Consider the following 260,204-nt stretch of genomic DNA (forward strand, 5'->3'; position numbering starts at 1 on the left):
AAGAGATGGCGTTAGTAGTATCATCCTTTGCTGTGTAAAAGCGAACCTTCTTCTATGCCCAGGCTTGAGTTCTGGAGTCTTCGGTACAAGACAATTGCGGAGCTAGTGGTGGGATCCTATTGATCTCCCAACTGAGATTTGAACATGCGACGACTGGCTTGTAAGACCAGCGTCATACCTCGATGTCATATGGGATCTCATTTTTTAAAATAATATAACATATCAATTTGATATAATATTTAACAATTAATTAAGCGATTGTGAGGAACGTACTGCTTGAGCCACAAATTTTGAACCTTAATGAAAAGCAACTTTGCGTTTATTCTTACCAGTATCCTCTGGCAAAGAGCGAACATAACCAAATCTATCTCCGCTGCCCTTTAGCTCCTGTCCCTATCTTCACAGAGTTCCAGCTAGAGTACACAACCTTAGTTATCGTGAAGGAGAACTGTCCTTCTCGTATGTTGAACTTTTCATCGAGAGTCTGTTCATAATTAACACCAAGCAACGTCTCTCTCAGGGCAAGCGGCTGGTACGACATGTGGTTCCGGTCCACTACATCTAAGGTAACAACCACACCCGCGTGATTAAAATAAGGGCAATCGGCTAGATTACTGCGGCATTACGCTAGTCAACGCCGCCTACAAGGTGCACTTCCAGATTTTGTAACGTAGTCTATCCCCAATAGCAACAGAATTCGTCAGGCAGTCTCATATATAAACTGTGATGTGATGTGAGTGATGTGCTACGTGCGCGTTTCTTGAGTCCTTTCGAATCGCGCAAATGGTTGCGGCAATAGGATGGACTATCCTGTACGTATTCAATATCGCCATTGAAGGTGTGAGCCAGCAAGCGGGCATCGAAACGCGAGGAAAGATCTTCAGCAAGAGTAGCCAACTGCTAGCCTTCGCAGATGACCTCGACATCATTACTAAAAACCTTGGGATGGCAAAAACAACCTACGTCAGACTAAAGACGAAGGCTAGGAGGATTGGATAGTACAAATCAATGCGTCGAAAACCAAATATATGCTAAGTAGAGACTCCAGAGTTCAGAGTCCAACGTTTGCCTCCCACGTACAGTGACTATTGACGGCAATGAACTGTAAATTGTTGATGAGTTCGTATATTTGGGATCTATGGTCACCGGAGTAAGGAGATTCAACGACACATTCAAACTAGAAGTCGAGCCTACTTTGCCCTCCGCAATACGCTACGATCAAGGAGCGTACGCCGCCGCACAAAGCTGATAATGTACAAAACGCCAATCAGACCGGTAGTCCTCTACGGACTTGAAACAGTAACGTTGCTAACGGAAGACATACGTGCACTTGCCGTATTTGAACGAAAGGTGTTGCGAACTATTTTTGGCGGAGTACAAATGGGTAGCAGAGAGTCGCGTAGGCGTATGAACCACGAGTTGCAGGCACTACTTTGCGAAATTCTCATCGTACACCTTGCGAAAGTTGGGAGACTACGGTGGGACGTCCACGTCGCAAAGATGCCAGACGACTGTGCAGTGTAATCCGCTCTCTTCAAGAACCCCGCCAGCACCAGGAATAGCGGGCCCAACGTGCTAGATGGCTCGACCAGGTTGAAGCCGACGAATTGGCGATGAGTTGCTCATGACCAAGGACAGTGGTTAAGAATTCTTGATACAGCAAAAGCAACCCCGGCCCTCGGCTGGTAGAAGAAGAAGAAGGTTACTAGCAACACTTCTGCGCATCGCGCTTTTAGTAACTCCAACGCATTTGTTTTTTCACATAACCATTTGTAGTCAATGCCGTCTTAAAAAAGGGATTCTTACCTATTGTTTAACGAAGTTTAACCCATGTTATAATAGTTTTGCTAACTTTTTTATAATCGGTAAGTAATTTCAATTTTTTTTTTTTTTTTTGTAAAGTGAGAAAGTGTCGGATGGAAAGAATGGACATTTGGACATATAGACCAAATATATTGAATCATGTAATGACAGGTGCGATTCGCACCCATACTCTTTTGGTTGCCGGCCGAATGTTTTACTGACTAAATTACTGCCGCACTCTAATATTGGGTAGTCTAATACATAGTTTTATTCTCCCAATTCGATCATTTCACGCACCACACACTCGCCTCAGCGATGATATTTATTTTTGTATGATTGCTCTTTATTACTGCCGCCGAAAAGATAGACTACCGGGTCAATGCAATAAAACAATCTGTTGCCGGATGTCACTACGGCAAGTTTTGTGATTTACCGCCACCGAGTGTGTCTTTTTTTTTATTTACTTGTGTCTGACTCCGTACGCGGTCAAGAAGAAAATTCTTTTTAGGCAAGTATTCGTTTGTTTGTTCGTTCTCTCGCCTGAAGTTCCTTTGAATTTCAGCGGTATGCACTCCAAGGTCGCTACCGTTCATGATTTTGCTTACTCAACTCAAACGAAAACAACATCATACGTACCCATCAGATCACCTGTACGCACAGAACACTTAAAAACTATCAGCTCTGTTAAAACAGGGGGGCTTCCACAACAAGCGAACATTTTAACGTAGGACTACGTCTGTATGATATATTCGATGCGGTTTTACCACGTCGCTAAATTAGCAATAATAAGTTCCGAAAAGCCCGCAACCGTTTCTTTGATGCCAGATCTGCAGAAAACAGTAATCGTCTAAGGATCATCGCAAGTGACTACAACGCTCTACTTTAAGCGTCCTACACACTTAAATTTTTTTACCGAACTCTGAGCAGCCGAACGTTCGGTAAAATTCGATGGTGCCAATCGACGTTTACGGATCATTAGTAATGTTTGGCATCATAAAAAAATTTTACCGAACGTTCTGCTGCTCAGAGTTCGGTAAAATTTACGATATTTTACCGAACTCGGTACTTTTTTTTAAGTGTGTATGCAGCGTACGTGGACAGGTTGCAATCAAAATTGAAGCTGAATCCGTCGTCGTTTTGGGTTTTCATAAGGGCCCAAAGGTTATCAAAACGCACGAGTAATGTGAAGTCATAGAATGTATTTCGAGCTCAGCCTAAGGAGATGCCAATCTGTTGGCTGACTTCATCAAAAACATGTTACGCATTAGTTCGCCCACGTCCCATCCGAAAAGATTTCATCTAATACCATCATACGACATGAATATCCCGAACATCCGTTTATCGGATGGGGATGTGCTTGACGTGCTGAATGAGTAAGAAGAAACAAAAAGGCAGCTTGGAGTTGTTACCGGTGATATACCGTTGACAATGGTGTCGCTCTACGGTACAGCCAACCATGAATATTTATAAAATGGAAGGGACAATAAGTTAAAGTTAAATATTGGTAAGACTAGAACAAAAACATACTGTAGTATCGTAGTTCTGTAATACAAATAACTTCATTCGCATTTACATTGACCATCATAGTAGGCTATGCGCATTAGTTACAAAACCTATAAAAGACATAATACATTCTTACTGAATCTACCTTTCGAACCACACGTGTTTCATATATCTCCGTCTAGTTTGAAGCTGTTACATTTTGGCGACGACGATGGGATCGGCAAATTCGTTTGGTATGTATAAAATACTTAGGAAAATAACAAATCGCGAGTTGATTGCTTAAATGCAGATATACTGATGTGAATGATTCTAGCACGATCAAATTATAAAATAAAAAAAGGACTGTTTGGTTTGAGATACGTTGCTTGAATGCAGTAGACAGAAAATTTGATTTGTGACAAAGCGAAACAAGCTGATACTCGTTGCTTAAATGCAGTAGACGGAATTGTGATTTGTGAAAAAGAAACTCGTTGCTTAAATGCAGTAAGTGAATTTTGTTTTGTAGAAATTGGTTTCAAAATGTTCGCTTAAATGCACTTCGAACAAGAAAAGTTAGGTGATGCACAATTATAGTTACCATAGTAACTATGGTTACTTTGATGGGGGGCTCTGTAGCCGCAAGGTTACCGAGTCTGCTTTGACAAGCGAATGGTCATGGGTTCGAATCTTAGTAGAATCAGGCCATTCGATGTCAAAGTGACTTTAGCATGGGTTTATTCTCAGGCCCCTCATCGCCCTTCCTTCATGCTGAGTTCTATATTATCCCGATATGGCCTATTGACAGTGCAAAAATGAGACCCTTGTAGTAAAAATGCACTGGTTTGCTACGCCAGGGATGACTATAATTGGGGACTGTGCGCTGTCATGTGGAACGAGGTGGATAAAGTAGAGTAAAGCATTGAAAGAAGGGTACCCAATTACACACAAGCACGCATAAAAAAAGAAATTCAATAAGCATATCGCTCACTCAATAGCGACTATAGCTAAAATAAATGCAGTGCGGGTTATACAACAAACACCCGGGCGATATCACAATAGATCTAACTTACTGGTCGCAGTGATGAGTCCATACAGGAAAAAAAAAAAATGGTTACTTTGATGATGCGAGAAAATCAGAATAATGCAGTTCGAACAAGAACCGTTTGGCGATAAACAAAAATGGTTACCTTAGTAACAATGGTTACTACGGTAACTATGGGTTGAGTTATGAAAGCAGTACGAAACTTGCAGAGACAAAGTAGTTACGAGCTGAACAAAGTAGAACATATTTGTCAAGACATACAAGATATTTTTGTTATGTCAAGTAATCGGTTAGTTGTTTAAAAGTAATAGATATACGTTGAAGAATTATTTTATAGTGAGACGCATTTATAGTTAAATCAAGTTAAAAAAAAAATTTGAACTGAGGAGTCGAGTGACTGATGTGCTGATTGATTTGATGTTTTACAGAAACAACGCGATCACTTGGACTGCAGCTAAGACCGTTTGAATACGCGTCGTATACTAAGGCGTGGTTCACAAATTACATAACGCAAAAATTGTAGTTTTTTGACCCCCTCCCTCCCCTATGTAACAATAAGTAACGCTTGGCATAACCCCCCCTTAAAATTACGTAACGTTAACTATACCTCCCCCCCCCCCTTCCCCTACCATTGAAAAAAAAACGCACAATTCGTTTAATTTATTTTATTTTTATAAACTCAAGAAACGCATCAATTCTGTATTCCTAACAAAACCACTCTGATCGGAATGTCAATTCTGAATTCTGATCAAACTGTATTATATAACCACCCCATCGGCAGACAACCATGTTTTCGCCGCCAACATCTCGTGTGTGAGATAGCATGTCAGCACTGCGTTTCACTCATCTGCGAGCAGCCTGATTTGGGCCCGCTGTCAAATTTTGAGCCCCGGACATGCTGTCGTTGACGTTTACTGCAGCTCGATATAGAGATGTCGATGGGGTGGATATAACACAAGTTCTGAGTTTAGAACAAAATTTGGATCGAGAGTAGAATTGAGGCCAAAATTTTAAAGAGTTTGTTGGGCTCAATGGTCTTTACCTGCTCAGATTTGTTCAGCAATTTTTTTTAATTTCATAAATTTGTTACGTAACTCTCCTCATGACTCCCACTCCCTCCTGCGTATCAAAAAGTAACGCAAGCTCAACCTCCCCCCCTCCCCTCTGTGCGTTACGTAATTTGTGCACGAAGCCTAATGATGTTGGCATAGAGTGGCGTAAGTGGCTAAGATCTTTTGAGGCCATGATTCGTGCAAGCCGGATTGATGATGACGAATGGAAGCGAGATTTATTACTGCACTATGCGGGACCGAGCGTTCAGGAACTCTTCGATACATTACCCGAGGTACCAGGAATTAACGAACGTGGACCGTTGCTGAATGTTGAGCATTATACACCGAATATGACTGCTTACGATGAAGCCAAAAGTAAGTTGAATGACTTTTTCTTGCCAAAGGAAAATTCTACCTATGAACGACACTTGCTACGTCAAATGAAGCCACGAACTGGGGAAAATATTGACGCCTTCACTATTAGATTACGCGTTCAAGCAGAACGTTGTGGGTTCGGTGATGGAGCGGAAGAAAATATAAAAGATCAAATTATTGAGAAGTGTGAATCAACTAAACTACGTCGCGAATTACTAAAACAAGGGGATGTCAATCTCGACCAGGTGTTAGGAATAGCAAAAATTTTCGAAACCGTCTCTCAACAAGAAAAATCGTTTGCCGGTGTAGGTGAACTGAAATCACAGGATGTTAATAAGATTGAAACAACATATGGAAAAAGGAAGAAATTCGACGCGCCGAAACAGTTTGAATGTCATCGTTGCGGTTACTTTGGACATGTTGCTAAAGATGATAGTTGTCCAGCAAAAGGGAAGCTATGCAATAAGTGCGGTGGAAAGGACCATTTTCAAAAGAAATGCCGTAGCAAGCAATCAAGGAATGAGTCGAGGAAAACAAATACTAATCCAAGATTTGAAAGCCGAGTAAATATTAATAATACTGATATGGGCCATAAGAACGACCAAATGAACGTTGTAAAGCACATAGCTGATGAACAAACTGAATACGTTTTCAACATTACAACATTGGATGGCAATGTAGAAATTCGGTGTGAAATAGGTGGCGTTACTGTTTCAGCAGTGATAGATTCCGGTTCTAAGTATAACTTGCTTAGTGAATCAAATTGGGAAAGATTAAAGGAAAAAAAATAAATGTGTCAAACCAACGTCGAGAAGCGTCAATGGTGTTCAAAGCTTATGGAGGACAATCGTTACAGCTAATTGGTGTGTTTACAGCTACGGTCAAGTTGAGTGATGCTAGCTTATCGGCTGAATTCTATGTTATAAAAGGAGATGGTAAAATTTTGATTGGACGAGATACAGCAATGGCTATGGGTGTCCTAAAGATAGGAATGCCTGTTAATAAAGTAGAAGTTAATGCTGAAAGTAAGAAGCTAGGAACAATCAGAGATATAATCGTAGATATTCCGATTAAAGCAGATGCTGTACCAGTTGTTCAACCGTATCGACGAATACCGGTGGCTTTAGAGAAGGTAGTGGATAATAAACTGGACAACTTGCTTGAGCAAGGTGTTATCGAAGCGGTGAACGAACCAGCGAAATGGATATCTCCTATAGTAGTGGTACCCAAAGGAAATGATGGCGACGTGCGCATATGTGTAGATATGCGTCGAGCAAATGAAGCTGTAGAAAGAGAAAATCATCCTTTACCAACACTTGAAGATTTTTTGCCACATTTGGCAAAGGCAAAGGTTTTCTCTTGTTTAGACGTAAAAAATGCTTTTCACCAGGTAGGTGATGTGTCTGACGATATTTAATATATATAACATATATATTGCATCAGTTTTGGTTTTGATTGTTGAATTAAATCAAATAAATTTTCAAGTTTCGGAAGCTAAGATCTTAATGTTTTATTTTAGGTTGAAATATCAAAGAAATCCCGCGAAATTACTACGTTCATTACGCGTAAAGGCTTGTTTCGTTATACCCGACTAATGTTTGGTATAAACTGCGCGCCTGAACTGTTCCAAAAAACAATGGAACAGATTCTGAGCGGGTGCGAAGGGTGTTTGATTTATATCGACGATATAATTATTCATGGATCTGATCAGAGTCAGCATAATATAAGATTGGAAAAGGTCATTCAAAGATTACATGAATGGAATGTGATCCTAAACGAAGAAAAATGTATCTATGGAGTATCTGAAATGAGAATTTTGGGACATATCTTGTCAGCAAATGGAATCAAGCCAGACATTGATAAATTAGACTCCATTCGTCGTTTCCGAGAACCAAAATCTGCAGAAGAGGTAAGAAGTTTCTTAGGCTTAGTTAATTACCTTGGCAGGTTTATTCCCGATCTGGCAACTTTGACGCATCCATTACGACAATTAACGGTTCAAAAACAAAATTTCGTTTGGAAACTCGAGCAACAAGTAGCATTTGCTAAGTTAAAGGAGCATATGACTTGTCCTACTACATTAGGATATTTCGATGAATCTGATCGTACGCAGTTGGTTGCTGATGCCAGCCCGGTTGGGTTGGGCGCAGTCCTGCTTCAAATTAATGAACAAGGTCCAAGGATTATTGCTTACGCAAGTAAAAGCTTATCCGATGTTGAAAAGAGGTACGCTCAGATCGAAAAGGAGGCACTTGCTCTTGTTTGGGCAGTTGAGCGATTTCACTTCTATTTATATGGTCGGTCATTCGAATTAATAACGGATCATAAACCGTTGGAGGCACTTTTCGGTCCAAGATCCAAACCATGTGCCAGGATTGAAAGATGGGTTGTTCGATTACAATCATACAAAGCAACAGTTGTCTACCGCCCGGGCAAATCAAATATAGCAGATCCATTATCACGGTTGTCCGTTACAGATAATGTGACTGGAAAATCTTTTGACGAATATACAGAACATTACATAGCTTGGGTAGTTTCTAATGCATCGCCGGTTGCTCTGAAAATCACAGAGATTGAAACAGCATCTGAAATTGACAATATTATTCAGTCAGTCCGTCTTGGCATAGAAGAAGATATTTGGTCAGAAAGTGCATTACCGTTTAAGGTATTTGCTACAGAATTGTGTTTTGCTGGAAAGATTCTGTTACGAGGAACTAGAATGGTAATTCCAGAATCACTGAGAAAACAGACATTGGACTTAGCTCACGAGGGTCACCCTGGTATGACTATTATGAAACAGCGATTGAGAGCAAAGGTTTGGTGGCCAAAGTTAGATACGCAAGTTGAACAATACGTCAGAAATTGTCGAGGATGCATGTTGGTCGGAGCACCATCTGCACCAGAACCGATTAAACGAAGGGAATTACCCTCAGGACCATGGCAGCATGTAGCTATCGATTTCCTTGGACCACTGCCGTCCGCTCATTTTTTATTCGTGATAGTTGACTATTTCAGCCGTTATATAGAGGTAGAAATCATGACAAAAACAGATACAACTGAAACTATTAAACGTTTAAATGCAATATTCGCTCGTTTTGGTCTGCCGCTTTCCATCACCGCTGATAATGGGCCTCAATTTATAAGTGATGAATTCCGAGAGTTTTGTAGTTCCAACAATATAAAACTAATTAACACAACTCCGTATTGGCCCCAACAAAACGGCGAAGTCGAGCGACAAAACCGATCTCTTTTAAAGAGACTGATAATTAGTCAAGAAACAAATTCTGACTGGATTGCAGAATTAAATAAATATTTACTAATGTATCGTTCATCTCCACACTCAACTACAAAAAAAACTCCATCTGAAATGCTTCTTGGCTTCAACATACGTGATCGGCTTCCGTCAATTTATCAGCCAGCAGATGAAGATGAGGAAGTGGTAGATCGTGATAAGGAGGCTAAAGAACGAGGAAAGTTATATGCAGACATAAGACGAAATGCTAAACCAAATAATATTGCTGAGGGAGACGATGTTCTGGTAAAGAAAATGACAAGAACAAATAAACTATCCCCATATTACGAACCGCAGGTTTACAAGGTCCTGAAAAGAAAAGGAGGAGAAGTTATAGTGTCTTCAAAAGACTCAGGCGTAAAGTACCGTAGACACGTTTCTCATTTAAAGCCAATTCCTCGAGAATCACTTTCAGAAACTAATGAACTAGGATTATCTACTAAATCAAGCAATGAGAAGCAATCTGATAGATGTAAACGAATTATCCGTAAACCAGCTTATATGCAGGACTATGTACAATCAGTATTGACTGATCCCAATGATGCTTAGGATTAATAACAAAAAAAAAATAGATAGTAAATGTAGTATCGTAGTTCTGTAATACAAATAACTTCATTCGCATTTACATTGACCATCATAGTAGGCTATGCGCATTAGTTACAAAACCTATAAAAGACATAATACATTCTTACTGAATCTACCTTTCGAACCACACGTGTTTCATATATCTCCGTCTAGTTTGAAGCTGTTACACATACTAACTGTGAATAACACCTATTAATCCCCACCATAGGAGCAAACATCTAGCATCCCGCAATAGAAAATTGGTCTAAAAAAGACCCAGCCCTGCGGAATCCGGGTTTTGACATACGGAAGGCGAAGTTCGGTTTTCGTCTCGAGTGCAAACTAAGAAGAAAAAGTCGATCAGAAACAGAAGTTTGCTGTACTGTGAGAACAGTAGCCACGTCAGTGGGCGGAAGTAGTAAAAGTAATCTGCATGTGAAAATTTTATCCCCGAGTTCGGCCAAGAACCGTAATCACCAATAGTGAAATTCGTCAAGTCATCAGTGTCGTTTGTAAACCAGCAAACTGGATAGTTTTCTCGGAACGGAGGCAGAATTGTTTCCCACGTGTTCAATTATCTACACCGCACGTTACGGCCCGTATTTGCTGCAGTTATCCTAATACCCTCACGACGCCCAACCAACAAGTCGCAAGAAAACATTTCGGACCTGCATTAAAGTACGATCGTTGTTGCATACTATTGGAAAAGTATGATCGTTGTTACGTACCACGTGTATTTAACGGAACATCGTCCGTTGCTCCGTTGCGAACTGTAGTAGCATTAAGTTTCAACTGTAACTCCATCTGAAAGCTCTCCATGAAAGCTCTCTATTGCTTTCTAGTTCGTTCAATACTGGAAAACTGCAATTTAGTTTGGTTTCCACATCAGTTGACCTGGAATTTGCGGATTGAGCGTATTCAAAAAAGGTTTGTCCGACTTGCATTACGTGAGCTTCCCTGGCGTGACCCCGTTAACCTGCCACCGTATCCGGATCGCTGCCGTCTACTCGGAATCGATACACTCGAGCGCCGTCGAAAAAGGCAACAAGCAATTTTTATAGCAAAACTGATCAATGGTAATGTTGATTCACTGACACTTCTGTCTCTCCTGAACTTCCGCGCTTCTCAACGTACTCTCCGTTTAACCGGCTTGCTACAAACCAATTACCACCGAACATCATTTGGTTATCAGGAACCGATTACCGCGTGCATTAGGGCCTTCGAAATGGTTGAACAATTGTTTAATTTTAATGAACCAACGCAGAAATTCGTCGCGAAACTAAAAGTATCGAATATTTTATAACGTTGACGCACATTTATTAAGATTTTAAAAATTCAGATGAATGTTCTGTAGAAATAAATAAATAAATAAATAAAATCTTACGCCGGTCGAAGTCCCAGAACGCATTAGTGGACAAAAATCATCCGTGAAGTTTATCTGCGAGCTACTGGTCGTCGGTTTACTGCTATACGCCGGACTGACGAGCCTCCTTGATATCGTCATCGTCACACGGGTGAGTTGCCAGGAGGAAACGGACGTTTCGAAGGCTAAAGCTCACCACCAACGTTGAGGTCGATGAGTTTCTCCTTCGCATCCGAGCACTAGGAGTAGAACTCCTCGTCTGATCAACGGAATCGAATTCGTAGAATTGCACCCGGATTCGTAGTCCTACGTGAATGTCCCTCGTTCGTTTCCCTGGGCACAGAGTTCCATACTTTTTTTGGGCTCGAGCGTCAGGGGCCGAATATAACGTTCGACCATACGTGTTTCGGCCTTTTGTGATTCGGCCATTCATGATTCGACCATTAGATATATTATGCCATTTGTAATTTCAGCTATTTATGTTTCGGTTATTTGTAGGTAATCCTTTTTTACGTTGGTGCTTTCTGAGAATTGCATAGAAAGCTGATAAATAAAAATTGCATCGACGTATTGGTTTAATTTCTCTCAAGGAACTACTCTAATTCATAACATTTCAACCAAATTTTATTACCTATGGTAACAAGTTACTACATTTTGAGAATGGATTTAAACAAACCGCATGTCTACAAAAAAATCCGAACTTATCACCGCTTCCAAGTTGTTCTATCAAGCCAATGCTATTTTTTACAGCGGAAAGGGAATGTGTTATCTCGCATTTACCGCGAGTCTGATTAGTCTGATAGCTCAGTCGCATGTTGGTCAATCACCGGTATAATGTGTATAATCAGTAAATATATTGTGCCTGCACTGCTGCTTCTTTTGGTACCAGTTAACTGTGAAAATATTTTATTTTTACAAACCACGCCATCCAAAAGTCACCACATTTGGAACAAGCAAATATTCGACAGGCTACATGAGAGCGGACACAACTTAACCATTCTGTCATACGAAGAAGAACATTCGATTCAAGGCAAAACATTTCTCTGTGTGAAAAATTTTTACGAAAAAATAATGGCTCAATACGAACAAAATGGGAATGGTTCTTTTGCCGAAATGACACCAACGCAGAACATCATCAACATGTATGATTTCTACGAAAAAGCTAGTCAAGTATTGTTTACGGAAGAAGTCATTACGCAGCTGTTGAATTATCCTAAGACATTCAAATTCGATCTCATCATCCACGACTTTACCATGGGGCAATTTCTGCTGGGTTTCGTAGAAAGATTTCGTAACCCGCCGCTAATTTCCATTTCAGCTTTCAATGCTCCTTCGTACACAGCATGGCTAGCAGACCTACCGATCCGGGTAACTACTATGCCGAATTACGCAAGCAGTTTCGGACCACAAATGACTTTTTCCGAACGTTGTTGGAACTTGGTCTACTGGAGTTTAGATTACTTCTACCGCCAGTGGGTTTTTATGCCCAGTGAAGATCGTAGACTCCGAAAGTTGTTTGGCTCAAATTCATCGAGTTCAACTCAATTGGAAAAACATTCCGATCTCGTACTTGTGAACATGGATTTTAGTACGGACTATTGCCAACCACTTCCTCCAAATGTGATTCCTGTAGGCGGACTACACATTAATCGACAAGAGCAGATTCCTCCCAATGTCGCAGAGTTTATCAATCAACCTACTAAAGCGGTTATACTTTTTAGCTTAGGTACCAATGTGAAGAGTGAAGGACTAGGACTTGACATTAACAAATCAATTCTAAATGCGTTCGCCAGTATGCCGGAGTATAATTTCATTTGGAAACATGGGGATCCTATTACGCTGGGAACACTACCATCAAATGTATTAGTACAAAGTTGGATTCCACAGGTCACCATTTTGTCGAGTACTAAAGTTAAGCTACTAATTAGCCACGGCGGGTTGCTAAGCTTGCAAGAAGCAGTATGGCATGGAATTCCGGTGATTGGGATACCGTTCTTTGCCGATCAATACCAAAATGTCGATAAGTTGGTGCGGGCAGGAGTTGCACTAAGCCTTCCATTACGTAAACTCAACCAGAATAGTTTGAAGGAGACTATATTGACAATTCTACAGGATGATAGGTAAATGCAATCAATTATGAGGGTAGGGTAGCTGACTACTTCGGCAGGGTAAACTATGGGTAGCCAGGTCAGCATTTAATATCCGACCGAAGCCCTCACCTACCCCGCATACATTGCTACTAACGTCAAAATATAATTTAGATACCACCGGAATATGCTACAGCGTTCAAAATGGTTCGAAAACCAGCCAGAAAAGCCGCTGGAGCGCGCAATCTATTGGATTGAAAAAGTAATACAAAGTAAGGGATTGTTACATCTGCAGTCACCTGCACACAATATGACGGCATTTCAAGTCTATGGTATAGACCTAGTTATAGGTGCTTTCATTACCTTGGCACTTATTCATAATCTTGCAAGGTACTTGCTATCTTCTGTCAATAAACAGACTTAGTTGCTTTCGAGCAGAGCGTAAACAATCGCTTTTATTATCTCGCTAGATCTCGCATTACGTCACTAATTTGAATACAGTTTCATCGACCCGATGAAATACAATATCGGCCAAAGATCTACGTGCTTTATCAGATATGTGCCCCCTCCAAGGACGCTACTGATGCTGCGTACGATGGTGGAGGTTCATCGATTAATAGGTACTTGTCCAGTTTCTCATACGATGGCGGAGATAGAAGAGTAGTATCGTAATCCGGTGGTGGGCAGGCTCGCTCTATGTCCTGCTGCACGGTAAATATCGATACTTCATTTACGTGCAGCGGCCCAGCCCACATGCAGGTTCCAATTCGATGCGTTAGATATAATGTTATCATGATACAAATCACAAACAGAGCCGCAGCAAGACCCAATACTATGAGCTGAGTCCCAAATTCATCCGACCAATCGTTTTGGTTCATCGTGTAGTCCAACAGCAGCGCTACAGCGACTAATGATGGAATTGTAACCAGCACGATCGCGAGATCAATTACGCACTGCTGGTACTTCATCTTCAATATAAAATGAACTATTGTTTTGAACATTTTCACAGAATCGAAACTTCAATGTACTTACGGTGCTACATTTTGAAATAACTCGAATAGAACAGAAAACTTATTGGTCCTGCCACGAACCTCAACGCTCTCGGATACAAACCCGCTTAACTCGCCACAACGCTAGTTTCAGCGACAAACTGCGACACTTAGAAAGAAAGAAATTCCAAACAGCAGACAGTTGACAGTAAACTTCATGGTGTTTCTATCTCTCATAGGAATAAGATAAACGAATTGTTGACACACTCTGATTACGCAGAATAGTCGCCGTCTGCAACCACGCCAAGGCCTCGGGAAATCACTGGTGTCTGTTATCGACTACTAGACCAAACGAACTACGCGTGACGTAAGCCATCACACCTGGTTTTAATGGTTCCAACAGAAATCGCACTTACAATTAGGAACTGAACTAGCGTGCTAATTGGTTAAATAAGGCTTCCCGACCACTGTCCATTCGAAGCATGTAGGGAAAACCAAATCACAAAGCTATACTAAATCGTAGGCTAATTCAAAGGTGCTGGATTAGGATTGTACTGTAGCGTCAGTGTAAACAAATCGCAGATTATTTGTCTGTTGGCTTAAGCATTTACATCGTGTTCCGGTGAAGTAAATAACATTCTTACGAAAAATGAACTACTACCATCCGGAGGAATCTCCTCTAATTAGTTTCTTTAATTGACCGGACCCTGCGGAATCATGCTTTTAAATTTGATCCCGCATGCTTTTAAATTTGACCATTATCGATCTCGATTTCGATTTACGACCATTTTAGATCCGACCTTGTAATTCATCTTTTTTTTATAAAATCAATTGTCTGTGGGCTCTACAGCCTAAAGAACTCTAAAAACGAGTGTACCGAGCATTGACGCTTCTTACACGAGAAAGAAATGGAAATTGGAACAATAGAATTTCCGAAAATCGCACAAAAAAATTCTTTCAATTTTGTCTATCCTTTCGTAGGTTTTTGCGTGGAAAATAATAATTTTGGAGACAAGAATTTTTTCTATGGTGAATTGAGACCCCTCCTCACCTTAGGAGGGGGGGGGCTCCTATACAAATAAAATACAAATTTCCTCCTAACTCCAGAACTAATCAAGTAAATAGAACCAAATTTAGCAAGTGGGTGTTTTTGTATTTTTTTTTTCTATGGTGAATTGAGACCCCTCCCCTCTATAGGAGGGGGATAATGACCCCTCTCCCTTTTAATAGGGGGGGCTTCCATACAAATGAAATAGAAATTTCCTCATAACTCGAGAACTAATCAAGCAAATGGAACCAAATTTGGCTTGTGGGGGGTTTTGGAGGCAGGAATTTTTTTAATGATGGTTTGAGACCCCTCACCCCTGTGGTAGGTGGATAAAGACTCTCATACAAATAAAACGGAAATTTTTACGTAACTCAAAAACTAATCGAACTCGAGAAATTTCTCGAACTCGAAACTCTTTCATAAAACATTAATCAATAACAAGACCACCAAAAACTATCAATAGTAACATTAGATAATTCAGCGCGAGACGACCATAGGCCGCAAGTGGTGCCGACGACCTGCCGTCGGAAGCGCCAGCCACTTCGGGGGGCAGCCCCCGTAGAGATCACCTCTATCTAGGTTTATTTATTTTCCTAGATCTACTGACCTCTTCAGTTGGGTCACCCCTGCGAAATGGTACTTTCTACGCAAAGATTTTCCGTGAAATGGGACATTCCGCGTAAGGTTTTTCGCGAAATGGTATTCTGCGAAACTCTATATTCCGCGTTATGGTCAACCGAGGATTTCTGTCTGTCCGTATGTTCCTTATAGAATTGAAAACTACTGAACCGATCGACGTTAAAAGTTGCATATAGGGGTTTTTGGGGCCAGGGTAGCTTCTTATAATGGTTAGAGACCTTATAATGGTTAGAAACCCCTCCCCCACTAAGAGGGGGGCTCCCATACAAATGAAACACAAATTTCTACATTACTCGAGAACTAATCAAGCAAATGGAACAAAATTTTACAAGTGGGTGGTTTTGGAGACAAGAATTTTTTCTATGGTGAATTAAGACCCCTCCTCACTTTAGGATGATTTATCTGTTTAGGAATTTTTTCTATGATATACTGAGACCCATCCGTCTTTTAACAGGGGGGCTCTTATATAAATGAAGTACAAATTTCCTCATAACTCAAAAACTAATTAATCAAATGGAACCATATTAGGCATGTGGGTGTTTTTGGAAGCATAAATTTTTTCTATGATGAATTAGGACGCCTTACCTTTTTAGGAGGGAGTTCTCATAACTCGAGAACTAATCAATTGTCAAATTTAGTTCTATTTGCTTGATTAGTACTCGAGTTATGAGGAAATTTGTATTTCATATGTATGGAAGCCCCTCCTCTTAAAAGAGAGAGGGGTCATTATTCCCCTTCTAAAGAGGGGAGGGGTCTCAATTCACCGTAGAAAAAAAATTGCCTACAAAAACACCCACTTGCCAAATTTGGTTCCATTTGCTTGATTAGCTCTCGAGTTATGAGGAAATTTGTGTTTCATTTATATAAGAGCCCCCCTGTTAAAAGACGGATGGGTCTCAATATATCATAGAAAAAAATCCTAAATAGATAAATCATTCTAGCGACCATAATAAAGTATCCCATAGAATAATTATTAAATTTTCAGCAGACTCCATTGTTTTGCAGCGTATGCCCATGAAATTTTATCGTACATGTTGATGTGAAAAGTGGATACAAACAACGCGCCTTCGAAATTTCGCAATTTTTGAGAACTTGTTGTTTTAATAAAGTAAATATATTTAGTTAGTCAATGTCAGTTTCTAGCAAAATCATTTTAGTTGGTTCCTGTGACACGAAAACCGATTGATAATAACTTTCATTCTGCAAAACACTTTGCTTTGATAAATTTTTGTTTGCGAGCTAAAACGGCCTCTTTCGATGATGATGAAATCTAATATACTTCACAATAATCTAATTGGCCAGAGTGTCACCATTTTATTAGCTCCATAAAACTAAAACAGATTTATTGCGGTTTGACAAGCAGCCGTAATAAGATCAATTTTTATTGGTGCACCATATTGTATTGCTATGCCCCGCGTATGATAAGTTTATAAGACACGAGGTGCACTAGTTTTATCGTGGCAGCCACATAAAATCTGCTTTGTTTGTCTGCTTTGTTAACAGTTTTATGATGGTTTTATAACTAGCTATAAGTGTTTTTTGACTCGCATGGTATTAGTATTGCATAATACCATAATAAAACCAGAGGTAATAATCAATTCCGCAATAAAACAATTATAAAATTCTAGTAAAACCAAGTCGCTTTAGAATTGTTATTTGGGACTGCGTATATACATCATTGAAGGAGAGTTCTAGGCCCTAGTTTGTTCCCTTGTGGGGCACTAGATCGGTTACAAAATTGATTCGAATGTGCATTTCCTAGTCTAACGGTTAACCAGATATAACCTCAGCCAGTCCACAAAGTTAGGCAAGTTAATTATGTAAAGCCAAAAGCAAACTTGTCGAGCAAAGCGTTACTCGACGTGGCTTACATAATAGGGCCCTAAATTTTGAGATTCGCAACGGCGTATTCATGGTTCGCGACGAACTTCCTGTAACAGACGTCCTAATCCAAAAGGACTTAATTTTCTCTGAATTCAGTATTATAAGCGTTTGTGCTTTTATTACAGTGTGGACAGAGTCCCCTACGAAAATATAGTGAGTGATAATGACTCAACATATGACTTCGAAATATCTGCGCGACTCCCGAAAACGAGACTATCGTAGTCTTACATCACCCATGTGGCCGCGTTTTGTACACAACCACAAAGAAGTTAAAAACGGTATCTGATATGCGTGTGTGTGTATAGTGTGTACCATCTTCGTCGCAGTCGTCATCAGCAGCAGAAAGCCAGGCTGGCTCGTATTGTTTCAAGCAGTCGGCTCCATTCAACTCGACTCTTGGACCACTCATCGCCAATTTCCCAGCCATCTCAGGAGTCGCAAATTACTCTCAATCTGATCGAGTCATCTTGCATGAGCCTACTCGTTCATGGTGCCAGTGGGGTTGTTGAACAGAACTATTTTCGTCACGTCTGTCGGTTGACATCCTCACGACGTGTCCGGCCCACCAGATCCTACCGACTTTCGTCAAATGTGCTATGGGAATCACTCCAGCCAGCCAAGCAGTGCCTGTAGCTTGTGATTCATACACCTCCGCCATTCTCCGCTTTCAGTTTGTACTCTGTCAAGTATCATTCGCAGCACCTCCGCTCATGCTGATACCTGATACCGCTCGAACACGGCGAGGGCGAGTATGTCCTCTGTGAGCAGCGTCACAGCTTCAAATCCACAAAAAAGTACCGATTACATAAGCGTTTTGTACACTGTCAGCTTCGTACAGCGGCATATGCTTCTTGGTTATAGCGTTTTGCGAAGGGCAAAGGAGGACCAATTTCTCGCTTGAATGTGCCGCTGGATTTCCTTACTAGTGTTGTTGTCCGTGATCACCAGCACGATGATCACCCAAATACACGAGTTCATCTACCACTGCTAGATCATCGCCGTCAACGGTTACCGTCCGTGGGAGACGCGCGTTTCTTTTTTTAAGCCTCATCCTTTCATATATTTAATCTTCGACGCATTTATTTTCAACCCAATCCTCCTAGACACCGTTTCCAGTCTGGCGTAGATTGCCTGCGCCTTCGCAGGCTTCTTGGCTATGATTTCAAAATCATCTGCCAGGCCAAGTATTTGGCTACCATTGGAGAAAATCGTGCCTCTCGTTTCGATGTCCGCTTGTCGGATCACCCCCACAAGAGCGATGTTGAACAGCATGCAGAATAAGCCTCGTCGCATCTCAAAGTGACTCGAGAGTGTCCCGAGAAGCGCACGAAATACATCACGCGACCCAATGTAGCTCTGATCAGTCGTGTCAGTGTATCCGGAAAACCGTTTTCGTGCATTATCTGCCATAGCTGGTCTCGATCGACTGTATCGTTTGCTACTTTAATATCAATAAAGATCTAATGCGTGGGCACGTTGTACATTTCTGCAAGATCTGTGGGAAGGGGAAAATTTGGGCCGTATTAGTGTGAGCCCCCATGAAACCCGCCTGATAATTCTCTACGAAAGCTTGTGCTATCGATGACAGCCGGCGTAACAGAATCTAGGAAAGTACCTTGTAGGCGACGTTTACTTGCGTTATTCCGCTGTAATTGCAGTAGTCTTCCTTTTTGTAGATGGGACACACCACTCCTTCCATCCATTCCTCCGATAGCGTCTCTTCATCCCAAATCTTGGAAAATACCCAATGTAGAGCCGTTGCCAGCGTTTTAGGTCATGTTTATAATGCTCTGCCGGTGGCCGGTGCTTAGCAGCGTGGTGGTCTTCAGTAACCGGATTTCTCGTTTGACTTCTTGGAGATCAGGTGCTGGGACATTACCACCTTACATGGGCACTCCTAGGTTAATTTTCGTTTCGCCGTAGACAACTGGGTCTTTTCTAAGGGGTGTAAATCTGTTCTAACGGCGGGGGAGGGGGGGGGGGGGTTATGCGGTTGCTATGGAAGCCACTGCAGTTGTTTGCTGGTTGAGTGGAAAAATGTAAACATTGTTTAGTTTTCGTAGACCAGCCGAAGAGGAATTTAGTTGAAGAGAAGCGAATTTTTGTACTTTCTTAGCTATCATTTTGTGAAGTCATCTTTACATTGGGTCAATGTGACAATATTTCTCGAAGAATAGCCACAAAACTGCACTTCCGTGTAACTAAATTCCATTCCGGCTGGTCTTCGAAAACTAAGCAATGTTTACATTTTTCCACTCAACCGGCAAACAACCGTAGTGGCTTCCATACTAACCGCAGTGACTGCTGTCTGTCAAAACCGAACTGTGCCCTTCAGAAAGTTTGTACCCATCAGCCGCCATTATCGCTCGTGGAAAGCTGGATATAAATTTTAAGCGTTCGTTATCTACAAATATTCGTTAATATGGCTAAAGTTGTCTGGAAAGTTTTAAAAGATGAGCATGAAAGAACATCAATGAATATTAGTATACTCTAATATACGTTATTTAAGTATATTTATTTCGTAGTTATTACTTTTAACAAGACGTATTTAACATATCCATATTATTCATAACCCTTTCCTGCTCTTTCGCAAAATTTGCCACGTTGTATATCAACACTAGATTAATATGAAGATAATTATGAAGAATTTCAGTTTCATGACTCTTAGCAAACTGAAAGCATAGACAATTATGCAATACAATATCCTTCAAATAAGCATTTTTTTAAATTAAGGCTAAAAATGTCATGTCATGACCATTACAAATGACAATCATTAATTTGCTTGTTTTATCTCACAAAACCTCCTTGCATTTGTTCTTCCGATCCCGCCGATATCCTTCCGGACAATAATGTACGTTGAGAATGTGGATCGGTTTCGGCACTCCGCTAGGATCAACACAAACAACGGATGTAGGATCTCGGCACAACTCCTCACAGTCGCCAATCTCAGTTTTCTTACAACATGAATATCGCCACTCGCAGTGTTCTCCTTGATTGTTGATGAACAAACTTCCTCCTTCAAATATCTCAACAGCACCGATAACCACAAGAATCAGAAATAATTTCATGGTGTAGCGTATGGAGACGATCAAAATACCAATTTACATAGTCCTCGTTTATTCAAACGATAGCCTTCACGGCAATTTGGCGCAACCAGAATATGCCTCGTACTAGCCGGGACAGTTGTCGATGCCGGCGTTGGTTCGCAAACAATTTTTGGAACTTCACAGAGTCTTTGGCAATAGCTTGGAAATACACGATCAAATTGGCAGCATTGATAAATCCACCGGCAATCCGTCGAACCGTCTTGAAACTTGACCTCCGTAATGCTTCCGTTCGTTTGTGCAGTCAAAACCATCCAGAATAACACCGCCAACAGCATTTTCGGACTACTGATACGAACGACTCGAACGCGCGAGATAAGGCCGCTACTTTGGAATCGAATTTGGTGGAAACAGCAGAGAGAATGATTGTCTGAAAGTTAGAACAATTCATTTACAAGTGTAGTCAAAACAACTTAGCCTCAAAAAAGTGACAAAAATTAGTTTGAAATTGAAACTAAAATAAGAGTCAAAAATATCAATAAAAATCTGGTGAATTTTACATCGTACATTGTTGCAGTTTTTATTACTATTTTTAACCAGACTAATACCATGCTTTGAAAAAAATCTCAATTCTCCCCAGATAACCAATATAATGCTTATTATTGCTTATAAGCATTAAATCAAGCATTTATTAGCATCTCTGGCGTTTTATACTGCACGTGACTGCAAAAAAAGCTTAAAAATAAGGATGAACGCGAAAACAAAATTTTCTCTTAAATGTTTTCGCCGCTTCTTTAATTATTTATTGGCTTTAAATAATTACTGCTGGGAAACTATTAAAAAAATTAATTTTTTAAAACAGGCTTCTGTTTATTCGTTTGTAATGGTAGCAAGCTACAAATCACTGAACAAATACACATCAGCTGGTGCATAGGTCGAACGTTTCCGTTTACAATTTCAATGGTTCATTGTTTCAGTCACCACATTTCGATTTAATACAATTTCATAGTTAAAGGTTGTCCTTACGGTCAGTCAATTGAACTGAAATGGTATTGTTTGTGATATCCGAATTCATCAGACGACAGCAGCACATAAAAATATGTGGGCTCGCGTCGATTGAGCCAAAGTATGCGTAGTGAAGCAGTTACGGTGCAGTGGTAACGACAACAAGATCATTCGAGCTTAAAAATCAAATCGATGCTCGTGAATAGCCGAGTGACATCCACATTTCGATTAAATTTTACTATTATGAGAAGGATATTGATATTTGCTTTGCGAACAATGATTGGATTGTTTCTATTATCACCGGCGATCAATGCCTGTAGCATTCAAAGTGGACATAGCAGCACGAGCCAATCAAAATTTGCAGTTTCATGCTTGGTACAGTAGTGACCACACTGTCAAACGAACCGAACAACCGGCTGCAGAATGCTCATCTTTCAGACACGTCAGTGCTTGTTTTATATGACAGTATACACTAAGGGAAAAGAATCAGATGGAATTATAACCCGAGTACCAGTGGGTGTCCTTTTTCTTGCAACAGGATTAAATTACACTCACCCAAAAATAATCATGCACCCCCCTTGTTCGATGCAAAAAATAATTTTTTTTTGTGCAACGCAAAGTTCCGTATTATCGGAGTAACACCATTGCGTGATGCTGACTTTTTCAATTATCGTTTAACCAGAAGCTATCGAGACAGAAACAAATGTGATTCCGACGGATGCTTTGCATCAAGCGGTGAATTTTCCGGCCCTATAAAGCTTCATGAGAGCTATATCCAAAGCGGTGACACTGATTGTGTTTCGGATTATAAATGCTGCAAATTTATAGAAATTGAAACAGTAAACATCTACTTTGTTTTGTTTCTTGGTTCCGTGTTATACAAAATCTCCATTGATAGCTATACTCACAGGGCTTTGGGTGACCATAGCTTAAAAGTGCAAACAAATAGCATTTGTGTCTCGTTTCCCTGCAGCATAGAATTCACAGATAAGCACATTGTTTGAATAGTTTCTTACGTTCGTTGTTAAGCGGTCCTCACACGAAGCTACACGGCACAAGCCGACAAATAGGCTATTCGTGTGTTCTCGAAAGTATGCAACACAGATTTTGCACACATTTTGCACACATTCGCAAGAAACTACACGCGTGTGGCATGGCATTGTTTCTTGTAGCTTGCCCATTTGCCGACGTGTGACGTGTGGCGTATGGTTCCGTATGTGGACCGCTTTTACTCTCCGTAATTGATGTGTATAGATCTGTATAGTCTATTGATGTCGACTTAATAAATAGATGAACAGTAGATATCTAAATGAAGCATATAGAAAGTTGGTAGTTTGCGCTATTGTGGAAGCATCTAATAAATAGTATATAATATATAGCTTGATCTTGTAATGTTATGCTACTAGTATTGCCAATCAGGCGCATATTTCGAAAGTTTGCAACACAGTTTTATACAACAGCGTGCGTTTACATTGCATAGAACCTCATTGTTTCAAGAAATGTAATTCTGCTTTTGATTTTACATTAGAAATTAAAAATTTACTTGCTTCAAAGCACTGTATCTCGGGATCGACCCAAAATATCTTTTCGGTGATTGGCGATAAATTATTGTTTATGTTATATAAATGCACGAAGCACGACGGAGTTGAAATTAATAATTATACCCATGTGAAGCCAAATGAAAATTTAATATTATTTTCGGTTTCCTTTTGGGAAACTGCTTTTGAAAATGGCAAACGGAGTTTGTTTTCTAAATCTAATATGTCCGTAGATATAAACAAAAGAAAACAAAAAGATCTGGTCAAAATGAAGCTTTTTCATGAAAAAACCGGAAGGCCCATTGATCGAAGAAGGGCCTAACAAATTTGGTTCAAATCCAAGAAGGTGGATTAATCGGTTGAAGTTTTCCTCAGTCAGTTCACGTGGAATGAGCCATAACGTATCAGGAAATAATCTTTCCAGGAAGTGGATTCGGCATCCAGGAAGCGGATGTGATAGAAAGTGCTACATTTTGCCTCAGGGTCAGGGCCTTTAATTATCACCGAATTTCAAACAAAACAGAAAATCTTTTTTCTTAGCATACATTGTTTTTTATGCCTCTGAGTTTCGTATGTACAACTGCACAGTGATTTTCATCGTAGTATACAAGTTCAATATATCGTGAAAATAGAACAGGAGAAAGTGATTTTCAAATCCACAAGGTGATATTCACTTCAGGAAAAAAACAATTTTAAATGCAGTAAATGAAAAGAAAAATCTTATGTCCAACAGCTGAACGCAATAGATGCTAAATAACAACATAAATTATTTTTATTGATTTTCACTGCTCAAACGTGAATATCAGTTTGTTACAATATCACAGGGCGCTGATATTGTATATTCTCGTGCATGAAGTTCATGCTTGCTGCATTTAGTTATTATGTACGTTTGATCAAAGCAAGCAGATTTTCAATGCAAGGTAGACTGATAATCCAGAAGTTTGAACGCTATGCTGATGAATATTAACAGCACTGCTCAGGGTTACTGCGATTGCTCATGTACGAAAAAGATCTTGATAATGAGATGAACACGCGCTTGTCATAAACCAAAACGTGATCAGATTGGGAAAGAATCGGTTGATTTAAACAGTTTCCATTTAAACAGAAGTAATCGAATTTCATTGAAAAGTAAAACGATAACTTGTTCAGTAGTAGCAAACATCGGGTGGCGTAGTGATGGTACAATATACCAAACCAAATTAAAATCGAAATCAACCAGTATTATTTTTAGATATGCAAAGCTATTCCTTCTTCATTTATTGAACATTTTTACTCTATAGCTTCATTGGTAGCCTGACTGAACGATTGGATCTTAGTTAATAGGGGAATGTCGTCGTGGTTGGGCCGCCTTTTTGACATTCGCCCATAACTTCGGTTTTAAAAAGATTTTTTAAAATCTAAATAAATCGTTGGAAAGGTCTAAGAATAAGCCATACTTCTGGAAACTTTTGAACTGATTGCTTAAAAAATAATAAAGTTATAGGCATTTACGTGAAGACAAAACATGTTGTCATACCCGGGCCACGTTGTACAGGTTGGGCCACCGCTCTTAATCCAAGAAATACGTATTGAAACTCTATGTAGAGACATCAAAAGAATGAATTTCGTGAGCAACGGCCTATATAAGTATAAATATCCTATTTTTAATAACATCCTTGCGAAATTTTTGATTTTGATTTGATCTTGTAAAATCAATTTTACTACAATCGCGTTTTCCGATGTGTACTACTGCAATGAAAAATCAACAACAATCTAGGTTTTTATTGTACTAATTAGGCTTTATTTCATCACATTTCACGCGACTGACATTCTCTAGCGAAAATTGCGCTTCTGTGCTTAAAAATATGGTGGCCCAACCATGCCTACACAAGTGACCCGACCTTTACAATAAGCGCTTTTCTAGCATTTTCCCCCTTACCCTACCCAAATACCTAACTGGACGGGATTTTTCAATAGCCTTCGAAAAGAGCACAACACACTTAATAAATTTTCAATATTTATCCCGATAATTGCATTTCATGAATCATTTCTTGAAGAAAAGTTAACTGCAACTGCAAAACTTTTTTTGTATTGTTTCTATCAGTGAATTCAGTACGCGTGTTTTGAATACACGATTGAAACTCACAATATTGTGAAAAGTTAGCTGTCACAGTAAGAAGTTTTACAATGCTTGTACAAAGGTATCACGAGTTACTAAAACTGAACAAATCGTGGTGGCCCGACCATAACAGTGGCCCGACGATAACGACATTACCCTACAGATATAAACCGATAAAGATATAATATTTTAGATACCAGACTGAAACGAAAGACAAACAAAACTAAAATAACTTTTCCCCGCAAAACGAAGGAATATTTACTATTCTTAGTGTTTTAGGTTTATCATATCAAAGAAAATTTCCAGACGTAGGATTTCGTTTTGCTCTACAAATTTGAACTGTAACTTTTGTTTGTTCGCATGTAAGCTTTGTTGAATATTTGAAACTCATTTAGCCTAAAGTAGACTCCCTCGATTATCACAATGCAAATTTGAACACTTTTTAAAATGTATTAGACAATTTTGATATCCTCCGCCAGAAATGTTCCTAAACACAATGCCGCGATTTTCGAAATCTGCCCTTTTTCCAATCGAATGAAGGATGAATTAAGAAAAGTAACGCTTCAAAATTTCGCTCGCGCCGGACTAATCGCGCCTCGACTTAGTGAAATCGTTAAAAATGACCAAATCAGCTGTTACCGAAGGTGACCGAAGGCAATAGAACATTCGGGGAGCTTTTGTCGATGCGGAAAAGTCGAATATCGGAAGCCGCAGCGACAAGATTATACGGCAATCAGAAAAATGCCGACATTTTCAAGCATATGAAAGAATCCAAGTTCATCAGGAAATATCTAGTTTAGCACGCTATATGTATATGTAGTTTGAAAAATGTAGTTAGAAACCAGAAAATTTTCGTGAACATCTATAAAAGCATCTACTATCTTTTTTGAAGTAACATGTTTGTTCCGGGTTATTTTGACCGGATTAGATCTGCCATGACGGACTAAAGGTAATGGAGTAATGATATGCCGCCAACAACGTGCAGGTGGTACCCAAAGGTAAGAACCTCCACAACGATCTAGAGCTCTGTCTAATCGAGAAGTATTGGAAATGGTCAATCAGAACCTGAAAGAGACCCAAAAAACTATTGAAAGCTAACAGCAGTTTAAGACAAAATGGTTTTCTGTGACGGACGAGTGGAAGGAGCCAAAAGCTTAGCCGAATATTTTTCGGTACTGTCTGTATTCTGTAAAGAAGAAGAAGGAACCAGAGTGAAAAAAATATTCTGTACAGTGCTGATAACAAGAAGCGAAATACAAATTTTCAGAAAAATGCCAAACTGACTTACTTTCCGAAATAAATGATAATCACAGACTAACTGACGTAATACGTTGAACAAATTTTCTAACAAAACATCAATGACACCCCTAAATCTTGGAGAAAACACTAGCATCACCTGGTGCAGTCTTTGCGCTACGCCAGAGTAGGTCGCTATAAACTTAGCAATGCTATAAATTTACTTCTATATTATCTGACAACAGCGCCAGCGTAGGCGAGCGGTGTTCTCGCACAGCGACTGTTGTTTGAGTGTTGGCTTAAGCGAAAATTTGAAATCTTGGTTTTTATTGACGATGGAATGAGACTTCAGTGTTACGTCTGTTAATCTGTGGTAATACTATCGACGTGCATTGAATTGCTGCATACATTAGCAATATTTTTATGCTATTTTGTAAGGTAATTTATAATAACGTATGCATTAAAAAATGGACTTTTTTCGGATGGTGATAAAAAAACTAAAACAGCTAATTGAGTTTGATTAATTTCCCATGGAAGGTTATTACATTAGCTTACTTGCAAATAAATTCAATGCCCTTGCGAGCGGCCTTCTGGCAGTTAACCGGAACACAGCCACGTAGCCAGAAGGGGAACCCGGGGGCCCAATTTTGATTTTAACTGTTTATATGCATATTTTTTCGTTTAGAACTACAATACATTAAATGTATTGTAATCTATACCTATAAAGAAGGATTTCTGTCTGTCTGTCTGTCTGTCTGTCTGTCCTGTGTTCCTTATAGAATCAAAAACTACTGAACCAATCGGCGTGAAAATTTGCATGTAGAGGTTTTTTGGGCCAGGAAAGGTTTTAGTGATGGTTAGAGACCCCTCCCCCCACTAAGAGGGGGGGCTCCTATACAAATGAAACACAAATTTCTGCATAACTCGCGAACTAATCAAGCAAATAGAACCAAATTTGGCATGTGGGTGTTTTCGGTGACAAGAATTTATTCTAGGGTAATTTGAGACCCCTCCCCTCTTTATAAGGGGAATTATAACTCCTCTCCCCTTTAAGAGGGGGGGTTTCCATACAAATTTCCTCATAACTCGAGAACTAATCAAGCAAATGGAACCAAATTTGGCATGTGAAAGTTTTCGAGGGCAAGAAAATTTTTTATGTTGAATTAGGACCCCTCCTCACTTTAAGAGGGGGGGCTCCTGTACAAATGAAATACCAATTTCCTCATAACTCGAGAACTAATCAAGCAAATGGAACCAAATTTGGCATGTGTGTGTTTTTGGAGACAAAATTTTTTTCTATGATGAATTGGGACCCCTCCCCACTTTAAGTGGGGGGGCTCCTATACAAACGAAATACAAATTTCCTTATAACTCGAGAGCTAATCCAGCAAATGGAACCAAATTTGGCATGTAGGTGTTTTTGGAGGCAAGAATTTTTTCTATGATGAATAAAAACCTCTCCCCACTTTAGGAGGGGGGGCTCCTATACAAATGAAATACAAATTTCCTCATAACTCGAGAACTAATCAAGCAAATAGAACCAAATTTGGCATGTGGGTGTTTTCGGTGACAAGAATTTATTCTATGGTAAATTGAGACCCCTCCCTCTTTATAAGGGGAATTGTAACTCCTCTCCCCTTTAAGAGGGTGGGCTTCCATACAAATTTCCTCATAACTCGAGAACTAATCAAGCAAATGGAACCAAATTTGGCATGTGAAGGTTTTCGAGGGCAAGAAAATTTTCTACGGTGAATTAGGACCCCTCCCCACTCTAAGAGGAGGGGCTCCTGTACAAATGAAATAAAAATTTCCTCCTAACTCGAGAACTAATCAAGCAAATAGAACAACATTTGGCATGTGGGTGTTTTTTTTGGTGACAAGAATTTATTCTATGGTGAATTGAGACCCCTCCCCTCTTTATAAGAGGAATTATAACTCCTCTCCCCTTTAAGAGGGGGGGCTTCCATACAAATTTCCTCATAACTCGAGAACTAATCAAGCAAATGCAACCAAATTTGGCAAGTGAAGGTTTTCGAGAGCAAGAAAATTTTCTATGGTGAATTGGGACCCCTCCCCACTTTAAGAGGAGGGGCTCCTGTACAAATGAAATACAAATTTCCTCATAATTCGAGTACTAATCAAGCGAATTGAACCAAATTTGGCATATGTGTGTTTTTGGAGACAATTTTTTTTTCAATGATGAATTGGGACCCCTCCCCACTTTAGGAGGGGGGGTCCTATACAAACGAAATACAAATTTCCTCATAACTCGAGAACTAATCCAGCAAATGGAACCAAATTTGGCGTGTAGGTGTTTTTGGAGGCAAGAATTTTTTCTGTGATGAATTAGGACCTCTTCCCACATTAGGAGGGGGGGCTCCAATACAAATGAAATACAAATTTCCCCATAACTCGAGAACTAATCAAGCAAATAGAACCAAATTCGGCATGTGGAGGTTTTTGGAGGCAAAAATATTTTCTACGGTGAATTAGGATCCTTCCACACTTCAAGAGGGGGGGCTTCTACACAAATGAAATACAAATTTCCTCATAATTCGAGAACTAATCAAGCAAATGGAACCATATTTGGCATGTGGGTGTTTTTGGAGGCAACCATTTTTCCCATTATGAATTAGGACTTCTTACCTTTTTAGGAGGGGGGGGGCTCCCATTCAAACGAAATACAAATTTGCTCATAACTTTAGAACTAATCAAGCAAATGGAACCAAATTTGGCATGTGAGAGTTTTAGATGGCAGAATTTTTTTTCTGTGGTGTATTACGACCCCTTTCCCTTTTAGGAGGGTGGGCTCCCATACAAATGAAATACAAATTTCCTTATAATTTGAGTACTAATCAAGCAAATGGAACCAAATTTAGCATGTAGGAGATTTTTGAGTCTTGAATTTATTTTATGATAGTTAGAGACCTCTCACCCCTGTGGTAGGGGGATATGGACTCTCATACAAATAAAACAGAAATTTTTGCGAAACTCAAAAACTAATCCAACTCGAGAAATTCGAGACTCTTCCATAAAATATTAATCAATAACAAGACCACAAAAGACTATCTATAGTAACACTAGATCATTCAGGACGAGCCGGTCGCGAGTGTTGCCGGTGACCCGCCGTCGGAAGCGCCGCCCACTGGGGGGCTTGCAAAACTCGAGATAGTGACAAAGATCATCCGAGATTCATGATTTATGTACAACACAGGTTAATTTGTGGCAATACGAAGTTTGTCGGGTCAGCTAGTGTATTATATTTATAAGCAGTAAGATATGCATATAATGTATTAGGAGCCAAGATAGGGCTCCTGGCCCCCACCTCTGGATACGTGGCTGCCGGAACATTCGCCATGGCGGACGAAAACATGCGTGTAGGCATGTTTTTGAGATCTTCCTTCGTTTTATTTATCGATTCCTCCGCAGTTTTGGCGAAAAAAATGTTGGAATAGATCTTACGCTTCAGCCACAGACTAACAGACGTAACACTGAAGCCCCATTCAATCGCCAAAAAACGATCATTTCAAATTTTCACTTAAGCCAAGACTCAAACAACAGTCGCTGCGCGAGAACGCCGCTCTCCTAAGCTGGCGCTGTTGTCAGATAATATACAAGTAAATTTATAGCATTGATAAATTTATAGCGACCTGCTCTGCGTAGCGCGAAGACGACGCCAGGTGATACTAGTGTTTTTTCCAAGTTTTAGGGATGTCAATGAAACGATGTTTTGTTAAAAAATTTGTTCGAAGTGTTGCTTCTGTTAGTCTGTGCTTCAGGTTTGCCCAGAAATTCTTGATGGGACGCAGCTGGGGGACGTTGGGCGAGGTCGCCGGCATCGATATTCAGCCGCCCCATCTCCTCCAACGATCGCTTCGAGTAGTGGGCCGACGCCAGGTCCGACCAGAACACCGCGTCTTCGCCATTATGGTAATTCTTGATGAACGACGCAACTTCCGGCAGGCACTTTGTACTATAAATTTCACCATTCACGGCCAGTCCGGAGCGAAAGAAGAGCGGCTTTGAAATCCCCTTCTTGCTGTTTGTCAGCCACAGCAGCACCTTCTTGGGAAACTTGGTGTGAGAATTGAACTTCACCTCGGAGCTTACTTCCTTTATGGGGAAATACGAAGTGCCCTGCCAGTCGTTACCATCCAGGATGAGGTAGGTCTCCTCATTACCACGTCGCGATTCGCCGGGAAAATCGTCTTATTCAGCCGCTGCCACTGCATCATTACCTGCAGCTCCGAGACCAGTGGACGGAACTTTTTTTTATTTTTGAGTGGTTTTAACCCAAAGGGTCATTCACCAGAAGTGGACGGAACTCTCGCATCCTGACATATATGTCCATGTTCGCCAAATACTTTTTCACTGTTTGGCCAAGCGCAACAATTTGGCCAAGCGCAATGTTCCTTTACCGCAAACAATTTTGGTTTAAAACTTAGTACAAAACGTTTTAAACTTTCGCTTATTAGTCCTATCTAGTCTCCCGTGTAGACATCTGTCAGTCCTAGCGAACCATGTCCTAAGGAACATTTTTTGCTTATTAAACGTGTAACCGACAGCTTTAATTCAGCACATGCTATATAACTGCTTTTAAAGTATATCTAAACTCCTTTGTTCAATGCTTGTACAGTTGGTTTTGGAGAGTTTAAACAGCACAGTGATTTCCAGCATGCGTGGAAGATGCGTTTGTATGATTGTTATGCAACGAATAGTAAAACGTTTATTCAGTACGTATAGATATGTTTATTAAACTTTTGCTGATGACACTGAAGCTACGTTCATTCCACAGCAGTTCAAGATTTAGACAGGCAAAAAGAAAAAAAATGTGGAAAGTATTTATTTTATTTAGTGCGTTTCGTTAATTTCAAGTCCATTTTTGTATTTATATTATAATTTAATGTGAGACACCGAGCTTTTAACCGATGTAGATTTACAAGTTTAAGTTTGTCAAGCGTGTAACAAACCTCGGCTAATTTTTATTTAAGCGCTAAAGAGTAGTTTCTCAAATCATGTTAGGCATCTGCTGTACAAGATTATTGTTGTTCACAGTCTTCAATTCTGTACAGACTAGTATTACTATCAACTTAAATTAACAATTACTTTTCTAAACCTACTTTTACTGATATTGAAGTCAAATACATGAGATGCTTCGTTAAAAAGCCTACAATAAGCGTGCAACGGGTTATTCTGACCATACAATGTTCGGTGCGTTGGAGTCCAAAGCAACATATAATTTCGCAAATTCCGACGAGGTGCATGAATGTTTAGCTGCTTCAGGAGGTAACTGCAATCCACAATCCCTTCTAGTAGGTCGAAAATAAACAGTCTGCGTGATATCACTCTTCTCTCAACTAGCGTACTAAGTCTTATTAACTGACAGCGATTTTCGTAAGACGGGAGCCGTATCGGACAAACGGCGCAGTGCAAACCGGATGAATGCACGTTGAACGTTTTCAATTTTAGTAACAAGCGTAATAGAGTATGGAGACCAAACCGGTGCTGCATACTCCAGAATACTGCGAGCAAGAGAGCAATAGAGCGTTTTCAAGGCATAAATGGTCGGGGTTCTGCCAAAACGAACCAAGCGCCAATTTTCCAAAAATTGAGTTATTTACACCATTGGATGCAAAAACTAATAATCTATTGACCATAAAATAATCGTTCCATTCGAACAAATAACAACAGTCTTAGAACATAAACTTTGTGTAGCAGACTGTAGAAAAAACCAAATTGCATCCAAGCAGAGCGAACCGAAAACCAACCATAGGAGCCTGGAATACTGCTCTATGGCTGCCCTGCAGCGTAAAACAGCGATGGTAGAGCTGTGTTGCATTTTTTAAGTTTGCGTTCAGCCAAAAGGAACCAAGTACAATTTGTTTTAAAATAAATTTATTTTCAATAATTAAAATATTATGCTGCGAGAAATAACAAAAATCAGTCAATATACATACAATATATGAAATTAATCAATAGCCGTTACAAAATACCAATGCGTTGTATAATGATACCGTGTTAATTATTAGTATGTATTTGGTACACCCTGGCTGAACAGAAAATAAAGAACTGTATGGCTGAAAAGAAAATGCTTATAGGATTGCATTCTCTTTAAGATTCAGAATCCGAAATTGTCGACGATATCGAGAATGACTTCGCTATGGAGGACAGAAATTCAAGAGGTTAATACCTGGTGAACCTGGTTGAACCTGGTTCACCTTGACTGAGAAATTTTTCAATTTTCTTCGAACATAACTTTTCAGAAACAGGCGAAAATGTTACATTTGAGTCTACTGAAAAAGTTTTGGATTCTCACCAGAAGAATGTTGATTGGACGCCTCGGCTCAAAAAATGTAAACACGGTGATGTTTTATTATGGAATAAAAACCCACGTATACGGAATACTTGTGCATTGTGCTTAAGTATAGCCACGACCCAGATGCTCCATTCTTTAAGCCGGATTCAAGAAAGAGGTTGAGAGTCTTCACCAATTCACTTTAGTCAAACCGAAATATAACTTCTCCATGCATCATAAGTTGTTCTCAACCTTGTAAAAATGACATAGCGTAAAAATACAGCCAACCAGATTGAACTGAAAACCATATTCTTTCATTTTCATTCTGCCAAAGTGAACTCAGTGCATACATACCCAAACTAAAAATTAATTATTTCGATAATAACATACTATTTTACGGATATGTATAATCTCATGGCATAAAAGACATCCTGCTTGTGATATGTGAGTGATAAAATTATTTATTAGGTCAGCTGCAATTGAATTACTCAAAATAATGTTTTTGGCGCTTGGTTCGTTCTGGCAGAACGCCGGCCAAATATCATCGAAATCAGTGGTATTCCTACGTATAAAACGAAGAATGGCGAAAGCTCTAGATGTAATTGTACTAATGTGCTCGTCGAACCTTATCTTGCTGTCGATCGTAACACCGAGGTCCTTGATAGAGCTGCAGCGATTTATATCGTTATCATGCATCTTGTATGTGAACTGATGCGGGTTACGAAGGCGGTAGAAGGAAATAATGTTGTATTTCGATATGTTCACTTCCATACCGTTTACAAGGCACCAATGCAGCAAGTTGTTTATGTCGTGTTGCAAAGCATCTCCATCGAGAGAGGATGTAATGGTTCTAAAGATTTTTAGGTCATCCGCAAATAACAATTTCTCCGATTCGATGCAATTACAAATATCATTCACAAAAAGCACAAAAATTAATGGTCCTAGGATACTGCCTTGGGGTACTCCGGATGGAATAGGATAGCAATAGGATTTAATTCCTTGAACACTCACGGAAGCAGTCCGGCCAGTCAAGTAAGAGTGCAACCAGTTACATATCCAATCCGGTAGACCTATACGCTTCATTTTCTCGATTCCTAGCACGTGTGGTACCTTATCGAAAGCCATAGCGAAATCGATGTAGATTGCATCTACCTGTTGACTGTTCTTTATGCGCTTTATCTTACTTTAGAAACATTTATTTAGCACATGTTAAACATTTCATAAACTATTTGTTCTAAAATTATGTATTTCGCTTTTTCACATCTACTCATTGTTAAATAATCGTGTACAAAACAAATTCAGCAGCTTTATCTGAGTATAGTTGCTAATTGATTGTTTAGTGTTGATTCAAGTTAAGAGTTCATCGGAATGTCGTCTGCATGATGTGAAATAAAGTGGGCCTAATGTAAAACATAAAGTGTCAAGTGTCAAGTGTAAATACTTTAAGACTATCAGTCAAGTTATTGGTGCTCTTAGTGGTGCTGCTGATACGTTTGTACGACGATTATTCGACTCATATTCCACAATTCTTCTTAGCAATGAAGCTGATTCGTTTGCGCAACGTTAACTCCACACTTGCTTTCAGTAATGATGGCCGCACGTTTGCGCAACGTTTATTCCATACTTATTCCACCCGTTTTCCACACCTGCTCTTAGTGGTGCTGTCGATATATTTACACAACGTTCAGTCCCCTCTTATTCCACACCTATTGTACACTTATTCTTAGCAATACTGCTTAAGTGTAACTTTCAGAATTTATCGGCAAAATGCCGATTTTTGTAAGTGTTTCGAGGTAGGGAGGCAACACGTAAGTTTCTGTCGAATTTGTCAATTGCAATATATAGTGTTCATACTTCGGTTTAGTTTTCATTAAAGTCTAAACAAACTGTTTCTGTTTATTTCTGAAAATAAAACGATAATAATCTGATACCTTGCTGCAGACATTAAAATTAAACCAACAATCAAAGATAATAAACAAGACTCCACAAAAAATATATTTCAATTCAGCACAAACTTTGATTAACTTTATTTCATTTAATGTTTGTGACTCCTCAATTTCTGTACAGATAAGTCAACTAGTTTCTGCTCTGCTGGGTTTAGTGGTGGCAGGTCCGGCCAGTTCGGTAAGGATGGAATTGATGGCAATTGGTTCCGATCCAAATCGCCACTTTGCAGTAAGACTGCGACAATAACACTTATAATGTTCACGTTTACTGTGTTATCGATGGTTCCGTTGAAACTGAAATCGACGTTGACGATATCGCCAAGATTGTTATTCGACACTTGAATGGGATCTGTAGAAACCAGACAACAGTAAAAGCCTAACAGAGCCATACAAGTGGTTGCAACAGCGGTTTTCATTGTTAAGTTTTCTCTCGAACGGACTGTTAACACCTGGAAGGACCTCAACGGATTTAGTTGCCTAACTGATTACGATTATTCTGTGGAGACCTTGTTTTATACAAACCAGAATATGAACACTTCACGATCTTATCGCGATTCCGAAACAATATCAGTAAATCAGTAACCCTAAAAGAACTGATGTTTTTTTTTTGTTATCGCATATAAGCATAATGGTCTAAAGCTGTTAATTCCTACCCATGGACGAGACTTACGCATTATCCACATCTACATCTACTATCCACAGGAAGTGTTTGAGTCTTGAGACAGCCTGCCTAAGGTTATACTATTGTTTGCAATCTTGTATCCATTACTACCTTTTAGTAGTTAAAAATTATATCTTAGTAAAAGCAGAACATTACTATATAGGACATTTCAACGTAGGACTACAAGTAGATATGGAGATATATTAATAACACATTTTGTTATTAAGTAGATATTTAGAACGTTGGTAGTTAATGATTTTAATTACTGATTTTGTTATCATAACTTATTATTACTTTAAAATTACATTCTATATACTTTATGAATTGATTTGTTAATATGTAATATGCTACCATATCTTCTATACCTATAAAGAAGGATTTCTGTCTGTCTGTCTGTCTGTCTGTCTGTCCGTATGTTCCTTATAGAATCAAAAACTACTGAACCAATCGGCGTGAAAATTTGCATGTAGAGGGTTTTGGGGCCAGAGAAGGTTTTAGTGATGGTTAGAGACCCCTCCCCCCATTAAGAGGGGGGGCTCCCATACAAATGAAATACATATTGCCTCATAACTCGAGAACTAATCAAGCAAATGGAACAAAATTTGGCATGTGAAAGTTTTCGAGGGCAAGAAAATTTTCTATGGTGAATTAGGACTCCTCCCAACTTTAAGAGGGGGGCTCCTATACAAACGAAATACAAATTTCCTCATAACTCAAGAACTAATCAAGCAAATGGAACCCAATTTGGCACGTGGATGTTTTTGGAGACAAAATTTTTTTCTATGATGAATTGGGACCCCTCCCCACTTTAGGAGGGGGGACGCTCCCATACAAATGAAATACAAATTTCCTCAAACCTCCAGAACTAATCAAGCAAATGGAACCAAATTTGGCATGTGAAGGTTTTCGAGGGCAAGAATATTTTCTATGGCGAATTAGGACCCCTCCCAACTTTAAGAGGGGGGGGCTTCCATACAAATGAAATACAAATTTCCTCATAACTCGAAAACTAATCAAGCAAATGGAACAAAATTTGGCATGTAAAAGTTTTCAAGGGCAAGAAAATTTTCTATGGTGAATTAGGACCCCTCCCCACTTTAAGAGGGGGGGCTCCTATACAAACAAAATACAAATTTCTTCATAACTCGAGAACTAATCAAGCAAATGGAACCAAATTTGGCACGTAGGTGTTTTTGGAAGCAAGAATTTTTTCTATGATGAATTAGGACCCCTCCCCACTTTAGGAGGGGGGGGGGGTGCTCCTATACAAATGAAATACAAATTTCCTCATAACTCGAGAACTAATCAAGCAAATAGAACCAAATTTGACATGTGGAGGTTTTTGTGGGCAAGAATATTTTCTATGGTGAATTAGGACCCCTCCGCACTTTAGGAGGGGGGGCTCCATATAAATGAAAAACAAATTTCCTTATAATTCGAGTACTAATCAAGCAAATGGAACCAAATTTGGCATGTAGGAGATTTTTGAGTCTTGAATTTATTTTATGATAGTTAGAGACCTCTCACCCCTGTGGTAGGGGGATATGGACTCTCATACAAATAAAACAGAAATTTTTGCGAAACTCAAAAACTAATCGAACTCGAGAAGTTCGAGACTCTTCCATAAAACATTAGTCATTAACAAGACCACAAAAACTATCTATAGTAACACTAGATCATTTAGGACGAGACGGCCTCGAGTGTTGCCGGTGACCCGCCGTCGGAAGCGCCGCCCACTTTGGGGAGCCAACTCCCCGTAGAAATCACTACTGTCTAGGTTTATTTGTTTTCGTAAGTTTACCTGGGTTTCCTGGAACGAGCGACAGCGAGTAAGGAGAGGATCGCGAAATGGTATTTTCCACAAAAAAGTTTTCCGTGAAATGGTACATTCTGCTTAACCTTCCTAATGCATTAGAAAAAAGTTACATATTATGCATTAAGGGTCGAAAACGACCCAAGTTTTGAAATTGCTCTCATTCATCCATTTTCAATCCGAATTTCGTTTTCTTTACCTCGTTTGAAAGCTATGGCCAGAAACTAGCACCCAAGGTATGTTGGGGAATATTTGTTGACTGATGGCCACTTCTGCGTCAGTTCCGGAACACCCACTACCAGGTCCCGGGGAACATTTTTATGTTTTGAGATAATTCATTTTGCGGCACATCAAACCACATTGGCTTGACAAAATAAGATTAATGGAAGTGCAATGGGAACATTTTGGACCCAAGCGGCCATTTCCTCATTGGTTCTGGAACATACGGTACCCGATTTTTGAGGACAATTTTAAATTTTAGGATGATTTATCTTGCGACACGTCAAATTACATCAGCTTGATAACGTAAGACTATTGAAAGTATAATAAAGACATTTTGAAGGCAAATGGCTACATCAGCATTGGTCCCGGAACATCCGGTACCCGGGTTTTGGGGCCATTTTTGTATTTTAGGATAACCCATCTTGCGACACATCAAATCACATCGGCTTGATTAAATAAGACTGATGAAAATAAAATAAGGTCATTTAGAAGCCAAATGGCCATTTTACCATCGGTTCCGGAACATCCGGTACCTGGTTCCGCGGGATATTTTTGGATTGTGAAATAATTCATCTTGCGGCACATCAAATCACAACGCCTTGATCAAATAAAACAGTTCCAAGAGCTATGGGGACCATTTGAAGACAAATGGCCATTTCATCATCGGTTCCGGAACATCGGGTGCACGGTTTATGAGAACATTTTTGGCTAGGATAATTCATCATGCGCCACATCAAATCACATTGGCTTGATGAAATAACACCAATGGAAGTACAATGGAAAAATTTTGGAGCCAAAATTACCATTTCATCATCGGTTCCGGACTATCCGGTATCCGGGTTTTGGGGACATTTTTGGATTACAGGGTAATTCATATGCCCCGAGTTACCCCGTTTTACGGTTCATTATAAATACCGGGTACCGGATTATATGCGACTGACGCCCCATTATACTTCCATTGTTGTTATTTTATCAACGCGATGTGATTTGAGGTGCCGCATGGTGAATTATCTCAAAAGTCAAAAATGTCCCCCGAAACTGGTACCGGATGACCCAGTACCGATGGTAAAGTGGCCATTTGGCTTCTAAATGACATTGTTTTACTTCCATCAGTCTTATTTTATCAAGCCGATGTGTTTTGATATGTCGCATTATGAGTTATTCTAAAATACAAAAATGTCCCCAAAAACCGGGTACCGGATGTTCCAGGACCGATGCTGATGTGGCCATTTGCCTTCAACATGTGTTTATTATACTCTCAATAGTCTTATGTTATCAAAGTGATGAAATTTGACGTGCCGCAATAGAAATCATCCTAAAATTCGAAAATGGCCTCAAAAACCAGGTACCGGATGTTCCGTAACTGATGGGGAAGTGGCCATTCGGGTCCAAAATGTCCCCGTTGTACTTCCACTAGTCTTATTTTATCAAGCCAATGTGATTTGATGTGCCGCAAAATGAATTATCTCAAAATATAAAAATGTTCCCCGGGACCTGGTAGGGGGTGTTCCGGAACCGACGCAGAAGTGGCCATCAGTCAACAAATATTCCCCAACATACCTTGGGTACTAGTTTTTGGCCATATCTTTCAAACGAGGTAAAGAAAACGAAATTCGGATTGAAAATGGATGAATGAGAGCAATTTCAAAACTTGGGTCGTTTTCGACCCTTAATGCATAATATGTAACTTTTTTTGCTGTGGCTCTTCCAGATGTCGCTGAAAGCTGAAACTCCCCCACAATGCTAATTTTCCAAAGTTAGGAAAAGTCAGAAAATTTCAAGTCTCTAGCTCGTTCCGTTACTGAGTATCAAGCTTTGTAAGTATGCCGATGGGTCGAAAACGACCCCAATGCACTAGGAAGGTTAAGGGTTTTCGCAAAATGATATTCAGCGAAATGTTGTACAATCATGGCGAATATTACTATCCGCTTTCTGGCTATGCACTGAGGGGACAGGGGAGTTGTTTTCTACTTTACTGTGAGGAAAAATTGCAAAGGTGTAATTTGTAAACTACCCATTCCTGGTAACTAATAAGCATTAACATAAGCAGCAAATCAACGTACCGTGAAAGCACCTAATTCCGATCACCTAAGGCATGACTCATCTTTGAGTCCCTGCTGAAAAATATAGCTTTTGGTATTTATTAATACTGTATATGTCTTTAGCAAGTATTTTCAATTATGTTTCATGGAAAAATACTAAAATACCTAAATTATTTACCGAAAGTTAAAAAAATGCATCATAGTATGATGCATCAGTGCACCTAATTCCGATCATCAATTATAAGGGGTGATTCTAATTCCGATCACAGGTGTATCTAATTCCGATCGGGGGTCAGTCCCGGCGTAGTGGTTAGCATTCACGCCTCTCACGCCGAGGACCCGGGTTCAAATCCCAACCCCGCAGAAGTCACGAATGACCCAAACTGGTTAAAGTGACTATAATCTAACAAAAAAAAAAAAAAAAAATAATTCCGATCACGTCATAATGAGCTGTTAAAGCAAAAAACTTTTGTCAACTCGTACCAAATGGATCTGAAATGTATTGCTTTTATGTAGTTTGACGACAATCCCCCTACCAGTCATCTTCTGCTTGCGTTAATGATCATTATTATCATTAGCTTAATATTCATAAATTTTGTGTACTCAAAAGATCGACAAGCGGATTATAAAACTTTCCTCTTCTTTTATTTTTGTTCAACTGTTACAATTACAATAAAATTGGGTCACTTCGACGTTTTCATAAAGCTTTGATCATAAATAATAGTAAAAATCAAATCAGAAAGGTTGTGTTCCAGACATGACCGCGTAGTTGGTGTAGAACTACGTGAGGCTGGTTTTCGCGAAGAAACCTCGAATATTAAAGAAAACTTTTTACACCATTGGTATATGTGTAGCGTAAAATAGCGTAAAGTGAGAAAAAACAAACAATGTTATAATAATACCGTACCGTATTTATGGCAGGTGAGCTATTTTGTGATATCAAAAACGAATATTTTTACTAGTGCCATAATCGGAGTATTTCAGTATAGAAATAATATGTTATTGTTATATTAAAACAACACGCATTAATAAGATAGTTCATAACTGCGCTGTCGCTGTCGCTTGCTTGCAGCGTTAGAAAAGCAAAACGTCTGAGTCTTTCAGTTGACCAGCAGTCACTGGTTTAATAACCCGATCAAATGAATATATCAAATTTATAACAGGATGAGTTCTAGATAGTAAGTATTTTATAACAAAGTCTCCTTTGCGTTTTGTTATAAACTTGGTCTCGTTAGCAGTTGAAATAACTAAAATTGTAACAAAATTTGCTCAAGGCATATCACAAATATATCAAATTATGATATAATTTTATCTAGTTTATATCCATATGAGTAACAAAAATCAGTATTCTGTCTTGCTGTATAACCAAATTGCGATAAAGGTAGAAATATTTATTACAAAGTTTGATAGAAATATCAACATGAGCAACAATTCTGTAAGATTTTTGCTAGAATCATCTGATCAGGAAGCTAGACGTCACATGTTCGAATCTCGACTGAAAGAGTCAAAGGATTTGTAGCACAATTGTCCTGTATTCTTACAGGCTACGAAGTCTGTCGTATAAAAACAGGTCAAAATTCCAAATCAGAATGTAGCACCTAGGCTATACTGTGCTTTGTAGTAAACAAAAAATACGCAAGTTTATTTTGCTTCTTTGTCTTGAATCAGCAGCAGCCACAAGCTTGATGCTTGTGAAGATGCAGAGGATTCCCTGGTCTTTATTAGCAACAACTATTGGACTAACATTCCTTCCCATCCCACCAGGACCCGCATTCGGACGTGGCCGGCGTCTGTATTGATCAGCACGCAGGAACCTAGTAAGGTTGCACAAAAAGGAACAGTGTGCTGTCCTAAGCATGCTTTTTCCAGCCATCATTTTGTAATTTTCATCGGTCCTGGTCAATAACGGAGTAGCAGCACACGGGCGGAATCCTATGCTTGTGCCTATGCTTATACTTGCTTATGCTAATCAGCACCAGCCACAAGCTTGGTATGTGTAATGGTCGTCCGTGCCTGGGAAGCAAGACCATCGTACGGAAAATGTATGGAGAATTTTCACTTTCGTTAATTTTCACTATTTAGCGATTGGCAAACAATCTTTTCAAGAAAGCCATACAACTGCTGCATCGTTTATGATCAAAATCCGTTTGAAATTGGAAGAGCTATTAGCGTTCAAAATCTTTCATTCTTTCGTGACGGTGGCTCCAAATTTTGGTTGACACCTATGACGTAGATGACGTAAGACGTAGTCCTACGTCAAAAATTTCGATAATCCTACCATGTTATCATGTTGCAATCAATCCTAAAATCCAAATACTAACTTCGTTAGCTTGCATTTTGCCAGTTTATAACTTTGATATAGTGATCGGAATTAGAAGCAGAAAAAAAATGATGTTCTTAATTCCGATCAAAATACTTTAATGGAATAAATTCCGCAAATTCAGCATTTTTTCAGCCAAATTTGATACAGAACGATTATATATGCTTGTATCTATTAGTTATCATAGAATACCGAAGAAGGTAATATGTTTTCACGCTGCTATGATCTTAGCAAATTTGATCGTGCGCTTAGCACTTCGGCTAAGAAAATACATTTTGAGGGCGTTTTTTGCTTCTGCCTGTCGAATTTAATTTATTTTGAAGTGCATGGGGCCCCAAAGGCAGTCGTTTTTCAACAACTAACACATAAACACATAGCACAATAACTAAGCGTGCTCATTTACTACAGATTTTGGCTCAATTTTCTGAAAAATTGACCATTTAGGTTGAGTGATCGGAATTAGGAGCTGATCGCAATTATGTGCGGTCACGGTATCTGGCATTTTATACTGCACGCTTTTGTATATTTCTTTTTGACTGCATAGGTGTTGTAAATTGGCATCCAAAATTGTATTCAAATTCTTCGTGTCGGTAATTAGCTGTAAATTAGCATTGTCAGCACTATAAGAAGGTTATCAGTAAAGTAGCTGTATATTTTGCCAAAATAGCATTTAAGTAGCATTTAAGGCGACTTAAATGCTTATTGGGCTACAGTTGAATAGCATTGGTGATGCTTATTGGTTACCTGGGATGCTTTCATAGTTACGTAACTGTCAAAATGAATCATCTAAGGTTGAACTCCTCAGAAACTTGCAAAACTCGAGATTGTGACAAAGATCATCCGTGAATCATGATTTATGTACAATACAGGTTAATTTGTGGCAATACGAAGTTTGTCGGGTCAGCTAGTATTTTATATTTAATACATTATAAATTATCTAACTTATAACAACCGTTATTAAACAAGTCGATAACAAAATAGTCCATGGCAAACATAGCCTGTTATAATTTTGTTAGCTCCTCCAAAGCGGGATTCCTTACCTAATTTTTTACTCTTTCCACTTCACACCTTTTCCCAATCTATATATCCTGTTTGGATACTACACATCTTTGTTTCATTGCTGTCTTCTACCGTCCCCTTCGTCGATTATGAAAAACTACCGTCATAAAAAATTAAAAATCATAAATTACTGCTAAGTTTACCATTGAGCTATCTTAAGCCACCTAAAACCTCGTATTACTCATTGCAGTATTTGTTTTATTGCACTCGGAAGGTCCCCATAAGAAACGGCGTATCAAATAGACGTTTTGAACCCAACCAGGCAATGACTAAAGAAAAATTTGTCCGAATACGAGTGGGTCCTTCGGGGCCGAAGTTCATTTCAAGAACTGCTGATGATGGCTTAGCATTCGACAAATTTTTGTATGTCATGTTTTCGTCGCGACCTTTGCGTTTTGATAAGTAACAAACCTGCCTCTTGAAGGCGTGTCAATTTAATCGACAAATCAATTTTATCAAGCTGACTGAACGAATAATCTCATAAAATATGACCTGCAACTGCTTGTTATGCGAGACATGTAATTCATGAATCACTCAACGAAGCAAAAAGTAAATGTTGGGAATTTTTCATTATTATCAACCTTACCGTACAGTTTTGGGCTGGAGAATCCCAAAATGGTACAAAATTTTGTATACGGGCAGAATTTATGAGCTTATGAAAATCTGTGTGCGCCATCTTGAACATGTTCGGAAATATAATATAGTTGAAATTTCTGGATTGCCGCTTTCAAATCTACATTTCCATGCATCCCATCAGCTGTCTTCATGACGTACGATGCAGGTTACCAGCCCATTGAATTTCCGCTTTCCTATCGACGCGATAATCTGATGTGTAGGTACGCTATTTTCATTGGTTGAACCGTTGGAAAGTTATCGTACAAAATATTCCGCAAGGTCGCAGAATTACGTTAAATTGCATAGCATATGGATTTATGAATAACAGCAATATTTTAAAAATTCGAAGTGCCTGTTTTCCCTAACAACTCTTGCCAATTTTCATGGGTGTTGGGAGGCGGTTCGCGGGCTGAAGCCAGATTTACGATTGGCTTAACCAAGACGATTTTTTGTATCGCACTAAATATAGGACCGTACTCAATCGATAACTATCACACAACTAGCAGCCTCTCCCCTCTAGTCTATCTTTCAGTCTCGAACTAGAAATCCTTCATTCCTTTATCGTTGACCAATATCCAATCCTTTCCAGCTGTCCAATATCCAATCTTTTCCGAGATCCTTCCCTTGCAATTCGGCGTAGTAAAATTATTACAGCACTTTTAGTGAACTTTCATATATTTGTTCTATGAAAAAACTACATTTATTTTAGGCTATAAAATTGAACGCATACAGCTTGTGTTTATTCGTTCGCTATCGGATGGCTACTGATCAAGTGATCGTTATCTCTCATCGGTCTATCTCCTGGTTGATTCGTGTATGCAATTAGACCGACCCTAAGCTCTTTCTATGTTAGTGATAAAAATAGTGGTGTCTCCTTTTTACAAAATTCGATGTCGTATAACAATTATATGTTGGATTGACGTATAAATAGATCAGTTATTTTGAAGCTTATGTAACATCGAACATTGCCGGCCCCCTTGAACTTGCTTCAATCCTTATCTTATAGAACAAATCTTTCACGAATATTAACAAAACAAAAAAAAAAAAACCTTAAATACCACTATGGCAACTGGATGGCAAGGGACAAATTCGGTTGACTGGACGTTTGTAGATTCCGTTGGTCGTTTTCACGGTTACGACGCGAACCACTCCATCAGCTCCAGGATGCACGTCGATAATTCTCGCCATAGGCCAACGTAACGGCGGTAGGTTGTCTTCACGTAGTACCACGATGTTTCCCTGTTGAACTGCTGTTGTCTGTCGCTTCTTGCTGGTTGCTTGCAATTCGGTGAGATATTCGTTGCTCCAACGTTGCCAATAGTGCTGGAACAATTGCTGTCGTTGCTGGTAGTGGGTGAGGCGGTTGGTGGGAACATTGCGCACATCACGTTCAGGTAAAGCTTGCATGGGAGTCCCAATCAAAAAATGAGCCGGCGTCAATACCTTCAGATCGTTGGGATCATCTGATAATGGCATTAACGGCCGAGAATTGAGAGCCGCTGTAATTTGGACGAGTAGTGTCGAGAAATCCTCGTAAGACAGGCGGCGGTCACCGATTTCTTTCTTGAGGCACGTTTTAACAGAGCGAACGGCTGCCTCCCACAAGCCTCCGAAATTTGGCGCTCTAGGAGGAATAAAATGCCAGGAAATTCCGTGTTGGGCAAGTTCTGTTCCTATACGGTTATAGCTTGACTCATTGTTTAGGATGCAATATAAAGCGTTCAATTCGTGCTTAGCACCCGCAAAATTTTTTGCATTATCCGAGTGAACTTCGCGCGGTATGCCATGATATCCAATAAAGCGTCGAAAGGCAGAGAGGAATCCAGTAGTTGATAAATCACTTACAATTTCCAAATGCATTGCCTTCGTCGTAAAGCAGACGAACACCGCTATATATGCTTTGGGAGCAGCAGCACGTCGATGCGGAGGTTTCAAATAAAACGGCCCACAATAATCAACTCCTGTAATGAGAAAGGCTCCGCTTGGACGAATACGCGTTTTTGGGAGCTGACCAGTTGGTTGTTGAATGGGTGTTGGATTAAAGCGGAAGCAGCGATAACATTTTCGCAAGACTGAGTTGACCGCTTGCTTACCGTGTATAGGCCAAAACTCTTGTCTCATCGTCGACAACGTTAGTTGACGACCTCCATGAATTGTTTGTCGATGAAAATAATCTATGAGGAGTTTTGTGAATGGATGATTATTGGGTAGCACAGCGGGGTGCTTAGTAACATAATTTTGACTTGAGTGGCAGAGGCGACCGCCAACCCTAATGACGTTATCTTTATCTAAAAAGGGGCTTAACAATTTAAGAGTAGAATTTGGGTTCACAGCGTGACCTTTGCGTAGTTGTTTCAGATCATTTTCAAAGCATTCCATTTGCACCAGCTTTAGTAATGTTAGTTTAGCAGTTGCTATTTCGTCCACAGTAAGAAAAGGAGACCGATTGCGTTCATTCGGGTTGCGGCAATTCTGACAGAAGCGTATACAGTATGCTGTTATCCGAAGAAGTGGTTCCAAAACTGATCGTAACATGAACCATTCATTAGTGCCGGGTGAGAGCTTGACAGCGTGTACAAGCTGTCTAGTTTCTAACATCTCTTCCGAACAGCTACACGAATACGTCTCAGAAGGCCAATTTTCTTCAGTCTCTTGCAACCATGATGGACCTCTTTTCCAAAGTTGACTCTGTAAGAAATCGTCAATGGACATTCCTCTCGACACTAGATCAGCCGGATTTTCTTTCCCCGTAATATGGCGCCATTGGTGTCCATGGGTCAATGTTTGAATACTTGAAACGCGGTTTGCTACATAGGTTTTCCACGTGTTAGGAGGTGAGTTCAACCAGTGAAGTACAATTGTAGAATCCGACCAAAAATATGAGGTAACCTTGTTCAGAGCTAACGCTGGCGATACTTTCGAGTACAAAATTGCCGCCTCCTTGGCTGCTGATAGTTCTAAGCGCGGAAGAGTTACCCTTTTCAAAGGCGCGACACGAGATTTGGAGGACAAAAGCTCAATGTGAATGTTTCCTAACCGATCTTCTGATCTCACATACAAACAAGTGCCATAGGCTAGTTCTGAAGCATCGGCAAAACAATGTATCTGAACGTCAACCCATTCCGAAATGAATGCGAACCGATTGAGGCGTATTTCTGATAATTTGGGTAGTTGGCTATAGAAAGTCGTCCATTTTTTCTCCAACTCCGGAGGTACCACCGTATCCCAATTTGTTTGCAGCAACGCAAGCTGTTGCATGATGATTTTTGCTGACACAACTATGGGCGATATCAAACCCAACGGGTCAAACAGCTTAGCTATTTTAGAGAGTATGTGCCTTTTAGTCCAATTGACGTTATTATTGTCGACGTCGAAGACAAAACGGAGTTTGTCTGAGCGCGGTTCCCAAGTAATTCCTAAAGTTTTTATTTCTTCTCCAGGATTTAATTCAAAAGAAATAGAAAGATTTGTTCCAAGCTGATCTTCAGGTATCCCCGCTAATACGGCTGGGCAATTTGAACACCACTTTCTTAATGAAAAACCACCTTTGGACATCAATTCGTTTAGTTCGGTACGCAACTGAATCGCTCCATCGATATTAGAACTCCCACCAATGTAATCATCCACGTAAAAATCCTTGAGCAGCACTGCCTTCGCGTTTGGATATTTAAGCCCTTCGTCGACCGCCAGCTGATGAAGTACCCTGATTGCTAAGAATGATGAAGGTGTTAATCCAAACGTAACCGTTAATAGCTCGTACACGCCGATAGGCTCGTTAGGAGAAAACCGCCAAAAAATTCGTTGAAGTGAAGTGTCATGAGAATGTACGCGAACCTGCCTATACATCTTTTCGATGTCTGCCACTAGCGCTACTTCATGTTTACGAAATCGTATAAGAAGACTCAAGAGTTCATCTTGAATTATCGGCCCTTTGAGTAAAGTGTCGTTTAAAGAATATCCATTATTAGACCGGGCTGACCCGTCAAAAACAATACGGACTTTCGTTGTGCTGCTTGATTGCTTAACCACCGCATGGTGCGGAAGGAAATATACTTGTTGCTTCGCCAATCGATCAGACTCAAGTTGCACTTCTTCGTCTGACAATTTTCGCATGTGGCCTAAGTCCAAATATTCTTGTATGACGGAATGGTATTGTTTTTTCATCTCTAAATCACGATCCAATCGTTTTTCCATTTTTATAAATCGATCTAGCGCCATATTTCTAGATTCGCCCAACATCCTATCGAAATTTAGCTGTTTCGGAAGCTGTACCACGTATCGTCCATCGTCCAATCTGCTGTGAGTTTTCGCGAAGTGAGCTTCACTATCTTGCTCCTCTTTCGACCAAGCCGGTCGATCATCACAGCTCTCCATCTCCCAAAAACGTTCGAGTAAACCTTCCAAATTTTCCGATGCTGTGGCCAGACAGCAATTGATAGAAGTAGCCTTCTCCTTTGTGGCCTTTCCCGATACCACCCAGCCGAAAACAGTATCCACCAGAATGGGAAGACCAGGACCCAACCTAATTTGATTCCTCTGTCGCTCGTAAAGGAACCGATAGAAATATTCCGCACCAATTAAAAGGTCGATCCGATTGTTTATGTTGAAATCTGGATCTGCCAGTTGAATGCCCTCCGGAATTTTCCAATTTGATACGGAAACATTAGCTGCTGGTAAAACAGACGTCAGTCGTTGAAGAATGAGAAAATCTACATTTATTGAGAAATCCGTTACTCTGGAACTAACGAGAGTGCTGACTGAGTGTCGAGCTTTAGACTCCATTTCCCCTACTCCGCAGATGGGGATGTTAACCGCTCTTCGGTTCAACTTTAGTATCTGACTCAACCTCTCGCTCATTATATTTGCCTGTGAACCGTTATCCAGCAGCGCTCTAGCTAAATGCATTTCACCATTCTGATCTCGTACTGCCAAGACTACCGTGGATAGAAAAACATACGAGCGACCATGCTTTGTTCCGACGCTATACGATCCTACTCGATGCTCCTCGTCTACAATTGTTTCCTCGTCTTCACCGCCCGTAGCTACGTTACATTCCCTCGCTTCGTTTGACGGCTGCCTTGTTGATTGACTGTCGTTAACTAGAAAACCGGGATGAATCAGCGAATGATGCTTCTTACCACACGTTCTACAGTTGAAAGCCGAATTACAATCTCGCACCCAATGACCCGTGCGAAAACAATTGCTGCAAAGTCGTTTAGCGTTTATGAGATCCAACCTCTCTTTATTGTTTAATTTCAAGAATTTAGCACATCGAGCCATGTAATGGTCATCCCCGCAACATGGACATTTATAAGTTGGTCGTTCGTTACTTGTAGCAGCATTTACAGCTAATCTTGGACGACTGTTTGTAGTTTTTTGATCAAATTTTTCTGCCTCCACATTGCTCGACGATAATGCATCCAAAACTCTAGTACGCTTTTCTAGAAAAGCAATCAAAACGGCGAATGTGGGCTCGTCTACCGAGGCCGCATGATCCTCCCATAGCTTTAAAGACTGGGAATCGAGCTTTGAGCACATCCAATGAACAATCAATGCTCCCCAGCTCTCCGTCTTTTCGCCCAGTTGTGTTAGTATTTTTAAGCGCTGTTCGAATTCATCCACCAAGCCATGAATTGCAATTGCCGACTCGTGTTGAATTTTTGGATATTCTATCAGAGCTTGTACATGACGCTTTTTTAAGAGGTATTCATTGGAGTATCGTTTTGTAATTGTCTCCCATGCTATCGCATAATTACCATTTGTGATGGTCAACGATTCGATGAGTTTTGCAGCTTCGCCTTTCAACGCTGACTTCAGATAGTGAAATTTTTGGACGTCACTTAGTTCCACCGATTCATGAATGAGAGACTCATAAGTAGATTTGAATGACAGCCAGCTTCTATAATTCCCATCAAAATCCGGTAACGTGATCTGGGGCAAACGAACTCCGCTATGCAATCCCATGCCGCTGTTGTTTCGTCCCATCGTAGTGTCTAGATTTTCTGCAGGGCGAGTTGGTAACGTTTTCTCGAGCAACGCCGCACGAATTTCAAAATACTGGTTCTCGAATCTTTCGTGAGCTCTGTTACTTTCTTCCTCGTGATCTCCATTTTCATCTAGATCCGCAATCTCCTCTTGTACGGTTTCGAATTCCTCCCATTTTTTGTCCAACTTTTCCAACCTGCTTGATATTTGTCCACTATGCGTTTCCACACTGTATGATTCCAAAAATTGCGCGTGCCTTTTCAGTGACACAAACATGCGCTCACGCTTTTTAATCCTTTCTTTGATTACTTTATCTGCCATATCCACTACCACTACCAGCTGAGCAATGACGAGAGACACTCCAACCGAAAAAGATAAAACAAAAGGAACCAGGAAGCACCGTCTCTGAGGTAATTTGCCTTGGACAGGTACTCACCTGAGGCCTGTCCGAAAAAAGGCCTTGTATTTAATTTTTCTCGTTATTCGCCAAAGACGCCTGTGCACTCAATACTAGTGCAATTTCTGTCGATGTAAAATGTTAGGCTTCAAACCGCAAATGAATTACCACTCCAACCACGACGTAAAGTTGATCCAAAGTATGAAAGGTAATAAAAAAGAAACACGTAACACCCAACCTTCCGAATGAAAATATTGGACAGGCACTCACCTGAGGCCTGTCAATAATAGGCCTTGATTGAATATATATAAACGGCAATTAATCCCATTGATGTCGGTGTATTGTGCGAGGTTGAGCCCAGAATATTCCAGGTAATTTCAGCTTCCGCCTTAATATGTCCTATAAAGAGTACCTCGATCCCAACCGCCGATGATCGTCACCGATTTGATTTCCACCTATACGCTGTAGCTTATTGCTACGAACCAGGAAAGCCGCCAATGCTCCAAGATGTAGTAACATGCAAGACAAAAATGATCCACGTAGCACCGAAAAGCGAAGGTAAAGGTTTGGAAGGCCACTCACCTGTGGCCTATTTGATATAGGCCTTGTATTCAATTATTAGTTAGCAGGCTAAGGAAATACGACCGATGCTGCTATTACACTATAGTACCAATATGGTTGATATAACGTATTGTAGCTCATAGGTGAAATATTTCACATCCAATCAATCGAAGCAAGTGCCAGCAAAATGACGGAATAAAGCCAATTTCTCCTTTGTACGATACAATGCCTTCAGAATAATAGACCAGCTTCAACCGCGAATCCTGGTCACGGCACCATATGTTGGGAGGCGGTTCGCGGGCTGAAGCCAGATTTACGATTGGCTTAACCAAGACGATTTTTTGTATCGCACTAAATATAGGACCGTACTCAATCGATAACTATCACACAACTAGCAGCCTCTCCCCTCTAGTCTATCTTTCAGTCTCGAACTAGAAATCCTTCATTCCTTTATCGTTGACCAATATCCAATCCTTTCCAGCTGTCCAATATCCAATCTTTTCCGAGATCCTTCCCTTGCAATTCGGCGTAGTAAAATTATTACAGCACTTTTAGTGAACTCTCATATATTTGTTCTATGAAAAAACTACATTTATTTTAGGCTATAAAATTGAACGCATACAGCTTGTGTTTATTCGTTCGCTATCGGATGGCTACTGATCAAGTGATCGTTATCTCTCATCGGTCTATCTCCTGGTTGATTCGTGTATGCAATTAGACCGACCCTAAGCTCTTTCTATGTTAGTGATAAAAATAGTGGTGTCTCCTTTTTACAAAATTCGATGTCGTATAACAATTATATGTTGGATTGACGTATAAATAGATCAGTTATTTTGAAGCTTATGTAACATCGAACAATGGGTATAACCCATTTTAAATGTTTATAATTCTTGAACAAAACGTCGTTGTAGAACATTTTATTTATGAAATGTATGCAAATTTTCGAAACAATCCTAGAATACTATTATCTGGTAAAAGCCGGATGTCCTGCACGCACAAAGTCTAAAGGGCCAAACAGAATGCTGCGTCAACGCGTCCGTCAGCGTTATTCTGACAGTTTTCTCATGGGTTTACTGTCAAATTGACGCTGACGGATGCGTTGACGCAGCATTCTGTTTGGCCCTTAACATTGTTATTGAATGAAATACCGTGGACCCCCGTTCGTCTGACCGCTTTTAATCTGAACACTTTCTAATATGAACCTCGCTTATTTGCATTACGTTGCATTACGTAAAAATGCTTTAAATGTCATAATCAACATGACATCATTTGTTGATGAAGACAATGTCAATAAATGCGATTTGTTTGTACAGATTTAGCGTGTTTAACATGTTCCACATTCCGTTTTCCCAGCGATTCTAATAAAAATTTGATCGGAAGGAAAATTTTTACTTCAACTGCCAACTATATCAAACCACTGAAACAATAACAACGAGCAGAGCGGTCAGTTCATATAAATATCTGCATACACTCAACCCCCGCTAATATGAAAAACACTTCGTTCAGATTGGGTGAGTTCTTTTTTAATCTGAATATTTGGTAACTCTATTCATTTTCACATACGCGCAAGACGCGCACCCTCTGAACTTGTTGTTTTGATTTGATGAAAACAAACGTTTTAAAAACATTTCCAACATACGCGAGTTCTAAACGTCCGGTTTGTAGAAGAGGTAATTGGCTCAGCAGTTTCGACTAAAATGGTCTATGTTGAGTACTGGCGAGAGGTCCATATGAGCTATATTGCCAGAGCTCTTGAGCAAGAGGAAACGCATTAAGTTTTTTTTTTGCTTTTTTTTTTTTTCAATTTACCCGGTCAACTTTAACGTCAATTGTGTATGACGCTTTATCGGTTTTTAATGTGAACGCATTCATACCACCGGAGTACAGATTAAAAATGTTCAGATTAAAGAAGGTCATACCAACGTACACGGTATTTAGAGCTGCCAGTTGTTCAAATTAAAAAGTAACCCCGTCAGTTTGCATGAGGAATAGTTCAAATTGGCGGTGTTCTACGGTATACGGTGAGGGCGTCAATGTTGGTTCCTATTTTCACTTCAATTATTTAAAGTTATCTGATTGAAAAATACACGTTTTCGAATATTGAATTCAAAAATAAGTTTTAGTTCGGATTTTATCTTTTCTTCTTTATTTTTACAACATATTTAGCCGCGGAATTTAGTTACTCATCGCATCTTGGTTTACAATATGGCCTAGACACAATGAGGGTATTTGCGATTTGGAATCGGTTTTACCGCTACGCTATCTTAAGCCGCCAGTTCTACTTCTACCGCGCAAAATCGCATTGCTAATTGAGAAATAAGTAAATTTTATTACTTTCGGAAGATTGTCACAGAAAACGGCGTTTCAAATAGACGTTTAAGCTCAACCAACCTGCGGAAAACACTATGAGTGATGACTACAAAAAAGTGGCGCCGATAAGAAGTGGGGCCTTATGGGCGAAGGTTGTTCGCAAACTGGTGATGGTGACGTAGCTTTCGGTATGTGAACTTTGCTATTAAAATACCACGAGTCTGCTTTTCAAAGGCGAGTCACTAATATTGGGAAATCAATTCAATCATTTGAAGTGATATGTTTATTCGCCCCATATATTAGGGTCTCTCGGTGCAGTAGATCAGGACTGCTGCTGCAGGTAGATTGATTTGCTGTTTTTTTTAGAAAAGTGTATTATAGAACCTAATGAATCACAGAGACAAGGAAAGCGGTTTATAATTAATTATTTGGAGCAATATTTTGTACTCTTTGTTAACGCTATTCGACAGATGAATCTTTTCAGCTGCACATAATCGTGCAGCAAAATGTGCGGCTTTGCCTTCAAGCATTCATGCTTTAACTCCAAACATCCATGACTAACCTCGAATAAGCACTAGTTCATGGCTTTGATGTGCGCACGTCATTTCAATTTCGGTGAAACTGAACTTCCTTCAAACGCTATTACCATTCACCATTGAGCAAGACCTGCGAGAGTTAACTCATTTCAAATTTACCCTAAGGCACAATAGAATGAGTGACGGCTTCATCATCAACTCTTCCACAGAGCTCGAGTATAATTTCACAGTCGGCTGTCCCTAGGAACATTCAATCTGAACCAAGCCAAGGGATAGGTATATCTATCGTTTCGACCAATGGATTTTTTTTATCATAACGTCACTTGAGATTCGAGGCTTGAGTAATGAATAGCCCCAGCACATGGTTCAGTGCACATATGAAAAATGTTTCCCCAATTTCAGGCCCAAATAAATGAAAAGTGTATTAACGAATGGTCCACCAAACCAAACGTTGCTCCACGACATTCTCAACTCAATTGGATAAAAACGAACTGAGATTGGGTGATTTAGGATGAATGGAATCGAAATATTCAATTCATATAGGGTGTAGGATAAGTTAACCTATAGTAGACCCTTTATCTATATTGGACCTCGGATACAATTTCAGTGTTTATTAGCTTGTACTTCTTCTTTCTGAGGATATATGAGACGAAACAGAAAGTACTAAACATAACACAGATTTTAGTTTATAAATTTAGCAGTTAGCATTTGATAATTAATGCTTTGAAATCGATATTTACAACAAGTGAGGGTCCATAATGCGGACAACAATTCAAAAAATGACGCATTATGGACCATTATGGCATTATGGACAATTCAAAAACTTAGTTGATATGCTCCATACAAAACTTTAGAATTTTTATAATGGACCCGGTCGTTATCCTATTGTAAACCACAAGGGTACATACAAGTGAATCTGTTTTGAAAAATATGCTAAATATGAAGATTTACAACATAAATTGAATTTTTTTAGGTTTGATCGAAAGTTACTAATTTTGTTTGTGTCATCGGTTGGGCGTTTAGCATTACTAATTCAAAATAATTCATAAAAGGGGAAAACTCAAGCACTAAAGGGTCCGCTAATGGTTAATTTACCCTACTTACCGATAGTAGATACTTTAGTGCTTGAGTTATCTTCTTCTATGGATTATTTTGAACTGGCAATATAATGGCAGTAACAATATCAGTATGTTGATCACTGTTTGAAGAAAACATGCTGAACAGGCGAATAATGTATGACTTGACAAGCAAAAACTACGTTTTCTACCAAAATTTTCAAAAGTTTGGATTTGACACAGTATGTGAAGTCACGTCTATCTCCCTTTTTACATTACTGAATCTTTCCATTTCTTAGGAAGGGTTAGGGATGCATTAAAAATTATGGTCGGCGAAATAGGACACCGCCTCTAGTTTCTGATAATAAAGAACAGAAGTTGGCACTAGTGTTTCATCATGTGCCATGCGTAAGAGTGTCCTTGAAACTATCATTGTTTCCCTGTTGAAAACAACAGATGTCGTTACTTTGTAACACGTATTGTGCATATTGGAAACATGTAAATTTACTCAGTGCAGCAACAGTAGTCTCTCATCCCGAGCAGGAGCGACGAGCAAAATAATATAAAAACAATATCAAACTGTGTTATAATGCTATATTTTGTTATTGAATAGATATGGAGATACATTGATAACACATTTTGTTATTGAGCAAATATTTGAAACAGTGGCTGCAAGATGAGTTTAATAACTGATTTTGTTATCATATCTTATTTTGGCCTTTTTTTCCTTGTTGGGGATCTTGGACCACTGCGACCAGTTCTTTGATCTATTGTGGTGTATTTTGGCCTTAAAATGACATTCGATATATTTTGTACAATTTTTTTTTGTTGATTAAAGAGATTTTAGATTATAACTATTTTATAAAATGATTTTTTAATATCTCATATAAAACTGCATTTGTTATTCAATACCTTAATAATACTAAAATATGTTATTCTACACACTTAAAAAACGTGCCGAAGTCAGCAAAATTTTGCCGAGATTTGGACAGCCGAGCGGTCGGTAAAATTTGTTATGATGCCAAACATTAGTAAAGATCCATAAACGTCGAACTGCAAAACTGAAATTTTTACCGAACGCTCGGCTGTCCAAATCTCGGCAAATTTTGCTGAGTTTTTTAAGTGTGTAAACTCTGAATACAGTCATGTTATTGCTTTGTTATTCAAATAGCACAAGTAGTTATTCTTTTGGCCTTAAAGGAGTAAAATTTTGATATTATTTTTTGTTATTTTACCAACTATGAAAGCCAAAACAAGACCAAATTTTGATATGAGTTATTCGATTACCAATAACACATTTTGATATTATTTTGCTCTGCGCTCCTGCTCGGGATGCATCTCGCTAATCGCAATATAACGTTTGACACCTGAATAATAGTTGGTAAACATTGTTTTTATTTATCGCGTTCATGTTGCGAAATTTAATTCCTTCGAATTGAAATGCCGCAAGCATATTCAGCTCCGGCTCTCGTACAGTATCAAAATCACTTTCCCGGGTTCACGGAAGAATGGTAGTAAGATGCAATGAAGGGGTATAGAAAAAATTTGTTTTTTATCACAATTAGGCAGGAGTTATGGAAATTAACCCATTATGACCCGGGTATACCTTAATTTGGACCAAATGAAGTGAAACTCTGTAATCTATTATATAATGGCTCGAATGTGTCGGGAAACGCAAAATCGTCATTTGGAATGCTTTCAAGGCCAAAATATCGCAGGTTAAATATTTTATAGGCTCAGTTTCAAACCAACAAATTACAAAGTTTTTTACAGATTTCTTATCAAATTTTGTGATAGACTTTACATATAAACACTAATTTACATGTCAGGTAATGTTTCGTCACTAAATGTAGACTTTTTCATGCGTTTTGGAGACAAACATTTTTTCGCCATTTTTTCAACTTTTTTTCCGCCATTTGTCCCAACTTTGCACTGTTGAAAATACAGATGAAATGACAAAAACTGACAAATGGTACTAGATTGGAAGATAGACGATAATATTTATGGTTAAAGTATAGTTCCAATTAATGCGGGTGAACATAGATAAATGAGACATTTTAATTTTACTACCACTAAAAAAGCGCCATCTCTTGAATAGCAACGGTTCGTATGGTGTCCTATTGCCGTAATAAACACATCATTTGAGCAAAATCAAAAGAATATCATCAGGACCAACCGCGACAGTAGATTTTAGTTTTCAAATGGCATTTTCAATGGCAAAGAACAGAGCTGATAGCTCTGATATCTCATTGGCAGAATCCCGCATTAATTGGAACTTTATTCTAACCATTAATATTATCATCTATCTTCTAATCTAGAACCATTTGTAAAATATCAATGTATAATATCAAGTATATTAGTTATGGTTATTTGTCAAGTAACCATAAAAATAATGGGTCGTTAAGAATGTTCACCATACGAAATCGAGCGATTTTCCATACATATTTTTGAAGTGTAGGATATGATGAACATAATGATAATGGTTGAATCATAATATTAATGGTAGCGTCGTTGAAAAATTCTGCTTTTGGGATGTACTGTAAACTTTGATCTTATGGTTATTATAAAGACTATAATAGTGACATGGTTATAACCATTTTCACAATTGAAGATAGAATTAACGAAAGGGCGAATGTCGCAAGCGTAAACAAACCGAGTGAGGGTTGACGAATGAACCTCGAACGACTTAAAAAAGCCTTGCACAAACTCATGAAAAATCCACAGTGGTCTGGATCAAAGTTGGCTAGAGTGCTAAAAATGCCAAAATCTCCATCCAGAAGAGGCTAGAAGGTACCAACTATCAAACCACGCAGAATATCCTCGCTGTAGGTCTTACAGTGCCAATAAACATACGAATCGGCACGAATTGCACTATATCAGAAACTACTTTACCTTGATAAGGGGCTGATCAAGACCTATGATATTTGGAATGCTGCTCCTGATCCGGCGATAAATTTCATATGAAATTCATCACCTGATTGGGATAAATGGCGACAGTAGTAGAGGTGGTTGATCAAACTTTGATAGCTCACTGATACGACATGGCATAAATTAAAAGAAGACACACCACAATAGATCAGAATAATGGTCGCGGTGGTAAGTCCCCAACGCGGGATTTTTTTATACGAATCGGCACTTAAAGCAGAATTTGTCAAGAAGCGTGAAAGGCGATTATACGGGCAAGTTTTGACGAAATTCAACGGATGCATTTTGAGGAACGACGAAACCTACGTGAAAATGGATTTCAAGCAACTTCCCGGGCAAAAGTTTTACATCGCAACTGAGTAGTGTTCGACATCGGAACGAAAATTGAAGTCAGGGTCCGGTCCGGTCCGGTTAAAAATCGGAACGAACTTTTTTAATCCGACTTTATTCCCAACCAGAACCGGAACCAGAACAGAGCCAAATCGGACCGGAATAAAGTCGGACTAAGAAAGTTCGTTCCGATTTTTAACCGGACCGGACCGGAACCCGGACTTCAATTTTCGTTCCGATGTCGAACACTACAACTGAGTATGGCGATATACCAGCCAAGTATAAGTTCGAGTTTGCTAATAAATTCCGAAAGAAGCCCACGATCTGGCAAGAAATATGTAGCAGTGGATTGAAGATTAAGTCTTTCATCACTTCTTCAATAATAACAAAGTGTACACATGAAAAAATGAGATTTTGTCATTCATTCGGAAACAAAAAGATAACCTTATATTCTGGCCTGATTTACCTAGCTATCTAAATTGGTGCTAGAGTGGTATACAGCTAATAAAGAAAATCGTAGGGCCCTCGTGTTGCTTCAACAGAGGAAGTAGTCGCTTCTGCAGACACTCCTTGAGGTAGATCTGCCCGTTTACAACGAGGTAGTCAAGAACGCCGCACTCCGTTTGCCACATGAGCAGATCGTTTTGAAAGTTTTTGCTTCCTAACTTTCTCCGGAACATGAAACTTATGCTGGGCGATGAAGAAGCCCTGACAGCTGCCGGAAGTCTGCTTTGACGTAAGTCTCATAATCCATTATGAGACTATGAGGCTTCGTCAGCCTCTGGGTGTGCAGTTTCCGGGCCCGTGACATTCCCACCGTATTTTGCCATTCGTCACAATTTGGAGCCTTCTGTGCTTTGTACGTATGCGGTCCTTCCCGGCTCTTGGCTCTCTGAACGAAAGACTTGGATAGATTCAACTTTTTGTCCACATCCCTGACCGAAGCATTGGGATTTCGCTTTAACGCTTTCACAACACGCTTGTGATTCTGATGACTAGTAGAACATCCATTCTGACCGCATTTCACCTTCCATTGGTTGCTCGTAGTTTCGTAGTAACATTTAATCACACTTCTCACCGTTGACTGCACGATTCCGAGTTGTTTTCCGATGTTTGGATGGGAGAGTTGAGGATTTTCCAGGTGCTCGCGCAAAATCAATTCGCGACGTTGCATTTCGGGTGCCGCCCGGATTTTCGAAAAACTGACAACGATAAAAATACAGTGTAAACAATACACTCTAAACTACTTCTGCCCAAATTTTCAAGAGAAAATACCCAATGGGTCAATTTCTTCATTGCAGTGTTTTTTTCGTGATGCGATTTGATGTGGGACATCCTTTAGCATACAAAATTAATTATAGTTATACGAAGTGACGGTGATGATGATCCTCCTACTGTACGGTGAAAACTTTGGTAGTGACAAGTTTGAATAATGCACATGGATATCAGAAGGAAAAACTAAATTAATTATTGGATATTAGATGCACTGATGGAAACTCAAATGATGCAATTATATTTCATTCGACGGATTGCTGGTGAGATTGTTCTATTCTTTCCCATGTATGATCCATTTCATTTTATTTTTAATATCATTTTCATATCGTACACTGAGAAAACTTTTCGTATAGTTTCTATGTGTCCCACATATAGATTTTTGCAATGTGCCCAGTAAATGATCTTTATGTGCCAAACAGTTATCATTTATGTTCAAGCGAAAAATTAGCACATACTATTCATATGCGTATAATTTTTATGTGTATAATTGCACATACTATTCATACGCGTATAATTTTTATGTGTATTTCTGGTAGGATTGGGTTTATATGCGGCTCATGATAATCATATGAGATTTTATATGGAAATTTACTATTAGTTATGTGCAGAATATTTTGAGTGTATATTACTGGGTACAAGAACACCAATGAAGATTGCGTGAGTTTTTGCGCATCCTCTTAAAGTAAGTGTTCAACTAACGTACTCATTTCTACAATCGTAAGGACATGGCCAGGTATATGGTGTACTTACGTGTACACCATATCAGCCACCCATGGTGTGTACGGTTGTCTATGCTATGCTATGCTATACTATGCTAAGTGACGGTGATAATGATACATACGGATTTATTGATTTTACGCGTAATATGGTTAATGCAAGATTGTGTAGATCGAGAATTTCACATAATTCTTTCAACTCATAAAAATAGTGACTACCATAATGATTTTCAAGAGTAAATGCAGTGGCGGAAACGGATGAATACAAACTTTGACTTGAAACTCAGCGCCTGTATACACTGCTTACCGGGCTGTAACTCTGATAATAATAGTCAACAACAGGAAAACAAACGAAAACTTTTACCAAATGCTAAATTCTGAGTAGGGGTAAAGTGTGTGCACACATTTTTATGCGAGATCTACCGCAAAACCACGAGTCGATCCGGTGCAATGGCTAGAGTTTACTTTGCCGCAGTCCGCCGTACTAATAGGTACAGTGAACGAACGCAACAAAGGAACGATAAAAGCATATAAAATTAACATAAACTTTTTCTGCTTTGTCCATTGTGACACTTTTCCCCGGTATGGATGTAAATGCAAATGAATATGTTCCGACAAGTCGTTTTTCGAATTGCGCCCTCAGTAGCGTTGATTGCTTCTATGTCGGAGTAATGCTGATATGGTGGAACCATACTTCTGACAAGTAATGTCCAGTTTAAAGGAACTATGCTGTTTTAAAGGAGGGGAGGTACTACTACTCATATTTTTTTCCTTACTACGCCACTGACGGACCTACCAGTGGCGGTAGTAAAAAAGTATTTTCATTTCTAATATCCAACTTGTGTCGTGAAACGAGCAGCCTTGCTAGGTATATTTCCTGCCACGAATCCTAATGTTTCTGCCATTCAATCCTAATCGTAAATATGCAAGCGTAAAAATAACCGGTGGCTAGCAGTTGTCTGCTACTTCAGATTCTACAAGTTATAATTCCTGTGTAGTTTATTTCAGTGGCCTTTTTTCGTTTCGAAATGATTACTAGATGCTTAAATTACGCCACTATTAAAGAATGATGTTATCGCATATTAACACATTTTCGAAGATATCGCATTACTTATATCGACAATTCATAAAAATTCACATGATCCAACAGGTTCATTATTGTAACGTAAAAGTTGTGTTGCGAACAATTTGTGGACCAAAATGAAAAAATTAATAACGATTGAAATAGCCGCGCCTGCCAGCAATGTTCCTATTATAGGCATAGGGTGCTTCATCTATTTTGGACAGACATTACGCGTACTACATTTTAAACACTTTCATTTGCTTTTGTCCAAAATGTCCAAAATAGAGAAGACGTGTAACACCTGTCCAACGTAGATAAATCAGAAATTAAATTACAAAGAAAACTTTTCTAATTAAATTCTACTATTTATAGGTTGGAGAATTGGCTGTTCAGTCTTTAAATTCAGTGGACGATTTGTTTTATTTACGCCAACGTTTCGATCTTTGGTTTAGATCTTCTTCAGGGCTTCTACAATATGTCTTATTAGTTATGTGTGATCTATCTTGTAATTTGTGATCTGACTTACAAAGTTTAAACCGTCTTTGTCTGGTAACATTTAGCCTATAGTGTTGTCTGTCTTTGAGTTTGGATGTATAATGGTCTGGTAAATATTGTATAGTCATGAATATTGTAGTAATTGATATTATGTAAACTCACTCGTTTGTCTATAATGTCTAAAATATGTTAATTGTGTCACAAGTTCACTCATTTGTAGCTGTTTTTGATCACGATATTTTAACTCTTGGTTTGATTTTTCCTATTGTATTGCCTATTCGCTGTTTTTATTCTGTTTGTGTGTAGCGTTAATCATTTATGTGCGTGCTAATTTGTGTTTGTCTGTGTGCGAGGTTTATAATTTTTGTGTTTTAGTGTGTTCAGTATTGCTGTGTAACATATATTTATTCCTTCCGTGTCGGTGCGTTTGTTGATGTTATCTGTCGTCATGATGTGGCAAACTTCCAATATGGGTAGTCGTGTAGGTTTGTTGCTTTGATCTAGTATTGATGCTTGTTCTAGATTGAATCGGTGGTTGGTGTTTACGCAGTGTGTAATCATCGCTGTTTTCTCCTTCACTTGTGCTAGTTGTATTTCTCTTGTGGTTTGATCCTGTATCTGTGTTATTTTGTCTAATTTGTTTGTATCTGATTTGTGTCCAGATAATCTCGTTTTTAGTCTGTTGGTTGTGAGTCCAACGTACATAGCTTTACACTCTTGGCAGTTAATGCCGTATATTATATTGTGTTTTTGTAATTTATCCTGTTTTCCTTTTGTGGTACGGTAAAGCCAGTCGATTGTGTAGTTGTTATAATGTGCTATTTTGATGTTTGTATATTCACTAGTCTTTTCAATTAGTTTTGTTATCTTTGGTGTTAACTCGTTTATATATGGTATTGATTTGTATATTTTGTTGTCATTCTCAGTTTCGTCTGCTATTACATTTTTAGGGTATCTGTTAATTAATCTATTTATGAGTCGTATCGGATAATCATTTTGCTTTAGCTCTTCTATTATTGTCTTGTTTATATCTGTTTGAGTTTTTGTTGTTGTTAACTTGTTGACTCTTGATATCAAGTTGTACGCTGTATTTATTTTTTGATACATTGGATGCATTGAGTGGAAATTAATAAAGCGTCCAGAAGCTATCGGTTTTTTGTACCATTCTGTACAAAATGTTTGGTTGTTATTTCTGGTAATTAGCATGTCTAAGAATGGTAGCTGCCTATTCACTTCTACTTCAACTGTGAACTGTATTTTTGGGTGGTAATTATTAAAGCTGTATAGTACGTTTTGTATTTCGTGGCTTGGTATTAATAAAAATAGATCGTCTACGTACTTTTTTAAAATTGGAATGGGAATATTAATATTTTCTATAACCTGGTCTAACAGTGCATTCATTACCCAATCTGCCAGGATGGGCGACAAAGGGTTACCCATCGCAGTACCCCTCACTTGCTGGTAGTATTGTTGTCGGAATTGAAAATAACTGGCATCCATGCAATAGTCAATCATTTCCCAGAACAGATTTAGATTGATGTTGGTGTGTTTACTTATTTCAGGCCAACTTGTGTGTATAGCTTTCCTCACTAATTCTCTTGGTATATTGGTAAATAATGATGTGACGTCGAATGACACCATTACATGTGCAGGAGGCGCTGTAAAACTGTTGATGTATTCACAGAATTCATACGAGCTATTGATGTTGTGTGTGTTGTCTATTGCTGTTTTGAGTATGTTGGCGATGTATTTTGATAGTTGATAATTTGGAGCTGTCATGTTGGGGACGACCGGTCGCAGAGGCAGACTATTTATATTTATGCGCGACAGATGCGTATTTCGCCTACGACTTGCAGTAATACATAGCAATCAATGTGTGACTAAAGAATATCGGATATCCAAAATGACCTCAAAACGTCACGACGCATACAAGGAAGATCTAAATTCAACAACTCACAATGATCCAATTAACTAGGAAGTTTTTAAAACAATTGAAGGTGTCCACCATGATAGCATGGTGAGCCAAGCAAACAAAGCATAATGATATAAAATATATATGATAAATGTATAAAAATAAAATGTTGTCGAACGAAACACAACATAATTTGCAATAGTAGACTCAACATCATTAATCATTAATAATTATAAATAATAAATAATAAAGGACTCGTTAGTGACGTTAGATGGGTTGAAGCAAGGTGATGGACTATCGAATTTGCTCTTCAACATTACATTGGAAGGTGCTATTCGAGGGGCAGGCGTACAGAGAAGCGGTACCATCATCACGAAATCTCATATGCTCCTACGGTTCGCGGACGACATCGATATCATCGGAAGAAGCGTACACGTATCTTAAGGAGAAAGCTGCGAGGATAGGGCTTATCATAAATTCTACCAAAGCAAAGTATATGGTGGCTGGTAGAGAGCATGGGAGCCCTACGGGTGTTGGAACTGCGGTGGTGAGAGATGGAGATACTTTTGAAGTGGCCGACGAATTTGTTTACCTTGGTACGTTAGTGACATGTGACAACGATGTGAGCCGTGAAGTGAAAAGGCGGATAGCGGCTGTCAACAGGGCCTTCTACGGATTGCGTAGCCAGCTGAGGTCCCGTAGCCTACAATTCCGTACAAAACTCGCGCTCTATAAGACGCTAATTCTCCCGGTGGTACTCTACCGCCACGAAGCGTGGACGAAAAAAGAGAGCGACCGACAAGCTCTTGACGTTTTCGAGCGTAAGAACCTGCGATCAATTCTTGGCGGCATATTAGACGAAGGAGTGTGGCGCAGGCGCATGAATCATGAAATATACCAAGTATACAAGAATGCGGATATTGTGAAGCGATTAAAATACGGCAGGCCACAATGGGCTGGCCACGTAGAAAGGATGTCGGATGAGAGACCTTCTAGACCGTACCCGTTGGATGAGCGCTGTTGACGAGGATGCTAGAACAGCGGCGACTGGAGAGCGGCAGCCCAAGACCGAGTAATGTGGATTCGGCATGAATTCGATAAGCGGATTGTCACCGGAAAAGTACAAAAGTAAGTAAGTAAATAATAAAGTTGAAAAACCAATTAAGTTACACAGTCTAGCATAGCAAATAGCATTTAGCGCTTTTGTTGTGAGTCTTGCTAGGATCAATGTATGTTAGCAACAAGACATGATTAAAAATGTTACGCACGTGAAGCTAGAATTATAATTCTACTACTAATTATAATATGCGCTAATCTTCTTGTACATACGCGTGTTACGGTGAATGAAATGTTACGTCAACATCTGGAATTGTGCTTATCAATCAAACGCACATAGTAAATGTTTTATCAGTTAAAATTTGCAGCTTAAATGGATCAAAGTAAGAGACGCAACCTGATGATTTTTATCAGTAGGTACTAGCAATATGCTTATAAATATCGCAGTTATTGGTAAGTTCATTCATTAGTTTCGGTGGAAGGAACCCAACAACCTTGCAGCAAGTGGAAGTTTCATTTTAAAGAAAACAGATAAAATGAAGATCTTGATCCTTGTTATTCTGGCAATCACCAGCCGAGTTTATTGCGGTCCAATTTCGATTAGTGACAACAACATTGGAGACATCGTTAACGTTGGCGTTAACGTAGAAGCCGACATTAAGAATGATATCGACGCAAACATTATAAGTGTTATTGTGGCATTGTTGGCGCAAACCGATGGCATAAATATTCCATCGCTGCCCACACTGCCTCCAACTCTACCTACACTGCCAACCCTGCCTACAATACCAACCGGAACGCCCACTGAAGTCGATACCACTACTGTCGTCCCTCCTTCCACTACTGACGCCGCCACCACTACTACCGCCCCGCAAACTACCACTACCATTACACCGGGTGAAACTACAACCACACTGGCTCCTACTACTACCACACTGGGTACTACTACTGTTACCGGAATTGCAATTAGCGATATACATGTTGATGACGTAATTGCTGCGATACAACAGATCAAAGAGCGTGCTTCCACCACAAATCTAACGAAAGAACAGAAAGAACAAATCTGGCGAGATCATGCGGAACAGTTTGTACAGGGCTTGTTAGCTAATAGAAATTGATAAATCGTTAATAAAGTAAAATTATAATTGGAAAAATACGAATGACTATTAGTCGAGATATATCACACTAGAGGTACTCCATACCATATCTTGCAACATCCAATCGGAATATCAAGGTACGAAAATGATCGTAAATGTCTGTTGACGAATTAGAAATTAGAAATAAATCTTACGCACACGTGCGCACAATTTGGTATTTTACTAAATTCTATCGTCCACTCTTAAATGAGTTTATCTGTAAATAGGTTGGATTTAACTTAAACTTGGTTAAAAGTACTCAAAATGACCGGTAAAAATGCGGTTCACTTGCACTTGCTCTATAAAGCTTTGTAGCTCTATATAAATATAAATAATAAATTTTCAGCAGTTTCCGTGGTTGTGCAGCATATGCACATTAAATTTTATCGTGCATATTGGAATGATAAGTGGACAAAACCAACGCGCCATCGAAATTTTGTAATATTTGAAAACCAGTTATTTAAACAAAATAAATGTATTCCATTAGACAATCCCGATCGCATGAAAGTATCAACTTAATAACAGGATGAGTTCTAAACAACAAGTATTTTATAACAAAGTCTCCTTTATGTTTTGCTATAAATTGACCTCGTTAGTAGAGTTAAAATAACAATGATTGTAACAAAATCTGCTCTAAGCATAACACAAATATAAACAATTATGAAATAATTTGATCTAGTTTATATCAAGATGAGTTACAAAAATCAGCATTCTGTCCTGCTTTATTACCAAACATAGTGTGTTATAAGTAACAAAACGGGATAGAATCTTTATAGTACATTTTGTGTGTCGCAAGCTTGATTGACAAAGTTTGATAAAAATATTAACTTGAGCTACAATTCTGTAATATTTTTGTTGGAATCATCTGATCGGGATCTCAATTTCTAGCAAAATCATTCTTGTTGCTTTCTGCGACATGCAAACCGATTGATAATAATTTTCTTTCTGCAATTCACACTTTGCTTTGAAGATTGCATGTTTGCGGGCTAAAAAATACTAGAATATGGCAATACGGTCTCGCATAAAAAATGTTTTCCGTGTTGAACTTTAATATTCTTTAAAATAGTAGCAAAAAGGCTTGGTTAGGGTGGTACCATATTAATAGATTTATTATGGTTTGACAAGAAATCAAAATAAGATCAATTTTGTGTTGGTATGCCATATTGTATTGCTACACCCCAACCATAATTTGTTTATAAAAGATGTGGCACAGCCAACAAGTTATGATGGTAATGTAGCAACCACATTAAACAGACTGTATTAACAGTTTTGTTATGGTTTTATAGATGGTTATAAGAGTGTCAACCAGATGTAATGCTTAATACCGCAATAAAACCTTCATAAAATTCAAATAAACCTAAGCGGTTTCAGAATTGTTACTTGGGAACTGCGAGCAGTAACATGGACTGCGTCCTTAAAAGCCGGTTATCTCTTCTTGGGGCATACTCTCCACACAAACGAATTTCAAGCTTAATCAGTCAGTTCAGTTAAATGGTCCACAGCCACGCCCTCTGTATGTTGAAATGCCAAACGTCGACCATGTTCAACAGCCCATACAAACCATTTTTAACAGGAAATTAGCAGTCATTAATATTTCGTCGGAGAGTCCAATTTCGGAACCAGTTTTGAGCCCAAAAGAGGAGTTCTGTTTTTAATAAAGAATCATAACAAATTGAGTAGTTCGGTGATTTATGTATTTTAGACAGGCGTTACGCGTATGCTATTATGGACATTTCCATTTGATTTTGCCGTAAATGTCCAAAATAGAGTAGGCGTAACGCCTGTCCAAAATACATAAATCACCCTATTTACGCAAATTATGATTAATTATTATATCTTAGTCCGGCTTGGATTACTCCGAACTAATAATTTTCCAAATTACACTGACTTTTTCAGATGATTCACTTTTTCTGCAAGTAAGTCTATTTTATTCATTAATTCGTCAAATCTCACTCATTCTTGAGCTAAAGCTCATCTATTATCTCAAGTTCTAAGAGGGTGTAAGAAATCAAATTTAAGCCTTTAGTACTCCTCGCACATACATACATACATATCATATATTGGAAAAACCAAAATTCCGATGAAAATTCAAAATCAATAGTCCTGCTTTGGAGGCCCACATTAATAATGTCACATTAATAATTTAGTAGGCATAATGATGCTGTTCTGCGAGATTTAAATAAAATCATATGCAAAATTGAAAAAAAAAATTCAAAATATTAAAACCGACATAGTTGAAAAAACTAACGTAAAGGTAAATCAAATTCAAAACAACCATGTAAAACGAGAGTTGTTTGTAGTCCAAGCAATCGAGAGTGTCAAAAGCACCAATTACTAGCTGACTCATTGGGGTACTTTACCTAGCAGTTTACGCAGGAAGCTACTGGCGATGATAAGAGAACTGATATCGCCGTTGTTACCAAAATCAACATCAGCCTATCCGTCTGTTCAGTATCCCGTCAGCAGACACCTTGATCAGGCTCTAAATATCCGCAACTGCAAACAAAAATGACTAAAACGATTTCATTTGTCTCATACCTCGTGCTGTTATATCTGACTGCGATTGAACCCCTGGAAGCTGCTTCGTTGGATTTAAGCAATTTATTCGGCCAAACACATCTTGGGCTAGGAAGAGCCGGCGCAGAAACAGGTGTACCAGCTGCAGTGACTGGACCCGTCAGCATCAGTGAGAGCACGGTGGGAGATATTATCAACGTAACGATCAACATTAACGGAACGGTCAACTCGAACATCACGGTGGAGTTTCTGAGTGTGTTGGTAGCAGCGCTTAATGACTACGGAAATTATGGCATTGGCATGGGTGACGTACGGAATGCGTTGCTCAATTATGTCACTAAGCACGCAGATAGTAAATTGAAATAAAGCATGGATTCATTCCTAGTACCTATTCGCATCGTTAGGGTTCTGGGTTGCTTTGACAGTTGAAATAGCAAAGTTTGTTTGATTCCACAAAATATTTCTTGTTTGATGCGTTGTCAAATATAAAATTCAAAATATTACAGCTTTACTAGTAAAATGTCAGTCTTTTAAAAATTCAAAAATGTAAATGATTTAATCAAATATAAATCCCTTTGGAGTTTATTAAATATTAAAACACCAAAATAATCAAATTACAACTGCATAACTTTTTCATAATTAAATCAGACAACTATTGCATCCAAAAAACCTAAAAACCGATAGTACCTGTTAGCACAAAGTTGTATACAAATGTGTATTAAAATAAAAGAAATTTAAATATTATGCTTAAAAATGTATTTTAACTGTGTGTCAAAAGGCTATGTCTCAGAAACGGCAAAACTAATTTGCACATTCTAGTTTGGAACAGACTCGTTATAAGCACTGCTCGGAGCCACACGGTGCATACCTACACATTTAAACACCGCAACGTGTTCTTTTGACGGTTGACACGGTGTCGCCGTTACATATTGGCTAGTCACCGGAGCAAGTTGTACCTATCGAATAACTGAAAAGCTAGCAACAGTACTAAGAAAAACTCTTTTATATCAATTTATTTATAAATTTTATTCATCTGACAGTGTCTTCATGATGGTCACATAAATTTTCATAAAGCATCAGTTCTTGACAATCTTTGAATCTTTCTTCAAGTAGACTCTCCAAATTCGTGAATATCCGGATGCATGCTGTCACTGGTTCGTGGTACCCAAACGTGGTTAGGTGGATGTCCGTGTGCAATAAAGCAGTAGTACGCAGAGATCTTTGCGATGCTCGAAAAATCTCTTTAAAAATCAGCGTCGACGAATCAATGTCGTTGTTCAAATTTTTTGCTGTAAGCGTTGCTTGCTGAACTTTCCGGCACCGTTCCAGTCCAAACCAAATCAAGTAGAAGACAATGTTCACGACAAGCAGGAAGATTCTATCAGTAAATCGCCTTTGGATGCGTTCAATTCTTAGAGTCCCGGTGAAGTGGTTGTGGATTTGCTTGGAATATGTGCTGTGTGTTAATAACACATTATTAGGGTAGTTGCCGGTAGCGTGTAACTGGCACAGAGAGGAAGTGTCGGAGTCGGTTGACAGATTCCCGCGTAGATGGGATGAGGAGTTAGTTTGGGTCAGATGGTGAACCGCCGGATATCACATTGGCGATCTTTTGGCCAAATTGAACCTTCGGTGTGATTTTAGAGGTAAAAACTGAGGTAAGGAATATGGAATATATTTTTTAACGCAGTAATGGCTATTCGTGCGAAATTGGTTGATTAATCGAAAAATACCGCCCCATCAGCAGGCAACCATGCTTTCGCTGCCAACATCACAGTATTATAAAAATGAAATAGCATTTTATCATTTCGTTTCACTCAACAACCAGTAGCGTAGCAGGGTAGGGTGGGAAATGCAGTTGTTTAATTTAGTACACACCCGTCGATAAGAGATTGAATTCCCTAATGCGTCCAATCCATCAATTGAATAGTTGATGGAAGAATAAATACTTAATGTGAAAAATGTATATTCAGACAAACTGAAAAATTCTTGATATAGATTTAGCGAAGGTGAGAGTCGAATTCACAGCTCTCAAGTCGAGTGTGTTGTTTAACCAATTACACCACTAAGCTGTCTATAGCTGTCTACATTTTTCGCAACAAAAAAGTAAGCCGGCTGCTATACGTCGTTAGAAAAAGAAATATTGAATATTATCATAAGCTATCAATCCATAAACCATCACTTGGTCACTTCGTGTTAAAGTTCAGCCAGCTAGAAGGCCATGGCCAACGTGTATTACGATTGAATTGAGAAAAGTCCATAGCAAATATTTATTAGGGTTGAGTCGGGAAAAGCACAAGACTAACACCTATGAAGATAGGGTCAAGACGAGTCTAAGGTGAATGTTTTGAAAACACTAAAACATTGAACTGGTAGACCAGCGGTTCCCAACCTTTTTTCGATTCGCGTACCCCCTGACGGATTTCCCTATACTATTCTGAAGCGAACTAAAGTTTTGGCGTACCCCTGGGGGTTCGCGAACCCCCATTTGGGAACCGCTGTGGTAGACCATTGACTTTAGGAAGGTAAGATTCATAGCCGTACAATATCAATGACAAGATATGGATATGAATGTGAGAGCGATTTCTCTACAGGCTTTGTATGAGGGTTAACGAATTTCAATATAACAAACAAGAATCAATTGAAGACTGTACCAACAAGGTAAATAATCTATACTGGACATGGAATAATATCATATGCAGGGTTTATTTTATACAGGGGAGAACTTGGAATCCTGGTATTTATATAGCATAAGGCTTTACTTGGATGGAATGTGTAATGTGTATATTGTGGTCAAAGATAATAGGGGTCTGGGTGGATGGAATGGAATGGCTGGTTGAAACGTAATTACCTCACATTTTGCTCTGCTCACTATCAACAAGTTGAACTTGCTCCAATTCACAAAGGCATCTAACAATCCTTGCGGCCGGCGACAATCGTCGATGGAACGCACGGTGTTAAACAATTTAAGATCGAGGCGTAGATATGTGCGCGTCTGCTTCTAGCAGCATAACTACATGGTTGAAGAATAATATGAACAGCATGGGGCCAATATTGCTTCTTTGAGGAATGCCAGATTTATTTGTAGACACAGATAAAACAGATAAAACAGTAGATTCTAACTTAACTTGCGAGACTCTATCTAGTAAATTTGAATCAAATCAAGCAAATAGTTACCGCCCAGTTAGCTTCGAGATACGATGCTAGTCGTTGTATGTTCGAATCTTAGCGGGACGGTGCTGTGCTTCTAGAGTCAGTAGGATCGTTGCACTAACCCCGTAATTGTCCTGGACTCTAACAACCGGCTGCAAAGTCTGTCAAAAAAGAAAAGTAATGTCTAAAGACGGTTTAAGTCCAAAGCTTTGCAATGGTTGTTCCAATAAGTTTCCGTAGAAGGATGCGATGAATGATCCGGTCAAATGCAGCTTTTATGTCAGTGTAAACTACGTCAACTAGTATGATGCAAAAGGAAGTATAATCGAGTAGCTAGGTGGAAACCGATCGCCCAGGCATGACCGGTGCTGCAAGGTTGATAAATAACTTTTTGTACGGTTAAAAATTGCAGGGCCAATCTGCATCCATCAAAACTGGGCACTCTTCTCCTGTAAGGCAGTGTTGCTCTTTCTTTCGTTTACGTAAAAGAAGGAGGGCAATAGTTTTGTTTACATTTCGCACATTTTTGCTCTCCTTCTTTGACGTAAATGAAAGAAAGAGCACGGTAGTGTTGCAAGAGAAGAGTGCTAGATTTGATGTATGCAGAGTTGTCAAAAAGATTGTACGCATATTACGAACACAATTCATAGCGTCCGCCATTATAGCGCGTCAAAAGCTGGATAGAATTAAATAATAATTGTAATGTCTGTGACTCTAATGCATTGAACAAATACCTTCTGCCACTCGGAGGTTGTGCGAACTGGAGGACCTGCATTGTCCAGGTCTTCGGTCCAGGTCTCCAGGTCTTATATTATTCCAGGCATCGGTATATGCGCTTTTATTAAAATTGGTCCCTTCGCAATACTTCAGACCTCTCGCTATGGCAGGTTTCTCTTCCATGCGAGAAACCATTAGGGCAAATTGTTTTTGATTAGTCACTTTGAGCCTGCAAATGCAAAATAAATTAGTAACAACAATATCTAAATCGTGAAAATACTTTCTTTTTTACCTCCATATCCGAATATAAAAATTTAGAACCGGGACGAAACGTAGACAATACTATTCCTTAGTATTTTATATTTTTTCCGGCATAGCTAACAGCTACTGGTGTTGTTATTTTTATAACAATGGTTTGTGTTTATTACGTTCAAGGGGTTTCTAGTAAGGCGTATAAGTGCGTAGTAATCAGAGATTACTTTTGTAATCATTTTCGAATTAATTAGGTAATGAATGGTAATCAACAGAGTAATCAATGATAATCTTAAGTAATCATTAGTAATCATTAATTTATAGAGGCACAAGAGATTGATTACTGGTAATCAGAGGTAATCAGTAAAGTAATCAAAAGTAACTTTTTTCAAAGGTGCGTAGTAATCATTGCTGTTGGAAACCCCTTGATTACGTTTATTAATGGCAAGGGGTTTCTATCACTATGAATTACTTGCCAACCCTTTAATTAATTACCGTGATTATTGCTCAATTACAAGAATTGTTTAAAATTATTTGTTATTACTGGATTCCTGTAGGATTACAGAAATTACTAAAATTATTTTCATTTGCCATGGATTACCCGGATTACCTAGATTATTTCATGTACATACTTATATGAATACAAGTATATTTTGTATAATTTATCTATATATATCAAATATGAATTCGTTGCCCTGTTCTCTAGTATCGACCTGAAAAGAAAAGGGCAAAAAGATAGGCCAAAGAAATGCTAAAGAAAAGATTTTCTATTTGCGCTTTCTTCAACAGTATGCACTTCACAAGAAATATTGTTTCACTTTCAGATGGGGCAGTTTTACATGCAAGTGAATTGAAACGTCACTTTTCCGTACGGAATAATATCCGGCGCAATTATTACCACAAGAAAAAATGACAGATAATGAGATAATTACTTGCCTTGCAGTTGTCAAAATTTCTTCGGTAAATAGCAGGATTTTTTCTTGAGTTATTTTCTTTTCAGCTGGATACTAGGCGTGACACTGCAAATTAAATACCGTTTTAAAAACCCTTTACGAACGCCCCTCGCTGTTCTTTTTTTTTGCAAGCCGCGGAAGCTGATGCCGTATCAAAACTTGTGTCCAAGCATGGAAAAAATCGCATCAAACAGCATTCATTTTGAAATCATCGACGAACCTGCTCATCGTAAGGTTTCAATCGCACTGACCATCTCTGTACAAAATTGCACACTCCTACGAACGAAGAAGAACCAGCAAAGCAAAGGAAAATATGCGACAGCGCTCGTTGGTGGTTTTGTTCACGCGATGGATCTTTCGTGCGGTGTGTTAATTGTACTACGAACGCTCGGCAAAAGATTCATTTTTGAATGCATTCACTCAGTCGCAAAGAATGTTCACAAAACAATCGTTTGAATCTTTCTTGCGCGATCGTTCGAATGTTTCTTGAGCGTTCGTTATTAACCCCTCTATGCGGTCGGCGCGGTGCGGTCAATGAAATAATCGTAGTTTTTCATGTTTTCCAATATTGTTTCACCAAATTTAGAAATTTTCTCTTCATAATCCCTACAGATTGTGACCATATGTCATTCGGTTCTGGATAGGGTTGGGATAGCGGCCGTACCGGAACCGGGAAAACCGCTAATACCGGCTGATTTTCCAATACCGAAATACCGGTACCGGCACGGGACAATACAGGTTGTTTCGGCACCGACCAATAATGCAATTTTTTAACATTCGCCCACAAAACCGAAGTGGTCGAACATGAGGACCGAGATTGGCGAAATTGTTGGTAAGGCACCGCCGAGCGTTGGTTATGCGAGTAGAACTGAAGGAAAAATTTGAAAGGACTGTAGAAGTACAACACAGTGGCAACTGGCAACTTGAAGGGGTTCGATTTGTCCCGTATTCCAAAAAAATTTGGCTATGTGAATTGACTGACTTCGAAACTAGACGTTTGAAGGCAAGTATTTGACTATTCTTATGATACCCTGTGTACAGTCTGTCCTACGATGATAGATTTCGAGAGGCGATTTTGGATGTCGAGCAATTTTGTTACAAAGGCTTATTGTCACATGGAGGATTTGAAATGCATTGAATATTCTGTGCAGCTTAAAGTCGAATTTTGAAACCGCTAATTTGATTACGAGCCTGTTATCTTATCTACACCGGTACCTAGTATTATTTCCGGACACTGTGCTGTTAACTTTACCTAGAGTTAGTAGAACATCTTTTTTTTCTTCAATTTTTCCATAAAATAAGTTCATATAGGCTATCGAAACTATGTATTCTGAAGAGCATTAAATTGTTTTTATAACCAGGTGGTTCTATCTGTACCGGAGGTACAGTGGAGTTTCGAATTTGGCATGGTTCGATTTTAGCATGCCTTGATTTTGGCAACACAAAATATTTCCCTTACAAAAATATGCTTATATATCAATCAGTTTCCGCACACATGCTTCAAATGACGCAAAAATGATGTTCTCAGAGTGTTCATGAAAAAAAGTTTTCTGTTATAGAATGTTTCGATTAATATTTTTATTGCCGTAGGACTACGTCTTACCGCAGGTTACCAAAAGCTTACTTGCACCGGACAGATAACTCTTGGCGGACTTTTCATACATAAAACTGTTGCAATCGTTAATAATATTTACTCAATTTCTAACGCATTTACATTCAATTTTTTCATATCAAAAAAGGGTCTCGATTTTGGCACCGTTTCGATTTTGGTTTCGATTGCCCAACATAGGCGACACGCATTTGTTGCCAAATTCGAAATCCCACTTAACGCATGAGGAACGCTAACTTTATCTCGGTATATGTTGGAATTCAGGCAATAGAAAACGTTACTGTTTTCAGCAAAATTAATCAGTAGAGCAAGATCTTAAGATCGGTGGACAAAGTTTTATAAGTTTGTCACCAGGCAACATTATTATTTGCGTGGATTATGCGAACATGTCCGTTAATCGAAGTTGGTATGTGTATCGAAAGGTTGAAAACTCTTGGGTACCGGTATTACTGGTATTATTGATGTTTCCAGTACTGAAATACCGGTTTTCGAAAAATACTGTCGGCACTCCCGACCCTAATCAGCACTCAGTCCCGGTTTGAACCGCATTGAACTTCTCTTGAAATATGATTTAAAGGCAAAGTTTTCTTTTTTTTTTTTTGCTACATGACTAAAAACTTTAATAATAATTATAATAATTTTATATCTATAATGAGAAATCAGTCGTCTTGTAATCAAAATGACTTAACGGGAGATGAGCAGTCATTAACTTTTCGTCATAAAGCCCAGTTTCGAAAGCAGTTTTTGGACCAAAAACAGGAGATTGTTTCTTAAAAATATATTCACTGCATTTTTCTTGTCAATCGGAACATAGAGATATGAACAAAATTTTTGTTTCAAACAAAAAACTGCTTTTGAAATTTACAGAATCAACGACGGCTTATTTCACCTTAAACCGAGCTCTTGTATAAAAAGGGTCAGCAATTCACACAGGAATCCCGGTCAACTACTCGTTAAATTCCTTTGTAGTTCTTTATACAAAAATAAAGCTTTGTGACGATAAATCTTTACGTTTAATTTTCAATAATATCGATACGAATATTTGAACTTCTTCATAGATCGATACTCGCATTTAAAACATTATCTTTGTCAGTAATTTGATAAACATCTTTAAAGATATTACACTAAATTTTGTTCAGTATGAAAGTATCGCAAAAACTTTAATTTTCTTCGCAGATATTTATCTAAAACTACTTCTGTTTTGATATCATTGTATCTTTTAACATTGATAAAGGATAATGAAGAATGGCATCGATGCGTATACATGTGCATATATGATGTATATGTTCAACCCGAAATTAACAATATGTTGGTCGAATCATTTGAACTGAGTACTGAACCCAAACATCTTCTGCCAGTTTCGCGAAATTAGTTCGCGACTCTCGTACATAGACGAATTCGCCAATATGTTAATATACATGCATGGGGTCCTTTAGAATATGATTGCCATTTTAATCTAAGCTCCCCAAGAGTAGTCGTAGATCTGAGGATTAGTGGTACAGTTTAGAAATTGCATGGGTTCGATACTTGCCCGCCCCAAAAATAAAAACAAAAAAAATACGTAAAGATTAGAAACGAATTGGCGACAGAAATTGATATTTATTTTCGAAGATGACGGTTGATATCGATATTTTGGTGAAGATCTTTATAAAGTAAACTTTAATTTTCTATTAAGTTTGTAGAAATTTCTTTTAGAAATGGTAACGATCGCCATCGATTTTCTCTATTGGTGTCTTTAAAGACTGATATATCGAAAAATGAAGAAACATGAAGAAATGGTTGCCCGAGATATTTGAGGAATTTGTTAAATGGACCGATATGACTACAGTCAATGATTAGTTTAAAAAAAATAAAAATGTTTCAAGCAAATTTTAGAAATTCGACAAAAAATCGTTAAAAGCTACATGCTAACGACCATCGGAATAATTCTGGGCCGAATAGCATGTGGCTTAGGTCTGCAGGAAAAATGCGATTAGGAAAAGCATTTCAAAAAACATTCAATAAACATGCTAAAAAAGCGCAAAATCAGGTTGAATTTAAGGAGAAATGACTCGTCATTGATCCTGTAAATTTCAAAAGCTTTTTATTTGAAACAAAAATTCGCTGTGTTCAGATTGGCAAGAAGAATACAGTGAATACGTTTCTATAAACAGAACCCCGCTTTTGGGCCCAAAAACTGCTTCCAAAATTGGGCTCTCCGATTATTTTTAATGACTTTTAGGATTACTTAGAGAAGTTAATATTTCGAAAAACTACAAGGTATACAGGCCTAAGGGTTGTACGAAAGGGTGACGTAGGACTATATCAGATCATCAGATCAAAGACTAATGTAAACTGCATTTCTGGCATATGTATGTTTACAAGAATCTGTGATTGCCATTGTTTAAGTGAATCTTTAAAAGAGAAGAGCGAAATATCTAGATTCAATTCTTCATTGAATGCAATGGTGGCTTTCAAAATACGTGGACGGGGTACAATGCAGGCAACCTTTCTGACGCAGAGATCAAAAAATAACTTGTGTGCATCATAAAGGTTGAAATGGTAATGATCACTGTCTTTTGCTCCGAGAAGGTTTTACTAGTTTAATTTCACAGCTTACCGCTTGTTACATAGCAGAAAATAAGGCACATACGCAAAAATTTCTGTATTATTTGTATGAGGGTCCTTATCCTCCTACCACAGGGGTGAGGGGTCTCAAACCATCATGAAATAAATAAATTCATGCCTCTAAAAACCTCACATGCCAAATTTCTTACCATTTGCTTGATTAGTTCTCGAGTTCTGAGGAAATTTCTGTTTCCTTTGTATTGGAGCCCCTCCCTTACGCCCTCCTTAAAATTGCTCTCTTACCGCCCTATAAAATTGCTGGTCATTTTATCTATCCAACGACATATAAGTTGTTCAGTTTCGTTCAGTAGTTTAGTAGTTATTACCAATTGAAATCTTTCATTCAAACGTTTTACTTCTATTTTCATTTTCACAAAGTGCTACCCAGTCCCAGTATAGTAAACAAAGACGTAGTCCTACGTCAAAAGTTAATCGACCCGATCCCCAATAACTTAACCGTTCCGAGAGTCTACTGTACATCTAACCATCACTGTTATTCAGCAAAAATCACTTTGAAAATTGTTTTACTTGATGCCATACGTGACCAACATCGTTAACATGATAAAACATGAAATAAAATAATTTAATGTTCAGATTGGTCACACAAAGCCCGCACGACCAATTTACATCATTTCATTTTTATTGAGTCTGTTAATAATGAGCGATACCTAAATACATAAAATAAAAATGGCAGGATTATTCCGTCAATACCATTACAAAATCTGCTAAAATATAAGTTTCAGTCAGTGCCTTAGTTTAAAAACTACATTGAATATTCCTTGCATAGCTACGCATCGGGCGGTTTGCGCTTTACCAACCCAACAGCAAACATTCTTTTATTTCGTTCAGTAAGAAGATCGTTGAACGCAATCATTTGGATTCGCAATCATGGTTCGCAGATGATTCTTTCCAAAACAATCTTTTGATTCAAACGATTCTAAATGAACCTCGATACAACAGTTCCGATCTTGTTTGAATCATTCGCATTCTCTCTGCTGTTGGTCGGCAATTCATCGGTGAATTCACTCTGTAGGGTTCCGTTCGAGAGCTTGCATGTGAGCGAGAATGATTGAAAGCAATACTTCGAAGCAAGCAATATATTCGCCAAAAATAATGTGAGTGAATGAATTTTTCCATGCTTGCTTGTGTCACAACACAAAATATCCAAAAATGTTATCAACAGCAGAATGGTAACGATTAAAAGTTATAATTGCCGACAACTATGATTCAGTTCTCATTAGATCAAGTAATCATTTGATTGATTTTTTTCCAGGCTGAGGCAAGTGTCCAGCTTTGATTAGCGGTTTGCTACTTGGAACCCTCGATGTCTCGTTGTTAACACCGTTGGCCAATTCTACTGTGGTGTTCAATATTACCGCCGCACAGTGCGTTGAGCCATAGACAAAAATCATGTTTCACTTTTTTTAAATCGGGTATACCAAGTATTCAAAATTGTTTATAGATGCCTTTTGCTATATAAACAAGTATTAGTTTGCTTGGGAAAGCGTCAAAACTACTATTACAAGCGATCAAACTGTCAAGTTGCAGAGTGGACTTTACTTACAAATTTTGCTTTTATTTTTGAAGGTTATTCTTCACGCTCGTTAAAGTTTCATAGTTTGTGTAATCAAAATCTTTAAAATGGAGAATAACAATTAAGGTTAGTGGAATAAATTTTGGTTATAGAATGAATTCATTTTGACCTCACTCCTAAGAAATCGCCCCATAGAAACGACATAGATATTATCCTTTAAAAAAACAGAACTCCAACTTTGATTACTGATTTAAAAAATGTTCCACCGACTTCCAAGCTAAAATATACACAGAATAATTGTTCAAAGTGTCCTCTACAAGATCGAACAGGTTTTAGCTGCAACTACCTGCAACTCTGCAAGATATTTTAATATTTGTAGATCAACGTCAAGCACTGATAAACCGTCAGTTTTCCGTTGATCCTACTATATTCCTGTTAGAAGAAACCACTGTTTATGAAGCTTTGTGCTATTACTGTTCAAAATTAAACTCAAAGCGATTTTATTTCATATAGCGAGTAAATATTTCTTTAAATAAACTAATGAACTTAGTCGGTATTAAGTATTGCCGTTTTTCCCGTTTCTCGGGTTGATAATATGACGAATAATCAATGATAACGGTTTTCCTGCTGGAAATTCATTTCGTGGATCTAATTAAAAGGTTTTCAAAAATTTACTAACAAAAACAGAACGTCGAGCTGCAGACTTTGTCTTAAATTATGCCACGGAAAACTATTATTTACTTTTCCGTTACGGCTGAGAATGGTAAAAAAGGCTTAAGTGTTACTTAAACACTAGCTCTGTTCACAGATATAGATTTGTTAGTGCGAAACTATATTTTGCTTAGAAATGCAAACGTCTTCCATAAACATAGCTTTCCAAGCTTTCATGCACTGAAGAAAAACTTTTCGATTACCGAAATTGCAGCCACGGTTGATCTTCTACACTCAAAATAATTTTCACGTCGAAATTACGTGAAAAGTTATGTGATTATTTTCCATATAACTTTTCCCGTACTATTTACGTGAATTTAACGTAGTTTGCATTAGTATGCGTGCATTTACGTGGAAATCAGATAGATGCTATTGTATTTTCCAATAATGTTCAACTGAAAGTCACGTAACTCCCTGTAGAGAAATTTACGTGATTTTTCACGTGGAAAGAACGTGTGGATTATTTTGCGTGTAGTGCTGCTTAATCTAACACTAGATGGCATAGCTGAATTTACCAAAGTATTTCTAGTATAAATGCCGCTTTCACAAACAACTTTGGTAGTTATATAGCCGACGGCAACCCATATAATGATGAAAAACTTTTGCAATGCTTGCATAAGAATTTGGCATTTGGGACATTTTTGCCATTATGTAAATATTTTGAGACATTTAAGCAAATACTAGCTTCTATTATCACAAGCTACTTTTTTCATTACACTAGCTTGATAAAATGACTAAAACTAGCAGTTTTGATTTTTGTCCCGCAGTCCCATACGTTCAACGCACTGTGCGCCGTGGCAAATCTGTCAGGAATTCTACACATCAGTCTTAAGTCTTTCCATTGCCGAAGGCAGCGAGCAATATGACTCACATTGATTTCGCAGAGTTAATATAGGCCAAGTAAGAATTTTGATGACATTCAGGGCCGATAATAGTGCATGTATCAACGTGCAAAGTAAAGTGCTTCAAAATGCGAAACAGACTTTTCTAACATTCTACACTCTTAAATGATTCTACTTGTAAATAGGTCGGATTTAGTTAAAGCTAGGTTGAAACTACTCAAAATGCCCTTAAAGTGTACAAACTCAAACTTTGGGTAAAAATTTCAACCAATTTTGGCTACTTGCTATCGATAATTGATTTATTCTCTATGACAAATAACGCAATTTTAAGTTCCTATTACCAATTTTTTGGTTGAAAAACTACTCAAAATCTGAGTTTGTACACTTTAAGGGCATTATGAGTAGTTTCAACCTAACTTTAACTAAATCCGACCAATTTACAGGTAGAATCATTTAAGAGTGTACGTTGGATACTGTGGGGACATTGAAGAGTAAGTATCCTAAAATTAGTAAGCGCTAAATTACTCTTTTAGTTTATTAATTTTAGAACCCAGCAAAGCAGCAGTTCGGTTTCAAATCAACCGATGGCGATCACAAATGTTTTCTGGTGCAAATAAACACCACACCAGGAAAAAGCGGATAGTGTTTTTAATGCTGAGCTGGCAGTATTATGCGGGCGCGTTGGAAATGGCTACTTTGGCAGCTCTTGCAAGTAACGGATTTCCGGAAAACCTGCGATTATATGTGGAGGAATTGTTACTTGCCCAAACAGATACATTAGTTCGCTGCCTGGCATACTTTCCAAAGTTACAAACAGGCTTACCAAGTTTTTGAAGGTCGTGGCTGGAGCCTAGCAAAGAATCACATCCAGTACATTATCGGTAGACAAGCTTAATACTCGTACGTTACTTCGCCCGAATTGCACGAATTGGCAAATGACCTACGCTTTGGTCACATAGGACATCTTTTCTTTGAGTTAAAATGAAAATATTCCGTTAATTACATTTCTCACTGATATAAATATTTATACTTACTGCTGGCTAAAAATCCTAATGTTCGGGACGTCTATCAAAGTCAGCTCAACAGTTGTCGTTAGGGTTATTTTCGTAGACATGAACGCTGCGAAGCTGACCAGCGAATTTCTTCTCGATGGTGAGTTACTAAAAATGCATTGCATCCTCGGTGCTCCAATCAGTATGCAACGGTTGGACTCCTGTAACGGACAATCTATATCTATAAAAATGGATTTCTGTCTGTCCGTATGTTCCTTATAGAATCGAAAACTACTGAACCGATCGGCGTGAAAATTTGCGTATAGGGGTTTTTGGAGTCAGGGAAGGTTCTTATGTGGGTTTTTTATTGGCAATTTTTTTTCGATGGTGAATTGAAACCCCTCCTCTCTTTAGAAGGGGAATTACGACCCCTCCCCCTTCAATAGTGGGGGTGGCTCCAATGCAAATGAAATACAAATATCCTCATAACTAGAGAACTAAATGGAACCAAATTTGGCATGTGGGGGGTTTTGGAGGCAGGAATTTTTTTATGATGGTTTGAGATCCCTCACCCCTGTGGTAGGGGGATAAGGACTCTCATACAAATAAAACAGAAATTTTTGCGTTAATAATCGAGTTCGAGAAATTTTAGACTCTTTCATAAAATATTAGTCAACAACAAGACTACAAAAACTATCAATAGTAACATTAGATGATTCAGCGCGAGATGGATACAGGCCGCGAGTATTGCTGGCGACCTGTCGTTGGAAGCGCCGACCACTGCGGGGGCAGCCCCCCGTATAAATCACATCTATCTAGGTTTATTTTAGATCTACTGACCTCTTACTTTCCTTCAGTTGGGTCACCCCTGCGAAATGGTACTTTCTACGAAAAGATTTTCCGTGAAATGGTACATCCCGCATAAGGTTTTTCGGGAAATGGTATTCTGCGAAACTAATTTCGCGTTATCCTCAACCGAGAATTGGTGTTCCGCAAAATGGTATTGGTTTGGTTTGGTATAAGGCACTGACGAACTGACATGACACATAGAAGAAAATCCTTTAAAACCATCGTCCTACACATTTTGCTTACACACTAGCACCCTCTGTTATATGCATGTCGCGGAGTAGCTTGCATTTATAGGGTTTTATGCTGTAGGGCTTTTACATTTGTATGGTTTTAAACTGAAAACTCGAAGCAACACTCGCGCGCCGCGGTGTTTCCATGTTGCGAAACATGCTTTTTTGAAAAATGAATGGTTTTTGATTGGACGATGGAATTAACGCGAGTGTCTCGTCTGTTTGTCTGTGGTAAAGGTTATCCATTGGCGGAACTAGCGCTTATTTCAAGGGGGGGGGGGGCTATAGTCCCCGGCATTTTTTCGATCATTTTATTTCCTTGGCATATTATAATTAAATGTACATTGATGCATGGGAACTTAAAGTTGTGATGCATATAAAATTACTCTCAAGTTTATAGTTGCCACTGCCTTATAAAGGGTTAATGTGTGGCAACACGAAGATTGTCGGGTCAGTTAGTAAAGAATAAATCATGGTTGGATGAGTAAGTAATTACTGTAAAGTTTACCTTTCCAATTTTGAGTTCCGTTAGAACCGACAACGGATATTCCGGAGTATCCAGATCGGGTCAAAATGCATCCAAAAGTCCACTCGCGTTGAAAAATCCTTTGATTTGATACCCCTTTTGCCATATTACTGAAGAGAATTTCTGAGATTTCTGATGAAAATTCAAAACGGCTAATTTTTAGTTCCGGTAGAATCGATACCGGATGTTCCGGAGTGTGGGATATGAACTTTCGCTCTACAGGATAGTGCAAGATTCAATTTTAAAAATAAATTCGCTTCGAAGCTTGCAAACAGGCAGCGGTAATTTGTAATTTTCATCATACCAGCAGAAATTTGCAATAAATAACGTATTTGTATTCATATTCCTAAATATGGACATAAATCTTGTTAATTTTTCCGATTTTTGTTCGCTGTCGCAACGTCGGTAAGTTACGACTCGCATCACTTCAATACGACTGCGCGCGAATGAAGTGACTCGAAGCATGCGGCGAAAGTTCATTCTTGTCACCTGGGTGACTCGCTTTGTCACTTAAGTGACTCGCTTTGTCACCCGTGTCACCTAGGTGACAAAGCGAGTCACCTGGGTGACAAAGCAAGTCACCTAGGTGACAAAGCGAGTCACCTAGGTGACAATTGTCACCTCATTCGCGGTGACTCCAAAATAGTCACGTCACTCGCGTCGCAGAATAAGGGCAAATAATTTCAACGAGTTTGAAAGCTGAAGACAAGCTGGTAATACCTCTGTCGTTCTTGACATTCCGACGGTCGCCATTCTTATGAACGAGACACACAAAGGATCATATCCAAATACTAGGAAAGTAGTGTTGTGCAAAGAACTTTGTGTGGTACAGATAACTCTAATGCACAGCGACAAAAAATAGCGGCCGGAATTTCATCAGGTCCGGGGGAAAATGATCGCTTCAATCTACGGGCTGCTTCAACAATCATCACTGGAGTGAAGTTTTTTGGAGCGCCTTAGTAGAATACGAAACCTGAAATTAAATAAAAGAAAACTTTTTCTAAATTAAATTCTACTATTTGTATTTTTATTCGTGACAGATACGTCTGTTCGAAAACAGACATTGATGAAGCCTGCAAGTCGTAGGCGAAATACGTAAAAGTTTTGTTTTATTTAATTTCAATTTCAAGATCACTGGAGTAATTTCGAAAGTGTCGAAGTCGACAAGTCCTTCAGGAATATTCACTGCAGCCAATTCAGCTTCAGTGTCGGAGGCGAACTCATTTGCAAGTACCGAGGAGAAGAAGGATGCAAACATTTCACAGGTGGAGCGCGATTCTGAGCCATCAAGATAGACGTGACCGTTGGCAGGCATAGAATTGCATTTATGTTTCGAGTTGACAAAACTTCAAAAATCTTTCGGTTTTTTTCGCAGGTTAGTTTGCACACGAAGAACATTGACTTGTACAGTGAGGTGTTAAGCTGCTTGGTGTTGCTTCATAACACTGTATCTCGGGATCGGCACAAAACATGATTCTTTTATAAAAAAGGCGTGGGGAACACGATGTGTTTGGAATTTTTGAGATCAAATTGTACTCATTGAGAGAATAATGTAAATTTTGATTTCAAATCGAGTTAAAAAATGGTAGTAGTAGTAGTAGTAGTAGTAAGGGGGAGATCCACCATCATTTCAAGGACTTGCCAGTGTATGTGGGTAGACTTACAGTAGATCCAAATTTGATTATCAAATGAATATCACACTAATGCTGTTAAAGAAGGACCAAAAGGGGTTTGGCGGACCCACAAGCAGAGACACTTGTGCGCATTCCGGGGTTTTAAGATTTTCCTTCCAACATTAGGATCCTTCCATGTAATAATCAATTTCGCTGCACCAGCTTTAACCCACGTGATGGTTTGTTTGTGAGAAGTAGAACTTGACATAACTGTTTCAGACCTTAAGGACTCCGGTTGGCAATCCACTCCATCATCCAGCCTTCCACAATTATGCAGTTCATAACATTGATAATTATAATATGATATATAGCGCGTTATAATAATAATATTCTGGTAGTTCAATGGCATACCTTCATGTTTGAGTTTTACCTACATCCCGTTATGTACCCGTTTGTAGTCCTCTCCTTCTCTAGTCCTCTTCTTCTCATCCTTCCTGTCCGTGCCATAGTTCTCTCCTCTCCACTTGAGCTAGCACCAATCTACAAAAACAAAAAAAAAAAACCTTGGGGGAAGGTTTAATTATTTTGTTCTATTCTTTTGTATCTACTTTTTTGTCTTTTAATAATTGTAATTCTTTTTTTTTTTTTTTTTTTTTTTTTTACTTTTGCATTACTTTTATCTCTGTACTTCTCATTGTTGTTACCCTTTTTTTTTTTTTTTTTTTATATATATTATATATATAGAATTATATGGTTATTTTTAGTCATACGGTTTACTTTATACATTTAACACCCCGCGCTTCCATTATATTCCATTTTGTCCTCATAGTTACCTGTGTGTGTTTATGTATTTACACGCGTTTTTATAATAACCTAATTGTATAGTATTCAGTTTACTTATTAGTTGTCGATTGTTAATTTGTTGAATAGTGTTATTTGCATTTCTCGTACTTTATGATGTGCTCCACCTTCAATATCGGATCTTTTCTGCATAAATAAATTACTTGTGTTTTCCTTTATTTGCTTACTAGTATCATTGCTCAAATTTTTTTTTTTTTTTTTTTTATTTGACATTGTTTTTTTTTCTTAATATATATTTGCTAGTTGTTTCCTTCTTCCTGCTTCACCCTAATCTATTCTTCTTCCTCCTCTTCCAATCCCTCCGATATTTCACTTTCTTCTAATTTGTATATTTCCTCTGCTTTTTTCTTTAACTTTATTTTATCTTTTACCAATTCTTCCCATTCTTCTTCTGTTGTGTTGCTATACCTATCTAAATCATGTTTCAATGAGTCTATCCATGTAAAACTGGGTCTTCCCTCTTTCCTCTTTCTAGTTTTGAACCTATATGCAAGTTTCAAAGGATGCCCTTCTTCTCTTCGGCGTATATGGCCATAGTAGCTGATTCTACCTACCCTTACTCTCCTGTTTATTGTTCTACCTCCTAGCTCTTTCCTTATATTGAGTTTCTTGTTATTTTCCTTTCAAATCGAGTTAAAAAATGGTTAGCACAAAAACATTTCCAAACCTAATATTTCCGGAGATACATATTCCCTAAGTGTTAAAAAGTATCCAACAACATTATACATATTTTAAAATCCATTCGTGAAAATTTATCCAATAATTTTATTCACCGAAGCGAAAAACAGAATGCTTTATTATGTGAAACAACATTAAGTAAGAACATGAAAAAGTTAATCGATTTCTTTCAAAAGCGCAAATAAATAATTTCCTTACATAATACCGGTGCCCCAACGCGGAAAGTTGCACCCTTGTGGGAGGTTAAAAATAGTCATGCTGGATAGGTTTATAGTTCCCATCATCAGTTTCTCTTCTCCAATATTGCTGACACCCTGTACAAAACAATTTAGTGAAACCAAACTCAAGGGGTCACTTCAATTTTTTTGTCTCGTTCACGTGCTGATAAAAATTTCATAACCCGCAATGCCTGATGGGAAGCGAGCACAAATGGGTCTTCGGCGAAACATACGATTTAATTAAAAAACTGTCCATTGTTTTCCATTATCATAATTCAATCAAATTTATGTGTTTCCAAATAATTAAACTTTTGGGGCAGGAATTTTTTAAGCTAAAAAAACGATTCTCTCTGTAATGTATTATTCACTAGAAGCGGTATTTCACTAGTCGATACTGTTGTCGATTTCCACCGTGTAGAGAGCAGCTAAAGGAAGACTTTTAGGTCGATATGCAATATTTGGTACAGCAGCGGCTACTGGCGTCTGTTGAGAATCTTGGATACTCTGCACAACCTGTCGCAACTGCTCCGCGGATAATAAAGAAGAGAGCTTGTCATTTTTATTTAACGTCATACTATTTAAGGCTGTAAAGATTCCTTCCCAACTAGAATCTTTACTGTCGCCTTTGATAATATTAGAAATTTTTACTCCAAACTTTGGTCCAACAATAGGCAGTTGCTCTGGTTTCGGCAAGACAGGTCTTGCTTCAGCAATCAGCACAGAACACAGAACTAATAAAGCCACTGTTTGTTTCATGCTGTAGATATTATGATTGATGCAAATACAATACTGATTTCTAATCAGTGTTGATAAACCTGTTTTATACGTACTTTACGTCCAGTTATCAGGCTTACTGTCGTTACACATATTTGATGGAGGACTCTATTGTAAACTTAAGGGGTTATTCAATTAGGAGGCCTAAAAAAGCCAATTAAAGCGAAAATTTATATACATGTAATGGTTACTTTCAAATGATTTCGTTTCTGAAATAGCAAGTATAGTTCATCTCCTGAAACTCTTCTAAAATAAGACGTCCTGAAGTGAGCAAGAAATATATGAACTGGATCTTCGGAAACCATAACACCAAAAAGAAATTGGTATAATAATATATTATTTTGTAGTTTATCGAAGGAATTGGCGAAATTATAAATTTTAATAAAACGGCGACTCCTCAAACACTAAAAATCAATTTTTGACAGGTCTGCCGAGGAAAAGTTTAACTTACACAAACTGGAATAAATATATTTGAATATTTATGTACGCAAAAGGAAACCTACGAGCAGCACATGGTCGCGCTTAACGACAAGGTCGTCAGAGTCCATTTATGGCAGTCAGTATGGCAGCGAATATCACTCTTCCCTTCTCTTCTTCAGTGTACTAACTATAGGCGGAATAGCAGTCGGATTTGTCGCAGGGACTAAATAAAACCGACGAAATACATTCGAACTTTAAGGTTTATTTGTGACAACATGTTTTCGCAAAGGGTATAATAAAAGGAATGAAAAATGCTACAACAGTGCTACCAGTTTAGATTGCAATACGTTGTACACCACAAAATAAAGGTATCGTCAACACTCCTCCTTGATGTTCAACGTATTTACTTCTCTGTTTCATTTATCGGTATTAGTCCCAATAGCTTAACGAATTTTTGCAATTTATTTACTGCCAAAGGTTTTGTCATTATGTCCGCTAACATATCCTCCGTCGCACAATACCTAAGTACACCCGTTGATGCAAGTTCCCTTGTATAATGGAATTTCGTATCTATATGCTTCGAGCGTCGGTTCTGTCGTTCTAAGCATGTGAAGTCCATACAGCTTCGATTATCAGCCAATCAGCACTTTCTTGGACTGCTTCAGCAAGAGCGACATATTCAGCCTCCATGGTCTACGTAGAAACACAGGACTGCTTACGGCTAGCCCAACTGATCGCTCCGTTTCCAAGTTTGAACACAAAACCGCTGTTGGATTTACGATCACTCGCATCGCTCGCCCAGTCAGAGTCACTATATCCTTCCAAAACCAGTGTCTCAGTTGAGCCTAGCATGAGACTGTAATTCGATGTCCCAGACAAGAAACGTACAATGCGATTGAGTTCTGTCCAATCCACTCTTGTTGGATTCTTAATCTTACGACTGAGTATGGCTACACACGCTGTGATATCAGGTATTAGTTGAAATATACAAAAGTGCACCAACAAGTGAATGATACTCTACGTTGTTCGGCGAAATTTCAGAGTCCACTGTGTTCTTATAGTATCCAGTATTCATCGGTATCTTTGACCTTTTTGCTTCGTGTAGACCGTACTTATCTTCGATTTTTCGGATAAACGATTGTTGATTAATAAGAAATATTCCATCATCACGACGAGTAATATTGATCCCAAGAAAACATGATATATCACCCAACAATGTAATCGTTAACCTTTTCTGCAAAATAAACTCGACCTTGCTTATTTCCGCTTTCGAACAGCTCACCACTACTATATCATCAACGTATATTAACAAATAAATCCACTGTCCGGCAGCCGCCTCCTTCATGTAAAGGCACGCATCAGCTTTTGATTGCACGAAAAAAGCATCGATTAGAATTTGTTTAATAGCATGATTCCAAATCCGAGCCGCTTGTTTTAATCCATAAATACTTCGGTTCAATTTGCAAACGAAGTCCTCCTTTCCATGAATTTCGAATCCCTGTGGCTGCCTCATGTAGATTTCGTCGTCTAACTGACCGTAAAGGTATGCAGTTTTAATATCTATGTGCTGTACAAGCATTTGTTTTTGACTGGCAACAGTTAGCAGTATCCGGAAAGTCGTCTGCATTGCAACTGGTGCAAACACCTCCGCATAATCAAAGCCAAAACGCTACGCAAATCCTTGTGCTACCAATCGTGCTCTAAAACTGCCGTCGTTTTTCTTACGATATACCCATTTACATCCTATTGGTTTCCGGTCACTTGGCATTCGAACTAGGCTCCACGTGTTATTCTCTGCGAGAGCTTTTATCTCCTCCTCCATAGCAACTTGCCATTGGTCCCTTTCTTTGCACGCTAAAGCCTCACTGTACGTTGCAGGTTCCATTGCGTATGCAGCCAACCCAACTGCATAGTCATGAAGTCTTACTGGTAGAGCACCTTGAGTTGCCCTCTGCGATCTACGCGGTTGATTTGAATCATCGTCACTGCAGTTTTCGAATCCGTGAAACTCATCCTCTTCAGATTCATCGCCTTTGTCGGTTGTATTATCGACTTCACTTCTAATTTCATATTCGATCGGAGACTCCCCGGCATTCTCGCACACCTGATCTGTTTCGCGAACGGTCTCGCTCTTGTTTCCTACCTCGAGAAATACAGCATCACGACTGACGGTGATCTTATTCGTGATCGGATCCAAAAAACGATATGCTTTACTTTCTGCACAGTAGCCAACGAACAGTAGTTTTCGCGATTTATCATCCAACTTTCTTCTTCTAGCGCTGAGAACCTGAACATAGGCCTCACAACCAAAGATTTTTAAATGTTTCATGTCAGGTTTTCGTTTGAACCATTTTTCGAACGGAGTGCAGTCAATCGATCGTGAAGGCAAACGGTTCTGCAGAAATGCAGCTGTCATAACGGTTTCTCCCCAATACTGTTTCGGTAAGTTAGCATCGATGAGCATACATAACACCATTTCCTGCAGATAGCGGTTTTTTCGCTCAGCCACTCCGTTCTGCTGAGGTGAATACGGAGCAGTATATTGCGATCGAATCCCTTCCACCTTCAGAAAGTTCACCAAATTCTTGTTGACGTATTCACCACCATTGTCGGAACGAATCACGCGAGGTCGCTTACCGAATTGTGTTTCCATAAGCTTCACGTATTCCTTTATCTTGGCACCAGCATCCGACTTTTTCTCCAGAAGAAAGACCATCGTGTATCTACTGTAATCGTCTATTACAGTCATAAAATACCGTTTTCCACCCGGTGTCACATTCTCGAATGGTCCGCATACGTCAGTATGGACCAACTCTAGAATTTCAGAAGATCGCTTCTCCGCAGTTTTTGGAAAAGGTTTTCGTGGGAGCTTGCCTTGACGACAACATTCGCATACTAAACGTTCGCCGCAGTCGACAACTTTCATGTTACTTCCCAGGCCTTTTTTCATTATTTGGTTCACCACGTCGTAGTCACGATGTCCAAATCTACGCTGCCATGTGTGTTGGCAGAACATTGTATGTCGAATAGCACTTGAAACCATCGATCTCTCCTCCTGACGTAGCACAAACAGTCCGCCGCTACGGTTGGCAACCACACGAACCCGTTTATCCTCATCTAAAATCTGGCACCCGTTGGCACTGAACAACACGGATAAATTTTTGGAATTTATCATACTTACAGATAACAAGTTACTATCAAGCTTGGGGACCCACAAGACTTTCTCCAGTTTCACTTCGACAGCTTCTCCATCGTCGTTAGTGCAACTCAGCATACCGCTTCCGCAACCTTCTGATTTGGTTTTTTCGCCATCAGCCAACGTAACCGGTACTTTTTCGGTTTCCTCGAGCATATCAAAAAAACTTTTGTCGCATGTCATGTGGTGGGTTGCACCACTATCGATATACCATAACTTGTTTTGTCCGTCGATTACCGAACACGATGCTGCCTCCACCGAAGTCTTCAAATTTTCACTGTTTTTCATTAAAAAACACAATGGAGACTTGGACCGTTGCACATGATTTGCCTTTTGCTCTTTTTTCTGCTGAACACGCTGGTGTTTTTCACGGTTATTCTCCTGTCTACTAGCCAGAAACTTTCTGCAATCCATGCGAAAATGACCCGGTCGCTTACAGTAGTAGCATACTTTAGCTTCGGTAGACTTCGATGAAGATGTACGCAGCACTTTGCTATCAGAAACAGCACCACCTCGTTGATCTTGACGCTTCTGAAATTCATTCGTCAGTTTCAGCTTCACTAGCTCGATCGTGATGTCACCATCTGCTCTTGCCTCAAGAGCAATCACTAATCCATCGTATGACTCGGGTAAGCTTCGTAGAAGCATTGCTACTGCGAGCTCCGGCGCCAGTGGTAGATTAGCAGCTGTAAGCCGATCGAATAACTCGTCGAATTCCATTAGATGGATTATCATATCGCCGCCTTCATCCAGATTCTTATTGCACAGCTTTTTCAGTAGAGAAACACGTGACGTCACTGTATTTTTCTCATAGTGCTCCTTCAACGCGTTCCAACAAGCAAGTGAACTTTCAGCATTGCAAATTAAGCCGATTTGAGATTCCTCGACGCAAAGTCCAATCGTCGCCTTTGCCTTCCGATCATCCTTTGTCCACCGATCCGTAACAGGTTCCGGTTTCGCTTCTCCGATGACCCACCAGATTTCCTCTCGCGTCAGCACCTGTTCCATCCTGAATTTCCAAGTGATCCAATTATTGGTTGTCAGCTTCTGGAAAGTAAATTTTTCAGCCATCTTGCTGCTTCTCAGGCTGCTACGACGCAATACACTTTTCGTCACAAATTACGCCTTTTCTGACCACTGTTACAGTCCTAATCTATCGTCACTCGCTGGGCCTATAACCTCTAGGCGGAATAGCAGTGAGATTTGTCGCAGGGACTAAATAAAACCGACGAAATACATTCGAACTTTAAGGTTTATTTGTGACAACATGTATTCGCAAAGGGTATAATAAAAGGAATGAAAAATGCTACAACAGTGCTTCCAGTTTAGATTGCAATACGTTGTACAACACAAAATAAAGGTATCGTCAACACTAACATGCTCCCATACACTCGGGAAACCATCACAAAAAAATAAAATTAGTTCAACTAACCTGCTAGCCTTAATAAGATCTTGCAACTCGAAGCACTAAACATTGCATTCTATAGGTTCTATTACTTTTTGGGGCATAAATAACACTAAATACTGAGATCTGCCCAATTAAAATTCATCGCTATATTTTCACTTTTTGGCCGTCGATTTTTCATTATTTTTTTTCGACCGTTCCAGTCGTCACATCACTTGCGAAACTTAACTTGAGACACAGAAAACTTTAATTTACCACCCGAATGGTTATTTGGTAAGATATTATAATGATTTTGCCCAAACGGTTCACTTGAATTGAATGTGAAAAACTTTACTTCGTTTCGATTGCAATTCCGAATCCGCGACCGTTGTTGTAGTACGTTACCAAGGAAACGGATGTATATGTGGAGTGATGCCATATTTACGTTGAGCATGAAATTGACCAATAATTTTCGCTATTAAATTAAAGGTCGCAGAGTGTCGAAAATATACTTATAAAATTCACTGATAATAAAATTCACCGTAAACAGCATTTTATATGATAGAATTACTGTTGGATCTCGTTCAACAGCAAAAATAGATACGCGGTTCTACGTTTCATAATTGTTCATAACAGATTATTACCTACTACTAGCAACTCTGTTCTCGTCGTGAAAGTACTGAAATCAGTAAAAAATGCAACTGGACTCTGACGACTTTCACCTTTAACACAACTTCTTTTAACACTACATTTACATAGAGCTTCTGCATTTGCTGCGAAACCAAATATTTCTTAGCGAACTTTGATAGTGGCATATGCTTGAAAAAGTTTGCACCATTTGCTTTCTAGTTGCCGTTTAAAACTTTTGCCCAGGAAGCAGTGTAAAATAAGAAAACACAGAAATTTTAAGTTTTCCGTTGTTAACCATGAATCCATGAAAATCCACAGAGAACACAATCAATTTGGTTGAAGTGCGGTTACTAGTCGCTGAATCTCTTTGCATTTGTTGTTGTCAACCGCGATCAGAGCTCCTAAAGATATGCACTCATCAAACTCTTCCACCTTATCGCTGTGAATCATTACCGTAAATAATCACTGTTCATGGGATGTGAATGTTGTTTTCTCTTGAGTCTCTACTTCTCATATATTTGGTTTTTGTTGCACTAATTCTGAGTCTCCGTTTTAGTCTGCCGAAGATTGTTTCCGCCTTTGCAAAATTTCTAGAGATAAAGTCTAAGATATACGCGAAACCTAAAACTGAAGACTTCTGCTGGATATTGGTCCGTATCGGCAATTCTATTAATCTTCAGCTATCCAATTTCTCGCCGGATCTCCTTCAGACCGGGAGCCGGTATCGCTACTAGGCACTCCCAGGTTAACTTTTCTTTCCCCTCCTTTTGATGCATTGCCACTGAGGCGCTCACCGAGAACTGCATCCACCTGTTGACTCTCAGCTGTTGACCACCTCGTACCCGTTGATGCCCCATACTAGTCAGCTTTAGAATATGTATTTCTTACGAGATTCGTTCTACTTTTCAAGGAATTTGTCATTATTCCGGAAAGAACTGGAATAACTACATGATCTCTGTCCTCCGTCTGGTGCTTTTTTCTTCAGGATTGAGGTAAACCAAATCCGCGCTCGAGGATACTTGACCCAATTCTCCCTCGTCGCAATATTTAGACAGTTTTTGCAACCCAGATAACACAAAATCGTAATAGAAAGTTCACATTAAATCGTTTTCATGTCAATTTCACATTGTAATTGCATAATGATTAGAGTATGTCGAATCGAAGTGAACAATAAGTTGTTTTGCAGTCGTGCGTGCCTTCATATACAATTCATGACTGTGAATTATAAAGCAGTATAGACGATTGCAATATTTGATTCTATCTTAATCATATATTCAGCAGTATTTAGTTGCGTGTTATAAAAACTACGCAAAATAGAATTACAAATAATTGTCAAAGCTTTCGCACGTATATCGTCTCCACTTTGGTACATATATGTTCTTATATGGCGTGAAATATAACTTTTTCGTTCTGATATGATTTCGTATATCTCAGTTGCAATCGAGATATACAAACCAAATGGTTTACTGGGAAGCTCTTATTTTCTTCTCCATCGTACGCTAACATTTTCCAGCAAACCATGGACTGCAGTCATTTCATGCACTCGAGGTTTCATCACCAAGCACCTCTCTCATTTTTTTTATTGATTAAAGAATTTTTAATTTGAAATCCATTCATCTCCCAAATAGCTTCTTTCATGGCAGAAGATTCCAAGGCAACCTTCGATTTGGTCTACTATCAATGATTTCAATGAGTATCTCATTCATGACACTGAGAAACAGCAGCGGTGATAATATGCGACCTTGACGCCCTCCAGCTAACTAACGCCGTATGCCAACTGGGAAGGAGACACAGTGTTGTCTCGACATTGTAAGATGACAGCCTCATCACGAGACTCCGTAGCGTAAGCCCTAGTACAGCTACCTATCTAAACTCAACTAACTAAAACTAAAAGGGTCAAGAAAATTCCACATTCGGCATGGACCAAAGCGCCGGTATAAAGATATGAAATGAAGACTGTGTACCTGGAAGTGCAGATCGCTAAATTTCGTTGGTAGCGACAGTTTGCTGCTCGATCAGCTAGAACCCCAACAGTTTGGTATCGTGGCACTGCAAAAGATCTCTCGCAAAAGTGAGAAAGTGTGGAGGACCCGTGGTGGCAAAGCCCAATTTTTCCAGAGCGGTGGAGCGACCAACGAGCTGGGAACGGGCTTTTTGGTGCTGGGCAAAATGGCAGATCGCGTAATGGACTGGAAAGCTATCAACAAGAGGATGTGCGTGTTGAGGATAAAAGGCCGTTTCTTCAACTACACCTTCATGAACATGCATTGTCCACACGAAGGCCGACCCGACGACGAGAAGAAAGCGTTCAATGCGCAGCTGGAGGAAACGTACGACAGCTGCTAACGACGGGACATCAAAATCGTCATCGGGGATATGAACGCCCAGGTTGGCAAGGAAGCAATGTATAGACCGGAGATCCGGCCCATAGCCTGCACAGCGACACGAACGATAGCGACCAGCGATGCATCAACTTTGCACCTTCCTGAGGCTTGGTGATCAGAAGCACTTTCTTTCCCCACAAAGATATCCACAAAGCCACCTGGAGATCACCGGACCAATGAACTTCGAACCAAATCGACCATATTCTCATCGAGGGCCGGTTTTTTTTCGAACATCATCAACGTACGCTCCCTACGGAACATTACCTAATAGCAGTACACGTGCGCTCAAAACATTCGACGGCTTGTACCTCGCGACAAAGCCGCCCTCCTCGGTTAAACATTCGACAGCTAAATAACCCGCCAGTTTCCGAAAACTACGCGCGCGTACTGGATGGAGCTCTTCCTTTCTCTATGGAGCTAGATGCTTCGACCCTCGAAAACGGATGGAGTATGACACGCTTCGGTCTCAACGAGGCCCCAATCGCGAAGCTACACGTTACACAAAATGATTGGTGTAACGGAGAATGCCAATAAGCAATAGAGAAGAAAAAAGAGCTTGGAAAAACTGTCTAAGCATATCCACGAGAGAGAATCAGGTCAAGTATCGACGAGCGCGGATTAAGTTTATCACGATCCTGAGAAGGAAAAAGCGCTAGGAGGAAGACAGAGATCGTGACGAGCTGAAACAACTATTCCGGGCTAATGCAAGCGCCAGTTTTACGAGAAGGTGAACCAAACTCATAAGGGCTACACACCTAAACCTGGCATGTGTAGGGACGAGGGAGGGGCACAAACGAGAGCGAGGTGGTCGACAGGTGGAAGCAGTATTTCGACGAGCACCTCAACGGCGATATAGCAGCAGAGGACGCAACGGTAGTTAACCACGGAGTGCCTACAAACGACAACAGCGTACCGGCTCCCGATCTCAAAGAGATCCGGCGAGAAATTCGTCAGCTGAAAAAGAATAGGGCCGCCGGAAAGAACCGACTCCAGGCAGAGTTCTTCAAACATGGCCAAGAACCGCTAGCAATGGCACTTCATTGGATAATTTCTAGGATTTGAGAGGAGGAGAAACTACCGGAGGAATGGATAGACGGTATACTCTGCCCCATCTACAAAGCGGGCGACCGGAAAGATTGCTGTAATTACCGCGGCATCACGTTGGTCAACGCTCTCTTACGCTACGCAGACGACCTCGACATCATTACTAGAAACCTCAGGACGGCGAACCTCCCAGTTGGCCTCTTGGTAAGACGCTGGTCTAATAAGCCAGTCGTCGTATGTTCGAATCTCGGCTGGGAGAGACTGTTAGAGTCAATAGGATCGTAGCACTGACCCCGCACTGTCCTGTATTCTAACAGCTGGTTGCGCAGTCTGTTGTACAAAAAACAGAAGGTCAAATTTCGATAACGGAATTAGCACCCAGGCTTTGCTTTGCTCAGGACGGCGAAGACAATCTACGCCAGACTAAAAACTGCGGCTAGGAGGATAGGGTTACCAATCAATACGTCGAAAACCAAATATATGGTAGGAAGAGGGTCCAGAGAAAGCAACGTTTGTCTCTCACGGACAGTGACTATTGACGGCGATGAATTGGAAGTGGTTGATGAGTTCGTATCTCTGGTCACCGCCGACAATAATACGAGTAAGGAGATGCAACGACGCATTCAAGCTGGAAGTCGAGCCTACTTTTCCCTCCGCAAGACGCTTCGATCAAGGAGCATACGTCGTCGCACAAAACTGACGATGTACAAACCGCTAATCAGACCAGTAGTCCTCTACGAACTTGAGACAGTAACTTTGCTTACGGAAGACATACGTGCACTAGCCCTATTTGAGCGAAAGGTATTGTGGATTATTCTTGGCGGAGTACAAACGGAAAGCGGAGAGTAGCGAAGGCGTATGAATCACGAGCTACAGGCACTACTTGGAGAGATTCCCATCGAACACCTGGCGAAAGTTGGGAGACAACGGTGGACCGGCCACGTCGCAAGGATGCCGGACGACGCGTTGAAATCTATTCTCTTCAAGAACCCCATCGACACCAGAAATAGAGAGGCCCAACCAACCTGGCTCGACCAGGTAGAAGCCGACTTGCGTGTGTCGAGACGCGCAACGAATTGGCGACGAGTAGCCCAGGACCAAGTACCATGGAGAGAAATTCTTGATACGGCAAGGGCCACCCCGGCTCTCAGCTACTAAAGTGTAAGTGTAAGTGCTTCTCTGCAGATCTCGTTCGCTCGTCTCTTCAAGGTGTGCCCGATCCACTTCCCCCTACATTCCGGAACCTACTTTGCCGAGGGTTTCGTCACTGGTCGTGAGCAAGGCGTTCTTGATACCGGCCCATTGCTCTTTGGCGGTTCCACCAAGTGGCAAATCCGAGGCTCGAAATTCGAATTGTTCGACATAGTTCGTTTTCGCCTCAGGATTGTCCATTCGGCGTACGTCGAAACGACACCCAACTTTCCCCTCCCGTCGTTAGACATGTGCGACGTACAAACGTATCTCAGCGATAACAATGTGATGGTCCTTCGCCATTTTCGGCTGATGCAGTACAGGGATGGTTCGATCTTACTTACTTACTTATTCAGCCGAGAGCCGGGATGGCTCTTGCGTATCAAGAATTCCCCTCCATTGTACTCGGTCCTGGGCTACTCGTCGCCAATTCGTTGCGCGTCTCGACACACGCAAGTCGGCTTCAACCTGGTCGAGCCATCTAGCACGTTGAGCCCCTCTATTCCTGGTGCCGGTGGGGTTCTTGAAGAGAACAGATTTTACTACACAGTCGTCTGGCATCCTTGCGACGTGGCCGGTCCACCGCAGTCTTCCAACTTTCGCCAGGTGTACGATGGGGTTCTCTCCAAGCAGTGCCTGTAGCTCGTGATTTATACATCTCCGCCACTCTCCGCTTTCCGTCTGTACTCCGCCAAAAATAGTCCGCAACACCTTTCGTTCAAAAACGGCAAGTGCACGTATGTCTTCCGTAAGTAAAGTTACTGTCTCAAGTCCGTAGAGGACTACCGGTCTGATTAGCGTTTTGTAAATCGTCAGCTTTGTGCGGCGGCGTATGCTCCTTGATCGAAACGTCTTGCGAAGGGAAAAGTAGGCTCGATTTCCAGCTTGAATGCGTCGTTGGATCTCCTTACTCGTATTATTGTCGGCGGTGACCAGAGATCCCAAATATACGAACACATCAACCACTTCCAGTTCATCGCCGTCAATAGTCACTGTCCGTGGGAGGCAAACGTTACTATCTCGGGAGCCTCTTCCTACCATATATTTGGTTTTCAACGCATTAATTTGTAACCCTATCCTCCTAGCCTCCGTTTTTAGTTACGGCGCTACGATGCTAGTAACTCATTAGTGACTAAATGAACGTTCATTTAGTTACTATAAAGGTACTAGCATTGTAGCGCCGTAAATACAAAAGATACAGCAAAACTTCATTCGGCAAAATTGTAGATAATAATTAGGTCTACAAATGTCCCGTATGTCACTTTGCCAAATTTTGCACGGCTGAAACGGTACTGTCAAATGAATCAAAATTGAGTCAAAGTGATCGAACCATCACTGGATGCAGATGTGGTTGATTGGGTTTTCTGTTCGGCCGTCGTGGAAAACCCACGTGGCGTCTATGGAGAAAGAGCGATCCACCAATGTCCATGTTATTACCACAAAATTCTGTAAACAGCTTTGTGAGGATGTCTCCTAGGTTATGGCGTCCCATGACGTGTTCAAGGACCGTTTTGTTTGAGCCAGTCTTCGTGTTGAAGTCATACAAGTGGCTTTGGATGCCTCCTTTGAGATTTTCTCAACTCCGCTGTTCAGCTGGCAATAGAAACTTTTTTCCTTCTGCAGGTCGATTGCACTTGTTAGCGCATAACACTGGATTGCTGCAAGGTTTCTAAACCGTGTTCTGAATCTGGCAAGGATTCGTTTATCGGTTCCCACTTCATCGGGACTGCACGTGCCCCTGGGCTCAGTAAGAAACCATTTTACAATTCTCACCAAATTGATGAGAGATATTTTCTACCATCAAATATAAAAGTCACATTTCCCAGCACATTAGTTTAGTGTAACAACGAATAATGTATTAAATTTGTGGCCACAGACACAGTTTTTTGGACCAACTGGAACAAACTTATCAACAAGCTTAACACCATTTTATTCACCTACTAAACCACAATACATAGTAGAAAAAGCACCTAATACCAATGATTTTGTTCTTTGCTACAATTCACAGTTTTGCCACGGCATCATCCTCAAATATTTTTCTAATATCTTCCATTGCTTCGAAGAAAGCAGCTTGTAATTTTCGACAGCTTGTCACTTCGGAGTCCTTGTACGCGGTAACCATAGACCATAGAGCATCATTTAAAATCGAGTAAAAACAACCGTATCCATCTAAACACATCGGAGCCACAAATCCACAGTTTATCGTGAATCCTAGAGTACTGGTTGAAAGGATAAAATTACCACCTCCACCGCTAAAAAAGCAATTATTTTCTTTAGAATACTATATTTCGATGTAAGCACATAGTTTACCTTCTACTATACAAAGGGTCGTCGTAAAAATCCGGAATGGGTAGTCCCTGTTCTTGCGCTGCACACCATAAGCCAAACAAATGCCTATCAAAGCCATTGCCTTTTCGAGCCTCATTCATCAACTCTGCTTGACGATTTGCTGCTGCTTTGAATAAGCTAGCTTTAGTATTACTGGATTCGTTTGAGTCGTCCATTGCTTTAATGAAATTCACAGCCTCGATACTACACGAGCGACAAGTTTCCGTACGACCTTTATAGAACTGACGCATCATAGCTGTTTCGTATGTCGGCGCGAAACTGCCATGCATGCGATAGTACGCCAATAGCAGAGCCGTCTGAGTCCACGAGTCCGGATGAATCTTTCGAGATTTCATATAATCCTTACCATATCCGTTAAATTGGTCTACCGTTACTGTAACACTGTTTTGCTGAAACAAAAGTTATTCAATTTTTACGGCAATGAAATAGTAAGGTAACTCCAAAATACCATTTTATCTGCTACGACTTGCATTCGACTAATTTCAGCCTCTATTTTATTATCTACGTCGAAAACTAACTCGACGGGCTGTACTGCCCGTTTCGGTGGAATGGTCCAGTCGGGAACACCCTCTTCGGCAATGGTTAACATCGCATACAAGCTTACGGCCATCGAAATCGTACCGTCATAGCAGCTGTGTTCACCCAGGCATCCTAATTTTCCATTCGGGAAGAAAACGGAGGCACAACTTTTGTCACCCCACTTGGACCGCAAATCACCAATCATTGTTTTCACAGCTAGATCGGAATAATCTGTAGGACAGTTTGTATCAAAAGAAAACACTGTCATTGCGCTTTCAATATCCTGCATAATAGTTCTGTTATTTTCCGATAATTCAATTAGGTGTTTTCTGTTCTGTGCCCAGGTTGGTCGATCGTCATGAGTAAGTAGTGTCACTGGAACATGGTTGGTATCCTCGCTATCTACTTTGTATTGAATCTGTTGGAAAACTAGAAGAAAATCTTGAGCACTAAGCTCATCGCCATCATCATGAAATGCTTGTACTTTGAACAACCTTCCTTTATAAATGGCTAGAATGTGCGATGGACACGGACCTTCTTTTTCGGTTTTAAAATGGGTAACAATTTTATCCATCTCTTCTCCGGGAATTCGACAAGAGTTGAAAAGTCGCTTATACTGATCCGAGGAAAAAATTATTTTTTTATCAGGACTCATGACAGGTCGAAGTGTTTCCGTACGAATCATGTTCCAGAAGCGTGTATTGATCGCACAGCAGATGGCAGCACCCCGTAGAAAATTCTCTGGTTTAGTTTCTAAACCAACTGTTTCAAACATTAGCGGTTGCGCCATTACACAATACGGGATCAATGGTATGCGCAATGTTAGATAAGCGTAATCTTCCCACCATTTAGCGACCTGAAAATAGATGCATACAGTATTTTCAATAGATGTATCAATCTCTTCTTTCTATATGTTAACCAGACAGATCAATGCTAATTAATGATTGATTCGAATCTTATCGAAACTGGGTTGCATATATAAGTCATGGGAGGTTTATAAAAACTAATTCAGATATTGAGCGCACCGTACTGAACCATGAAGCTCTTAGAATTAACCGTACTTCTAACTAGCATTTTATCTCTAATTCAGTGTGGACCTATTGGGACCGTGAATGTATCCGGAGGCAGCATAGGAGATGTTGTGACCATAAATGTGGAGGTGACGGCAGATATTCATAACGAAGTGAAGCAGGAGCTTGAAACTGATGGTAGCACAATAGTAATCGTGTCGGATCTGAAAAATGTCTTGGAGCAACTTCAGGCTGCCATCGGTCAATCGACTCCAGTACTACCTCAGGTTGAAAGTCAATCAAACGAAGCACACGATTCCGAGCAGCCCACACCAGAACCGGTACCCATTTCCAATGACGATGTAAACGAAATCATCAAGCAGCTCTACAGAATTCTTTCTGGACAGCCCGAAATATGGAAACAATTACAGACATTGATGAATCACCTGCCACAAGTTGGCACTCACGATACAGTTGTAAAAAATGCCATTAAATAAAGAATAGTGTTGAGATTCAAACATTTAATTTGGGCAGACGTACACAAGTATGTATATGTTGGTTGTACCTCTGCAAAGTATTTCCTATCATCCATCCGGCACAAGTCACGACTCATAAGCATGGCGCACATGCCTTCACACAACAATGGGTTGCTTTTATCTTCAAGAAAGCAACCTTGGGAACCACATTACTTTAATGTGGGTCTTAGGAAAGTAATTCGAACGAATTCGTTGGCTGATCGGAATTACCTGCGTTCACGGTATGTTGTGGTTAACATGTTTGTTTGTATTTTTGTATGCACCGCTATAGCACCGAAAAGCCTAGATGGTTCTTCATCAAACTACGAATATGCTAATTTTTTTTTGAAGCGATGGTTCTACAATCGGTGAAGGGACGGTCTCCTCAGCCTTCCGCTCTTCCGTATCCTTCTCCAAAAAAAATTCTTTTCTTTCCCCTACCGTCCCTTCATCGATTGTAGAACCATCGTTTCAAAAAAAATATTAATATACATATATATGTATGACCGCATTTCAAGGTCAAGACTAAAAACTTGAGATTAGTCTATGAATATGTTCCTAAATAAAGCAGCGTAAAGAGGCTGACGAAAGACAGAGGTGGAAAAGGCCTTTGAGCATCTTTCATTTGAGATTTCCGGAAAGAAAGCAGATGTACCTACAAGTGTCTGACGGGCAGTTGGTCGGTGTTAAGTCAGACCGAACCAAGTGACAAAACTGTGATTTCAAGAAAAACGCGTTCAAAGTTTGCTGCTCTGTATGATTTATACCTATTAATCGTTCGAAATCATCTCATAACTCTGGCTGTTTGCAACATTTTTGTAGTCATTAGAGTAAAATGTAGCTTAGGGTTCTATATATTTTTAGGGGAATTTACGTCAAAAATCTTTCAGTTCGCTTGTAGGGTTGCCAAGTTGCCGGTTTTTGGCCGACCCGGCCAGTTTTTCACTTGCAAAGCCGGTGGCCGGTCAATCTGGCGAAATGGCCGGTTTTACCCGCCGTTCGCTATCTCCACAACCGCTCATCCCATTTACTCGGAAAACTGTCAACCGACTCCCACTTTCTCTCTGTGACAGTCACATGCTACACATTATGCTATAATCCTGCAATATGCTATAAATACTAAAATGCCAAATGCCACAGCAAACTGCCCCCCGCATTTTTTGAAGGCAGGACGGACCGGCCGGTTTTTGTAATTTTCAGACTTGGCAGCGCTATTCGCTTCCGAGTTTTGACACTAATCGACTTACAACTGTTTCGATAAAAGATACAGCAGGGGTCATTCCAGGCGTAGTGGTTAGCATTCACGCCTCTCACGCCGAGGACCTGGGTTCAAATCCCAACCCCGCAGAAGTCACGAATGACCCAAGCTGGGTAAAGTGACTATAATTTAACAAAAAAGATACAGCAGTGCTAGATGATGATCAGCATGGTAGCTGCTTCCTTGAATGTCAATTATCGACAATCCGCATTTAGTTGCACAGTATCTTTTGTGCAAGACAATTCATCTTGAATACAATGAGCACACCAGCGCCACTACTTGTCTATTATAATAGCGAATTCATAAATTAACCTGGGTTCGTGCTAACTCGAACCCGAAATTTATGAACGATACGGGCAGTTTGACAGATCGACCCGTAAACCGTAATGCTAGACTGTTTTAACCTGCGCTTCAAACTGAATGCTGTCAGTTTAACCGAGATGCAATCTCGATTAATTTATGAACGCTTTGACAGCACTTCGATTAAAACTGAGTGCTAATCGACCTGAGCCAGGTTAATTTATGAATTCGCTATAAGTTTAAGGATATTTCTGGCATTAGTTTTCAAAAGGTCGCATCATGCAAAAGGGTTGATTATCAAGGGCATGGTATGTTGCTATCTCTTTCTCATGTAGGAGTGAAGAGAGCAACTTTCAAATGGTCCTCGGTAAAGGGGAATTCCCACCAAAGTTTTTGGTTCCTGTCAAAATTAACAGTTTGGTACCTGTGCGTGGGACATCGAAAATGTATGAGTTTGACAGCCACTTCACCCCGTAGTTGATTATGCGGCCTTATGGAAGCTAAAGCCACATTTATACATTAAAGCTTAGATTATCAAAGAACATACACACTTAAAAAACTCGGCAAAATTTGCCGAGATTTGGACAGCCGAGCGCTCGGTGAAAAATTCGGTTTTGCAAATCGACGTTTACGGATCTTTACTAACGTTTGGCATCATAAAAAATTTTACCGAATGCTCGGCTGTCCAAATCTCGGCAAAATTTTGCCAACTTCGGTTCTATATTTTGAGTGTGTAGATACGCCACTCTTCGCAGATTCAATCGTCAGTAAAGTGGCTCCTGACGGTAAGAGGGTTTACTAACCTGTCATACAAAAGCGATCATAGTCTAGTAAACCATGCCACCAGTAGATAGTGCTGATGGCATACTTTTTACTCACATATGATGAAATCAACTGGACTGGCATATCCAGTTCCTTTGATAATTTAAGATAAAAGGGATGTAAGATTTTTGACTTCAGTCAAATTTCAAATTTGCTATTATATAACATGATCTAAAACTTTGTAGAACACTAGAACACACTAATGTGTTATATTGAGATTTAATTTACACTAATCTCCCTAATTAATTAAAAATGGAAAAATTACCAAAAGACAGATCTTTCAATTTCAGGAAACTATTCCAAAGGCTGTTTGTATTTTCCTACCTAAAGCTCAGACGATCACGTTTTTCTTTGGTTTTCGGTCACTCTGAAATAGGGACCGTAATACAGAATTGTCGCTGGGTGATTTGATTTGATGTAATATTACAGTTTTAATATAAACACATTTACGTAACACGGTTTCTGCATTCCTAAATCATTTGACTTTATTGTTCAACACTGTAAGAGGTTCCAAAATTAATATATTTACTGCTTCAAGGTGCCACGACAACATCCGAGGCCGCATCCATGAGCTCTCGCAACTTTTCGCCTAGCTCAAGCAAAGTTGGTTCGATCTTCGCCGATAGTTCCGGTGAAAAATCAAAGCTGCCTCCACTGGTTACAATTTCGTACCAAATTTCTTCCATCAGACTCCATGGGAATATTTCATACATTCCTTCAACGACATAATCGATAGCCTGGTGAATGAGACCAATCGTTTCATCCGACAGCTCAGCCAATTCCGGAAAAATTTCGAACTCATAATCAAATAAGCCGTTGAAACCTATTTTAGCCTGTTGTAAACTTTCTGCGATCAAAGCATTTATTTCTGGTGAAAATTCGAAAGAGCCTCCGTTGCGTAAAACTTCTTTGGAAATTTCCTCAATGAGTTCAGTTGGAAACAGTGCTATTAAGAGATTTACAGAATAGTCAAAATATTTACGCAATGTATCAATGCCCTCTTCATCCAAATCGGGTAAACTTGAACTAGCTAGTGCAATATTTAAAAAGTTCTCTTTTAATTCATCCCGATATTGCTCAACAGCTTCGTCAAGTTTAGTGATCAATTCCGGGGTAAAATCGAAGCTTCCTTCATTGTTCAAAATTTCATTCACAAGTTGTTCCAATAACTCTGGCTTAAACACATCTTGACCTGTACGCACGATTGCAACAATGCTTTGATAAACGATATCCATAAACTCATCTGAAACCACTCGAGAAGTTTGATATTTCACTCCTTCATTTAATAGTGCATCGACCGCATCCAAAGCTTCGCGTAGTTTTTCACGGAGATCGTCTTTGGTTAACTCGATGCGCTCCAACAAGTCAGACGTCAAATCAAGTGAACCATCATTTTCAAGTATAAAATACGTGATATCCTCTAACAGATTCCACGGGATGGCATCGAACATTCGTTCAATCATGAAATCAACCGCTTCGTAGAGTTTAAGACGAAACTCTTCGTCGATATCGATCAACTCTTCGAACACCTCAAATTCATAGTCCAGTAACTTTTTTGAGGCATCCTTATACACTCGCTTGGTATCGTCAATTCTAGCCCAAAGCTCTGGACTAAACTCAAATGAACCACCATTATTCAGTACTTCCTTGACTATTTCTTCAAATAAATCATACGGAGTCAAACTGAGCATAAAATCAACGGCGAAATCAAAATAGGTTCGAATTTTTTCCAGAATATCATCGGGAAGTTCTTCTCCACCAGTGATTACCCCTACAAGTGCAGTCTTCAAGTTAACGCTCATTTCCAAGCGCTTTTCATCGAGTTTAGCACGTAGTTCTGGTGAAAAATTGAAAGCGCCATCGTTGGCCAAAACCTCGGCGACTACTTCTTGCAGCAACTCCTGTGGATAGGTATCGATGATGGTGCGATAGATCGTTACGAAGGTATCGAATGTCTGGTCCAGGACTTCCGGTGGAACATCTCGAAGAACACTTTTGGGATTAATACGAGTCCGCTGATTTATTGACGACGGATATCCGCAAACGACCGCCACCAGGAGAAGCACCGTAACTGTAACCAACCTCATCATAAAACTAGTGTACTTTGACTGCTGTGTACACAAATTGATCAATCTAATTTATATAGAGCAGCAATCGTTATCTATCTATTCAATTGGGAATCCACGCGAGCTGAATAATACTGGCAGAGATGACTGATTATATTCTCGCCTATCTGCATATGGTAATATCGTCCGGTCATGATGCGTCACTCAAAGATCTATTGCAGTAACCAACTGAGGCAACTTTCAACTGTTGCGTAACGAAATCATACATTTTCTCGCTTCCACGCCGAGAAAACTCGGCGAAACAGCAGTTGTATACATCTATGCTAATTCACTAATGCGCTAATTAACTTTTGATTAGCGGATTAGCGTTGAAGCTAGTAAACGATTAGCGTTGAGTTGCTTCATCAAACAAATTTTTTATTTGGGAACGCACCGTCCTTTTATATAAATTGATACATACAGCACTGTAGCGTGCGCTAGCTCTTGGAGGCCCCAAAAAGGGCCTGCGGTTCAGTAAAGCATTAGCAATAACACATGCACATAAATGCACATAAATGAGCTGATTTTAGCTATATTTCATGCCACGTTATCAATTGATTTGAATGCAGCTGCCATAGCGAAAACAGTCAAAGAACTACGCTCGATGATTTGTTCTACAACAACGTTTCTCGCGAGAAAGGCGGAAGCGTGGAATAAAAGCCTGGGTCTGGTCCCCCGACAGGGCTGCGCGACCGTAACGTGTAGCAGAAGCTGAAGTTGAAGATCGAGAGCAAGGTGGTCTCATCGTTCCACGCCTTAGGAGGTCGGAGCCACCCACCGGCTAAACAGTAAAAAAGTATTTGGTCAAAATGGACATGTTTATGCGGAAACGTCAGTCGAGGTTTATTTGAGGCTTGAACTTGGGGGTTCAAGAGATCACTTGGGGAGATAAACCAGCTGAAGCAAAACGTTGTACCGACGATCACCAACTCTCCCAAAGTCCTCTAACTGCAACCAATAGAAAATTTTTGGGCGAAGCTGAAACGGAGCATAATTTTGTGGCCAAAACGGAGAACGAGCTGATTGTGAAGGCCACGAGAGTTAAATAAGATGCTGACGCCTATCTCTTGATCGGCCATAGCGATGATTCCGGTGAAGCGCTGTCGAAACATTTTTTATGAATGGCTAGAAATGTTGGATTTAAGGAGAATTTGCTTCGTTAAATTATCTTTTGTAGTTTGTAGTTTTCTTCGCCAACCAAAATTAATCCATCTTTGCAATACATACGTTAAGTGCAGCGAAGCATTGGATACACACTTAAATGATTCGGTAAAATTTACCGAAATCTAAACAGCTGAACGTTCGGTAAAATTTTTTATTTCACCAAACAGTACTAATGATCTGTAAACGTCGATTGGCACCATCGAAATTTTTACCGAACGTTCAGCTGTTTAGATTTCGGTAAAATTTTACCGAATTCGGTGCTTTTTGTTAAGTGTGTAAGGAGCAAATACGAAAAAAGCGAAAAAAGGATAAACCTGGAGAGAACACTGATTTTGGCAACGAGGGGACGCTATATTGGATTTCCGCCAAGGGCGCCACAATGCCACGCTACGACTCTGGATATATATAGCGCGATTCAACGCTAATCCGCTAATCAAAAGTTAGTTAGCATTGTTTTGTTAATTAGTCTGTAAATGCCTGTAATCCTGTAATACAAAGGGGTCTATGCTGCGAGGCTAGTGACGTAAGAAACCAAATTTGGCTGCGCTACCACTCATATTTACTTTGGTATTCTACGAATCGAATCACATCCACATGCCGCGAAAGGTCTGTCTCAAGGCTCAAATGTCATTCTAACGCTAAACGAAACGCGAGCGGCAGCCAATTAAAATTTGCCGTATCACGTTATTCACCTCGCAGAATAACCCAACAAACATTCTTGTTGAATAACAGGTTATCAAGCGCGTCTTACCTGGTAATTAGCTATACAAGGGTTGAATAAGCTACTAAGCAACAAAAATGTTTGTTTGGAAGGCCCAAAGCGTCATAACAACGCTCTTAACTCAACTACGCAAAAATGATGCAAACTAGTATGAATGCATTATTTCATCAATGCATGACAATCAAATGCAGCTGTTGACATTACCACACACGAAGATATCTTTTCTTAAGCAAATTACTCGTTGATTGTAGGCGTGATAATCACCTTTATTCTTGTTTACGGTCGTATCCTGCATTCGTACGATTTCGAATTGATTCGAACGAAAACAAGAATACGAATCGGCATTACTTTCGAACGAATGTCATTCGAATAAAAACAAGAATAAGGGTGAATACTAGCTCGCGAACGTTCGAAGTTACTGTGAAGAACACCGGACGGACTAGTTAAAAAATAACCGTGATATGGCAATTTGTATGCCTTTGTATTAGTTCCAGAAATGTTGCGTCTGCCTCAATGTCCATTTTGAGACATGACCGGCAATAACCTTAACCCTCTAATGGGCAGCATCGTGTAACAGATGCTAAAAATAGCTCTTCCCTTCTTCTTTTTCAATTCAGATATATTACAAAACTTGGAGATCAATACCAAGGTCACCCTGTTCTGAGTACTCCTGCAGAGCAGATGATTTTGGAACATTTCCGAAACCGTTTTCGAAACCATCGCTAACAGAAGTTTTTTCAGAGTTGTTTCTTGCCCTGATAGTGGGTTCTAAAAACCGACTCGTTAAATTTACGTGAAAACATGGGCAGTAACATAGGCATAATACTTTGTATGTAGATGTAAGGTAGTATACGTAATTTTTTAGCAGCCTAGGAAATGAAGTCCATGTCGATTGATTTTACATGATTTTTCACGTAAAAATAAGTCGATTTTTGTAATGTAACAACTGTATTGGGTTGTATTGGGGGGCTTTTGATTAGGATATGCAAATAATTCGTAAAATTATGGAGACATTAATACGGCGTGGATCGACTAAGCTTGCTTTGCATAGAATCGTACAAGGGACGATCAAATATGATGTCCATCAAAACAGTATTTTCCGGGGACAGTTTTCTGTGGCAGGGATGGTTCGATCACTTTGACTCAATTTTGATTCATTTGACAGTAGCGTCCTAACCGAGCAAAATTTAACAAATTGATGTATGGGACATTTCTAGATAATAGCTAAATCTACAATTTTGCTGAATAAAGGGTTGCTGTATCTTTTATAGTTACGGTGCTACAATGCTAGTACCTCATTAGTAACTAAATGAACGTTCATTTAGTTACTAAAGAGGTACTAGCATTGTAGCGCCGTAACTACAAAAGTTACAGCAACACTTTATTTAGCAAAATTGTAGATCTAGTTATTATCTACAAATGTCCCATACATCAATTTGTCAAATTTTGCTCAGCTGAGACGGTAGTGTCAAATGAATCAAAATTGAGTCAAAGTGATCGAACCATCCCTGTTCTGTGGTCTTACTTGCGGATTGAAGATGACTGTGTAACTGTATAGGTTCGTATTATATAACAAATTTTTATTCTTTATTGATCAATCAAGTGGACTTTATATTATTCTTGTGACTAATTTGTAATTTCATTTGAAATCTAGAGTTACAAATGTCAGTTTTTTTGGTGTACTGGTTATAATAACGCAGTATACGATTGACTGGTCCATTTTTCGTGTAATAGGCGCTGTATAAATTCTGCAAAACTATTTGTAGAATTCTAAGAGTACGACTAAACGTTTAATCGCGAAAAACATTCTGCAGACTGCACGCGTTGAGAAATAACGTAATTGATAAAATAGAGCATTGCATGTTGGCGGCATTCTTCAAGTGTCTGCATGCGAATGAGCATAGTTAGGGAAAGAAGGTTAGGGAAATACTGCTATAAATCCAGCTTAATTTTCGAAGCGCGTACAGATATGATAGTGTTGTAATATTCCAGGATAGGTCTAATATACGTAATGTATAAAAATTTTATTGTGTGTAGATGCAGCTTTTTCCCAAAATTCGGTGTCGATACTTGATCTTCCATCGAATCGTCAAAGCTGCAGTTATCCTCACAACCGCAATCCGTCTATCCGCCTTCATGATTTTCGCTGAACGCTGCTGTCGACTGTCCAATTGTCTCTTCCGTTCCTAGAAACATCTTACCGTCTTTATATTCCGCCATCAAACTACAAACCAAAAAATGATTTTCGGTGATCATCATAACTCAAGAACGTATTACCTGAAATCACGAAAATTAAAATAAATTTATTTAGGGAAATAACCTTGCCAGAACGTTTTTTTTTTCTTTTTTAATATGTCTTCTACATATATGCAAATTTCATTATGTTGAAACACCGGATAAAGTTTTTGAAGCTATTTTCGAAACAAACTGACTAAGATTTTCATTGCAAAAATGTATTTCGCTAGTTTATCATTATCATTAAAACGATATTTTGCCAGAAAATGCGTAAAATTCGTAAAATGAGCAACCAATATTTCTTTACTAAAAGCAAATCTGATAGAGCTAAACTTCGGGAGCGTGAGGAACAATACAAAGCTGTCCTTACCGCATCATATGACAACTATTTGCAAAGGATTTAGTCTGCCGTTAAATAGGGCACCTCCTGTTTCTGGAATGTTCTTAGGAAACGTAAAACTGGCAACAATATTCCTTCGTCGGTCAACTTCGAAGGAACAACTTCTTACTTGAGCTCTGAATCAGCCAATCTATTCGCTACGTTTTTCGAGAGCGTATTTAGTAAAGCATCACCCGTCCAGCGGCATAACTGCTTCGAACATATACCGTTCCATGATATTAATCTAGTACTAGTACAGTTTTCTATAGATGCGGTTCGGAAAGCTCTTGAGATCTCGATTCAACGAAAGGACCCGGAACAGACAGTCTACCGCCAGCATAAGTCCGGAAGTTACAAATCGGTCACCAATTACCGTGGCATATCCATATTTTGCAGCCTCAGCAAGGTATTCGAAAAACCTCTCCATATAACTATATACAGTTCAGTTGCGCCGATCATCTCTAACAGCCAGCATCGATTTATGAAGCATCGTTCGACAACATCAAATCTTATATGTTACGTCACAGCGATATCATGTGAGCTAGAAGCTAAGCGGCAAGTGGATACGATTTATTTGATTTTACGAAAGCTTTTGACACTGTACCACACAATCTCATTATTGGAAAACTGAGCTACATCGGATTTCCCTCATGGTTCACCGAATGGCTTTACTCATACTTAACCGATCGCAAAGCATTCGTTACAGTAAGCTCCGTGCGCTCCAAAACATTTGACATATCGTCTGGTGTCCCTCAAGGCAGTGTGCTTGACCCGCTCATCTTTATAATTTATATTAATGACCTGGTCGAGCTGCTGTCATCATCGAAACTATAGTTTGCTGACGATCTAAAAAAAATTTCGGGTGATTGCTGCCCTTGTCGATTGTGTCGCATTACAGGAGGATATTAATCGTTTGCTAGTCTGATGCAGTGACAACGGCATGCATGTTAACAGCAATAAGTATAAAGTAATATCATACAGTCGCCGTAACATCGTTTTTCTTCATCAATACAGCATAGGACCTAATTGTCTGAAACGTGTAAACTCTATTCTCGACCTAGGCTTCACTATTGACTCTAAATTGAGGTTCGACAAGCATATAAGTAGAGTGACTGCTAAAGCATACACCGTGTAGGGTTTTATGCGACGCCATGCGTCTGGATTCACTGACGTTTATTGCTCTATCGTACACAGCATTTTGGAGTATGCTTCCCCGGTTTGCGCTCCTGCACATATAACACAGATCCTTGCTATTGACCGAATTAAAAAAAAATGCGATTCGCATTGCGTCAGCTACCGTGGAATGATTCAGTCAATCTTCCCAGTTACAGACCGTTGACATCATCAACTCCAGTTGAACGTATGTTTTCTTTGTATGCTATTACCTACAATCTTCGATCCCAAATAAAACAAAAATATACTGCAAATTGATTGGTGTTCTGTGGAAATGAAAGGGTCTACCAGCACATATTCCGTCATAATTTTATCAATCGCAACGTCGATACCACTGCTTCTCTTCAGTACTCATCGAGCCGTGCCACGAAAATGAAATTTATTCTATATACGCTTACTCTGTTAGTTGTTAGTGTAGCTAACGAGACACAACTGCCTTTTACAATCGATTTGTTTCATGAGTCTCTTCCAAGTGAAATTGTTTGCCAGTTAATTGACGAACTACAGAATATTGAGGAGCACTTCAATCTCTCGGAGGATTTGAACAGTAAAATAAAAAATCACGTGGCGTTTGTAAAAGACCTACTTCCCAGTGAAAAAGCTATCAGTAACTTTTTGAACCAGTTTCCAGCCAAAAACCAACAGCTGGTGGAACAGGCACTAAAACAAGCATTGTTAATAAGTATGAATGAAACAAGTAACGCTGAACCCCCCAGCCCAAGCAGACCACATCCAATCAGTCCTGAGCGTCTTCAACAAATACTGCCAGCCACGTTGCAACGAGAAATCCTTAAAGAATTTTTTTTAAAAGGCGGCTTAGCACACCTTTCACCAAGGCTAAGACAAAAAGTACATTACCTTATAAGTGAAATACGTAATGGTTTTGCACTCCCACTAGCAGCAGAAATTGGCGAATTTTTGCAAAATTTTCCTCAAGAAATTCGTCAAGACATATCAGATGTAATTGAGCAAGCAAAACAAAATAATTATTCGAAATTGTTTGAACATCATAAGCAAAGAGTTCCATTTCACACAGGTGATTCAATTCCTAGACTGTATATGAAACATCAATCTAATGAGAATGACTTTGACTATTATCTTAATATGTTTCCTTACACAATAAGAGCAGAGTTACAACGCTTGATAAGTCGTTCAGCAAGACCGACAGTAATTGATACTGATAAGATAAAAAAGCAACTTAGAAACTATCTGCGCAAACAAACGTGAATAAACAATTTTCAACTGCAAAACGCCTAAAGATATACCTAAAAATATTCGTTTTATCAAGCCAATGCGTACTGTCAGCAAGTCACTTACCCAGTTCTTATCATGTTTTGCTTTCTCCTCCAATATTGCGTGTAATTTGCCTCCTATCCCGGTGCGAAATTTTTCAATAATCTCTTTGGAGTTTTTTAATTCTTCCGGAGTTCCGAAAGGTTTAAGCGATTCGTAGTAGCGCTTGAGTGAGTGGGATAATTTTGGTAAAGGCAGCGCTGGTAGCGATTCATCGTAAAAAAAGGTTGTCTCATTGCTTCCCTTTGGCAAATGGAAAATAGTATCCCGATCCATCACAGTTCAGATTCTTCTACCGTTGCGTATCAGTAATGTATGACCTACTCGCTCAACGACATTCCACTTTAAAACGATGACTTCCAACACATACAATGTGAACTCTGGACTTTGTAGTCTGTCTGCAGAAAAAAAAACCTGCGCAGATAGGTATATCATTTTTTTGTCGTTTAGTATTAACAAAATACAGAATTTCGATAAATCACTGAAATATCTCCGAAAACAGAAAATACTGCCAATATACGAAACTAGAATTTACGTACCACCAAACTATTGAACGATATTTACCTTATCCAACGTAGGCAATCAGCTACACTACACAATCATTCACGAAAGCCAACCACCGACTAGCATGGAAAATCATAAACTGAAACTGGAACTGGACAAAAACAAAATCCAAAATTTCAAAGAATGTCCAGCGAAGGTACCACTACCATCATCAACCCAATGAGATCTATGCAGGCGTATACGCATTTACGCATCCGAAACAACATATCCAACATAATATCAGGAGGTCTCTAAAGCTTTGGTTACAGCACAGAGAACAGACTACCAGGTAATAGAGCTTCCTGACAGCTCAAGCACTCACACTAGTGAACACGAAATACGCGTGTATATACATGATGTTTACCTCATTTTGGGGAACAGCTGATGCTGGAGGAACAAACCGAAAAATAGAGATTACTATAGTTGTGTTCTCCGTTTGCCGCACTGCAGAGCACATATTTCGCTCAAATTTCCCATCCTGTTCCAAATTCTAGCACATATGTTGAAAATTTGCTGGTATTTAAGCCAGCGGAAGACGAAATTCATTCTGTACCTTGATGACAAAGGAATGCATCTCTTTTGTTTACTGTTGTTGTTTGCCTCATTTTCAAGCACCAATCTATACCTATAAATAAGGATTTCTGTCTGTCTGTCTGTCTGTCTGTCTGTCTGTCTGTCTGTCTGTCTGTCTGTCCGTATGTTCCTTATAGAATCGAAAACTACTGAACCAATCGGCATGAAAATATGCATGTAGAGGTTTTTTGGGACCAGGAAAGGTTTTAGTGATGGTTAGAAACCCCTCCCCCCATTAAGAGGGGGGGCTCCGATACAAATGAAACACAAATTTCTCCATAACTCGACAACTAATCAAGCAAATAGAACAAAATTAGGCATGTGGGTGTTTTCGGTGACAAGAATTTATTCTATGGTAAATTGAGACCCCTCCCCTCTTTATAAGGGGAATTATAACACCTCTCCTCTTTAAAAGGGGGGGCTTCCATACAAATTTCCTCAGAACTCGAGAACTAATCACGCAAATGGAACCAAATTTGGCATGTGAAGGTTTTCGAGGGCAATAATATTTTCTATAGTAAATTAGGACCCCTCCCCACTTTAAGAGGGGGGGCTCCTGTACCAAAGAAACACAATTTTCCTCATAACTCGAGAAGTAATTAAGCAAATGGAACCAAATTTGGCATGTGAGTGTTTTTGGGGACAAAAATTTTTTCTATGATGAATTGGGACCCCTACCCGTTTTAGGAGGGGGGGATCCTATACACATGAAATACAAATTTCCTCATAACTAAAGAACTAATCAAGCAAATGGAACAAAATTTAGCATGTGAAAAATTTCGAGGGCAAGAATATTTTCTATGGTGAATTAGGACCCCTCCCAACTTTAAGAGGGGGGGCTCCTATACAAACGAAATACAAATTACCTCATAACTCGAGAACTAATCAAGCAAATGGAACAAAATTTGGCATGTGGGTGTTTTTGGAGACATTATTTTTTTCTATGATGAATTGAAACCCCTCCCCACTTTAGGAAGGGGGGCTCCTATACAAAGGAAATGCAAATTTCCTCACAACTCGAGAATTAATCAAGCAAATGGAACCAAATTTGGCATGTGCCAGTTTTCTAGGACATGAATATATTCTATAGTGAATTAGAACCCCTCCCCACATTAAGAGGGGGGGCTCCTATACAAACGAAATACAAATTTCCTCATAACTCGAGAACTAATCAAGCAAATGGAACCAAATTTGGCATGTGAAAGTTTTCGAGCGCAAGAATATTTTCTATGGTGAATTGGGACCACTCCCAACTTTAAGAGGGGGGGGGGGCTCCTATACAAATGAAATACAAATTTACTCATAACTCGAGAACTAATCACGCAAATGGAACCAAATTTGGCACGTGGGTATTTTTGGAGACAAAAATTTTTTCTATGATGGATCGGGACCCCTACCTACTTTAGGAGGGGGGGCTCCTATACAAATGAAATTCAAATTTCCTCATAACTCGAGAACTAATCAAGCAAATAGAACCAAATTGGGCATGTGGAGGTTTTTGGAGGCAAAAATATTTTCTATGGTGAATTAGGACCCCTCCCAACTTTAAGAGGGGGTGCTTCTACACAAATGAAATACAAATTTCCTCATAATTCGAGAACTAATCAAGCAAATGGAACCATATTTGGCATGTGGGTGTTTTTGGAGGCAACCATTTTTTCTATGATGAATTAGGACCCCTTACCTTTTTAAGAGGGGGGGCTCTCATACAAACGAAATACAAATTTCCTCATAACTCTAGAACTAATCAAGCAAATGGAACCAAATTTATCATGTGGGTGTTTTTGTAGGCAAGAATATTTTCTATGGTATATTTTCTATGGATTTCCCAACTTTAAGAGGGGGGGGGCTCCTATACAAATGAAAAACAAATTTCCTCATAACTCGAGAACTAATCAAGCAAATGGAACCAAATTTGACATGTAAGTGGTTTTGGACGCAAGATTTTTTTGTATGGTGAATTGAGACCCCTCTCTTCTTTAGAAAGCGAGTTATGGCCCATCTCCCCTTTAAGAGGGTGGGCTTCCATACAAATGAAATGCAAATTTCCTCTTATCTCGAGAACTAATCAATCGAATGGAACCAAATTTGGCATGTGGGAGTTTTAGATGGCAGAAGTTTTTTCTATGGTGAATTACGACCCCTTCCCCTTTTAAGAGGGGAGCTCCCATACAAATGAAATTCAAATTTCCTTATAACTTGAGAACTAATCAAGCAAATGGAACCAAATTTGGCATGTGGGAGATTTTGGAGTCTTGAATTTATTTTACGATAGTTAGAGACCTCTCACCCCTGTGGTAGGGGGATGTGGACTCTCATACAAATAAAACAGAAATTTTTGCGAAACTCAAAAACTAATCGAACTCGAGAAATTCGAGACTCTTCCATAAAACATTAGTCAATACAAGACCACAAAAACTATCTATAGTAACACTAGATCATTCAGGACGAGACGGTCGCGAGTGTTGCCGGTGACCCGCCGTCGGAAGCGCCGCCCACTGGGGGGCTTGCAAAACTCGAGATTGTGACAAAGATCATCCGAGATTCATGATTTATGTACAACACAGGTTAATTTGTGGCAATACGAAGTTTGTCGGGTCAGCTAGTACACACATAATTGAAAAAGTTCTATTGACAAAAAGTGTGTAGAAGGTTTTTATGTAATCAACGAGTAATCCTTCAATAGAGCACCCCTCGAGCAGTCTAAATCAAACTCAAGGGGTTTCCAACAGCAATGATTACTATGCACCTTCGAAAAAAGTTACTTTTGATTACCCTACTGATTACCTCTGATTACCGCAGTAATCAATCTCTTGTGATTACTACACTGAAACAAGAATCATGGTAATTGTTACCATATTAGAGGGTAAAATTAAGAGGACACTCCAGTGAATTTTTGCAGAAAAGATTTCTGAGCAGTGTTCTGGTCAAAATTACTATGCGTTACTTTCGGCGTTACCCCGATACATAACAAAAATATCAGAATCGTAGTCAAAATTACTAGACATGACCATGAAAGGTGGTAAAATTATCTGAGAATCATAGTAAATTTGAATAGCTTTTTCATGGTACTTATAGCGAATTCATAAATTAACCTGGGTTCGTGCTAACTCGAACCCGAAATTTATGAACGATACGGGCAGTTTGACAGATCGACCCGTAAACCGTAATGCTAGACAGTTTTAACCTGCGCTTCAAACTGAATGCTGTCAGTTTAACCGAAATGCAATCTCGGTTAATTTATGAACGCTTTGACAGCACTTCGATTAAAACTGAGTGCTAATCGACCTGAGCCAGGTTAATTTATGAATTCGCTATTAGAAAAAGCATGCGTTTTCTGCAAAATTGTGCGAGATACCATGGTTTTTGTTTCAGAGTATATATTAATCATGATTACCAATGATTACTTAAGATTATCATTGATTACTCTACTGATTACCATTGATTACCTAATTAATTCGTAAATGATTACAAAAGTAATCTCTGATTATTACGCACTTTTACGCCTTACTGGAAACCCCTTGATCAAACTAGACAGTCAAACTAAATCTTGATGTCGCTGCCATCGCTGCATATGTAACTCCAGCACAAAGAAATATTGATAAAGGTACATGAATATGTTTTTATGCGTTTGGCAAACTATTTCTGGAGGGCGCTACCGACAGATTTTACACACAAAAAATCGATTACTTCCTTCGAGCCTGTTAATCTGTTCTCTGTGGTTACAGTACACTGCACAAAAATTTCTCAATAAATTGGCGAAGTCAGCGTTGCTGATTGTTACCCAAGTAACAATTTCAGGCTGATCAAACGCTTTTATAGCTGATTTTATTCAACCTGTGGTTGATCTATGGTTTAGGTTTAGAAATATTGCGGAGTTTCCACCTATTTAGAGTCTCACGCGAAAATTATTAGCGTGGTTATTTTCTGCGTTTGCCACACATGTTTGCAATTTAGCAATTTGAACTATCAATGTTTCGTTATTGCCTCCTCACTGCACCCCTCCTTGCTAGACAAGCATATTTTCAATGTATTTAGTAAGTACAGGATAATAATTATTAAAAAACGAATTTGCGTAAAGCTCGTAAAATTGCTGCAAGGTACAATAAAACTTTTTTTTTTCAGCTCTTAAACATCTAAATCTGGTGATTTTATCAAGCTTCAGGCTAATTAATAGGTGCTTTCGAAGCTGCAATGCAGCTAAATAGAAACTTTTTTGCGCTTTTAAATAACCAATTTGCGCAATGCTGTTAATTCTATTTTTAGAACGAGAAATAGTTTTGCGAATCTGCTTTTCCAGTCGCTTAATCAACGTCTCATCAACCTTCATGCAGCCAAAAAAATCTATTTTTAAATTTAGAAAAATGGAACGCCTCATTTTTATATTGCCCTGAACATTGTCGAACACGATATTTTTTAATTTCGAATAATTTTAATTTGTATAAGCAATCTACTTAGCTAATTAAAAATGCATGTTTTTCCGGGAAGTGAACCCTTCATCTTTTGATCCATAAGCATTGACCGTATGATCCGCCCCATTTGCATCTGCAGAACAGACAGTGAGAATATCTTTACATCTGAAGCCTAACCCGCCTAGCATGAAGCAGTCGATAATGTCGATAACTGACAAACTTTTGCTGTCAGCCGAATTGCGAAATTTTATGATCTGACAGTATGTGTGCTGTGAGCCAAAAGAAAACTTGGTAGAAATTTGTAAAGCCACTTTAACACCTTCAAGCAGCCTTAAAGTAGTTTGAAAGCTGTGAGCCTAATGAAAGCTTGCACTCTACCTACACTTTAACACCTTTAAGCAGCCGTAAAACGGTTTGCCAAAACGGTGAGCCAAAAGAAAACTTGGTAGAAATTTGTAAAGCCACTTTAACACCTTCAAGCAGCCTTAAAGTAGTTTGAAAGCTGTGAGCCTAATGAAAGCTTGCACTCTACCTACACTTTAACACCTTTAAGCAGCCGTAAAACGGTTTGATGTTTATGGCTGTTTAGAAGCACATTGTTTAGCAGAAAAATCCACTATTAAGCTTGTTTATCAGCTTTTGGGAGAGAACTTGTTTGAAAAACTTAAAAACTTAGCTTAAACATCGCTTCTTTAAACACCATTTGAGTGCTTACTTTATGCAGCATTGATCGCCTTAAACCAACCAGTAAACAGCCATTGCTCTTGCAATTCAGCTACCGTTGTTACTTGGGTATTGTACAGGGTTTTGCGAGAGATAAAAAGAGAAGGAACTATTTATGCTTTTGTCAACACTCACGCATTGGCAGTGCGGCATGAAATTTTCCGTAAGTGCGAGCAGCCGACGAAATCTCTATCGACCTTTTCGCGTGCCTACTGGCGGCTAGTTAAAGCCCTGTTAAGATATACATTTATAGGGCTTTACGGCTTGTGGGTACAACTATCGGAAAAAATAACATGCTTTTGGCAACTCTGCTCACGTTAAGTTGACATTTTCCCCTTGCAAAACTGTCAAGCGTACGTTAGCAAAGTTGCCAAAAGCATTGAAATATATTCCAAAAGTTGCTCCCACTATCCGCCATTAAGCACGCGAAAAGGTGGAATACTGCCCCAACAAACATTTTTTTTAATAGTAGCTTATTCAACCGTTGTATAGCTAATTACTGGGTAACAAGCGCTTGATTAGCTGTTATTCAACAAAAATGTTTGTTGGGGCTGACAAGGCCAATAATTATCTCCTAAAGCCCTGTCTCGTCTTTAGTCTGTATCGATGAAGTTAGGGCTAAAAACAAATATTTCGATATTAAATTTTATATTTTTGGCTCATTTTCGTCAAAAAACGTTTTTTTTTTTGACTGAAGTTTTTGGTTTTTGGTTTTTTTTTGTTTTCTTAAATTTTAAACAAAAATAAATTGGGTTTCTTAAATTTCTGTAAGATTGTTACGCAAATTTTACGGGGAGGGGGCCTTGAGCGATAATGTTACGCGTAACGTTATATATAGAAATATCGCAAAAATAAACTATCATGTATCCCCGCTGGAATGACCTTCTTTAATCTGAACATTTTTAATCTGTACCCCGCTGATATGAATGCGTTCACATTAAAAATTGCTCAAGCGTCACACACAATTGGCGGTAAAGTTGACCGGGCAAATTGAAAAAAGCAAAAAAAAAAGTTAATGCGTTCCCTCTTGCTCAGCAGCTTTGGCAATACAGCTCATATGCAACTTACCTCTCTTCACCACCTAAAATAGACCGTATTAGTTGAAACTGTCGAGCCAATTTCCTTTTCTACAATCCAGATGTGTAGAATTCGCGCATATTCGAAATGATTTCGAAACGTTTGTTTTCGTCAAACCAAAACAACAAGTTCATAGGGTGCGCACCTTGTGCGTATGTGAAAATGAATAGAGTTAGCGAATATTCGGATTAAAAATGAATTCGCCTAATCTGAACGTGGTGTTTTTCATATTAGCGGGGGTTTAGTGTATTCATATAATACATATAAATTTACACAAAAACTAATTACCGTGGACCCCCGTTCGTTTGACCATGTTTAATCTGAACACTTTTTAATTTGAACCCCGTTGGTTTGCACGACGTGCAAATTAAAAATGGTTCAAATGTCATTCTCAACATGACATCATTTGTTTATGCAGACAATGCACATAAACACGATTTGTTTGTACTGACCTAACGTGTTTAATCGGTTTCACATTTCGTTTTCCCAACGATTAAGATAGAAATCAGACCGGAGAATGCAATATTCGCGCTTGCAACTGCCTTCTAAAACAAAGCACCAAAATAATAACAAAGAGCAGGGCTGCCAGTTCACACAGGTTTCAGCATATTTCGGGTTACCAGTTGTTCAAATTAAAAAGTAGCCCCGTTGGTTTGCATGAGGAATCGTTCAAACGAACGGGAGTCCACTGTACACACTTAATCGGTTCGGTAAAATTTTACCGAAATCTAAACAGCTGAACGTTCGGTAAAATTTTTTATTGCACCAAACATTATTAATGATCTGTAAACGTCGATTGGCACCATCGAAATTTTTACCGAACGTTCAACTGTTTAGATTTCCGTAAAATTTCACCGAATTCTGTGCTTTTTGTTACACGGAGAATAAAAATGTAGTTTCAACTATATTTATGGTTGTTTTACGCACAAACAAAAATTTCGTTTTGTTTCAAACTGAAATATATGATTGAAATGAAAATATTTATTGTTATATCAATCTTAACTTCAAATTTGAAAATTCTTTACTTTTAATTCAAAACTGCTATTTTATTGATTCAAACAGAATCTCGTTTTGAAACAACAATATTTTCAGGTTGTTATAAAAATATTTTATTGAGGCTTAAAGCAACAATCATTTTGTTTGAAACAAACTGTAGCTTTTTCGCTCCGTGTAAGTGTGTACCTGACATTTGTGAGTTAGATTTAAATAAGTTACTGTAACGTAATCATCGGCAAAGCGATCGGGTATGAATACAGCTGTATAAGTTACGCGTTACGGGTGTGGGTGGGGGTGTAAGAAACAATTGTTACAAATTGTTACGAGAGGGTGAGGGGTTCGCCAGAATGGTGTTTTCGGCGTTACGTAATATTTAAACGGCTCCTAAGTGGATGGCAAACCGCAAAGTAATGAATTTAATCTGTTTACCCCTCGTTCGCGTTGCTCTTGTCATTCGTTGTTTTGACTCTTGACTGACAGTTCTTATTCTTACAAAATTTCGTGTACCAGCGCAGAGTGTAGAGCGTGCAGAGTCTCGAAATCTCTCATCATTCCCATATCGTGAATAATTGAACACGCGTGTTACACAGTGAAGTAAAAAACGTGCGATGATAATATTGTAGCTCGATAGAATTGTAACTGTCGGTAATTACAAACAAGATGAAACGATTATCAGAAGAAAGAACAAAAGTTCTATTCGAAAAACTGGCAAAGTAGTAAGTACAGACTATCAGTAATATCCGTAATCTACTGTTTATTATCGTTTTACTTTTAGCATTGGCACTAATGTAAAATTGCTAATTGATCGTGCGGATGGAATCTATTGCTTCCGAGAGATGAACTCTCGGGTGTACTATATGTCTGAAAAAATTATGAAATTGGCCGAAAGCCTCAAACAGAACGAGCTTGTTTCCGTCGGTACATGCTTTGGAAAGTTTACCAAAGGCAACAAATTTATTTTACATATTACTGCACTCAGCTACCTGGCCCCATATGCACAGTACAAGATATGGGTAAAACCATCGGCCGAACAACAGTTCTTGTACGGAAACCATATAGCAAAGTCTGGTTTAGGCAGAATCACGGAAAATACACCCATGTACCAGGGTGTAGTAGTGATGTCCATGAACGACACGCCTCTGGGATTCGGAGTTGCGGCCAAATCGACTACGGATTGTAAACTTGCTGACCCATTAGTTACGGTTTGCTTTCACCAGGCCGACATAGGAGAGTACATTCGGTCAGAAGATACGTTAATTTGATTCATAAATATAGGCTCAAGACGATGCTACATGTTTTGCTTACTTACGTCCATTATTGTCCAGTTCGTATAAAATAGTGGAATAAGTATCATAATTATTTTAAAGATACCTTGAACTTTCAAAGTATTGAATTGTGATGGAACCTATCTCAGACTGTTGGCGTTAAAGGATTACTCCCAACAAATACCGAAGCTGAATTAAAATGCTTCTGATTTGGTTACAGCTGATTTAACTCTGAATACAGGTGGTAGACGCTCAATAAATTTAATTAATGTTCTCTGGGTGTTTACTCCGTATTGTATATATTTTATTGATTGCATATTTTATCGATTGACATTCAAAAGGGATAAATATCTTTCAGATTTTAGAACAGCAATCTCACTTTGATTGATAGCGTTCCTTTCCCAACACTATTTTTAGAGGCAAACCTCAAAATCAAAGGCTTTCAACAAAACTGTGTTTTTCAGATTCAAGCAGGTGATTTATACGTTATGCAGTCTTTTAAATATTTTTTTAAAGTTTTTCAGTACGTTAAAATACACATTTTCTCTAAAGACTGTTTGTCGCTGGAACGCATACAGTCAACCAAAAAAGTATTCGGACAGCAGCGCATAAAATTTTCTTTTAGTAATTTTGCACACTATTTTTGCAAAGAATGGTAACACATATTTTTTTTTGTTGGGGTACATGGAAAGCTCCAAGGCAGCAAAGATATATATTTTTGGATAGAACTAAATGTAAACTCAACTGTCTGAACAATTTTAGGTGAAATGGAAGCAAAATTGTAATTGTGTGGTACATATATATTGTACCGGAATGTTGAATCTAAATATACTGTCGATAATTGTAAGCGGTAGGCACCATACAATTGTCCTAGAGCTATCGAAACATCAGTATTCAGTCTAGATTTGAACCCTTTTGAACACCTTTTTAGATAATTTCATTTCTAAATGAGAAATCATTCGATTTCTTATCACAATGACTTAAACCGAGCTCATGTAAAAAAATGGTCAGCAATTCGCAGAGGGATATTTGAAAAATTATTAATTTCATCCCAAACAGATTAAAACAGGTCATCAAGAATGTAAATGGTCCTACAAGGTAGTAGTTGAGCGAGAAAGGACATTTGTTTCAACTAATAGTTAACTGTCCGAATACTTTTTTGGCTGCGTTTTTGAGCAATTCAAACTATATGTACCCTATCTTCAAAACGGAAAGCTTTTCCCCGAATTTTTGTTGTGCATCTAAATATGCTTTAGTTAAACATTGTTTTAAAAAATATGTGTTACCATTCTTTGCAAAAATAGTGTGCAAAATTACTAAAAGAAAATTTTATGCGCTGCTGTCCGAATACTTTTTTGGTTGACTGTATTTAATGAGTTATTAATTTCGTAGCGATTATTGCAAATTCGAAATATTAGTATAATAGCACTTTTATGAGCAGTATCGCACTTTGTATGGTACAATTTTCCTTGCACAATAATAAACTGTAAAGCATTTTATCCATTATAATAGGTTTTGATCTTAGTTTTATTAAGAAAAGCCGTGTAATAATTATAAATTAGTAATAATTTGTAGTGATAGATTACAATGTAAGTTGTCGCGATATGTTTAAAAAATACAGTGACTGTTAATTTGCAGTTTGCAATTAGTGATTAGCGAAATTTCCACGATTATCGAGCAAATTATATCTGTTAGTGAATTAGCGGTGCCCAACGCTGTTAAATACACATTGATCCCAATCACAAATATCTAACACAACGTTAACAAGAGTTGAATTACCTTCCGAATACTTGTCGATTTCTAACTCAAATGACAAATAAGATATATAATAAAGGTTCCTTTCAACAATAGGTGGATTTAATCGTTTTTTTTTTTTAATAATTACTGAATAAATCAAGTTGAAAACAAGTTCAAGTTCAAGTTGAATTTAGCACCATACATTTATGCTTATTGAATCTTAAATCTGAAAAAAATTTGGGTCAATGTCCACTGTTGTCACGGAGGGTGATGGGGAGTTACAATTGATATTTTCTGCCCACGTGGTATCTGGATGGCTCCTAACACCTAATTGGTAATCGCTGATGGGAGTCTGGCAATATGTGATATGTTCAGTAAAATATTTTTTTATTACAATTTATTTATTGATGATTTCCAAGCTTATCACAGAATAATGCGATCATCAATAATTTTTGGATTTATAATTAATAGATTATAAGATAAATGTAACGTACAAAAGCTTAATGACACTATTTTGTTGTAATAGAATATGTTTTTATAAGATTCACACATATTCTAAAACAAAATCAAATATCCTACATATACAATATGGCATGAAAATTTTTAAATTCTCAACTATGGAACAATGCAATTTTGAGGATACCGGAAACTAGCAGTGTTAGTTAATATAGTTAAGTATATATAATACTCAGATATTCTAATAAAACATCTGTATGCTGGTCATACGAAATCGAATACGTTTCGCACAATTCATCAAACGCATTACTCCTACTACTTTAACAATTATTAAAATATTTTAAATATTTTTAGCGTATTCTCTCGTTTCACAATGTGCTTTGGTGCTTATAAATAAAAAGTATTTCAGTAACTATTCTCACATATCTACGCAATTAGTGCTGCCTCCGTAAAAATAGAGCGCATATTCCACTCTTTGATGAAGTACTATTTCGGTAATGTTACGCGCTGATTAAACTGCATTTCACATTTCAAACAATATTATTCATTCATATTTTTGATTCTTAGCATGTTCGCCAGTGAAAACGATTTTCTCTTATTTCAAAGTTGGTAAGACGCTTTTTAGTAATAAAAGTGTAGCTCATTGTCACATCTAGGCGGTCAATCAAAGGTAAACCAATACTGGCGTAATAATGATAATCCTCATTTTTCGAAACTGTTCTGATATTACTAAAAGAAGATACCACACCGAAGATAAAACCTTTCTTAAATAAAAATTAAACTTTTAGTATGTTCGTGCTTTTGTGGTATAAATATGTTTAAATATTAGTTAGGAATGATGGGCCCTACGACTTGCTATTAGTGCTTGCGCTTTTAACAACGGTTCTCACTATTAACCATACTTCTACAAAAATGGATTTACCAATTCGAAGAAGCTTCTGAAGGATTCACTTTTTAATACTGCCGGTAGTACCCGAATTAAGATGACCAAAAAGCCTACATCTATGCACTAAGCACTTGCTTCGGTTTATAGGCACGCTCCTTCATCAACAGATCCAGATCTTCCTCTCGGTAATAAACAATGAAATCCACCGGTGACAGACCCTCGAATATTGCACAAACACTCGGTTTCAGATTGTAAAAGAACAGCGGTTGGTCACGTTTAGCAAAATCTTGGGTAATGCTGTCAATAACCGTCGCCGCCGTGTAGTCAGCACCATACACATGGGAACAATCAATCACCACCGGAAGTGATTGTCGGATCGAATGTTTCGTCACCAAATTACGAACGTAATCGACGGATGGAAAGATTAAGCAACGATCCGGAGTGATGATCAGGTACTCGGTTCCAGCCGGGCTCTGCAAAAAATTAGTCATGTTTAAAACTATATTAAAACTATTTGTTGTCTCGTCGGATTTACCGTAAGCCGTTCAACGGATATCTTTGGTCTTGCTGCATGATACAGAATGAAAACGACATTCAGTCCTACTCCAAGAAGAATTCCAATCTCCAACGGTAGTGCCAGACATGCAATGAATGTGCCCAAACCAGGAATTAAGTCACTCTCTGGAAATAAAAGGAAAGGGTTGAAAAGGTCCTTTAATCTAAAACGAGGAAGGTATAGTTACTTTTAGTTCGCCACATAGGTTTAACAACCTTAACTTCAACCATGAATACGACGGCTGCAATAATGATAGCAGCAAGGGTGGCCTTTGGAATGTAGGAAAAATACGGCGTAAAAAACAGCAGCGAAAGCACTACTAGAGCACCAGTGTAAATGTTGCCAAGAGGCGTCCGAACACCAGACGCATTGTTAACGGCACTTCGGCTTAGCGATCCTGTTCCTGGAAATCCTTGTACGAACGAGTTGGCGATATTTGCGACTCCAATCGCAATCAATTCTTGGGTAGCATCTACCGGTTTACCATTTGCTGTATAATTGAAAAATATTGAAGTCCATTTCTCATGACAACGATGAACATTAATACTTACAGAATGCTTTACAAATAGCAATATTTTCCATGAGTGCGATCAGGGGAACCACGATAAGCCCAGATCCCAGACTTGAGACTACTTCTGAAAAGGTTTCCTCTCTACCACTGGACGTTTGATTACCATTCAGTGAGAATGGGGGTACTTCAAAAGACGGCATGCCCGGTGGTATATCTCCGATCAGTTTGAACGGAGTCGCAGCCGATGACTGGAAGACATAACCGATGGCGCCGCAAACTATTACCAGGATCGCGTTGCGAGAGGTTCCAATCAACCACATAAACTTGTTGATGATCTTATGCTTCTTCGATTTCATCTCATCAGCTTCAGGACCCACCTTAAGGCCAGCAACAATCTAGAATATCGAACACGACAATTATTGGCGCGTCTAGCAGAACAATTCGAAAGAAGGGCTTACCCTCATAATTAACAACACGGCGATGCAAGTTATACCCAGCACTGTGTCCCAAGCTTTAATGTTGTGAATATCACTAAAAATTGACTGCCATATTTCTAGGAAAGTGCTGCCCTTCGCAGTAATTCCGAGCACGTCTTTGATCTGTGACGTAACAATAATCAGCGCTACCGCCGAAGTGAAACCGGAAGAGACTGGTCCCGAAACGAAATCTACCAGGAACCCTAGTCCGAACAATCCCATGACTAGCTCAATGATACCAGTTAAGAAGCATAAGACAATCGACTTAGCGATGTTGCCTCGTGCCGTTTGATATGTAAGCAATGCCGATATGGCTGTTGGCCCCATCGGTACATCCTTGCAACTGCCAAGAAGGATATAAACGATGCAGCCTAAAAAGGAACCATACAAACCATACTGCAAGAAGAGAAAACAAACATATGATTAAAAAATAACAATTTAAAAAGAAACAAACGCTGATTTGATTTTAAGTTATATAAACATGCTATTATACTTACTGCTGCTGGAAGCCCGGCAATACCGGAATAGGCGAGAGCTTGAGGAATTACGGTTAGACCAACGGTAATTCCCGCAACTAAATCCCCAACCGCGTCTGTCGAATTGTAGCTATTTCGAAATAGACAAGCAAGAAAACGTATATCGCATTTAATAGATAGGTTGAAAACCGCAATACGTTGAGCGATTGCATGCGAAATATGCATTTAATTAGCCAAAAGCAAGGCACTTACTTGGGGAGCCACCGCAATATGGGAAGTCGTTTATACAGCATCTTCCTAGAACACGCGCTTTTGGCCTTGCGTTGACACCACCGGTTTACCAGCTCCATGCGACTTTCCGGGGAGATTTTCTTCCCGCTCGGTGACACTACGTAGGAGATGAAAGTGAAAATGTTATCTGTTCAGGAGCTTCAGTACAAATGATAGTAAATACGAACGATGCTGCTGAATGTAACTTCCGCAGTGCGAATTGCAAATTGATCATGTATAAAGATTTAAAGAATAATCGGAAAAGTTTGGAACCTGTTCGTACAAGGAAACCTGTCGGAATAGGTGATGAAACCATAAAATAAAAGGCAAACTTAGTGCGCGCCATTCGGAAGATAGATAACATGATATGACATACATTGTGTTGTTTTTAGATTCATTGGTCTGCCTAGTTGGCCTAGTTCTCATTGATGGAATTGAGTAGAGGAATCAAAAATATCTATTTCCTTACCAGCAATGTCTATTTTCCTGCCGATAAAACTAAACACTATACGTCTCCATTGCATTATCGCAACTTTATTTTTTAGTGATACACAGAATTTAAAAAAAATTTAATTTTTTTCTCAAAATCAAAAGTCGTAAAACAATCTATCTGTTAAATCATTACACTATTAGTACTTCAGAAAATAATAAACAAATTAACAAAAAATCATTTTGAACCCACTACATCTACCAGATGTAGACATAGGGTTATTCTTACTTACTAGTATTTCCCAAATCCCGCCACATTTGTAAGGGTACCTAGAGTTCCCTGCGGTTCCCTACCTAAAGTACCTAAATGTTGAACTAATATTCCTATCCTATCTCCAACAGCTGCCAGGACGTGGCCAGGATGGTAACAATTCTTTGGAAGCATTTCACTTTTGTTTAAGAGCATGAAAGTAAACCTCGAATCTTATTTTGCTGGTAACAGACACAAGTTAGGTACTTGTAATTCTAAATAAAACATTGTTGCTGGCACCAACTACGGCATCGGTTTATGCTATGCTTACATGATTTTAATTCCGTTACAAAGCTATAATCAAAATAAGGAGAATAGTCTTCAAAATCGAAAGCGATATTCTGCACGATATTATGCTGATATTATGCAAGCTCTTAAAGTGAAACGTATTGTGGTAGAAGAAAAATTCCTTTCACTATCAAGTAGTTTTTCTGTCTTCGCCAAAAGAAAAGTGATTAATGCAATCTATTTGAAGGTAACTAAACGATAGACGAAAAAGTTTGAGTAAGAGAACGATAACAATTTGTGTAGCAAAATTCAATAGTGTTCTGAAGGAAATGAAAAGTTAGGTTAAGCTGCAAGATACAGTGAATGAAAGTTCCGTAGCGGGATTTGAAACCCTATGCCCTATCAGCTCAAAGACGGTGGTTTTCTGGTATTGTGTAACCCGAACCAACCGGATAGGTTTAATGGTTACGAAAATCACCGCTTTTGGATCCGGTTTCGATATTCTTGTTTACATATTTTACAGCTTAATTCAATGTAACTCCCCGCACAGTAAGTGCTATATTGGACCCTTTGCTGTTTATAATTTCCCGTTTGTTGATTTTGCAACCTTTTTCCATCTTTATTTTTATCCCTCAAACCAAACTCTTCGGTCTGCCAAATAGTTTTCGATAATATTTTGCTCATTTAGAGTTTATTACTGGGTAACCCAAAAGCAGAGATTTCGGTAATTACTCATTTTCCTAACTGGCGCTAATATCTAGGGACGAAAGATTTCATATAATTTTATTACGATTTAATGCATACTAATGGAGTCTTAAGCTTCAAATGATAGCAGCTCGAATAATTTCATGTTATAAGACCAGTATAATTGCTAAGATCTTTTCTAGAAAGCACCAGAATTTTGTGGGTCGCTTGGAGAGATAAACCGTTTTGACTGCCTAGTAATGAAAGTATTAGTACAATTCGATTCCGTACATCCCCAAGGTTTCAGCTCCGATTTTAAGGCAGAGAAGCAGTTAAACCACAGAAGTGAGCCCTGAGCCGGTCCGAGTTTTGCCAGCGGATCAGTCCTTCAATTTCCATCAATTTCGTATTGACCGTTAACCGTTAACACAAGAAAATTTTTGGAGTGATTGAATACATTCCCAGATAAGTTTTGATGCGCAAGTAACTGACTTTAATGCATTTAGAGATGCTGGAGTGTCGGACATGATGCATATATATGAATGTCGCGGAATGCTTCCGCGCACGCATACCTTATAGAACATTTTAAAATGGTTTAAATTTCAGCTTGGAATTCAGTAGGTCATCTACCCTTAGCCATAGGAAATGACATCTCTATTCCTGGACCAGTTACTGCTGCTCCCTCTTGATTGCTCATTCTTGAACCATCTGTGTAAAAAATAATTGGGCTTGGGCGAAGATCTGAACCACCGACTTCTCAAGAATCACGCCTAGGCTCAAATACTAAAAATATTCGATTAAACTTCAATTAAGATTTGGAAAACTTGCAAAAATCTTTTGGAAGTTTGTAAACTCAAAGCGCAAAGAGGACGGACTTCCATCTAGCTTCCACCGATAGCAGCAAATGGGAGTTATTTGCTGAGCACCTAGCAAGCGTTTTCAATTCTGTATGTGCTTCGACAGATGAGAGCGCTACAGCCCTCGTACAATATGTTCACTGCAGGCATCTTCACAATTTTGGACGAGGAAGTTGCCAAGGCTATTGTCAATTTAAAATAGTCCTATCGGCTCGGACCCGATGGCATTCCCGTTCCTCTTCTGCAAAAATGTTATGAGACTCTAAAATGACCGCTTGCCTCCATTGTAAACCTTTCTTTGCGATGCCAACGGTTCTCTTGCAGCTGGAAAGATTTTTTTGTGTTTCCGGTGTTCAAAAAGGACGACAAACGTAATGTTGAACAATACCGTGGGATTTCCTGTTTGTGCGTTTGCTCGATAGTCTTCGAACCTATTATTTACAATCATTTGATGTTCACCGTAAACAACTATATCTCTACTGCACAACACGGTTTCTTCCCTAGCAGGTCTGTAACTACAAATTTAATGAAATTTACCCCATTTGCCTGCGTGGTATGGAACGGAGTATCCAAATAGATGCTATCTATACTGACCTAAAAGCTGCATTTGATCGTGTCGATCATGAGTTTTTTGTGCAAAATGTGGCAAACTCGAAGCTTCTGCTGCAATGGTAGCATGGTTTGAATCCTGCTTACGCAATCCAAAAATTGCTGTAAAGTTGGGTGCATCTCAACTCAATCTGGCTGGTTCAAAAACAATTCTGGGATTTCTCAAGGCAGCAAACTGGGACCCTTACTGTTTTCATTGTTCATTAACGATGTTACCAGACTACCACGTGGCACACAATTGTTGTACGCAGATGATACTAAGATCTGTCAACGTATCGAAACTCGTAATGACTGCAATAATCTTCAAGCGTTGATTGATTTATTCGCAGACTGGTGCTACAGAAATTACATGTCGCTAAGCATTTCTAAATGCACTTTAATCAGTATTCATCGTAAAAATCAGCCTATGGGGCATGACTATCGCATTGCCGGGTCACGTCTGCAACGCTGCGAAGTAGTCACCTACATATCTCGGTGTAGTCTTGGATACTCAACTGACGTTCAAGCAACATTATTCCATGGTTCGACAACTCGGACTGATCATGAGAATTGGCAAGAAGTTTGAGAATCCTGGTACCTTGCGGACCTTGCATTGCTCGCTGGTGCGGTGAATTTTGAAGTCAGTCTGCGGTGTTTGGAATCCATTTTACGATAATTGGATAAAATAAATCGAACGCATACGGAAGCACTCCGTTCCAAGGGTTTGCCGTACGATACCATGGAGAAATTATGACAACCTACCGCCCTATACTGACCTGTGCCTCCTATCAGGAATTACACCCCTCGAAAAGCGACGTAAAAATATCATGGCTCGAACTGCTATGATTGCCCAACCATCCTGTCGATGCTTCAACTACATTGCCCTCGACGCCCACAACGCCATCAACAGCTTCTTCTGTTGAACGCGCATCGCACAAATTACGGCCAGCATTAATCAATTCGTCGATTGGCTCTAGCGTATAATCAGGCTGATTTTGACTTTTAATTGTCTGATTTTCGGTAGTTTTTGCTAATGTTCGATAATTCTGACTTTGTGTTTAGCGCTTTGTATTGATAAACATATCTTTGTTTCTCCAGACGAAAAGATATTGGGTTTTTATGCCGGCTTGAAAACTGCTATGTCCAGAACTATGTTAGACTGCGAGAACTATCGAGCAATCACCGTTCTTAATGCCGCTGTCCCAAACCATTTTCCGCCGACTATCACCAATTGCGAGCAGATTTGTGAGAACTTATCGAGCAGGCTTCGTCGAAGGTGGGTCTACACCGGATCAAATATTTACACTGCGGCAGATCCTCCAAAAGAGCCGTGAATACAGGGTTCCCACGCAACATTTGTTTATTGACGTCAAAGCCGCATATGATACCACCGACCGAAAAGAGCTATGGAAAATTATGGACGAGAACAGCTCTCCCAGAAAGCTCATCAAACTGATTCAATCTACGATGGTCTCTCATGCTTGCTGATCAAAAAAGCACTACAAGGTGTTATAAACCGATGCGGATATCAACACGCGGGACATGATCTTCAACAAATCTAGTCAATTGGTCTCCTTTGCCGATGACATGAATATTAACTTTAGAACATCTGTTGCGGTGGCTGAGCAGTACACCAGACTAAAGCGCGAAGCAGAAAAAAAACAACTAAAACAAAGTACATGTTGGCCAGAGGAACCGAGGTGAACCGACGTTGCTTGGACAGTAGTATAATGATCTACGGCAATGAGTTTGAGGTAGACGACGAATTTGTCTACCTTGGTTGACTAGTAACGGCGCCCAATGATACCAGCCGTGAGATTCAGAGGCATATTATCAGCGGAAGTCGTGCTTACTATGGCTTCACAAGCAACTACGGTCGAGCAGACTAAGCCCTCGTACAAGCCCTTGTATCATGTACCAAACGCTTATTGGGCCGGTTGTTCTCTACGGGCATGAAACATGCCCAATGCTCGAGGAGGACCTGCGAGTGCTCGGAGTTTTCGAAAGACGAGTGCTAAGAACGATCTTCGGTGACATACAGGAAAACGGACTCTAGGCGGAGAATGTCCGACAACTACCCTGCAAAGATGGTGTTTGCCTCAAATCCAGTAGGAACAAGACGACTAGGAGCGCAGCGAGCATGATGGTTAGACCATGTGCAACGAGATCTGGCGAAGAGTACTTTCTGTCCGACGAACTGGAGACCGGCAACCTACAACCGAGTTAACTGGAGAAACCTTGTTCAACAGGCTTTGTCTTAGGACGGCAAGGCACTTAAGCAAGAAAAGTTTACTGAGGAACTAACAAATTATGGTGGGCGCACACGTAATATCAACTAATGCGTTATTTGGGGGATTGTTGAGTACGAATTATGGTATGTATCAGATAGACGCATCCCAGTAAAAAATTTGGTTTGTATATCTCCACTGCAACTGAGAAATACGAAATCAAATCTTAAACGAAAAAGTTATATTTTACACCACATAAGAACATATAAGTACCAAAGTGGAGGCAATATATGTGCGAAAATTGTAATTTTGCGTGGTTTTTAGAACACTTAATACTCCTGATTATATGATTAAGATATAACTTAATATTGCAACCATCTATACTGCTTTATAATTCACAGTCATGAGTTATATATGACATGCGCGACTGCCACTTATTGTTCACTTTGTTTTGACAAACTCTAATCATTATATAATTCCAATGTAAAATGCACATGCATACGATTTATCGATTCTTATACCAACGAATTGGTATAAAAAACTGGTATCGAATAAATACAGTTTCAACATAATTCATGAATATTGTTCAGGGTGCCACTTAACAGGCTAAAAATAGGTCTTCTGGCCCCCGAAAATAGCAAATTCGAGCATGGAAAAGAGCAGTTAGGAAAATTACAACGGCAAAATGTCTTGAAGTGAAATCCAAAGCTGTTCCAAATACGGTAAAATAAATTATTTGACTGCTTGTGATGTGTAATTACTCAACCTATGTAATGTAATTCATTAACCACAAGCGTCTCACGAAAAATTAATATAATATAAAGATTTTTTGAAATGGTGGTTCTACAATTGATGAAGGGACGGTAGGGGAAAGTAATGAAGAAGTTTTGAATAGAGAGGAAAGAGTGAAAAGGTGAGGGGAGGGGGCATTGGGCAAAAAGTAGGAGTCACAACGACAACTTGTTAAGCGTAGCTACCAATAACCCCCCCCCCCTCACCTTTTCACAATTCCCCCCCCCCCCCCCTACAAAAATTCTTCATTACTTTTCCCTACCGTCCCTTCATCGATTGTAGAACCACCGTTTCAAAAAATGTCAATATAGGAACGAGGAACAAGTTAAGCAGTGTCACCTATTTTAATCAGTTTAAAATAAATGAGCCGAAAATGCACTTTTTTATTCATATTTCTAAAATGTTTTGATAGGAACATCTTTACAAATCACTTAACCATAGATTTAATTCACACAAACACAATTTACTGGGATTCTGACAAGAAATATGATGAATTAAATTTTGTTGTCCAAAAACGTACACTTTTCAGCTGCTGAAGGCAATCGCCACCTCGCTACTAACCAATCCATTACATTTTTACTGATTACAACCACTCTAAAAGTCAAGCACTCAATTGTCACATACTATATTATTCACAACCTTTTTTACTATTATCTAAAGCTTTGTTACTAGCCGAAAGTTTTATTATTTTATAACAAAACTGAAAATAAATTCTAATTTGACGGAACCTGTTCAGCAGTAGCAACAGCTGCAGCGTAACTCATGAACTATCGTGTTGCCAAGACACTGTTTCGGTTCTGGAAATAAGAATTATAGGTTTGAAATTAACTGAAACCTCCAATGGTGAAAACGTGATTCAATACTTTCAAGAGAAATGTATGTTCATAATTAATTTTTCTTTATTAAAAACAACAGAAAAGACCGCTTTACCAATAATTTTCGAAGATTGTTTCAGTGATTTAATGAAGCAACGATGTGTTTCAATGTCATTTGCTTTGACAACACTGTTCTGTAGTCGTACCGTGTGCACTGCTATGTTTGTCTCTTTTGTTCTCCCACCATCCTTATGAACAGCGAGTGAGACGTCAAACTCGCAGTTTCCCATAAGAACACTAGAGAACAGTGTTAGACATCGGAACGAAAAATGAACTCCGGGTTCCAGTCCGGTCCGGAAAATTTTTTTTTAATCCGATCTCATTCCAGCACGATTTGGCTCTGTTCAGGTTCCGGAACCGTACAGAAAGGGAACAGAGCTAAATCGGACCGGAATGAGATCGGACTAAAAAAGTTAGTGCCGATTTTTAACCGGACAGGACCGGAACCGGGACTTCAATTTTCGTTCCGATGTCGAACACTACTAGAGAATAAAAGAGACGACGAATATCGTTTGCCGAACGGTGTGAGTGTATGCCCCGATAAACAATTTAGACAGATGGCATTTTACGCATCTTCCGACCAAAAATATCCAATCTGTTAAGGCAGGTGCCGATTAGTAGGTCGCGGATAGGAACGCGAACTTACAGGAACAGTTCTAAGGATTTTTTATGGGGGCGTATAAAAATTCAGATTTTAGGACTGCTTAAAAAAGCAACTTGAAAGTGAAAATATGTTCGGTCTGATCAAAATTAATTCAATCGCTCCAACTTTTAAAGCGAAAAATCAAAAGTTTAGCTCAACAATAGTGTCTTCCAATGGTAACAGCTTGAAGAACTAAAGGTAGCAAGAAGATTGGTATGCTGATATCCCCCACTTAGTCAACCCATCGCTTGAAATAAGGTAAAACAATCAGTGACCCCCTTAGACTGCTTAAAACCGGTTCTTTACCCTATGCTTGACCGCATTTCAAGGTCAAGACAAAAAACACGAGGTTTGGCCTATAATATGAAGAGTTAAACTATTTACTTTTCATTTATTTGTACAACCAGGTTGGGTTCTTTTGTTGTCCCACTTTCGAAAAGTGCCGAATTTTCCAGATTCTTTTAGTCAATCTCTATTTGTTAAAACTGTAAACATAACTGAACCGACATATCAGGTCGGGGTGGTCTTTGTACCGCAAGAAATACGTATTATCATAGAAGATATACTAAAATCCTGAAATCTTGAGTCATTTTGCTCATTACAGAGATTGAATTTCGTCGATAAAACAGCTATGAATGGGATGAAATACCCAAGAAACATTTTTGTTGAATAACAGCTTGTCAAACGCTTGTTACTCAGTAATTAGCTGTACAATGGTTGAACAAGCTACTATTCAAAAAAATTGTTTGTTGGGTAGTTTTAATTGATCTAGGGGAATGTCGAATAATGTGAGTGAATAAATGACTTTTGGTACAAAACTTACATATAAATTCATTGGATCCTGTCAAACCACCATGCGGCTCCCCATTGGGGACCGTTATATCCACTGACGAACAGTTCATCGCCTCATTGACGTATGATCCGTCCGGACTAATTTGTGTTCTCATTATGTCGCCGTAGCTGTCCGCTGCTCTCCACGATGCGAACTAGGAATGTGTATTCTGAAAATCCAATAGAGAAAAATAGAAAATTTGTCGATTATATTTAAGATAATCATATTCAATATGGGCAATGTACAGCTTAAATTAAATGAAATCAAAAGCTATATACAGTTCACTAAAGACATCATACCAATTTTATAGTCATGCCCAGTTTGAACTTATTAACAAGTTATAGATAGATGCCTACCACCCAAGATATAAAAAAGAAGTGAGATAGCAGCGTAAACAATTGCCATTTTAAACTAAAAAGAGACATCGTTATCGAAACGATGGTAATTGCTGCCATAGTCAGATATGTTTGTCCATCATTTAGCACTTCTGCGATAACTTTAGCTACTACGATAGCTACTTAGTCATTCTGATCGTTAAATTTTTTGTTGATTTTTCAACAATATAGACAAATTGTGACATGTCATGTTTGAAATTGAGCGTAAAATCACACATAATACCTGTGATGTAAGCGATATTTTCACGTCCAAATATTGCCCTAAAATAATCCATTCTAAAAATAGTACGTTTGCAGATGACTGCATCGCATGCGATACAATCGGTACTAAATATTCATTAAAAAGCTTTAGTTTTTGTGAAATTGCTTTTGATTAATATCTTTATAAACTGAAAAATAACAATCTCAAAAATTATGACTGAAGTTTTTGGAGCATCTTAGTAGAATACGAAACCTGGAAATTAAATGAAAAGAAAACTTATCCAATTTAATTCTACTATGTATATTTTATTCTTGACAGATACGGATTTCGCCTACGACTTGCAGGCTTCCTCAGTGTCTGTTTTCGAACACGTTTTTTTTAATTTCCAGGATAAAAATTATTACCATAGCGATGTCAACAATTGACCAAAATGATAGCACCAACATCAAGGTGTATACAAACTGCACACGAAAATGCGTTTCTATCTTTTGTTTGACATAAAAAGACTGTAACTATTATAAAAAAATTAAATGGATCAACCAAACACGTTTTGCCCAAGTTTCACTGACACTAAACTCGTTGAAACTGATTCACTTAAAGTACAGTCATTTTCACATATTTTCAAAATAAACACTAATTTTGGGTGATGCACCTGAAACAAATCCGTTGAATTCTAGAAATGATTGTTTTTTAAGTTTATAAAACTTAACCGTACAACTCGCTGGATATGTTGGGTGTAAGCGCTACTTAATTCAATAGTTATTGAACCTAGGACAATTAACTTCGATTATCTCGTAATAAATAAAAAACTTGATTCACATTTGCGGATGGCAAGATAGGCAGGATGGCTACGGCACGTGTCGCCGTTTCTTCTCAGATTGTTAAAAATGAGATCTAAATTATCACTCTAATCAAAAACATATTCGCTTAAAAAAAGTATTATTTAGAATTTTCCCATACATAAAATCTAATCACCTTTTCGATCGGTTTATTTACTAATAATACACTGTCAACACTGTACACATTCACTCGCAGTTCAACAGTTCTAAATAACACTTTTCGTACGATTCGTCAAAGAACTGATCACAACTTGCCCGGATGCTAGTCGAGCTATAACTGATCCGAATCAGCCATTTTCCTCGGCTGAAATCGCCCAGTGCCGCGACAAGCCGACACCGTTAATGATTGTATCATTATTATCATCGTCATCATCACCATCATCAAACAGTGAATCAATCCAGCCCCCTACTTCTAGTTATTTCCCGGGGAGAGATGGCTGGAAGTATGCGTTGAGCTAAACAGCGCCAAGCGTGAAAGGGGAATTCCATCTTCCCCTTCACACGCTCGATTGCAATCGAGACGCGATCAATTTTGCCGGTTGAGTAGAGGCAACAGTTGCCTCCAGGGACCGATTCTGCAACACCTCTCGGTGACGCCCCACGATTTACGAAGGGGATTCCTTTAAGACGCATGCCCAGAGCTGCCTCCTACCTTGTGGTATAGCACGTGAAACCCCTGAAGATCACGTTCCTGTCAGGTGCTAGGTAATTTTTTACTTACCAATGCAAACAGGTTTTATTTTATCACTGTAGTGAAATTATATAGATGGCATGATTAGAGAATATTGTAATTTTTATTTCATCTCTCATAGCGAAAAGTTATACAATCATTCCGGTATTTACTTGCTACCACGTATAAACACGAAATCACAATATTTCCATCGTTTGTTGATGACAGAAAGGGGTTTGTATTTGATCTTCAATGTTTCAATGGATTTAGAATGTAAGACTGAACTGTCCTGAGATATTGCACGTAAACAATATTAGACGTATAAGGCTGGTACACTTAAAATAATAAAAGTAATGTATCGAATGATCGAATCATAACAAATCGCGAGCATGAAAAATATACAATTACTAATAACCCCAAATCAAGATGAATTAGTGATTGATTACATCAAAACGATACTAATACCATTAACAACAATAGATCAAGATACAAATGATAAATATTTTGATAGCCAACATACCAAAAATATGTTGCTATTGAATCTATAAATTTTTGTGTAGTAAGCCTACAAATCTCAAAAATTAGAGTCGAATATTCCACCTCATACATATTCTGCTTTGCATACGTTTGTATGGAAGTGTCCAAATTATGTACAGCTGCTGATGGGGTCCAAAATAGGTTGGTTACCCTATCTAGCGTTTATTTATGAGTAGACACTCAAATAGGGTGACGAGCCCCTTTGTCATACGCAATTTAATACTTTATTTCGTAATACTTTATTTCGAGTTTTTAAAAGAATTACATACGTAAGTACTAAAGTTTTAGTCACGAGATCCCTTCCCATTTAGACAGATAAAATATTTCTGATCTTCCATTTCCCAGTGAAACAATTTTTACGCTCCATCGGAAGTACGACATACGGAAACTTCGCAAGATTTTCTCTCAACTATCGTGGATAGACAGCTAATGTTTACAAAAATCTATGCATGTATTCTTTGAGAAATGTAAAAGCTATCCAACTCCTGCAAAAAAGACGAAATAGTTTGAATAACAGCTCAGCATTTCAACTATTTGCTCCGAGTGATCAGTGGATTCTCTTGCGTCCGTTTGTTTTTCGAATACAGACTTTGATGTCACGAGCAAGACAGATATTCAAGATATTTTGAAGACACAAAGTTAATTCATCTGACATAGGGGGAAGTCGTCTACGCTCGGACACTTTAGGTTTTTAAGATAAAACACAAAAAATACCTGCTTCATTACTTCTATTTACAATTTAATGTAGAGAGAAACAATATTATAAGCAAAAAAATAAAAAATAACAAAATTTGCGCTGCAAGGTTGATTTTGAAAGTAGATAGTATTTTGAGTACAAATTAGCTCAAATTGAAAGCTGTCTTCTACGCTCGGACATGATAAACTGATCTATTAACACCAGCATCAATAGAAGAAAAACATTTTAGAACAATTTAAAACTCCAGCACAGACCTTATGACTCCAGTCCTGGCAGGTTTGCTGTATACAAGTTGAATAAAGTTTTATTCACATAATTTTTTTGTTGAGGGTGCTGGTAATGTGGAATGCATGCAAAAATGTACGCGGCAACTCGATTTACAAAGCATATCGATAGGTTGACATTTTTACTGATGTTTTACTGCAATTTTTTCTGATTTTTTCTACGTTTTACATTGCTTAGCTAGTTTTATTTTGTATAGGAATCAAAGATATAGGAATTCTGTTCTATTCTATTCTTCTATAGGAATTTTTTCTTCAAAATCTTATATTTTCATGTCAAATTTAAACTGTTTCGAACAAATAACTTTATCAAGCCAACGTTTAGAAGTACTTACTTACTTAGGTGGCTTTCCGTCAAAGCCTGTTGAACAAAGTTTCTCCATGTAACTCGGTTGAGGGCTACCGCTCTCCAATTCCTCGGACACCGAGTACTCTCCGCCATATCTCGCTCCACCTGGTCTAACCATCTTACTCGCTGCGCTCCTGGTCGTCTTGTTCCTACCGGATATGAGGCGAACACCATCTTTGCAGGGTAGTTGTCCGGCATTCTTGCAACATGCCCTGCCCATCGTATCCGTCCAGCTAGCCACCTTCTGGATACTGGGTTCGCCATAGAGCTGTGCGAGTTCATGGTTTATCCTCCACCCACCATACTTCGTTCTCCTGTACGCCGCCGAAGATCGTTCTTAGCATTCGTCGTACGAAAACTCCGAGCACTCACAGGTCCTCCTCGAGCATTGTCCATGTTTAATGCCCGTAGAGAACAATCGGTCAAATAAGCGTCTTGCACAGGGTGCACTTTGTACGGGCACTTAGTCTGCTCGACCGCAATTGCTTGTGGAGCCCATAGTAAGCACGACTTCCGCTGATAATACGCCTCCCAATCTCACGGCTGGTATCATTGTCCGCCGTTACCAGTGAGCCAAGGTAGACAAATTCATCGACTACCTCAAACTCATCGCCGTCGATCAATATACTACTGCCCAAGCGGTGTCGTTCGGCCCCGGTTCCGCTGGCCAGCATGTACTTTGTTTTAGACGTATTTACCTTTAACCCAATCTTTTCTGCTTCGCGCTTTAGTCTGGTATACTGTTCAGCCACCGCCACGGATGTTCTGCCGATAATATCCATGTCATCGGCAAAGCAGATGAATTGACTAGATTTGTTGAATATCGTACCCGCGTGTTGATATCCGCTCGGTTCATAACACCTTGTAGCGCTCTGTTGAACAGCAGGCATGAAAGACAATCACCTTGACGAAGCCCTCTGTGTGATTCGAATGAACTTGACAACCCACCCGAAATCCGAACACATCACTGTGTACCATCCTTCATAGATTTAATCAGTTTGATGAGTTTCCTGGGGAAGCTGTTCTCGTCCATGATTTTCCATAGCTCTTTCCGGTCGATGGTATCATATGCGGCTTTGAAGTTAACGAATAAATGATGCGAGGGAACTCTGTATTCACGGCCCTTTTGGAGGATTTGCCGCAGTGTAAATATTTGATCCGTTGTAGATCAACCTTCGACGAAGCCGGCTTGATGAGATCCCACAAATCTATTCGCAATTGGTGATAGACGGCGGAAAATGATTTTGGACAGCACTTTATAGGCGGCATTGAGAACGGTGATCGCTCGACAGTTCTCACAGTTCAACTTGTCGCCCTTTTTATAGATCGGGTAGATAACCCCATCTTTCCACTCCTCCGGTAGCTATTCCGTATCCCAAATTCTAACAATTAGTCGGTGTATACAAACGGCCAGCTTTTCTGGTCCCATTTTAATAAGCTCCGCTCCGATGCCATCTTTTCCTGCGGACTTGTTGTTCTTTAGCTGCAAGAGCTCCTTAACTTAGCCTATCGTTGGGGCTGGCACCTCTTCCCCGTTTGTTGCACCGTCGAAACCGCTTTCCCCGCCGCCATGGTTCTCCGCCTGGGTGCCATTCAGGTGTTCGTCGAAGTGCTGCTTCAACCTATCGGTCACCTCACGGTCGTCCGTCAGAATACTGCCAGTCTTATCCGGACACTGATGGTAACAGTTGAAGTTTTCAGCAAATTCTGTTTATGATTTTGTTTTGTTATGTTATTTATCTAAGGCCATTACATTATTTATTGTCCATGTATTGTATGATAAATTTTCGTATATTGTAAACAAAAGATACTGGGGCTTAATACCACTTTTATTAATAATATCAATATTATGTTTACTCAACGCGGCATTTTCCAGTCATATCATATCTAATGATATAAAAAATAAAATAATAAACTAAATCACATACATATTTCTATTCAACAACTGATATAATAAATAAACTTCATGGACATGAGCAACTAAAATCTTTTGAAAAAATTACGATTTTTTAAATTTTAGATTTTGATTTTGTAAACCTTTCTAGTTAATTTTAGACTTTGATTTTGTAAACCTTTCTAGTTATTTTGATACTAATTTTGTAATGATCGACAACGGGAATTGGATGAAAAACGATCATGCGCATAAGTATTCCACTGCGTCGTGGGACAACCTCGACGAAATAAAACATTGCTCGTGTAAAAACACAATTTTCAAACCTTAGGTACCTTTTTCTCGGAAACTACTCAACGCATTGGCACAAACGTTTTTTTTATTTTGTTGGTTGAAGTGCAGAAAAGCCTTTCACAACTTTTGAGATTTGTAAATAAAACGCAGCTTGGGAAAAAAGAAAAAGAAAAGATAGCTGAAAAAATAAAATTTTGTTTTCTTTTCATTTTTTCTCTGACCACAGTCTGAGATAAAATGAAAAAAAGCAATTTTTTTTCTCAGGTTATGTTTTGTTTACAAAGCTCAAAAATCATAAAAGTGTGGTCCAAGCGTTTACTAAAAACAAAAAGTTCGTATCAATTGTGGCTACTATTAAAAATAATTTCTCGACGTCAAAATTGGAGTTTTTTAATCAGCGAATTTGGGTAACCGATCACAAAAGAAAGCAATCAAAATTTTTTCATGCTGAAATAAAATTTGACCATTGGGAATATGATCCGTAGATCATTCTGGCAAACCTTAGAGCGATGTAACTTGAGTTTACGAATTGATCTTAAGCAGTCATTGATATCGTCGTCATACATACGTGTATCGTCGTACGTGAAGATATGTATAGGAAATGACCTGAAGTACCTGATCATTTCTAGCTGCCACGTCAGCCACGTATTACACTGTTAGTTGTTTATGTTTCAGCAGCTCGAAATCAAAGAATAGCACGAAAAATAAATAGACAATAGCATTGCATAAGTAGCCACCAAACACGTCTTAATAGCTGCAATGGAAGATTTGCGCTAATAGTAGGAACAACAATGTGAATATTTCATTCTGAACTGAATGTATTTCATTCGATTTGGCTTTTCGAATGTTTTTCTAATTCGAATACAGGAAAATTCTAAATGAAAGAAATTTTTTAAAAACAGGAAAGCCAAACAGTATCGCTTGGTTTAGAACAGGGCGATAGCGGTCTCGACCAGTTAGTCATATTAGTTAGGAGAATTTATCGGAAAAGTACTGATCGAAAGAAATTGCAGTCCTATCTAATCAGAAATCGAACTAGATGTCGCTGTCCTGGTAGATAGCGGATGGACAACGCTATCCATAGAGCCACGCAGACAACGTTTTATAACCTAATTGCAAATTTGAGAAATTGTGAAAAAGTTGAGTTTAATTTGGTTTTCAATTCTTCGCATTATGAAAAATAAAATATCCATATTAAATATTTCAAGCGACCGCCAAACCTTTACGTATATAGGCACAGGAGGGTATTTTCGGCCTAATAAGCGACTGCATCTATTTTTTCGGCCTATGACCTAGTTCTATATTGGAAGAACAGGTGATTTTGACGTTCTTTTAATAAAAAACAGTAGATTACTTACAGTTTTGAGAATACAGTTATAACATATTAAAATTGTATGTCGGCAAAGTATTTTTATTAGCGAGAGAAAAGGAAAATAGCAAAAACATTCCATCAAGAAGACTGGCATCTCTTGCTCGCGCAAGCAACAGTATCAACAACGCACCCCTCCCGACAAAAGTTCAAGCTGTGTATTGAGCTTGCTGACGTTTATCGTACGCACACATCGACGCGCGCTTTGTTGTTGCTGTTGTTAGATCTTACATTGATTTTACACGTTTGTTTTTGTTTTCCCCCAGTGTATAACTGGGTAAAAAACATACGTTTGAGTGATAAACGATAAGTTTTTGTAGCCTTTTGCGCTGGACTTAGCAAGCTCTATACATGTATTGGTGGGATAAGAAGTGTGCGAGCGTGGCAATGCATTGCATACGTGTTTGTGTTCATTCATATTTTAATTTACACACACTAGTATGTGTTAGTTCAACTTTAACTCGGTAGATAGCATTGCTGTTACTGTCTCTCGGCTTTTGGCAGAGTTGCCAGTCTTCTTGATGAAATGTTTTTGAAAATAGGCTGAATTTAGGAACAGGCCGAAAATACCTTTCCGTACCGAATTTATCATGGATTTAGAATAGCAGATTTGAATTACAGATACTAGGGTAGAAGATGTATTTTCAGCCTATTTGGCGATTACTTTTATTTCTTCAGCTGAATTCACTTTTAGTATCAAATGTCAAAATTGCTATTAACCAGGGATAAACAAACGATGTCAGTTGAAAGAGTAGAATAACTTTTCACGACGCTATCTTTATTTTCTTTAGAGCAATAAACGTGTGTGTACGTATAGTGCGTAGAGCTATAACTGGACCAAATTCCAATTAACGTACAAGCGGAAATATAAAATGTTATACATTTATTTTAGCATTTACTATTGCCGATCGATGAAATTTTGAAATAAATGCAATCGTTTGCAGCTTAGCAGCATAAAAACCATTTAAGTAAAACGTATTTTGCACATATTTAAAACGTATTTTATTTTTAGATACAGTTTTTTTTGCAAATTTCTACCAATGTAAACTCTATTGTTTACAAGACTCATACAACATCGTTTTGTTTTCAGTTTTGGGAAAGTTGTTCAAAAGTTCTGCTTTTAAGCTTTAGAGCTCATTTTCAAAGCTCCTAAGATTTGGTATTTGTTATGTTTTACATAGAAAATTTTACACAATAAGGTAGAATTTGGAAAAATTATAGGTGAGTTTCACATCTTCATATTTGTAGATAACATATTGTATTCGAGAGAAGATACTTATCTTACAAGCCGAACTTTCTAGGCATTCCGCCTTGCTTTGCTCGTGCGTCAGTTAACAAAATTATAAAAACTGCTTCTGAGTACTAGCATAGCAATATCGCAATCGTTTTACGCCTCGTTTTATTCATTCCGATCTGATTTACATAGATTGTACTAATCATACATAGCACGGTAGGCTAATCAAATAGCTAAGATTACGATCAACTGCGCAAGTACTCCGAGCAACTAATTCAACGTAGAAGCCGACACAGCATCAAACATCTGTACTAGTGCACAGCACAATTGAGAAGATCACAATCATGCGAATCCTTAATAACCAGCCTTTCTTTTGTTTCCGAATCAACTGACGTAATTATTCCAAAACTTTCCATCCCATACTTTAGCAGTAGAATTAATTTATGCAAATTAGATATTTATGCAATGTTTTATGAAAATAAGATATTTACATTCCTGAACTAACATGTTCTAAGTAAAGCTTCCATTGCTGTTTGAAATCGACCCCTAACGCAACCAAGCTGCTGCAGGGAAATAATTCAAAACGAGATATAATTAGAAGTAATGTGCCTAATTCTGGCTTTAGTTTTCAAAAGGTCGCATAACCCATGCAAAAGGGTTGATTATGCGACCTTTTGAAAACTAAAGCCAGAATTGAGTTTCGATCTAGCACAGTCTTTTCATATTCTTTACATTACATATAAAAGATAGGGTAACCAACCTAGTGTGGACCCCATCAGCAGCTGAACATAATTTGGGCACTTCCATTTGATTTTACTGTAAGTCCTCAAATTATGTTCAGCTGCTGATGGGGTCCAAAATACGTCGGTTACCATAATGTCACAACCATTTTCGTTTCTTAGTTATGGCCACTCAGGGTTTATGATTGGAAAACGTACGTATCACTGGAATGAAGATGAAAAAAAGCAAAGCCATGGGTTTATACCGTCTTTAGACATTACCCTTCTTTATCGACAGACTTCGCAGCCGGCTGTTAGAGTACAGGAAAATTACGGGGCCAGTGCAACGATCCTATTGACTCTAACTAGCAAGCAAGCAACTAGCAAGCACCGCCTAGCCGAGATTCGAACATACGACGACTAGCTTGTTAGACCAGCATCGTACCTTGAAGCTAACTGGGCGGGTAAATGAATGAAATGAATGAAGATGAAGCGACCCCAAACAACTATTTGGGTTTTATTACACTCTTATGATGGCATTTAAGACCAAAATTGGTCATGAAAACCGCCATAAGAGTATAACAAAACTTACATTGTTGCTTGGGACTACTGACTACTACTGGTGCAAAACGGCCAGAAGTCTCGGATTTTGCGGGAGAGTGCAGGACTTGGATGTCTTGTCCCGGATGACCAAACGTTCCGGAAAGTTAATTTTTTCATCGTACCAGTTGAATGGTAAAAGGCTCAGTAAAAACCTTTAGATGAGACAGCTTTGTTTTCTGGAAGTTGCGAAGAGTTTTTCAAGAAATTCTCTATTTAGGGTAATTTGCCAATTATTGCACACCACCCAATTATTGTACCTTTTCACGAGGGTTTATTATGTCAAATGTAATTAAATAACAACATCAGCTAGATAATTTTGTTATCCATTAGAATGTTACTATTTTCTTAGTAAATCAACATGATTTTTAAGCGTAATAACAAATTTTCTTACATGTGTCCCAATTTCGCTTTCACCAAACGATTTTTCTTGTCAAAATGATTAAGAAAGTTGACTTACAAAATAAGCTTTCATCGAAAGTTAGATGCAAATAAAAATATTCTATGGGTTTATTAGAAGCTTACTACACTCAACCCCCGCTAATATGAAAAACACCTCGTTCAGATTGGGCGAGTTCATTTTTAATCTGAATATTTGGTAACTCTATTCATTTTCATACACGCGCAAAACGCGCACCCTATGCATTTGTTGTTTTGATTTGACGAAAACAAACGTTTTGAAAACATTTCAAACATGCGCGAATTCTAAACGTCCGGTTTGTAGAAGAGGCAATTGGCTCGGCAGTTTCGACTAAAATGGTCTATTTTGAGTGCTAGCGGAAGGCAGGTTCCTTATGAGCTATATTGCCAAAGTTCTTGAGTAATAGGAAACGCATTAAGTTTTTTTGCTTTTTTTTAATTTATCCGGTCAACTTTAACGTCAATTGTGTATGACGTTTGATCGGTTTTTAATGTGAACGCATTCATACCACCGGGGTACAGATTAATAATGTTCAGATTAAAGAAGGTCGTATAAACGGTATACTCAATAAACGAAGAAATTTGAGTCTTTCTAACACAAATTGCCGATAAATTCGTAAGTTCAATAATTGGAACTAGGGTTGGGATACCGGGAGTACCGGAACCGATAATACCGGTACTACCGACCGATTTTCCGGTACCGAAATACCGGTACTGGCATGCGAGAATACCGGTATTTCGGTTCCAGACACTGATGCTGAAATTCATATCCGTTGCAGCAGAAATAAAACTGATAATTATCCCTGATAACTTTGTAATATACAACGAAGTTTTTTGTTTCGATAACAGTCACTCTTGATTTCTACAGGGTTGGGATTTGAACCCAGGTCCTCGGTGTAAATGCTAACCACTACACCTAGATTGCCTTCTACGAAGTTCACTGACCGACTACACAACAAAAGAATTAGCCAAGTAGTTTGGTTTATCAAGGAAAGTCCATTCCATAATGTTCATCATTATTAACATAGATTATCATGAACAGAAACCATTCATTAGTAAAGAGACGAAGAGTGATAAATAGATTAAATTCAGTACTTCAAGGCAGTCCCAGCTTCAACGAATTCGATTACGCCATGATACCAAAGAAATCTTTGAAATAAATCGGTTTCCTTCAATTTGCCCTTGACAGGCAAAGCTTTGGTTATGTTTTTCGATGCCTTGAGTACCTTTCACGTGAAGTCGGTAGATTCCAAGAGGGCCTGACAATTATAATACTAAGATTCGTTTTGGCATGGAAGACAATGATGCATGAATGTCCTGTGCATCCTTTTCCTTCTCATCTAGCGGGTTCTCATCTAGCCGGTGGCTCATACTGTAGCAAGAATTTGTCTCCATTGCACTCGGTCCTGGGTACGTGAGCTATTGGTCGCTAATTCGTTAAGCGTATCGACAAATTCTCAAGTCAGTTTCAACCTAGTCGAGCCATTAGGCCATTGGGTTTAGCGCGCTGGGCCCCTCTATTCCTGGTGCCAGGGGAATTCCGTAGCTTCCTGATATTCGCCAAGTATACGATGGAAAGATCTCTAAGTAATGCCTGCAGCACTTGCTTGAGCCTACGCCACTTTCTGTTTTCCGCTTATAATAGTCCAGAATACCTTTCATTCAGATGAGGCAAGTGCTCGTATATCTCTCATAAGAAAAGTTACACTCTCAAATTTGTAATGGATTCTGTGCATCTTAAAGTCGGATTTCGAAGACGAAAAAAAGCAAAGTTTCGGGCTCAAACGTCTTTCTAATACTTGACCCTTCTTAATCAACGGACTTCACAGCCGGCTGTTAAAGTACAGGATAATTACGAGACTAGTGCAACGATCCTACTGCCTCTATGTAGTAGCACGGAAACAAATCAGTGTTAAAATAAATAAATGAGTTTTTTCGGTTCTTACTATAAATAAAGTTTATAATTCTTCAACACATATGGATACCGGTACTGGAACCGGTACTACCGGTACCGAAATACCGGTTCTCAAAAATAGTGTCGGTACTCCCAACCCTAATTGGAACAACTGACGAAACTCCTTCCAATTTTATTGCACACGTGGTTTTGCTTGTCCTAACCCCTGTTTTTCTGCAACTCTCAATTGACAGTTCACAACTCCGTGGTGTTGCTTTTTGTTTATCAACGCAAGCGATGGGAGCCGTGGTTTTCCGTATCGCGATTTTTCCCGTTTTCGCCGTTTATTGCGAGGTTTCCAGGTTTTAATGGATGCTAAGGTAAATCCTTAAGTATGTATATGTAAGCGGCTTTGTCCACAAATGAAACCCTCCTTTGTCCTTCTCCAAAATCCTTGAAATTATCCAGTGAAGTGCCGTTGCTACACTGAGAAAACTTTTCATATAGTTTTTGTGTCCCACATATAGATTTTTGCAATGTGCCCTGTAAATGATGTTTATGTGCCAAACAGTTATCATTTATGTGCACGCGAAAACTTTGCACATACTATTTATATGCGTATAAGTTTTATGTGTATGATTGCACATACTACTCATCTGCGTATAATTTTTATGTGTATTTCTGGAAGGATTGTGTTTATATGCGGCACATGATAATCATATGGGATTTCATATGAAAATCTACTATTAGTTATGTGCAGAATATTTTGAGTGTAGCGGTTCTGGCCATTTTTGTAGAGTTCTGCCGGAAATCGGTCCTTTTCGGCGGCTCTGTTATTATTCAGCTGATCCATTTCTCGCTGGATCTCTTCGAGATCGGGATCCGACACCTAGGTTAATTTCCGTTGCAACTCCTGTTATACCACCGTTGAGATGCTCACCGAAATACTATTCCCACCTGTCGACCACCTCGCGTTCGTTTGAGATTAGATTCCCTCCCTTGCCCCTACACATGTCAGGTTACGGTGGTTTGGCCTTACGAATTTGGTTCAGCTTCTAGTAAAACTTGCCCGTGTCATTAACCCGGAATAATTGTTCTAGTTCCTTACGATTTTTGTCCTCCTTCTGGCGTTTTCCTTCTCAGAATCCTGGTGAAGTCATTCCACGTTCGTCGATACTTGGCCAAATTCTCCCTTGTAGCAATGCTCGGATAGTTTTTCCACGCTTTTTTTGCTATCCATCGCTAGTTGGTATTCCCCATCAATCATACGCTCGAAGTTTCGAAAGGCCGGAGGTCGAACATCTAGCTCCACAGAGGAAGCTAAGGTTTCATCCAGTATGCGAGCATAGATCTCGGCCACTCGCTGGTTGTCTCATTGCCGAATGTTTAACCGTGGAGGGCGGTATAAACCGTTGATAGTTTTGAGCGCACATGTATTGCTACTAGGTTATGGCCCAAGTCGATATCCGCACCCTGCAGGGAGTTCGTTCGAGAAAAACCGGCCATCGATGAGAATATGGTCGAATTGGCTCAAGGTTCGTTGGTTAGGTGATCTTCAAGTGACTTTTTGGATATTTTAACGAGGAAAGAAAGGGCTTCTAGTCGCCAAGACTCGAGAAGCTGCAAAGTTGTCGCTGGCCATTATCGTTGCTTCCCTGCCAACCTGGGTGTTCTTATCCCCGATGACGATCTTGATGTGCTGTGGCGAGCAGCTGTCGTACGTTGCCTCAAGCTGCTTTCTTCTCGTCGTCTGGTTGGTCTAGTCTGGTACCTGTGTATGGACAATGCATGTTTATGATGGTATAGTTGAATAAACGACCTTTTATCCTCAACATGCTCTCATTGATCGTTTTTTCGTCCATAACGCGATCCTGCATTCTGCCCATCACTATGAAACACATTCCCAGCTCGTTGGTCGCTCCACCGCTCTGGTAAAATTGGGCTATGCCGCCACAGATTCTCCATAACTTCTCATCATTGCGACAGCTCTCCTGCAGTGTCACGATGTCGAACTTTCGGGGTTCTAACTGATCTAGCAGCACCCTGTCGCCACCGACGAAATTTAGCGATCCGCAGTTCCAGGTACCAAGTTTCGTTTCCATGTCCTTATTTAGTCGCCTTTGCCCATACCGATTGTTCCAAGCCGAATTTTCTTGATGATTCGTAGTATGTTTTTTTTGTATGCCAGAAGGGCATTGGGTTAAAAGGCCACTGCGACAGTCTTAATGATCATCTTTTGTGGCAGCCCCCGTTTGCTGTACACAGTTTACGGACCGCTCATACCCATTGATGGAGTTGAGCGGGATAGTTGTAATCCTGTGCCCCAATTCGGTACTACATGGTTTATAAAGCCAATGACCGTTTTGGGATTTAGGCTCCATACCTTATATGCAGTAAGAAGCAAACTACCTATGAAGTTGTGCCTTGATAATGCAAGAGCTTCGCAATAGCATAGCAGATGCGTTGAACTTTTAGGTTCAGAGTTACAAAAGCGGCAGGTGTCGGATGATACCTTGTCGATATTCTTTAAATGATAAAGAGCGGGGCTGTGTTCTGTTAGGAGTCCCGTGATTGTGCGTAGTTCACTACGAGTTAAATGGAATAGTTTTTAGCTACTGCAGGGTTTGGGTAGATAAGCTGTTTGGCTTGTCTACAACCCTGTGTTTGATTCCAACGGGATGCTATTTCTAGCCTTTCCCATGTCATCAGTTCGCCTTTCACGGCGGATGTGGAGGTGCCCAGAAACCGTTCAGGACCAATAAATTGCTGAGCTGATCCTTGTTTTGCTAGGTTGTCAGCAAATTCATTGCCCTCGATTCCGCAGTGACCGGGCACTCAAAGTAATAAAACTTTGTTTTGGCGGGAGAGCTCCCTCAATGCTGTGCTGCACTCCCAAACTAATTTGGACACGCATTTGGCGGACTTGACTCCATTATTCCACATTGAGCGATCTGTTTCAATCACCTCATATGGAACGTCCATATTTGCCCTGGCTTCCATGCAATCAGAGACTGAAGTTATTAAGGTTGTCAGATTGAACTCCCGAAGTATGCGAAGATGGCCGATTTGGTCTTCGAGAATAGTTTTACTCCTTTGCAACCGTAGTGCGCCGAGCTCTGTAGTATGTTAGATTTCTTCGTAGTATGTTAGATTTAGTATGCTTCGTAGTATGTTAGATTTAGATAAGTTGCCGTACTAGGGCCAATTTATAGTGCCAAAACAACACTGTGCCTCCTTCCCTATTGGTATATGACCTTAGTTTCAACACGGGGAGATAGGAATAGGAATTGCTGGATTAGAGGCTGAGGACAACTATGGGTACAACTGTTTTACGTATTGTCCAGGTATTCACCAAGAGTGAAGAGTGAGACAGCGAGTATAGAATACTGAGATACACATTTGAGCTTAATTTAAACAATATTTCCCTACTCCGCAAATCCCTACGCTTTTCCCTACAAATAAACTAGCAAATAAACAAGAAATAAACAAAAAATATTGTTTGGTTATAAAGTATAGTGCGTTTTGTTGTTGAAAATCACCTGAAAATTTACTTTGACCCCCCAAAAACATGATTTTTGTTGAAAATTTATAAAGAAATTAATTTTTTTTCTCAATCAATACCACGTGATGTAGGTTCACAAACTTCACTTTCCAAGAAAATATTGAATTGGCAAAGCTACTCGCGTTGTCTCACTTTTTTAATTTGATTATACCACGTGATGTAGGTTCACAAACTTCACTTTCCAAGAAAATATTGAGTTGGCGAAGCTATTCGCGTTGTCTCACTTTTTTAATTTGATTATAGTAACTTTAACAGTTTGGGTCATTCGTGAATTCTGCGGGTTGGGATTTGAACCCGGGTCCTCGGCGTGAGAGGCGTGAATGCTAACCACCGCTACATCGGGATGGACCCCTGCGTTGTCTCACTGTTTCTGCCGTTTCACTGTAGAATGCTTTTCCCTACTTTTTCCATGAGAGGATAAAAAAAATTTCACTGCATAACATAAATGGTTTTTCTAACAAAAAGATGAATCTTTGTGTTATTCATTGCGAATAATTGTAACGTTCGAATATGTCTTATCTACACATTCCAAACTAGACAAAACCGTACAATACAAGCTGTCGAGTAACCGTTATAACAGCCGCTATATATGTTCACCGCGTTCACCTAAAAATAATCTGGTCACTTTATGTTACCTAGGTATATCTCTTTCGGTGCAGTCATGAAGTCACAACTATGCAAATGAATAATGTGTTAATAACACACCTGAGTCATAATTAACTATTTTGCATGAAATGTAAAATAATTATACTTCGTATCAATCGATGACGTAGCAGCATTTTATAAGTAGCACAGTAGCACAATTTGCTTGATAGGGCAGTACCAAACAATTGCCTTACTAGAACAAGAACTGTTATGTTTCTAATTGTAAAAAAACACGAATGACTTCCCATTAAAATAAAGAGCAATGAACGTACAAACCCGTCGTATACCCTCATGCGGTTGGCATTGACGAAAAAGCATTTTATCACACAAAGCCAACTGGTATTTGTTAGTTCAGCTTCTGACTCGGAACTGTCATAACAATTTTATCGGTACTGTACCTAGGTGTAATCTGGCATAGTAATGATGGCGCATTCCTACTTTACTTCCAGTTATTATGATACAACCGAAATACCGGAAACATGAAGCGTTTTTTATATCACTCCGAGCGTTATGCGAGGTATCCTGCAAATTTTGTCAGAGAAATATTAATAATTCAACTTTTCTCGGCAAACAACAGTCAATCAAATTTATGACTGTTAATGATTAGATATCTCAAAACAAACAATCTTAAAGTTATTAAATTCAAAGCAGGTTATTTAAAAGGTGCAGTAAAGCTCAGCAAAAAAAATTAAAAATCATAAATTCAAACTTCGAACTTTTGCCCCGCAAAAAAACACACTTTGGCCCGCTAATAGGACAAACCTGTTTAGAAAAATGATGTATTTATTTTGTATCACACTATTACTGCTGATGATTTATAGCTGAATGTGAGGATATTGCGCTGTTACAACAATATATAATGTATATTATTGTTGTGCTTCCTGAAATCTCATAAAAAGAGAACACAACACATATGGTAATTTTTTTCTTTTTTATTCATTTTATCATATTTGCTATTAAGATACATCATTTCTACTATGAAAATCATGACTGTCCGGTATTGCATAACTCGGGAACTAATCAAGCAAATGGAACCAAATTTAGCAACCTAAGGTTTTTAGGGGCAATTTTTTTTCTATGGCGGATTGCCGTCTCCTTTCTGGAAGCGGGGCTCCCATACTAATGAAACTCAAATTTCTGCATAACTCGAGAACTAATCAAGCAAATAGAAACAAATGTGGCTTCCCACCTGCCTACATTTTTGGAGGCAAGTTTTTTTTCTCTGGTAGTTTGTGACCTCTTCCACCTCTGGAAGCGGGGGGGGGGGGAGGCTCTCATACAAATTAAGCAAACATTTTGCATAAGTAAAAAGTAATTGAACTCGAGAAATTTTAGATTCTTATCCTCTTACCACAGGAGTGAGGGGTCCCAAACCATCATAAAATAAATTCATGCCCCCAAAAACCTTCACATGCCAAATTTGGTTCTATTTGCTTTATTAGTTCTTGAGTTAAGAGGAAATTTGTATTTCATTTGTGTGGGATCCCCCCTTCTTAAAGAAGGCAAAGGTCCTAATTCACCATAGAAAATTATCCTGCCTCCAAAAACCCCCACATGCCAAATTTTGGTTCCACTTGCTTAATTAGTTCTTGAGTTTGAGGAAATTTGTATATTATTTGTATGGGACCCCCCTCCTAAAGAGGAGAGGGTTCTCTATACACCATAGAAAAATTTTTGCCTTCTAAAACCCCCACATGCCAAATTTGGTTCCATTTGCTTGATTAGTTCTCAAATTTTGAGGAAATTTGTGTTTTATTTTTATAGGAGCCCCCCCCCCCTCTTACACCCTCCTTAAAATTGCTCTCTTACCCCTCCATAAAATTACTGGTTATTTTATCTATCCAACGACACATATATTGTTCACTTTCGTTCAGTAGTTTAGTAGTTATTAGCATCTTTCATTCAAAAGTTACACTTCTATTTTCGTTTTCACAAAGTGCTACCCAGTCCCAGTATAGTAAACAAAGACGTAGTCCTACGTCAAAAGAAAGCTCTTGGTTGCAAGATTACAATTAAGCAAATTTTCAGCATTATGCATGTACCCCCTTTTTGTAATGGCGTAGCAACGCGTGCCGGGTACTTCATTTGTATGAAGTCACCCCTTCTAGAGGGGGAGGGGTCTTGAGCCACCATAGAAAAAAATCCTGTCACTAGAAACCCCCACATGCCAAATTGGTTCCATTTGCTTGATTAGTTATGCTGAAGCCGAGTTATGCTGAAATTTGTTTCATTTGTATGGGAGCCCCCCTCCCTTCTAGAGTGAGGTGCGGGCTTAAACCACCATAGAAAAAAATCCTGTCTCTAGAAACCCCCACATGCCAAATTTGGTTTCATTTGCATGATTAATAGTCGAGTTATGAGGAAATTTTTCTTTTATTTGTATGGGAGATACCGCCCCCCCCCCCCCCCTCAATCCACCATAGAAAAAATTTCTGCATCCAAAAACCTTCACATGTGTTTCATTTGTATGGGAGCTATCAGTATTATTTTCCAGAAGATCGTAGATAAACAAGCATTGCAATACGGTTCTCCTGTTGGTCAAAATAGGTTGGCGTAGAAGAACAAATCGGTGTTCATACGGAGGCAGACGAATTGGATCATTCCAGGGTAGCATTCGCAGAGCATATCGAATGAAGTGACGCTGGATTCGTTCAATCTGGTTGATATGGACAGCGTGGTAAGGTGCCCATACAATCACACCATATTTCAGAATGCTGCATACGATTGCACAGTAGAGCGACTTCAGGCAATAGATATCGTCGAACTGCTGCGTATTCCTATTAATGAAGCCTAGCATAGCGTAATCCTTAGCGGTAGTAACTGCAACATGCTGAGCAAAACATTATTAATTTGCTGTAAAAGATTATGCGTCTATTTCTGCAAAATGAGATGATGTTGCATTTTTGAACATTCACGTCCATCCCGTTCAGTGAGCACCAATTTAACAGCAAGTCGATACCGGATTGTATGGCGCTACAGTCTACTGCCGATGCAACCATGCAACTACTTGAAAAAACTTCAGGTCATCGGCAAACATGTACTTAGAAGACCTTATAGTTGAGCACCTATCGTTTACGAAAAGAACAAATAACAGTGGCCCCAGTTGGCTTCCTTGGGGTAATTCCGAAAGTATTTCAAAAGGGATAGAGCTAGTTTAATTTACGCGCCCAAATGCACTACGACCGGTAAGGTATGATAGTATCCATCGTGTCAGTCATTCCGTAAATCCGATTTTATCAAGCTTTGCTATCATCAAATTGTGTGGTACTCTATCGAAGGCTTTAGCAAAATCAACATATCACGGAGACACAATTTGCAAGCAGTGAATTTTATTTATAGTTTGATCGTCCTCTAAAACAGTTCACGAATGATACAAACTCATAACCTATATTTGTTTGAAAAGTCTGCTGAAGGACTGTCATAGTGAACAGAAACTGAAGTTATGCTTAAAGTTCGTTATATACTCGTTAAAATTCTATAGACTATGTATAGAGTTTATATACCTACAGTATAACAAGTTCGATGGTGTTGGATTTTTTAGATAAACTTCTACTCATTCAGCAAAACATGGAAATTAACTTCGAAATTAAAATAATATATATTTGACAGCTCTGTCTGTCAGCGTAGTTTTTACTTTTTGACCTATAATGATAATGAATAATCTGTTCAAATCACTTTGCTACTTCGCGTGTAATCAAAGCAAAGCAAAACTTAGCAGCTACATTCCCTTTGCGAAACTTGTCCGTCTGTTTTTTTATTCGACAGACTTCGCCACCAGTCCAGGACAATCGCGGGACTAGAGATTTAAATACAGGTACGACGACTGGCCTGTTAGTCCTGAGTGGTACCTCGAGACCTACTGGGAGGGTGCGTGTGATCACCCCTTTATAATTTATCATATTTCTTCATCAGGTTTACGAATTAAAAATCGATTACCCTTAATTCTTGGGAAAATATGACTTGAATAAGAAATTAGACGTTATATTTCCCACACGCTTATTTTAAAACGTTTAACTTCTTCTAATAGTATACTCACAAACAGGTATCGCAAATATAATGTTTGATTGATGTAAACCACATTGGCAGTTGAACTTTTTGCTGGGTTCGCAGGGATAATTAATTAGTATTCAATAATTGAATCACTTTATATTCGAGATCAGTCGCTAGCGCAACGCTATAAAGCTGTTATACATTTTATGCAGAGTTAGGACGGATTATCAAACCGGACCTGATCGTGACTTGTCGTGTAATTGTTTTAGATTTGGTTTCCAGGCTGCTGATTCATTTTAGCTTGAAAAAACTTCTAAATTAATTTGTCACACGAATAATTAAGCACAAAAATACACGGTGAAGAAATACGGTGACCAAAAAAAGTTCCTTTCAACTGTCTGGACATCTCTGGCTAGAAGCTGTGGGTCTGTTTTTTATTCTTTCGCGGTTGAGTTCACACCCAACCCAACCATACAAGACTAACTGTCAGTCAACCGGACAAGATTGTTTGAAATTCTAATCAATACGATAATAGCACTTGTAAGTACACGCGCCTGAGCTTCGTACTCAACGAATAGCTTAACAAATTAGTCAATAAATAAATAGTAGGACACGGAAACCTATGATTACGGATACATTGGGGTTGCGTTCTGTGGGAATAAATCAAGATTAATGTGGAACTATCCTGATCAACAGAATCGGATGGATTGGCACAAACAGCGTGCAAGTTTTATTTTGCCTATCCGGTACTGACACGCCCTACTAAATGCATTACAGACCTTTTACCACCAGCCACTGTAGTTGAATCAGGATTTCTTACCAATAGAATAATTGTTCTGGTCAGCACACTGCGTGACATGCAGTCTGATGGGTTCACACCTAGATTAGTCACATTTTGAACAGGTTTATTTAAAGGTTGTCAAACAAGCCATGCTGGGCTTTTCTGAGTGGAAGCTTTTTATTCATTGTTCAGCGAAATTTACAAGATTTATTTCACTGAAGGCTCATATCGTAATAAACTAAATCTATTCACGTCGTTTATATATTTAGTTACAGTCATCATAAAATCGACATGTACAACTGCCGCGCGTTAAGTAACATTCCGATTTTATCGTTTTAGTTCAAATTGCGGTGATTCCACCCAGCGGAAAAGATTCTACATTCCAACTGAACTGTCAGAACGTGTTTTGTAGTGATACACTTGTGACAAATAACCGTTACAGAACAGTTCGTAAATTATGACAGATATTCCCGTGGTAACACATATTTCCTACTTGTAAATACAGACCAATTGATGCGGAACCTAATAACAATTTTGTGCTATTGCATCATAGAGTCGATGCCTTCGAAACAATGATGAGAAGCAGCCATCATATGTATAACTCTGAGGATTTTTAATTATGTCACCTCTTATGTATATACAATAATTTTGTGTTGTTCATATCGATACATTAGGTTCTTTTCTAATTTTTCCTATTACATAAAACAATGACTTAAAATTCAATATTTCTTAAAATGAAGGGACCGTAAATGCATACAAAAGTTACTATACTCAGTAATACTAAATACTAGTACTAAATACAAGTACTAAATATAGATAAACATCTGAACGATATCACAAAAGATCGAAATACTGGTTGCAGTGATAATATTCAAGCAATAAAAAAGACAGTAAACTTAATTGGATAACACCAGGCGAGCTTTATGGGGGCCCGTGCTACTACAGATTAAATTTTTACAACATACCCATGCATCATATTTTCGTGGATTTCAGGGCAGCATACGACTATGACAGATAATGCAGCAGTACGGTTTTTTTCGGACAAACTGATGCGTCTGGAGCGAGTGATGTGCTACATGCGTGTTTCGGGGGTACTCTCGAGTCCTTTTGAATCGCGTAGAGGGTTGCGGCAAGAAGATGGACTGTCCTGTATGTTATTCAACGTCGCTATTGAAGGTGTGATCCGGCGAGCAGGCAACGGAACAAGAGGAGCAATCTTCAGCAAGAGTAGCCTACTCCTATCCTTCGCAGACGACCTCGACATCTTTACTAGAAACCTTGGGACGCTGGAGGCAATCGCGAGACTAAAAACGGAGGCTAGGAGGATTGTACTACTCAATGAAAAAATCAAATATATGGTATGAAGAGGCTCCAGAGAAATAACTGTCGGCTCCCACGAACAGTTACTATTGATGACGACGAACTGGAAGTGGTTGATGGGTCCGTATATTTGGGGTCTCTGGTCACCACCGACAATATTACGAGTAAGAAGATTCAACAACAAATTCAAGGACGAATTCGACTTCCAGGAGCCAGGTTTTCGCTCCGCAAAGCTCTTCGATCAAACAGCATTCGCCGCCGCACCAGCCCTACGGACTTGAGCCATCAACTTTGCCTACGAAAGACATACAAGATACTTGCCGTATTTGAGCGAAAGGTACTGTGGACTGTAAATAGTGTACCCCAAATAGCCGAATAGTGTACCGAATACCGATTCAGCCAGGGTGTATGTTAAAACGATCCGCAAGAATTTCGTTCGAATACAGTCGGTTAATGCTAGTATTACTAATCAATGTCACTAGTTCAAACCTTCTACAGAAGCCACCAGACAAAAACCGATACGTGGTTCTAACTCCTTGAGAAAGATGTTAAATACATCGAAACGTCGGGCATAAAATAAATAAGTGTCGTTTTGCTTTGCTGTTTGACTGTCTTGTCGAAAACGTAAAGTTTGTAATCATCAACAGTCGATAGCTCCACTTCGATATGTGGAGTTAGATACAAGTTAAGAAGCATGTGCCCCTGGGCTCAGTAGGGATCCAACTCCTACTTCTCGAGTAGCATTTTCACCTCTTATACCAGAGTAGAGCAAAACTTTCCCGAATGATGTCTTGTGTTCGCCAGTACCCGACCAGCGGACCTCGCTCAGCCTCAGGATTTCAAGCTTCAGGCGGTCAGCTACCCGTGCAAGCTGAGCCAGCTTACCCTACTAGGCTAGGGTCAGTATATTCCATGTTCCGATTCGTGTCCGTGTTTTCATGCTAAAGGTCGTTGCCAATAATCCAGATTGATTTCTTTTTTCATTTTCATTAACTTTTTTGTTTTCGAGTGTAGTAGGTTGTTGGCCTAAAGTCCTAATCCCGCTGACGGGGCTGCCATCTCAAGGTGGGCGGAAGCCACTGTGCCCTTTTCCCTGTTAGCGTACAACAACCGAGGTTACGTACCGTAGCCGGCACCTCGTGGAGCTAGGAATAGGAATAAGTGAACAGAGGTAATGGAATGCACATATTCACCCTTTGCCAGGATTCCAAACTAGCGGCTTCAATATATTGGGATTACGAGCCCATTTGTGCGTCGGTTGACGATGCCCTGTAGTTGCTGGGTGTTCTCTGCTAACACCTATATAACAAAACAGAAGCATCCGTAGCCTTTTTGATCCATTCACCATTGTCAATATTGATACCCATACCAGTGTCTGGTTTCCAAAGTATTAAATGTTTTTAGATTTCTCTTGCTTCACACCTTCAATTACCCGCATCGGTTTGGACAAGAATTTATTACGTTGCAGTCAGGACGTGAAAGCCCAAGCAACAATGTGAGTTTTATTGTACTCTTATGGCGGTTTTCATGACCAATTTTGACCAAAAATGCCATCATAAGAGTGTAATAAAACCCAAATTGTTACCTGGGAGTCTTGTACTGCTCTTCGGTGAGATTAACGATTCTATCCAACCCCCTTTTCGCGGGAAATTGACAACGTCTTGTACCACTTTTTCTTTGTTACAGTTACCGAAAACTCTCCCAAATTTTGTGAAATGTATCATTACACGTTTCAGATAAATCCTCTAAAATATTATGAACATCAAAATGTTACATCTTGAATTCATCCCGACTCCATTCAGGCGTCATGAGTTATCATAGAGGAAGTTGCGCCTTCTCTATATTAACTCACGACTCCGCTGCCGTTTATTGCGGCTTTCTCTTCTGCAAGAGAATTTAATTTCTTTCTCCAGTGCAGCACATCGTTGACTGGTTTCACTTTTGGTTCCTTCGGTTCAGCTTGCTATTGCGCAGGACACTAACACAGAACAGAAGTGGAAGTAGAAATCCAAACACGTACATGCTACTTTCTACATATACTAGCGAACCTGGTGGTAGCGAGTCACTTTTTTACACGAAAACACACGAACGCATACGATTGCACACGAAAGCATGTGAAAGCTGCTATGCGCTTGGCAGCGAGCGTTCTGCTTATTTTGCTGTTATTTGCTTCTATGCGAAAACCTTCCCAAAGAAAAATAAAAACAAAAACCCGATTTAATCCACCTAGTGGTGAAAGAAATCTTGGTTATACGGTCTTCATCTATGTTAAAGTTGCGTAGAGCGTTTGCTTACATAATATTTTTTGGAAATTGAATAAGTTTACAAAATTTGAACAAAATAGAAGTACTTATAAATTTTGATAGATCCTTTTTTCATGAAATTGCTGAGTAAGTACTGAGTAAGAGTGTTACTAATTTGAGTAAGTGCAAGTTAAAGTAAGTTGTAAGAGGAAATATTACTCTTTAACATATACATTGCGTAGTAAAGGTCTAGTTTATAGGTTTTTGTACTATACATAATTTCCTGTAATGGTTACAAATCGATGTTTTACTAACGTATATTCTTCAATAAACTTGTTATGAGCAAAATGCCATAATTCTTCAATGCATTAATACTTTAAATTGTTGGCAAAATAGATCAGCAAAAACTGACATCACAGAAACGAAGCAATCAGTATGTGAGGTGTACCACAATTGGCCCCAACTGAAATTTTCTCTCGTTTCTTCATATGGAAAAATGGAGTATGTATGCAGCAAATGCAAAACGTTTTCAATGTATCCGTCTGTCGATAGTCGGGTAATTCGGTGTCAAAATTAGGGTATTTTTTTATAATCAAAGTTCTGCAGTTCCTAAACAAGCAAAGTTGAGTATTTTTACTATTTGTACAACATGAAGAAGTCATACAACAATTACAAAACGAGCTAAAATGGAAAAACTGATTTTACAAATTCATATAAAATAAATTAGATTTTTCTACCTTTGCTGAAAAGATAGAAGGTTACTGTCTTCAGCAAAGTTTCTTGTAATAACATGCTCTAAAACTTTATAAAACACATCAATGTGTTATATTGAAACTGACGAAAAATATTTATTTTATTTCACTTTTAGGGGGATTAATCAAAATTTAAATTCTACCGGACGATAGAACATTCAATTTTAAGAAACTTTTCCAAAAGTTCGATAAACCTAAAACCAGGTTTTCCCAGTCAAAACTCTAATGCGCACGCTTTTTTGGTTTTGGGCTATTGTGCGCGCGAGCAACCGTGTTACAAAAGTTGGCGCGAGTGTTCAAGGGTTAATATCTTTTGACCGGCAAAACCAATTCTTCTGAAATTTTGCAGATATATTTGCAGCATTAAAACCTCTAATTTGATGCCAAACTAATTTAAACTAGATAAATTATCTAAGATGAAATCGTCGAAAATTATTGAAAATTTTAAAGTGTTATATACGATTGCTTATAACTTTTGAATTAAACGTCCAATCAAAAAACAAATCATCAGTGATCTATCAGGCTATATTACCTTTCAAATGAGAATAATAGCGTATAAATCGGTTCAGCCATCTCTGAGAAACAGGCGATCATTTCTACCTAGTCAACACAAGTTTTTTAAGGCTAACTTTTAAACTGCTTGTCCATTTTCAATAAAACTTGGTAAAAAAATTAGTAATAGCAAGAGCTTTTGTTTGGTACTAAGATCGTTAAAATTGGTTGCGTCGTTCCGGAGAAACACATGTCACGTAGTTTTCACATTTTTGGTTATAACTTTTAAACGAAACGGCGGACCGCAAAGAAATTCAATAGTGATGTACTAGGCAATAATACCTTTCAAACAAAAGTAAAAGCGTTCAAATCGGTTCAACCACCTTCGAGAAACAGGCGATAGAAAATGAGCTGCACACACACATACACACATACACACACAGACATTGCTCAGTTTGTCGAGCTCTATCGATTGGTTTATGTGATTCGGCCCTACGGGTCTCGGAACAATTTCGTGTTTTTCGACCAATTTCTAAACCTTTGTGGTAAAAAGACTCTGTTACCAGTTTTGATCGCCGAATCGTTCGGACTTCCACTTCTGTTCTGTGATACTAGGTTCCTCAAATTCTACTAGATACCGCTCATTATCCACTCTACCCAGTTGGTTTCACTAGTTACAATAAAGAGCGTATTATGACCCCAATTGGAATGCAGCAGTTTTGGATTGAGCGACGACTTCATCGTAAACAATTATTGAAATAATCCGCGACGAAAAGAGTAATAAATTTTAGAACATTATCGTTAAATTTTTTTGTCTGAAATTTATACTTAGCAACAATTTTTTTTGTTGCATTCCATTGAACTATTGAAGCAGAACTGCTTATAGTAAAACTCCGCAACTCAGCTCAAACAATCGGTTTCTTGCTAGCATTAAACAGATATAACTATCATCTTCTTCTATTTAGTTAAACGTGCTCTTTGCCGTAAATACCTGATACATACATACAATAAAAAACCGAATCGGTGTGATACTCCACGCGCAACGGAAAATGCACGACGTCAAGTTTCTCAATGGCTAGCAATCCACCTACTATCATGACTCACCGCTTATTGACAACAGAGTCCGCACAATCCTCCCTGTAGTTTCAACTCTATCGCTCAAAACCGGCTAAGCATCTGTTAGGGTTACTTAAAACAGAATTTCCGATCATTTTGTTTCGAAAGTGATGGGGAAAGTTAGCAAAATAATTTGGTTTTATCTATCCTCTTTTCTAAACTTGTTGATGATCATGCATGTGCATTTTCGTTACAATTTATCAGTCCCAATATTTGATCAAATAAAGCAGTAGAACATCGTTTGGCTGCAAACCCTATTACTTTAAACTCTTACCATTGCGAGTTCATCACGTGCCTGACATAATTGATTAATGCAAAAGTCTGTACCGGTTAACCGCTGTTTATAATCATACAAACGACACACGTACACACCGCAACCCGTCACACTGTAAGATTGACATTGGGGCGGTTACAAACGGTAATCAAACGGCTTTCACTATAGCGGTGATTTTAATCTGCTTCCGGAACGCCTTATCAATTTCATCTGGATGATATCGATCATTTATACTCACTCATATTAGATTCTGTCGCACGTGTTAGCCCGATGTCGCTTAGGACGGTTTTCACTGCAAGTTGCAACGTACTGAATGCATTCAATTCATCACTGATTCATTCAGTTGCAAAACCAATGAAATAACTATACCGGTATGCTGACTTCGGAACCATCTGTAGCCTTTTAGGATTTGCCTACATATAGAACAAGACGTGTGCAAAAAAAGTTTAAGATTAAATCTGAGACACGGTCCCAATGATTGACAAAGTTGGAGAAATGCTTAAAGTTTGTATTTATAAAAGTATCTACTTTCATGTGTGAGTTATAAACCTGTATTTTCGAAGTAAACACCGTCAGCCGGTGTAACTAGCGACGGTAAGATTACTTGCAATACTTTCACGCGTGGAGTTTTGAATAGATTTATCGTATTTTCTTACGTTACAATCAAGGCTCACATCATTTTTCAGTTATCACGCGCATACCGTAAAGTTTAATTTGCAAATGAGAATTACGTACCGATATTTATCCTACAATATCGTATTCGATGCACAAAACCATATGCACTTATACGTACTTACTATTTTAGAAGCGTCATACGCTTTGGCGTGCCCACCCAAGGAACAATTTTTGCTTATTAAACGTTTAACCGACAGCTTTTATTCAGCATATGCTGTATAGCTGCTTTTCAAATATGTCTAAACACCTCTGTTCAATGCTTATCCAGTGGGTTTTGGAGAATTTAAACAGCACAGTGCTGGTTATGGGCGTGGAAGATGCGTTTGTATGACTGTTGTGCAACGCATAGTAAAACGTTTATTCAGTACGTATAGGTATGTTTATTAAACTACTGCTGATGGCACTGAAGCTACGTTTATTCCACAGCAGTTCAACATTTAAACAAGCAAAAAGAAAAAAATATGCAGGAAGTATTTATTTTATTTTGTGGGTTTCGTTACTTTCATGTCCATTTTTGTATTTATATTATTATTATGATTTATAATGAGAGACAAAGTAGGAAATCATTGATTGTCTCAAAATTCATCTAGCCCGCTATTTTGCTTTTTCACTCATCCAGATTCGAACTTACATCCTGTATGTCGGAAGCCGTCGACGAACGCATCTGAGATAATCTGACATATGACAGGCGTCGAGTTTTTAGCCGATGTAGATTTACAAGTTTAAGTTTGTCAAGCGAGAAACAAACCTCGGCTAAAAGATATTTAAGCGCTGAAGAGTAGCTTCTTAAATCATGTTAGGCACCTGCTGTATAAAATTACGCCTGAAACCTTTATTCAGCACAAATTAAACAGTTATAAACTATTTGTACTAGCTGCGAACAATGTTTGCGGTTGTTCATTTGTGATTAGTTAGCAGCAGGTTCGTGCTAGTGCCGCAGAGGAGGATTACTTTTGTCACTCCGTCATCTCCGATAGTCCGGAGCTTATTGCTGCTGTAGGCCGCTCGCTGTCTGTGCACATCTAATTGTCATCGCGTCGGATTTAAGGTTTTTCATCCAAAAACACAGCAGCGGATGGCACGAGAAGGAGTGGGGTTTTCGCGCAGCGGCAGCGGGAGCTGGCCATGCAATTGCGGCACTACCAGCAGTGGTGGCATCGCCACTGGATTCATCTCGTTTAGCGAATCCATTACGAGTAACTCAGTTGAGTCGGTAGTATAAGTTTACTGTTGTATTATTCCACTTGCGAAAAAAATATTTCTGGGATATATTTTTTTCTATTAATCTATCAAAAAAATAAAGTGGGAATAATATGTATAAGAAGTATAAAGTGTAAAGTTCAAAGTGTCATTCAAGTTATTGGTGTTATTGGCTACCATCAAGCACTTTTTATTTCACACCTGTTCTTAGTGATGCTGCTGCTGATACGTTTGTGTTTGTACTACAATTATTAGACTCTTATTAAAGACTTCCTCTTAGCAACGTTTGCGCAACATTCATTCCACTCTTATTCCACTCTTTCACCACACTTGCTCTCAACAATGCGGCTGATACGTTTGCGCAACACTCATTCCACACTTATTCCACTTTTATTTCACACTTGCTCTCAGCAATGCTGCTGACGAGCTGCTGATGCGTTTGCACAACGTTTATTAGACATGCATTTCCATCGTTGCCTTTAAGCAACCGGTATTCCACACCCGCTCTTAGCATTGCTGCTGATACGTTTCCGCAACATTAATTCTACTCTTATTCCATTCCTATTCCACAGTTGTTTTAGTTATAACTTTCAGAGCGATAAATAAACAGAGTGTAAATTGTCGAAAATTTGAGTACTTTTTGTAGGTGTTTGATGGTGCTGTGTAAATCTACTACCCAGCGATTTGTATGAACGATTTGGATTCGCAGGTCTAGTATACAATGATCCCGCAATGGAATCGTTGGTCCCAAGACCAAGTGTTTCTTCCCCACGGCTCTTTTGATTGGCATTGTAAAGTATAGTTTTGACGGAGCTATCGACGAAACGTACGAAATTGAGACATGTATCGTTTCCAGTTCTCCTGCTATACGAAATGTATGCGGTAGGATTTCGGAAAGTTTCTTCGTACGAATATAGTTTTTAAGGGCGAGAAGTTTGTTTTAAAATTGAAAAAAGCTGAGTAATTTATTTGTTTCCTGACATGTGTAATAAAGAGGATCTAATAATAATTTCGAAGTGTTGTTTATGTTATTGGTTGTCCTCAGGTGGCTCTTATTCCACCTCTCTTAGCGGTGCTGCTGATGCGTTTGCACAGCGCTTATTCGACATGCATTCTCTTCGATGCCTTTAAGCGACCAGTATTCCACACTTGCTTTTAGCGGTGCAGTTGATACAATTGTACAACGTTCAATCAACTTTTGTTCCACACTAACATAACAACTGTAGATGTTGGTTAGAAGCTAGAGAAAATCTGGGATATGACGTTTACACAGCATGTACTTCAGCAAATTCGTTTATTCAGCACTGGATGCTACTAGACAACTCTTATTCCACATCTAGTCTCTTAAGTGCTGCCGTTTTGTTCCTTGGGCAGAGCTAAACAGAAGGTGCGACACCGACCTTTCAAAAACAAGTTTTGAATATAAAATTACCAAGTAATCGTAGAATAACTGATCTTTTCTACGTCTGTCACAACCTTTGAGTCTTTGAGTAGAATTGAACTTTGAAATTGAACTTGAAATTTGATTTGCAATTAGACTGGGAATTGGACATGAAATTGGGTTAGAAAGTGGACTTGAATTAGGCTAGAAATTAGCTTTAAAATAGGACATTAAAATTGGACTTGTGATTGGACATAAAAATTGACTTGAATTTAAACTCCAATTTTTACTTGAAAATTGAGTTAAAATCTATTTTAACGTAATTATTTTCTTATAGCTTATTATTCAATACAGGGCTACTGAATTGACAACTCCGGGCCTCCCGGTTGCATATTGAGAAATTATTTTGTTATACATTAAATTTTTTATAGAGAGTGAGGCACGTGCCCCAATGTACCTCAGCATGAGCACGCTAGTGGACATACGCAGTGGGGAATAGTTTTAAACATTTCATCTATATCAACAATTACGCGACAAACTTCATACTGCTATACAACTCCGTGATGAAACCCCGATCTTTGTATATTTATGAACGATAATCGTAATGCGTATTACGATTTGGTATTTACTAGTTATCTTATTTAAGGGGAACCCTACGCTGGAAGGTCCGAAAATAATGGATTTTCGTGATTCTTTTTCGGATGCTTGAATTGCAATTAAGTGTTGCGATATTTTGGTTATTGGTTACGGTACCTACATACAGCGATGATGTGTATTTTTTGGATGCAAAAATAGTCATTATTATGCTGTTGCCTGCTGGTTGCGTGGATGTTCTATAGAACATAATTCTTTGCTGATGGTACGTGCCGGGAACCAACGGAGTATCGGAGAACGGATCTCAATGATCGTTTTGAATATTGTCTACAATATTGTTGGTGAAAGTATAGTTTTACCTTTTATATTTTTGGTGTTATGGAGCTAATACCCCACTGGTAGCCAAAAGAGCACTCTTTTTGCTATCAATGGCATTGCAGCTCTGTAACGCTATACATACAAAATATTAAACTATACTTTCTTCAATAATATAACAAGTAACTGTACACTTGTCCTATAAATCACTTTTTCGAATTCTGTTTGGCTGAGGCACTGTAGTCAAAAGAGCAAAAAAGCAGTAAAGAGAGAGAGAGCAAATCAACCCTGCCTACATGGTTACATAGCAGTTTTTGAAAATTCGAAAAATTGCCGGAATGGTGGTCATTTATCCAAAAAAAAATACTTTTTCCAACATAAATCTCCAATTAAAAGCAGTGATGTTAAAAACTTGAAATCTCAAAACTCATCAAAAATCGAAATCAACTGTGAATCATGTCAACTTGATTCTATGCAGAAAAAACTCACGCGTGAGTTTTTCTGTTTTCATAGCAAGAAGCACAAAACTCACACATATTTCTTCCCTCTGGATCATATTCTGCTTTGCTTCAACTGCTCCCCGGAGCTATACACCTATACATACAAATTCGTTGTTGAACAGCATAGGCATTGTTCGGACTGTTTTTGAACGAAGCGAAACCGTTTCTGAATCGGCTTTATAATACTAGCAGATCAAACTATATTTTTATTTATAGAATAAATGGTATTAGATTAAGCTTTTTCGTTTTATATGTGGACTTACAATTTTAGTTTCGTTATTCCCTCTTGCAGATAGAATCCTTTTAACCAGCTAATCGTTCCAAACTTTTAAACTGTTCCGTGTTATTTCGTCACTAGTTTTAATTCGTCTGCTTGGTTTTAATTTGTTCTAGCTGTAAGTTTTAACTTTATTTAGTTATAAGTCGAAAACTAGCACTTCTTCTGCGTATCTTACTCACTAGTAAATATTGCTACAAAATGGTAGTTAACTTTCTTTAAATTTACCGCTAGCTAGGCACAATTTAACTTTTCTATTTAACTCACTTTTTAGCGCTTTTAACTTCAAAATGTCCGTTCAATTTTAACTTTTCTTTACATCACTTTTCTTCCTTCTTTTAATCTATGTTTTTTGTTTACATTGTATCGAGCATACCAATCTGTCAATGTCCGCTTGAGAACGCCTCCCGCAATCTGTCCTCTGTCAGTTGCGCTCAGTGCAGTGCTCCCAACATTTCCCCGGCCCGTAAACCTAGTCCGGAGGCCACTTCCGGTCTGGCTTTACCACCATCTTCTTCGCCAACCTCGATCACAGCCAACTGCGCCACAGCTCGCCGAAACAAACCACTGCTCGTCCGGACCAAGGCCTGCCGAACGCGGCCGTCACTCGCCGGGATGACCTCCTCGATTCTTCCACGTACCCAGGATCTTCGCTTGGACCCCTCGACTACGTAGACTAGGTCGCCTTTCTTCAGCACTCTCGCTTCACCGTGCCATTTCGACCGCTGGTTCAACGACGGCACGTACTCCTTGATCCATCGGCCCCACATCTCCTGCGCCAACTCTTGCGAACGCTTATATGCATCCCGCAACACTTCAGCAGGGTGCGGTGGAGGGGGAACCATCTGTGGCTCGTTCGGTGAAACACCTCGCAGAAAGTGGTTCGGACTGAGTGCTTCTGCCTCAACTGTCTCCTGCGAAACGTACACCAGCGGCCTCGAGTTAATCATATCTTCTGCTGCTGTTTCTGACGTGTGTAGAATTTCATCTGTCAACCGCTTCCCGTCGTTCAATGCTTCCAACGCCTCCTTAACCGATCTGACCAATCGCTCCCATACCCCACCCATGTGGGGGGCAGCTGGTGGGTTGAATGACCACTGCATCCGCGCGTCGGTTAACTCGTCCGCGCAGTCGCTGTTGATATCGTTGATCATCCCTGTCAGCTCCTTGCTTGCACCTTTCAGGTTAGTCCCGTTGTCGGAGAAGAACTCTTGCGGTGGCCCTCTACGATGCATGAAGCGACGAATAGCCATCAAACACGACTGTGTGGTCAGGCTAGCACTCACTTCCAGGTGAACAGCGCGTGTCACGAAACAGGTGAACACGGCTATCCAGCGCTTTTCGCTATGACGCGCTACCGTAACGTTAACTGGGCCGAGGTAGTCTATTCCGGTGAAACTGAACGGTCGCCGATAGGGTTGCAAACGCTGTACCGGTAAAGCTGCCATCCTCGGCACCCGTGGACGACTATGATGGACTTTACACCACTGACACGCTTTCGATACTTTGTACACCACCGTACCGACCTTTGGAATGTAGAACCGCTGCCGAATCTCGTTTTTAACCGTTTCTCGATAACCGTGCCCGAAGCGTTCGTGGTAGTGCTGCACGATCAACTCCGTCACATGGTGGTCTTTCGGTAGAATCACCGGAAAGCGCAGATCGAATGGTAACAATTCGGCTTTCTCCGTACGTCCTTCCATCCGAATCACGTCGTTTTCGTCGACTAGTGGCGTCAACTTGTACAGTGGGCTCGACTTCTCCAAGACTATCCACTCACTCGTAGGTCTGTTTCGATTCTTCAACAAGGTTTTCAACTCATCCCCGAACGCTTCGGCCTGAACCGCTCGTAATAGATACCGCTCCGCCTGCCCGAATTCCTCCTGCTTCAACGGTGTACGTACTGCTGACCACCTCACCGACATCAACGACTTCGCCTGGTTCTTCGTCGCCTTCAAGGTTTCGATCGGATTGCCCTTCATCCGCCTTCGACAGTTGGACCCAAATCTGCATACGCAAGCCACCGTTCTCACTAACACATTCCATTTGGAGAACCGATGGACGTCGACCAGAGTGTCCTGCACAACCACGTCATGAAACAGGAACTGCGCCCGGAGCTCTACGTTCGTGTTGACCGGCGCAGTTTGCTGCGGCCAGTTCGCCTCGTCTTGGTACAAAAAACTGGGCCCTTTGAACCAGCTACTCTTCGATTCCAACTCTGCATCACGCCTCCACTTCGTAAGTCTGTCTGCCTCGTTTAGTTTCGTCGGTGTCCAACGCTAATCGCACAGATTCGTACGGCTGAGGATTTCTCCAATGCGAAAACCGACGAATGGCTTATACCTCCGCTGATCCGATCTAATCCAAGACAAGACCGTCCGCGAATCGGTCCAGAGGAACGTTTGCTGGATCTTGTAACTGTGGCTCTCTTGAACGGTGCGCACTAACCTGGCGCCCAGCACTGCAGCCTGCAGTTCTAGCCGTGGAATACTCAGTTGCTTCAGCGGGGCAACCTTGGTACGACTCATCACCAGCACACAAACGATCTCTTCGTTGACGATGGCACGAAAATATCCTACGCACCCGTACGCCTTCTCTCCAGCATCGGTGAATATATGAAGCTGCAGGTCTTTCACTTGTTGAGAGTGCGCTTTCCCGAAATAGCTTCGCGGAATCCTGATCTCCGCAATCGTCGGCAGCAACTCAACCCACCGCATCCATTTCTCCATCGATTCGTCGTCGATTTGCTCATCCCATTCACACCCGGTCCTCCACAAGTCTTGAATCAACATTTTTCCGGATATCGTGAACGGTGCTAGTAGGCCCAACGGATCGAACATCGCCATGACGCAGCTGAGAACGTTCCTTTTCGTTGGCCGCACTTCGCCTGAGATCTTCAGCTGGAATCCTGCATTGGTGATGGTGGAGAAGGAAAACTCATCTTCTTTAGAATCCCAGACGATCCCGAGCACCCGTTCTGTTTCGGCTTGCTTGTCCTGGTGAAAGTGCACCGCGCTGCTGTCGCGTTGCTCTCCCATCTCTCGCAGAAACTCCGACGAATTTGAGACCCAGTTTCGGATGTTGAAACCGCCACGGAAATGGATAGCTTTCACCTCCTGGGCTCTCCTAATTGCCTCCTCAGCCGTGTCTAGACTGTCGAAATAGTCGTCGACGTAATGGTTTTCCACAATCGCTACCGCCGCTTCCGGATACTGCTCCGCGTGCTCCTCTGCGTTTAAGTTCTTGATGAATTGCGCAGAGCAAGGTGAGCAAGTCGATCCGAAAGTCGCCACGTGCATGACGAACACCTGCGGTTTGTCGTTACTTGAAGGACGATACAGGAACCGTTGCGCCTGTTTATCCTCCGCTCTGATCCGGATCTGGTGGTACATTTCCTGTATGTCACCACCAAATCCGACGCTACGCTCACGAAAGCGTTGAATTACTGCCGGGAGAGACGTCAGCATATCAGGCCCCTTTAACAGTTCTGTATTCAGGGAAACGCCGTTTACTGTTGCAGCTGCGTCCCACACAAGGCGCACCTTTCCCGGCTTCTTAGGGTTCGTCACAACGTTAAGGGGTAGATACCATACCGCTGCTGGATTGGTGTCGACGAGTTCAGCCAGCGTAGCAATGTGCGCGTAACCCTTCAACTGATAGTCGGTGATCTGCTTCTCCACATTCTGCCGCAACGCCTCGTTTTTTAACAGCTTCCTCTCCAATGCTTGCATCCTGCGCACAGCCATCGGATAACTGTCAGGGAACTTCCGCTCGTCATCGCGCCACAGGAGCCCTGTCTCGAAACGACATCCAACACGAACCGTCGTACTTTGAAGAATCTCACGAGCACGTTCGTTTTCGGCCGACTCCGGAATTCCGGCCGGTGTAACTCCTGCTTCCTCCATCACGTATTGGCTGCGAATCATATCGTGCAACGCCTGGTTGCTCACTGGCTCCACTGCGTGAAAATTCACCACCGCACTCGACAACGAACACTGGTTCTCCTGTCCGTAGACTGTTCAGCCTAATTGCGATCGAACACCGATAGGCTCGCCCGGTCTACCAACCCTAGATTCGAGCGGAGCGAATACGTGCATGTTGTCCAACCCGATCATCATTTTCGGTTCTTCTGCGTCATAATCCTCAACCGGCAGGCCCTGTAAGTGGGGATAGCGTGGCGCGATCTCGCGGAATTGCATCTCATGTTTAGGCAAAATGAGTTCCGCAACGGTGCGAGCTTCTCGTAGCGGGAACTGCTCGGTTGAGCCTCTAGCGGATACCATCAGATCCACTTTCCGAGAACCGTTCTCGAAGCGCTTCATGTTTCCAGTCCATGTGACGACTAACGGCTCAGCTGTTCCGTTGATCTTCAACTTGTTGGCGATAGAATCCTCTACCAGGGTAATGGAGGACCCCTCATCCAAAAATGCAAGGATATCCAGTCCTCGGTTCCCGACGTGAAGCGTAACCGGTAGCATCCTAAACAACACGGAGCGATTTAGGCGGTTGTGAGCATTACACTGGACCTCCATTATCTGAACAATTTCTTCGGAACGGTGCAAAAGCGGATTATGTCCTCCTTGACAGTCTCCTACGTTGCAGCGAATCTTAAAGTTGCAGCGGCTCTTTCCATGGTTATTAAGGCACAGTTCACACAACTTGAACCTTTCGGCCAGCTTCAGACGTTCTGCGATGTTTAATTTTCGGAAATCATCGCAAAATCTGATCTTGTGATCAGTCCTCTTACACACCCAGCACGGCTTTTCACTTTTCACATTCGGCGTCGTTTCCCTTTTGCCGGGGAAGGAGTTGTGGACGTGGACAAACTCCTTCTTGTTCTGCTTCGCTCGCGCGGAACGTTCACTGTGATCGTGAAGATCGTGAGTGGAGAATTCACTGACCTCGGAGACATCGGAAACAATACCGTTCATGAATTCGGTAAAGATCCTTAACGGAGTGCCGACTTGGTTCCGTTTGTAGCGGACCCAATCCAGCTTGTAGTTTGGAGGGAGCTTATCCACAAGCTCTTGGACCAACATGGGGTTGCTCAAATGATCCACGAGCTTCGCAGCTTCTAAGTGGTCGCAGAGCTGCTTGACCGTTATACCGAAATGTATGAATGTTTCTAAACGGTCAGCTCTTGGTGACTTGGCCTGGCGCACTTTCATCAGCAGCGTTTTTAAAAGCTTCTCAGGCCTCCCGAACAAATTCTGGAGATCGCGGATTACATCGGGAACCGAGTCAGGGAGGACCAGCCGACTTCTCACGGCTTCTAGAGCATCCCCTTTTAGGCTGTCCTGCAGGCGCTTTAAATTGTCCAGGTTAGAAAATCCACACGCTTCGGTGGTATACTCATAGCTACTGATGAAAATCGGCCAGAGTTCAGCCTCGCCCCTAAACACCGGTAACTGCTTGGAAATGGACTGTCGAGCGGATATTTGCGCTTGGGAGAGCCCTACCGGTTCCTGCCTCGACACGTTTCGTGTACGATCCAACAGCCCTTCTAATAAGTTCCGTTCATCGCGAGTCAATCGTTCGAACGGATCCTCATTATTTGGAATATTGTGACGATTTGCACTCGGGTTTTTCGGTAAAGTGGGAGGGGGCAAGGGCCCCTTTTTTGCCTTGGCACCAGACACCACAGGTTTCTGTTGAAGCTTCTGGTTATCGAGCCAATCCTCTACCTTCCGATGAAAGTCTTCCTCTTCTTCTTCATCCGGAATTCCACCAACAGCGCCTTCTTCTTCATCTTCATCCTCTTTATGATCTTCGTCCTTTTCACGCCCCGTACCGCCGTAGTTTTCAACCAGTACCTTTTTTGCATTTTTGAACTGTTCACGCAGCTTGTTTCGCCTTTTGAGAAACTCTTCCTCTTCCTTCAGGCGCTGGTTCAGCAATTCCTGCTCCTGTTTCAGCTGATCTGCCCGTAACTCCCGCTCTTGGTCCAATTCCATTTGGCGTAGTTCTCTCTCCAGGCTTAATTCCTTCTCCTTCATCGCACGTTCCATTTCGAGCCGTTTCCTACGTAGAATGCGCTCGTTCTCCAAGGCCTTCTCCTTGGCATCCATCTCTTCTTGCATCTTTCGCAAAGATTCTTCGATTGTCAAAACAGCACTACTCACCGAGCCAGTTTCTCCCTTCGAACTTGTCTTCTTTCCATCCGTGGAGGTCTTTTTCGACGTAGCGACAGCAGCACCTTTCTTTTTGGGTACTTGCAGAAAGTTGCTGCACTTCGGACAGCTCCACGGGTGATCCTTTACCGTATCATTCACTCCAGCACAACCGTAATGCGCCCATCCGTCGCACTGGTCACATTGGACCATTTCGTTTGTGTCCACTTCCGAACACAGAAGGCAGCTGCCGGACTTCGAATTAGCCATCTTTCGAGGTTATGTCCGAGAGATAAAATTTTTGATTTTGTTCGGACTGTTTTTGAACGAAGCGAAACCGTTTCTGAATCGGCTTTATAATACTAGCAGATCAAACTATATTTTTATTTATAGAATAAATGGTATTAGATTAAGCTTTTTCGTTTTATATGTGGACTTACAATTTTAGTTTCGTTATTCCCTCTTGCAGATAGAATCCTTTTAACCAGCTAATCGTTCCAAACTTTTAAACTGTTCCGTGTTATTTCGTCACTAGTTTTAATTCGTCTGCTTGGTTTTAATTTGTTCTAGCTGTAAGTTTTAACTTTATTTAGTTATAAGTCGAAAACTAGCACTTCTTCTGCGTATCTTACTCACTAGTAAATATTGCTACAAAATGGTAGTTAACTTTCTTTAAATTTACCGCTAGCTAGGCACAATTTAACTTTTCTATTTAACTCACTTTTTAGCGCTTTTAACTTCAAAATGTCCGTTCAATTTTAACTTTTCTTTACATCACTTTTCTTCCTTCTTTTAATCTATGTTTTTTGTTTACATTGTATCGAGCATACCAATCTGTCAATGTCCGCTTGAGAACGCCTCCCGCAATCTGTCCTCTGTCAGTTGCGCTCAGTGCAGTGCTCCCAACAGGCATTCTCTGCGATACGTAACTGTGACTGAGCGTAAGAGAATGAATCTCTAAATTAATCGTAAAGTTAAACTAAAATACACATTTAAACTACATGTTTATCTAATTCTTATTAGGCTTTTTACTTTCTAGTTAAGAAAATGTCGATTCCCGGGAAGGAAAAATGTAAATTCTGCCAATTTGTTTGCCATCTTCATTCATGAATATGTGCTAGCTTTTTTCGCTGCTTATATTTTCTCTGGCGGTTAATTCTCTTTCGCTCTCTGGTTCGTTGTATGAAATGCCAGCTGTGGAAGAAGTAAGCAAAATGCTCACAACTGAATTTGGTTCATATCGCATAGCAACAGAGACATCGCATATAATAGCGAGAGAAATTCATATGTGAGTTCGGCGCTTCTGATCAAAGTTGAAGTTTCTTGTGCTTAAAATCTCATTGAGTTTTTTGCTGCCATGAATTTTTCAACACTGATTAAAAGCTCATAATTATCTGAAAAAACGCTAACAAACTTTCTAGCGAACAATTCGTTTGAACAAGTACATGAAATTACAATAAACCTAACCATGTATGTAAAGTAAACGATACCTATGTGAGCCTACTTTTCCCTCCGCAAGATGCTTCGATCTGGGAGCATGCGCCGCCGCACAAAGCTGACGATGTACAAAACGCTAATCAGACCAATCCTCTACGGACTTGAGACACTAACAATGCTTTCGGAGGACATACGTGCATTAGCCATATTTGAACGAAAAGTGTTGTGGACTATTTTTGGTACAGTACAAACGGAAAGCAGAGAATGGCAGAGACGTATGAATCACGAGCTACAGGCACTGCTTGGAGAGATTCCCATCGTATACCTGGCGAAAGTTGGGAAACTATGGCGGGCCGGCCACGTCGCAAGGATGCCGGACGACGGTGCAGTGAAATCCGTTCTCTTCAAGAACCCCACCGGCACTAGGAATAGAAGGGCTAAACGTGCTAGATGGCTCGACCAGGTTGAAGCCGACTTACGTGTGTCGAAACGCGCAACGAATTGGCGACGAGTAGCCCAGGACCGAGTACAACGGAGAGGAATTCTTGCTACGGCAAGAGCCACCCCGGCTCTCGGCTGCTAAAGTAAGTAAGTAAGTAAGTAAGTAAGTAAGTAAGTAAGTAAGTAAGTAAGTAAGTATGATCGTGATTGTCAAAGAAAGAATTGCAACAAGCAATTAAATTTTATTTAATTTCAAAAATACGTGCAGCAGCGAAAATCGTCTTTATTCTTGATTTCAATGACCAATTAATATATAAATTCCACACACACAGAAAGAAATTCTCTGCAAAAGTTTTAATAGACTTGCAAAACTCATATAACAGGTATTAGAGCTTTGATTCACTTCTCCAGTGTTATTTTGACAATTTTACGAGAGATTTGTTAGTTTTTGTTCCTTAAATTATAACCTACCAATCTTGATAGTAAACAACTGGAAAATGGAAAGTTATTATACACACTGCAATTTTTGCGCTCATGAATAATTCTCAACTCAAGCACATATTTTCAACAGATACATAGTTAGTTAGTAAATTGATCAAAATATTTACAATTTTCGGTGTTTAATTTGTTCAAAAACTAGTTTCAAACTCCCCCACTTTTTAAATAAAATTTGAAAGATTTCATATCACTACGAGAAAATGGCTATTTCATTTCAATGGCATATTTATGGTGCAATTTTTCACGATAAATAATCAACTTGAAGATAAACAAATAATTTGAAAAAGCCCCGTTTACCAGCTTTGCTTGAAGAGACAGATCCACAACCCTCACCATTCACCATGATTCAAGCAGATTTAGTGGCGAAAAATAACGTCATGTGATCTGCTTGCCATGAGTAGTGCGCATGGCAAAATAACTTTACACAAAACGGTTTTTATGACATTTTGACATAATGACTGTTTACAACTGTGATCAATTTTTTATTATCATCAAGTAGTGGCTATTGTTTAGATATTTCAGATTCGTAGGGTGATGGACCCTCTTCGTCATATGTAAGCACGATTTATTTCAATTTTTCTAATAAGAACTGTATCCGCATATGCTGAAATTTTTCACACGAGATGAATCTGACACTTGTATGAATTTTGTCTGTACATGTGTTCCCATTTGGGCTGACAAATATTTCGGAACTTACGTTTCTTAGAGAAACAATTTTTCATGCTCCAGCGGGAGTTCGTCATACGAAAACTGCACTTCGTCATATGCAAGATTTCCTTCGTCTATCATGGTCAGACAGCAATTATTTACAAAAATCTTTGTATGTATCTCTTCTCTTCGCCCTATTCAGAGCAGGAAGAAAAACTAAGAGCACTTTTGTTTTTTGGAAAAATTGGGCTTTTCTTACAATATATTTTTATCGATAATGAGGAGGCACTCCATAAATATAAATACCAAGTAATAGTTTGAATGTGGTTCGCAACAAAATTGGTTCTATTGCTATTTATTCGTTCTTTCGTCAGGAAAGTAAACGTAGACCCACCAAACTCATCTAGCACCCTACTTGGATATTGGTTCTGACTGAACTGTAGGGCATTGTGTTAAGTTTATTGTATCCTGTATCCAACTAGGTATAGCCTGTTACACCTGCCGTAGAACAAAGTGAGTACAGTTATCCAAATGGCATCGCGGTCATATTAAGCCATAATAATTCATGTGTTTTTATCACAGAGTTTTATCGAAAAATAACAAACGGACTTACCTAAACATGCTATTCTCTTATTATCATCATCTTATTTACAATCAGGCTGTATGCAATTCATTTGTCCTATCCCCTGTGTTTCCCACCAGCTCCCATAATCTCTCCTTTATCTCTTTCTTTCCCATTTACTCTCTCCTCTTGTAAAAAAAGACAGGGAAATTTCTATCTCAGTCTTATCAAATGCGCACGAATCACTCGTTCGCTTTGTTTTGCAAACTGATTGAAAGCATTGTTTTCCCACGCCTAGCTTATGAGAGCAACACCTGCCGAACTTGACCGTGACAGCGATTGCCTAGAGTGTTGGATAATTTGTTGCAGATCATACCTACTATACACTCGAGTCGCTTTTTACGGTTCCAAGTTTTCTGCGGAATCGCGTAAAAACCGACTTTTTTGCAGTCCTGGTTTTTTTTCTGGAAAATTATTTTGAAATTTTTGGATATCGTAAATCGATACATCGGTTGCTTTTGGCCTAAACGGTGATTGGAATCAAGTTGATAACTTGCATCGTTTTCAAGTATGAAATCGAATAAAAAAACAAATCACGTAAATACCGCGTAAGCAGCGACTTCACTGTATTTTACTGATGCAGAAGCAAATCTAACTAACGTGATTCTGTTATCTAATTAATTACTAATTAGAGGTTCTATCACTTAAATCACTGTGTTGTGAGAAAGGCTGAAATAACGGAAAACAAAATCTACAAATATCTTCGCAGAAAGGTCTAGAAATACTCGGTTATTAAGTAATTAAAACTAGCGATCGAACATTCATGATAAACGGCAATGCAAATGCAATCGTAGAATATTCCATTCAATCTTCAAGTGACTAAATTCTTGAGTCATTGTAGTATGTTTACAGTGTGACACAATATCATGTTTGGCTTGCAGCGACTTAGGGTAACCAACCTATTTTGGACCCCATCAGCAGCTGTACATAATTTGGACACTTCCATTTGATTTTGCTGTAAGTGTCCAAATTATGTACAGCTGCTGGAGGGGTCCAGAATACGTTGGTTACCCAAACTAAGATCATGTGTGTGTGACATCATGACTTAAGTCTCACTTGACGTAGATTCATTTTCGTATTGTGTTTCGTTCGGTGTGCACCAGAGCTTGAGTTACGGTCGTTGATAATAAATAAATTGTGAAACGGTGCTACATGCGACACTATTTTTCGTAACCTCAAACATCACGGCATAAAAAGAGGTTTTGTATACTGAACACTAAAAAGATTTGTCGAGACGGGATCTGTTGAAAACCGGTAAAAACTGGAAGAAAACGAAGCGCTAGAACCGTAGAGGTCAAAAAGGTTGTTCGAGAACGAATTAGTCGCAGTTGCGACCGGTCCGCACGGAAAATGACAGTTCAGCTGAATATCAAAAGGAACTCTCTTTTTCGAATTTCTAAAATGGATCTGGATCAAAAAACGCAAAATCCATGGATTAACGGAAGCAACAAAACAAAAATAGCAGAAAAGATGCAAACTGCTGCTCTGTCGGCACGGTGTTTCAGAAGTGTTCTATTCTGAAGTTATTTGTTCTTCAAACACCGCATCTTTCTCAAAATGATCGGTTGTGGTCGGTTTCGCTTATAGACGTTTCAAAATGCAAACTGAATGTACGACACCAAAATTTACAGCGGTGATGGTATGGGGAGGCATTTCAAAGAAAGGGAAACTTCCTCTTGTATTTATTGATAAAGGTGTGAAAGTTAATGTAAAATACTGTCTAGAAATTTGAAACCTTACGTTCGGGGAATGTATGGTGAAGAAGATTACGGCTTTCAACAGGATGGAACTCCAGCCCAGACTGCAATTCTTGTGAAGACGTGATGCAAAGCAAATCCGACGGATTTCATATCGAAACAGGAATGGCCTCTAAGTCCTCCTGCTTTGAGCCCTCTGGACTTTTGTATATGACGGTACATGCAGCAGAAGCTCAAAGAATATGAATTTTATATTTTGGATGAATTTAAGTTAGTTAATTCGAAATTCAGCTTTTATTTACAAAAATATGTCACTTTGTTTGTGTTCGAAAACATATGTGTCACACTGTAGTAGGTGGATTTTAGAGTATCATAATTACTCATGATGAATGTATGTTGAATGAATGAATGTTGTCCATCTGATTTATTCCATGTTATTTAACACTTATTTAACACTTTTTGAAGTAATAATTGAAAAACCGCAAGTTCTAAGAATGTCTTGAGCCACAAACAACAGGACGAATTCTGTTTCGTCATTTAAGATATTTTAAGAATAGAATTCATAGTTTGCTGATGTATTCAATTGAAGCATACAATCCGACCTGATAATGCTCAAATTTGGTATCTTCATACACGAGATCTGTAGAAAGTTCCGTAATATCAACATTAAGGGGAGGAACCGTATCTACCTAATTCGTATTCCTCTGCCAAACAACGTTTTTATTGTGTCGCCAGCACTAAATTGGACTTCCGAAAAAACGGCAAACGATTTATCTTCCGTACCGTACATTAAACCTAGTGTCGGAAGTAGTGCGCTGTATAGCAAACGAGACGTGCTATACAGCGCACTACTTCCGGCACTAGGTTTAATGTACGGCACTGAAGAAAAATCGTTAGCCGTTTTTTCGGAAATCCAATTTAGTGCTGGATACACAATATCCCAAAACGCAGACCATTCTACTTTTTTAAGTAATAATACATCAAATCACGATGTCTTCATGTGTTCTTTTGAATAGGCCAAGTATGAATAATAATTAAATTTCGTATTAGCTTATAACATACATTTGTATACGTGACTGATAAATTCTTTGCATATTATATGACAGCATCAAAATGTTCTATCAGTCATAAATCTAATGAGATAGAAAGAATTCATGAGCGGCTCTATTGATACGTATGTCATCTTTTTAAAGAGACAGAAGTACGTGATCATTTCAAATAAAACAACAATGAATATTAAATAGCTTGATAACTAATGATAAGTCACGGATTATTCTAAACAAAGCAAAAGTATTGTTCAAAAGTTCTTTAGTTCTTTACTATTTTTGAGGTTTCAAGCAATTTGATTTTGAATGAACTCTTTAAGTCATATTCACACCAATCGATTGGAAAATTAAGAAAAAATATTAGAGTAAGGAGTGGTAAAAGTGCGATGCGGGTAAAAGTGCGATTCAATGATTTATCGGTGAAGATTCCGAGTAAATTGACTACATTGGCATGGATGGGTGACTACTTTGACAGCTTGAATCTAACGTAAACTTTGGTAGCTTACGAAGCATAGTTGCTGAGTTACGTGCAAATGTTGTTTTAGGGCGGTTTTGATGTAATTTTTTGTTATACGGCAAATACGATATCAACAGGAGGATATTACTTGTTGAAAATTTGCAGCAGTGTTTTACATCACTCACATATCTGTTTTTAAAATAGGGTGAAAAGAGTTTACAAAATATATTTCGCTTTTCCGTAATTTAATCTAACCCCGTCAAGCATCTACAAAAATATGTCTAGCGGGGTAAAAGTGCGATTCACGGACGGGGCAAAAGTGCGATTTATGGACGAGGCAAACATTTATAGCTAATTATATACAGCTTTAGGCACTATATTACAGATACTAGTAATGGAAGATCTGCGATAAACTGTGTGCTCTACAGATGTTGGCCGAAGGAAAAAAATGTTTCTTCGCTGATGAAACAAAAGACAAACGTTTGGATCTTGGACAAAAGTTTCGATCTAACGGAGACTGCATTACACCAGCACAAAATAGGAAAGGTTCAAATTGAAAATATTCCTGCCCGGAACATAACGCAGATTGAAGACAATATGGTTTTGTTAGCTACTGTTGTGCTAATTTCATGAATTCGAGCTTCGCACTTTTGCCCCGCGGTACTCGCACTTTTGCCCCGCTAGTGGGGTAAAAGTGCGAATCGGCACTTGATCAAAAGAAAGAAGAATTTATTTTGCAAAACGCTATTACCGCAGATGATTTATTGTTGAATGTAAAGACATTGAGTTACTGCATCACTATAAAATATATTATCTTGTTGTCCTTCTTTATATCTCACGAAAATTGATGACAACTTCAAACATCGCACTTATGCCCCGCCCTACTCTATAACCCTGTATGCCCTAATCCACACAATTGTGTAAGGGAAAGCTTTTGGGAAAAAGACGATCTACAATCGTAGCGGCCTTTGAACTCAGTGCCATTCTGGCATACAAAAAAGTCTAACATAGTTTATGTGGCCTACAAAGAACAAAAGTTGAGCAACGTTAACTTAAAAGTGACACTTCGTATTCTAATACTTAAACCCGTTCTAAAAAAACATATAGCTTTTTCATAGTCATAGACTATGAAATCATAATAATAATAATTTTCTTTATTAACGAGACTTTCAGCCATAGGCTGGTTTGTCTCAAATTCGCGCTTAACGGGAAATTAGCAGTCATTAACTTTTCTTCGGAGAGCCCAATTTCGGAAGCAGTTTTTGGGCCCAAAAGCGGGATTCTGTTCATAAAAATGTAAATACAGTGGACGCTCGGAAAAGTTACTCGATTGGGGAATGGGCCGATTAACTTTTCCGAAATATTAACTTTTCTAAGTAGTTCTATAAGTCATTGAAAATTATAAATACTTAGTACCTTTCAGTAAGCTTAAAATAGTCGATTATACTAGTTTACTCTTGTTTTTTCGTAATCTACGACAACGTTTTGATAATGTCCGCGCTTATTTTTTGTTCCCTGCTATTCCTTCTTTTGCATTCAAAATTCAATCTGAGTTTGCGCTTTTCCAGTATGTTATCAAAAACTGGTTATCTGTCCAGTACAAGAATTTAATTTAATCTCAGTTATTCTGCGACTTTATGTGAAACTGTGGAAAGGCGACAATAAACCGAAATATGAGAAATAAAGATAGAGGGAAAACACACGTGTTTGAACGAACACTTGGACAACCAATAAATTCAAACTCTCGGGAAAGTTAAGGTAAAAATTAACATTTTAGAGTGTTGTACGAGACAATATTCGCTTAACTTTTCTGAACAATTAACTTTTCAGAAAGTTAACTTTTACGAGAGTCCACTGTACTGCATTTTTCTTGCCAATCTGAACACAGCGAATATATTTCCATGAACAGAATTTTTGTTTCAAACAAAAAAACTGCTTTCGAAATGGGCAGAATCGATGACGACTAATTTCAACTTAACCTTCCTAGCGCATTGGGGTCGTTTTCGACCCATCGGCATACTTACAAAGCTTGATACTCAGTAACGGTACGAGCTAGAGACTTGAAATTTTCTGACTTTTCCTAACTTTGGAAAATTAGCATTGAGGGGGAGTTTCAGCTTTCAGCGACATCTAGAAGAGCCACAGCAAAAAAAGTTACATATTATGCATTAAGGGTCGAAAACGACCCAAGTTTTGAAATTGCTCTCATTCGTCCATTTTCAATCCGAATCTCGTTTTCTTTACCTCGTTTGAAAGATGTGGCCAAAAACTAGCACCCAAGGTATGTTGGGGAATATTTGTTGACTGATGGCCACTTCTGCGTCGGTTCTGGAACACCCCCTACCAGGTCCCGGGGAACATTTTTATATTTTGAGATAATTCATTTTGCGGCACATCAAATCACATTGGCTTGATAAAATAAGACTAGTGGAAGTACAATGGGGACATTTTGGACCCGAATGGCCACTTCCCCATCGGTTACGGAACATCCGGTACCTGGTTTTTGAGGCCATTTTTGAATTTTAGGATGATTTCTATTGCGGTACGTCAAATTTCATCACATTGATAACATAAGACTATTGAAAGTATAATAAACACATGTTGAAGGCAAATGGCCACATCAGCATCGGTCCTGGAACATCCGGTACCCGGTTTTTGGGGACATTTTTGTATTTTAGGATAAGTCATAATGCGACATATCAAATCACATCGGCTTGATAAAATAAGACTGATGGAAGTAAAACAATGTCATTTAGAAGCCAAATGGCCACTTTACCATCGGTACTGGGTCATCCGGTACCAGTTTCGGGGGACATTTTTGGCTTTTGAAATAATTCACCATGCGGCACCTCAAATCACATCGCGTTGATAAAATAACAACAATGGAAGTATAATGGGGCGTTAGTCGCATATAATCCGGTACCCGGTATTTATAATGAACCGTAAAACGGGGTAACTCGGGGCAGATGAATTACCCTGTAATCCAAAAATGTCCCCAAAAACCGGATACCGGATAGTCCGGAACCGATGATGAAATGGTAATTTTGGCTCCAAAATTTTTCCATTGTACTTCCATTAGTGTTATTTCATCAAGCCAATGTGATTTGATGTGGCGCATGATGAATTATCCTATCCAAAAATGTTCTCATAAACCGTGCACCCAATGTTCCGGAACCGATGATGAAATGGCCATTTGTCTTCAAATGGTCCCCATACCTCTTGGAACTGTTTTATTTGATCAAGGCGTTGTGATTTGATGTGCCACAAAATGAATTATTTCATAATCCAAAAATATCCCGCGGAACCAGGTACCGGATGTTCCGAAACCGGTGGTAAAATGGCCATTTGGCTTCTAAATGACCTTATTTTATTTTCATCAGTCTTATTTAATCAAGCCGATGTGATTTGATGTGTCGCAAGATGGGTTATCCTAAAATACAAAAATGGCCCCAAAACCCGGGTACCGGATGTTCCGGGACCAATGCTGATGTAGCCATTTGCCTTCAAAATGTCTTTATTATACTTTCAATAGTCTTACGTTATCAAGCTGATGTAATTTGACGTGTCGCAAGATAAATCATCCTAAAATTTAAAATTGTCCTCAAAAACCGGGTACCGTATGTTCCAGAACCAATGAGGAAATGGTCGCTTGGGTCCAAAATGTTCCCATTGCACTTCCATTAATCTTATTTTGTCAAGCCAATGTGATTTGATGTGCCGTAAAATGAATTATCTCAAAACATAAAAATGTTCACCGGGACCTGGTAGTGGGTGTTCCGGAACCGACGCAGAAGTGGCCATCAGTCAACAAATATTCCCCAACATACCTTGGGTGCTAGTTTTTGGCCATAGCTTTCAAACGAGGTAAAGAAAACGAGATTCGGATTGAAAATGGATGAATGAGAGCAATTTCAAAACTTGGGTCGTTTTCGACCCTTAATGCATAATATGTAACTTTTTTCTAATGCATTAGGAAGGTTAAAGGGATAAAAATCATTCATCAAAGGATAAGTATGAATAGAATATTCAAAGGTTTCACAGTTTCTTGAACCAGGTCAACTATCAAGCAGTTCGTAAAATTTTTGTAAGAATTACGATTATTTTTCATATTGTGGTGTACACATAATAAAAGAAATCATTTCGAATTGAGCTCCAATGTCACCTGAAGCGCAAAATTCGTTTCCATCAATTTTTTATGCATCATGTTATATTGCTTAGCGTTCTACCCCACATCAATGGAATCAGCTGGAACGGAAATAAAACGAATTATGATTTTCAACAGTTCCAGAAATTGTTTTGAACTCGCACACCAGAACAAAATCGACTTCACATCCATGCCAATCTCGAAAACACATTACATAATTTAAAAAACTAACACATTGGAAGCTACACTGGAAATAACAATTTATCAACAGATTAGCTGAACGATTTCTCTCTTTGTAATTTAGTATTGCTTAAGTTCGGGTGCTACGTCGTCGTATTAGATTCACTGACAAACAGGATTTTTTGGTAACACCAATTTAAAGTAATTGCAAAATAAAGTAAAATAAGAAATCAATAAACGTCAGAAGTTTGCATTACCTTTAAACAAACAGTAGTATGGTGGTCCATGGATTGACCCCAACTATTGAAAATTAATAATGTGCTGAACTAGGAAAATTGCTAGAAATATTTCCTGATCATTGGTGCTAAACTTACTTATTCAGCCGAGAGTCGGGGTGGCTCTTGCCGTAGCAAGAATTCCTCTCCTTTTTACTCGGTCCTGGGCTACTCGTCGCCAATTCGTTGCGCGTCTCGACACACACAAGTCGGCTTCAACCTGGTCGAGCCAACTAGCACGTTGAGCCCCTCTATTCCTGGTGCCGGTGGGGTTCTTGAAGAGAATGGATTTCACTACACACCACAGTCTCCCAACTTGCGCCAGGTGTACGATGGGAATCCCTCCAAGCAATACCTGTATCTCGTGATTCATACGTCTCCCCTACTCTCCGCTTTTCGTTTGTACTCTGCCAAAAATAATCCGCAACACCTTTCGTTCAAAAACGGCAAGTGCACGTATGTCTGCCGTAAGCAAAGTTACTGTCTCAAGTCCGTAGAGGACTACCGGTCTGATTAGCGTTTTGTACATCGTCAGCTTTGTATGGCGGCGTATGCTCCTAGATCGAAACGTCTTGCGGAGGGAAAAGTAGGCTCGATTTCCAGCTTAAATGCGCCGTTGAATCATCTTACTCGTATTGTTGTCGGCGGTGACCAGAGATCCCAAATATACGAACTCATCAACCACTTCCAGTTCATCGCCGTCAATAGTCACTGTCCGTGGGAGGCAAACGTTACTTTCTCGGGAGCCCCTTCCTACCATATATGTGGATTTCGACGCATTAATTTGTAACCCTATCCTCCTAGCCTCCGTTTTTAGTCTGGCGTAGATTACCTCCGCCGTTCCACGGTTTCTAGTAATGATGTCGAGGTCGTCTGCAAAGGCTAGGAGTTGGCTACTGTTGCTAAAGATCGTTCCTCTCGTTTCGATACCCGCTCGCCGGATCACACCATCAATAGTAATATTGAATAACATACAGGATAGTCCATTCCCTTGCCGTAGCCCTCTGCGCGATTCGAAAGGACTTGAGAGTGTCCCCGAAACGCGCACGTAGCACATCACTCGTTCCAGAGTAGCTTTGATCAACCGTGTCAGTTTGTCCGGAAAACCGTACTCGTGCATTATATGCCATAGCTGTTCGCGTTCAGCGGTATCGTATGCTACTCTGAAATCCACGAAAATATGATGCGTGGGCACGTTGTACTCTCGACATTTCTGGAGGATTTGTCGGAGAGTAAAAATTTGATCCGTAGTAGCATGGCCCCCATAAAGCCCGCCTGATACTGCCCTATGAATTCTTTTGCTATTGGGAATAGAAGACGCAACAAAGTCTGGGAGAGCACCTTGTTGGCGGCGTTGACTAGCGTAATGCCGCGGTAGTTACAGCAGTCCTTCGGTAGTTTTTCTTGTTCCCAAATCCTTGAAACCAGCCAATGAAGTGCCGTTGCTAGCGGTTCTTGGCAATTTTTGTAGAGTGTTGTCGGGAGTCGGTCCTTTCCGGCGGCTCTATTATTCTTCAGCAGACCGATTTCTCGCCGGATCTCTTCGAGATCGCGAGCCGGTACGCTGTTGTCGTTTGTAGGTACTCCGAGGTTAACTTCCATTGCATCTCCTGCTGCTATATCGCCGTTGAGGTGCTCATCGAAGAACTGCTTTCACCTGTCGACCACCTCGCGCTCGTTTGTGATTAGATCCCATCCGTCGTCTCTACATATGTCAGGTTTTGGTGTATGGGCCATGCGAGTTTGGTTCACCTTCTCGTAAAACTTGCGGGTGTCATTAGCCCGGAATAGTTGTATTAGCTCCTTACGATCTCTGTTCTCCTTCTGGCGCTTTTTTCTCCTCTGGATCGGGGTCAACTCATTCCTCGCTCGTAGATACTTGGCCAAATTCTCTCTCGGGGATATGCTCAGATAGTTTTCCCAAGCATTTTTTTCCCACTCTAACGCTTCTTGGTATTCCCCGTCAAACCAATCATTTCGTGCACTCGAGGTTTTACACCTAGCACCGCGGTTGCGGCCTCGTTGACGGCCGAGCGTATCCTACTCCATCCGTTTTCGTCGAGGGTCGAAGCATCTAGCTCCACAGAGGAAGGTAGAGCTTCATCCAGTGCGCGCGCGTAGTTTTCGGCAGTTCGCGGGTTGTCTAGTTGCCGAATGTGTAGTCGAGGAGGGCGACTTTGTCGCGAGGTATAAACAGGCGATAGTTTTGAGCGCACATGTACTGCTACTAGGTAGTGGTCCGAGTCAATATCCGCACTCCGAAGGGAGCATGCGTTGGTGGTGTTCAAGAAAACCGGCCCTCGATGAGAATATGGTCGATTTGGTTCGAGGTTCATTGACCAAGTGATCTCCAGTTGTCCTTGTGGATATCTTTGTGGGGAAAGAAGGTGCTTTTGATCACCAAGCCTCGTGAAGCCGCAAAGTTGATGCAATCGAGCAGCGATTAAAATGAATTACTTCTAGCTAATCTATTTCGAAACATATAAGTGGTTTCACCAAATTCGAAGAGATGTTCAACATTTAAAAAGTCTCACACAAAGCGTTGTTGGTTCAAAATACCTGAAGTTCGTCCGGTGAAACTGGTTTACAAGCATCGAAGATGGTCGCAGCACACGTTATGATGCACGGAAGTTGATCATAGACAGCAGATTCGGGGAGTCTATTTCACCGTTAAGCACTTTCGCCATAAGTAAGGCCCGTTGTGGTTTGCGGCGTCGTTCGAGTGTGTCTAGTCCAATTAAGCAGCAACGATCTGGATAAGTGAGAAGACTGGGAGGATCTCACCAGGGTAAATCCCTCAAAGCTAAACGAACGAATTTTCTCTGGACACGCTCAATCCGCAAGTTTGAATCGAGCTGGTGCGAGGTCCAAACCACAAATACATTTTACAGTTTCGAGCATACATGAAAGCCGCACAGGGCTTCCAGGCAATGGGGATCCTTATAATCCCGTCCTATTCTAGCGCTGAGCACTAGTTGTCTACTCGCTTTAGACAAGATCGCCGTGCGGTGCCTGTCGAATGTCAGTTTCTGTCAAGAATAACGCCAACTTGATCCACTCGGTTTAGCGCTTCCCCATTAATAGCATACTCGAAGAGAAACGGCATTTAAGTTCGGTGAAAAGTAATTCACATTTACCAGTGCTTATAATCAAGGAATTCAGTTTACACCACGATGCAAATTTATCTAATAAAAGCTGCAGACGATAACAATCTTCTAAGCCACGAAACGTCAAGTAGATTTTGAAGTCATCAGCGTAAACCAGTCGACCTCCATTGTCTATCGCATGAGCTGCGTCATTAAAAAATTATAATAAAGAGAAGTGGGCCAAGGGCGCTACCCTACGGTACACCTGATTTGAATCGTTTGTGAATCCAGATGATAAATCCGATCCAAGCTTGACTTGTAAAACTCCATCACGCAAGAATGATAAAAGCCACGTAACAAACCGCTGTGAAGCTTCCAAGTGCAAAATGTTGATTGGCAGTGTAAGTTGATCAATTCGGTCAAATGTTGCTAATAACGTGTTGAGAATCAATGTTCTCAAGTGCAATGCACTCCCATTCTATCGCAAACTGAGCCCATTTACCCTCGAATACTCTATTTTTAGGGATGTAACAGGTTGATCGCATTGTGACAAAGGATTGTGCGATTACCTTTCGTTTGCAGCTCGAGGAAACTATCTTGAGGGCTAATGGGTGACTCGGAGTCGTCTTCAAAATTACCAATGAGTTCCGGAATATACATTGTTTTTATTTCCTCTAGTGCACTGCGCTTTAGTAAGCTCAATATTTGAGTCCAGCTCTATAGTATTTCCATTTCAAGCAAACTGGATTGCGAGGTTCGCAGCAACGAGGTGTAGAAAATGTTCATTTGCTATACTCTATGGATGCTACCCTGGAGTAACCCATCGGACTTGACGTTTTGAATTGCAGTGACTCGAATCGCCCGAAAATGGGAGTAGGATAACACAAGGTTTGTTGGTCACTAAGCTTTTGACCGTGCAAATTGAATGTGCAAATCTTCTGGACCAGTTAAATTTCTGTGTTCCGGAATGAATTCTCGAACGCAGAACTTTCTCATCTGGATGCACGGAGAGCTAACTACGACCAGTTTATTCCGAAAAGAAACACGACAACATCTACCAGTCGTTCGATTGATTGATGCTTTCAAAAGATGGGTCTCTCAGAGACGATGTTTGTAGTTAATGTGTAGTGATTTGCAACTTTTATTGTTGTAATTGTATTAGTATTCATAAAGACTATATTGTGCCGAATAATTTAGAATTAACGACAAATAAAGAGGCTCAAACAACTTTGGTTCCTCAGGCAACCGCTGATATCCTAACCGTTATCAATCAAATCTCTCATTATTACTTAGGTTCATTTGAAAAGTTACGCGAGAAATGCTTTATTACAAAGCTCTAATATCGTCATGCACTTAGGTTACACTTTGCATGTACCCGATCAGCAACCTGAAGGGCTCGGTGCCACCCCAGCAAACACGCAGCTGTGCGTATTTTCCCAACCAGTAAGGCACTGCTGCAAACGTGTTCGTCTGCTTTAGCGCCCGCAGTGATAACTACTTATTTATCGTAGCGCTTCCGCGTGGCTTTTCAACGCACATGTCTACCTCACATTCATTACACGTTGCAAGCATAATCGTGTTCCAGTGCACGATCTACGCTATGCGAAGACGAACCGTCTCGGCGCAAACACCGGTGCTAGTCCCGGTTACATCAAAGGTCAACCAGTTGAACAAATATGGACTACGCCGATCTAGACGGATAGGTAGCTTATCAACTGACCCCTGTGTACCGCAAGTCTAGACCGCTAGGGTCAAACAACTTAATCGTAACTTTATTAACATTCCGAACATCCCCAAGCGTGTGATATACTCGATCAGAACTGCTTGCTATCACGTGTATGAAAACGTATTTAACGCATTTTTATTACACCATAACCATACGTGCTATCGCGATCGTAATGTCATATTAGCCATATATTAGAAATTTCCATTCGTGGTATAGCCTGAAACAAATTGGATTCACATATCAACGTTTGCTTTTGCTACGAAACAATACATTCACATGCAAATCATGCATAATTGTACTAAAGCTAGAAGTCTGCGGGAATCGGAAATTGATAACCAGCGGCAAACCGCTGTTTTAATCAAGATCGCCACTTTTGCGTGATAGCCGAAAGCACCCGGAAGAACCTCGATTTTGCAACTACTAAACGATTACGGTTTCTAGATTTCCGTACTGGTTCCAAAAACACCGGCAACAAGTAGTAATATTTTACGAATCATTTGCACGTGACAAAGAACATTCTGCATAAGGATTCTCCCATAAGTCGCATTTTGTAGCCGCTGAGGAGCGTAATTTATTGTACCGCTTTCGTAGTTTAAATCGAAGCGCCATCACGCGTTATATGCGATATACGCGTCAAGCCGGTTCGCAGTTTGCTGGTGAAACGGTTTCAATAGACAAGACACTTATAAAAGTGGACCTGTCATTTCTACGAGGACGAGCTATCCTTGCTAAAAGCAACGGCGCACAAGGTTGATTGAACCGGATTGTTTCTTCTCCACCGGCGCGGAATTATCAAGTAAAAAATAGCAGACGCGTAACTCACGTGACCAGCTCAGCTCTGGTCGTCGGAGATATTTTAATATATTTTGTCTTTCTTACAAAAGAAAAACGCTTTGTTACTTTGACTACAAGTCAAAACTTTAAGACTGTTGTCAACAGTATTTCACGTACTCGTAGCACAACAGTAAACAGGGAGTAACCGTGGTATGGAAGATCATTCAAATCAGCCGCTGTTTTTTTTATCATACAATATTTTTATTTTAAAAAAATATAATAACGCATCAATATGATACCAGTACTAAAAATCACACTAGACGTTGGATCGATTTCGATACCCTCATGGCGCACTGATGTAGGCTGCACCGTAAGCGGTAACCAGTTTTCGCGAAAGACGTGAGCGGGATAAAGAGAATGTTTTTGTTTACAATCGTCAAACAACCGGTTAATGATCGACAGTAGTTGCTTTGTTTCTTATTTTCTCTGCAAAGTCTAGCTTGAAGCGGAAAAAACTGCTTAAAAATCGAATTATGACTAAGGTATCACTTTTTATGTGTTTGATGGCTTCACCCTCGCCAAACTAATGACGTAGAACTGCGTATTTTAGTCTGTTTCGCTTGGTTCGATCACGAGATGAACAATACAGAGCGGTGCGGTGGTGTGGCTGAGAAATTACACACATTTTCCATATTCCACTCATTGGTTTTGGTACTTTTGATTTTGGTACCTATTTACTTGTTGATTCATCTTAAAACAACTGAAACTAAGCAGAGAGCAGATAAACATAGCTTTTTAGGAATAATTTAACTACTATTAGCTGTTATTTTCGATATACGGGCTACTTCAGCACTCTCAAGTGACATTTTTGTTGTATAATAGCCTATTAAGCACTTGTTCTACGGGAATAAACTGCCATCTGTGGATGATTAGCCCGCAAAATTTTGACAATTTGACGCCCCTGGAGCAATACGGGTGGAAAAGAGAATTATATACAGTTATTACCGGCTTTTTCCTCGGAATGAAGCGTAATTTACAAAAGATGTCAATATGGTTGCTTTTTTATGCAAGATAAATATTTGATACACGTGTTACGGAGCCGAATTGTATTAATTCAGCGGAGCGGTTATCACATAAATTTCTGTAACGTTGATTAGATATCGTATGACAAATAACTGGGAATTTTGCAGTCAACCATGAAAAATATTTTGAAAGATGATCTTCGATTTTTTTCCATGTGTGGACTCATCACTGCGACCAGTATCGTTGATCTATTGTGATACCGCCCGGGTGTTTGCTGTATGACCCGCACTGCATTTCTTTTTGCTATAATCGCCATTAAGTGAGCGATATGCTTATTAAATTTTATGCGTACTTGTGTGTGTACAGGGGTGTACTCTTCCTTCAAAGCTTGCTCTACTTTACCCACTCGTTCCTCGCTACCAATACTATCCCATATTATAACCGTCCTTGGCGAGGACTCATTCGTTCCTCTGACCAATAAACTCAACTATAGGAGGGACTTTAGCACTGTGCCAGTGTTGAAAAGTTCATAGAAGCAAAAAACTCAATGAGATTTCAAGCACATGAAATTTGAACTTTTATCACAAGCGAGAAACTCACATATGAATTTCTCTCGCTATTATACGCGATGTTTCTGTTGCTATGCGATGTGGACCAAATTCAGCTGTGAGCATTTTGTTTAATTCTTCCACAGCTGACATTTCTCGCGTCACTTTTCATTTCGTTCAATGTAACAAATGTAAACAAATCCGGTTTATCACAACAAATTATTGCTCTTTTTAAACTCTATGTTATACAAAAACACCTGCCCAAATAGAATTATTTTGAGGTGAAAAAATTAGCATTATCAAAATGTCCAATGTGCACATTCTAATTACGAATGATTGACTGTTACTTCGGTCGTTCTCATCTGATGTCCAAAGTGCAAAAAAAATCAAAACAAACCCAATCTGTACATTGGACGTTTAGCAAGTGAAAGTTTTTTTTCGCATTATTTATGCATTTTAAGTGAAACAAGCGGTCTAATATTGGAAAATAACCTCGAAAATAGCGTAGCACGGCAACGCACGTATTTTACGGTGATTTCGCTTAATTTATGTGCAATAGCCTGGAAAAATAAAACCGTCCAAAGTACAGCATGAGATGGTAAACAGTCCAATGTAACTTTTTCCATAATAAACCAAAACTGCTTAGTTTTAATTAGATTTTTAAAATCTCCGTTAAATATTGAATGTTATTATTCATCAACCACGTTGAATGAATGACTGAAAATTATTTCATTTTGAAACAATTTAAAGTTGAATTCGAAGAACTTCGATCTCGTTTTTCTCAATATGGTGGAATTGTTACATTGGACGAAATCAAAAGTGACGCGAGATTTCATGCAATGTACTAGAGAGCAAAAGAGAATCTACCGTCAGAAAAAACATCAGCACCGAGAAATGCAGCACACATTCATGAATTAAGGTGGCAAACATATTGTCGGAATTTACGTTTTTCCTTCCCGGGAATCGACATTTTCTTAACTAGAAAGTAAAAAGCCTAATAAGAATTAGATAAACATGTAATTTAAATGTGTGTTTTAGTTTAAGTTTGCGATTTATTTAGAGATTCATTCCCTCACGCGTGATTTTTTTATGCATAGGATCAAGCTGACATGATTCACAGTTGATTTCGATTTTTGATGAGTTTTGAGATTTTGAGTTTTTAACATCACTGGCACTGTCAAGAGGCTTCAGCGGGTATTTTAGAGTTCAGCATGAAGGAAGGGTAAATGAGGGGCCTGAGAATAAACCCATGCTAGTCACTTGGCATCGAATGGTCTGATTCTACTAAAATTCGAACCCACGACCACTCTCTTGTCAAAGCATACTCGGTATCCTTGCGGCTACGGAGCCTCTCATGATCTTCGATTGATTCTACACAAAAAATCACAGAGGTTGTGTACAAGATACACCCGCGTAGGTGACGTAGGCTATGTAAATCTCCTTGTAGTGATAATAGCATGTATCCATGCATGTAATAATATGATTCTTCATGTTTACATGCTACATGCAGCATATATACTGCTACACGTAGCTACTGCTACATGCGTTGTATGTAACATTTATCAAAGCAGTAATATTGTATAGTGGACCCCCGTTCGTTTGAACGATTCCTCATGCAAACTAACGGGGTTACAATTTAATTTGAACAACTAGTAACCCGAAATATGCTTAAATCTGTGTGAACTGGCCGCCCTGCTCTTTGTTATTGTTTTGGTGGTTTGTTTTAGTTGGCAGTTGGAAGCGCGAATATTACATTTTCCGATCGGATTTCTATCTGAAGGAAAACGAAATGCGAAACCGATTAAACACGCTAGGTCAGTACAAACAAATCGTGTTTATGTGCATTGAATGCGTAAACAAGTGATGTCATGTTGAGAATGACATTTGTACCATTTTCAATTTGCACGTCGTGCAAACCAGCGGGGTTCAGATTAAAAAGTGTTCAGATTAAAAATGGTCAAACGAACGGGGGTCCACGGTATACATTCAATCCACAACAGACTCCATATAGTTATTTCTATCTGCGTTCCGAAACAATTTAATAAAATCAAGATCACATTTTTCTGTTACTTTATAGAAATTAGAGATTGATTTTATTACCAATCGTTCCCCTCCATATGTGTTGAAGGGATTTTACCAATTCGATCCCATTTTATGAGTGACACATGTGAAGAGTCACTACACTTCCAATGAAACGGCAAACACGCGCATCCATACAGGTTTTTTTAAACCAAACCGAACTTTTCCAACACAGATAGCAAATTCGTCTAAGTTTAACCACAGACAAACAGACGAGACACTCGTGTTAATTCCATCGTCCAATCAAAAACCACTCATTTTTCAAAAAAGTATTTTTCGCAATATGGCTACACCGCGGCGCGCGAGTGTTGCATCGAGTTTTCAGTACAAAACCATTCAAATGTAAAAACCCTACAGCCCTAAAACCCTACAAATGCAAGCTACTCCGCGACATGCATAACAGAGGGTGCTAGTGTGCAAGCAAAATGTGTAGGACGATGGTTTTTAAATGATTTTCTTCTATGTGTCATGTCAGTTCGTCAGTGATTTAACCTTTACGTCCCCAACATCAAAAATGAAGGTACTTGCAGTTACACTTTTGGCTCTATCTCCACTGATTTTCAATCGATTTTTATGCAACTAGTCTTAAAAGAACCACATTGGCCTTTATTGAAAAAATATGTTGGTAAATTATAGTTCCATTTTCCCGGAGATATTCCAGATCGTAGCGGGATTTTTTTTTGACGTCATTCATAAGTAGCAGATAGAATTAAACTAGAAATCTGCTTAATTGACTGCGCAAAAGTTATCCATTTTATTTATAGTCATTAATAATGACTCTTACACTATACTGTAGAGCGCTGGCTTACGCCACATACTCCGGAACATCCGGTATCGGTTCTACCGGAACTCGAAAGTGGCCATCTGAAATTTTCTTCGAAAATATGGTAAATGAGGTATCAAATCACAGGATTTTTTAACACGAGCGCTTTAATGGTCACTTGGATGCATTTTAAGCCGATCTGAACATTCCGGAATATTCGCAATCGGTTCTACCGGAACTCAAAAATGGTCACCTTGAATTCTTGGCGGAAATATGGCATAAAATGGGATTTCCTGAATGGTTTACACGGTGGATACTGTCATAACTCACCAGTCGCGTTGTAGTCGTACGTGTTAATGGAACCAGATCCCTTCAATTTGAGATACAACCCGATCTACTTCAAGGAAGCCACCTGGGTCCATTGCTGTTCATTCTTTTTATAAACGACTTGTGTTCCACGATAAAGTAGTCCGAGTATATGCCGACAAACTGAAGTTCTATCTGGTAGTTGTTTCGAGTGCTGACATAAAAAATGCCCTATGCATAAAAAAATCACGCAGAAATGCAATGCCATCTCATTCTGTAGAAAAAATCAGAAAGGTTGTATTCCAGACACAACCGCGTAGCTGGCGTAGAACTACGTTAGGCGGGTTTTTGCGAAGAAACCTTGACTTGTCTTTCACACCATATTGACATATGTGTGGCGTAAAATAGCGCTAAGTAAATAATAGGGCTGAATAATTGTATCGTATTTTTGGTACACTCAACCCCCGCTAATATGAAAAACAGCTCGTTCAGATTGGGCGAGTTCATTTTTAATCTGAATATTTGGTAACTCTATTCATTTTCACACACGCGCAAGACGCGTACCCTATGAACTTGTTGTTTTGATTTGACGAAAACAAACGTTTTGAAAACATCTCAAACATGCGCGAATTCTAAAGGTTCGGTTTGTATAATACGAAATTGGCTCCGCAGTTTCGACTAAAATAGTCTATGGAGAGAGATAAGTTGCATATGAGTTATATTGCCAAAGCTCCTGAGCAAGAGGAAACGCATTAAGATTTTTTGCTTTTTTTTAATTTACCGGTCCACTTTAACGTCAATTGTGTTTGACGCTTGATCGGTTTTTAATGTGAACGCATTCATACCACCGGGGTACAGATTAAAAATGTTCAGATTAAAGAAGGTCATACCAACGGGGGTACACGGTATGTATTTTGTGTAATTTGTGATGCCAAAAACAAATATTTTTACTAGTGCCAGAATCGGAGTACAGCCTGAATCCGTTAATTAGGTCACGACTGCACTTCAGCTGATTTGCTAATTGGGCCGACTGTCAGTTGTTTGAAATTTTTAAACTCAAAAGTTCAATAGAATTTTGACATTCAAGTTGGAGCATGGCCCAACTAACAAACACCGAATTAACGAACCGTATCTCCCTCACGCACCCAGCCATTAACAAAATTCTCTCGTTAATATCAAACACCCCGGTCAACATTGTTACATAACATTAACCAGATTGTTACGTAACTGTGTTATGATGTGACGTTGAAGTTACGTAACCTAAGAGTAACATGATGGTTGAAATTTCCCACTTTTTTACATAACATTGTTACATTACAATGTAACATTGCGGTAATGTTTATGATGTGAGGTTGTAGTTACGTAACCTGAGAGTAACAGGATGGTTGAAATTTCCCACTTTTTTACATAACATTGTTATATTACAATGTAACATTGCGATAATGTTTATGTAACATTGCAATAACATTAAAGCAATGTAACGTTACGTTACATTATTGCCATTGTTATGTAACAATCCTATTATTTCTGTTATGTAACAATATAAATGTTTTTGTAACGTCACAAAAAATACTTAACTGTGACACCTCAATAATGCTTGCCACCAGAATGTATGTACAGCCTCGAAAATACTATGCGAATTGACTAACTGCTAGCAAGTGCACTTAAAAGCTGATCATAAACTCACGCAGTTTACGATTAGCTTGCAAGCGCATTTACTAGCAGCTACGTAGTCAATTCACCTAGTATTTTCGATACCTTACATATATTCAGGCCTCCGTCACCAATCTTTGTTCCTTAAATAATCGACAAATAAAAAGTACATTTAGATTCCAAATCATTTATTGCGGAGTTTCCACCTATTTAGAGTCCCACGCGAAAATTATTAGCGTGGTTATTTTCTGCGTTTACCACAGATATTTGCAATTTAGCAATTTAAACTATCAGTTGGTCGTTATTGCCTCCCCACTGCACCCCTCCTTGCTTGACAACCATAGTCTCAGTGTATTTAGTAGGTACAGGATAATTATTATTAAAAAACGTATTTGCGTAGGACTCGTAAAATTTCTGCAAGGTACAATATTATTCGATTCCTTTTAATTTATGTAGGGTAAATGCTCGAGTAGTTGTGGTAGTACCTATAGTGGTGGAAACTTTAAACATTCCGTTATTTTTGCAGATTTTGGTACAGTTTGACAAGTATCGATATACCAGTACCAGTTTCATTTGGTAAGTATCAAACGTCACACGCAGTGCCTTGTAAGACGCAAGGGCCTGCATAGTGCCGTCGTCCCGCCAGTAAAAACAAAGTTGGAACTTCTCGGTCGGTGGTTCTACAGTAGACGAAGGAAGAGGCACAGTTTGTGTCTAAAAATAACCCAACCCATGTCGTTAGCTTAATAAGGGGGGTTTGCAGTCTATTTTGTCCAGCACCTCTGTGGTGAACACACGGTGTTCAACACTGAATGTAACACAATGTTGCTGTTATGTAACACAGAAGTAACATTGTAATGTTACAAGGTTATCAAAATTTGATGTAAAATTTAAATAAAAAACCCGATTTAATCCACCTAGTGGTGAAAGGAACCTTTGTTATACGGTCTTACTTGCTATTTGAGATAGAAATCCACACGTTTTCGGAACATAATTCATCTATTGGTCAACGTTGCGTAATGCGTTGGTTTACATAAAATTTTTGAAAATTGAATAAGTTTACAAATTTTGAACAAAATAGGAACACTTTTAAATTTTGATAGATCCTTTTTTCATGAAATTGCTGAGTAAGGATAAGTAAGTTGTTATTAATTTGAGTAAGTGCAAATAAAAGTAAGTTGTAATAGGAAATCTTATTCTTTAACATATACATTGCCTAGTAAAGGTCTAGTTTATAGGTTTTTGAACTATGCATAATTTCCTGTAATGCCATTCTATTTGATTCACATCAATAGAGTTCTCTAGAATAATTTTCATCAATTTTTATTAACCTTCGGTTACTCACGCTGTTGTATTTTGTACAACACGTGTAGGTTTTTCAACGCCATATTGTTATAAAGTTACAAATCGTTGTTTAACTAACGTATATTCTTCAATGAACTTATTCTGAGCAAAATGTCATAATTATTCAATGCATTAATAATTTAAATTGTTGGGAAAATAGATCAGCATAAACCGCCATCACAGAAACGAAGCAATCAGCAAGCGAGGTGTACCGCAATTGACCCCAAGTGGAATTTTCTCTCGTTTCTCCATATGGAAAAATGGTGTCTGTATGCAGCAAAACTATCCAATGTAAAATGTTTAAAATGTATCCGTCTGCTGGTAGTCGAGTAATTCGTAGTCAAAATTAGGGTATTTTTTATAATCAAAGTTCTACAGTTCCTAAACAAGCAATCATACAGGTATACTGTTTTCAGCAAAGTTGTGTATTTTTACTATTTGTACAATTTTGTAGTACATGAAAAAGTCATTCAACAATTACAAAAAGAGCAAAAATAGAAAAACTGATTTTACAAATTCATATACAATAAATAAGATTTTTCTATCTTCGCTGCAGAGATAGAAGGTTACTGTCTTTAGCAAAATATCTTGTAATAATATGCACTATAACTTTGCAGAACACATCAATGTGTTATATTAACACTGAAGAAAAATATTTTATTTATTTCACTTTTAGGGGGATTAATCAAAATTTTAATTCCACCAAACGATAGAGCTTTTAATTTCAAGAAACTCTTCCAAAGGTTCGATAAACCTAAAACCAAGCTTACCCAGTCAAAACTCTAGTGCACACGTTTTCTTTGGTTTGCGGCTATTGTGCGCGCGAGTAACTGCGTTACAAAAGTTGGCGCGAGTGTTCGAGGGTTAATATCTTTTGACCGGTAAAACCAATTCTTATGAAATTTTGCATATATATTCGTAGTGTCAAAACCTCTCGTTTGATATTAAAATAATTGAAATTAGGTAAATTATCTTGGTTAAAATCATTATAAATTTTTGTTAATTTTGGTGTGGTGTATACGGTTGCTCATAATTTTCAAATTGAACGTCCAATCAAAAAATCATTCAATAGTGATCTATTAGGATATATTATCTTTCAAATGAGACTAATAGCGCATAAATCGGTTTGGCCATCTCTAAGAAACAGGCGATAATTATTACCCTGTCAAAACAGGTTTTTTAAGCATAACTTTTAAACTACTTGTTTGTTTTCAATTACAAATTTCTGAATAATTTAGCTTTAATAAGAGCTTTCATTTGATACTAAGATTGCTGAAATCGGTCATGTAGTTCTAGAGAAACCCGTGTCACGTATTTTTCACATTTTTGCTTATAACTTTTAAACGAAACGTCGTGTCACGAAGCAACTCAATAGTGATCTACTAGACAATAATACCTTTCAAACAAAAGTAATAGCGAACGATTCGGTTCAGCCATCTCTGAGAAACAGGCGATAGAAAAAATCATTACATACATACACACACACACACACACAGACATTGCTCAAATCGACGAACCCTATCGATTGGTATATGTGACTTGGCCCTCCGGGCCTCGGATCAATTTCGTGTTTTTCGACCAATTTTTAAACCTTTGTTATAGTATAACAAAGGTAAAAATGGTAGCATTGTTACGTTAAAATGTTACCTGTAGGTTATGTAACAATAACATTAAGTTTGTTACATTACAAACTTAATGTTCTTGTTACATAACCTACAGGTAACATTTTAACGTAACAATGCTACCATTTTTTTTATTAAAATGTTACGTCAAATTTTGATAACTTTGTAACATTACACAAGGAAACTATATATAGTAATTACCCGATCAACACTGAAAGTAACACAATGTTGCGGTTAAGTAACATGGTAATGTTACAAAGTTATCAAAATTTGACGTAACATTTAAATAAAAAAATGGTAGCATTGTTACATTAAAATGTTACCTGTAGGTTATGTAGCAATAACATTAAATGTGTAACATTACAACTTTTATCAAAATTTGACGTAACATTTAAATGAAAAAATGGTAGCATTGTTACGTTAAAATGTTACCTGTAGGTTATGTTACAAGAACATTAAGTTTGTAATGTAACAAACTTAATGTTATTGTTACATAACCTACAGGTAACCTTTTAACGTAACAGTGCTACCATTTTTTTATTTAAATGTTACGTCAAATTTTGATAACTTTGTTACATTACAATGTTGCCTCTGTGTTACATAACAGCAACATTGTGTTACATTCAGTGTTGACCGGGACTATTCACATATATTTGTATTTTGATGATATCAAAAAATTGTTATGTCACTTGACTGTGCTACAGGTGGAGAAATCCAAATTTTTGCGTGTCGATAATTTTTCAGATCGTTTTATTCATTTTAATGATTAAAGGCTACTAAGTAAGTTAAAGTTGTTTGCAAAATGTGTTGTACCTTACTGCCTTATACTGATTTCATGGTCAAATAAACATTAGCACCATTACGGATACCTTCTGCCTTGTCTTCTTCACCATTTTCAAAAGAAATTGCTGCTTGAGCATTGAATAGTAAAGAATTGCAGGCAACTAACTGACGCAAAGCAGCAATTGAAACATTCAAAACTATTCTCGAATAAAAGAGTCGCTGATTTTCCTCACTTTGAGAATTGCTGCGTTACTTCACATGCATAAATATCCCTTCAGCCATGTATCCTTGTAAGACAACAGTTTCGAAAAAAATCTTCCAGTACCTATTCGCGACTGCGAAAGCTAAAGAGATTTTTAATCCTGTTCGCTCTAACACGAAAACCCATTGTCAAAACTTGCGTGAAAACAAAAGCAAAAATACTTCTTTCACTTTTTTCTCATGCAAAAACCAAACAAATATAAGCAACTTCGTAGTCGCGAATGACACATTCCAGCGTTACGGGACACTATCCATACTATGCAGATCGGTTCCTGTTTCATTAAATCCCTGGCATTCTTGTGGAAAATGAAGTACTCCTTAAACAATTATTTTACAAGGTATTTGCCAAAAAATGGGTGAAACAGGAGGCGATTCACAGGGTAACAATAAGTGCTAATTGTGTCCCGTAACGCTGGAATGTGTCGAATGTGGATACAATCTGACAAAAGGAAAGGATTGCTGCTCACTTTTCTGTGACGTTTCACCTTCAGTACATCAATTTGGACTAGATTCAATGTTTAAAAATTAACTAGGTTGAAAGCAAGGGGTGGTTTTATGCTTTAACAAAGTTGTTTACTTTCAGGACATCAAATTGGACTAGGTTTGTCGCTGTCCTAAGAAATCTTGTTAGGATTAGGATGAGAGGGCTTTATCACTCTTTTTGGCATACTTCCCAAGCACAGATATCAAATTAGTATAAGTCTAAACGTCGTACAGAATCTTCGACCTATTGGGACGAGGGGGTTTTGTGGCTTTTTTTCTAAACATAAAGTAATCGAAATCACAGCAAACAGATGGTGTATTTAACTGTCGTCCCTGCCTGTGGAGCAAGGCGATCACAAAGAAAATGTATGGGATAATATGACCATGACACTGTTTGGTAATTTTTACTAATTAGTGATTGAAAAAGAATGTTACCATAGAAATCTCATAACTGCTACTTCTTTTATGAGTCGATCGGTATCTAAACCATAAAAATCCATTCATAATTAGCAGATCTATTAGCGTTCAAAATCTTTCATCCTTTCGTGACGCTAGGTTGAATCCAAATTTTGGATTGACACCCTGCGGTAAGACGTAATTCTACGTCAAAAGCATCTCACCTTGTTCGATTACAAAATAGATTCCGCCAGTATGAACCGAGTCGACTCTGTGAAAGATTTGGACACCAAACTTTGTTTCACTCAGCACGTTATAGCTACTACTGCTAAAGTGTACACTATACTGGTATTTATTAAAAGTAATACCCAGCAGTTTACCGATTTTTATTGCTTGAAGTCTCTCTACTATGCGGCTGTACGTAGTATCTTCGAATGTGAGGCGCTTGTATGGGCACCCTACCCTGCTGTTCATATCAACCGGATCGAACGAATCCAGCACCACTTCGTTCGGTACGCTCTACAACTGTTACCCTGGGATGATCCAGTTTGACTGCGTCCTTACGAACATCGAAGCGCTTTGATACATCTGCCACCGTTCGCGAATAGGAGGACTTTGCTTCAATGACTTTTTATCTTTGATCTTCTAGGAGGTTATACCGACAGCCCGGAGCTTCTAAGCCGAGTCAGATTTTACGTACCACCAAGGCATACTCGACGTGCGGATTTCTTCAGGCTTCCATTGCATTGTATTCAGTTCACTCAAAATAACCCAATGGATGTATGTTGCCGTGAATTTAATACTGCCTACTGTATTAATTCTGACTATTATGACTTTATTGTTACTCGGACCACTTTTAAACATATAATAAATAGTTACTAAGAACTATCTGTACGTACTAAGAACTCGAAGACTAGTAAAATATAAACATAAATACTTCCCGAGCACAGATATCAAATTGGGCTAGGTTCAATCGACCTTCGACCTACGGGGACGGGAAGATTTTGTCACTTTTTTTCTCAAAACACGTTAAAACTATTATGGCGTCTTTTCCAACCAATCACGAAGCGAGAATTTCCAGTTGGATAATACTTGATTTTTTCCTCAATGTTTCAAAAGTGCAGCTATTTGCACCCGAAATCTTCCATTTTTTCGTGACGCTCGCATTTTTCGAGTTTTTGGAATGACACCCTATCCCAAACCGTGCCGTAAGACGTAGTCCTACGTCAAAAACAACGGGTGCACGGTTTGCCTGAAAAGCAGAAGCTCTTTCCGATATTCCTCGAGCCGAGTCAAACTGGGGTGTTAAAATCAACACTAAATATTACATCGATAATGTTGTGAAGAACCATTTGCTTCCCATAGTCACTGCAAGAATCCACCATACTGCATGCAACAAGATTCTGCACCGTCTCACCAGGCGAAGGTTACAAAGGCTTGGTGGGAGGACAAATTTCCGGATTTATTTTTTCTGTGCATTTGCTTACATGCTAGACAAACTAAAGAGCACCATAGGATTGATTGTAGATACTTTGGAGAATATTTAGGATGAAATGCTTCAGGATATCGTGCGTGCCAACTGTAACGCTTTTCAATGACAATTACAACTAGCAGTTAACGGGAAATTAGCAGTCATTAACTTGTCGTCGGAGAGCCCAATTTCGGAAGCAGTTTTTGGGCCCAAAAACGGGGTTCTGTTTGTAAAAATATAAATACTGCATTCTTCTTGCCAGTCTGAATACAGCGAATATATTTTCATGCACAGAATTTTTGTTTCAAACAAAAAAACTGCTTTTGAAATTGGCAGAATCGATGACTGCTAATTTCACCTTAAAGCAAAGGGAACTACACTCAAAATTAAAATTTATACAAGCGTCTTATTTTTGTAACCATTTATCTTACTGATAGTTATTATTACTCATCCTGAATACTAACATCAATCACTGAAAAAACTCAAAAAGTCTGCAAAAAGTGAGCTATAGCTCACATAAAGGTGAATTTTTGCACATAAATCAGTAAATCAAAAAGCATCATAACTTACAACTGACAAGTGTGCTTGTTAAAAATCGATTTCAAATAGAGAATCCATCAATGTATGCATTTACATCCTACGATTAAATTAAAAACTTTTACGAACAACTCTACTATCATTCTCACCGATTAGTGCCTTTTCCGTTGACCTAATGAACATCAAAATAGCCATAACTGAACAAATCACCCAGTGTGATATAACAACAGTACGAATGTCTCCGCAGACACAACTACCCGCTAATTACAAGCTATATTACTGCGTTTAGTCACTTACGATCCATTCTGCTGGCTGCCTATAAAACGTGATTATCAGGTAGAAGTTCCTTCGCTACTCGCAGACAGAGTATAAACAATTTGTACATGCATACACTTTAGCGTGTACTGCGCTAGGGTTGGAAAATATTCTACGGCTACGGCAACGCATGTACTTGATTTTTTCAAGTCCCTCATTAAGCCATAAAACTAACCACCATGACGAGTTCAAATAAATGTTCCGATTTCCACATAATTATCTATTTAGAGTACAACCAAACTTTTAAATAGTTAACTAATAATGTTACGAAAATAGATGCACCAATGATCACCTGTTATCGTAAGATTATAGGCGTTAGGTTACGTAACCGAACGATAAATGTCATTTTATCGGTAAGGGAAATTATCCATTCGCTATAAATAGCATTTATATAGAAGAAAAGGTGAAAAACAGCACGCAATGATCGACAACATAAAAGTAGGCACTTTCTTTGCTTCGATCTAACGCCGTAGAGGTAATAAAACTAGTGTGGCACTCCACGTAAATCCGTGAATCGAACCGGAACGACCTAGCCCGATTCGACTAGCGTTTATTTATTACATGTTTAATCACTTTATTTTATTTTTATTTATATGTTTGTCAGATGAAAATGCTTTCTCTGCAAAAGGAAATTTTTTCTTTATTTTTATTTAAAAAACTCAATTTACTATAACAAAAATTTTTATGTCCGGTACTGTATCGAAGTGATGCTACCAACGGTAAAGATGTACTTATATAAATAGGCGACTCAGCTTGTAGGCGAGTAAAGAAGGATTGACAGCTACATTTCAGAGTTTATTTTATTGTTTGAAAATCTCAACAGCCCTTATAATCTATAAACAAGTAGAAGCGCTAGTTCGCCCATTGTATGCAAAGTGAATTATGTTACACAAATCGAAGTACGACGCTGGTCTAACAAGCCAGTCGTCGCATGTTCGAATCTCCACTGAGAGAGGCTGTAAGAGTCAATAGGATTGTTCATAGCACAAGCCTAGCAATTGGCTTTGACAGAGTTGAAAGAGATTTCGTAGCCTTTTTGCACTTATACAAAATCCTAGACCGCACTGTCATTTCATGAGTGTCGACAAAAGCAAAAATATTTCCTTCTTTTTTCTCACAAAAAAACCATAAAAATATTAACAACTCCGTCATCGCGAATTATCCTGTACTTTACCAAATATCTTTAATGTATGCTTTCCGACTGTAACATGCAATTTTTAGGTTCTGTTTTTCGGCTATGTAGTCTGTATTTAGCAGTTAAAACGGTGTTTTGCTTCTATATCCGACGTTTCGGTGATTTTATTCCACCTTTTTCAAGGACACTAAAATTTTATTACAGAAAAAAGTAACACAATTACAACAAATTATTATATTAAATGTGGTAAGTAAAAAAACAGTTAAAATTAAGACCAAACAATCACTATCAGTATTCACACAGCAATATAAAGAGGACGCCATTTGTAAATTACATGGACGATCACAAAGTAGATACAAACATACACCAGACAACAAAACGTACAGCCTCTGTAAGTTAAAAATAAGTCATTCTTCTAAGACGGAAAAAACGAATTTATATGTAATAAAATTTTAGTTTCCTTGAAAAAGGTGGAATAAAACCACCGAAACGTCGGATGTAGAAGCAAAACATCGTTTTAGCTGCTAAATACAGACTACATAGCCGAAACACAGAACCTGAAAATTACCAAATATCTATCAACTAGTTCCAGATTGTACACTAGTAAGGTCAATTTATTTTCAAACAGCGATCATATTTTATTAAACGTTCGTTGATATATAGCAGATCGATAAATTAAATGACAAGTTTTAGATAATTAAAACAGCACTGGAAGCACTAACTACATGGCGAAAGCTGACTTTGCCAACACAACTGCAGTTTTAACTTACTGCAGGCAGCCATTTTCTAGCGACTTTAGGTTTTCCTTTAAATTAGATTATTTATCAACCATCATCAATAAGCAGAAGCTTTTGCCTAACTAGCCTGCTATAACAAAACAATTAATACCAATTACCAAGAGTACGGTGATGTTCGTACATAACGCCCTTCTGACATACAGAATAAAAATGGTCGTGCCTTTTTTAAGTAAACAAGCTGTTATATTCTACCTTGCCAAATCGCCGATAGTAACGTTTATACAAATGTAGTAAATAAGAGCACAAAACAATAGAATTGTATAATTGCATAAAACACGCGACTCAATAGCACATTTTTACACAGCAGGTCGGCTGCTTTCGCTTTCGTTAACAGTTTTCTCCCTGCGTAAACTGTTAGTTTTTATTGCGTTGCGCTAGTGTAGGGGAAGCTGCCGTACCCAGTTCCGAAGTTCCAAAGTTCTAAGATATCAAACTATGGAAAAAATGGAATAGAAAAATTTCAACTGATATTATTATTTGTAACAAGCATTAGTACTTTTAAAAATTTAATATAAATACAAAATATGAAAATTTGGGGTTTGTGCCAGTTTATGATACAGTCAGTTCACATTCATGGGTCACACACATGGGGGGCTCCGTAGCCGCAAGGTTACCGAGTCTGCTTTGACAAGCGAGTGGTCGTGGCTTCGAATCTTAGTAGAATCAAGCCATTCGATGTCAAGTGACTTTAGCATGGGTTTATTCTCAGGCCTCTCCATTTACCCTTCCTTCGTGCTGAATTCTATATTTATCCTCTGAAGCCTCTTGACAGTGTAAATGTCCCTCCTATAGTTAAGTGTACTGGTCAGAGGTACGATTGAGTCCTCGCCAGGGACGGCTATAATATGGGATAGTGCTGGCAGCGAGTAATAAGTGGGTAAAGTAGATCAAGCTTTGAAGGAAGGGTAAACCCCAATACACGCAAGCACGCATACAATTTAAAATAAGCATATCGCACACTCAATAGCGATTATAGCAAAAAGAAATGCAGTGCAGGTCATACAGCAAACACCCGGGCGATATTACAATAGATCAACTATACTGGTCGAAGTAATGAGTCCACACAGGGAAAAAAAAAAAAAAAATGGGTCACACACAATTATGGGTCTTTTTAGCTTTTTCTGCTGATTAACGCGTGAATATTATACGAATTGATTGATAAAATTGTTACTCATAAGTAGCACTAATAATTTGATCAATCATTAGCTGGTATTTAAACGCTAATCAGCAGCTAGAGCTAAAATGACCCACAATTGTGTGTAACCCATGATTGTGGACTGACTGTTTATCAAATGTTGAGACAAAAAAACATGTTTTCAGAGATCGGATATAACTTATGAAATTTTGTTTCAATAACATTTTTAATGTGAACCCTTATAGAAATTTGAGTTAATATTTTAAACTTTTTATTTACTCGACAGTACACACGCTGTAAGAGTAATATTATCAAAAATATTACTTCACTCAAATAGCGTTCCAATACCTAAGCCCAACCATCTAGAAAGACACATTTCCTCTATTGTTGGCACTGCACTAACTGAAGCGGGCTGAACGACCTTGCGATATAATCAGAGGTATTTCAGAGTTACTACAATGTTCTTCCGACTTATAAACTTAAGGTTCCAAATGCAACATTAAGTGGCTATCGAGCTATCAAATATATTAATAGATTTGATATGAAACTTCAACAATAATTGAAACTGTCTTAAATTATCGTTCTTCTGACCAACACACTATAGTCGGAAAGTTGCGATGTTCGGCCAAAATTATTTTTCAGTTCCAAGTTCATTTTAGATGTTATTTATTTCATAAAAATGTTATTGTTTAAAAAAATTCATAATTAGGGTGTATTGAGTGAAAAATGATCGAGTAATTCCAACAAGTACAGGGAGCTCCACCTTTTATGTCGGTATGAAAACATTGAATAACTTTAAGAAAAAACAACCGATTTCTATTAGTAATGCATTTTTATTTAGTTTGGTTCCTTAAAATTTTCTAGGTTTAGTTTTTGAAAACAATATCAATTAAGTGACCACCTTTATTAGAAATTACAAATTGACTCCTTTTTTCCGCGTTTTCCATTACCTTTTTGAGCATCTCGGGTGTTATAGCGTCGATTTCCGTACGAATATTTGCCTTGAGCTCGTCAATAGTTTGTGGCTGGTTGGCGTAAACCTTGCTTTTCAGATAACCCCACAAAAAGAAGTCCAGGGGGATTAAATCAGGTGATTTGGGTGGCCAGTCAATATCGCCTCTTTTTGACACCAGACGTCCCGGAAATTTTCGTTGCAGAAATTGAATTGTTGAATTCGCAGTGTGGCACTCGTCCACCCGGTGCACCATCGTCCTGTTGAAACCAGTAACTTTCTAGACCTTTTTCGCGCATTCACGAATTCACGAGACATAATGAGCATCCACCCACTGTCGATTTCCATCGACAGTCTCATTTTCTTTGAAAAAAAAAAATGGACCAATGATGGTTTTGGGGCAAATCTCGGCCCACACAATTATTTTCCGGTCATGCAAGGGCATTTCGTGAATCTTGTGAGGATTCTCCGTTCCCCAAATGCGGCAATTTTGCTTATTAACACCGCCAGAGAGGTTGAAATTGGCCTCGTCAGTCATCAAAATTGTATTCCAAAAATTAGGCTCAGCGTCAACCATTCGAGCGACTGTTTGGCCGTTCTTTCGGTGTGAAGCGATACATGGCGAAAATTGTACTGAAATGGCGTTTCCAAAACATATCTAATGAAAGAAATCGGTTGGAAAATGTGAAAGTTATACAGCGTTTACATACCGACATAAAAGGCGGAGCACCCTGTATAGGGTAAGGGAGAGTATTTTCAGTCAATTATTGCTAATTGCAAGGAAAATTGTACCATCCAAAGTGCAAAATCGCTCATCGTCAGTTTTTCGCAAATTGAAAAAATGGCGTCACCCAAAAACGACGTCGCGACTAGATTTTGCGCAAGTACAACTCGGAATCGTGCAATCAATGGTGAGCCGTGTGTATAAACGTTACTATGAGACTCCGCGCATCGAACGGAAGGAGAAATGCGATCAGAATCGATTCTATTAGTGATCAGGATGTTCTATTAGATGCTTCAGTCAGGGATGTGGCTAAAAAGTTGAATCTGCCCAAGTCTTTGGTTCAGAGACCCAAGAACCGAGAGGAACTGCATACGTACAAAGGACAGAAGGCTCAAAATCGTAATGAACGGCAAAATACGATGGGAAAGTCACGAGCCCAGAAACTATACACCCAGATGTTGACGAAACCTCATTGTCTCATCATGGATGATGAGACTTACATCAAGGTGGATTTCCGGCAGCTTCCGGGGCTACTGATTTTCACCGCCCAGCACAAGTTTGATGCTCCGGAGGAAATAAAGAAGCAGAAACTTTCAAAGCTAAGAAATACATGAGTTGGCTAGCGATCTGCTAACGATGTGGCAAATGGAGTGCGCCGTTCGTGTGACTACCAGGACTGTAAAGGGGAGGTCTACCTCAAGGAGTGTCTACAGAACCGTCTGCTTCCTCAATTGAAGCAACACAAGCGCCGGGCCCTTTACAATCTTCTGGCCTGATCTAGCTCTAGATCTAGATTTGTGCCACTATTCAAAGTATGGCCTGGAGTGGTACGAAGCCAACGCCAACGGGGTCACTTCGTACGGTACTTATATTTAGTAAATCGGTTTTCAAGGAGTTCATCTTTATATATCAATTTTCTTTGCTTGGTAATTCTCCTAATTTAATTTTTTTTTCTTTGCCGTGCAACAATTGGGTTGAACGTGTGCAATGCTAGGCAAATGACGTTAAACAAGTGAGCAACAATTGGGTCTGTATGATGTAAGACAACAACTAAAATTGCATAATATATCCAATATTTCAAGCTATGAAAATATACAAAATGTTTTACTGAAAGGTCATTTTGTTTACAGGAAAAAAATTGTTATAAGTAACGTTAATAGCTTTTTAACGTAATAAGAAAAACTTAAAGTTCCTGCGTTAGGTGCGCAGCAATTGGCAAATTACCCTAGTTGTGCGCTTAACTGCGCCTATAGTTGTGTTAGATTTTAGAAAATCGGTATTTTAGCAAATAATGCCTTAATTTTTTAAATGATGTAATCTAACTACCATTACTCCCAAGGTTAGTCAAGAGAGGTTTTCTGATGTTCAAATTTGTTTTTCACCCCCGCTGGGTTACCCTTGGCGATCACCGAAATTTTCAAAGCGGGAACTGTTGAATGTATAAACAAAGTCGATGGTTGCTAACCAATCGTTCCGCGCACTTCTGTTCTACAAACTGTGAAAACTAGATCACCTATTTTAACTCACCTTGATTACTCCCAAGAACTTGTTCTATATAATGAACGTAATTGTTTTATTTAAAATGCTACGGCGACGAAAATATGCATTAATAATTAATAATAGCGCAACTACTGGTGCTACCACAACTATTGGATCAACTACTCTATGGAAAATCAACCCATTTGCATTTCCAATCCTATAAGATACTATACAGGGATACCTCGATATAAGACAATTTATAATTTCTAAAAGTTGTCTTATATCGAAATTGTCTTATATCGAAACATGATCTTTTTAAAAAAAAAATGCATCTGCGGTCGCCAATTTTGCTCTGTGTTGTGTGTTTACGTTTTTTGAACTATTTATTATTGTTGGAATTTTTTGGGTTATTTTGAAATAATGAACATCTTTATGGCGCCGATTTTGGAATGGAAAAATAGCTCTGGTATAGTTACCATCTATGTCAAAAGGATTTGTTCGATATAAGACAAAAATTGTCTTATATCGAATTGTCTTATATCGAGTTTGTTTTATAACGAGGCTGTCTTATATCGAGGTATCCCTGTATGCTTAACTTTTCAAGGATAAAAATTCAATATCCAAAATGAACAAAATGACTCATGATTTCAAGCTTTTGTTTTATGAAAATACACCGTGAATAATAATCATGATATCACTACCTTATTATGGTACAACACAATACAACACAAGATCATGAATTATTTTTTGCGCTACCTGCTATGACAGTTCAGTCATGATTTCACAGCAATTCACAATTTTTGATTTCATGGCTTTATTCATGGTATGATAAAACAGAACTTTTTCGAATACAATGCCGCTTGGTGAAAAACTTATTAAACTTTGTTCACCGATTGAAAAATTTTGATATACAGACCAACCTTGTTGGAAACAGTAACTATATTGCCAGAATCTCGAGGTATACCGAGATAAAGTTATCATTTCATAGGCGTTGTACAAAATACAACAGTGCGAGTAATTGTGGATTGAACCATCTGCTTTTTTCCGTATGTTCGACCAATTGCGGATAACAGCAAGTGGAGAAAATGACGACTGAAATGTTTTATCACTTTTTTCAATGTAAATTGTAATATTGTCAGTTATACACACATACATACATACATATATACATACATGCATCCATACATGCATACGCCCATACATACATTGAATACAATCGACCCTTGTTTAATATATTTTGGCTTGAATCGTTTTAACGGTTTAATATGCAGTGCTTAAGTGTTAAAGTTGGAATAAATTTGGAATGAATCGTCCGATTTTCAATAAGTTCTCGTTTAATAGATCTGAACAGTAATTTTCAAATAATAATAAATCGTAGAATGTTTCTCATTGAAATAATGCTTATATGTAACAAAAATATGTTTTAACTTTTTTTTCCACATTTCTTTATGTATCTTTCAAACCGCAAGCTCAATCATCATGAAATTTAAATATTAAGGGTTTGAGGCCGCTAGACCTTTCATTTGACCCTAAGATGAAACTTATACTTTTAATTGGTGATGAATAATTCAAATACCCTTGAAATGGCTAGCTAACGCGTTTTCAATCGTCACATGAAACCGAAAAATATCAGCACAGGATTGCTTGTATACACAAGCACTCAAATTACTTTCGAATACCTATTACGAGTGTCCTTCTGTCGCATCATTAGCTAAAGTCCCTTTCTCCAAAAACCTGTTTCACTTTTTGCTAACCTCAACAACATATAGCGAGAACAGGTAAACAATTGATGTTTTTTTCACTTGAACGTTAGCAAAAACTGTGTGGGGTAGACGACCCAATAATGGAGGAACTATCGAAACCCTACAAAACAGCTGTTATAATACTGTAGTAAAAACATATCGACGTCTTTTGGTTTTTCGTACTAACTTTCCAACCTTCGTCTTTTGAAACACGTTCAACAATTTTACTTATTTTCAAGTAGATTAAACCAATTACTTATCTCTTATTAGGATTTTGGTGAGATTTTTACTTTCTTTTCACGTTTGAAATTTTTCAATCAAACTAAAATTAAAAGTTTTTTAACTAAATAGGTTCGCATCATTACACGCAAGTTAGTTTTCAAGTTACTGAAAACTCGCTGAAAATTTTATATGTACGCGATTTAACATATAAACTCTTTGCGTAGTCAAATACTATCTAAGTACAGTTCAGTCACAATATTAAACATTACCTTAACTATACGGCCACTAACCCTAACAAGTTTGCTGTTGATTTTTTGTTTTATGGCGGTCATTCACCAGCCAAAACGTAAGCACTATACGAGCTACATATTAGACACCGCACTCACTGGTTGATAATAATGTTACCAGCTACCACCTTGCGTACAAGGTCAAGTTCGCGGGTATAATTTTTTTCGAGTAAACAAAACACTGCAAATGCTTGGTGGGTTACGCTTATTTACCATATCAACCCTGTCTTGTGGTTACACTCAAGTCTTTTTTTACACGGTTTGTTTTTTTCGATTACTCGAAAACGGTGCAGCTAAGGAACTATTTACAATCTACGTGAGGAATGTCGAGCTACTCCCAAATGTATTGAGAAATAAATGAATGGTCTCTAAGTTACCCCGTTCTTAATACTCAAAAAACTAAACCGTGTAAAAAAAGTACTTGAGTGTATACAAACTGATTCAAAGTGGACCTTATTCAAGGCTACAAGGCAAGTATTAACACTTAATAATTTTCAAAACAATAAACGGGACTGTTATTCTGGTTTTAACATACCTACTCCACAACTTATACTGCGTGTTAGCAGTATGACATGAAAATCATAACAAATTATATCACCTCATATTTATCAGCCACCCTATTTTACTAAATCGTGAACGAATTTGGCGAATATTTTTACCTTTTGGGTAAGATTTGACGGTTTTGGCCCCATTGCTCAATGATCTACTTTACATAAACTTTAAAAGACTCTCTCGACTAAACTGAACTGCTCGATAAACGTAAAAGCACTGACGAACTGACACAACACATAGAAGAAAATCCTTTAAAAACCATCGTCCTACATATTTTGCTTGCATACTAGCACCCTCTGTTATGCATGTTGCGGAGTAGCTTGCTTTTGCAGGGTTTCATGCTGTAGGGTTTTTACATTTGTATGATTTTATACTGAAAACTCGAAGCAACACACGCGCGCCGCGGTGTGACCATGTTGCGAAACATGCTTTTTTAATAAATGACTAGTTTTTGATTGGACGATGGAATTAACGCGAGTGTCCCGTCTGTTTGTCTGTGCTAAAAGTATCTACTGTGGCGCGATTAATTGAAAAGTATGAGGAAACTCTCACGACTGTCCGCAAAGTGCAAACCAATCGTTAGATCAGAATCCTTGATCGCCAACTGCGGTTAAAGATCATTCGGGTCAGTCAGCGCCTCCGGTAAGACTGTAAGTTGAATGAAAGAAAAGTCGAAACTATTTTCACAGTTAAACTCCACTATTAGTTGTATTTTGACAGACAGGGTGATTTATCTATTCTGGACAGGTGTTTTATACTATTGCACTATTTTTTACATTTCCGGTAAAATCAAATGAAAGTGTCCAAAACAAAGTACGCGTAACACCTGTCCAAAATAGATTATTCGCCCTACCAAGCAACATTTTTGTTGTATAATAGCTTATTAAACGAATGTACAGCTAATTCCCGTGGAACAAGTGCTTGATAAGCTATAATACAACAAAAATGTAACTTGGGTACGCATTTCACCTACGACTTGCAAGCTTCATAAGTGTCGAATATTAGTTAATCAAGGCTACAAATATTACAGAGCAAGTAGACAATCCTACCAAAACCTCAATATGCAGTACGGACAGGTGCTGACAACACGCGATTGGTGCATCTTGCTCGACGATGAAACTTATACCGATTTCAACCAAATCCGGCGGATCATGCGAGAACGTGCTAAAACCCTTACTTACACGCCAAGATTGCTACTTTTCGAATCCTGAGGATTCCTATGCCATAGTGAAAGGGGGCTCCGTTGCCGCAAGGTTACCGAGTCTGCTTGGACAAAGCGAGTGGTCGTGGGTTCGAATCTTAGTAGGATCAGGCCACTCGATGTCAAGTGACTTTAGCATGGTTTAATTCTCAGGCTCCTCATTACCATTCCTTCATTCTCAATTCTATATGACCCCCATAAAAGCACCCTTGACAGTGCAAAGAGTCACTCTTATAGTTAAATGTACTGGTCCGCCTCGCCAGGTAATGGCTGTAATTGGAGACAGTACTGGCATTGAGGAGCAAGGTGGGTAAAGTAGATAGCATTGAAGGAAGGGTAAACCCCACTACACGCAAACACGCAAAAAAATTTATTAAGCATATCGCTCATTCAATAGCGATTACAGCAAAAAAAGGCAGTGCTGTTATACAGCCAAACACCCGGGCGATAATCACAATAGATCAACGATACTGGTCGCAGTGATGAGTCCATACAGGAAAAAAATACCATAGTGCACCTGATTCCTTTACCGCGATTATCTTTATAGGTATCCCGGGGATTCAACTCTTGGATTCTCATATAAGAATCCTGGTTATTTAAGCAAGGCATTCTGTACGAATCATCTGCAGAATGCATCGACACGATTCCTATGGGAGGAATCCCAGAGACTCTGGGATTGGTATTGAGCCTGAATGAATGATTGAATGAATGCAGACTTACTTACTTACTTATGTGTCCATGTCCGCCGGTCCGGCGGAACAAAGGGATGAAATCAGAGATCTCCACTGCTGACGGTTACCCGCCATCGCTTTTACCTGTCGCCAGGACAGGTTCTCCTTTACAGCCCGGATGTCGTTGGCTAAGCTCCGTCGCCATGAGCCTCTGGGTCTGCCTCTTCTACGCTGTCCTTGTGGATTCCAGTCGAGTGCTTCTTGAAGGCCATGAAAATTTACGGCCAAATATTAAGTTCAGGCATTTGTGTTTCGGCCTTTTGTGATTCGACCATTCGTGATTCGGCCATTAGATTTATTATGCCATTTGTTATTTCGGCCATTTGTGTTTCGGCCATTCGTCGGTAATCCGCCACAAGGGCATTAGATTAAAAGCCCACTGTAGCAGTCTCAATGGTCATCTTTTATGGCAGACTCCTATTGCTCTTCTTATTTTACAGACTGTTCATACCCATTGATGGAGTTGAGCTAGATAGTTATAATCTTGTGCCTTAACTCGGTATTACATGGGTGATGAAATCAATGACATTTTGGGATTTCAGCTCTAGGAAGGAAATTTCCGAAGAAGTTATGCCTAGATAAAGCAAGACCCAGTAATTGTAGAGCATATGCGCTGACCATTTAAATTCAGAGTTACAAAAGAGGTAAATTTCGGTATAATCCAATATGCTTTGAATGATAAAGAGCCGGATAATGTCCAGTTAGGAGTGGGGTGATCGCGCGTAGTTCACGACGAGTTAAGTTGAGTAGTTTTTTAGCTACTATAGGATGTGGGTAAATAAGCTGTTCAACTGTTTAGTCTACAACCCTGTATTTGATTCCAACGGGATGCTTTCTTAACATCATAATCTAGACGGGCAGCCCAGTTCAGCTTTTCATCCAGAATTATTCCGAGGAGTTTGACTTCATTACTGAAGCTCAGCCTGGTAACAATCAGTATAGTATCAGTATAGGAAAGTAATAGCATGTATTCTTCACCTAGTGAGTAGTATAACGACTGCTTTGTGGGGTTTATATCAAACACGCAAGCATCATAACATGGTGGTATTTAGAGCTCTTAACAAACAACTTGACAGTACTGCATCAAATTTGCCTCTGACAATAAGTTCTACGTCGAAGGCCTAAGCAGTAGTCTCATAACGAAGCTACGATATCTTGTGAAGGAGTGCGTCGGTCACCAGTGTCCAAAGCAAGGGGGAGATAATTCATTGTGAACAATCTTTGAACACTGAAACCGTGAGATCGACGTATCTGCCACTGATGCTGTGATTTCTTTGCTCGAAGGTATTGTTTGAAAGCCCATTGTAGTGTGGTCGATCCCTTTTTGAAATAGAGCTGTAACAATTGAAATGAAGGACGTGTAATCGTAAGCTCCTTCAATATCGAGCAAAGCAAAAAGTGTCGCCTCCTGATATTTGAGTGATTTCTAAATTAGCATCACTACACAGCGCGTTTCTGTAGTTTAGCCGTGTAGGTATATATGTTGATTTCCATGCAACGAAAAGCTCTTTAAAAACTTGTTGCGGATATAGTTATCTGTGTATTTCTCCATCAACTTGAGAAGCGCTGATGTCAGACCTATTCGCAATAGACGGCTTAGCACTTAGCACTTAGCTTAGCACGGCTTATCAATAGGCGAAAAGCAATAGACGGCTTAGTGGTGTAATTGGTTAAACAACACGCTTAACTAGAGATTGGGAGCTGTGAGTTCGACTCTCACCTTCGCTAAGTCTACACTTTTGGCCTAATATCAAGAATTTTCAGTTTGCATAAATCTACATTTTTCGCATTAAGCATTTCTTCTTCCCCAACTGTATATATATTATAAACACGATATCGTAGCCCATCCTAGATACAGATGCTGTGCACTACAAAATGAAAATAGCATAGCATAGTTTGACCGCCCGGCGATTGATCTAGATCCGCTGAAATTGTACAGAGAACCATCAGAATGATGCTTGGATGTACCAGATCATACTCAGTGTGCATTTTCTGGTGATCCAATTCTTTGTGATGATCAATAGCAAAGCTGACCACGTCCAATGGCAGATCAATTTGGAGGCGGAAGGAACGCTAATCCGACCCTTGTTGATACTAGAAACCCAGGAATCCTCTGCATCATCCACAAGTGTCACTGGAAGGGGTTGTTAGTGGAAAGTAATTGATCTGGATCCACCGAGGCAGGTGGTGCGATCACTGTCATTTGAGCTCACGTACGTGGCCAACACAAAACTGGTATGGAAATCCGAAATATCGATATTAGAAAAAGTCATGAAAAGTCAGTTTACCGACACCGACGGTTATGTGCTATCGTCCTCCCGCATTAATTTGAACAATACTCTAACCATAGACATTGCCATCTATCTTTCAATCTGGAACCATTTGTGAAATGGTGCCGCACCATAATAAAACAGTTGCCTGAATATCAACTATATTAGTTATGGTTATTCGACAAGTAACCATAAAAACAATGGGTCGTTAAGAATGTTCATCATACGAAAACGAATGATTTTCCATACATATTTTTGAAGCGTAGGATATGATGAACATAATGATAATAGTGGAACCATAATGTAAATGGAAGACGCTATCGAAATTTTTGTTTTTGGAATGTACTGTGACCGCTGATTGTATGGAAGATTATAAAGATTATAATAGCGATATGATTATGACCATTTTCACAACTGTTTTCATTTATGTGGGCTGTTCGATCCGTTCGAAATCGCGCGCGAGCAATTATTAGATACCGAAAGACATTAAATTGCCCGAGATTTGTTGCTGTGCGCAAAACCCGTCCAGAGACAAATGTGTCCATTTGGCCATTACCTCGAAAACCATGGCTACGCAAGATACCTTTTAGTTTCTTTCGATCATAAAGCATACTTAGAAACCCTGACTACTTTATCAGGGAGCCGTTCAAAAGCTATCAAGTTTTTGATATTCAATAATCACATAATCCCAAAAAACACCGAAGCTGAATTAAAATGCTACTGATTTGGTCACAGCTGATTTAACTCTGAATACTGGTGGTAGACGCTGAATTAATTTAAGCAAAGACCTCTGTATTGTATAAGCGATTAAGCAACCAACGAATGCGCTGTAAATCAGCTGCTTCACATAATAGTGTCACAAGCAGATTAGGCGCATCTTCAACCTCGCCACAACCCGTCAATATTCTCAATAATTGTGCTATACTAGCTGAATAATCGATTTATCATCTTAATAAACAGCACTCCCACGAAACCTTTATGCGCTGATTAAGTATTTTAGCATCCATTATTATTCAACCATAGCTGAATCGAATAAAATTTATGTAAACAATTCTACTATACTTATTCAGCCGAAATTGGAGAATTTATACAACCTATTTCGCTTGAGGTAGAAAAAACACTTGTTAAGCAATTATATCGCCCTTTATATAACCTCTGTGCGCCTTGTTTCCAGCTTTGCGTAAATTGGTTATTTAAAACGCGCAAAAGCCTCTATTAAGCTCCATTGCAGCTTCGAAAGCAGCTATTAGAGCTTGATAAAATCCCCAAATTTACATATTTAAGAGCTGAAAAAAGATTTTTATTTCTAAAACTAAACCATAGTTCAACCACAGGTAGATAAATTCAGCTATAAAATCGTTTGATCAGCCTGAAATTGTTACTTGGGTAGCTGCTTTCAAAGCTGCAATGGAGCTTAATAGAGGCTTTTGCGTTTTTTAAATAACCAATTTGCGCAATTCTGTCAATTCTATTTTTAGAACGAGAAATAGTTTTGCAATGCTCTTTCAGTCGCTTAATCAACGTCTCATCAACCTTTAGGCAGCCAAAAATAATCTATTTTTAAATTTCAAAAATGGAACGCGTCATATTTATTTTGCTTTGGCGTCATAAGCAGCTATATTTTAAATTTCGAATAACTTGAATTCGTATTTGCAAGATAATTAAAAATGTATGTCGACATCTTTCGGGAACAGCATAAGCAATTGCTGTTTGCGAGTTGGTTTAAGGCGATCCAAGCTGCATAGAGTAAGCACTCAAATGGTGTTTGACCAAGCGAAGTTTAAGCTACTTTAAGTTTTTCCAAACCAGCTTTTCTCCAAAGCTGGTAAACAAGCTTAATAGCGGATTTTTCTGCTAAACAATCCGATTCTAAACAGCCGTAAACATAGAGCCGTTTTACGGTTGCTTAAAGGTGTTAAAGTGGCTTTATAAACCAGTAGACGCTTTCATTAGGCTCACAGCTTTCAAACTGTTTTAAAGCTGCTTAAGGGTGTTAAAGTGGCTTTACAAACTAATATCAAGCTTTCATTCGGTTCACAGCACACATACTGTTAGATCATAGAGTTTCGCAATTCGACTGGCAGCAAAAATATTTGTCAGTTATAGACATTATCGACTGCTTCAAGTGTAACGATATTTTCACTGTCTGTTCTGCAGATGCAGATAGGGCGGATCGTACGATGAGTGCTTATGGATCAGAAGATGGCGGTTCAATTCCCGAAAGATGACGACATGCAATTTTAATTAGCTTGCATATACGAATTCAAGTTATTCAAAATTTAAAACATAGCATACGACGCCAAAGCAAAATAAATATGACGCGTTCTATTCTTTTTTAAATTTAAAAATAGATTATTTGTTGGCTGCATAAAGGTTGATAAGACGTTGATTAAGCGACTGAAAAAGCATTGCAAAACTATTTCTCGTTCTAAAAATAGAATTGACAGAATTGCGCAAATTGGTTATTTAAAAACACGCAAAAGCCTCTCTTAAGCTCCATTACAGCTATGAAAGCAGTAACAATTCCAGGCTGATCAAACGTTTTTTAGCTGAATTTATTTAACCTGTGGCTGAACTATGGTTTAGTATTAGAAATAAAAACCTTTTTTCAGCTCTTAAACATCTAAGTCAAGCTTCGGGCTTGCTAATAGCTGCTTTGAAGCTGTAATGTAGCTTAATAGAGGCTTTTGCGTGTTTTTAAATAATCAATTTGCGCAAAGCTGGAAACAAGGCGCACAAAGGCGATATAACTGCTTAACAAGGGGTTTTCCGAGTCGAATAAAATAGGTTGTATAAGTTCTCCAATTTCAGCTGAATAAGTATTGTACAGTTGTTTATATAAATTTTATTCGTTGGATATTCAGCTATGGCTGAATAATTGTGGCTGCTAAAATGTTTATTCAGCGGATAAATGTTTCTTGGGATGGTAATAGTAAACATCGCGCGCGTGTCCTAGGTAACCAATTTGACGACTCCAATCACCCCGGTGGCAACTTTGACGTTTGCGAACAAAATAGGTGAAGCCAACATAGCTGGATCACTGGATCACTTTTATACGTATCGGATCACGAGTGTGCGTGTAAAAGAACGATTCACACGATATTTCTGCAGAGCCACACGTGATTTTCGCTGCATTATCATTTATTTCTTGTCCTAAAGGCGACGTTTTCAGTTAGTTGACAGTAAATTATTGTTATCGATGAATTGTTATTGAGATTCATGTAAAATTTTTCACTTCTACGTTATTATGTTTTGTTGGCTTGATCGCATCACTTCACTGCCGTGTGAATGCTGCGTATTAAAAGCAAAACGCCTGTAGCGCCACTTCATTTTGTGGCGGTTTCAGGAAACATAGTAGATGCCCGGGGGTTGGTTGACTCCAATGCACAAGTTTTTTATCCTCGTTAATGCTGCTTCAATATAAGTCCCAGTTTGTAAACAAGTGATTGTTAAGTGTGCCCAAGTTAATTCAAAATGACTTAGAAACAACTGCTGCCGGGAAAATGCAACGAACGAGACACGAAAGCAAACGATGCTAAATTGCCATACGAAACGACAATCAGTATGTAAGCACCGGTATTTGAGACTAACCTGGATATTAGCGAATATCGGATTAGTTGGATAGCACACTTCACGCTTTATAAATTACAAAATGAAAATACAAAAATAAAAATTTAAAATCTTGAGGTATCCTTGAGGTGTGTTATAAAAATTCATCGTTTCCGAATTTACACCGTACAGAATTTTACTGCACGCAAACAGGAAGGTGTTGCCTAGGAAATTATCACAATGCATCGTCTATCATCAATACAATATTATCTCAAACTTTTATATATAGGTAACAAACAATCGAAATATGTTCCGCACTTGTTCTTAAATAATGAACACGATAATAATATATTTTTTCACAAGTAGGTTGATTAATTGTTCGTTGTTTCTGTTAATAAATCTATATTTTATTTTATTAAATAACAAAATAGTGGTTATTAGCATAATAATGTGTGCCCTATTGTGTTCAAAAAATCATGATTTGAACAAAACTGTTTCATGTCACAATTTTGACCTCAATGACAGGGATCATGTATGATGAAATGCACAATCAAATGTGGAATTCATATCTTTCAGTTACAATTAACCTGTATTTTTATTATTCTTCGGATTATGTTAGCTTTCAGTTTCGGCCAATTTTGTCTTCGAAAATAAGTTCCTGTTTATTAAATAGACACATTCAAGCGTTACAAGACAGCGTAAACTTCACTGTTTTTAAACACCACCAATAAAGTTCACATTCTTTTTACATTTACTGTGTTCGAACAGAATTGAACATATACGACACATTCTTTTTAATAAATTTTATTTATTTATTTCACCCGGTTCGATTCAGGAAATCGAATAAAACGAATAGTTATACCTCCAATTGTTGTAGTAACTAAACCTAGCATTCAAAAATAATTTATTAACAATCGCATACTGTATTCACTACTGTCGGATTTGCTTCAGTTGATTTACTGCGAATTGCCAAAACGTTCAAATGATTTTAGAGCTTACCTTTCTCTATTGCAATTGCCTGTATCAACTAGTCTATTGCGGCTGAGTCACTTCCTCACGACCACTCATACATTCGCTGCAGACCGCCAATAATAAATAGGAGGAACACAAAACGCCAAACCAAAACAATGTATAAAAACACAATCACTTCAAGGCGAAAATGCCGACGAAGAGGTAACAAATTCCATAAAACCACCGGCCACAGCAAATGGCAAAATTGCTGTCTGGGTCACCTGTTAACCAATTACTGATTCCTCGGATAATTGGCTCATCTGTTGCCACTGTTGGTAGTTTCTGTTCGAATTTGCAGCTCGCAACAACGGCTGATCAGTAAAACTACCCGTTAACACATAGGTAAGAACTAGTACTAAGCATGCACTCGATGCAACTTCTACAAATCCGGCTGACTGAAGAAATCCTCGATTTTCCCAATCGAGACAGCAAGTTTACACTTCCGTTTGATTTGCCAATTCCGTTGCAATTTGTTTCGCAATGATTGCTGTGGCACGCGTGTCAACACTTATATTGCACTATAATTTATAAAACGACAGGTTATAACAGCCGCTTCCAGGTTCGGGCACCCCAGGCTACAAAGGTATAAAACCGAGCAAAATGCGTCTAACTCGATCGCGATCTCATAAACAACTGAGCCTAAAACAGCTGTACGTGCGCTGAGCTCCGCGATCGTATGCATCGAAGTATTACCTGGGAACAGTACTCAAGCTAGCCTTTGTAAACAAACTATTTTCCATGTACCCACTAAACCTGCCTCGCTCGGAAAGATTTTCCACACGCACGAAGTGGCTTTCAGTGTTGCGAGGTCTTTCAATCAATGGTCAAACAATCTCACACCAACTCATAGAGGAGGAATCATCAGACAGGTAATTTAAACAATTTTCCAGTGGAAAAATATATTATCAACCTTTTGATGCACTTGAGTCCGCAACACTGCAAGCAATTTAGCATGTGGAAAATCTATACATATTAGCGTGACACTATCCGTTAGATCAGTTGTTTGAAGGAAAAATTATCTAGTTTGAACTAGACTTAGCGCGCTCTTTTTGCTTCAATTTGGCTCTTTTGACTATACCGCTTCAACTAAGCTGAATTAGAAAAAAGTTATGTATTGGGCAGAGCTAGTTATTACCTACTCCACTACTGTAATAAGTATTTAGATTTATCTTTGTATTTATGGTGCTGTAATATCGTTGGTAGCAACAAGACTCTTTTGCCGCCTTTGGTACAGTAGCCTGGGTTAATACTAAAGATATAACAATACTTACTACAGCAATACTGTAAGTAATAACTAACTCTACAAGTGCCCCATACATCACTTTTTCAAATCCTGCTTGTTTGAGCCGGTCGATGCGAAACAAGTGTGCCCATCCTGGTTCGAACTTACTTATTTGAATACAGGACCTACGGCATTCAGGTATTCAGTAACTAGCTGAATTTACGATCGGCCTGTGTGAGATCTTGACTTTTCGCACAATTACGAAAACTCGAATTTCTACGAAACTTTGACGTCACTAGTGTGTAACAATACGTAATTGGGCTTTTGATTTTAAACACCAACACCAGTGTATTAATTGACCACTGCCACTGGTTTCGCTTCCACGTGCGCGACCCAGAAATTTTTCAACTCGATAATCTTACCGCCTTCGAATGAAATTGAATTCTAAGTTGAGGTGTAATCAATCACGCTGGGCCATATAACCATCGACATCGTCGTCAAAATTGTATCTGTCAGCTAGAGTGAGTATAAACAGAGTGGCGACATGTCATCCTAAAAGTATGCAATGCGTATTTTCTTTCTCTTTCCTGCATACGCGTTGGATTGGTCGTCTGCTCGATTGGAATGTCACTGACAGATAATTATCATTCCAATTTTGACATTGTCGTCACTCTATATATAGACACTCTGTCAGCTATAAATTAATTTGCGGCGTCTTGGTAGAATTCAACGATACAGTTGGATGGAAATTCTATATAATTTGAATATACTGTTGTATGTTTTGAATTGAAATCCTAACGAAATGCAAGAAATTCTATGTTATCGACTAACTTGCTTAGTTTGCGGTTTCCTAAATGTTTTTCAAAATATAATTAGCCTAAGGCCTAAGCACATCACTGGATTTACGGGTTAACTGCACGGGAATGACACTTCCAATACCAACCTGTACAAAAAACGTAGCCAGCATAGAGCGGGCCCAAGCTGACAACCGAGTCGGATGTATAAATTGTTAATTTTGTTAGTTTTAGTTTGATTTTAGTCAAGGTTATAGCATCACATAGCCAATGTCAGGCAGACAATTGATGCGAAATACATGAAACTGTGACAATGGTTAGTTTAGTTCGTTTTGTGAAATCGCTTTGCGTTTGCCGCCTTTTTCATGTGAGCAACGAAAATGTGACGTCATATTAGCCCCCTGGTTAACTGCTATTCATAACTGTCACTTGCACAAGCTTTTAAGGACGGCCGAATAACGGGTTCTGAACAAATTTAGATACCGATCTGGCTGTAGAATCGCGATGACGCAGTGTAGTTTCACACCAGCTGATATTCAATAAAACGATAAAACTTCCGAGGCGTCAAATCTGGCGGAATGAGGTTCCTTCTGACCAACTTAGATTTTCCCTCACCGGTTACCCTATCACAGATTACTACTAAGCAGTTCTGAGGTGACAGTATCGTCTGCTGTAAATATCCAAATTATGTACAGCTGCAGGTGGGTTCCAAAATAAGTTGGTTACCCTATCAAAAACTTATTCGAAATTTGAGAATTGCATTTCTTGTTAAAACCTGTAAATAACCGGCGCTCCGTGTCATGTCCGTGTTTTTGGGATAAAAGTCATTGGCAAAAATCCCGCTTCATTTCTCCATTTTCTATATTTTATTGACATGTAGACAAGGGTGTTGGCCTAAAGTCCTATTCAGTGGAGCTGCTATACCTTACATGTAATGGATGTGGACCGCAATACGTATTCAGTGGCCCACTCCGAAACAAACGCTGTTTGAACCGTTTTCTAAGGATATATTCTATAAATTAATCAATAATTTTCCCTCACCTATCAAGATTTTACCAGAATTTACGCTAAAAATCGATTTTTTGTGTTTGTGTAGTCGCCATTTTGCCAAAAATGAATATTTCCTTATTTCCTTCGATCAATATATAGATGCCTTTGCCTATAGATAACCGATTCCTTTTTGGTTTTTCGATTTCGGATGATTTAGTCGGTAGACGTGCTCACCGCAAGATGCCTTGTTTTAGAAGAGTTAGAAGATGTAAACTATAGCAGCTATTTCAATAACTTTTTTAAAAAATAAAATATGTTAAAATACAATCAAAAGTTACCGCAAATTATATACAAATTTGCACTTATATCAGTTCATGGGTTTTCTCTAGGAAAATTCTAAAAAAGTCACCTTTTTTGAGCCTTCTAACTGTACATACATATATGTATACCACCTAAAATATTACGAACACAGATTATGCCGTCCGCCATTCCCATTATGTCTTCTGGATTGAAACAAACTTAAAAATAGCCATTAGCTTTATTTTGATTGATCATCAATTTGGGGTACTTTTATTGACGTAGAACTACGTCTTACAGCAGGGCCTCATACCAAAATTAAGATTTAGGGGCGTCACAAAAAATGAAAGATTTTGTACGCTAATTGGCCTTGCCAGCGTTGCTGATATTGTTCAGGGTTTTGCGTGAGAAAAAAAGAAAGGGAAGTATTTTTGCTTTTGAGATTTCGTGTAAGTGCGAGCAGCCTACGAAATCTCTTTCAACACTGGCAAGGCCAATAGCTCTTCGAATTCAGAACACATTTTGATGAATCGCATTTCATTCGATTTATAAAAGATCCAGCGTGGTTTTCAAGTTAAAGTTGTTTTCCAATCGCTAGATAGCGAAAATTTACGAAAACTTCCAAGGTCATATTTCTCCTTACATTTTCTGTGTGATAACGTAGCTTCATAGCCTCGGAAGACCATTAAAAATACCAACTGTGTGGCGGCTGCTACTGCTTCAAGAAAAAGAGAGAGAAGAAACTTTGGTGCTTGCATAGAACCGCCTTATTGACATGTACCTAAAGACGAGTGACAGGGCATAAAAAGAAAAGTAGAGTCATTATCATCCCTTAGAGGGTGTCTCACATCAAATTGCATCATGGAGAAAACGCTGTTGAAAATTACCCATTGGATATTTTCTCTTGAAAATTAGGATAGAAGTAATTTAAAATGTATTGTTTACACTGTATTTTTAACGCTGTCAGTTTTTCGAAAATTTGAAAAATGGTCACCCGAAAAGTGCAACGTAATTGATTTCGTGCAAGTACCTGGAAAATCCTTAATTTTTTCATCGGGGTTTCGGAAAACAACTCGGAATCGTGCAGTCAACGGTGAGTCGTGTGATTAAACATTACTACGAGACTCAGAGCAACGAACGGAAGGAGAAATGTGGTCAGAATGAATGTTCTATTAGTGATCAGGATCACAAGCGTGCCATGAAAGCTTTTAAGCGGAATACCAATGCTTCGGTCAGAGTTGAATCTGTCCAAGTCTTTCGTTGGGAGAGCTAAGGACCAGAAAGTACTTCATACGTACAAAGTGCAGAAGGCTCCAGATGGTGAAGAACGGCAAAATATGGTGGGAAAGTCACTTACTTACTTATTTGTCCAAGTCCGCCGGTCCGGCAGAACAAAGGGATGAAATCAGAGATCTCAGAGATCAGAGGTTACCCGCCATGGCTTTTACCTGTCGCCAGGACAGGTTCTCATCTACAGCTCGGATGTCGTAGGCTAAGCTGCGTCGCCATGAGCCTCTGGGTCTGCCTCTTCTACGCTGTCCTTGTGGATTCCAGTCGAATGCTTCTCTGCAGACCTCGTTCACTCCTTTCCTCAAGGTGTGTCCGATCCACTTCTATCTACATTAACGAATTTCTGTGGCTATCGGCCGTTGATGATACCAACAATGGAGTTCCTCATTGGATATCCAGTTGTCAGGCCAAGTGGGAAGGTCACGGACCCGGAAACGGTACACTCAGATGCTTCATTGTCTCATCATGGATGATGAGATTTATTTACGTCAAGGCGGACTTTCGGCAGCTTCCGGGCCTACTGTTCTTCACCGCCCAGTACAAGTTTGTTGTTCCGTAAGAAGTAAGGTAGCAGAAACTTTCAAATTTTGCCGAGAAATACATGATTTGGCTAGCGATCTTCTCATGTGACAAACGGAGTGAACTTGAAGTTGACCTTACCGCTTGTGCTTCGACGATTGCAACCGCAGTTTAGAAGCAAAGGAACAGACAAAAGGCAATGACATTTTATTTTGAAAATTTAAATTTTCTCCTATTTTTTTTTTTTTGCTTTTTTGTTGTGCTTGGTGCACGAAAGAAATTTTTATTTTAACATACTCTGGTTTAACACCGGTAAAAATACTTTTTTCATCAAAAGATCACTAAAAAAATCAAAAGGATCATGAAACACATGAAAAAATCTTCGTTATTTATTGTTTATTGAAACATACTTTAAGCTTAATTTAACAACAATGAATAATATTAAAAATTTAATTTAATTAACTTGTTAAGATTTACCGTCTATGAAAACTTGAAGGCTTACACCGTCAGCTTTATATCATGAACAAACTTTACAGTTTGACACATAGGGTAGAAAGCTGCAGGTTGAGAAAATTCGATTATTTTTAAATGAATGTAAATAGCGCCTCAAATCTTAGTCTAAACATCAAACCTAAACCTTTGCAGCTATTTAAGGGGACATGAACGACTAAAATTTTTGAAACAATCATTATTTTTTTATTTTATTTTTTTTTATTTTATTTTATTTTATTTTATTTTATTTTATTTTATCTTTTCCGCCTATTTTGATAATAAATTTGTAATGATCCGACCATGGGAAGTGGCCGAAAAACGATCATACACATAAGCATTCCAGTGCGACGTGGAACAACCTCGACGGATTAAAACGCCTCTCTTGAATTCGTTTCAGTATTGTTATATAGCGGCAAAGTTTTTATTTGGGAAAGTGTAGCCAAAAAAGGTAATGTATGCCCAAATTAGTAACGTACGTAGTTTCATTTCCGTATTGTGTCTCGTTCGGTGTGCATGTTTAAGTTACGGTCGTTGGTAATAAATAAATTCCGAAACGGCGCTCCATACGGCCCTTTTTTTAGTGACCTCAAATATCTCGGCATAAAAAGAGGATTTGTTTACTATAGAGTAAAAAGATTGGCCGAGACGGGATCTGTTAAAAACTGGAAGAAAACAAATTGTTACAACTGCAGATGTCAAAAAGGTTGTTTGAGAGCAAATTCGTCCGTCCGACTGCACCGCAAATGGCAGTTGAGCTGAATATCAACGAATTTTGAAAATGGATCTGGATTTGAAAGCAATCAAAAAACGTAAAATCCATGGATTAACGGATGCAACAAAACAAAAAACGGCATGAAAGATGAATAGTGGTGCTCCGTCGGCACGGTGACTCTGAAGTGATCTTTTCTTATAAAAAGTTGATTGTTCTTCAAACCCCGCATCATGCTCAAAATTATCGGTTGCGTTCGATTTCGATCAAGGACCAAAGTTCCAAAGCACAAACGGAATGTACCACAATGCCAAAATTCATTAGTGATCTCGGTATGGGGAGGAATTTCAAAGAAAGGGGAACTTCTTCTTATATTTATTGACATGGGTGTGATAGTTAATGCAAATGTTAATCTAGAAATTGTCTTAGAACAAAATTTGATGCCTTTCGTTCGGAGATGTATGGTGAAGAATATTACTGCTTTCAACAGGACACTGCAAATCTTGTGCAGGCGGTGTGCAAAGACAATTTGATGAATTTCATATCGAAAAAAATGGCTTCCAAGTTCTTCTGATTTGAACCCACTGGATTTTTTGTATATGGGGGTACATGCAGCAGAAGCCCCAGGATTATAAATATCATAATTTGAATGAATTTAAGATAGTTATCAACAAGATGTGGGACGATATTCCGATGGAAGTAGTGCGTGCCGCATGTAACGACTTCAAAAAACGTTTGAAGTGTGTCATCCAGGTAAAAGGCGATTCAATCGAGTAATGATTATTTGTTGCATTCTGTATCTATGGGTAATCAACTACTAAAACTAAAATTCGAAATAAAGCCTTGATTTACAAAAATATATGACTTTGTGTTTGTTCGAATACATGTGTCACGCTGTACAGTCAAGAAAAAGTCATAGTGTTAATAATCAGAAAACGGAAGAGAATCTTAGTGCAATTAATTAATAATGCGTTGATATTGAACACACATGAAAGCAGACCGATTAGTATTATTTAATAAATAATAGTTTTTGTAATCGCCTCTCCCTCACTTATCATGGATACCGACCGAAAGACGCGCTTCTTCCAACGAAAGACAGGCTGCAGCCACTATTGTCGTAAAACCTTTCAAACTCAATCAATCTAGCTGACAAGCTCAAAGGTAATTAGTTACACTACTTCCTTCTTGAACGTCACTTACAGCTAAAGCTATTGATAAAGTGGAGAATGTTTCCATCCAAACGATTTCATCAACCCATAGTTTGTTGCTGTCGAGAACAGTTAAGTGGCGCAATATTCTAGTTTACGCTTCAGTAAACATCAGCCCACAGTGATCCGCCAGATCTCGACCGCAAGTGTGAAAGCACGTGTTTGACAGCACTATTCACCTGTAACCGCGTTCAATGATTTTAAAATTGGCGCCTGATGACGACATTGCGCAGTAACTGTTCTGAGCATCTAGGCATGTCCGCATTCATACCAGGCTATATACCTCACCAAGAAAAGCGCTGGTTTTCTTTATTATAAATTTTCCGACTCACGTTGAATGTAATGTAAATTAGGGCGCAAATGTTTTTATTTGTGTTGTATTTATATTTATTAATTAACATAAATTGGTTATTTAAAATTTGTAGTTTTCACTAAGCATATGTAAAACTATTACTACTTACACACCGCGTCACAGTGCAGACATTCTACCTGGCTCACAACTATATAGAGAAACTGTGTTCAATTGTTTATATTTTATGCCACTTCGTTATTAGCTCGTAGAACATAACACGTATTGATAAACGAATCTGCTCTAAGTTAAAGAAATATTACAATGCATGACGGTCTCATTGCAATGATAGTTAGGAAATAAGATATAATTTTATCACAAATATACTATTTAGCTTTGCCAAACAAAAGTATTTATTTCTTTGCAACTATATTAGATGCTACACGAACGTAACTATCGCAATGTAACAATTACATTTCTGGAGGAAAAACTACTTATACGGAATAAATGTTCAACGATAAATTCCTCTTTTCTCGATGGTTTTGCGCTTTTAAAGAGTCCAGTTTCAAACGGAATCAGCAATATCACCAATCATGTTCTAAAAAATTTCAATTTTATATTCTTGTAATTTGAATTTGATGGTAAACTCTTATTGACTAACATTATATGTATTTCGTTCTATATTTATAGAATGAATAACTGGCGTACGAACGAAACCTTGCTTCTATTGATAATTGTATACTTCTATAATGAAAACACATAAAAATTTCAATGCCCGATCTGGTTTGCCACCAATTTGCCCTGGAACGATAAGTATGAAGTAGCTAATTGAAATGCTTTTTTATCAATTATATATGGAAATAACATGTTTTACTTTGAAAAAACGATTACCGGAAGGTTCGGGTAACGTTAACTGGTAGTGTACGCTTATCTTCGAGCAAGTCTCCCTTGTTACAGGTATCCAAAAATTATTCACAGTTTCCTTCAGGACAACGTATTCAATCCGCGTTCACAGTATTCTCAATATTTTATTTTTCGAATAAGTGGGAAAGCAAAATATTGTTTTTGGCCTAATATATATTTGCCAAATTTTTATTAGTATATAAATATTTTGAAAAATACATAATAGGATTTCCAGCAAACATTTTTGTTGTAAAATAATCACTTTGTATTCCACTGTTATTAGACCATTTGCGGTTGAATAAGCTACTTTTCAAAAAATGTTGTAGGGTTGTGAGAACTGAAGAAGATTACCAACGGGTTCCTAAAGTTATCTCGATTACAACTGAGAAATACGAAATCATATCTGAACTAAAAAGTACCAAAGCGGAAGCAATACACGTGCGAAAATTTCGACAACCATTTGTAATTCTATCTTGCGTTTTTAGAACGCGCTACATAATACTCCTGAATATATAATTAAGATATAACATAATATTGCAATTATCTGTACTGCTTTATAATTCATCAGTCATGAGTTGATTATGAGAACATGCGCGACTGCAAAACAACTTATTGTTCACTTTGTTTGGACATACTCTAATCATTATACCATTCCAATGTAAAATTGACATGCGTACGATTTAATGTGAACATTCATGGTAGCATATGTAGGTAACCAGTATAATTTAATTCTAAAAAAGCAAAGCCTTGGGTTTAAATGTTTTTTCTAAGACTTGAACCTTTTTGATCGACAGACTTCACGGCCGGCTGTTAGAGTACAGGACAGTTACGGGGCTAGTGCAACAATCCTGATGACTATTCAGCAGTCCAAGTAACATTTTTGTTGCATAATAGCTTACTAAACTATTATACAGCTAATTCCCGTAGAACAAGTGCTTGATAAGCTATTATACAACAAAAATGTTACTTGGGAGTACCGCCTGACCGAAATTCGAAGATACGACGGCTGGCTTGTAAGACCAGCATCGTACCTCAAAACCAACTAAACGGTTTTATAATTCAATTCTATGTAACCAATAAAGCAATATAACAATCATCGTGATAAAACAAGTAGGGAAGAGACGTCTCACTGTTCACCAATAGGTGGGAAGAGTGAGATAATGAGTATTCCATCCTGAGACACCTATTTGAAATCAATTTAAACTATATTTTTGGATAATAAAATATAGTTTAGATGTCGTCCTGTTTATTGTGTCTAGATAGCATGCATTATTGTTAGGTATGGTTTACATTTCGGCACCAACTTTTCAAAAGGGCCAATCTGCAAAATGTAAACAAACCGAGTGAGGGTTCCTTTCCCTATGCCAGTCCAACAGTAAATAACCCTCACTCGGTTTGTTTATATTTTGCAGATTGGCCCTTTGGAAAAGTTGGTGCCGATTTATCTATACCTTTAAAAATGGATTTCTGTCTGTCTGTCTGTCTGTCTGTCTGTCTGTCTGTCTGTCTGTCTGTCTGTCTGTCTGTCTGTCTGTCTGTCTGTCTGTCTTGTCTGTCTGTCTGTCTGTCTGTCTGTCTGTCTGTCTGTCTGTCTGTCTGTCTGTCTGTCTGTCTGTCTGTCTGTCTGTCTGTCTGTCTGTCTGTCTGTCTGTCTGTCTGTCTGTCTGTCTGTCTGTCTGTCTGTCTGTCTGTCTGTCTGTCTGTCTGTCTGTCTGTCTGTCTGTCTGTCTGTCTGTCTGTCTGTCTGTCTGTCTGTCTGTCTGTCTGTCTGTCTGTCTGTCTGTCTGTCTGTCTGTCTGTCTGTCTGTCTGTCTGTCTGTCTGTCTGTCTGTCTGTCTGTCTGTCTGTCTGTCTGTCTGTCTGTCTGTCTGTCTGTCTGTCTGTCTGTCTGTCTGTCTGTCTGTCTGTCTGTCTGTCTGTCTGTCTGTCTGTCTGTCTGTCTGTCTGTCTGTCTGTCTGTCTGTCTGTCTGTCTGTCTGTCTGTCTGTCTGTCTGTCTGTCTGTCTGTCTGTCTGTCTGTCTGTCTGTCTGTCTGTCTGTCTGTCTGTCTGTCTGTCTGTCTGTCTGTCTGTCTGTCTGTCTGTCTGTCTGTCTGTCTGTCTGTCTGTCTGTCTGTCTGTCTGTCTGTCTGTCTGTCTGTCTGTCTGTCTGTCTGTCTGTCTGTCTGTCTGTCTGTCTGTCTGTCTGTCTGTCTGTCTGTCTGTCTGTCTGTCTGTCTGTCTGTCTGTCTGTCTGTCTGTCTGTCTGTCTGTCTGTCTGTCTGTCTGTCTGTCTGTCTGTCTGTCTGTCTGTCTGTCTGTCTGTCTGTCTGTCTGTCTGTCTGTCTGTCTGTCTGTCTGTCTGTCTGTCTGTCTGTCTGTCTGTCTGTCTGTCTGTCTGTCTGTCTGTCTGTCTGTCTGTCTGTCTGTCTGTCTGTCTGTCTGTCTGTCTGTCTGTCTGTCTGTCTGTCTGTCTGTCTGTCTGTCTGTCTGTCTGTCTGTCTGTCTGTCTGTCTGTCTGTCTGTCTGTCTGTCTGTCTGTCTGTCTGTCTGTCTGTCTGTCTGTCTGTCTGTCTGTCTGTCTGTCTGTCTGTCTGTCTGTCTGTCTGTCTGTCTGTCTGTCTGTCTGTCTGTCTGTCTGTCTGTCTGTCTGTCTGTCTGTCTGTCTGTCTGTCTGTCTGTCTGTCTGTCTGTCTGTCTGTCTGTCTGTCTGTCTGTCTGTCTGTCTGTCTGTCTGTCTGTCTGTCTGTCTGTCTGTCTGTCTGTCTGTCTGTCTGTCTGTCTGTCTGTCTGTCTGTCTGTCTGTCTGTCTGTCTGTCTGTCTGTCTGTCTGTCTGTCTGTCTGTCTGTCTGTCTGTCTGTCTGTCTGTCTGTCTGTCTGTCTGTCTGTCTGTCTGTCTGTCTGTCTGTCTGTCTGTCTGTCTGTCTGTCTGTCTGTCTGTCTGTCTGTCTGTCTGTCTGTCTGTCTGTCTGTCTGTCTGTCTGTCTGTCTGTCTGTCTGTCTGTCTGTCTGTCTGTCTGTCTGTCTGTCTGTCTGTCTGTCTGTCTGTCTGTCTGTCTGTCTGTCTGTCTGTCTGTCTGTCTGTCTGTCTGTCTGTCTGTCTGTCTGTCTGTCTGTCTGTCTGTCTGTCTGTCTGTCTGTCTGTCTGTCTGTCTGTCTGTCTGTCTGTCTGTCTGTCTGTCTGTCTGTCTGTCTGTCTGTCTGTCTGTCTGTCTGTCTGTCTGTCTGTCTGTCTGTCTGTCTGTCTGTCTGTCTGTCTGTCTGTCTGTCTGTCTGTCTGTCTGTCTGTCTGTCTGTCTGTCTGTCTGTCTGTCTGTCTGTCTGTCTGTCTGTCTGTCTGTCTGTCTGTCTGTCTGTCTGTCTGTCTGTCTGTCTGTCTGTCTGTCTGTCTGTCTGTCTGTCTGTCTGTCTGTCTGTCTGTCTGTCTGTCTGTCTGTCTGTCTGTCTGTCTGTCTGTCTGTCTGTCTGTCTGTCTGTCTGTCTGTCTGTCTGTCTGGCTGTCCCCCCTAGGAGAGAATTATGTTGGCCGACCAACAAAACGGTCAAAAAAAATGCTGGGGCTATAGCCCCCCCTAGAAATGAGCGCTAGTTCCGCCAATGGCTCCTATACAAATGAAATACAAATTTCCTCATAACTCGAGAACTAATCAAGCAAATGGAACAAAATTTGGCATGTGGGTGTTCTTGGAGACAAGATTTTTTTCTATGGTGAATTGAGGCCCGTCCCCTCTTTAGAAGAGGAATTAAAACCCCTGTACCATTTAAGAGGATGGCTTCCATATAAATGAAATATAAATATCCTCATAACTAGAGAACCAATCAAGCAAATGGAACCAAATTGGGCATGTAGGGGGTTTTGGAGGCAGGAATTATTTAAATGATGGTTTGAGACCCCTCGCCCCTGTGATAGGGGGATAAGGACTCTCATACAAATAAAACAGAAATTTTTACGCAACTCAAAAACTAATCGAATTCGAGAAATTTTAGAGTCTTGTAAGTTATCGCTAATCACAGCCACGAGCGTAGCATGGACCCCCTGAATCAACGCCTCAGGGTCGGCCTGCCTATCCTTGTTTTCGCGGGTAAAGAAATGCTCGGGGTAGTTAATGGAAAACTCTTAACTGGTTTGTAAAGGTTCACAAATTTATTTAGCGTTCACAACGGTTATTGTCTTCACTCTTCCCACTTTCTTAAGCTATCTAACCTGTCTATTTCTCTCGTCGACGGGGCCCCGTTTCAACAGCACACCTTCCCTGTTTCCTCCAGAATCCGTACTCCGTTTCGCTCCTCTCCTTCCGCTTCAAACTTCCGTTACACTGCGGCCCTTGCCGCCAAGTGTAACTTCAAACGGACACTATAGCCGGGATCGGGAGCCACTCAATCCAATTCTCAATCCGGCGGTGTAACGGTGATCACACTCCGACGCTGGCGATAAAGCTTTTCAAAGATGACCCAGCGGGGTTCTGTAATTTGAAGCATGAACATTCCGGCTTTAGTAGGCTGGCGACGGGGAACTTGACGAAGGGCAAATTATCGAGAGGCAAGGGGAAAAGGTTTACCTGCAGTCCTATTAACAATTGTCACTTGGTACTTCAATTTGTATAGTCACTTTCTTTAACGTATTCAACGTGTAGTTGTCGACTGTCTCGACCGGGATTATATTCACAAGTGACTTATTGTATCTCGACAAAACCGTTTTAATACCTGCAGGTTATTCCCCTTAGCCAAAAGGACGTTGCCCCCGTTATGTACATAAACAATCCCCGATCGCCATCTTTTCGCCACCTACAGCCTCCGATCATCTGTGAGCGGTGTCCAGCTTTCTGCCTGTTTTCCCCTGGTGGCAGCGGGTGGAAACTCGATGGGTGGTGGGCTGCGTGCTTGGGGTATATGGCTCTATATTTAACTTTAGTGGGACTCGTGGCCTATTTCTACCGTCTGTGGGTTGTCTTGTGGGAGTTAACATTAACCAGAACCAGCATTTCTTACTTTTTTAAAATAAAACAACAAACAAACGAATAAAATAAACAACAAATCCATACAGCCTTCATAGCGGAGCCTACCGACGCTTACACTCTCCCCCGGCTCGGGTAAAAAATATTTACGAAGTAAATATTTTTTCCATGGCGATTTACATGATCACAACATCAATTACACATACCTGCTGAACCTACTACTTCACAAAATAACATTTACTTGGACAAAACTACATCAACTTACGGTAGCATATGAAATATTTCATTTGCGACATAATAGATTCAGTCAGCCCAAATTTTTGAAAACTATGCTGATTGATGTTGCGAGTATCGGGGTCATAAGTTTTCATCATCAGTTAAACCGACTCCTCGCAATTTCAAGACTTTTGTCTCTACTGACCATCACCGTCTATGCGACTCCGGTCTCCAGCGATCAAATACAACATGGTAACCTCAATTCATTCAGCATTTACGATCATATAAATATTCATGCAAACAACAAATTTAATAATAATAACATGCAAAACAAATTAAAAATTTACGAATCATATAATATAATAATTTAAATATTTCTAATGACTAAATTTATATTTAAAATCTACTAAAGTAAAAAAAAATTCAGAGTAAGTACAACACAAAGTCACGCCAATTAACTATGAAATATTTCACCAAAGTGTCGGAGTTATGATCCATTGTTCCGCATGATCACAATTCCTTAGTATGAGTGCGAAAAATGAATGCTATAAAATGTTACTGTCAATTTTCTGTCATGTGCGAGATTATTCCGGTATGAAACATGTGGTTTGTAAGATGTGGTAAAATATCGGAATTATTCGAGATGCGCACTTAATGAATTCCGATAGTGTAGCCCATCTTCGGTTGTGGCTATGGACATGCGATATCAGGTAAGTATTAAGGTAATTCTATTTCCAATTAAATTTCGTTCATGTGAGTTTCAGATAATGAATTGTTTCGGGTTTGTATTCTGTGCAACGTGTTTCTGTTCATCTAGTGTCCGTGACCTTGAATTCTTTCCCTACTCTAACTAACTAACATTCTTCCGATTCTCTCGTCTGCACGTGGCTAACTTCTTCTTGTTGCGTTTTCGATCTATCATTTAACGATCTTCATGAGAATGCATTACTACAGACGAGTTAAAAGTAGTTTGCTTTAACTCTTTCCTCTTAGAATTCCTATCTAACTCCAGCATTAATCCTGTACCCGACTTCGATTCAATTTAACAACAATTAATTTCCGTTATCATACATCTATCCCCTCTATCCTTCTTAATAATCATTCTACGGATGCACTTTTTGTGACATCTTATGCTAGCACGTTTAAATTCTTTTTAGTGAATTGCCAAACCAGACGGTTGCGGTAGTTTTAAAGAGACATTTGATAATCCTACCTGTTCCCAAAACTAGTTTTCAATTTAGCTTTTCCTTTACTGTAATTTTAGGGTTATGCTTTTAAGTCAGCGGCAGAGAAAATACCTAAAGATTTTCCCTGTAGGTCCGCTACTTCATACGAACTCGTGCCCTTCTTACGGACGATCACACAAGGGGTATATTGTGGCCCAAACTTGGCATTGAAACGCTCTCCTGCCGATGATTGACGGAAACAACGCTTGTATACACGCTGCCCTATGTCGAACGATGGTGAGTAACGCTTATGCCGTAAATCATACCGTCTCTTGGTCTCTTCGTGGGTTTTTGCTAGTTGTTCCCGGACAAAGTCGTAGATTTTTCTGCTGACTGCTCTTCGACGATTCATTCTCTCCTCTTCGCTCGCATCCTCATTCGTTTCCATTTTATGCTGCGAACCTTTCGTCACAGCCTCATGACCAAATAGTACGCAATGAGGGCTAAATTTTGTGGAGGAATGAATTGTGTTATTGAGCACAAATTCTATCTCCGAGATTTTTGAGTCCCAAAGCTTTTGGTCTTCCCTAACATAAGTGCGTATCATTGAATTTATCGTGCGGTTAAGTCGCTCAGCCGGATTGGCTTGGCTCCTATGCCGAGCATTAGCCCAATGCTGAATTTCGTGTTTGCACATTAAATTTTGAAATTCTCGTGACATGAACGTTGTCGCGTTATCAGTTATAATGATTTGCGGGGTGGACAGCTTTCGCAACCACTGCTCTTCCAGTATTTTGCACAGACTTATCGACGAAATCTTCTTCACGGGAGCAAGCAGGCAGTACTTTGAAAAGATGTCCATAACGACTAACAAGTGCGCGTTGCCATGCTTGCTACGTGGAAGAGACTGGATATAGTCCATGCAAATTATTTGGAAGGGCTTGGTTGCTATACGCTGTTTGCCCATCTCAGGTGTTGTTGATTTGGTAGAATGTTTATTCTCCTTACAGGGTTCGCATTTAGCAATGTAGTATTTTATATCGGCAGCCATCCGTGGCCAGTAATATAACCTTTTAACTTTCTCCACGCATTTTTCATACCCAATATGAAGATTGCCATCATGTTCTTCATTGAGAATTTTGGTTCTTAATGATTCCGGGACACAACACTTCCATTGAAATTGGTAGTCCATCGTGTCCGCTTTGGAAGCAACGAATTTAAATAGTTTTCCATCAACAATTTTAAAATCTACATATTTTTCGGGTTCTTCACGAACTCCGACACAAAGCTTGTTATACCAGCCTTCTGCTGGTTCTATTTCCAGACTTTCGATGGACCTAGAAAGTGCATCTGGGACAATATTTTCCTTCCCTTTACGATGTCGAATTTCAAGGTCATATTGTTGCAATATTATGCTCCAACGACTCAATCTCGAAGAGGAACGCCATTTCGCTCTCATGATGAAGGTTAAAGCTGCAGAATCAGTTACCAGCGTAAATTTGGTTCCTTCTATGTACCCTCTAAATTTTTCTATGCAACGTAGGGCAGCCAAGCCTTCCTTTTCCGCTGCATGATAATTTAATTCTGCACCTTTGAGCTTCTCTGAATGGTAGGCAATAACTTTTTCCTCACCGTTATGTAGTTGTGTGAGAATACCTGCTAAGGCATTATCGCTCGCGTCCGTTTGGACCGTGAAAGGAAGCTTGAAATTGGGATTGGCTACTACTGGAGCAGAAATAAGCCTCTCCTTTATCATTTTAAACGCACTGTCGGCTGCTGCATTCCACTGTACCCTCTTCGGCTTATTTTTCAATAGATCAGTAAGAGGGCCGGTAATTTGACTAAAATTCGCGATGAACCGTCGATAATAGTTCACCATACCGAGGAATCATCGAAGTTGCCGTACTGATTTGGGCGCCTGGAATCCCATGATCGCTTGCACGCGATCTGGGTTAGGCCTTAACCCATCTTGTGACAAAATATACCCAAGGTACGGCAATTCGTGGCAGCAGAATTTTGATTTTGAGATGTTTATGCTCAAGTTTGCTTCTCGTAAACGTAATGCTAAATCCCTCAATTTTTCGATATGCTCTTCAAATGTTCGACTCGCAATAACGATATCGTCCAGATATACAAATATCGCCGGCTCTAATGCACCATAGCCTAAGACACGATCCATTAATTTACTCAATGTAGCGGGGCTGTTTACTAACCCGAAAGGAAGGCGGGTAAATTGGAACAGTCCCCTACCTGGTACTGAAAATGCTGTATATTTTCGCGATTTTTCATTCAGGGGAACCTGTAAAAAAGCTTGCGAAAGATCGATAGTAGATAAATATTTGACTGGGCCTAGATGATTCAATATTCGGTTTTGATGCGGTAAAGGATATGCATCCCTTTTCGTCCGTTCATTAAGTTTTCTGGCATCTAAGCAAAGTCTGACTTCTTGACTATCTCTCTTCGCTACTGGTATTACCGGAAGTGCCCATTCAGAAGAAGATGGTTCCACTATCCCGTCTCGAAGTAAATTGTCTAAAGCTAAGTGAATTTTCTTCTGAATGTCAGGACTCCACGGATAAGGGTTCTTCCTTATCGGTTCCGACTGTTTAAATTCCTCCTTCATTTCAATTGTGTGCTCCATTAAATGAGTCTTTGACAATTTGCCTGCTTCTGCTACAAGGAACATCTTTTTTACCTCTTCTAACGTTTTTCTTTGATCTTCAGTAATTTCTACCTCTTCATCTTCCCTTTCCAAACTCTCAAGACCTTTATTGTCCAGAACTTCTATTGCTTCATTTGGAATTGTGGGTCTAATTCCGAATTTTTCCCAAAAGTCGTATCCTAAGACACATCTACGGTTTAACTTTGGGGCAATCAGGACCGGTAAAATTTTTGTAGTGTTGTTAAAGGTTATCGGTGTTTCCGCACAACCCACTACTTCTAAATCTTCCCCAGCCGCGGTTTTCAAATGAACTGGCGATGGTTCTATCTTCAGCTTTAACGCCTTAATTATTCTTTTTGCTCCAATCCCTAGAACTGTACGCGCTGCTCCACTATCTAATAAACCAATCAAACCTATTCCCATTATATTTATTTTAGTAAACGGTCTAGCGTCGCCACTAAGCTTAACGAGTAAAGAAGAGATCTCCTCCTGCTTACTGGTTTGCTCAGCAACTCTTGAATACCCTAACTGTTCCAGAATACTTGATGGATTTTCTTGCGCTAACGTTTGAGGTCTTTCAGAGCTACTGATGCGACTGCTGTGCCTCTTCAAGCAGTCTTTTTTAAGTTTTTTGACTGGCAATACGGACAATCATTTGCTGGAAACCCCGGAAACCCACATTCGTCACAAAACGTGTGCCGATCTTGCGGACAATTTCGCCATGCATGTCCTTCTTCATGGCAGTTAAAGCAAGTGCCCTTTCTGATTGGAATATAGGCATTCACTATCCTTTGAAGCGCATTAGTTCCACTAGGACCTGCTCTAGCTTCTTGAGTGTGGCTATTTGCTTTGGTATTAAAGTCAGATTTTGAACCCTGTCGTTTCAAAAGTTTTTCTTCTCCCACTGCTTTTTGAAAATCGTTCTGGTTATCACGAAACTTATTTTTGCTAGGGTAGTTACCAGAAAAATTCTGTTGATAGTGACGTTGTTGAAAATTTCTCTCCTGGAAATTTCCCCTTTGACCCCCGAATCGATCATTTGAATAATTGCTTTGTCTTTGACCACCTCTAACTCTTTCCACTATCTCTTCAACCTGTGCTCTTTGCCCGTATCTGTTATCTCTTCTTTGATATTGTTGCCAATTAATCGCATCGAATCTTTTCCCAAACTCTCTCATTTTAGGTATCGTCGTAATATTGGCTCCTAGCATAGCTATTTTGCAATCTTCCCTGGTGTTCCTAAACAACATGTCGAATTTACGGTCCTCATCCCACGGTTTGGACATACTCCGGAAAATTCGCACCATGTCAAGATAGTAATCTTGGAATTTCTCCCTTGGACCCTGTTTGCGCGCGTTAATACGGCTTTCGTATTGGTAATCGATATCTACAGGTAAAAACTCGTTTTTTAACTCCCTTACTATATTTTCCCATGATTCCAACTCGTTATTCCCATTCACTTCCATAAACCAACTCCTAGCCTTTCTTGTAAACAAATGATGAGCAGATAAGAACAGTTCACGGTCAGAAAAGCCTTCTGACCTTGCATTGAACTCGACCTCTTTAAGGAACTCGTTTAATCTCCTACCATTGTCTAAACCATCGTATCTAACTGACCACTTATAAACCGGGAACCGATTGTGATTGGATCTACCTTCTTTCTCTCGCCTTTCTCTATTTTCTATTGACTCGTTTCTTATTGCACCCACATTTTCCAACGAACTACATCTTTTCTTAATCCAGTCTACAAAACTTTCCTGTTTTCCCGACTCGTTATCAATCTGATCCGCCTTCCCCTCCACATGAGTACTGTTAACCGATTCTTCTTTATCATTTGTCGCTGCTTTTTGCGACGCACTTTTATTCTTTTCTAGAGCCTCAATACGACGAAGTAATTGTTCAACCGCATCCTTCAGGCGATTATTTTCTGCCGTTAGGAATGCCACTCTCGTACTATTTTCTTCCTCTCGCTCAACGTCAACTAATATTTCCTCTTGTTCAACATTATTCTGTTCCGTATCAATTTCTGGTTCAATTCTTTCCGTTTCTACATTTCCTGCTCTATCCAACTCTTCTTCTATTTCTACATTTTCCTCGTTTCTAAGTCTTCGCAAGCTTTCATTCAGCATTGCTATTTCTGCTTCTCTCACTTCTTGCAACGGAGAGGTGATTGAGAAAAATTCGTTCAAAAGTTTCATACACTCTCCCGCAATGATTGCTATACTGTTCAAGTCTTTCTCTTCTTTTGCATGGGTTTGCAACCGCATCATACGAAAGAAGATATGAATTATCCTTGTTCTGAAAGCTTGGTCAGGGACCTTTTTACGAGTTCTGTCTTCTAAATGAGATTTTATTTCCGATAATTTTTCCTCACAACATTTCCATTCACCAGTCAACGATGTCCAACACTTTCTATGAGTCACATTCGGGTTTTCTCTTTCTGCTTTTAGGAAGCCACGCAGCGTTCGTTCTTGTTTACTGCGGGATTCGTTTATCATATCTGCACCTCGGACTTGCAACTCGTGATCAATCTCATCGTCTGTGAGATGACCTGTGACCATCGCGTGGTAATTGGTCAACAAGTGTTGCTGCTCCATCATTAAGTTTAAACGGTGACAAAAGGAATAATCTATCTGAATTAGCACTGCAAACCGTGAAATTTACGAATATTGAATAAAGTAAATGGTTTTCTTTGTGTTTTACTATACTTCCGAAATCTACTGGTGAAATTACTCTTTCAATTATTTGAATCACTGATACTTGTTTTACTGTATTTCATTTATACGATCGTTTAGTTTTCGCTTTATTCGGACTTTAGAACCCCTCTGAAATCAAATCAATATTTCATTCGCGGTGTGAGTTGAAACAATTTTGCCACTGTGAGTGAACGTTAACTTGTGAACTTTCGGAAGTTTTCCCAGAGACGTACGCAGTAACGACTGTTTTCCATGCAAATCTACGAGCTGAACCCTCAAAAACGACGGTAAGTCTATTTTATGTTGGGCGCCAAAGTGTAAGTTATCGCTAATCACAGCCACGAGCGTAGCATGGACCCCCTGAATCAACGCCTCAGGGTCGGCCTGCCTATCCTTGTTTTCGCGGGTAAAGAAATGCTCGGGGTAGTTAATGGAAAACTCTTAACTGGTTTGTAAAGGTTCACAAATTTATTTAGCGTTCACAACGGTTATTGTCTTCACTCTTCCCACTTTCTTAAGCTATCTAACCTGTCTATTTCTCTCGTCGACGGGGCCCCGTTTCAACAGCACACCTTCCCTGTTTCCTCCAGAATCCGTACTCCGTTTCGCTCCTCTCCTTCCGCTTCAAACTTCCGTTACACTGCGGCCCTTGCCGCCAAGTGTAACTTCAAACGGACACTATAGCCGGGATCGGGAGCCACTCAATCCAATTCTCAATCCGGCGGTGTAACGGTGATCACACTCCGACGCTGGCGATAAAGCTTTTCAAAGATGACCCAGCGGGGTTCTGTAATTTGAAGCATGAACATTCCGGCTTTAGTAGGCTGGCGACGGGGAACTTGACGAAGGGCAAATTATCGAGAGGCAAGGGGAAAAGGTTTACCTGCAGTCCTATTAACAATTGTCACTTGGTACTTCAATTTGTATAGTCACTTTCTTTAACGTATTCAACGTGTAGTTGTCGACTGTCTCGACCGGGATTATATTCACAAGTGACTTATTGTATCTCGACAAAACCGTTTTAATACCTGCAGGTTATTCCCCTTAGCCAAAAGGACGTTGCCCCCGTTATGTACATAAACAATCCCCGATCGCCATCTTTTCGCCACCTACAGCCTCCGATCATCTGTGAGCGGTGTCCAGCTTTCTGCCTGTTTTCCCCTGGTGGCAGCGGGTGGAAACTCGATGGGTGGTGGGCTGCGTGCTTGGGGTATATGGCTCTATATTTAACTTTAGTGGGACTCGTGGCCTATTTCTACCGTCTGTGGGTTGTCTTGTGGGAGTTAACATTAACCAGAACCAGCATTTCTTACTTTTTTAAAATAAAACAACAAACAAACGAATAAAATAAACAACAAATCCATACAGCCTTCATAGCGGAGCCTACCGACGCTTACAGTCTTTCATAAAACATTAGTCAATAACAAGACCACCAAAAACTATCAATAATAACATTGGATGATTCAGGGCAAGACGGCCGCAGGCCGCGAATGTTGCCGGCGACCTGCCATCGGAAGCGCCGGGCACTGCGAGGGGGCAGCCCCCCTTAGAGATCATCTCTATCTAAGTTTATTTATTTTCGTAGATCTACTGACCTCTATTAATTTCCTTGAGTTGGGTCACCCCTGCGAAATGGTACTTTCAACGAAAAGATTTTCCGTGAAATGGTACATCCCGCGTAAGGTTTTTCGCGAAATGGTATTCTGCGAAACGCTATATTCCGCGTAATGGTCAACCGAGAAGTGGTGTTCCGCAAAATGGTATTCGACGAAATGGTTTGTAATGAGTGCGAATATTCAAATGCTATCCGCTTTATTTTATCAGGCTAAGCAAGGGGGGGAGTTGTTTTCTACTTTACTGTGAGGAAAATTTGTATACAGTAAACTCTCGGAAAAGTTAATCGATTGGGGAATGGGTCGATTAACTTTTCCGAAAAATTAACTTTTCCGAGTAGTCCTGAAAATCATCGAAAATGATAAATACAAAAGCGAAAAATGCACTCCGGGATATAGGACACATATTTTTATGTATTTTGAAATTGTAATGAAAAGAAATATGTAGCAAGATCTTTATGAAATAATACTTAGTTCCTTTCAGTAAGTTTAAAATAGTCGGTTACACTAGTTTACTTTTGTTTTTTTTTTCGAATAGTCTGCGACTACGTTTTGATAATGTTCGCGCTTATTTTTAGTTTCTTGCTGTTCCTTCTTTTGCATTTAAAATTCAATCTGAGTTTGCGCTTTTCCAGTATGTTAACAATAATCCTAATCCTAAAACTTTTTCGAGCTTATCAACGCCGAGTGCAACTAAGTCTGAAAAGCAACCCAAAAATGTTTTGGAAGTTCGTGAATGAGCAGAAAAAAGAATCCGGTTTGCCTACCTCCATGTCTTTCGGTGCTAATACAGCTGACACCACTCAAGGTATCTGCGACTTATTTCGCGAACAATTTAGCAGTGTTTTTGTTTCCGAAACTTTAACTAGTGATCAAGTAGAACTGGCTTCCGCAAATGTCCCATGTCACATATCACTAACCATGCATCCCAACATCTCAAACGAAACAACCAGTAGTACCTGTGCCAAACTGAAATGCTCCACCAATTCTGGCCCAGATGGAATCCCTGCAATCGTACTCAAAAAATGCTCAAATAGCCTTTCTGTTCCTTTAACGTACCTGTTCAATTTATCACTCGGCTCAGGTACCTTCCCAAAATGCTGGAAGCAATCCTTCGTCTTTCCAGTGCACAAAAAAGGAAATAAGGCAAGCTGCTGCAACTACCGTGGAATCGCGTCTCTGAGCTCCGTTTCCCAATTGTTCGAAAAGATTACACTCGACTTTTTTACTCACTATTGCCGTAATTTTATAGCGGAGGAACAACATGGGTTTATTTCTAAGCGCTCTACAAACACTAATCTTATGGTGTATTCATCTGCAATCATCCGTGCGCTGCAACAACGTCTCCAAGTTGACGCTATATATACAGATTTTTCTGCTGCATTTGATAAACTAAACCACCAAATTGCAATTGCTAAGCTTGAACGTTTTGGATTTTCCGGCTCCATACTGAATTGGATACGCTCGTACTTGGATGACCGCAAGATGGCAGTAAAAATCGGTGACTCTCAATCGATATTTTTTGCCGTAACATCTGGTGTTCCGCAAGGAAGTCATTTAGGTCCCTTAATATTCCTACTATACCTGAATGATATCCACCTACCTATTGAATGCCAGAAATTATCTTATGCCGATGACTTTAAATTGTTTCATATTATACAAAACGTAGACGACCAAATCTTTCTTCAAAAGCAACTGGATAGCTTTTACTCATGGTGCGTTACCAACCGAATGGTTTTGAATGCTTCGAAATGCTCTGTCATCGCATTTTCTCAAAACGCTCTCTATTGCCATACGATTATAAAGTGTCTGGTCAAATATTGAATAGAGTAACTGTAGTCAAAGATTTAGGCATCTTATTGGATACTAAACTTACCTTCAAAGAACACATCGCTTACATTTCTGCAAAGGCTGGGCGCGCTCTAGGTTTTATGTTTCGTGCAACTAAATTATTCAAAAACGTCCATTGTCTTAAATCAGTCTACTGTTCTCTGGTCCGCTCAGTTTTGGAATATGGATCTATTATCTGGGCACCATATTACCAAAATGGCATTCAGAAAATTGAAGCAATTCAACACAAATTCTTGCGGTTTGCCCTTCGCTTCCTTCCATGGAATGATCCTAACAACTTACCTTCTTATGAAAGTAGATGTCAGCTAGCTGGACTTGACCTGCTAAGCGTTCGTCGCGATGTTGCTAAGGCTACCTTTGTTGCCGATCTAATTCGCTCGGATATTGACTGCCCCGATTTGCTTAACCGTCTCAATTTCAATGTGAGGCCTCGAAATTTACGTCGTAATAATCTCCTGTTCATCCCTGGCTCTCGCACAAACTACGGCCACAATGAACCGTTAGTAAGTGTATGTCGCGTGTTTAACGTTTGTAATGAAGAATTCGATTTCAATGTCTCTCGTGCTACGTTAAAGAAGAATTTTTGTCTTGTTATATCTGCCTCATAAGTATTTATTCAGTGTGTATAAATTAGGTGTATTATTTGTGAATTAGCGCATAGGATAGTATATAAGCAATGTTGTACTGTAGGATGACATGTTATCTGTTGTACAGTTAAAAGATGAGAGGTTTTGTGCCCACGGGAGAAGATACAACGACATAGAGTATCACTCCCGAGGGCTTTTCCCTACTCCATAGAAAATAAACAATAAACAATAAACAATAATCCTGAAGTAACTATGTGTAACTAGCAAATAGTTCAATATGCTATTATTGCAACTATCCGGTACAAGAGTTTAATTTATTCCCAGTTATGATGCGACACTGTATGACTCTGTATGACTGTGGAAAGGCGACAATAAACCGAAAAATGAGAAATAAAGATAGAAGGTAAACACACGTGTATGTACAAACGCTTGTACAACAAATAAATTCAAACTCTCAGAAAAGTTAAGGTAAAAATTAACTTTTTAGAACGTTGCATGAGAGCTGATATTGGAGGGGCCCTAATTTACCATAGAAAATATTCTTGCCTCCAAAAACCTTCACATGCCAAATTTTGTTCCATTTGCTTGATTAGTTCTAGAGTTATGAGAAAATTTGTATTTCATTTGTACGAGCCCCCCTCATAAAGTAGGGAGGGGTCCTAATTCACCATAGAAAAAATTCTTGCCTCCAAAATCCTTCACATTCCAAATTTGGTTCCATTCGTTTGATTAGCTCTTGAGTTAGGAGGAAATTTGTATTTCATTTGTATGGGAGCCCCCTCTCTTGAAGGAGAGAGGGGCCGTAATTCCCCTCCTAAAGAGGGGAAGGGTCTCAATTCACCATAGAAAAAATTCTTGTCTTCTAAAACATCCACATGCCAAATTTTGTTCCATTTGCTTGATTAGTTCTCGAGTTATGTATAAATTTGTGATTCATTTGTATGGCAGCCTCCCCCCCCCCCTCCCCTCTTATTGGGAGGAGAGATCTCTTACCATCATAAGAACCTTCCCCGACCCCAAAAACCTTACATGCAAATTTTCACGCTGATCTGTTCTGTAGTTTTCGATTCTATAAGGAACATACGGACAGACAGACAGAAATTTTTGTTTCATTTGTATGGCAGCACCCCCCTTAAGCGTCGATGACACTGGACGAGTTTGTAAGCTGCTAGTCAGCGATCTCACGAGTAGGCGAGTTAGCGAATGCGCGAGTCATGATGACACACAAATCGGCAAGTAAGCTAATATGCGAGGGGTTTTGATAAATCTAAAACGTATTAAGCAGCGATGCCGTACATACAAACACATCGTTGCTAGATAAACGATCAAGTTTGACGTACACGATGTACAATTTACATAAGAGTTATCTTATGTTATTTAATTCTAACTTCTTCATAGATGTTTAATTGGTAAATATGAAGTATCACGAGAAATTACTTCAATTAATTAACATTGCATTTACAATTTCAAAATTAGTAAAAATATTTGGCATTTCTGGTGCTATAAAATTAATAATAGAAACACCCCCTCGTTGCGTCGTTAGTTACTCGCAACTATGATGCCACACAGCAAGTGTGCTAGCCAACAAGCGCACACGCCATCGTGTAGCGAGTAAAGTTGAGCAGTATTCAACTTTACTCGCTACTAGCAATCTGCTAATCAGCTAGTGTGTATGATGACACAGGGCGAGTTCACGATCTACTCGCCAACTCGCTTACTAGCAACCTAAAAACTCGCCCAGTGTCATCGACGCTTTAGCGGGGGAAGGGATCTCTAATCAACATAAGAACCTTTCCTGGCCCCAAAAACGCCTACATGCAAATTTTGACTCAGATCGGTTCAGTAGTTTTCGATTCTATCCAGCTTTTTACGAGTCATAATGGAGGACGTGTTCGTAATATTTGAATAGCATTTTTGACATTTCCCTAGTATATCGCACGTTTTCTTTCCGTACATTCCTTTAGTTTTACCATGAACGTGCGGAACCAAACGTTCGATGTATTAGGGTAATGTCAAAACTGCTGTTCAAATATTACGAACGCGTCCGCCATTATGGCTCGTAAAAAGCTGAATAAGGAACATACGGACAGACAGACAGACGAAAATCCAATTATTAAGGTATCCAGCTTTTTACGAGCCATAATGGCGGACGTGTTCGTAATATTTGAACAACATTTTTGACAATTCCCTAATACATCGCACGTTTTCTTTCCGCGCGTTCACGGTAAAACTAAAGGGATGCACGGAAAGAAAACGTGCGATGTATTAGGGAAATGTCAAAAACGCTGTTCAAATATTACGAACTCGTTCGCCATTATGGCTTGTAAAAAGCTGGATAGATTATTTATTATGTTACCCTTATCTCCCACATAGGGGTCCTTGAAGTGCCGTCCAATTTTCGAGATAAATCCGAGCTGACGCAATGCTTTTAAAATAATTGCTTCGCGATGCGCGTGTTATGTGAGCTTACCCAGGTAACCAATCCAGCTTTTTACAAGCCATAATGGCGAACGAGTTCGTAATATTTGAACAGCATTTTTGACATTTCCCTAATACATCGCACGTTTTCTTTCCGTACATCCCTTTAGTTTTACCGTGAACGCGCGGAACGAAAACGTGCGATGTATTAGGGAATTGTCAAAAATGTTGTTCAAATATTACGAACACGTCCGCCATTATGGATCGTAAAAAGCTGGATAAGCGTTTCCAATGCAATTTAAATGCAAACCAATAAGCAGTTAAGTTGCCTTAAATGCTATTTAAATGCCATTATGGCAAAATATGCGGCTACTTTACTGCTAGCCGTCTTATATTGCTGACAATGCTTCTTTGCAGCTAGTTACCGACAAGAAGAATTTAAATTCGCGTTGACGAACGTAAGCTGCTGCCACCTCCAAAAGTTTACTGTAGGGGTGAAGCGGAATAGGGATTTCTTAAAGAGCGCAAGAGATCGAAACATTTTGGCAGATTTTCACCCACACGTACATACGGACATTTCTAAGAGTGTGCAAGAGATCGTTTAATGCCGTCAACGCGAACAGAATCGTGGATGCCAATTTAAAACAGTTGTGCAGTCAAAAGGCTGATAACCAGCAACCTGCAGTATAAAACGCCAGGGATGGTAATAAACGATTGATTTACTGCTTATACCAATGCTTATTGGTTACCTGGGTAGTATCTATAGTAAAATACTAAAGTAAATAACATGGTCGACTCTACGCAACTCTGTGTCATCAATTCGGTAACTAAAGAAGATCGGGTTTTTAGGCGATAAAAGCCTTGCATTTAGCAACACTTATCCAGCTTTCCACGAGCGATAATGGCGGCTATTGAGTACAAGTGAGCACAATCTTTTGACATTCATTGCAGGAGCGTCGAGTTCGCCCTGACGTCGTTACTATGGAAACATCCATGATAGTTTGTTGTTCGAGTGTAAAAATGTAAACATTGTTTAATTTTGCAGATCAACTGAAGAGGAACATAATTGAACGGATAAGACGTTTTATGGATTGCAGCTTCGCAGTTTTCAGACATTTCAGGGAGAATGGTCAAATACGCAACGGAAAGTTTCTTATCAAAACTCTTATCGAGAGCAAACTCGACCAATATGTTAATGTTTGCTCTGAGTGCACTCGAATGTTCAATTCGCACGACTGTAAAAAGTATCCTGAGCCGGTGCTTTCAGGAAATTATGGCCGCAAACCACTACAAAAGTTTGAATTCGTTCAGTTATTCAGCTGATCTGCAAAATGAAACAATGTTTACATTTTTACACTCGAACAACAAACAAGCATGGATGTTTCCATAGTAACTCCGTCAGGGCAAAATCGACGCTCCTGCAATGAATGTTGAAAGATTGTGCCCACTTGTGCTCAATCCAGCTTTCCACGAGCGATAATGGCGGATATTGAGCACAAGTGGGCACAATCTTTTGACATGCATTGGAGGAGCGTCGAGTTCCCCCTGACGGAGTTACTATGGATACATTCATGATTGTTTGTTGTTCGACTGTAAAAATGTAAACATTGTTAATTTTGCAGATCAGCTGAAGTGGAACATAACTAAATGGATTCAAACTTTTATAGTGGTTTGCGGGCATAATTTGCTGAAGGCACTGGCTCAGAATACTTTTTCACAATCATGCGAATTAAACATTACACATTAACGCAAACATTAAGTTCATGTTGGTCGAGCCGTTGTCAAGTTTGCTCTCGAACAGCGTCTCGACTTGATAAGAAACTTTCCGTTGCATATTTGGACATTCTCCCTGAAATTTGCGAAAACTGCAAGCCCACAATCCATAAAACTTGTTGTCCGTTCAATTAAATATGTTCCTCTTTAGCTGATCTGCAAAACTTGATCAATGTTTACATTTTTACATTCGAACAACAAACAACCATGAATGTATCCATAGTAACTCCGTCAGGGCGAACTCGACGCTCCTCCAATGGATGTCAAAAGATTGTGCCCACTTGTGCTCAATATCCGCCATTATCGCTCGTGGAAAGCTGAATAGCCGCCATTATCGCTCGTGGAAACCTGGATTGTGTGTCAGCCAGTTTCATTTGCACCAAACAACAAAAATATCGGGTAGAGCTTGTAGGCGACGACAATCATCAACTTTTTTAGCTGCCAGAAACAGGTCAAGGTCATCAGCAGTCACAAGTCTGCATGCGGTAGCCAACTGGAAGGCGACATCGTTGAAAAACAGCGAGAAAAGCAACGGGCACAAATTGCTGCTTTGCGGAACTCGAGAAACGTTAGTAAATATGAGAGGAAACACAGGAACCAAACTCCACACGCAACACTCTACCACGCAGGTACGTGCTCAGCCATTATATTATCTGTGGAGATCCACCGAGCCGGGAAAGTTTCCGCAATAATAGGGTAACCAACGTATTTTAGACCCCATCAGTAGCTGTTCATAATTTGGACACTTACAGCAAAATCAAATGGAAGTATCTAAATTATGTACAGCTGCTGATGGGGTCCAAAATACGTTGGTTACCCTATTCCATGATCAATTCGATCAAAAGCTGTTTCCAAGTCTGTGTAAATTACATTAACTTGCTTCTTGTTCTCCATTTGCGAGATGCAAGACGATTCCATCATGTTTGTACAAACGGAACGACCATGCATCTCACGCAGCTTACAAATTTACAATAACTATTGTCAATTGCAAGGAAAATCGTACCATCCAAAGTGCGATATCGCTCATAAAAGTTCTATTTTGCACTAAATCGTTTCGGTATCTTCGGCGCACTTATTGCTTGGGAGATAACGAAAAAGTGCGCCGAAGATACCGAAACGATTTAATGCAAAATAGCACTTTTATGAGCGATATCGCACTTTGGATGGTACAATTTTCCTTGCAATTGACAATATTGTCAATTGCAAGGAAAATTGTCCAATCAATAAGTGCGCAATCGCTCATAAAAGTGCTATTTAAGCATAAATCGTCTCGGTATCTTCGGCGCACTTATTGCTTTAAAGATAACGAAGAAGTGCGCCGAAGATACCGAAACGATTTATTATTATTATTATTTTTATTATTATTATTTATTGAATAAAATTCATCTGACAAAATATTGTCTTAATGAAAAATAAAAATGCAAAATAGCATATTTATGAGCGATATCGCACTTTGGATGCTACAATTTTCCTTGAAATTGACAATACATTGGGATAAATGAAAAGTTACGCAAGATTTCATCTTTCATTTCTCATTTATTTTTGTCCGTGTAAGACATGTAAGAATAGTAATGTCAGACGCTTGGTCAGATCTGTCAGACGTTTGGAACATTGTGAAACGCTTTGGAAATAAAACGTAGATAAATCGATAACATGAAGTGGAAGCGGGACATCTATGAAAGCGAAAACGTCATATGACCATTGGTGCAAAAGTTTAAGCAGCAAGAATGGCCCGGACGTTTTTCCTTCTTTTCTCGCTGTTTATTGCAGGTAAATTTATAATCGCAATTTTGTTTCTTTCGTTAAACTGTTCCACACATAATAGCCGTAAATGGCAAATCAAATTATTATCCTAAGTTGGTAAGATTTCAAACAAAATTTCTTAATATTTTCCACTACTTTTTCAGTGAACTGTGACCAGCTTTCAATTCTATATTCCCCGAAGTCCCTAGAGTTCCGTGGTCATAGTCGCTTAGATGTGCAATCTTTATCGGATGTGTTTGGTGCTTCTCTCGGATATTCCGTTGCCCATCCAAGTGAATGGGATGGCCTGACCGTGAAAGATCCCTTTAACATGGCTAATGGAGCATTGATCGTTGTTATCGAGGGTGTTGAATCATTAAAACTAGAGGTGAGAATATACGGGCAGTTCGGTAACCATTGTACTTAATTTTTTTTTATACTAAAGGGAGCGCATACGTACGATTTATATGGCGGATCAGGATCAGAAATGATCGGAGAACTGGTTCAGAAATCAGCTGACCACAACAGTGTTAGCTTCGAAGTTGATCTAAAAGAGTCGGTAAGGCCTTTTTTTTATTCACTCGAATACGCATTAAAGGTGTAAAATTATTCTAGTCGGATAGTTTCACGACCCCTCTAGGAACTGTCCAACCGGACGATGAAGAAGTAGAACCTCACTACCTGAAACCTAAATCCAACAAAGCAGATTCGGACTTTATGCGCCAAGTCTCCTTTATAAATGGATTAGCTGATCTTCTGGTTACTTCAACCGACGAAAATATCCCAGCTGTTCATATTGTTCGTCTATCATTTGAAGCACTGTTGGCCGCTCACGAACCGACATCGCCAGCCGCCGCTGAAGCAAGGAAACTGCTATCTAATGCCGTGTCAGAATTGAAAATTGCAGCGGAGAAAGCATTTGATGGAGCTGTCGTAGTTGGTATAATCACTTCTACAGAGACACCTGTAGTTCGTTCCAAACGCCAAGCTGAAACTCCCAAGCAATCAACTGACGTAAGTATTGGTGGTATTTGCATCGAAACTTCATTTTTTGCTCACAATTTACTCATTGTATCCACAGTACAATTTAGCCCAAAAGTATGACAGCAATTACCCGGTGATATTCAACATCGTTCTGTGGTTCAGTGTTATTCTAGTCTTTTCGCTGCTGGCAATCTCGATTGCTATTGCTACGATGGACCCGGGTAGAGACTCTATCATCTACCGAATGACATCAACGAGAATGAAGAAGGAGAACTAAATGTCCTGTTGCCTAGTTCTGATAGTTAGTATTGCCATCACTAACAAGTAAAAAATATGCCATCGCGTAGAAATGGGGAAAAGTATTACACGCAAATAGAACTCTAGAACCATAAAAAGTTGAGCCGATGTTGATTTTGTCCTTGTAAGCTTATTAATAGATGCAACCAATTTTTTTCAAAACTTTGATTTTGGTTCTTTTGGCAAAATATATAGCTTTATGCACAATTGATTCAATATCCCCTTCCATCCCAATTTAATACGTTCATGATTCTGCGCTATTTTAGAGCAGTCAGAATAGTGTGTCAAATGTGAATGTCCTAACATCATGAGAGGTTGCACTGGTCGCATGTTTTTGTTGTTGTTTTTAAGTTATTAGTCCAATATAATAAAAACATTCCATTCGGATATGCTTAGATATTTTTTTTGTGACGAAGATGACCTTCCGGTTTAAAAGTCAGTTTTGACCTTCAACATCAAATTAATGGTTTGAAACGAAAATCGCCGCTATTTACATAGTTTTTATTTCTTGTGAGTCACATGACTCAACTTATGATGGTGACGTAATGAATACCTGAATTCTGAAGAGGGAGTACGGCATGACTGAAAATGCTAAATTCTCTACTAATAAATCTCGGGTACTTCTTCAAAAGGACGTAAGTGATATTGTGAGATTGTTAGTGTTTTAAATTAGTAAATTTAAATGAATGAAAAATGAATGTTTTCAATGAATTTAAAAGAAAACATTCGTAACATTTAGCTAACTACGAACGTCAGCAACCGATTCATGCCAAAGCTGATGTGTTAAAGTGTATTTGTTTCGCCATAATAAGTAGAAATAAGGAGACGCAATAGAATCGTTCATACATTTTCATATTCGACCTTTTGACATATGTTGCTCGAGAATATTGTCAATACATCAATGCACACATATTTATGCATATGCGGTATATAGTATGTTATGTTCATTCAACAAACCTTTATTAAAAGTCTAATAAGAAAATTCCAATTTCAATATGTTCCTTTGCTGCTTCGCCATTCATAGCCAACCAGAAATATAAACAGTAAGAACCTGTAGAATGGGGCGTGCGTAAATGAATAAAACATAATACATATGACTGTGTAGTCGTGATAGAATTTGACGAAATTCAAGATATTCAGCATCCGTCAACTTTTGTTGTACAAATACAAACCAAACCAAACTCAAAAGCGTGCAAAAAGTGTTGTGGAGTGCAGCTTGCAGGTGATTAATTTTATACCTTATTTCGAACTTTCGTTTGCGTTATCGCTGTGAAGGACCGTCCGTAAGAAAGTGCGTGATAAAAAGTCAAACCACAGCCGAGTAAGTACCTACAAGAATTTACTCTATCTAAAGCCCACCCCGTGCAGATGATCCGCCTCTTCGTTTTTGTTCTGACTGATTAGCATGTTCGGTATTTTCTTTTTTGTTCTACTATATTTGCAGCCGAAAGAAGTTTTATTGTCTGTAAAATGCCCCCCGTAGCAGGGTAAGCTGAAATATAAATCAAAACAATTCACCTCTCCGTCCTTTATAGCAACTAATCCAATCTCTGCTTCATGTATAATGACCAATGTCTGCTTAAGTAATACTCTCATGTAACCTACTACCATAAATGGTAAAAAATAGTAAAAACGCCTAAACTCAATATTAATTTATATTTACTGGGATTTTTTAGTCTATAGGTTAAGATGGGAATATTTAGATTCAAGGGCGGGGAAATCAGAACTGTGTGCAGTTACGATTTTTTCTTAATAAATTGAGAACAACACACGCAAACCACTAATCGCAGCATACCTACATGATTAGTGTTAGCTTTGCTAATAAAATTAATGCTTCGATTTGTATACGACATATATCGCCCACAGCGAAAGCTATAGATCTCGATTCTAGAAGCTCAGCTAGGATAGCACAAGACAAGCCTCATTTTTTCTAAATGAGTACGGAATATATTGGATGGCAATAAACAAGGTAATTAGTCGTGTTAGGGCATAACAATACTATTTAAAGACAGCTTAATACAAAATTACATATATTTTTCAACTGAACTAACTAGCTTTGTCAATTCTCCGTTAGTAGAGATTTTCTTAAAAACTTTTTACAATTTTCAGTTAAATTCTGGTTTACACATAACATTTCTCTAATTGTTTCAATATTCAACTAGTACCTACGATAAATAAGTCAATCAATGCGGAACACTTGGTCCAGGCCAAGTCACCCAAATCCGGATGTCTGATCACTTTAGTCCAACCCCATCTGAACAATCTGTTTATTCTGAAGTCTAAGTCAGGTGACTTCGTCATTTTCACTGCACTCATACACCGGCTCATACTGCACTGATTCCGGTTCAAATTTTGCTCATACCCAGCGGTTGCGGTTGGCTGAGGTGGCCCGACCTCCGGCAAGTGTGCTAGCTCTTAGAGGCGCCAAAAAGTGCCTGAACGAAGCACTGGATATTGATAGACGAATCATGCATGATTGTAAATATCGAAACAGTGATTAACTTTTATAAGCTAGCACTGTTGAAAGCATTTTTTTTATATGGATCGTAACAACGGTGCAAAAACGATCTCGTCGACGCTTCTGTTTGGACAACTTCGCAGCTCGTTCGGCTACTGTCCGAAGAGCATCCACCGTGGACTTCACTTTCCGGCACCAGAACAACAATATTCGATTCGGAAAATAGTGCCGATAAAGCGAGTTAGTGTCGGTTAAAGCACTGAAGGTCCCTAGGGAGTCAACCGGCACATTATGATCGATGCCAGTAAGATTCTGATTATGTAACCATGGCAAGTATATAGAGAACACCAAAAGCGATCAAAAACAACAACGGCTTCACGCCAAGCAATAAAGCGAACGTGTTTGCTAGGTAGTGGAAGGCTAAAACGATTACCAGTACCGAGCATGATTATACTGGCGAGTAGAAGCAGTAGTATGCCTTTAGCAGAGCAGAAAGGACTAAAGGAGGACCTGGTATGATTCTGAAAGAGATGCTCACGCCAAAGTCGAGTGGCTGCGCATTCCGAAATGGGTTGGGTGAGATTGAGGCGAAAATCGATGAACTTTACGTTAGGGACAGACAATGTCCACACGCAGCTCAAGCAGTTAGCAGTTAGCAATAAATCTGCTATAACTGCAGTTGAACGCGAGCAGCAGGATCTCAAGGCTAAAGCTTTGACCACGGAAAGCGCATTTAGTGAAGCCATAAGGAGGATAACTGTCGAAGCATCGGAGTCGCCGAAAGAAATGGAGATTTTCTCTTCGAAGAAAGTTAGAGAATGAGGAAAAAGAGAATCTGGATCAGCGCGAAAGCAATGGATGGCATATTGTTGACAACCAGAAGGACAAAAATAAGCAAAACAGAAAGAGCAGAGGCGTTTAGCGAGGAAACAATAAAGGCGATGCTCTAATTGTCGAAGCGAGCGCCAACGTTTCATACGCAGCGATCCTTCAAAAAGCTCGAGAGGCCCCGGAACTAAAGGAACTCAGTGAAAACTTGTTGAGGACAAGACGGACCCAAAAAGGAAAGCTGTTCTTTGAACCGTAAAAGGACCTGTCGGTCAAGAGTTGCCACGGCGCTGGAGAAAGATGCGTACGTGAAAGCACTCTTCCAAGAAACTATCATCGAGTGCAGGGATGGCACGATCACTTTGACTCAATTCACATTCATTTGACAGTACCGTCTCAGCCAAGCAAAATTTGAAGTTTTATACGGGACATTTGTAGAATTAGTTATTATCTACAATTTTACTGAATTAAGTTTTGCTATATCTTTTGTAGTTACGGCGCTACAATGCTAGTAACTCATTAGTGACTAAATGAACGTTCACTTAGTCACTAAAGAGGTACTAGCATCGTAGCACCGTAAATGCAAAAGATACAGCAATTCTTTATTCAGAAAAGTTGTAGATAATAACTAGTTCTTCAATCGTCCCAAATATAACTTTTTCAAATTCTGCGTGACTGAGTCGGTGCTGTCAAATGAATGTGAATTGAGTCAAAGTGATTGTGCAATCCCTGATCGAGTGCGGGGATCTGCATGAGATCACGACAGAACAAGAGCTCAAAAGTGCGTTGATAGCACAGTATGAATTGGGCGACGTGCTTTAAGTAATTTTGGCCAGAACAATGCTTAAGCCAAACAGAAATCTTTTTATCCAAAATTTACTGGTTCGTCTACTTATTTTTACCCCGTAATATAGTATGTTCTACCATGATTTTTTTTCTGTGTAGAATTAAATGTTATTTTTAATTTTTCATTCATAGCATTAATTAAATGTGTTGTTTCTTTTCTTCATATTGGAAAATCTTGTTTATTTATCACAACTGTTTCCTCGTAGATTGCATAACAATTCCCAGGAGAACTATTCCCCAGAAAATAAAACGCCGAAGCTTTTTTCCTAGCGAACCACACCCCAGAAAACACCAATAACCAGAAAAGTATGGACCAGAAGACATTAATCCCCAGAAACAATTATTTATTCCTGGAGACAAAATCCCCGAAATAACAGTTACCATAAGCGCGCCTAATTCTGCGCAGGGTTCTTCATTCTGCGCATCCCACATATTTTAATCTTATTTACTAGCTGACCCGACAAACTTCGTATTGCCACAAATTGAACTGTGCTGTACTGCCGGTGGAAGCATAACTGTCCCATGTTACATTTTGTTTTTTTTTCGACATTTTGTTGTCTAACGTTATTATTGTATAGCTATTTTCATAATATGAATCGAAAACATGGTGTTTATACTAGAAAAACTCGAAAAAATTTCAAGTCAATTTGTCCCACTGGAAAAATGGACGCATATTTGTCTCACTGCATATACCTTTTCATATAAAATGGTTTCAAGTTGGATACAAAATTTAGTGAAGGTTTTCAACATTATCTCAAAGAGGGATGAACAATAACTTGAAAACTAAGTAATTTTAGAAAAATCAGTTTTTCAACTTTGAGTGAGATTTTCTCTTTTTCGTGTTTTTTAACATGGGACAGATATGCTTCCGGCTGCAGTGTACGTAAACCGTGAATCTCGGATGACCTTTATCACAATCTCGAGTTTTACAAGTTTTTGAAGAGTTCAACCTTAGATGATTCATTTTGGCAATTGACACATT

General features: G+C 39.2%; 8 protein-coding genes across 9 annotated transcripts; 3 read left to right on the plus strand and 5 right to left on the minus strand.

Annotated features, from left to right (window-relative positions):
• Positions 1-11,807: 11,807 nt before the first annotated feature.
• LOC128745721 (UDP-glycosyltransferase UGT5-like) lies at positions 11,808-13,555 on the plus strand. The gene is made up of 3 exons (XM_053842801.1): positions 11,808-13,093; positions 13,235-13,450; positions 13,531-13,555. Exons 1-3 carry the CDS (start codon positions 11,808-11,810, stop codon positions 13,553-13,555), a joined length of 1,527 nt encoding a protein of 508 aa, XP_053698776.1.
• Positions 13,494-14,229, minus strand: LOC128732567 (uncharacterized). Its single transcript, XM_053825842.1, has 2 exons — positions 14,093-14,229; positions 13,494-14,028 (listed from the first exon to the last, which is right to left on the minus strand). Exon 2 carries the CDS (start codon positions 14,026-14,028, stop codon positions 13,612-13,614), a length of 417 nt encoding a protein of 138 aa, XP_053681817.1. The 5' UTR covers positions 14,093-14,229; the 3' UTR covers positions 13,494-13,611.
• A 30,335-nt stretch (positions 14,230-44,564) lies between these two features.
• Positions 44,565-49,820, minus strand: LOC128745722 (uncharacterized). Its single transcript, XM_053842802.1, has 2 exons — positions 47,060-49,820; positions 44,565-45,013 (listed from the first exon to the last, which is right to left on the minus strand). The coding sequence occupies exons 1-2, from the start codon at positions 49,818-49,820 to the stop codon at positions 44,565-44,567; spliced, it is 3,210 nt and encodes a 1,069-aa protein (XP_053698777.1).
• A 49,226-nt stretch (positions 49,821-99,046) lies between these two features.
• Positions 99,047-113,738, minus strand: LOC128733596 (peroxisomal carnitine O-octanoyltransferase). Of its 2 annotated transcripts, none has more exons than XM_053827310.1 (5): positions 113,559-113,738; positions 113,019-113,408; positions 99,949-100,875; positions 99,462-99,889; positions 99,047-99,403 (listed from the first exon to the last, which is right to left on the minus strand). In XM_053827310.1, exons 2-5 carry the CDS (start codon positions 113,268-113,270, stop codon positions 99,154-99,156), a joined length of 1,857 nt encoding a protein of 618 aa, XP_053683285.1. In that variant the 5' UTR covers positions 113,271-113,408; positions 113,559-113,738; the 3' UTR covers positions 99,047-99,153. The 2 variants fall into 2 exon arrangements, with proteins under 2 accessions (XP_053683285.1, XP_053683294.1); XM_053827319.1 differs by lacking the exon at positions 113,559-113,738 and adding an exon at positions 113,534-113,550.
• An 8,086-nt stretch (positions 113,739-121,824) lies between these two features.
• LOC128745376 (60S ribosome subunit biogenesis protein NIP7 homolog) lies at positions 121,825-122,597 on the plus strand. Its single transcript, XM_053842436.1, has 2 exons — positions 121,825-122,034; positions 122,094-122,597. The coding sequence occupies exons 1-2, from the start codon at positions 121,979-121,981 to the stop codon at positions 122,578-122,580; spliced, it is 543 nt and encodes a 180-aa protein (XP_053698411.1). The 5' UTR covers positions 121,825-121,978; the 3' UTR covers positions 122,581-122,597.
• A 2,471-nt stretch (positions 122,598-125,068) lies between these two features.
• LOC128737859 (sodium-independent sulfate anion transporter) lies at positions 125,069-224,000 on the minus strand. Its single transcript, XM_053832596.1, has 9 exons — positions 223,426-224,000; positions 136,409-136,586; positions 127,934-128,069; positions 127,703-127,811; positions 127,188-127,601; positions 126,770-127,124; positions 126,406-126,708; positions 126,198-126,343; positions 125,069-126,135 (listed from the first exon to the last, which is right to left on the minus strand). The coding sequence occupies exons 2-9, from the start codon at positions 136,530-136,532 to the stop codon at positions 125,779-125,781; spliced, it is 1,944 nt and encodes a 647-aa protein (XP_053688571.1). The 5' UTR covers positions 136,533-136,586; positions 223,426-224,000; the 3' UTR covers positions 125,069-125,778.
• LOC128745724 (uncharacterized) lies at positions 169,360-170,907 on the minus strand. Its single transcript, XM_053842803.1, has one exon. The coding sequence runs from the start codon at positions 170,905-170,907 to the stop codon at positions 169,360-169,362; it is 1,548 nt and encodes a 515-aa protein (XP_053698778.1).
• A 29,746-nt stretch (positions 224,001-253,746) lies between the features above and the next one.
• On the plus strand, positions 253,747-255,472 carry LOC128737868 (ATPase H(+)-transporting accessory protein 2). Its single transcript, XM_053832607.1, has 5 exons — positions 253,747-253,836; positions 253,974-254,197; positions 254,255-254,368; positions 254,425-254,823; positions 254,891-255,472. The coding sequence occupies exons 1-5, from the start codon at positions 253,794-253,796 to the stop codon at positions 255,068-255,070; spliced, it is 960 nt and encodes a 319-aa protein (XP_053688582.1). The 5' UTR covers positions 253,747-253,793; the 3' UTR covers positions 255,071-255,472.
• Positions 255,473-260,204: the final 4,732 nt, after the last annotated feature.

Source organism: Sabethes cyaneus, chromosome 1 (assembly GCF_943734655.1).
Source record: "Sabethes cyaneus chromosome 1, idSabCyanKW18_F2, whole genome shotgun sequence".
Classification (NCBI taxonomy): domain Eukaryota; kingdom Metazoa; phylum Arthropoda; class Insecta; order Diptera; family Culicidae; genus Sabethes; species Sabethes cyaneus.

Bases quoted from the DNA above. Each gene is read 5' to 3' on its own strand.
- LOC128745724 (XM_053842803.1), bottom strand. From the start codon at position 170,907: ATGAAGGGCAATCCGATCGAAACCTTGAAGGCGACGAAGAACCAGGCG.
- LOC128737868 (XM_053832607.1), top strand. From the start codon at position 253,794: ATGGCCCGGACGTTTTTCCTTCTTTTCTCGCTGTTTATTGCAG. The intron at 254,198-254,254 runs GTGAGAATATAC...TTTATACTAAAG, and splicing joins TTGAATCATTAAAACTAGAG to GGAGCGCATACGTACGATTT. The intron at 254,369-254,424 runs GTAAGGCCTTTT...AAATTATTCTAG, and splicing joins AAGTTGATCTAAAAGAGTCG to TCGGATAGTTTCACGACCCC.
- LOC128745722 (XM_053842802.1), bottom strand. From the start codon at position 49,820: ATGGCAGATAAAGTAATCAAAGAAAGGATTAAAAAGCGTGAGCGCATG. The intron at 45,014-47,059 runs GTGGTTTTTCAT...TCCAAATTACAG, and splicing joins AAACGAATTGATGTCCAAAG to CGGCTCTCAATTCTCGGCCG.
- LOC128745376 (XM_053842436.1), top strand. From the start codon at position 121,979: ATGAAACGATTATCAGAAGAAAGAACAAAAGTTCTATTCGAAAAACTG. The intron at 122,035-122,093 runs GTAAGTACAGAC...TTTTACTTTTAG, and splicing joins TTCGAAAAACTGGCAAAGTA to CATTGGCACTAATGTAAAAT.
- LOC128745721 (XM_053842801.1), top strand. From the start codon at position 11,808: ATGTGTATAATCAGTAAATATATTGTGCCTGCACTGCTGCTTCTTTTG. The intron at 13,094-13,234 runs GTAAATGCAATC...AATATAATTTAG, and splicing joins ACAATTCTACAGGATGATAG to ATACCACCGGAATATGCTAC. The intron at 13,451-13,530 runs GTACTTGCTATC...TTATCTCGCTAG, and splicing joins CTTATTCATAATCTTGCAAG to ATCTCGCATTACGTCACTAA.
- LOC128737859 (XM_053832596.1), bottom strand. From the start codon at position 136,532: ATGAGAACACAAATTAGTCCGGACGGATCATACGTCAATGAGGCGATG. The intron at 128,070-136,408 runs GTAAGTTTTGTA...TCTCCTACGTAG, and splicing joins AGGATCCAATGAATTTATAT to TGTCACCGAGCGGGAAGAAA. The intron at 127,812-127,933 runs GTAAGTGCCTTG...ATTTCGAAATAG, and splicing joins ATATTGCGGTGGCTCCCCAA to CTACAATTCGACAGACGCGG.
- LOC128733596 (XM_053827310.1), bottom strand. From the start codon at position 113,270: ATGGATCGGGATACTATTTTCCATTTGCCAAAGGGAAGCAATGAGACA. The intron at 99,890-99,948 runs GTATTTTGGAGT...CTTTTGTTTCAG, and splicing joins AAGTCGTAGCAGATAAAATG to CAAAACAGTGTTACAGTAAC. The intron at 99,404-99,461 runs GTAAACTATGTG...TTGCTTTTTTAG, and splicing joins GACCCTTTGTATAGTAGAAG to CGGTGGAGGTGGTAATTTTA.
- LOC128732567 (XM_053825842.1), bottom strand. From the start codon at position 14,028: ATGAAGTACCAGCAGTGCGTAATTGATCTCGCGATCGTGCTGGTTACA.